We start from the raw sequence: 288,358 nt of genomic DNA on the forward strand, positions 1-288,358 counted from the left end.
AAAACAGGTTCCACTCTTTTCCATAATATAGATGCCAGCTTCAGTCAAGGATACAAGCTTACTCAGTCATACTCAATAGGAATAAGACCCCTTTCTCTCACAGGAGTTCTGAGAGTGGGGGCAGCCAGCTTTAAAGATCATGGACTATGTGAGGGATGTGTGGGTACTAGGAAGAAAATATGTATATAATTAGACAGGGGGAAGAGGTGAATGGTAGGACAAGCAACTCATATTTAGCTACCTATTATACTCTTAGACTTTTCCCTTGTTATTTCTGGAACCCTTGTTCCATAGTAAACAAACTCCTCCACTTTTTCATACTCTCTGGATCATCTCTTCCCCTTTTAACCTTTACTGAAATCCACTCAGCCTGAGGAAAATGTTTCCCCTACATCCGTCTTCTTTCCACATCTCATACCACAAAGTAAGGAAGAAAGATACACATTTCTCTGTTTCCCAGCTCCTACCCCCCTTATTCTTGCAGACCAACACTGCTTCACCATGGTATAAAATCACCTGTGAGGCTCACAGCCTGCTCTTACCGTTCTATACCCTGCCCATGATGTCCTCTCCCAGCCACCTGGTTGGTCCTCACCGTATTTGGTAGACTTCAGTTCCTGGTTCAGTCTTCCTTTCTATTCCCAGGCCCAACCATCGAGCCACTGACTCCAGTGTTCCCATAGACGTTTTATCCAACACTAGGTTGTTGGCTCTTTGCGCTCTTCAGCTTGTTCGTATCAACCATCCACTTCCAGGAAAACATCTTGGATCTTGTTAGACTGCGTCACCTTTGAATTCTTAAATTCAAACATTTCACTTTTTTACTATAACCTAACTACTCCCATTTTACCTGTTATATTGGTATTACCAAACCTGTAGTCTCTCTTCCTATCTCAAACAAATTGCTCCGCCCATGCCTTATAAGCCATTTGTTCCCACTTCCATTAAGATCTTGCTTTATGTGTCATTTAATAATTAATGGAAAAAATTGGTTTCAAGTAGAATCATAAATGATAAATTGCTTAATGTATTCAAACAAAACAATGTATGTTTATTTCCAAATATTTTGATATAAGAGAAGGCGTTTTTGTCAAGTATGAATCATTTGATAGGCATCCCTCACTGTCCTTGCGTAAACTACATCTAAAATGCATCATTTTTTATTTCCAGTTTCAGTTTCTTTTAAGTGGAACAAGAACACACATAAAGACACACATAAGTAATCTGAATTCAAAAATCTTCTGAATCTTCACAGTTCTTTCCTCAGATTTCTATAATAGGAGTTTTTGTGTTGGCTTTTTAACAACCATCTTTTTCAAAATAGTTACATAATAGTTTACCTAAATAACAAATCATTCTTTTTTGCATGCATTTAATCAAATATTTAAATTACATGAAAACAAGTACAGTAGGCATAAACATATTTTGGAACACATGGACTTGACCGTTGGTGAATATGTAACTCAGCTGGTTGAAGGAGAAATGCGGAAATACAATAGAAAATAGTCTGCCAGCCAGTATGTTTCACATAAGAGACATCAGTTAATATGGAGAGACAGTTAAGGGTGTCAGTATTTAGGTCTCTCCCATCTTAGAAATGCATCCTTTCTGTGCCCCAGCCCCTTCCATCTGCACAGAGTTAGTTCTCCTTATTCTCACAGCTAACTCTACAGAGAATTGCTTGGGTGCACTCTTCCAGTTCTTTACCTTCTTAGTAGCCCTCCACCATAGTAATCTGACTTCCACCCCTACCACCCCCCTCCGACACTGCTCTTGCCAAAGTTATCAATGGCATTCTTGTTGCTAAATAAAGATAGAAGAGATTCTTCTATCTTTCTTGAGATTTGTACAATAATTGGTACAGTTATTCACTTCCTCCCGTTTCCAATGCTTACTTTTCACAACTTCTTAGACCCAGCCTGGCTTGGTTTTCTTTCTTCGTCAGAGATTAGACTTCAGTTAGAACTCAGTTGTTCTTCTGTTTTCACTCTACAAATTCCCCTGGGCCGGTTCAACGACCCGTATAATTTCAATTACCATTTAATATAAATGGATTCCACTTACATGTGCCACAGCCACTTGGCACGTCCAAAGTTGAATTTCTCTTTTTTTCGTCCAAAGATCTTCCTCCTCCTTCTAAGTTCCCTATTTTAGTGACAGCACCACCATCTATCCATCCAGTTCTAAGACAGAAACCTGGACATCTTCCTGACTCTCTCGCCTCTCCCACACATCCATTCAGTACCAACTAATATTGATTCTACTTCCTGAATGTCTTCCAAATCACTTCAATTCCCCATTTCCTAGTACAGTGTACCATAGTCTTATGCCTCAATTACAGTAATAGCTTCCCTCTAAAATGATCTCTCTTTTCCAAACCTTTCAACTCACTATAATTTGAACGATTTCTCTAAAATGCATATTTTATCTCGTTTCTCCCCTGATTAAAACCCTTTAATGGCTCTCTCATTGTCTTCAGAATAAGGTTGAACTCTTAACAATTCCCAAGGCTCTGCATTTAGTACTTCTTAGTTACCTTTTTCAGACTTCTCACTCCTTACAGCCTTTGGGCTTCAGATAGTTTCTGCACATTGTGCAGATATCGGCTTTCTCATTGTTCCTTCTGGAAAATCTTCCTAGAAACATTCTTTCTGTGGTCTTTCAGAGTCCCCTCTATTTACCCCTATCATAGCACTCATCTCAATATAGTATAATCACCTGTTTATCAATTCATCTTCACTATATTATAATATCAGGATGTCAGTCAAAATGCTTTTTTATCCTCAGTGCCTATCACAGTGGCCAGACACAGTACACCTCATAAATATTTGTCGAGTGAATGATCTTAAATGAGTCAGCCTCTATGAGCCTCAATTACACCATCTATTAAAAGGGAATAATGTCCTACCTACCTCATAAGGTTGTTTTGGGGCCTTGTAAGATAATAGGAATGAAGTTTAGCATAGTGGTTAAGAGTGTGGAATCTAGATCTATACTACCTGGCTTTTAATAGTTACATGTAATATAATTTTTAATGGTTATACATAATACTATATAACTAGCTATGTGACCTTGGGCAAGTTACTTAACTTCTCTGTTTTAGTTTCCTCTTTTGCAATATAAGAATAATCACAGTATCTGCCTAGAGGATTGTTGTGAGAACTGCATTAATAAATGGAAAGCATTTAGTACAGTGCCTAAACACACAATAAATGTTATCTGTTATAACATTTTTATTTACTAGCTCTAAAATTATCAATACATACAAAATACATGTATATGTAAATAGATACACACATGTCACCAATTTTTAGTTTGAATGTTTAAGGGAGTGAAGGGTTGGTATCATTTTTCTTGATTTGTTTTTTCTTTTTTCTTTTATGATGTTATAGCTATACCAGAGTTTGTTTTCCAAATCTTAAATTCAAATTCCCATTCTTGAATTACACAGTTTTGGTAGGAAAAAAAAAAAAACAACTGTTTTAATTGGTGTTCAATGTTAAAAGAGAATTTTTGAAATGTTTCCTTGCTGAATTCCAAATATTTTTTGAGTCTACATACATAATAGGTGGACATTAGCTCAGGGAAAATATTTAAATAAGAAAGATTACTGGTTTAATTTATAAAGGACAATTATGTCTTTGACACCTACCTTTATTTTTCTAATGACTGAAGAATTTATTGTTTGGAAAGTACAAATTCTATTAATCCATAACTAGTCAAGAAAAAAAGAAAATACAAGAGCAGTTAATTTTGTGTATATGTGTTTACCTGAAAGAAATTTGTCCAATTTATTAAAAAGTTCTTTTTAATTTAAAATTTAATTAGATAATATACATTTGTGTATTGACTTTGGACCAGCAGAAATGCCTAACTTTTATTCTTTTTCTGATTCTTTTTAGAGTTGGTGGTTGTAGGATTTTATTCAAGATGACTTTAGGAAGAGAAGTAATGTCTCCTCTTCAGGCAATGTCTTCCTATTCTGCAGCTGGCAGAAATGTTTTACGATGGGATCTTTCACCAGAGCAAATTAAAACAAGAACTGAGGAACTCATTGTGCAGACCAAACAGGTGTACGATGCTATTGGAACGCTTGACCTTGAGGAAGTAACTTATGAGAACTGTTTACAGGCACTGGCAGATGTAGAAGTGAAGTATATAGGTGAGTAGGATGTAAAAGCACATCAATATTTCATTTTGTGGGCATCATAAACCATTTTACGCTTTCTGTCTTGGCAATCCATTTTCCAATTTTACAGGACATTGATTTTTACATAATGATTAATTAATTGCTTAGAATTAAATTACCTAAGATTAAATTTTTTATTACTTTGGCAAAGGTGCTATAAAATGTACACTCTCATTACAACTGCTTTCTGGAGAGCATTTTGACAATCTATATCAAAACTTTTAAGAAGTTTATATGCGACTTCAGTAATTCTACGTTTAGGCATTTAAGCTAAGGAAATAATCAGATACAGAAAAAAATCATGTATAAATTTATGTATAAACAGGTACTCTATCATAGCAAAAGTTTGGGAACAATCCTTAAATGGAAACTCATAGAATGGCTAAGTAAATTATGATACATTCACCTTCTATAACACTGTGTAGCCATTAAAATCATGTTTAGGAGTAGTATTTAATGACCTTTATGCTTTTCTGTACTTTCATATATTCTACACTTAAAATATATTATTTTTATAATATAAGTATAGATCCTTTGAGTTATAAGAAAAAGATTCACCCTGGTGACCTCTAAGGGCTGAATATATTTTGTAGGATAATTATGGCTAAACAACCTTGACTGTGTGTCCAGCCTTCATAAGAATATAGTACTAAATCTGTAGAGCTAGATATCATAAACATTTGTATGACTACCACAATTTAGAAGGCTGTCCGAGATCCTCCACAGCCCTAGTGACCTGGTCATCTCTTTACTTCCACCAACTCCTCAAGAATTCCCCACCCTGTGTCCCACCACAGAGGGAACTTGGCTGTTCTCTCTGACCTCTGCAGTCAGTTCTGTTTCAGTTTCTGCTTCTACTACCAACTGCTTCTCTCTCATTAGTGGCTACTGAATCTTGCTACTAGTCTTGAGTTTAAAATTTAATAAAAAGGATCCAGTTGGTCTCATTAATCAAAATCAAAGGGATGAGGTTGGTCCCATTCAGCAGTTGTCCCAGCAGGGAATTTTATGTGCATCTCTCACCCTTTATGTGGTTTGTCCTTGGTTCACATACATCTTTAGTCATTTATGGCCAAGCTGGTGTGTTAGCCTGGTAACTTATATGTTTAACAAATCTAAAATTATATCAGTGGGGGGGAAAAAAACAAAGTATATTATTAAGGATTATCTTAAATTCTGTGTTTTTTTCCAATAATACATATTTTAAATATACTTTTAGTTCTGTGGTATCTGTTCTTGCTCATCCATAAATTTATCTTTGTGGGTTAATCATACTAGGAATAAATTTTTAAAGACTAACTTTCTCTTATTTGTGTATGTCCTCAGACTTCATTCTGCCTCTAGCACTAGTTCTTAAAATCCCTTTCGTCTAGTGTCTAGTACTGGGCTTTAGCATTGTTATAGTTTGGCAGTGAGAGCACAAGTCTGGTTCCAGGTCTTTGTGGCAAAGGAGGGAAGGAAATGGTTTTCATTATTATTATTTAAGAAGATGATGCCAGTTTTAGGCTCCTATATTTTATTCTGCTCATTTAGTTCTTGAGCGATTTTGATTTCTTCTTAATAATCTTCTTGAGTTCATTTTAAAAAGCAAACAGAAATTGTAACTATATAATTATATCACTTAAACAAGTGCTGTATGTACTAAATTTTTAATCTGTTCCATTCTTTCTGTAATTTATGGACGTAAAATTAGATACTAAATCAAATCCTAAAAGAATACTAATCTAATTCGATTTTTTAAAACATACATTATGAATTTATTCAGATATTGTGGCAATTTTTTATACCTTTATACCTCTTTATTTGTAACAATAAAGAGGACTAATATTCGTGAGGTAGCTTGTTTAACTGTACAATTTCTTGGTATATAAAGGATAGCTCTACTTTCTGTCATATATTACATGTGTAAATTTTACCTATGGATAATAACTTCAAAATACTAAAGATAACAAAATAAAAATGTATTCAATACATTGCCACAGCATAAGCACAACCATCACTATAAATTATACTCGTGGGTTTTTTTTTGGAGTGTGGGTTATTTCACTGACATCAGATTTTTACCTAATTAAAGTCAAAATACAAATATATGAAAAATCCAAGAACCAACTTTAATATGTGAAAATTAGAGTAGACTATATTACCACAATCATTTGATAGGAATATCTCCAGTATTCAGATGCTTACTGGATGTGTCCACTGAGATTTCTGGAAATCTTCTGAAATTGTATAGAGCTTCTTACGTTTGTATAAATGTTTGCATTGTAGGGAGGTCTATAACTTCCATTAAATTCTATAGAAAGTCTGTAATAAATGTTAAGAACTTCTAAATAAACCTCATCCCACTAAATTGGGCTGCTTGTTTTTGAAACGTCCTCTGTCTCTGCCTGCCCTCAGGCTTGCAGTCTCTCCTCCAATATCCTATGGAGCTCTTCCTTTCACTCCAGCATCTCTAAAGTCCAGCCTTCTCCATAAAACATTACACAGCGCTCCAGCCCTGTGTTGCTGCCTTTGGACTACTATCCCATTCATTTGACAACTAATCCATTCTGTCCTATATGGTTCTTTATCTTTTTATGTACTATTTCCCACCCCCCACTCCCCTGATGATAAAATGCCTCAGTATAAAACTGTGTCTTTATCTTTCTACATTCCCAGTTAGTAAATGACACCCTAAGCATACTTTAATAGGTGCTCAGTGCACACTCTTATTGTTCCCAATAATGACCCAGGGACAGCCAAGTCCTTCATTAGACCCCGTTCTTTGATAGCCTTAGGAACCTTTAAAGAAAGTATTTGAAAAACTTTTATCAAGATACTTATTCATCTAGTTAGGAGGTATTGACCTTAATACTGATTCGTTGAGTCCTTACAGTTTTTCTCTCTGTTAACAGTAGAACGAACCATGCTAGACTTTCCCCAGCATGTCTCCTCTGACAGAGAAGTACGGGCGGCAAGTACAGAAGCAGACAAAAGACTTTCTCGTTTTGATATCGAGATGAGCATGAGAGAAGATATATTTCTGAGAATTGTTCATTTACAGGTAAGTGGTGTTATAAATCCCTTTAAGGGAAAAAAAGTATATAGTAATAAAGAAGAAATCTGGACCAAGAATAAAAGGCATGTGAATGCTTCTAGATTTTGTTTTTAATTATTATAATAAGGGTCATAGCATAGTGTTATATAATGTTATACCACTTAAATTTGGTTGCTAATTACATTCACTTAAAATTAAAGACCAAGTATAATCATCTATAAATCTAAGGTTTGTTTTTTCTTTTATGGTGACATTGGTTAATGAAATCCAGTAAGTTTCAGGTGTACAATTCAACAGTAAGGCATACATATATATATATACATATATATATGTATGCCTTACTGTTGAATATATATATATATACACATATATATATGCATATATATATGTGTGTGTATATATATATATTTATATCGCTATTAAATCATAAAGTTATGAACTTGATGGTTCAATGTAAAAACCCCTTTGAATTTTTAAAATATTGCAAGGTTTATATTAGATCAGATCAACCAGAAGCAAATGGAATCAAGCTGATTATCTATAAATATCATGTGGTTTTGGCTGTCATATTGATGACCTGCTGTTGATGGTACACGCCAAAATCATTCCTGTTTGTCATCCTTACATTTTCTAGGACTCATGGAATTTATGGATAATGAATGGTTTAGATGGGTCTACGTTGAGCGTTTTGATCTTTTTATCACCAATGTTGATATCATCATATCTTTGCTTTGAATTTTTATTTTCATACATCAGCAACAATGCTTTATAATCCTAGGCATTTTTTGTTTAATTTTGATGTGTCTTTATGCAAAAACTCAAAAATTTTGTTCCTTTTAGCAAATTTTGACAAAAGTCAAAATAAAAAGCTGTGTTATTTCAAATGTTTTATTTGTAGCTCACTATAGAATATGTAATCAAGAATTTATTTAGACATATAAGAGTATATGCTATCTATTGTCTTGTGTCAGACAAGCATTTTTCACCCTATAATTTATAATCATCTATGTGGTTCACAATTGTTCCTCTTTGGCACTATAAAAATAACAGATTAAAATAACTTTATGATTATTCTTTATTAGTTAAATTGTTCCCTTTTTTCTTTTTGACCCCAGTTATTCTATGTGATTCAAATCATGCCCTTTATAGTCTCCTATTGTTATTTCACCCCCAAATAATCTAATTTCCATTCTAGCTATGTATCATATTTGTATTTTAAAACTTTCCTCAGAATTTTAATTTTTTTCGACCAATTTTTTTTCTGTCCTGACTTCTAAGTTATAGTTTGGGATATTCTAGCATCGAAAAGCTATTTCAATCTTTATGTTATTAATTGAGTCTAATGTTTTTGTTACTATTCTACCTTCTCTGATTCTTGTGACTGTCATCAAGATATGGGAAATTTGTTACTCTAAGTTTCTTTATTATACTTTTAAATTTTATATATATTGCATACTGATCCCACTAACTTTGGGAATAAATTGCTTCCTGTGTAGTAGACTAGAAAGGAGACTAGCACAGCATGGCACAGCACCAATGATTTGTCAGATTTGTGTATTTGTTTGGGCTGGTTCACTTTAGGGTTTTATTGTAATAATTTATAGTAGTTTCAGGCTCCATAATTTTTCCTCTTTCCAGTGGAGTGATTACTCTTATCCATGTGGGTTATTGTGGGAACATTTTAAGGGCTTTTACAATGTCTGGTAAGGCTATATCACAATTATGAAAAATAACTGCTGTGTTTGTTTATATATTCAAGCTTACTTGGTGAATTTAGTTACCTTTAAATGCCTTCCTTTGACAGTTATGTTTATTTAGGCAGTTTTTTTTTTTTAATTTTTCAATTATAATTGACATTCAATTTATATTAGTTTCAGGCATACAGCATAGCTGTTAGACATTTATTAAACATGAAGTGATCACCCCAATAAGTCTAGTACAGGCAGTATTTTTAAATCTAGAACTATCAGCATCAGTTTTCTTCTAGAGTTGGACACTTTAATAAAAGGCGAATCATCTCATTTCACAGTCCTGACAAAGGTTTCTTAATTATTGGCTAAAAATACAGCAAAGATCAAAAAAGGTTTTATAGACACTCTTCCTAGCCATGTTGGTGAGAAAATATACAATGTCTTCATGTTAAAACAACTCAAGCATACAGTATTTTATGGAATATTATAATATTCCAGTGGCCTGCTAAATAATAAGTACAGAAAAGGGATCCTTTAGTGAAATAGTCTGAATTATTCATGTAAGCTAAATTAATATAAGTTATCTGTTATATTATTTATATTTTTTCAGAGCTGCGGGCTTTGGTCTTGCCACTTTATCTTAGCTAATTAGTGATTTATTTATTTATTTTTATTTTTAAATTTTTTTTACACCTACAGCACCCGGTATTCCTAGGTGGTTTCCCATCCAAGTACTAACCAGGCCCGACTCTGCTTACCTTCCGAGATCAGACAGGATTGGGCTTGTTCAGGGTAGCATGGCCATAGACTTCCAATTAGTGATTTAAACAGAAAAGTTTTAATGTTACTATGTAAATGTATAAGTCATACGATTAAGTGTTGTGATGTATTCTACCAGCCATGGAGACCTGGTGCCAAAATAAAATACAAGAACCAGTGCTTTAAAACCATGGCAGGAAAAAAGGGGATAGGGGAAAGAAGGGAAGAAGAGGGGAGGGAAAGAAGGAGGGAAGGAAAAGAAGGAAGGAAACGAGGGAAAGAAGGAAAGGGAAGGGGAAGAGGAACGGAAGGGAAGGAAACTATGTCCAAAATTCAACATGGTAATGGTCATTCCTTTTACTTACCAAGATTTTTGATTTTAAAATGTATTGAGTCTAGTCATTGGTCATAATCGATACTACTGAAACTTGCACTTTTGTCAGGCTCTTAAAAGCCTAGAGATCCCATATAAAGTATCAACTACCTTGCCTTAATTTTCCCATCAGACAGGCACTCCTCTTTTGTGCTTCCCAAGTACTTACCTCTGGTTCTACTCACTACATGGTATTGACATCTGCTAATGTATCTTTTTTGCCTTCATATGACTTAAAGCGCCTCAAAGATATTCATCTTTGTTTCCCTGGTGCCTGGCACAAATAGCAGCTCAGTAAATGTGTGTTGAATGAAACTGAACTCATCCCAGTTAAAATGTGTCTTCATGCAGTGTGATTCCCCACTCCCAGAGTCCTCAGTCTGCCTGTAGCCCACACAAAAGCAGCAAATCTTATGGCATATTGAGTTAGTAGTCAACAAGCAGACCTTTAGCAGCCCTTCTGCCCTAGCTGCCTAAGAGTGTCCTCTTCATGATAGTAGGATTAAAACCTAAATATAACTGTTGATAAAAACAAACAATGGCAAAAAACAAAACAGGAAAAAACTGCAAATATAACACATTTAATTAAACAAGTTATACTTCTATTTTAGTTTTTGCAATAGGATCTGTCATCTTATATTTCTTTAGCATATTTGAAGTTTACGAATCAGTTTTTCTAAATGATATTCAAAGTAATATACTGGCTTAATCCTCAGAGTTCTTTTAACAACATTGCAATTTCTACTTTGTATACACTATACAGAAAATCTCACTGAAATAATTTAATATTTTAGAAGCTGGAAATATGAAGGTCTTGTAAAGAAAAAAAGGACAAAGTCAAGAGACAGAAGCTGGGGAGGATTTGGGGGAAATTAAGACAACTTTTCACTTTTTTATTATGAAATTATAAAGAATGATCATGAATTAAGGATGGTAATGCAGTAGCATGGCATTTTGGGCAATGTACTAAACTAAGAATTTGAAGAACTTATTTCTATCCTTTTGAAGAACTAAGAATTTGAAGGGGCATGTATTAATATAAAACTAAGAATTTGAAGAACTTATTTCTACACTTTTACCACTAAAAAGCTTTGTGATCATAGGAAAATCATTTACCTCAGTTTTCTTGTCTGTAAAGTTAGTATACAAAATACAAGCATGTGTATAAGGGTGTGTGTGTGTGTGTGCGCGTGCATGCGTGTACGTTCACACATTTACATAAAAGCTCTTTGTTACAGAAGAAGTTAGAGAGGAAACTAAATCTTGTCACCACAGAGTTAAAAAAGAGCCCTGCTGTCAGATTATATAAATTTGCAAAGTACTTCAGAGAACTCTATCCCCCAGCCCCTACTCCTAAAAAGGAGAAACCACACCCAAAAAGGCCTGAGACCTGGTTCAGATTCAAGGGGATTAAATTCTTGTTCAGGAAGGAAGGTGCAAGTATAGCAGAGCAGTCTAGAAGTGTTGGCCAAATCTCTCTTAGGAAATCCTTGGGCAGTAATTCTGACCTTGCCTGGCCAGTTTAAGGTAGAATATTATGATCAGCTCTGGGACAGGAATGTGCATGAGAAGCACATTTTAGAAGTACCTTACTCCTAACAGAGACCTCCGGAGTTTTCCTGAGACCTCAGAGTCTAACCAGCAAGGAGTGTCTGATTATAATTGAGTCAGATTTTTGTGGTAAATCATGTATTTCAGTACAGATAATTAGTCAGGGATGATTTTTCTCAGAACTTCCTTCTACCTGTTTACACCTGTATTAACTATTTGGGGAATAAGTAGTTTTACCTAATCCAGACCATAAATTTGGAGTTTACTGGGCTGAGTATACTTCTAGGCTTTCTGAGGTAGCAGCCCTGCTACTCGCAGATGTGGCAAGTCCAGGCCAACCTAGTATGAGGTCCAATCCTGATCAAGCAGAGTGTAGAGTAAGAATTCTGCTAAGACTTATGATGAGTTTCTGTCCTAAACTTAGAGCTAAATGTGCCCCAGGTGAACCCTGGGAACCCAAGTCCCCACACTGCTGTCCCACTGTGTGCCTGGCTTCTACCTTGGTCACTGCCCTGCTGGGACGGCCCTGTGCTTTGTATCTCAGCCTGCTCAGCTGGGTCCCTCACAACTTACTCAGCTCTCGCCAGGCCCTCTTCACCTGGGATTTTTTTTTTTCCCTCTCCCCCAGCTGCACAGAGCTACTGCTTACGTTCTCCCCAACCTTAAAACTTCCAGTTTTGAACTGTCTAGAGACTCCTGTTGCCATGCCCCACACTTCAGGACAGACTTTCTGGCGCTATTAAGGCCAGCCCTGATCAACCCAGGTTAATCACATCTGAATGAACACTGTGATTTGAACTGCTGGCCATCCCTTAGGGAACCAGCCCACAGCCCAGTTACCTCCCTAGCCTCTTCCCATTGCAGACACCTGCTTCCGAGATCCCAGTGTGTGCCCATACCAGCTAGGAAGGATTCCAACTCCAACCATGCCAGCATGCTCAGATATTCTCCAAGGACATAAGAGGAGGTTATTATGGAAAAAAGAGTCTAACTGTTCTCTGCCTCCACTGAGAATAAACTCAGGGGAAACTGTGAGTAATGTATGTACAACAAGTGTTTTACTACTATGACAAAATTTTTTGTTGGTAGGTGAAGTGAGATACAGATTGTTGTATTAAGGAGTACTCTCAGAATATAACTCAAGATACCTGCTGCAACAAAATGTGCCAACAATCTAAAATGCAAGCTTTAAAGGTAATCCCAGTTCTATAAAGATCTAGTTAGTTGGGAAAATATAAAGCTCAGGGATGGACAGCCCAGGTCTTTCATGGAAAGAAAGTACAACCAATGGTGGGACTCTTAAGTTGGAGAGGTCTCTAAGGCTCTAGAGACAGAAATCCCCCATTGGCTCTCAACCAAACTGAATCTGTTACACCTACCAAATCTGTCTGGAGTCCATTTCCTCCCAGAGACCACAGACTGACCACCCATCCAGATGTACCATGTGTACTCTGCCACCTGTTTTGAAGAAACAGCTGGTGTTTTCATACATTGCCATGGCCAGGGGAATTGTTCATTTGCCTCCAGGGCCCTTCGTTCTTTTGAGTGAGTGCTGTTTGTGTTGCTTGAATGCAGGTTCAAATGTAGTGTCCAGCTTTCCTCCTCTGTGCGTACTGCTGACTCATTTTCCCTAGATACTTATTCATATGCAGCTTGCTCTCTCTTGCCAAATGATAATAAGGCATTTTTAAAGTTTTGGAATCCTTTTGCTGGGGTTTTATCTGGCTGTCCTTTTTTTAGTATGTTGACAAAAGAGCCCCACTCTCCATTTGTAGAATTTGCCCTTTCTTTTTTTCCTGCCTTTTAAGTAGAAGCAGGTTAGCAAATGATAGAAAATTAAATCCAGATGATTTGTGATAAGGAATATTTTTTGTGAAAAAGACCACTTGGTCATAGAGAATGCTCAGAATAAGATTATGTAAATGTTTCTATTATCACACTTTCAAATGGTACAGTCACTCTTGATTCTGATACAAGGCAAGGCCATTCTGGTTAGCTTTCTGTTTATTTAATTTTTCTGTTTTAAATGAGCAGAAGTTCACTAAAGTATAGGAGAAGTTAGGTCTTCAAAAGGGCCTGTTTCATAATCATCTATGTGCTTCATAGCCCCACAGAGATGATGGATAAATTTGCTTTGGCCTCATAGTTTATAATTTACCCAGGCACTGAGGTAACAGAAATGGGTGTCACACTCTTTAATTTCAGGAAACCTGCAATCTGGGGAAGATGAAGCCTGAAGCCAGAAGATACTTGGAAAAGTCGGTTAAAATGGGAAAAAGGAATGGGCTCCATCTTCCAGAACAAGTACAAAATGTGAGTTTACGTTTCCTTTTCTTATTGGAAAGGAAAAAGAATAAATAAAAATACAACCAAAAAAAATAGAAAATAGGAAAACATGTTTGTAGTGTGAGAAATAATGTATAATACAAATCCATTTACAATGTATTTGATAGTCAATGGTTTTAAATTCTGCAACTCTTATTCATCTCATGGTGACTGACAAACAACTGATAATTGATTTTTTTCTTTAATCCTTTAAAAGTTTTATTTGTTTCATATGTTCCGGGCTTATTTTCTCCGCTCTGTCTTATATTCTCTAACAGCTAGTTCCAGGTCTTAACAGTTGATTTGTGTTCTTATTCCCTTGGTCTTACAGAGACAGGGCACTGGAAATAAATCCTTATGATGGAATGTTCTAAAACCAGTACTTTGGAATGGAGCATGCTATGATTAATACATGTCCCTTAAGGGCAGAGAGATTAGCTGCTCAAAAGTGCTTCTCAAACTTTTTCTTTTGTGTAATGCCAGTCAGATCTTCCAATTTCATAAATAAACTAGGCTGCAGAATTAATTCATTCTTTTGGAAGAGGTAAAAAAATAAAACATGATTTATTTCCAGGTAATTCTTCTAGGCAGTAGAACTGAAAATAAGTTTGAAAGTAATACAAACCAAGTGATGTCAGAGTGGTAGATATACCTAAAGGCACTACTGAGATATGGCATCTTTCTCCCATCTAAATGCTCTTCGAACAACTTGTATCCTCTCCATCCTAGTTACGGGAGAAATTTAACTGATCCCTCTTACCTGACTTGCCTTCCTGGTCAATCATCAGTTCTTTTGGGCACATGAACACTGTATTAGTTAAAATGTGTTTGCTTGCAGCTAACAAAACCCTGTTGAAACAATTTAAACAATAAATTGATTTGCTCGTGTAACTGGGAAGGTAGTTGGGCTTCATGGGTTATTTGATACAGATGCTCAGTGGTGACATCAGCCACCTACTCTACCTTCTATTTCCCTACTCTGCCTTCTTCAGTGTTAGTGCTATCCAAAGATGTCTTCTTTTTATTTCTAAAATATCTAGAAATCTAAAAACCCAACCATCCAGAAGGACATAGAGAAGCCCCCATCAAACCTCCCCTCATGTCTTAATGACCCAGATTGTGTCATATTCCTAATTCTGAATCCCTGTTTAGTCAGGGGAATGCCAGGCCTGAGTTACCTGAACCAGTTACTACTGCAGTAAGGATGGGATCCTAACTGGTGCAGAGGTCATACCTCTGGAACTTCAGATAGGATCAGGTTCCACTCAAACCGCATGACTGCTGTAGAGTGTGGTGGAAGTGGAAGAGAACTCGGGGAGACAACCAGAATATTCAAAATGACACTGTATGTGTTAAGTCAGCAGTCTCAAATTTAGTGTTCTTCAGAATTACCTGGAGGGCTTGTTAAAACTCGGAATACGAGGGCCCACCTCTGAGAGTTTGTGTTTCACTTTGTTTGGTGTATATCTCAAGAATTTGTATTTCTAACCAATTTCCAGGTGATGTTGATGTTTCTACTCAGGGCCACATTTTGAGAACCAGTGTGGTTTATATAAATTTCATTATCTTGCAGTTTTACAAGAGTGGGACAGATTCATAAAATTATTTCATGTTTTTTTCTTGTGATTTTCTTCTTACTGTTTCCTTTGATGTCCCACCTAAAACTTTTTATATAAAATTCGTCTTTGTTTGTAAACGTTCTATAAAACTAAGACGTAACCTTTTTTCCAAAGCAACCATAGAATTAATTATTCAGTTTTTATCTCTTGGCTTACTTCACCAAGTACTGATTTACTAAATTCAAATTTTGAATTGGAAAAGATTAAAACTGTGCTAATTATTAATGGGCTACTAGATTCATTCATTCATTCAGCAACTATTTATTGTGTGTGTACTCTGTGCCAGATTCTGCTTTGACTATACCTGGTAAATTCATTTTTCTTGAAAATTTATGACGGTTTTTAACACATCATTAGGATTGCTGTTTTATACATGTTACATATGGATACTTGAAGATACAACATAGAAGACTGCAGAAAGCTGTTTTATCAAGCACATCTCTAAGAAAGTACTTCCTAAAGGTTGGGTACAGAAATCAATCTTCATATAAACGCAAAACTTACTTGACTGATGGTTAGAAAAGTGAAAGTTTTCTTTTCTTGTTAATATCCCATATTTGTGTCTTTGTTTCAGGAAATCAAAACAATGAAGAAAAGAATGAGTGAGCTATGTATTGACTTTAACAAAAACCTCAATGAGGATGATACCTTCCTTGTATTTTCCAAGGCTGAACTTGGTAATTTTTTCTTATTTTTCTAGATTAAATTATATAGTTTAGCCAATAATGTCACCTCACAATTTGCCAAATCGAAGTTAAAAGAATTCTTTTAAAAAATGATCCAGTGCCTTCTACAGAACCCACTATCCCTTGTATAGAAAAGACAACCAAGCAATGCCTAGATTTTTTTATGAATATATTCTTATTTTATTTTATTTTTAAAATTAATTATTTTTTTTTATTATGGTGACATTGGTTAACAATAGCCAGTAAGTTTCAGGTGTGCAATTCAACAGTAAGGCATATATATATTGCATTGTGTGTTCACCACTCATAGTTAGATTTCTTTCTGTTACCACGTATTTGACATCTTTCACCCCATCTACCTCCCCCCTCTCCCTTGCCCTCCACTCTCTGGTAACCGCTAATCTATTGTCCATGTCCATGAGTCTCTGTTAAGAATGCCTAGATTTTAGACTAATAAGAGTGCATACTAATTCTAGAGACAGTTCTGAGGAGATTTCATAATCTTTCTTGGTAACTTATGTTGTTTAACAGCCATTGGTGCATTGAAAATTTTTTGGCCTTACAATGCCCCCTATATCATAAGTTAAACGAGTATCTTCTTGTTCTGTTCTGGATCTTGCTTGGCTTAATTTTGCCTCGTCTCTATCAACACACCATTAACACAAGTACACTGAAGCCTACTCATATTTCAAATTACCATCTCCTAAGCCACCAGTTCTGTAACCACCACCACCACCATTCCAATAACATCAAAATAATAATATAAGAATTGTCATTTTACTTGAATTTTAATTACTCCACAAAATTCCTAGAGTTCTTAAAGGCACCATGCCAATACTAAATTAACCAATAATGGTGGAAAAATTAATGTATGAAAAAATAATTTTTTGCAGGTGGTCTTCCTGATGATTTCATTGACAGTCTAGAAAAGACAGGTGATGACAAGTATAAAATTACCTTAAAATATCCACACTATTTTCCTGTCATGAAGAAATGTTGTATCCCTGAAACCAGAAGGAAGATGGAAATGGCTTTTAATACAAGGTGTAAAGAGGTACTTTAGATGTTTGTCTTTTTTGTTTGTTTTTGTGGAAGATTTTAAGAAAAGGGTTTTCTTTGTTTACCAATGTCGAAGTCAGCTCAGAGACTATATCCCCATTTGTGTGAGCATTATGCTTTCTAATTCCTCAGACTTACAAGATTTAGCTTTTTCCTTGCTCATTGGCATCCTGCTTGGTATGGCCACAGGCTGTTACTCTAATAAAAATAGAATGGATTAAATAAACTAAAAGTTGTATTCTACTCTTAAGTGAACAGTCCAGGGCTGGTGGGGCATCGCTCTTTCCTCCCCAAGTGACTTCCAAGGGCATTTCGGTTGTCACCATTTCCCAGCCCGTTGGGAAGAGAGAAAATAAAGTACAGAACCAGTATTTTAAGAAGACCTAGAAATGACATATATCAACTCTATTCACATCCTGTTGACCCAAATTCCATCATATAGCCAAATATAACTACAGAGGAGGCTGGGAAAGATAGTCTTTAATTGACAGCCATTTGCTCAGCTGAGTGCATTCTCTTACTAAAAGGAAAAAAGGAAAAATGAGAAATTCTTCTAGTTGATTCTAAAAGACAACCAGCCACCTGCACCACAGTCTGTCTCTCTGGCTAAGTAACCACGAGCATCTTTTTTTCCACATGTCACGCCCATTCATGGTGTGTCAGGTCCCAACCAATTACTGCTTTGCGCTTTCAAAGACAAAGCTCTCTGGGTGATACACATCCTCCCCAGTTGTAGCGTCTCATGATCTAGCAACCTGTGAAAACAAGTTGTTTGGCCCGTTCACCTCCAGAACAAACACCCAGTGGTAGAATAGGAACAGAATAACCACACTAAAAACTCCCATTTGAAAAAAGAAAGAATAGGAAACAGCAGGCGCATACCAATTTTCAGAAACAGTTTGGCGGGAGTCGTGAGGATTCCATGCTGTGGTGAAGTTCCTTGGATGGCCCATTGTGCCTCAGGTCTCCTTTCGGGCAGGATTTCCTTTAATCATTGTTTTCCATAGCCCCTGGTTTTGCCTGCAGGGAATTCTTTCTTGTCCTTAACCTTCCTTGACCGAATCCTGGGTGGTTATTAGTATAGATTCCTGCTGATGCCAATTTGAAGCCTGAGGATTGCTTTAGGGATCAAATAATCACAAGCTTTTGTAGGCCAGGCTTCTGATGTCTTTGGTAATAAAATCCCACAAAAAAAACTCGATAGGTTTTTTGTTTGTTTGCTTCCATCAGATTCATGTTAAAATAACTGCACCCAAAGATCACTTTTGGTCATGGTTCTTAAACTTACCAAATCTTTTCTTCTATACTGGCCGGAGTCCACTTCAGGGCCCCTGAAGTAGTAGGTTTGAGAAAGAAGGCAGCATACTCAAACAAATTTCCATGGTTCAGTAACTCTGAGTGACAGAATTTCCTCCAGATGTGAGGAGTGTAGAGGCAATTGGCTTTTCCAGCAACCCAAAGCCCCGGATTGTGGGCCACAGGCAGAACCTCTCTGAGCAGAACTCTTCCTTCCATCTTTGCAAATTGACCAGTTCTCACCTGAGCTCATCTCCCTCAGGTAATCTTTCTAAAAGCAACAAATACCAACAAACATACACCAACATTATTAGTTTTCTCAAAGAATTCCCCAGCAGCCAAGACTCAGTAGGTAATTGGCCTGCTTTCCAAGTTATGGCAGCAACAGTTTTAACAAATGTTATCCCTGACGTAGTGAAGATTACCAGCTTCCCAGCCTGCAGTGTCTTGTATCCACCTTCCATTTCTGTGTATTTTCCATTTTTGTTATAGCAGCACCTGATTGCTTATCATTCTCTGTGGGTATGAAGGTACAGGTTATGCCACTATACAAACGTTACTGTGCTAACCAGAGCACAGTGACTCAAATAAGATAAAAATATCTCTTCAGAAAGAATTAATGGTTGCCTGGGGCTGAGGAAACTGGGGAATTATTACTTAATGGTTACCAGGTTTCTGTTTGGGGTGTTAGAAAAGTTTTGGAAACAAATAGTGGTAATGGTTGCACAACAGTGTGAATGTAATTAGTGCTACAGAATTGCACACTAAAAATGCTTAAAATGGCATATCTTATGTTATTTATGTTTAACCACAATTTTTTTAAAAAAAGTTTCTTTCTCTTGCCACTAACAATATAGAAGTGAGTGATCCAGAGCTGGAGGACAGTTCTGCCATCCTTAGTATGTGGCTTCCAGGGTCATCGTTGTTAACTTCAGTTCACAGCTAGCGGGACAAGCATCTGCAAAAAATGACCCAGACAAATAATCCAAACAAAAAATGGGCAGAGGACCTGAACAGACACTTCTCCCAAGAAGACATATAAATGGCCAGCAAACATATAAAAAAATGCTTATCGTCCCTAGCTATTAGGGAAATGCAAATCAAAACCACAATGAGATACTATCTCATATCTGTTAGAATAGCTGTTACAATAGGACAAGTAATAACAAATGTTGGAGAGGATGCGGAGAAAAAGGAACCCTCATACACTGCTGGTGGGACTGCAAATTGGTACAGCCACTATGGAAAACAGTATGGAAGTTCCTCAAAAAACTAAGAATTGATCTACCATACGATCCAGCAATTCCTCTACTGAGTATTTACCCTAAAGACTTGAAAACTCATATCCGAAAAGGTATTTGCACACCGATGTTCATAGCAGCATTATTCACAGTGGCCAGGACATGGAAGCAACAGAAGTGTCCTACGATAGATGATTGGATAAAGAAGCTGTGGTACATATATATAATGGAATATTACTCAGCCATAAGAAGAGATGAAATACTGCCATTTGTGACAACGTGGATGGACCTCGAGATAATCATGCTAAGCGAAATAAGCCAGAATGAAAAAGTTGAAAATCATATGATATCACTTATATGTGGGATATAAACCTAAAAGCAACAAATGAACAGTACAACAAACAGAGACTCATGGACATGGACAATAGACTGGTAGTTACCAGAGGATTGGGGCGGGGAGGGGAGTGGAGGGTGGTATATGCGGGGAGGGGAATAAATAAATAATTTAAAAAAATAAAATAAAAAAAGAAATGACCTAGAAATTTCACTCATCACCTCATTCACATTCCACTGGCCCATTGTGTATCATGAGCATACAGCTAGCTTAGGGAAGTCTGGGAAAGGGAGTCAGGTGACCATGAGTGCTGCAAAAACTCAGAAAATTCTAGACTAGGAGGAATAATAGGGGAATAGATATTGGGAGAAAATTGGCAGTCTGGGGAGAAGGTCTAGGGAAACTGAAAAAGGTGAAAGAAAAACTCAAACTAGTTAATTTTAGACCTTGGAGAATTATACTATGTTTTTCTTATCCATGTTTCCATTCTAGTTTTAAAGTAATAATAATTAAAACAGATAATTACATAGTGCTTGCTCTCGTACTGAGCACTTTTCTGTGCACTTTACATACATTTTTATTTGAATCTTCATTATCACCCTATGACTTAGCTACTTTTATTATTCATATCTTACAGATAAGAAAACTGAGGCTTAGAAAGCTTAAGGGACTTGCCAACAGTCGGACTAGTAAACGATGGAGCCAAGTTTTGAACCCAGGTAGTCTGACCTTGGTGTGGGAGCTCCCTTAGAAATAGGTCTATAATTTGCTGATTTAATCATCAGGAGTATTTTTCTTTGACCTCAGCATTTATTTACTTTTCATTTTATTGGTTAAAAAGACAGTAAGGCAATATCATTATTCATATTTTTAATACAAATATAATGCAGAAAGTGTTTGTAATAATTTGAGATGAATCCCTGAAACATTTTTAAGTACAGAGATCTGCGGTATTAAGTACATTCACATTGTTATGCAGACATCACCACAGTCCATCTCCAGACTTTTTCATCTTTCCCAGCTGAAACTCTTTACCCATTAAACACTAACTCCCCATTCCCCCTACCCCTAGTCCCTGGAATTCACCATTCTACTTTCTGTCCCTATGAATTTGACTCTAGGAACCTCATGCAAGTGGAGTTATGTAGTATTTATCCTTTTGTGACTGGCTTATTTCACTTAGCATGATGTTTTCAAGATTTATCCATGTTTTAGTATGTGTCAAAATTTCTTTCCTTTTAAGGCTGAATAATATTCCATGGTATGTACAAATCTACATTTTCTTTATCCATTTACTCACTGGTGGACATTTGGGTTGCTTCTACCACTTAGCTGTAATTCACATAATGCTGCAGTGAACACGGATGTGCAAACATTTGTTTGAGTCTCTGCTTCTACCTCTTTGGGATCGATGCCCAGAAGTGGAATTGCTGGATCATATGGTAATTTTTTTGTTTAATTTTTTTTTTTTTTTTTTGAGAAATCTCAGTACTGTTTTCCACAGGAGCTACACCATTTCGCACTTCCATCAGCAATGCACAAAGATTCTAAATTCTCCACACCCTCATCAGCACTTGCTATTTTCTATTTTTTGATAATAGCCATACTAATGAGTGTGAAAGTAAAGTGGCAAATTTTGTGATATGTATATGTTACCACAATGAGAAAAAAAATTTAGGTGCCAATGTTTGGTGGAATCCAGTCAATGAGACTAAATGTAGAATCACTGTAGTCCTTAAGAGTACATTTTTACTGTAAGTTTACAGTACTTAAAATTCTATTAAGACTCCATAACTATCTCCCGAGGTTTAAAAAGTCAGCTTTTCAGAAATACAATTGGATCATGAATTTTTAAAAAAGTCTATAACACTGAAATGAAATAATTTTCTAGAAGCTAAAATGGTCTAAAAATATTTGACAATTTCACTAACCTAAAAATACATAGAAAAACTCCTTTGATGCTTTAGATCTAATTAATTATTAACATTTGTTTTTGTTGTTGTTTATTGCTAGGAAAACACAACAATCCTACAACAGCTGCTCCCACTGCGGACCAAAGTGGCCAAACTACTTGGCTACAGCACACATGCTGACTTTGTCCTTGAAATGAACACTGCAAAGAGTACAAGCCATGTAACAACCTTTCTAGGTTAGTTCTCCTTTGTTTAATCAGTTGGATATTTCCATTCTTTTTCTATGACTGTTTTGCAGCATGATACCAACTTGATGGAGGGTCTTAAAAGCTTATATGATTTTTAGGACATCCTGTTTTTCATTCCTTCGAGAGAAATTTATTGATCACTTACTTTGTGTTAGGTACTATGTTTGGTTCTAAGGTTTGCTCATGGTTTATATTACTGTTACAGTCCCTGCTTCATTCTATCTGGCATCTTTGGAATTTTTATACTAATGCCTATCAAGACATCTAGAGTCCTAACAGAGGCTATTAGCCCATTGGCTTTGTTCATTGCCACTAGGTGATTGGTGGTTATAGCATGGCTACTTCTGAATTCATATGAAAGAAGCTGACAAATACAACATAAATGAAAATAAAATACATAAACAAAAAAATAAACATTTTATATTCCAGAAGCCACTTATTACATATAGAACTATATAAAATAACATGCACGAAAACCATTATAACTGTATCATCATTTAAAAGCACTTTCTCACTAATCTTTTTAAAACCATGGTTCTTATATCCATGACATTTAGTCTCTGGTACTGTATCACTTTCCATCCCCATCTCAATCTGAGTGTCACTATTCCAATAGTCACTCCATTTTTCTTTCTCATCTTAGTGAAAATGGTTGAATAGCAGGGCCATGGTAAAGATAGTGATTTTCATTGTAATCCTCTCTAATCAGAGTTTACCAAAGTATGATTTTCTTGACTTTCCTCAGTGACCCCTTTCAAACTTTATTCACCTTTAACAACTAGTCAAAGTTTGTAGTGTATTACTTTGGTATATTGTTATTAGCTTAATTGAGTTGGAGATGATTAATAATGAGTTAAAATCAGCCTTCAGCCCAAGATTTACGCCACTATGTCCTCAATGGCCATACCTTGTATTACTGTATATGCTGGCATCAGATATGACATGTAGCAGATGCTCCATAAGTAGTAGTTATTTGTTATTTTATAATTCATTTATTCATTCATGAGACATTTATGAAATAACTACTCTGTATTAAGCAGTACACTAAATGGTAAGACCATAGAAAGGAATAAGACGAGGTTCTTTACCCTGTGAATTTCACACTGAATGGAAACAACAGAGATATAAACAGGTAACTGCCATATATTCTGATGTATGTTATACAAGATGGTGGCTCAAAGAGTTAACGGGTTTCGTGAGAATGTTTCCTTTAGTGGCGATGGCATCTACTGAAATTTTTCCTTAATAACTACTTGATTAACTTAATTTCTTTAAGGTACTTTTCCCTCTAATTTAAAATTGGCATATTACCACCTGAGTTGTCCTCTTACTGCTTGTATTCACGTATTTTCTGACCAGCCTAATGAGAATATCTCCTTGTATCTTCTGTGAGTTTTCTCCTTTCCCTTTGCAGCCCTCCTCAGGCTGTTGCCCTCACCTCACACACACACTGGGGCTACCTCCCTCACTGCCATGGCCCTTACAGAGCCAAACACATGTTTATTTTACATATGTAGCAAATTGTGAAGAATAAATACATAATAAGAACATATTCATTTAGCCAAAACCAGTAAAATAGTCAAAAACTGAGCACAGTGTATAAATTGTGGAATCCATCTAAAAAGTGGAATTGCTGTGTCCAAGTCAATTTTCTTTGTAGGAATGGGTAGTGATAACTAAACCCATAACCATCAAAGGCATTGTGTATTTTTTAGTAATACTGATCACAGGTCACATATGATTTATTTTTCCTGCCTTCCTGAGGAGCCTAACTTCATTGAAGAATAATCGTGTTCATGAGTTTAGTTTCATGAACACGATTATTGCTTTGTTGATGCTGTGAGAAAGTCCTGGCCTGGTTTTGATGGTGCTAAAAGAAAAAGGGGCAAGGATCCATAAAATCAGTTACCTGGAAGAGAACAGCAGTGCTGTCATAATGGAGCCTGCTTTCCTTTCTCCCCTTCACCTCTCCCTCCCTCCTCTCCCTCTCTCAGTTTATCTGCATCAAGTACCACAAAGAAAAAGCACCATGCTGAAACACAGGTGGTATATATGAACATGCTTGCTTCCAAGAGCAATAAATCATTGATTTTTCCTACTTCCTTCATAGATGATTTAAGCCAGAAATTAAAACCCTTGGGTGAGGCAGAACGAGAGTTTATTTTGAATTTGAAGAAAAAGGAATGTGAAGAGAGAGGTTTTGAATATGATGGGACAATCAATGCCTGGGATCTACATTACTATATGACTCAGACAGAAGAACTCAAGTACTCCATAGACCAAGAGATCCTCAAGGAATACTTCCCGATTGAAGTGGTCACTGAAGGCTTGCTAAACATCTACCAGGAGTTGTTGGGACTTTCATTCGAGCAAGTGACAGATGCTCATGTGTGGAATAAAAGTGTTACACTTTACACTGTGAAGGATAAAGCCACAGGAGAAGTATTGGGACAGTTCTACTTAGACCTCTATCCAAGGTACCAACAATCATATTGTTTGAAGGAACTTTAGGGATTCAGTTCCCACCCAGATTAACACTCCTGCCTGCCATAGTTCTTAGTAAAGGGATTAAAGATGGGGGCTCTGAAACCAGAATGTCTGGCTTCATCACTACTAGGCAAGTTCTTAAGGTTTCTGTGCCTCAGTTTCTTTACCTATATTACAGACCTATAAAATGGGAACACTAATCCTACCTGGTTTGTAGGGTTGCTGTAAGGGTAAAATGGTTAATTACATGCAAAGCATTAATCAGAGACTACCCAGCATATAGCAAGTGCTTAATTAATGTTAGCAGCTATCATCATCATCATCTAGTTTGTACACTGCATTTACTTAATTTAAAATTGACCCCCAAAATGTTTATTATTCAGGTAGTCTGTCTGCCTATACTCTTAACTCTATAGCCCTCCCCTGAGTCTGGCTGAGAAGCAGCACAATATAGTAGCAATAGCAAAATCTTTGCAGTCGGTCAAACTTGAATTGAAGTGTTTGAGTGACATAACTTCTTTGAAACTCTGTTTTTTCCTCTATAGTATAGACTGATAATCTCTTTACAGAATTGTTTCGTGTGTCACACTGTATGTGCAAATCACCCAGGCTGGTTACCCAATCAGTGGTAAGAATTAAAACTATTACTATTATTGTCTCTCTAGCATATAATAACTATGGACTCCACAGGGTTTTGTCAGACAGAAAAGGATTTGGATCCTTCTCTCTAGGCTGCTTTCTAAAACAAAGCCAGCCTGTTAATTACTAATCCATTTTACTAAATTGGCCAAAGGAAATTACAGTATCCTCCTAGTTCAGTAGCAATAATAAGTTTGTAATCTAGTCTTTGGGTGACTTCAGGTAACTGCTGGGAAGACAGCTAGAAAACTATCATTCAGACCAGGGGCAGAGGTGTTTTATCCCAGTGTTTTATGGACTTACTTGCACTTCTGAGATGAGCTAAAAATAAACCCATGTCAAATGTAGATGGGTCTATTTTTAATTGAAAAGTGTCAGCATACAGTTTTAAGCCAAGAATTCTTCCAGGGGAAATCCTTCAGCATAGGAGCTTCCTGTAACTGTCCCCATATTCTCCTTCCCAAGTCAGAGATTGTTCTTTCCATCCCTTCCTACTGTCTCTCTGCCAATATATAATTGGTTTCTTTGAGATCTGGCCATTGCTACCATCACTCTGGTATGGAGACCAGAGGATGATCTTTTGTGAGAGTAGTGACCAGTGACCTACATAATATGTACTTCCTGTCACCTTACATACTTTCTTTATAAGGACGAGGTAGATTAACTTATTTTCTTTGTCTAACTAATTCAAAAAGGAATATTTAGAGTAGGTTTAGGAAAGACCAATTTTTTTTCTAAATCGCATTTCAATTTTCATTCATCAAATACTGAGATTCTCAAAATAAAAACAAAAACACTCTGATGATTCCAATATAAGATTGCCAGCTAAGGACATTCTTTAAAATCACCATCATTTTATAAACAAATCAAGTTTATTTTTAAAAGAAAGAATAAAACCCCTCAATGTCACTGATTTTTAAAAACTTTGTCAGAAGTCTTAGATTTTAAGCTATTCTTATATTTTTAATTTTCCAAACATTTTTGAAAGAAAATTCAGCTATTTCTCCAACACAGTAGCACCCATATTGCTCTCAAATCAAGAATACTTTTATTGCCTTTCAGAATATACCAAGTGATATAAAATACAACAGGATAAACACTTCCCAGATTACTTTAGTTACTTTTCCCCTGTTAAAAATAAGCTTTGTAGATCCATTTTCTTATTTACATATGTCCATTTACTTCATTCTTCTTTGATGTCATCAGAGTTTTGTAGTTTTCCTCACATAGATCTCGTACATATTATGTTAGATTTATATCTAAGTATTTCATTTTGGGAGTACTAATGCAAATGATAATGTATTTTAATTTTCAATTCTGTTTGTTCATTGCTAGTATATAGGAAAGTGATTGACTTTTGTATATTAACCTTGAATACTGCAACCTTTCTATAATCACTTATTAGTTACGGGAGTTTTTTGATTCTTTTGGATTTTCTATAGACAGTCATGTCATCTGTAAACAATGACAGTTTTATTTCTCCCTTCCCAATTTGTATATTTTTTCTTTTCTTTTCTTATTGACTAGGACTTCCAATATGATTTTGAAAATGAGTGGTGAGCTTCCTCCAGAACCTTTAACATTTAACAATTTTAATTATTTTAGATACTCTGTGTTAGCTCCGGCATCTTTGTCATATCTGAGTCTGTTTTCTTGGGGGTTTTTTTTTTTTGCCTCTTGACAGTGTGCCTCATAATTTTTTTGAAAGCCGGATACCTTATATAGGACAGTAAAGACTTAGGTAAAGAGTTTTAAAATCTGAGAATGGGTACATAATTACTTCTGCTAGGCCCTTAATGTATGTTTGATTCAGTTTATATTTAGTAGTTGAGTTGGATTTGAGATGTGTTGCTATAGTTAACCTCAGTACACCGAAAGCTTCAGATTCCTATAGCTTGTGTTCAGAATGGGAGCCGGTTTGCCTTTTTTCTCAGTGTCTGTTGCACCTTCAGCTTTAGGTCTTTCCTTTGTGCTGTGCTTCAGAGCAGGTCTCTTTTCATGCTCTTGCTCCTCTCCCAGCAGTAGACTGCTAACTGCTATTATTTGGTACTAGATGCTTACTAACCTGGTTCAGAAGAGGGAATTCTCTGCTCTTCTGATTAAGCATCACTCTTAGGTAAGCTCTGTGTCCCTGAATCTTAGGAATGGAGCTTATTCAGTGGTCCTACACCACCCTCAGCTGTAGATCTGGGCCAACAGTGTACTCATGTTCTTCCTTCAGGTATAGAGGGGTTTTTTTCTGTTTCCTTCCCCCACAGGCAATGAGTCTTCACCGGTGCTCCTAAGGACAGTGGGGTTTGTTGCCCTTCAACCAGAAGTTTAAGGCTTTTATTCTGTAGGAAAGAGGGTAAAAAGGATCTAGAGAATGCTTTATGCCTTTAGGACAGCAGCTGTCCCCTTCCCCCAGGCCTGCATCAGAACCGATGCTTCTTCAGGGCTCTCATTCTGCCCCAGTTTTTTGTGCACCCCAAGTGAAGTCCATGGAGATGACCCTGCAAATGGGTATAAAATTTTCCCTGTCTGCAGCTTCTGATAGTTCCCAGTTTTTGCTAGTCCACTATTAGCCATTAAAATCTGTTAAAATTTTTCGTTAATGGTGTCTGCAGTACGTGCCCCAGGTAAATTTTAAAATTTTTAAGAAGTACTTGCATCCTTCTTTACTCTCTGTCCTTGGAGGTACCTGTTTTAAACTATAGGTTAGTTGATTGCCCTTCAAATTCTGCTTTCTGATAGGTTCAGGAAAAGTGATTTGCAGATGGTTCAGCATGTAGTTGTTGTAAGGATAAAAGCAATGCCCTTTCCAGCTTTATACATTACAATACATAGCTGGAAAAAGACTAGTTTGTTTTTTTTTTTAACTTGAACAGCATCAGCAGGAAAAAACTCTGAGAATAATAAGACTGACCTAGAAAAGGTAATACAGAAAGATATATACAAATCAAACTAAAAAATCCACCTCAAACCTGGAAGTACTATTAGTCTCGTAGCAAGGAAATAGAAGAAAACCTGCTCCTAGATAAAGTCTAATGGCCCTTAGCTTCTGGAGAGACCATCACCACATTGTCCACAAATAGACAACTTTATGGTATAATTTATGCTTTTCCCTAGGCTAGCTAAAAGCATTATGTTTCAAAAAGGCTTGTAGTTTATCAAAGGAGTTCATTGAATTGTGAATACTGATTCTTTCCTTTTTAAATGAAAGGAACTACCTTCTTGTATGGAATTTGGTTTTCATTGATTCTGTTTGAAGGAATAACTACCTAGTGAATCTCAGATTAGTGATTCCATCTTTGAAGAAGAAAATCAGGAGGTCATTAAAATAAGCTGTACACTGGATGTGGCATATATTTGTAATTATGACAAATATAAACTTTGTAATTTTGTTTATCAACAAAAGAAACCTTGGAGATATGTCATGTGAAGTGATAGTCGGGTTTTCTATTTTAACAAAATGTTGACCTGCTTTCTAAAAGGCAGATTAAATGTTTCAGAGATTCTTCTATCAAATATGTAGCAAATATGACTTAATGACTGAAGGAGACCAGGGCAGTGTTGCTAGAGAAGGGTGTTCATGTCTCATGAACTACGCTTCTGGTTCTTAGGGAAGGGAAATACAACCATGCAGCCTGCTTTGGTCTCCAGCCTGGCTGCCTCCTCCCCGACGGGAGCCGCATGATGTCTGTGGCCGCCCTTGTGGTAAACTTCTCACAGCCATTAGCAGATCGTCCTTCTCTCCTGAGGCACGATGAGGTGAGGACTTACTTCCATGAATTTGGTCACGTCATGCATCAGATATGTGCACAGGTGAGTGATCTTTTTAGAAAAAAATTGCTTTTCCAGATTTTTTTCCCCACTGTGGTCTGGTTTCTCTTCTTAACATGTTTTTTCCAGAAGCCGAACATGTACAAGAATTTCATAAGCCTTCTGCAAAAACACGAAATTTTTCTCGTGTCCTCTTTCACAGCATATTTTACTTGGAGGTTAATCCACTGATGAAAGAGTGTCATTAAATACCACCCTATGGAAAAAGAAAGAAGACTGTCATTAAGGAAAGGTTACAAACACCCTGCTTTTTCCTTTGAATTCTTGTCGGTTTCATAGGAATTTGGTGTAAGCTTCACAGATAAACTGTACCGTAATCTATCTCTTATTAATGCTTTGTTTAGTTGAATGGATTTTAACTATCTCAGAATCTTTACTTTTTTCATAATGAACATTTTATAACACCTTTGTTTACTAGCCTCAAATTAAAATCATAGATAATACAGTATAACCATGGGGAAAATTTGCCAGGGTTAGGACATGTGTGTGCGTGCAATGAATTGCAATGGATTTTTCTCTACTTCTGAAAATGAAAAGTACATTATTCTCAACTTTGTAACACAGTCCAGTTAACTAGGCTCAAACTATTCTAGGATAAACCAAATGAACTTGCTAATATTTAATTGTTATTGACATATGAAAACATTTACTTCAATAGTTCAACCTAACAGTTTAAAAAATTAATATTAACAGAAATGGAGGGACAGTTTTCCAAATTTAAATCTCTATGCATCTCTTAAGTTAAACTTTTAAAAATAACCTTTTTATTAGAATAATTTTAGGTTTACGGAAAAGTTGCAAAGATAGTACAAAAATTACCCATGTGCCTCTTACCTGATTCCCATACTGTTAAATATCTTACATTACTATAGGTCATTTGTCACAACAAAGAAGCCAAAATTGGTATAGTACTCCTAACTAAACTCCACACTTTATTTGTATTTTTCTGGTTTTTCCCTAACAGCCTTTTTCCACATAGAGAATTTTTTAAATTGATATAATGTCTTCACTGAACATAAAAGAAAGAAATTTTTTATGGTTTTCAAATGGTAATGCCTTAGCATGGCTGTGTAGTAAGACATAATGAAGTATTAATGGATATGTACTATATGTGAATAACCCTGAATCCAACAGCAAAAACTCCAGACTGATATAAGTGGCTTGTATTGTCAGTTCAAGTCCAAGAATGGTATTAATTCATGTTGCTATAATGGAATACCGTAGACCTGGTAGTTTATAAACAACAGAAATTTTTCACAGTTCTGGAAGCTGAAAGTCCAAGATTAAGGTGCTAATAGATTTGGTGTCTGGTGAGGACCTACTTTCTGGTATAGCAATGGCACCTTCTCACTGTGTTCCTCACCTGGTAGAGTGGGTGAGAGATCTCCATGGGGCCTCTTTTATAACAGCTCTAATCCAAGTCACGAAAGCTCTACTTTCACAATCTGATCGCCTCCCCAAACCCCCATCTCCTATGGTCATATTGAGGGTTAGGTTTCAACAAATGAATTTGGGAGGAACATACAAACATTCAGTCCATAGTACCAATGATGACATGATTTTCCAACATGATGAATTCCTCTTGGGAAACTTCCAAATAAAAAACTAATCTTATGTTGATTTACACAATTGATCCCAGTAATTAGTGACTTGGAAAATAAATGTGTGTAGAAAGTACTTTGCAAAAATATGTGCAATGGAGTTAGTTTCTAGGCTCACTTAATTATAGATTTTTCATTTATCTGAATGTCCATCAGGATATGTGAATGACATGTAGAATATGGGACAATTTTTGTTGTCCTCACATGTGCAGTTCAGTCTTAACATCCAGCATTCCTAGCCCCCAGAGTAGCCCATACCATTGTAATAACCAAAAATGTGCCCACTCATTTCTAAAATACTACTGTCACCTTTGTTAAGTTCTTAGTTCTTTCAGTATTTTATCTTTACATCCTGGCGTTTCTATGTTTTATTTGAAGAAACAGAGGAGAATAGGATATGACCCTGTTTAGATAAATAAGTCCTGGTATACTGATGTAACCATTTTTACCCTTTGTTTAATCCAAGGAAAAAGAAATCTTTCAGAATAACCTAAATTTTCTTTCTTAGATAATTTTAAATTCCCTTTTCACAGCAGTAGGGTTCCTGAAATGCTTATTTTTCATCAGTGTCCATTCCATGGCTGACATTTTCTTTAGAATAAATCTAGTTTCCATTTTTCTAAAATATTTTTGAGTGATTTAAAAAAGTCAAATAATTTTATTAATTTTAGACTTTTGGGATATTACTTAAGTTATCCAAGATCTAGTTATGTACTTATACATAGATAAACAATGGCCTACTTTTATAACAGTAGACTAACTTTTGGGGACCTAAGGGCCCTATGAAAATTCTGATTTAAGCTGTGGATTCCTCTTCCAGAAAAATGCACACACACTCATACACTCAAATTTTTACATAGAATTACAAAGGACTCACAGAGCCCTTGAAGCCCAGACCATAATGAATTTCAAGTTAAAAACTCCTAGGTTATAGCATTTCCCCCTTTATTTGGATATTGATTATCAGCTAATGATGTCACGAGGAAATAATTTGATGTCTTAACCACATTTATTAAAATAATAGTGATCTTCAAATAGAGTTTTCAGTGCTCTTGATACGTTTTCTTGTTTTCAGGCACAGTCCTCGTATAACCTTAATAGCATATGCTTACCATATATTCATAGTGCAGTTCTCCACACCTCTATGTTATTCTCATTATTCTGTATATTATTTTTGATCCTTTGAGATAGCCATTTAGTACTGGGAGGTATTACCTTGATACTATGTCATTTTAGAGCTGTTTAACTTGTGACTGCAATGTAAGTAAGTAAATACATACATACATACATACATACATACATACATACATACATACATACATACTTCATTATTCAAGGCTTAGAGTTTGCCTAACCTCACTCATAAATACAAATATATCATACAGATGAACAATATGTTAGTACAATTCCTTGCTTGGTCATCTCATGAGATTATCTTTGAAAAATCTCTTATTTGTTTATTAATTCTTTCCAATGTTCTGTAACATCTTAAGAACAATTAAGGTAATCAATCCTATTTGGAACCAATGATCACTACTTTTGTCTTAAAAGTAATAGTCACAGATCTATATATTTGTAGCTTTATAATAATTTCAAAACCTTTTTTACTGATCTAAACTGGATGGTAGTGAATAAGGAACTTAATAGCATCGATGTTCAGTGATATTTCAGATTTATCTCAGAAATATATAGTGAATGAAACATTCCCCATACATATTTAGTAGATGGTTATAAGATACGGCAGCTCAGCCTTTGAGTTCTCCACTGTGATAGTTTGCAGGTTAATGACCAGAAGAGCTTGTTGAGCTTGTCATTGTGATATTTGTGTGTCGGCAGGAACATCCAGTTTTCAGACGTGGAGATGCACTAGTTCAATGTGTGTACCATCTCATTCAGGAAACGTTTCTCTCATATTCTCTTGTGTTTACACTACAGGGAAGATAATTTTAAAGATAGCAGTCAAGAGGTGGTATCTCTAGTGTCTGTTCCTGTTTCATGGTTTTATTGTAGTTTGAGCACTCAGTAATCACTGGCCTTTTGAACTTTTGTAGAAAGGAAGAGTAATGCTTGTTAATACCCTCTATTGTGATGCCTATGTTGGTTTGTGCCTTAAGAGATAATCAATTTTGGACTGTTAGAGATAATTGTTTTAAAGCAACACATCAAATCACGACAAGACCTTATTAATTAAAAAGGAAAAGGATGGAAGAGCAGAAAAACTTCAAATTATGTGATTTCAAATAATCTGTTATTTTTGTCAAAAGACTAACAGAGCATCTTCTTTACTGTAAATATTTTGAGTTAGATACTGATGTAAATAAATACTGTCGTATCCTATGTAATCAGGAAGGCACCCTATTGTTATGACAAGAGCACTAGATTAAAAATCATCTGTGTATTCGTGGGTCTGGCTATGTGACTTTTGGCAAGTTATTCGACCTCCTTGAGCCATCTCATTTTTCTTATTTATAATATAGGGCAACAACAGTACTCATACCTACTTCCCTGGAGTGCTGTTGAAATTAAATAATCTGTGAAAAGGTATTTGGGAAAGCATAAAGTGCCATGCATATTTGAAGTATTCTTGTAACTATGCTTATATATAATTCAATCCTTTAGGGATTAATAAGTAGCATACATACAAGTCGTAATTTAAGAAGGGTGGGAATGTTGCCATAAGGCAAAGTACTGATGCTTAAGAGAATTCACAAATGCTACCCTCCGTGGATTCTGGCTGAATGTCTGTGGATGGTGATTGGAAACCATCAGATTTGTGTTTGTTTTTGTTTTGTTTTAATAGCTACTGTCTACTTAGAAGTTTGATTCCTGAAACTTGAGCAGAATGAGCAGTTTGGAGTACCATAAGTCCTCACATAAAGTCATCCATTGGTTCTGCAAATTTAAGCAAAACGATGTATAATGAAACTAGTTTTACCAAGGCTAATTGATATAAACAAAAGTTAAGTTCCTATGGCATCTTATCAACGTTATAACAAGATGCTAAACAAAATAATGATGTTATTTGAGGACTTGCTGTATTGGGATTAATGGGAGATTACTTGAAGAGAAATTTGGCTATGTTTACCATCAGCATTAACACCAAGGAGGAAGCAGGACAAGTTTGGTCAGACTACCCAAAACCATACCCGATTAGGAAAACCGGAAAGGCTAAGAATAGCAGCCAAGATGTACTGAGCACTTTCCATGTGCCTGGCACCATATATACTCAGTGCCTTACATTCATTAATTTTTTTCTTACAATATGCTCTGAAGTATATTTACCAGTCTGTTTCTATTATTATACTATTATTTTCTCCATTTCCAAGTAGAAAAAAACTGAGACTTAGAATGGTGAAGTGATTTGCCCAGGATCTGCCAGTCACTGCTCTGTTACCTGTAACCATTCTTTGCTCTCTCGTCTCAGTCTATGCACTGGAGACAGTAATATGTATGTGGTCTGAATTTGGTGGATGGACTTTTTTCTCCTAAGTTTCTGAAAGGCATACCCTCTAAATTAATCTCATGCAAGCTTGTGTGAAATAAGTAAGTTTATCTAGTTCCACGCATCCCTCCGTATAAGTTGATCTCTTAGGTTTCAGCCCTGACAATACAGTGAACACCTGTCAACAACCTTGTAGCCTCTGCTCCCTACTCCCAACCCTCTACACTGTTATCATTTCCACTATCAATGTTAGAAGTGAGTTCTTTCACAATCTCATTTTTGTTATTTTATTTATTTATGTGTTTGTTTGTTTATATATAATACAAGCACATACACACATGTGCACAAAGAATAAATGCTAAAGTCATAAACCAAATGTGATGGTCTATGCATTATTTGTATTTGGGGACAAGCTATTTTTTTCATTTACTTACTGTATTTTTTACATTTTTTTTAGGAATCAGAAAAATATTTTTAAAAAAGAAAGAAATGTTTAGTTCATTTGTTAGAGGCAGAATTATTGATTATCTGTTGTGTCTGACAGGTTACACTAGATATAGTAGGATGGGTTTTAAAAGAAAAAAAAGTATCTTCAATGTTTAGAGTTTAGTTTGAGGACTTGAAATGTAAAAGTTTTTAAATTAAAAACAATATAATGCAAATACTTATTAAATATTGAAAGAAGACAGAGTAGTAAGATGTTATTAGGTTGGAAGCTAAGGAGTCAGGTCAAATATGGTAAAAAGAGAAAATCTCTTAGAGTTGTTTAAAGTTGGGTCTTCACATATGGAAGCATTCTCCTCCCTGCTTCATTTATTTCACAAATATCTATTGACCACCTACGACTTTCTGGGTACGTGCTGGATTTTGGAGATCCAATGGTGAATAAAGTATGCAACTTTCTTAGCATTTGAGTTTGAATAGTACTTTTATTTGTTTTCATATAAAAAGAAGCAATTTCTATATAAGAAGTAGTAGTCAGGAAGGTATAGCCAGTTTGAGGATAAACCTATGAATTTAAGATGCAGCATTCAAGACTCCTGCAGATTACGTGTTGTTTCATATGTCTTTAAAATGATGGTGATGATACTGATCCGTTGAACTATAGGGCTGTCGTGAAGATTAACAAGAATGTTAACAGTGTTATTCAGGTTCTATTACTATTATTACTTCCAGTGATTGCTAGGTATATGTGAAGTTGAAAGTATGACCTTTAATGTTCTATTTATGGCAAAGCCTAGAAGACAGTAGCACTTTTCTTATTTTAATGCCTTGTTATATAAACTTTTCTATCATCCCTGGATTTAGGGGTATATTAGACAGGTCAGGATATGGAATGGCTGCTAAGAAATCAATAGGAGATCACCTCAGACAGCTAAGGTCAGTTCTCCTGAGGCCTGTTCATTTTCCTAAACACAATACACTTATTGATTTCAGCAAATGCCTTTTCTTTGAGTTGAGATTTGCTATGATGAAAATAACACTTTAGTGTAACCACTAAAAGCAACTGGTCTCTTAATTAGAAAAAGCCCACAGGACTTTGGTGTTTAAATACAACAAAAGCTCACATGAGTTTTTGAGCTTTAGTTTATATAATTTTGCTCCAGCTCTCACTGTGTTGTATGAATTGAGAAGTTACTCTCTGTAACACCAAATGATCTGTTAAAAAATCTATAATGGAGTATATTGTCTGTTTAAAAAGATAATAAAGAAAAATCTCATAGTTTTAGACTTTCTTCCTCTCAAGAACTTCTAACCTAACAGGAATCTAAGTTTACACTGTTTTCTAGGCTTTTTGTTTTTGTCAAAACATTTCCTGTAGCAGTAATGCCCTAAAATCTTGTCAAGTGTCTGCAAAATCATTATCAATTTGATTACTTTGTGTTTATTTTACAATACTGTGCTTTATCTGGGAAGTATACTAGCATCAATAGTTACATGGCTCATAAGCTATCATATTCAGCACCTTCAATTGAAAACTATATAAAGTACTTTTTAAGGTTCTTTGGAACTTACATTTTAAAACTGGGGAGTGGTATTTGCTGGCTAATCAACAAAGAGTATAATTCAGCAGCCATGCTGTTTTGCAGGTCAGGTCCCCATTGGCTGCTTGATCCTAAGACTAACTGGCCCATGGTTTCTGTGTGGACACAGATGGGATGGCTGCCTGTGGATTCCTTTCTCTTTAAAATTTATTTGTTTGCTGGAAATTGGAGCTTTTGAATTTTGTAGGTTGTTTGTTCTCCTCATTTGAAAAATATTTAAATGATATTGCCCAAAAGGCACACAGAGAAACAGCGTGACTGACTTTCGGGAAATTAGTAAGCAGTAGAGTTATTTTTAGCTTTTACTCCTTGCAAACATTTCCTTTTGTTCTCTAGAAGACATTGTTGATCTGTTCATTCATTTGCTCTTCTGTCTCCCCCACTACAAGATGGCTTTAGATAGAATAGGTCCTTTCTTCTCTACTCTGCATCACATAACTGTGTTAATTCTTAATTTATTCACTTGTAACTCATGAGTCGTTCATTTGTTCATGTTTTTCTAGGTTCTGAAGCACTAACACCACCACCAAACACACACATGTATTTGCTGTTATGTGGGATCGATTTCCTCCCTCATCTACAAATACTGACTGAAAAATATTCACAGAAGCAGGCAATATTCACAGACAACATGTATATTTTTGTTAAAATACTCTGTAGTGGTAGTTGATGCTATGATTTTACTTTTATTTGCTCCCTTAGTACTCACTTAGAAACTACAATCTTTAGAAAATTATGCAGTTAGTATTCCAGAATCCCAAGTCCGGGATAGATGGTTACAAAGTCTGGCCTTTACACCTCAGCCTCAAGTTTGGTCTTTGAAAAATCTTCTAGTATGTAGAGGAAGTCAGATTTCTACAGAAACACACTGAAACCACACTTTTGCTCTTCACATAAAAGCGAATTTGATAGAAGACTTTTCTACTTTAGATCCCTTCTAAGAGTATTTAGTTATTTTGTAACATTATAATTTAACATTTTATTTTATTCATTTTTCTATAAGATAGGCATTATAGCATTTGTAGTTAAAATTGTGGGTTTGGAGTCTGACCATATGGTTTCGAATCCTAGTTCTACTGTTAATCTTGGTATGCCTCAATTTCCTTATCTGAAAATAGAGATTACAGTATTTACTTAATAAATTGTTTTGGAATTTAAATCAGATAATTCATGTAAAGGACCTAGCACAATGCTTGACATAGTAAAGTCTCAACAGATGTTGACTGTTATAATTATTGTATGAGTTCATTTTATCTAAATGTAAGGTAGAGTTATTTTAGAAGATTATATATCAAAAAGAGGCAAAATATTTAGTTTTCTGGAACCCTTGCCTCTTTCCCTATGAGAATTTTTTATTGGGATGTCCTCAAGCCTCAGTGGTCCAATTCCAGCACCCAGTGATTTTAGTTTACCCTGGCACTTTAGTATTTGCAGCTCTTCATATCTAGAATCAGCACAATTGTAATGGGAAGTCAAGTGAAACATTTTTTTTGCATTAAGAGAGGAAGGCAGAATGTGAGATGGCGTTGACATCTGTGCCTCTGCCCTGGGCCAAAAGCAGAATGGTTATTTGCTGCTGATTCGGCATCCGATCTACTCCCTTCTTCCTTTTCCTTGCCTTTAGAACCCCAGGGATGATGAAGTCAGGGAGAGAAGTTTGAGATGTGAAGCATCTGAAGAGGGAAACAGGACAGAGGTTCAAGGAAAGACAGTGGAATGATAACACTCTTTCTGCAAATGACCCAGCTGGGTAAATGCTAAATCTCCTCTGCCAATAGCAATTTTACAAAAGTTCTTTAATGGTATGAAGGTTAAAAAACACCAGCCAGTTCTAATGAATTCCCATCTTTCTGCTCAAGAACTTTTATGACATCTAATTCAACACTTTACTAAACTTTCCTTAAAAATATTTTTTTTTTTAACTCTTAGCTCAGGCCCTCAGAATAAATCCTTTATTTTTACAAGGTGTTGACGTAGGAAACGTCCAAACCCATAGAGAATTTTTATAAGAGTTTATTTGAGTTTATTTGAGCCAAATTGAGGATATGCCAGGAAGCAAGATTTCAAATGCTCTGGCAAATGACAGTTCTGCAGTTCTTTTTATAGTTTGGAACTAAGGAGGGAAGTAAGGAAGATTACATGAAGGTGAGAGAAAGAAAAAGGGGGTGGTGGGGGGAGGAGATTCTCTATGATTGGATTATAGGGTAGTTAACAAGATTATGTGCTCTCTTGATGGTGGTCTTCTGAGGGGTCTGAAAAAGAAACATTTCAAAGAGATATTAACTTAGATGTACAAAAACAATGGAGAGGGCTTGCTTAAGGCAAAGATAACCTTTTACTAGGGAAGTTATAGGCCTGAGGCGTGACTACCCACTATGACCCGCCCAGTTAGGAATTTCTGATCGGATTACCCTGTGAGGTTACTTTTGATCACTGCTTTATGACAGCACCCCCTTTTTGTTCACAGAGGAGTGCTTTAACTCTGTGTATGTTCTTTCTTTCTTTTTTCCTTTAGCTACATTTATCTCACCCTACTTGCCAAATAATATACAACCCTAACTCCCACTGAAATGGCTTCTTATTTTAAGGAAACATCTACCAATGTGTCAGGCACAACTCAGGCTTTCTACAAAGACGGTTCTCTGAGACCCACTCATTTAAAGTTTAGAATATGAAATAGGCACACTCGCAAAGGGTATCTGTCTGTACTGTTGTAATTTAACTCTTTAATTGATTTTGATGGTAATTAAGTAATCGAGAAAAATCATCTTAGAAATCAGTGGAAAAAGCAGCTTAGGCTGTTTTTTTTAAAGTTATGATTTTTGGATAATTATTCCATCTTTGATTATGATTCAAAAGAATAGAATATTACTTTAATGTAGACTATTTGGTGGTTATTTGCATGCTTCTTGGCTACTATATTTTATTTTTATTTAAATTTCAGGTTTTCTAACCCTTCAAAGGAGCAGTTGACTCTGATTATGAATTAAGTTTTAGAGAATCTTAATTATAATTCATCACATATTTGGTTTTCATTTGGTGTTTTTAAAAAGGACCTCTATGTTTACTTTCTAGACTGATTTTGCACGATTCAGTGGAACAAATGTGGAAACTGACTTTGTAGAGGTGCCATCACAAATGCTTGAAAATTGGGTGTGGGACATTGATTCCCTCCGAAGACTATCAAAACATTATAAAGATGGAAGACCTATTATGGATGATCTGCTTGAAAAACTTGTTGCTTCTAGACTGGTCAACACAGGTATGTCTTGTAATTTTAGAAAAGGAAAATAAATTAGAACTACTTAATAGAGAATTATGGGCATCTTCTTCTATAGAACTGTGTCCTCTTTAACGATGATAGTACCCCAAAAGTGCTAACATAAGAAGACCGCTAAATATTTAGAATACCGAACCCTGGGATTATGTCCAAGAAAAAAATACAACTCCTTTTAAATCTTAAAGGAGATGTCTTGTTCCCATTTTTGTAATGAGTACTACAGGGCTCAATTTTGAAATCTATGATCTTGTGATATCAGAACACACAGTTCTCTTCTACAAGACATGCTCAAACATTCTTATGTTATTAGGTCTTCTGACTTTACGCCAGATTGTTTTGAGCAAAGTTGATCAGTCTCTCCATACCAACACGTCACTGGATGCTGCAAGTGAATATGCCAAATATTGCACAGAAATTTTAGGCGTTGAAGCTACTCCAGGTATGTAAATACTGTGACTTGAGTTCATTTTTCCTTTGAAGCACGGGGTATACTCACACTGCCAGGGAAGGTAAGAGTTTGTCAGGCAGATTACCTAATGAATTTTGTTTCTGATTTGTGTAATCAGGCCATGACTTTCAGATAAGTGTAGTCTGTCCATATGAGTTATCCTGTCCAAATGTGCTTGAAGGAAAGGTGGCTCCAGCTTTGCAGCATTTTAGTGTAATCAGGCGTGAGCAATTGGCCTCCACCCCAGAGGAGAGAAAGCCATTTGCATTTGGCAGCGCCTGCCTGGCTCCTCCCTCCCTATATGCACCACAACTTGCCAATGATTTCAGTAAGAAATTGGCAGAAGGGGCAATTTTAGAGAGAAGCACAAACTTCTGCCTTGTTTCTGATTCTGATTCCGAGATCTATTAAGGCATTTTGACTTAGCAGTTTCTAACCTGATGGTTATGAGATGTGGGTGTGTGGATAGCTTCACACACATGTGTGTTTACATTTATATTTATATATTTGAAGCCAGCATGTCATTGTAAGTACGTGTAGTTGGTAAGGTGACTTTTTTTTTCACCGAAGTTGTTATTTAAATAAATCAGTCACATTTATAGACAGTAAATGTCAGAATTGTCAATGGAGTCCATGTAGGCTCTTCACTTCCTTTTGTGATCTGTTTCTAGTAGACCCTACAGCAACTTTATCCTAGGCCCACTTTGACAAAATCCTTTTTAAAATAGCCCTAGAGGTAGATCGAATCGGTAAACCTTCTCTTTTCAAGTCAAGAGTTCTTTTTAAGTAATTATAAACATAAAATAAGTGCCATTCTGACACATTTAGATAGAGATGTGTGACAAAGAATAGGCTTAATAGTAGAGTATTTGTAAGGCACATATGTCTAAGGGAGAAGAAAGGACTGAGGGATTCTGAAACACTGAGGTATCTGATGGGTGTGGACAAAGCCTCTGAAGCTGTTAGGCATTCCAGAACTCAGGGCCGAAACCAGCTCTGAGGTTGAGCCATCACCAGAGAGAAGTTTGTAAACATTCTGACCAAGGGCACATGGAAGCCCAGCGGGTAGTACAGGTGAAATCCTATTACCCCTCCCACAACAGGACTCCCCATGAGGAAACCTTAGCTAGCTGATAATCTGGTAATTAACTTTTGCCATCCCATTGATTGACATGTATCTTTCTTTAAAGGCACAAATATGCCGGCTACTTTTGGACATTTGGCAGGGGGATATGATGGCCAATATTATGGATATCTTTGGAGTGAAGTATTTTCCATGGACATGTTTTACAGCTGTTTTAAAAAGGAAGGGATAATGAATCCAGAGGTATTGTATTTTTTTTTCACCTTTTGTTAATTTTGTAGTTCTTCCCTACCCTTTAACTCCTATTTATTACACCTAGATTTAGAGTAAGAGATTTGGTAACAGCTTTTAACTTTAAAGTCTTGCATCTTCTTAAATCATTACACATCAAGTTACAGTGTACAAGTGATTAATTCTACAAGTTAAAAAAAAACCTACTGCATTTTCTTGCTTATTAACATTCCAATATATTGCATAATTCAAATTCAAAGCTTTGTTTATGCATTTGAGCATTTAGAGCTGCTAGTTTTGACATGTGCCATACAGTGTTTTAGTTTTATAGAATATTGAGAAAGCAAGCTAAGCTCCTTCCTAATATAAATTGTTTGTGTTTTGATTATCTCTACACGCTTTCCTTATACATTTTCTGTGGGAGGCACCCTTTTTCTGTGGCTGGCATACCCCACCTACTGCATAGTTTGTAACCTAAATGCCTTTAAGTAATTTAAGCTGCTTCATTAACCTGAGCCATTCCTTTCCGTGTACAGCGAACTGACTGCCAGGTGGCTGCCAGCCAAATCTTCCTGAGTTACAGTCCCCCAGTCTCTACTCTTGTTGAAGACTCAGCTGTCAGATTGTTTCTAGGGCTGATACATTTTGCAGTGTGTTTTTCATTCTGTTTGACTCAGAAATTAGAAGAACAAATTATCAAAATCAGACTCTCTGTGCTTATTTCAACCAACTGATTTGTTTCTCCAACTTTATGTTTTTGGATTGCATAGTGCCTTATACATAAATATTTAAATACATTGATGTAATTTAAACTACCATCCCTCCCCCCAACCACGAAAAAATCAAAACAAAACAAAACACCTCCAGGATACCCACATTCTATCATTCCATCTTCCATCTCACTCTACCCAGGCTATTAGGTCCCTTTAAGCCTCCTTCCATTCTCTGGCCAAGTCATTTATAATGGTCAACCACTGTTCTTATGATATCCTGACTTCTGCATGACCTTCAGCCAGTGTCCAGCCCTGGATTCCTCCACCATATAATGTAGAGATGGTGCCCTTGGGATTCAGAGTGTTCTGTGGGCAATGATATGACTCCGTTAACATGCCCAACTACAAAGTCATGCTGTCCAACCTGAACTGGACACCCAGTGCTACTGTGCAGTCATGCTCCACTTCCCTCGTTAGTTCCCCCCAGTCATCACCACTTCTCTCTTCTCTGAACAGATGATCTCTCCTCTCTACTAGGAAAATTAAGATCATCGAGAGCAAGTACTTTTGTCTTTCTTATCCTTTCTATACATCAATGCTTATCTTCCTTCCTCCTGTCTCAGAAGAGATGTCTCTAATACCAGGCCTTCCTGGATTGCCATCATGGGAAAAAATGGGTCATTGCCATTGACTCCAGTAACCTCAGTGCCACTACTCAGGTGTTCTTCCTTTCACAGCCTGATTTCTTAGTGTAACAAACAATCTTCGCAAACCTCTCTTTCCTGGCTTTTGCCTCCATTGTCTGAACTGGAAAGTTTTCCTCGCTCCAAAATTACCATTGATGACCCAATTGCCAACTTCCAAAGGCCCTTGTCTACCTTTTTTTTTTTTTTTACTTTTCACTTCTTGTTATTCCCGTCTTTGCTCACAGCCCTGAGGTTAGCAATAAGATCCCTTCCTTTCCTCCCAGCACTCCCTGCAAGCCAGCCAAATTTCTGTGTTCTGGCAGGTCTTTCCACCTTCACAAATTTATTTATTCTATTTCTTCCACCTAAAATGTATACCTTCATGGTCTATGCCTCTCAAAAATCCTACAGTGCTTAAAAGCTCTACTCAAATGGCCACTTATTTATGAAATCTTCCAAATCATCCAAACCAAAAGTGATCTTTCCATCCTGTGAATAGAAGAGTGGACTCTGACTTGGAGGAAAGGCTTCAATAAGCTTTTCTTATGTCTGAAATGTTTAATATAGCTATTATACAAAGTGAACAAAATGAGATTATAAAATTTTTTATATCATAGGAAGCAAATTTTTATTTTAAAACATATGTTTATGAAAAAAGTATATCAAAATGTTGTCAGTTGTTATCTTCGGGTAGTAAATATATGAGTGATTAAATATTTTCGTGTACTTTTTTGGAGCTTTTTCTTATTTTTACATAGAATACGGATTATTATAGAAATTAGAAAACAACGTTTAAAGAAGCACAAGGTCTAGATATATAAAGGCACAACTCTGACTTCTTCCTGGCTCTTATGAGTTGGGAAAGCTTCCTGGCATAAGCGCTACAATACCTCTTTCGATTAAGCTTCCTTATTCATCTCCTCTTCCAGCTGTCAAGGTAACAGCCAAAGCACAAAACACTGATCCCAGTGGATCTCAAGGAACTTGCAAGTCCAGCAGAAGCAATCTTGCCTTTATGTTTCTATGTACTTCCTCCTATTCTCAAGCTTCACAGCTTGGGAGGTAGCCAGGTTACTCTTAATTTAAACAAAGGGGTTGGGTCGAACTTGGAGAAAGCAAGACTACCAACAACTTGGACTTGTTTACTTGTAATGTTAAAAACACTTCAGTTTTGTCTACAGCCGGGCCACCCTGAACACACCCAATCCCTTCTGATCTCAGAAGCTAAGCAGAGTTGGGCCTGGTTAGTACTTGGATAGGAGACCACCTAGGAAGACCAGGGGCTGTAGGTGTTAAAAAACAAAACAAAAGAACACTTCAGTTTTGCTAAAATTCTAGATCCAATAGTGCTATATATTATTACATGTCTTATGCCATGAAGCTGGCTTTAATCCATTCTTTTTTCTTTTCTATCAAATACTGTGGGATATCATGTCATTTATTGCTCCCCTGCTGGCACAACAATAATGAGTGTGGCTCCAGTGGCCAAGGAAATTTCCTTTGCACCCCACCCTCACACTCTTTTATGGCAGATACCAGAACAACTTTTGAAACAGCCACTTTATTCCCTCCTATGGTGTATGTTTTTTGTTTGTTTGTTTATATATGTTTTCACTATAATAATACCTGATTTATAAAATTCAAAAATCCACTTACTAAAAATCAATACTTTGGAATAACAATCTTACTCTACAAAAAACAAGTCATTATCACAACTATGATGAAGAGAAAGAATTTTTATGGTATAAAGTTTTATGGCATAAAGAAAAAGAATTTTTATGTTGTGATGAAGAGAAAGAATTTTTATGGCTTCAGATCAAATACTGATCTGAAGTTAAGGGAATCATAGCAATTATAATATATCATGCAGACTTTACTGTTTCAAGGCCCTCACCCTCCCTAGTCTATAATTTGGATCATTTTGCAAGGATAGCGGGATGGCCTTTGGTGGTGCCTCCTATTCTTAGTCCCCAAGCTCTGGAGAGGCTAGGGGCTGAAATTGTATTGTTGACATTATTGGTCTTCGTCATTGGCATCAGTGAAAGAACCTCTCCAGACCTTCTCTCTGTGACCTCTTGCCATCTTGCAAAGCCCAGAGTCTGCTCTGAGAACCATTATTGTTCTTAGCAAGCAGAACTGTAGAAAGTGCTCTACTCTCTGGGAAAACAATAATAGGAAGGATCAAATATAAATCTGTAGTCTTCTGAGTAGCGGATGGTAGCAGTGGAATATTTTATGGTACCATTTTTTCCATTCTGTTTTGAGGACTTCTATCAACATGTTAGAACTGGCCACTTTCCTAAAAGTTTGCTACCTCCAGTTTTATCTGTAATTTTTAAAATTCTTCATGGTAAGTAGATATAACACCTTAAATGTTTAATTCGTTTATTAAATATTATCTAAAGTCTTGGTTTTTAGTGGAATATGGAAAAGTCTCATTATCAGACGTATCTTTTACTTCTCCAACTGATCTCTTATAAATAACTGCGGAAAGGAACTGCTTGGGATAAATACTTTCCAGCAAGCTCTAAGACTTCTTTAAGGATATCTTTAACATCACCAAATCCAGTTTCAAAATCCAGCAGCTAATCATAGGGTTGAAAAACTGGGGGCATTTAACTTGGGCCATTTCTTTTTATTAGGCAACTCCATTGTGGGAAAATGTTCCTACGAGGTAATAGACATTGTGGATTAAAAGGCAATTATATTGTTAAGCTAGCGCTATCTTCCTTCTCTTGCAAAAGCTTTGTTTTTTCAATCAATGAAGACGAAATACAACCTAGTAAGTATCACTGCTGAAGGGAATACTGAGAAAGTCAAGATAAAGCATGTAAATATTCTATTTTAATGTATAGTACCATAGGGAATCTTACATGCTAGATCTCACATGCAATAACAGACACAGAAATATGAAGAATCTTGGTTAAACATGAAAAAAATTAGCTGGCAGAGAATGTGTAGTATAAAGCTGAGTATTCCAGTGCTTTCAGACTCCTAGGCCCAATTCTTGCTCTAATGTGTTGCTATAATGTGTTGCTAAGGGAGAATATGAAATTTCCTCTCCTGACCGGCTTTACAAATGGATTAACTTCTGCTCCAGCTCTCTTGATCTCCTACCCCAAAGCTGATTTTTCTTACACTTCAACCTTTTCTAACAGACTTAGATTTTGCCTGATTTAAAGGACAAAGGAAGGAAATAAAAGTGACTTCCAGCCTACTTCTTGAATATTTACAAGGCCAGCCCTTCTGAGCCTTGAATCCCAACCAGCTGAAAGCAGTTTTTCTTCCTTTGTGTTCTTATATCCCTTCTTTGTGTTTCTCTTAGAGTCCTAATAATCTGCCTTGTTAACTGTCTATTTTCTTATCTCACCTCTTAGATCATAAGGCCCTTGTAATAGGAACTATTTTATTCATCTTCGTGTTTGTCCTCTGCTTCAGATCTGAAGCAGAGGACAAACATTTAATCATTACTGTTACAAATGAGCATCTCTTTGGACTTAACCAGTAGTTTCTCCCATCTTTTTCCATTTCTCTGCCCTCCAGAGTGTACTACTACTCAGGGTACCTTTTTTCTCCTTATCTCTTCCGTCCACTTAAGTAAAGATTTATCTCTCTGTCCTAACAAATCGAAGCTTTGTTTAAGGTTTCCAGAGGGCCTCTTCTAATTAAGCAAAGATTCCTACCACTGTTCTTGTTTTCATCTCCCTGACTACCAGCACCCCTCTTTCACTCTCTTTCTCCTTTGTTGTTGTCAAAGGTATTCTGTATCCACCTACGATTTCCCCACCCTCATAGAAAACAAAGGGTGTGTTGTTGGAAAGGAGTTTACAGATGGGCTGTGGAAGGAAAGGTTTCAAAGTCCACTTTGAATGCAGGCTGATGAACCTGCTAGGTGCCTGATCATCATCCCCTGTCCCTGAGTGGATGCTCTCTCCCCTGATGTCTGTTACTCAGTATAAGAAAGAGATAGCTCTGGCTCCATTCTCCAGAGTCAATCACAATGAGAAGGAGGGAGAGGGGATTGGAAGGCAATGGGAGTTTGTCTGTGCTGCTTCAGAGATGCCAGAGATAGTGGGAGACCCAGTCCGTTTCCCATTTATATGTTCTTGTTACTGATAGGTGATGGACATCCTTCATTCAGATAGTTATGATCGGCCTTAAAATATCACCTCAAATAAAGGGTACTCATCTTAGATAAAATGAACATCTTCTCATGTTATCTAAGTCTCTTCTGCTTAATATTCCTACTGAATTATACGTTCTATTTCATACTTATAGTGGAGAGGAAGTCTCTTGTGCTTCTTTTTAGCTTTATTAGGAGACAGGACTAATTTTAAAGAAATACCAGACCAGGAACCCATTTGTTTACCTGAACTGTGTAGGAGAAACTGAACTTAGGTGCAGTGGGAGAGGAAAGAAAATGAAAGGAGGGATAGATGACTACTAAGGTTTATTGAATACCACTATATGTATGCCAGGTGTTATAGTAGGGAGTGAGCAATGTGCTGAAATCATCCATAAACTGAGTGAGTTAGGCCTATTCCCATTCTACAGGTAAGGAGCCAAGGCCCAAGGTCAAATAATGAGGATGAAGCCAAGCTGCAAACCTGGGCTTGACTCTAATAATAAACTCCTGATTTTGCTTTAGAGAAGACTTACACCGTTGCTAAAAGATACACTCCAATTTTCCATGCTGGAAAACCAGAGAAGTGCCTATTGGTGATTTTCCTTCATAGAATAGGTAACAGGAGCTTCCTACCCTCAGATCGTCCTGATGAATTTTTTTAGCATGAAAATTTTAGTAATTGTCTTAGAGCTTCTATTCCTGCTTTCCTCACAGTTAAAGTTTCTTTACTACATAAACAAAGTAGAACAACGTATGGCAAAGACTCTTTTCACCTGTGGTGTGTGTCTCCCAGGCCATGTTCTCTCACCCACAGAGCCTAGTACCTTCCTAGAACACAGAAATTCACTTAACTTTTTTTTTTTAAAGAAACACAAGATCCTGTTACCAAAATGACTCTTAAACTCTTCTCAAAACTTCACTGCAAAGGAAATGAAACTATTAAAAGACCATTGCTCTATAATTCAGGAAATTGAATCAACTTGTTTGGAGCTCTGAGCAGGGCAGGACTAGAGCTGTACTGAGCCACATATTGTCAGACTAAACAGTGCCCTGCCCTGCAATGACTTTACCGTTCAGAATAGGCCTGAACTGGCTCTTCATAACACCGTGCAGCCAGCTCCTCATAGGCTTGCTTTTCTTTACTACCTCAAAGTACAGTTCTCTGGACCAGATGAGATTAGTTTGTCAAATGTCAGCATTTGGGGTGATTTATTTTTTATTTTATTTAGATTTTCATGAATGTTCCTATATTTGTGAAATGAAATTCTTTTTAATAAATAAAAAATTCTCAGATTGTGAGCATTAAGAATTTCTGCAGATACATATAATTATTGAGTTTGGATGAATGGTTCATGAGGGTTCATTATACTATTTTCACTGCTATTAGTATATATTTAAATGTTCTTCATAATAAAAGGATTAAAATATTTTTATGACTCTGTAAATAAATTTAACTCACATTTTCTAAGTTCTTTCTATGCTGCTATACCCAGAGAGTACAGTCTTTCCTTGAGCACTCGAAATGTGGCTAGTGTAACTGAAGAGTTGAGATGTGCTGTAAATGTAAAAAACACGCTAGATTTTGAGGCTTGCAACAAAAAATAAATCCCAAAAGTTGTTTATATTGATACATGTGGAAATAATATTATAGATATACTGGCTTAAATAAAATATTTAAATGAATTTCACCTTTTTTTCTAGTTTTTAAAATGCGATTATAAGAAAATTTCAAGTGATATATGTGGCTCACATTATATTACTATTGGTCAGTGTTGTCCTGGAGTTTATGGGAAGGTAGCTTGATTTATTCCTGATTAGGGCCCAGACTGTAAAGCTGGATGTTAGACTGTAGATGATTAATAAGTTGTGGATAATTTCTGTTTATAATCAAAAGACAACCCCAAAAGTTTTGATTTTATGACCCTGTAAGACATTAAATAGTTTTTATGTAACTTGGTAGGTAGATTTCATTCATCCACATTTTATTTTCCTTAACAGTTTGACTAGACTTACCTCTGATAGTTGTACCAAGCAGAATCATTATTATGAGTCAAAAGTTAGATTACTTTTCTCTCTGGAAATTCTCTAGCTTTCTTGTACACAAAAAGACTCTTTAGTCATATTAATTAAATGATATAATGGATATAAACTTAAGAATATTTCTCTGTGACCTACTCATTTTATGTGAATATTTAGAATTATGCTTCATTGAATTGTCTTGCCTTGCTACCCTAAAAGAATGGTGAAAAAGAAGTAAAAATATTTAACGACGTTGATACCAAATTACAGTTCTTTTTTTCCCCCACTTTATCTGCTCATGTGTTTATGTAAATAAAGGCAGAAGAACTATGATATGTTTTAAAATTACAGATCTGGTCCACAAAGAACACTTTACAAAGGTCCTCATTCCCAGCACTGGACCCACAGAAATATCTTATCCTACACCATGAGACATGAGCTATTGTCCTATCCCTGAACCCCCATAAATAATAGGGGGTTTTTTTGAGCCCCTCATAAAAACAGATCAGAAGCCACTTTGGAAGTAGCTGCATCACTGTTTCCAGGTACACGGAATCCCTGCTTGTAGCCTGCTTGAACACTTGCTTTGCTAACCCTTTTGAAATCGCATTTCAGAAGGGGTAATAAATAGGAAACTGTCATGCATACCATTTGGCTATTTTTTGTCTATTTGTTCACCTTCTCTATTCACTGCTCAGAATCAAAGGAGACAACACAGAAATAAAGGGAAGTGTAGAAGGTGAGGTATAAGTTCCAGATCTTTTAGCTACCAACGTAAATAAATACTGCAGAGCTGCAGTCCCAGCGTAAGCGAACATCCAGACAGAGTAGAGCTAGGTTCCCCTTTTCTTCACCCCTATCCTTTTCTCTTTTGCATCTAGAGATCTGGAAAATTGCTATAACTGTGAATTATTAGGCATGATGTTTTATTTTATTAGGTTGGAATGAAATACAGAAACTTAATCCTGAAACCTGGGGGATCTCTGGACGGCATGGACATGCTCCAGAATTTCTTGAAACGTGAGCCAAACCAAAAAGCGTTCCTAATGAGCAGAGGCCTGCATGCTTCGTAAACTGGGCTCTTTGGTAGCTGTCCATGTCTGGAGGACAAATCGACATCGCCGTGTGTCACTGGCCTGGAAACTGAAGGGAGTTTTGCAAATGAAAATTTCGATTTCTATTGACTGCCTTTTGTTTTTTGATTTGAAAAATTATACAGATGTAAATGGAATTATAAATACTGTGACCTAAGAAAAGATCCATTCAAAAATAATTGTACTATAAAATTTCATAAAAATAGATTGGATTTCTTTTTATAAAAGTTTCATATGAACGTAATTTGATTTTTTACTCTTGTAATCTAGATAATATAATATAAGCGGGCTCAGAATTTTTTAATTGATTCACATACATTATATAATTTGGTCCTTCTTATATCTTATATACTTGGGATTTCTGGACATAAATGAATCACCACATCTCTGGTAAATATTTTCTGGGAACCCTGCACCCACTTTGACATCTTGTCTCACAGTAAAGTGTGACCTCTTTGCCTGCATACCTCAGGGCCAGGGGAATATGCTTCAGTAATGCATTTATCTTTGTGTTCCAGGCCCATGATTCTCAACTTCGTGCCACACTTAAATTATGCTTGTCTATTTGGGTTTGTTTTTTCTGTCTAAAGTCCAGTCAGAGAATCTCAAACGGTTATAAGTTTTGACTGAACTAGCCTGATGACTTTTGCAAGTTTTTGTATCTTGTATTAGAGAATTTTGGATCTTGTATTAAGGTTCCTTTCCACTCCAACATACAAGATTGTCAGTCTTTTGGCACATTTGTCAATTGGAACATTGAAGCAAATCCTAAGGAAATGTTTTTCTTCTCATGTTTCTAATAAGTGCTGGAGGCTTTGCCTCCTTTACTGCCCACCTTATCCAAAGCAGTGGGTTCACGTCACAAATGGCTATTTAGAGAGCTGAGGCTGATGCAGAGCATAGGAGTTCAGAAACTCCAGAAGAAGAGTGGGTGCTGTACAGAAGCATTTTAGGACAGCTGCTCCCAAGTGCTATGTGTGTGCTTCAACTTGGCCATGAGGAGGTGGCTTTTCAGTAGTCTGTTTTGTCTGGTAATTTTTATTTTAAGTGACCCTTTGGGTCTCTCTTAACTAAATATGGGCCTAAATTCCAATTCTGCAGCAGACCAGTATACTCGCAGTACTTATTTTTCCTCTAAGAATCTATTCAATAAGAAAACCACCACAGGGTAATAAAACTTTTTTTTTAATGAAAAAAACAAACTTTGAATGTACTCTGCATAATCCTTTCAGTTGTTTCCCACTGAGTACCTGAGGTATGACTTTGCTGGCCAGGAACAAAATTCTAGTTCTCTAGTCCAAATGGACTTTGTGCTAAATAAAAAAATACTATGTTGCATAATAAAATTATAGATAGGAAAAATCAAGAGCTCTAGTGATACAGAAGAAAATTCTAAGATTATTATTGTCAAACAGATACCCTGAACATCCACGAGAAATCCTACTCTCCCTTCTGAGACAATTGCCTGGCCCTTCTCTCCCCTACACTCACTCAACTTCACCGCCTCTGGTCCCCAAAGCTGTTTCGGTCTTAGCAACCTGTGGTACTTTTCTCATATCTTTTTTTTTTCCAGACTATTCTGTTTTTCAGACAAAAACTCTCTTCAGCTTTTTCTGTTGCCCAGTGTGTCTCCTGAACAATAACTTGATCTTTTTAAATCTTAACTTATTTCACCTGGAAAAACTAATACTTGCTGTGAAAAAAGGCTGCACACAATAAAATTGCATTATTATCCATGAAAATGTACTCATATTTCTTTTGTACATTAATGTTAAAACTGAAATACATAAGAGGGCAAAAGCTCTGTGATATTCTTTTTATTTAGGGTCCACGTCAAATATTTAAAATATACTAAAGAAGAGCAACAAAATCAAATACCCAAAAATATTCTCTAGCTTAATTAAAAACTGTGGACTTATTTTTAAAGCCTTTCTAAATGTGGCCATCCATCTGCTTGTTCTTTTTTTTCCAGATCAGAGCATAGAGTGTCAGTGAGGCACTCTGAATGGTGGATAACTCTAAAAATTGTAATTGGACAACCTACACTTTAGACTTAGACTTATGGACTGAGCTGCACATAATAAAATTTCTCTTGGTTTTTGATCCAGGAGATTTAGGCCTGTTTCTGGTTTGGGGGAGTTATTATGTTACTAGGGCAAGTTCTTAAACATTTTATGTTAATGTATAGTAGGCCTGATTCCTACAAGTTTAGTTTTAAGATGCTACAGTGGATAGAAAGAAAAGTTCAGATGTTATGCCACCTAATATAGATTTTTTTTCTCTAATACAAACATTGCCTGTTACCTCAATAACTAAAAACTATCTTGAAGAGTTGTCACCTAGGCTGTTCACACCAGAATCTTTCCTTCCTAATATGATGAAAGGTGGATATCTTTAGCTCTTAAGACTTGACAAACTGCATTGTGTAAGAGGCCAAAATAGAGAAAATCGTTCCTTAAAAAATTGATATGATCTTATACTTTGTACTTGCCTTAACTAGTATGGAATGACAACTTTCCACTGTTTTGCCTTTAACCTTTGTGTCTGAATTAAGGTATATAGCAATCCTTCCTCTTCAGTGGATCAACTGCATCGTTTATGATGATTTTTCATTTTTTTTTAATTTTTGTCATGGATAAGATTTTTCATGCTCTAAGGAAATGGCATTAAAATATTAACACACATATTGGATTTGGCATAGTTAACTTTGCCCCAAATAGTGTTAAAAAGAGAAATCCTATTTTGTCTGGCTAGATGCAGTGACCAAGGCTTCTTTCCCCGCAACACAATGTTAAAACAGTTGTGCGTCTCCCATCTGAAACTGGATAGCCCCTCAAAATTAACATGCCTTCTTTTATGAATATTTGGTGAAAATAAAAGCAAAAAAGACATACATGCTTCCATTTTCCTTGAAACAGTCAACATCCAAAGTTTATTTTCTCAGTCATCTTTAATGGAGAAATTTCCACAGGAAGTAGTGATTATCTAGTACCAACTGTATCAAAGCAAAGGATAAAGGTTATAAAATCTAAATACTAGATCGATGTAGTCTTCTCCAACATACTCACAATAACAATATAAATGCTTTGTAAATTTTTTTTTGAAAAATTGGGATAATGAACATAACTTCTCACAAACCCTTCTCCAGTGAGTTTCTCATTCTTGAGTTTCTATTTCATCGAATTTATGTCATAGTTTCCTTTCCTGATAAAATACAGGTCCGATGCAGCTGGTCCTATATGTATGAACAAGAAAAAGGAAAACGTGAATATGATACAGTCTCTCTTGTTTCTGCTCACATTAGCTGACATCCATTTAGGTGCTTATTTCATAGCACCTGGAGGATCACCTAAAAATTTACTACCTTGATAAAATATCTCTAGCATCTGTCATCAGAGAAACCTTAGATTGGTTTAAAGGAACGATGTTTGCTGAATCCAAAAAAATATTCAACACCTCTATTGTCATCTTTGTGGCCAAGATGAGGATATGACTGGATAATTGTTGGCCAGATGGACTCCTACTTATTGAAACAACCTAAGACAGTTGAATAATGGTTCATATAAAACTGAGAGAAATTTCCAGTCCTTTGAAGACACAAGAAATTCCGTTCAAGGAATTGTCAAATATACAGATAACAGAGCAGGAATGGTTAATTATGATGACATTATTAAGATTTAAAATTATTTCAGTCCCAAGACCAATTTAAGATGGAATTGGACACATTCCATCATGACGGTAAAAGGAGAGGAAACCTGATTTGATAGAGGTACTCAGGAAACAAGGCCTGGCAGTTTCATTTGACCAAATTTCAACATAAGCCCACAGTACAGCACACCTCTGGTGAGCAACAGGAGGTAAGAACAAAAGCCTTATAACAGGAAGGATGTATCTATATTCAAAGAATAATGCCTCTGGAATCTGGTGTGGTAACATCAATCACAGCTAGAATATCATGTTCTATTCTAGGTGTCACATTTTAAGCAGACTGGCCAAGTATTACAGTGTTTGGAAGAGTCAGAACAGGATGATGATGACCTTGAAAATACTTCTCAAGAGAAGTGCATAAAAGAATTAGGAAACTTAACTCTGAAGATGAATTTAGAAATGTAAATGATAGCTCTTTTCAAATTCTTAAATAATGTGGGAGAAAGAACAGGTTGCAGAAGCCAAAGCTTAGAAAAATGATTGGAAAATATAAGGAAGTTTTAGTTCGGTATGAGGAAGCCATTTATAATAACTGTTGTTGATTACAAATACATTCTGCTGCTGTTAATGAGTACTCAAACAAAGCCTGTGGCTGCCAGGAGTGTTCCAAAGGGGATTCCTCCTTTGAATAGACATTTATACCAGATCAAATTTGAGGTCTCCTCCAAAGTTTAAGATGCAACATATAATGATCATCAGAAAAACATCACTCAGGTGAAAGAAACAGTTACATGCTGGATCTTAGAAATGGCATTTAGATAGTTGCAGCTCCCTCATACTGCAAGGATGTAGTTCAAGCATGATCATTTAAGCATTGCTTTACTCCTCATCTATGATTAGCCAGAGCTTATCTAGAGGTTATTATCAGTCTTCTTATGGGTAATCTGGTAACTGAGGACGGAAGGTTAAGTCTTATATGACCAAAATAAAGCCAAAAATTCTAATAGAATGAATAAAGGTTCATTTTCTTCCTTTATAGAATTTGCAGTTGCGCTCTGCCCATTCTACCCACCATCTTCATCGTATATACACAGAGGCAAAAATGTAACTCAAATACTCAGTTTAATTTGCATGCACTCCATCATATTGTGATCTCTTCAAATCACCGTTTCTATCCCCTGTCCTCCACAGTCCTTGACTCATAGTGACTAGTCCATAAATATTTGGTAAATAAACATACCCTCTATAAAATTACCTTTTGCTATAAAGAAGCACTTTTCGACAATAACTGCAAAATATCTCATAAATGAATCTAAAACTACATAGATAAATTCTTTTTACATCTTCCACAAGAAGGACCCTTTTCCCTAGTTTACTGAAAGAGTTCATATAAGGTAGATGAAAGAAATGTGCTTTTTGTAAAAGAAAAAGTGGCGGATGGGGTATGTTTCTAAAGATTCCTCTACTTCTCTCTGTGATTATGTTTTATAAACCTAGGAATTTCTTAATCTAGAATGTGTGGTTCCCTAGAAGATCTATGAAAGGGGAAGAGAGAGCAGATGTCCATGATTGCCCTGAAATTATATTGAAATTTTTATGTACACAGATATATGCATTTCTTTCAAGGAGAGGACCCTAGTATTGGTACATCCAATCAGAAAAATTTGAGAACTACGGTCTTACACAATTTGTTTTCAAATTTTTGGTTTTGGATTCAATTCGAAGATTATAAAGTGTTCATTATCTATCTAGGCACTGTGTTTGGCCTGAGGATACAAAAATGACTAACAACATTGAACGCAAGTTACTCACAATGTAGTGAGGAAGGCAAATAAGTTCATAATACGTTGAGATAAAGTATAAGATAAAGGAATGTATAAAAAGCTTTTACAACAAATGAGCAAAACAAACAGACTCATGGACAGGGACAATAGTTTAGTGGTTTCCAGAGAGAAAGGGTGGGAAGGTAGATAAGGATAAAGTGAGTCAAATATATGGTGATGGAAGGAAATTTAACTTTGGTAGTGAACACACAATATAATATACATATGACATATTATTGAATTGTACACTTGAAACCTAATTGTACTAACCAATGTCATCCCAATAAATCCTTTTTTAAAAAAGCTTTCACGTTTTTCCCCACACTGGCTGACCATTGTACAATTAAACCTTTGTGCCACAAAATTTTATGGTTACCATGCCACCTGCCACCGTAGTCTTATTTCTAACAAAATGGGTAATTTTTTTCTTTTCAGCACGTCAACAGTGGGAATAAATGGTGTTCTTACATCTTCATTATATCCAGGAGTTTCTTAGACCCTATGGTTAAAGGACTCACAAGCGAGAGATGAAAATATTCACTCTGACCATTTTTATGCATTATGATCAAGTGGTTATAAACTTCTAGCCATTATAGAATGATGTGGGACTCCTCTTGACCTGGTAAGTAAGGTATTGGTACATCCTATAAATCTAGAAAACAGGCTGTTATGATGACCATTGAGCTATTTTGAGAATTAGTCAGGATTCCTTTTTCTCCCATCGGTGTTAATAATTTTCAATTACTATTAATAAAAACTGAAAGAAAAGTACCCAACTCTTCAATCCCTTACTATTATTTGTAACTTCTTTATATAGCAACTACTTAAGCAGATCACTGAAAGACGAAAAAACTTTATAGAGTTCCAGGGCTCATGACAAGGTCTGAAACTGTACTTTAAACAAGTGAACAGTAATTTATTTCATCAATCTTCTGTTGATGAAGTTTTTTGAACATTATCAACAATGCTGCCAAGATTATTTTTGTAAATATGTTGTTTTCCACATCTTCGGTTTATCTGTTAAATAATTTTTTTTTTGCCTGTTAATTCTTAAAAGTGTTAATTCCTGGTTTAAAGGATAGAAGCATTTTAAATGTTCACAGATATTGTCAAATTAAAGCCATGTTTCTTAATACTGTTTACTACATTGTTTGAACATCGAGGCCGTCACTAAAGATAAATGAGAAAAGTGATGATTAGCAAACAAAGCAAAAAATCTGGCGTTATATCATTTATATTGCTTTCTTTCTCCATTGGGTGATGAGGACTAAAGGTTATTTCTTTCAAAAAGTAGTAGGAGTGATTCCAGACAGGCATTTTCTTTCTCTATTAATGATTGAGCAGATCCTAAAAGGAACATAAGACTTTATCCCAGAACAAAGCAGTCATCAGTCCTTTTGTATTCAGGGCAAAGTGGGGAAAACCAAAAGATCCATTTTGTCATCCCTGTCCTGAATCAAATGCCTTTCTATGGTCTTAAACATTTGTGTGACTGACAAGTGGGACTTCTGTTGTGATTCACAATGCAATCACTGTTCTAAACATGCACATGGCCCACTCTGTCTCAACTTCAATTATAAAATCTTTAGCCAGAGGCTATTATCCTCTGTTTTGTTCAGTCAGCAACACAGCCAGTGAATTTCCAACTAGGATCAGGTGGCAAGAGAGAAATTCTCACACTTCATCTATCAAGCCCAGTATGTTCTCCTCTTGAGGGTCCCTAGTTAGGAAAACTTTTCTGAAGCCGTTTGGGAAGGTGACCCAACTTTATATTTCCTTTCCTAATTCTACTTTGGTGAAGGATAGGAAACTAAAAGAAGCTTAATGGTGACCTTATCTAAATGAAGACAGAACCCCCCAATTCGTAAAGCTCAATCCTTCTGTTTTATTATTTTCATGTCACTGATACTTTAGTAGACAAACTGCATCCTGGGGCCTAACCAGCCATTTAAAGCATCATTTTCCTCTCCTGTCATAACTTCTTTTCATCTTTCTTTCTTCCAGAAGACTAATTAGATAAATGGAAGATTCTGAGCAAATCTCTCCAAATCCCAGTAGAAGCGCAACGGAAGTCTAAGGCAGAAAATGTAGCCAGTGATGCCATGGACAGCGTTCTAGGTGCTTTTTAATTTGGGAATGGGGGTTTGGAGGGTTTTTGTCACAACATTCCCATTTGAAATTACAGCCAATGTTCTAATGCCTTTTTAAAATGTCTATGCAGGATACATAAGAGCTCTCAAAGATTTGGCTTCTTTCATAACTTATCGACCAATTTTAAGTAAGATTAAAAACTTGTTCCAAGATAGCCAGCCTGCTGCCTAGGTGACCTGTATCTACTGAAGTTCAGATTAAGGTGGGAAAAAAAACTAGGTAAGCCCTGCTTAAATTTTTTAAATTCACTTTTCCCTAGTTAAATCTAACTTGTTTTATAAGGGTGGTGCATATTTGTGTTAAAGTCTGCAGAGGCCTGATTAGTTCCTCTGTCTACCTAATAAATTTCTCAGGACCCTATCAGAATTCAGTTAGGGCGTGTTAGTACAGCAACATACTGTTGTCCGTGGTGCCAGTAGACAAAATGTCAATACGCCTGCTGCATTCCTCTGGGATAATAGAAATGAAGTCATTACATTAGAAAATGAATCATGTGCCCAGGATATACTTCTCTCACCCTGAACACACTGACTCTTCCAAGTTAAGGTCACTGATCTAGCAGCTGGAAGGGCTCTAGTAGCCAAGAGAAGGTGAGGCAGAAGTGCCACTCAAGGAATATTGAGGTTTGTGATATTTGAGATGGTAATGGCTCAGGTTGGTTTGGAGGCTTAAGTTTAAATGTGCCTATTAGAAGGTAAATGCTGGGAGGTCAATGTTAGAATGAACGGCCAAGAACTTGACGCAGGAAGTGCTGGATGGCTGTGAACTTGGGCAATTTCAGGATCAAGTTGGGTGGTGTGGGGGGTGGGGGGGGCAGGTAACTAATATGTAAGAGAAGAAAATATTTGACTTTAAGGATATGCTTGATTAATAAATTATTATTTTAATTCAAATAAGTAGAGAAAGTTTTATTTTTCAAAAATAGTAGAAGAGAATAACCACTTCCAAGACATTTTCAGGTCTTATTAACCTTTAATGATAAAAGATATGTTAGAAGAAAACTCCTAACTTTCTTATTACCTCTTATGTATAAAAATGTTTGTAGTAATGTTTTAATGGAACATTACCAAAAGTCGACCTCTACTGTGCATGCCAGAAAAGTCTAGCTGTCATCTAGAGACTCTAGAAGAAGCAATAAAAGGAACTGTTTTAAAAATCTGATAACTGTTTGTTACATTTCTAAACAGCTTAATCAATAAACAAAGAGGACAAATCATGAACAACATAAATAACTCCCTCATCAGAGGCACTGTCTTAATTCTTGGAAATTATCACTTTTATCATGGTTTTTATCTTGAATATTTCTTTGTGCCCACAAAGCTCACCCTGCACCTCCACCCACTCATACACATTCTCACACGACAATCTTTGAGTAAAGAAAATATGGTTTCAGGCTGGATATTTCTTTTGCTACTAAGACACATAAAACATAAGTATGGAAAGCGAGAGAAATAAATGTTTATTCCTTTTCCATCGGGATTTTGCAAAGCAAACTACAAGAGAAAACAGTACAGTCTCAGCGTGCATTTTATTTTCTCCTGTCTCACTCTGCTCAGGATTAAATGTTCCCCTTGTCTTCAACCAAAATGGAAATATGATCTCATGTTTGTTTATCATGTTGACTTTGTATTTCCTAGGTCAATAGGGTGTAAATTTTGATTTACTGACATGGCTTCTTCCTACAAATACACAGAAACTCTTTGGGGAGCTTGCTGTAAACGTATCCAAGTGCAGCTGAATCTCTTAGGTAGACATAGTATAAAAATAGAGTGCTGCTTTAAGATAATCATGCTGAGTGAAATAAGCCAGACAGAAAAAGTTGAAAATCACATATCACATATATGTGGGATATAAACCTAAAAGCAACAAACAAACATGACAGAGACTCATGGACATGGGCAATAGATTAGGGAGAGAGAGAGGTAGATGAGGTAAAAGGGGTCAAATACGTGGTGACAGAAAGAAATCTAACTATGGGCGGTAAACACACAATGCAAAATATATATGACTTAATGTTGAATTGTACACTCGAAATACTGGATTTTATTAACCAATGTTGCCTTAATAAAAATTAATTAATTTAAAAAATGAAATAAAATACAAGATGCTAATGTGGCATCATTGAGTACTGTCATCTCTAAACTCCAGGTGCAAGTCCAAGGATTCTGCTAGACAGGGTTGTCAAATACTAATTAAACTAACTGGTTATCAATGCTATTTTTAAATCTTCTGAAATTGGGATTTTTCCAGTGAGAAGAAAAGGGGATATATTCCATTTTCCATACAAAATACAAAAATTCATGTTACATTATATACTTAGTCAAGTGAGCAAGAAATTATCAAAAAAAATTACCATATCTCAATTAACAAGTTGGAGAGAAATGTATGTTTATTATTTTATCTCATCATTTATCTGTGTCTAATAAATAAAATATATTTCAAAGGACAAAAAAGGCTAACTTAAATAAGCTATATCAAGATGAAGAGATTCATAATAGCCACTACTATTTTTCATGATAAAGGAAAAAAATTCTTTCAATGTGGTAAATAGGATAAATTAAAGCAACTGGAGAGTTTCAAATACATAGGAGATATAAGAGGAAAAAATAAATTATTATACTTCTGAAACCAACAATGCAATTTCATTTTATAGCCATCAGATTGACAGCAATCTGACAATATCTATTAAGGTTAAAGATGAACACATCCAGTAATTCTACTCCAAGGTAGGTACCCCCAAACTCTCCTGCATGTGTACCATGAGATATCTACTAAAATGTTCATAAAAACTTTGTTTGGAATTGTAAAAGAGTGGGAAAAAAAATCCATGGACAGGAAAGTAGATAGTGCTTTGGTGTGTATTTGCATAATGGGCTGTACTATAATTAGGATGAGTGTACTAAAGCTACATATATCAATATAGATATCACTCAAGAACAATGTCGAGCAAAACATTACTATATATCCTGGATATATTCACACTATTAAAGGTATAAAGACATCCACATGAAAACAGACACGTTATTCAGGACTGGTGAGGGAGAATGGGATTGGGGAGAGATATTTGAGGGTTTAACTATAACTGCAATCTTTTTTTCTTTAAAAATTCAATGCAAATAGGGAACAGTGTTAAGTTTTTTTAAAGCTTTGTGGGGGGTTTTTTGTTGCTTGAAATATTTTATAATTAAGAAAAAGAATAATACTGTACTTCTGAGGAATTTGTCAGAATATGACTTTCAAAGCAAATTTTTACCAGCTCATCCAACTTCAGTCTTGCAAAACCCAGGTCACATGGAATTTCCACATTCAAACTTTTGGTTTAAGAATGCCCCTTGAGGGAAAAAAAAAAAAAAGAATGCCCCTTGGGGGAACACCCTTCTAGTTGCTAGATGGGATGCTGCCCGATTCATGAATTGCCTAATAGAGCCAATTCGATTTTTTAAAAAAAGAAGGAAAGAAAGAATGCCCCTTGGATGTACCCATAAAAGGTGAAAATGAGCATTCTGATCTAATGAAAATATGAAACATTTGAGATTGTTTTATGAAAAGTATGAGAGTTTGGGAGCCTGAATCCTGCTGTCTTGGCCTCAGTGATAATCTTGCCCCAGGGCTTAATTTAGAATAGTTGGGTGAGACTCCCGACTGCTCCTTCTCAGGTTCTAGTGCTCAACCCGTATTTATCATTCCCCTTTTTTCTCCTTCCTAACAGAGCCCAGATTTTCAACAGGTATCTTGATTTATCTAAGGACAATTCCATGCCCCTTGCCAATCACTGATTCAGGAATGGACATATGAATTAATCTGGGCCAATGATAAGCGAGAAGTTTGCTAAAAGCTTCTGAGGACCATTGCCTAGTTTTCAAGATAAAGCTACAGAAAGAAATGGTCTTTTCCTCTGGCATTCTCGTTTATAACTTTGAGACCCAAAACTGCATCAGGCTGGAGATGAAGCCAACACTTGGTGAAGGACAGAACCAAGATACTTACAGAGAAATAGTCAGTGCAGTTAGACTATGTCAACCCTAAAGACCACTTCACCCTCTAGGCATCCAAGTAAGTGAGCCAATATGTTTTCATATTGTTTAAACCAGTTAGAGTTGGGTTATTGTTACTTGTGGCCAAAGACATTCTCACTGAAGCATACATATGTGATTCAGCTTCCTTAGCTGTAAGCAGGGAGGGATATTAATGTCTGCCCTGCCTTACTACTTCACTCACTGGTTTTGGAGATGAGACCATGTATGTGAATGTGCTTCATAAACTATAAATTGTTATTCAAGGGCAAGCTAGTACTATTATTAATAATTTTGCTATAGAGTTTGAGGTACAAATTTTAGTACACTATATGAATTATGTATGTCTTAGAATGCAGTTATTTAACTCATTTACCTCCAGAAACCTAATGAGAATTTATAGATAATTGTTTAACTCATATGAAGCAGTTACACATTTATAGTACCAGTTGAGAATATCCTCAGAAATAAGTTTTTATACAAGTACAGGGCCAAGGCATTTTGAATAGCCATTTATGTTAAAGGGGTTAAAAAAGATTTGTCTGTAAAATATGGTCTCTTACCTGTGCAATCTTTGGCATAATCTGTCTGTGTCTCAGTATCTCCAGTATCTGTAAGGATTAAGGGAAAAAAAACTGTAAAGTGCTTAGAGCAGGGCTTGTCACGCAGTCACAAGCAGAATAATAACAACCAACACTTATTTAGCACTTACTGTGTTCCAGATATGTTCCAGGCACTTCTTATTTATCAACTTATATGGCAGAACTGTATTTGTTAAGTAGTAATTTAACTTTCAAAATAACTTTATTTTTTTAGGGAAAATGTTGCATTCTTATTATTTCAATAATCCAAATAATACAGAAAAGTACAAACATTAAAGTCACCCCAAATTACATCTTATTACCTGGACACTGGATAACCAACTAGACATTTCTGTTTACTGTGGTATGTACACATACTGACACATACATATACAAACACAAGCATATATGTGTACATAGGATATATATGTGTGTATATTATTTACATACATATATGAACATATCTAATTTTAGTAAGACAAAAATGGCATTATTTACTAAACTATATAATTGAGTGTACATCTTATGGAATAAAAGAAGTAAGACTTTTTCATATTACTTGGGATTTTGCTTGTGAGTAGGGTCTAATCAGGAAACGGACATCTAAATATATCTTTACATAAATAGGATCCTACCTACTTTTCTCACTAGTCTTAATTTTTTTAAGTTAAAATAGCCTTTCAGTTACAGCACATCACCATTATTTTTCATTATAAGTACTTGTTTCTACCTAATATCTCTCTTGTTAATTTATTATCTCCCCTAACAGTCTTATTTTTTTTGCTATTAAATATTTTTTAATTGTCATTAAAAAAACACTGACACAAAATTTACCGTTTTAACCATTTTTTAAGTGTACGGTTCAGTAACATATAAGTCATATTGTTGTGCAACAGATTTCCAGACTTTTTCATTTTGCAAAACTGAAACTCCGTACCCATTAAACAACAACATTTTATTTTCCCCTTCCCCATTCCTGGTACCATTCTACTTTCTGTTTCTATGAATTTGCCGCAGTCTTATCTTTTTCAGCTCAACTTTTGTTCCCTAGCACCTAGTATAGTCATACCCCACAAACACTTGAATGAATGAATCCGAATTTGCACTATACAGAAATAAATAAACAAAAAGAGATCATAACCTCATCTGTACTAAGAAATCAATAACCTTCAAATAGTTAAAATGTATTGAACATTTACTATGTACCAGGCACTTTATATTAATTCTGAACTTGGCCCCTGCAGTCATTTCCCAACAGAGCAGCCAGACTGATCCTTTTAAAAATGTCAAATGATGTCACACCTCTTCTCAACCCCCTGTAATGGCTCCCTGTTATACTAAGATTAAAAGCCAAATTTTCACAGTGGCTGTAAGGCTTTCTCCTACCCGGACCTTTTTACTTTTCTTATCTTTTTCTGCTTTTCTTCTCTGTCCCTTCACTTCAGCCACACTGGATTCTTTGCAGTTTTTCAAACATTCCAGCAACACTCAGCACGGGCCAATTGCATTTGCTGTTCTTTCTACTGGGAACATTCTTGCCCTAATATCCATATTGCTTGTGCCCTCACTTCCATCAGATATTTGCTTAAGCATCACTTTACCAGTGATGTGATTCCTAACTGCCCTATTGAAAAGACCAACACACGCCCCACCCCCACTCTGGTTCTTCCCGATCACTTCCCCTATTTTTGTCCAGTTGTTATCATGTGACCTGCCACATATTTCCTCATATATATTTTTTGCTTTTAGTTCCCTCTACATAGTGGAAGCTATTTTTGTCTGTCTTATTTACTACTATATCTCAGCACCCAGAACTATGCATGACACATAATAGGTGCTCAATAAGTATTAGTTTAAAAAAAAAACGAGTAAATGAATAAATAATGACAGACAGCAGGTCAGTGGTTGCCTTGGTGAGTTGGGGGAATTGACTGGGAAGGGATACAAAGAACTTGTTCTATATCTCAATTAGGTATATGATTACACAGGTGTATACATTTGTTAAAACTCATTGACATATATACTTAAATGGGTGCATTATACTATATATAAATTGTACGTAATTAAAGAGATTTTTTTTTTAAACTAGCAATTTGCTTAAGGTCTCAGGAGTAGTACAGGTATAATTCAAACCCAGGTGTGTCTGATTCCAAAGTCTATCATCTTTTTATGAGGTTATGTCACCTCCATTAACCTCCACCCTACCCGATTTCCACAACTGGCACCACTGAGCTCTTCACCAGAACTCTTACTTATTTTCAGATTTATACATCTCTGAGACATGCAATACATTTTTGGTTCTGTGTCTCCAACATTTGTTAAGATCTTGGGAACATGAATCATATAGATGGTTAGAATGTATTTGTCTCCCACTGGGTATAAAGCAAAAAAAAAAAAAAAGCCACAGCCTATTTCCTAGGACAAGAGTTAGTACCTCTTAGATGCTCAGATTCCAAATCCAAAATCAGATACTCATTGATACTTAACAGAGACGATGGTCATTTTTATTTGTCAACTTTACAATGGCTATTCAGTACTTACTTATTCAATCAAACACTAACCTGGGTGTTACTGTGAAGGTATTTTGTAGATGTAATAAACACCTCCAATCTGTTGACTTTAAGGAAAGAACATTTTCCTTCATAATCTGGGTGAACCTGATCCAATCAGGTTGAAAAGTCTAAAAACAGAACTGAGGTTTTTCCAAGGAAGAAATTCTATTTGTGGACTGAAGTGTCCACTCCTCCCTGAAAGTTTCCAGCCTGCCTCCCAGGCCCTTTCATGGCCTGCCCTGTGGGTTCCAGACTTGCCTCCGTAGCCCCAAATCATATAAGCCAATTCCTTGCAATAAATCTCTCTGCGTGTGCATATGTATGTGCATGTGTGTGTGCGGCACACATATATATGAAAAGCATGCAGGAGTGCTGAAAGGATTAAAGAATGTGAATTCTTCCATCTATTAGTGTCCTGATGATAACCCCTGGGGCTAATTAGTCCCCAAGTATTTACGCTGTTAACTTGACGTAAGGTGTCTGCAGGGATGAACCCTGAATGATTATGGTTATGTTGCCATCTCTTCCCTCTCCCTGCCCATGACGGAGTATGATGGAGTGGACTTTGTATTGATCTCTAAACCCAAATTATCCCAAACTTAAGCCCCTTTCTATCACTCTAAATGTTGCATTTAGTGACATACATTTCACCTTTGAGTCTTGAGTCCTGAGTGGTGAATCTAAATTTCCTACTACTGTGCCTAGCCTGCTCTATTGGTCACCATGTCTGGAATGGAAACGATCGTGTCCTCTGGATGCTGCATGAGAAGCTCTGCCTGTCCCAGCTGGCTAGGTTTCTGGAGTCAACTTTGGCAGCCAGGTTCAACTTGCCATCCAACCTTGACAGACAGATCTTAAACTTTCCCCACCTTACCAACTCTATGCAGTCCTCCACAGAGTATCCAACTTCCAAGTCCCATAGTATAAACTGTAAATGATGGTCAAAAAGACCGATTCTAGTTAACCATGAATGAATTAGCCATAGAGAATAAGGGATTTTCCAAAAGCAAGTAGGACCCAGTTTTCCCAAACTGAGACTGAAAATATTCTGTGTGCGTGTGTATGCACGCACGCATATGCCTAACTTTGTGACTTTGATTACTTTCAGAAAATTAATTATTTTTTGACTAGCCGTTTTGCTGTATTATCTCATTTGTAACCATTCTGTCCGTATATGCTATTTCTGTAAACTTATATATCTATGAGAATAAAAGAGTGCTTAGCAAATACCAAGTTTTAAAAAATCATTTTAGTAATGAATTTCAACTTCCTTCACTACATAAACCTTACATCCAAGTTGTGAACAACTAACAAGAGTGACTAATTTAAGATTCTTTTTCTCACCTCACTTCTCCCCTGATGATACTTAGAGCAATGATTGGGGTGGTGGGTGGAGCGGGGGGAGTGACAACAAAAAGGGAGAGGTCTGTTGTTCCCAGACTTAATGGTGGAGACTTCTATACTCAATGGCCATTTTCTTGGCCAGATCACATGACATCCTTGAACTTTATCAAAAACTAGCCTGGTTGTTTTTCAAAGACCCTTTTAGCTCTGAAATCCCGTGAGCCTATGTGCTTTGGCCTTGAGAATCAAAGTAGTGTTTAATACGCCCATTCACCTAAGGAAGAAGGAGAGACAGAGCAGGCAATCAGAAGTCCTGTTTGCCTGAGGTTCTCTGAAGCTCCATAGGCAGTGGGTAGTAATGTGGTCAGTGTAAAGCGTGAGTCTCATGTGTAGAACAATAAGAAGAACGTCCTTCCTTCCTCTTTCTAGAGGAGAAGATGATTTTAATTAAGCAAGAATGGGCCTTTGGGTAGTGAAAAGGAGGAGGTGAGACAATGTTTTTGTTTCTCTCGGTGGTGGAAGGAAAACTGGCAAAAAATGGAAGTTGCTAAAAGGTAGATTTCTTATCTGGGTGCTGTTGAAAGGTCTTATTACAAAGAATCAGACAATTCCTGAGTTGTCTAGATCTGATTGAGCAGAGACTGCAGCTCATCCTGCCCTCCCAGCACCTGCCCAGATCTGTAGCACTGTGGCCCTCCTTGCTGTCAGTGCCATTCCACCCTCACCCCAGTCCTAACCCAGGCACTGTCTGTCCACCTTAGTTCCACCATGGGCATTCAGAATGACAGCAGAGGGGATGTTGGGACGCAGAGCTCCTCACCAGAACAAAGTTCTCCCATCAAAGGAGTTGAAAACTGCTCCCACCCTGGGGACAGGGTCCCTGAAAAGGACAAAAACTTACCATCACATGGTTTTATTTGGAGGCCATTAGCCTATGTTGTTGAAAATGCTTAAGAGAGTGGCACAGACTGGGCTCACAGCAATAGTAGCCCCCACTAGTTGAGTCCCTGATAAAAATAAGAATTGAGTAAGAGCCAGACTATTTCTGAAAGCCTGAAGAGCTCTAATCACTTACCAAGCCAGACTATTTTGGGTGGACTAAAAGAGCTGACCTGTCTAGAGCAGACATCTGTCTGTTATTTCCCCATAATCTCTCCATGTCTTTCAGGTATCTGTATAATCTGGAAAGTATGGGTCACATGTAAATAACCTAATTGGATTGAAGGAAATGAAGAGGATTAACTCAATTCCTATTTATTTGGATTAATGTCACTTATACCTTCCAATGTAGGCCAGGCCATGGGAAAGAGAAATGAATTGAGATAAATATGAATTTTCTGTGTTCTAAAGTCCATAGGTATTTTTTCTGACAAATTAGGTTTATCTTAGTCCAGATAGCAATAGATACCTCTATATAAAAAACAATTGTGGGATTTTTTTTTAGCTGTGGTAAAATAATACACAAGATAAACTTAACCATTTTAATCATTTTTAAGCAGACATTTTAGTGGCATTAAGTACATTCACACTGGTATGCAACCATCACTACTATAACCATTAAACAGCATCTCCCCATTCCGCCCTCCCCCAGCCCCTGGTAACCAGCATTTTACTGTATGAAGTTAACCTCTCTGTATAGGTCATATGAGTAGAATCGTACAACATTTGTCTTCCTGTGTCTAGCTTGTTTTACGTAGCATATGTCCTAAAGTTTTACCCATGTTATAGCATGTATCAGAATTTCCTTCCTTTTTAAGACTGAATAACATTTATATATATCACAATGTGTTTATCCATTAACTTTGTCAATGAACATTGGGTAGTTTCCACCTTTTGGCTATTACAATTAATACTACTCTGAACATTAGTGTGCAAATATCTATTCAAAGCCCTGCTTTCAGTTCTTTGGGGTATGTATCGGAATGGAATTATTATATCATATAGTAATTCTATGTTTACTTTTTTGAGGAACCAACATGCTGTTCTCCAGAGTGGCGTTCCCACCAGCAGTGCATCAGGATTCCAGTTCCTCCACATCCTCTCCAACATTTATTTTCTGGTTTTGTTTTTGTTTTTTTCATAATAGCCATGGTAAAGGGTGTGAAGTGGAATTTTGTTGTAGGTTCGATTTGTGTTTCTCTAATGAGTAGTGATGTTGAGCATCTTTTTATGTGCTTATTGTCCATTCACATATCTTCTTTGGAAAAGTATATATTCGAGTTCCTTGCCCATTTTTTAATTGGGTTGTTCGTGTTTTTGTTATTGAGTTGTAAGAGTTCTTTAAATACTCTGGTTATTAATCCCTTATCAGATATATGAATTGCAAATATTTTCTCCTGAAACAATTGTTTTTTAAGTTGGCATGTTTTAATTTTTTTTCAAGCCAGAATACATATATTTTATGACTTAATAAGTGACACATGCTTATGGTATAGTTTCAAAAAAAACATAAAATAAATAACATAAAACATAAAAGCTAAGAACCACTTGAAACATACAACTCAGGGATAACAACATTATTTTGCCGTACATCCTTCCGGGCTTTTTCCTATACATTTAGAAAACTTTTCACAAACCAGACTATATGTGCTATTTTATAACCTTTCCTTAGGAATAAACACAAGTACAGTTGACCCTCTGTATCTGAAGTTTCCATACCTGTGGATTCAACCAAGTGTGGATCATATATAATTTTTAAAAACATGTTACATGTTGCTGACATATACTGCATAGTTAGACCTACGATGGTTGTGTCTGTACTGAACATGTACAGACTTTTTTTTTTTTATGGTGACCTTGGTTAACGAAATCCAATAAGTTTCAGCTGTATATTTTAACAGTAAGGTATATATATATTTACTCTGTGCGTTCACCTCCCATAGTTAGATTTCTTTCTGTCACCACGTATTTGACTCATTTTACTCCATCTACCTCTCCTCCCCTCCCACTCCCCTACCTTCTGGTAACTACTAGTCTATTGTCCATGTCCATGATTCTCTGTTTGTTTGTCCTGTTCATTTGTTGCTTTTAGGTTTATATCCCACATATAAGCGATATCATGTGATTTTCAACTTTTTCTGTCTGGCTTATTTCGCTTAGCGAGATTATCTCAAGCAGACTTTTTTTCTTGTCATTATTCTCAACAATACAGTATAACAACTATTTATATAACATTTACATTGTATTAGGTGTTATAAGTAATCTGGAGATGATTTAAAGTATACCGGAGGATATGCATAGGTTATATGCAAATACTATGCTATTTTATGTAAAGGGACTTGAACTCCTGAGGATTTGGGGTTCTCAGGGGATCCTGAAACTAATCCCTGGTGGATACCAAGGGATGACTGTATATATAATTGTTCCAATTCATCACAAAATATTCCACTGAAAAGGTATACCACAATGCATTTAGTCAGTTCATTAGTGATAAAGATTTAGGTGGTTTCCAACTTATACTTATTGTAAACAATGCTTCACGAAGGCCCTTTATGTATATCTTTATGTGTTTGTCCAATTCATTCACTGGGATAAATTCCCAGAAGTTGAATTTCTGGGCCAAAGGATATGCATGTTTAAAATTTCAATATCTTGTATATTGCCAAATTACCTTCCAGAGAAGCTGAACCAATTTATACTCTTACCGTGTATGAGAGAGTCCATTGTCCCATCTCATTGCCAAATTGGCATGCTTTCAACAATGGTAAAAATAGGTTCTTGTCTGCCTTACTCCCATGAATCCAAAGTGCATGACGCGAAACTAAAAGAGAGGAATATAAAGTTGACAGATGGGAGGTATTTTGGTCACTGTAATGTTTTATCTAAAGCACACCATTTTCCCCTCAAAGCAAATGAGATAGATAAGGCCACTTCATTTTTTAGTTCTAGGAAGTAATTTCCTAAATGGAATGATTCCTTAGAGAGAGCACGTCTCTAAGGATATAGAAATTATTCAAACCAAATGTGTGTTGGGTTGATAGAGGGTATATATTTTTTGACATAACAGGATCTATCGTTTTTTTAAAAATGCAAAGTGTTTTACTCAACACTATCCAATGTCACACCACAGCCTATTCTGAATGTATTCATTTATTTGTCTGAAATTCTCTCAGAGGAATTTTTCCTCTACTCTTGTTTTATGTTCTTTAAATTTTTTAATTGAGGTATAATTTACATTCAGTGTGATTAAGTTTCTATCTTTAAAAATCAGACCGCAAATAAGTGCAACTTTTTGCGATAATCTTTTTACCAGAAATTAGGGAGAAAGTGAATTTTAAACATACTCTCTTTGGAAAGTACAAAGAGAAAAGAATGGAGTTTTAAATTCAGCTGTTTCATTCTCTGACTATATGATCCCAAGCACATAATTTAACATAATATGTTTCCATTTTTTTCATCTGATAACCTAGAAAAATGAAATCTGCTTTCCCTTCTCCATAGAGATGTTAGAAAAACAGGGATGTTCCAGTACTATAGTAAATTGAATTATACATTTTTAAAAAATGTGTATCCAAATATATCTACTCTACTTGTATCTGACCTTGAATTTTTTTTGCTCCCAAGGGGATGTCTTATTTTTCAAATGAAAATGTGTAAGTCAGAGGTCTACTTTACAGTGCAAAATTGTCCTCTAGTTTTTGTATTTATATCAATTAAAAGTATTTGGAAACTGTTTAGCTTCACTGATAGTATTAATGAAACTTACATGACAAAAAGCCAGAAAATAGTTAAGATAATTATGAAATGTGAACTCTACATTAATAATTCCTTTTAGTTTTCCCAATTTAGCCACTTAATAAATTGAGTGTATCAAATTATTATAAATGTGGTACTTCCAATATTAGCAAAATTATATTTTTAAAAAAGCATACCAATAAAATGGTTTTAATCAAGAAAAGAGAAAGATGACTCCAAATCTTGTTGTCCTAACAAAAAAACTATGAAAAACTTCCCATTTTCATATTCCTTCCTAGTCTATATTCTAATATGTTTTTCTTTTAACAGAATAATTAGTAGTAAATGTTCATCTCCTCAAACCTGTTCACTTCCCAGAAGAGACAACTGTGGGGCTCAGCCTTCCCCGACTTGCTCATTCTCTTCTTGAGGAAAAGCACCTTTTTTGGTAAGATCGAGGCAAGGAACTGCTAATGTGTCACTCAGCTCTTCCTTCTTTCCGAGTGGCCTATCCTTAAGGACTTGCCTTGTGATAAGCTTACTAGAGTAGCACCCAGTCCTGAGAAAAAGCCTGAAGTTTGAAGAAATTTATTTTAATTCAGTGAAGTGATTATTAGTAAACCCTTTTGACCACTAATCTATGTCACATTCTCCAACCAGCTTTATTAGTAATAAGGCTGACTTTCTTTAAAAAAAAAAAAAATTATTTTTCTTTGAGGTAAAAAGCACATCAAATTTACTGACTTAGTTATTTCTAAGCATATGATTCAGTAATAATTATATTCACATTGTTGTGCAAACAATCTCCAGAAGTTTTCACTCTTGCACACCTGAAACTCTCTACCCATTAATCAACGAATCCCTATTTCCCCCTTCCTTCAGCCCCTGTAACCATTATTCTGCTTTCTGTTTCTGTGAATTTGATAACTCTAGCTAGCTCAGATAAGTGCAATCATACAATATTTGACTTTTTGTGATGGACACATTTCAATTAGCAAATATCCTCAAGTTTCATCCATGTTTTAGCATGTATCAAAGTTCCCTTTTTTAAGGCTGAATAATATTCCAGTGTGTGCATATACCATATTCTTTATCCATTCATCCATCAATGAAGCTGACATTGTGAGCTCTTGTCTGCCTGATTCCAGCTTTTGTTTCTACTGAGTGTGGGAAGTAGGGGTGTAATTGATTTTCATACTCTTAGGATCCATTAGACTGGATAATAAAGTGTCGTGTTAGATATCTATTGTTTTGTCTGGCCAGTGTCAAATAAAAAACAAATCTAGACCGAAGTAGGAAGAGGTTTTATTATGAAAGATTATTGCAGTGAGGGGTGGGGACTATTGAAATAGGGAGAGTGCTCTGATCATAGATCTGCAAGCATCTCAAAGGTCAAGCAGATAAGGATGGAAAGGACCAGGTGTGGTAGATTAGGATGAATAGGTGGCGTTATGAGGAAGTTACGCAGGAAAGGATTTTTTCCTGAGGTCAGCTGATTCTCAGAAGGATCAGTTAAGGATGCTTCGGTCCTTGTAAAACAGGCATACTTCATTTTATTATACCTCGACTTATTGCACTTCGCAGCTGTTGCTTTTTATTTTATACAAATCGAAGGCGAGTCCCTCGACCAGAAAAGATTATGAGTCACTTTATTGTAATACTGGCTTTCTTTATTGCAGTGGTCTAGAACTGGACTGTTACATCTTCGAGGTCTGCCTCTACACAAAGGTAGGCCAAGTTTCACGTTTAGGGGGAAGGAGAGAAGCCTGACTAAAGTTTAATCAGGTTAAGTTAGAGGGCATTTTGTTCACCTTGGTCAGTGGAACAAACAGTTCAGCTAATTATTTATGAGACAAAGAATGGAAATTCAGAGGGTTTGTGTCTTGTCATAGGTAAACAAGGGGTTACCATGAGTTTTATCTAAGTCACATCGGTAACATTCTTTGCAGTGAGCCATTTCCTGGAGCACAAAGGGTCAGGGGATGTGTGTGTGTTGAGGGGCCAGTATTGTGTTCTATAATCAAAGGGCTTGGGTAAATTTCAACATTGTCACCAATACTCTTTGTCACCCCGCATAGTGACAGAATGCCCCTTGTGGAGAATCTACTTCACTTAGTTTGGGTGAAGTTTATCCCACTTCCCTCCAATATATGGATGCATATGTGGCCCAGGCCTTGTCCATGCCTTGTCAATTCATATATCTTATTCTCTGGTCACTACTAATGGTCCAGCAAAGGGTACATGATCCAAGCAAAACCATTTGGTCTCCTGAGATATGATCACATGGATACTGGGAGAGAGAACCCTGACATTGTTTAAGCCCCTGGACCCAGCCATGCCCAGCTTAGTTCAGCCTCTAGACTTGCCAGTTATGTGAGCCAATAAAACCTCCTTTTGCTAAACACTACTTTTGTTTGTTTGTTTTTGTATTTTCAAAATAACTGTGTTGTTGCCCCTAGGGTCTTTGTTGGCTTGGAATGGTTAAAGGGTCCTGGCTACCTCTGATTATGAAAGACTCCAAGGGTCCTGTTTTAATTCCTATAATAGGAATGTTGACTACAGAATCCTGGCTATATTTCAAGCTTGAGTAATTCCATCTGCTCTCCCTCAAAATTTTTACTACAAGAATATTCAATGTTCTCAATTTCCTTTACTAGATTTCTAAGCATCATGAAATCTCCTTGATCATTTTTCACTATTCAAAGGCAAGTTCTGAATTTGGAAAAAAAAATTTAGTACCTCAATTCAAATTTAAAAAGAAATTCTGTTTTGTTTTGTTTTGTTTTGTTTTAATGAGCTGCAATGCTGTAGATACTAAATTAATTTTCAAGTTCTATTTGGTAAGTTATATTGGCAATAAATTAACATAAGGAATGGAAGAAATTGTTTCTGTGACAGTTCAGGGTGAGTGCACAACAAGGCATCACAGAAGAAATACAATGTCATATTAATATGATTCATGAAGCTTTTGTTTACATTTGTAATTTTTCTAATTTTAATAGACATTTTTATTTAATAACTAGATTGTTCTCATTAGTAAGAAAAGTCATGAACTAGAACATGAAAAGGAGTTTAAATCTTTTAAGTACGAAGGGAAAAATAAGAAATGGCAGCTAATCTTTGTAAGTAAATATGAAAAAAATAGTTAATGCAACAAATAATTCTGGAGTGTCTATCAAGTGCCAGGCACTAGGATATAGCAGACCCTCTGCCCTCATGGGGCTTGTAGAGAGAAAATGCACCAATAAATAAAAGTGGCAAATCTCCAGTAATAAACTTGCCTGGGCTTCCAGGACAGGAGAGCCTCTAACCTGTTTTTGCTTGGGTGCTTTCTGCCTGTTAGAAATTGCCCTACACCGAAATGCTACAGTGGTCAATAGTGGTTATCTCTTGACTGATTTTTTATTTCTCCTTTAAATTTGTCTGTATCTCCCAAATTTTCTACATGAGGCTCTATTGCTTTTTAAATAAAAAAAAAAAGAGAGAGAGAGAATTTTTTAAGGGGGGGAAACTGACAAATTAGATTTTCAAAGCATTAAATGTTGGCAGTGAGGAGAGCTGAGCTAAACACCTCCTGTTGGCACCTTACTGCCTCTCCTAAACTGAAAAAGAATCCTTTTGAAAAGCAGCACATGTTGCTTTCACTGTGGGTGGCTCTCCCCCCCACCCCCCTTCTCTTGTTCTTGAGCTTATCTGATACATTCTAAAGCAGCTAATTTTACAAATTCACATACCTTTTTAAATTCACTCATAAATATTCTGGAAGCCTCCAACCTTGTCTCCTCCTCTTCCTCTTTCTCTTAACTGTCTGGTTCTTATGTCCTTTTACCTGCAAAGATCACCATTGTTTTGCCTCTCTATGGACCCGATAAACCTTACTCAGTATTGACCTTGTCACTTCCATTTCTAGCTTCCGCTTTTCCACAGACTAAATTCTCCCGTAACTATGGTGTCCCCTGATAAAATGTCAGTCTAAGTTCCATCTTGTTCACTTAACATTTCTAAAAGTTATTTAAATAATTTGTAAAAGAACCTTTTTGCCTCTGGTGGGCAGAAGCATTATATTACAGTCTTTGAGGCTTTAGGGTCATGATAGAAAATATTGTTTTTGTTTTTGTTTACAACTGGTTTAATCAGAATTTCATTCTTACAACCAATAGTTGCTTCAGACTTTTTCTGTAGCTTAAAGAAATTCTTAGTATTTTCCCTTTTGCTCTTTTTCCTTATTGACTCTTAGTTTGGAAGTTACATTGGCTTTTATCCATGTAAAGGGAGAAATCATTTGACATTTGAGTGAGATCTTAAAACAATTTTTTTATCTACTGTTTTTCAATTTGGAATATATACTTGTCATGCTTTTTAAATACTTAAAGGTTTATCAACATAGAGACAGTAAAATATACTAATCTTCGGTGTAAAGTTCAATTATTTTTATATATGCACTACACCCATTGCATATGTATATTTTACAGTGGTATATACTCATTTAATCACCATCCACCTCGAGATACAGAACATTCCTAACCAAGAATTATCCCTTCCTAGTGGTTATCGTCCCATGCCAATCTCCTAACGTGCCTCGCCTCATCCTTGCCTGAAATAATCACTATTCGGACTTCTATCGCCATTGATTCATTTTGCCTGTTTTTGAACTTGAAATAAATGGAGTCATTCAGTATTTACTCTTTTGTGTTGGATCCTTTAGTGCAACACTAAAATAAAGGAAATTATTTCTCTGGTGAATTATGTCATAGTTTTTTTTTTTTTTAAATGGTACGTGGTATTACATTAAATAAATATACTTCAATTTAGATATACATTCTCTTCTTGAGGGACATTTGGGTTGTTTTCAGTTTTTGTCTGTCATGACAAAAGCTACTACAAATATTCTTGTACGTGTTTTTCAGTGGACATATGCATTCATTTCTCTTGGGTATATACCAAGGAATGGAATTGCTGGATCATAAAGTTGACATACTTTTAGCTTTAGTTAAATTATTGATATGATTACAAGGAACAAAATTCCAAAGGCACAAAAGAGTATAGAGTGAAAAGTCTCTTTCCCATTTTTACATCTCAGCTCCACAGTTCTCTTTTTCAAAGGCAACCAATATTATAAGTTTCTTTTGTGTTCCTCCAGAAATACCGCATATAAAAAGCACATACGTGACTAGTCTCATGTTATACACCAAAGGTATAACACAATACCAGCTTTTTTGTCAACAACTGTGAATTAATTAACACCAGGTAGAAGAGTCAAGGTATTCCATATAGAGTTAAAATTTATTTGTGCCAAGTGGACTATGACACTGTGGTTAGGCAATTCGGCGGTAGTTTGATGTGAATGAGGTACAGGAGCTGGTAAGAGATAATGCAAAACAATACCCAGAGACTAGATCCTGAAAGGCTTTTAATGGCACACTGAGAAGTTTAGCTATTATCCTGAAGGAAATAAGGAACCATCAAATGGTTTAGGGTTGGGGTAGAGTTGAGGTGGAGAGTGGCAGGATTGGATTTGTGATTTTAAAGATCACTGGGGAGGATTAAAGGAAGGAGGTAAAGACTGGTGGCTGAGAAACTATTAGTCCAAACAGCACTTAATGATGTAACAATATAAGAATGGTGAAGAAAACTCATTAGGAGTTTTCTTGATGACTTTCAAATATAGGGAGTGAGGAAGCATGAGAAAGAATTAAGAGATATGGGAATTTAGAGTGTATAACTATTTTGGAAAGGAGAAAATAAGGAATTCAGTTCAGACATTCCGTGTTTGAGGCCTGGTGTGACACCCAAATATAATTTTAAGCAATGCTAACTCCAAGATTCCTGAGGTAATGAAAGTCCATATTGATATAGTTAATTAAAATTGATCTGGGTAATTCCTAAACCTCCAGAAGGTACCTAAACCTTCCTAATTTCCAAACCTTATTGTTCACCGATTTCAGTTAGCTGCCTGCTTCGGAGGCCTTATGCACTGGCCCTCATCCAGCCACACAGGCGCTCTTAAGAAAATCATGCCCCGGGGTTCCGCAGAATATTGTCTAGTTTGAGTCTCACATCTTTTTTTCCTAGCAGAATAAAGGAGGAAATTAATGGCCAAAATAGAAACAGCAAGGTAGAGTTGTAAGAGAGTATAAAGAGGTTGAATAATTTAGAGATAGTTGATCTTTGGATAATTAGATTTTTTAGAAAAGTATAAACTTGCTTATTTTTTTAAATTACTTAATTAATTAATTTATTTATTTTAGGCGAGTCAACCCTTGGTTGACCTCACAGATTGCAAGAACCTTGTCAGCTTACAATCCCTTATTTATTTATTTATTTTTTTACACCTACAGCACCTGGTCTTCCTAGGTGGTTTCCCATCCAAGTACTAACCAGGCCCAACCCTGCTTGGCTTCTGAGATCAGACGAGATCGGGCTTGCTCAGGATGGCATGGCTGTAGATACTTGGTTATTTTTAAAAATATAATATTATCCCAAAAAGTGGGAAAATAAAGGAATGAGGGGAAATTATTTATAATCTAGTCACTCCAATGCAACCACTATAAGCATTACAAATATGACACTCCCTCTCATTTCTTTCCTACCCCCTTTTTCCACCTGGCTATAAATCATACTGCAATCATTAATATGATAAAATATATAGTGGTATCCTAATGGCATAAGATAATTTTTTAAATGGGCTTAGAGGAGCATTAAATATATGGTAAATTATCATTGTCCTCTATGTGCGTGTGTTATGTTCCATCAAGACAGCTCTAACTCCTGGTGACTGTATGAATGAATGATGTCCACAATGTCCTGTCCTCAACAATTCTGCTCAGCTCCTGTAGACTTGTGTCTGGAACTTATTTTGTGGAGTCAATCTATCTCATATTTGGTTTTTCTCTTCCTGCTGCCTTCCATTTTCCCCAGCATTATAGTCATTTCCAAAGAACCCTGCCTTCTCACGATGTGCTGGAAATAGGACAGCTTTGGCTTTGTCATTTTTGCTTGCAGCAATGTTCTAGGCTTAATTTGCTCCAGGACCCACACATTCATCTGTCTGGCAGTCCGGGGTATCTGTAGAGTTCTCCTCCGAAACCATTTTCAAACGCATCGGGTTTTTTTCTTAGCCTTCTTCACTGTTCAGCTTTCACATTCATGTGTAGTAATTGAGAATACGAGGGTGTTGATAATCTTAGCTTTGGAGTCCAGTGACACATCTTTGTGTTTGATGATCTTTCCTAATTCTTCCATTGCTTCCAAATCTCAGCCTTCTCTTGATTTCTTGGCTGCAGTCTCCATTTGAATCAATGACTGAACCAAGTTAAACAAAATCTTTAACAATTTTATTGTCTACATTGTCTGTGTTAAAGGTGTGTGTTTCTCCTGCATTAATGATTTTTGTCTTCTAGATGTTTAAATGCAGTTCTGCTTTGGCACTTTCTTCCACTTTTATCAGAAGTCGTTTCAAATCATTGCTACTTTCTGCCAGTAAGATGGTGTCATCTGCATATCTTAAATTACTGATATTTCTTCAACCAATTTTCACCCTTTCTTTGAGTATAGCCCATTTTTTTGTATAATATGATCTGTGTGCAGGTTAAACAATAAGGAGATAAAACACACCCCTTTTCTGACATCTTTGCCTATAGGAAACTATTCTGTCTCTCCATATTCTATACCGACAGTGGCTTCCTGTCCACAAAACAGGTTACACACCAGGGCAATCAAGTGCTGAGGCATACCCATTTCTTTCAGAGCAACTCATAGCTTTTCATTATCCACACAGTCAAAGGCTGCTGTAGTCTATAAAACACAGACTAGCCTTCTGAAATTCTTTGGAGCACTCCAGTATACAATGAATGTTCACAATTAGATCTTCAATGTCTCTTTCTTCTGAATCTAGCTTGAACATTTCTTGCTCCATGTAAGGTAGAAGCCTTTGCCGCATCATCTTGAGTATCACTTTACTTGTGTGGGAAATTAGGGCAATGGTCTATCGTTACTGCACTTCTCGGCATCTCCTTTTTGGAAGATTGGGATGTATATTGAATATTTCTAGTCTGTAGGCTATTGTTTTTTTTCCCCTATTTGTTAACATGTTCTTGTTAGAATTTCAACAGATTCAGTCTCTGTGGCTTGAAATAATTCTATTGGTGTCCCATCTACCCCTGGTTATTTTTTCCTTCCCAGTACACTCAGGGCAGCTTTTACTTTGCTTTCTAGAAATACAAGTCTTCCTTGTAGGAAACTTTGATCTGTCATCCTTTTGTCTCTTTTTTACAGATCTTCATTTTACTGTTTCCACTTACCCTTTATTTTCTCCTGATCAGATAATGTGCTTCTTTTATGTTGGTCATCCAGCATACCTAGTCTAGGGTTTTTTTCTTGAATCTTCAGGTAGAAGATTCTATCTCCTTACACTAACTATTGTAATAGTTTTATCTCTGATAATAGTTTTTGAAAACTTCACTCAGGATTCTAACCCTGCTTTTGTCACCTTTAGCTTTTACTTTTTGTCTTTAACAGGTTTTAGTGTTTCTTTTGTCATCTATCTCAAGTTTTCTTTCTTTTTTACCTCCAGCATTATCTTTTTGCATTATTCCCTAATAATATTTCTAGTTTCAGTCCACAGTTCTTATGGTTCTTGGTCAATTAAGTTTAACATTGAAAATCTGCTTTTTAAGTGGACTTTAAATCCATCAGGGATATTATACATGTTATATTTTGGCACTGCAATATTTTTAGTACTCTTCTTCAGCTTTACTCTAATGTTTGATATTAGCAGTTCATGTTCAGTACCACAATCCACTCCTAGTCCTGTTTTGGCAGAAAGAATACAGCTTCTCCAGCTCCTGCTTCCGATTACATAGTCTATTTGATTTATATATTGGCCATCTGGTAATGTCCTCTCCTTACCCTGGTATAAATTGTTACTGTCTTTAATGAAATAGAAGGAAATGTGGGCATATGTTCCAGGTACCTAATGTATAAACAAGAAATAGCATAGACCTTGAGATAGTCTTGCTTATTAAAAATGAAATGGAACCTGCAACTATTTTTTAAATTAGTAAACATTTTTTCTTACTACTTATAATGTTACATGGCATGTTAGTATGAAGAGAGCGTTGGACTTGGAATATAGTCCTAGCTTTGGCATTAACGGTGTGATATTGGATTTATTTTAACCTCTGTATTAAATTAATTCAGATTCTGTCTCATACCTGTTAGTGAACACTTTACTCTAACCTCATTTGTTCATGCCTGGTCTATGCCCACCTCTGGAACTGGAAGTAAGATCAGCCCTCTCCAAACCAAAAGATCATGAGTCAAGGAGGAATACCAAAGAAAATTCCATGGGAAGGAGCTGTTACCAGAAGGGGAAATGAATTTGGGGCAGGCAAAACATTAGATGTCCATCATATCCAACTGTGATCTTAGTTCTTTTGTCTGTGAAATGACAGTGTTGGTGTAAAAAATTGTTCCTTAGTCTGTTTAGATCAGTCTTCATAAGATTGAAAATACAGTATTGCCTGAGTTAAAGCATGAACAAATATTCTTCTCTGTGACTTCTAATTTGTGATATTCATTCCTAGTGATTTTGGGACAATCTCATGAGTTCAGACCAGGAGTTTTAAAGCAGGTTCCTGAGTGACTTTCCTGTTTTTGTGAGCTGTCTGTGTATACTTCCTGCAGAGAGACTGTGGTATTAATAGTAACATAGCACTCTGAAACAATGTACTTCTTTGACCTCATCACCGTTTTTATCTTTGGTAAGGCAATGATGTGTTATTGGGTGTTAAAAATAGTTACTCTTCAGTGTATAGTTGCCAAACTGAATTTATTTTTATGCAAACTAGATAGGATCTGACTAAAATAATGACTCCCCAAAATTCAAGTTTTTCACAGTATGTCATCTTATTCTACAACTCCGAGGGCAGGCTAGTATCAAAGGAATGTGCAAACATACTTCGAACATAATTTTGTCTCAAAGACTGTTTTCTCTCCAGTCTCTACTTCAATGATTACTTTTAATGGACCTGGCTCTAGCAAGACAATCCTGGTAAGACCTGTAAATTATATAATTACACAGAGATAATGTCTAACAAAAAGTTTTCTGCTCTATAATTCTAACAGCAAATTTGTCTATATATTATTTTCTTTAGCGACTAGAATAATAAAAAATAATAATAATAGTGGCTTCAGATCTCAGAAGATTGTTGGGCTGATGAAAATGAGATCATGCCTACAAAATACTTAGCATAATGTCTGACACTTAGTGGTCATAAATATTAGCTATTATGATTATTTGTAAAAAGAATATGGTACCCACCATTGAAAATTGTTCTGAGGATCAAAAGAGATGAGCATATAAAATGTTTAACATAGTATTTAGCATGCTGGAAATATTTAGAAATAGTTTCTGCTGCTGCTACTGCTAGAAGAAACTTGTAGCTGTTTTCAAGAAATAATAGTATTTCCATAATCCGTAGCTAGCAATATTTACCTTACTCATGAATGAAAACATTATTGTAGTTAAAATATGTTTTACTGCTATTTATTAATTTAGCCCTATTTTGATTCAGCAGAATAGTATCATGGTTAATTATCTATAACATTTTATATGAAAAGCACATCCCAGCTCTGCCATTTACCAGCTATTCCATCTTGGGCAAATTTCTAATTTTTCTAAGCCTTCATTTACTTATCTTTAAAAGGACTATAATACTACTTATCTTACATATTTCACATGACAACAATAAAAGATCATATGAGACTGGGGTAATTAAAAAACTTTACAAAAGATCAAAAGAATAACAATATAAAATAATTTCTTGATTTATTGTGAATCTAAAAGCCAAGCCTATGCTAAATGCTTTATTTATACTGTTTTATTTAATCCTCACAATAATTCCATGAAGCAACTAGTACTTTTTGTTTCTACAAATGAGAATACTAATTTACAAATCGAGGATACAAGGGAGGATACAAACTAATAACTGTTCAGACTCCAGATTACTCTTAACCTGTCTACGAATGCAAGGTATTAATATTATTTTTGTATGGTACTATAATAAGCAGTTTTTATGATTTGGTGGTATAGAGAACATATACAGGAGATTATTTCAAATAGTAATTTACTGACATGTTTTACTCACACATTTCTGATATGTTTAAGGGACCAGTGCTAAATAAAAATAATGACTATTGCCTACGAACACATATTTGAAAAATGATCATTTCCTAGGAAGACATAGACTGATTCCTCTTCCAAATAGGAGCCAGGACAACTAGTGCCTCTTTCTACTCCACAAGCCATCCACTTGGTAAACATAGGACTTCACAAGGAAAACAGAGAAGTCCTTTCTTCCAAAGAGATTATGACTCATATTTGGGTCAGATAAAATGGGATCTGGAACAGCTGCTCACTCCTAAAAGAGCATTTGAGCTTCATAAGGAAAAAAGGAGTATGGTCAAGCATGCGACCATTACTGCTGATAAGTTGATTTAGTTCTTAGACTAAATATCTTTTAAATTTCAGTACATTCCATGGTCTTAGCCCAAAATAATTATTTTGTTTTAGAGTATAATTCTTATAAATATTTTGATAAATAGCCCTCTTAAAATGCTAATAGCTAAGCTTTCCCATTGTTAGACTCTTAGAGTCTTTAAAAATAGATGCTGAAAAACTTGTGGTTTAGGTGTGAGTTGGGCTTTGCTGCTCACTTAGACTGAACCTTGGACAACAAAACGACCTTGAGTCTTATAATTACACTATATTTTAGCTGTTAATCTGCAGTTACCCACCAAAAAACCAACCAAGACTTGATGTTTTGTGAGATAGAGCCAGTAGCATGCTGGAGCCAGCTAAAGAGAGCTGATGGTTAAATATTCAGGATTTTGAGTGCTGATTATTAAACTGTAGTAGCCTAAAATCAGCCATGATAGGAGTATCTACACCACAGAAATTGACAAAGGCTGCAAATCAGCCCCCTCACACACGACTCCCACCCCAGAGAGATGGTTTAGCACCTCAGCACTGGGTAAAGCCATTCTGTTTGCTGTGAGATGTCAGGACATGAATCCCAGACTTGATGCTCTGTTGTTAGTGATCAGCAACCTATTTCTCATAATACCTAGATAGTTATCAACCCAAGCAAATGCAAAGCTCAGAATACCAATATTTAGAGCTCGATTTCCATCTCTGAAAGGCAGAAGTCAGCTGCTATTTGACAATGATAGGTGGACATGGAGCACCAAAATATTCTGAAGTCAGTGGAAAGTGGGTGACTCATTCCCCTGGTCAGCAAAGTGAGGGGACATTCATCTTTCAAAACATGGTGAAGTTTTCCTTCTAATATCAATAATCACAATAACTGTGTTTGAAGATGATGCAGCAACAAGATGAGAGAAATTAGATCTCACACAGTTAAAATACAAGAAGGACAATTCTCCACTGGACTAGATTATTCATTATTCTACTAACATTGCCTTGTGTAAATCCTGCCTTCTCTGTGTGTCAGCAAGGCCAGAGCTGTTTTAACTTCCACATTTCATTTTCCAGGGCATTTTCTAACAAATATGTTTGTTTATTTTATTTGTTTTCTGCAGATTTACTAGGCCTCTATTTAATTCACCTGAGGCCTAACATAGTGTCTGACTAAAATCCGTAAATACTTGTATTTCTTGTTTTTGTGGTTCAAGGTATAGAAATGAAGTTAAGCCCTCGATATAACCCAGTGTCTTTTCCAAGAAAAGAAATGTGAATTCCTTCAGACTATTACTATCCAGTCTGAGTTGAATCTAGTGATATCTCCCTCAAATATGGAACCCATATCATACTTTCAAGAGAGCCTCAGAAAAAGGAAGCTACATCAGGCATCTTTATGAAATAAGTGGCCATGGAGTTCAGGAGCTTTCAAACTTCACATTTAAAGCAGAAATTCTTGATTATGGCTTACATTAAAGGCTTTAAAGAAAGTTGATACTCAGGCTCAGATTAATTAAATGAGAATTTGGGATGTGGGATCCAGACACTGATAGTTTTCAAAGTTCCCTAGATGATTTCACTTTACACCAAGGTTTAGAAACCACTGACTTAAAATGGTTGGATTAATTTTCTGCCAAGTGATATTTATTCTGTTTCATCACTTTCCTAATACATTAGAAATCTTCATTTCCGTAGCACCTAATTATCCAGTTGTTGGCTTTACAGCTTTAAACAGACAGTGAATCATGCATTAAAAACAACGATCTAGAATAGGCAAGCTACCTGACATACCACAGCTATGATCATGTCCTATCCTTGCTCAAAAAGCTTCTTTGTTGATAAGATCTGGTATTAGTGAAGGTACAGAAAGCATTCAAACACTTGCTTTGACAGCATAACTTGATATAATTTTTCCAGAGGACAATTTGAAAATATGTATCAAATTTTAATATGCCTATATCCAGCAATTCCACTTTTAGAAATTTAACTTAAAGAAATGATTGGGCAAGTGTAGAAAGATAATCATATAAAGATATTTATTGCAACATTTATTATGTTAATATATATTTTCCAAATTATTTTCATTTTAGTGCATCCAGGCTTTGAAATGCTTGAGTGCTTGAGGCTGTTCAAAAGTCTTCACAGCATGTATTGACATGCAAAGGTGTTCATGATACATTACTGAGTGGAAAAAAGAAAAACAGATTGCCAAAAAGCATGTATAATTCCACTTACATTAAGAAGTAGATCTATATTTTTATGAATTTTGAAAGGTGGGAAAGTGGTGACCAAACTATTAACACTGATTATTTCTGGAAGTCAAATTATGGTGTGGTGGGAGAGAGAGCTTTTGCCTTCTTTCTATACTTCTCTATTGTTTGAATTTTTTAAAATGCACATGTTACTATTATGATTTAAATATGTGTTCAATCATTTTTGACTTACCACTTTCTGTGGACTAAAGTTTAAACTCCTTAGCTCTACTTAAAGCACTCAACAATTTGTCCTCAGACGACATTTGCCAGTCTTTTCGAAATGTGTTTTGATAATATTGAGTTTCACCTCTTTCTCCTGCTTATACTCACTTGAACCCAGCTGTTTTCATCAAATTTGCTTTCATGTTTTCAATCTTTGGTAGTGCCCTTTTCTTTGCTTTGAATGCTCTCCTTCTTTCTCCCTATTTGCTAAAATGCAACCAAGCTATGAAGCTCAGATTAAGTAGAGCTCTCCCTCCTTGGAATTCCTATGTATTATATAATATCTAATACTCAAGAAGCAATCATTATCGAATGAGGAATGAATCTTCACAGTCAAGTTGAAGTTCCTGTTAAGTTTAGTTTTCTCATTTGTAAAATGGAGACATACTACCTATCATATTGGATTATCGTAAGGAATATGATAATTATGAAAATCACTTAGCATAATACCAGAACATAGTATTTCATAATTTTAAAAAAACTGATATCGTGATTATCTTTTTCATCCATTGACATCCTAGCTCCTCATCTAGACAGTCAGCTTCCAGATAGCAGAAACTGCATGCCATATATTCCAGTATCCGTCTCCAAACTCTGTGCAATAGGGCTTTCTATATGGTACACACTTAATATTTCTTGTTAATGATGACAATGAAGATTATAAAATATATATACTACTAACTTTCAGAGAAATAACAAATCACTAAGTTTGGAAAATAGTATAACTTCATGGTACCAAATAAAATATTAACATTGAATTATAATAGTAAAACATCGCCAACATGAAATATACAAATAAAACAATATTTTCTTTTTTTCAGCGAAATCACAAAAAATAGGGTAAGTCATTCCTAGGATTCTATTTTTACAGTCAAGACTTATAAGATGCTAGACAATAATAATGAATTATTTACAGAAAACACCAGATGAATTTGGTTTGTTTAATATCTTTTTGGCAGATAACACATGTGCTTCTGCAGAAGGCTCTGTGTGTTCTAGCATTTTGACATGCTGAGATTTCATATGCTGTCATAGAAATAGAATGCTCTACAGCAGAGACATAGCAAGAATGACCAAGTTTTGTCATGTTTAGTTCCCTCTTATTGTTCTAGTATAAAGTCACTACTAGATTACAGCTTTAAAATCTCAGGAAAGTTATTGGCAGCTTGATTGGAATGGTTTCTGTTCTCACTTAATCTCACTGGACAGACATGATCTGTGTGGCACGGCAAAGTGCAATTGAAACAACTGGCGTCACCTGATAGAGTGTTTTACCCTAGGACAAATAAAGTCAGATTGTGATTTTTATCTTTATACATCTAACGAGTATTTTGCTGAGCATGACTTCTTATTTGTTCGTATGTCTGCTCGCTTCTTTACAGTTTAACAGACTATGTCCCTCAGCAGTGTGTGTCCAATTCTAATTGTGCCTAATAGCTCGTTAGTTAATTTTTTAAAAAGTCTGTGAATCATTAAAAAAAGATACATCGATATCTTAAATATTTTATTTAATTTTACAACTTATATGTGTAACTAATTCAGCAATCTTTTGATGAAAAGTCAAGATCTTCACATTTGGTCTGGTGATTAACCATAATCAGTTTTAGTGAGGCGCTCAAACCAACCAAACAAAAAGACCAGTCAGCATGTATGATCTGAGCTCATTTATGTAAAATGTATAAAGATATTATACAAACAGATGGAATTAGGGAACTTCATGATAATAGGCAAGTGAAAAAAGCAGGTTGCAGAATAATATGTTTGTTATAGTCCTATTTCAGGAAAAGCAAACTAACAAAACCCCCTGCATGTTGGCATGTGTGATGACTGAACAAGGAGAAAAGTGTAGAAAGCTAACACTGGCAGACTCAGGAAGATGGAGACGTAGACTGTGAAATGTTGCAGAGAGAAGGGGAATAATTAACTTTGTTTCAGACATCTTTGTATTGTAATGAATTATCACAGAAACATATTGTCGATTTGATAATATAAAATAGATATGATTATTGGAAAACTAAAAAGAATCTACAGAAAAATTATTAGCATTAGTATAAGGATTTAAGACTGCTAGATAAAAATCAAAATTCATTGTATTTCTAAGTACCAGTAACAAGCTGTTGAAAATACGATTTACGTAATAGCAACAAAAAGTATAAAGTACCTGAGAATAAAGCTAACGAAACATACGCAAGACCTATTCTATGTGGAAATGATTATAAATATTATTGAATGACATTAAAGAAGACTTCAATATCTGGAGAGATAAACTATCTCTTTAGATAGGAAGACTCAATATTTTAAGAATATTCTCACAAAATTGATCTATAGCTATAATTCAGGAAAAGTGATTATGACAAGTGTCGTATTGGTAGAATAAACAAACCAGTGGAACAGAATAGAGAGCTCAGAAACAAAACTACACATTTTGGAAACTTGATTTATGACAAAGTGTCATAAATTGGATAAAGAGAATTGTCTTCCCGAAGTTATACACTCTCCTGGGGGCAGTTTGCATCCAATGACTGGTCGCATAGGGTTATAAAGGCCTCCTGGCCTAGCCTCAGCCAGGACAATCCTGAAATAATTTGACTTCAGGGCTCCCTGTTGAGGGAGCTGAGGTTTTCCTTGAGATTACATCTAAGTTCAGTTTATCCCTCTGTCCAGTCCTGCTTCATTTCCTTTTCCTCCACAGGTGCTGATCTCGAGAGTATGCCATAATAAACTTTCTGCTCATAATCTCTGTCTCAGAGACTACTTCCCTTGTGTCAATGTAAGTCAATATGAGCACTTTATAAAACAGTTTGGAATTACTTGGTAGAGTTGAAGATGCGTGTACCTTCCAACTTACAATTGCATTCCTTAGTATATGCTCTAAAACCTTGCACAAAAATATACAATAGGGTTCTTCTTGGTGGGGAGAGATGAAGATATTATCAGAAAGGTGTCATATGGGAGCTTCAAAGGTACTGGAAATGAATAAATAGTCTCCAAGAAGAACAAAAAACAAAAGACTATTTCTATAACATGAAGGGCTAAGTGCTGCGGGACTTGAGAATGAGCTCACTGACGGTTGACTGAATCAAGATCAGTGGCATATCTGTAGAAGGAAAATCCAGAAGTGGATTCTGAAGCCTGCTCAGAGTTGGAGTAGGTGGGAGGGAAGCCAAGAGGGTGGTCCAGGTAAGGGGAACTTCACCAGCAAAGGCTTTCTAACCTGGCCAAAGCAGGAGTCAGGCAAGAAGTTACAAAGAAGTTTTGCTACATGGAATAAGTAAGGCCAGATAATAGAGTATTTTGAAAGCCAAGCAAAATGATGCATATTTGATACATGGGAAAGAAAAGCCAGGAAAAAATTGTGAGCAGAGGAGCAGCATCCTGGAGGAAATGTTTCAGGAAGGGGAATCCAACAGCAGTTTTTGCCTGTGGTCATAGTATTTTCACCTTTATAAATGTGTACTCTTGTCTTGACCAAAAAAAAAAAAAAAAAATGCTTCTAGTAAATGGCATTGGTGGCTAAGATCAGTAGCGTGCTTGCAATAATCTCTAAACTTAATTACTGTATTTCTATTTGACTACCGGGTTCGGTGCTGCTCTCTGACGAGTAGTGTGCTCTCCAGTGCAGCTGTTCTGAAAGCGTTGTTGTCTTTGCAAGCTCAGATAGTAGTGTCGTCCTTAAATGACTGCATGGAGCACTGCTCTGCCCTTCTGATCACAATAGCATCTATGTCTGCTCTTGGACAAGCCATGCTTATATTCGTGAATCTGCTAATTACAATAAGAGTCTATCCTGACATTCTGTTGTGTACACTATCCCAGTGACACATTATATTTTTCTCAAATTCATGCAAGTCATAAAATATATCCTGATATTCTTACAGCCTGAAAAGGTTCAACATTGATTTTGTTTTGAATACTTGTAACCTCTTTGGAAGACACTTGATTAAAACACAATGCTAATGGGCCTAAGGTTTCGGGTGAATCCTTTGATGAGAGCTAGTTTTCTCTGGGTTCTATGGCCTCAGATGATATTTCTAATGATTGCTCTGGCTCCTTTCACAAAAATGGGGCCATGCAACAATCCTTACCTGTAGTTTAATACCACTGCAGATTCTGGAACTAATCCTGTTCTTAGACCAGGGGAATCATAGAACCTGTGCTATTAGCTCAATGGTATTCGGCAAAATCGTTGCTGGTTCTGGTCCTCTTCTGTTCTCGTACCTTTCAAGCAGGAAAGGACTCTAGTCTTACTTTTCATGTCCCTGTAAGTACCTAGTCTTATCTCTGTCGATGCCCCTTTCCTTTAGGGTTCCAGACTTGCCCACCTCACTCCCAAATATCAGAAAATGAAGTTCTACCGATACCCAGCCCCTTTTCTGGGACTGTGTTATGTGCTGCTGCATACCTGACACCCTATAACCATTAGGGGAAATGTAAGGTTGCCCCTCCCTGTACTCTACTTCCTGAGGAAGAGGAGCTCAGATGTAAATTGGCCAAAGCACTTGGGCTATATTACTTGTGAGGGGTGTGTGTGTGGGGGCGGATGGGGGGGCGGTAGAAGGAAGAGATATGGGATTAAAAATAAGTGGATTTTTTTCTACTTGTCGAGTGTGGTATATGTAAAGTATACAAATTTTAAATGTACAGTTTAATGAATTTTTGCATATTGGATATATCCAGGTAACCCCTACCCAGAACAAGGTATGGAACATTTCCCACACCCCAGAAAGAGGTCTTGAACCTCTTCCCAGGCAATGTCTAACATCGCCACCAGCCAGGACCTGGAGATAACTACTATTCTAACTTTTATCACCGTGTTAGTTTTACTGTTCTTGAACTTGATCACTTGAATCATACAGTATGTTCTTTTTGTGTCTGGCTTCTTCTGTTCATTGTTATATCTGTGAGATTAATTCATGTTATTAGTCTATGTTCTTTTAACTGGTTGATTTTAAAGGAGTATCTCTCCCCTTGGCTCATTTCTCTATTGCATTGGTAAAATCAAGATTCAGCACTGGGCCTAGAGGAGAGGGTACGCTTTTAAAGTAGACCTTAGGTCAGAGGAGAAGCAGTTTCATACAGTCTGCCCAGCTGTAAGGCTTAAGGTTCCATGTAGGCTTTAGGACCAAAGCAAAATAGTAGCTTTCCCAGAGTGTTGTAGTAGGCACCTGGATGATGGCCAGACATTCCATCTTGCCCCGATCAGTACTATGTTCCACTTATCTTCTGGCATCTTTCCTTATTTATTCCTCTGAATATCACACTTGCCTAGACAGGGTTCTCCCCTGATCATGTGATCTTCTCTGAATGTCTAACTATAGATCCTGTTAATTCTTAACCTGTTCACTGCTCTCACTCCTGACCAACGAGTAAAAGTAGAGCTGGTTTAGGACAAATCTACTATTATTTTTCTAAGAGCAAGTCCTACTGATGGGGCTGCTGTGGCATCCTTATTGTGGACAAAAGGCAATACATTAATAAAGTGTAAAATTTATTATCTCCTTGATGTTGCCTCTTGTGCTAGTCTTCCAGGAGTTAGCTTTCTGACAATTTGTTCCTTTTTCCAGGTGCAAGTAATTAATTGATATCTTGGTACAAAGCTTTTCATTCTTCTTATCCTATGCATTTAAACACTGATGGATAATACCATTTTGATAATAGCTCATTTTATAAGAAATGACTATGAATTTCTTTTTCTTTGTCTGTCCACTGAATCCTCATCCCCCTCAAAGTATAGATAAAAAAGAAAGAACACAAATCTTCTGGTGTCACCTATCGATCCCCAAGTATACCTCTGATACAATCTTCCTAGAGCTTTTGCTGGACAAACCCTTCATTGTCACCTAATCACCTAATTTCTTTTCCCATTAAATGACCTGCCCTTTCTATAACTGTCTTCTGCTATAAAGGTTTGTGATTCCTTAGCTATTTACCTATGGAGAGAAGTGTGTGTGTGTGTGTGTGTGTGTGTGTGTGTGTGTGTGTGTGTGTCCCATGAAACTCTAGTTATTATTGGCTATTATTGTTTTATTCCAAAGAATCCTTCACATTTTACTCTCATCATGGTACTAATGCTTTATGGGTATTTTAGGAGGAACATGGCTTATCTATGTCTAAGTTTTTTATTTCCTTATCTGTCTTTTTCATTAGATTAGCATTTCTAGGGTAGGACTGTCTTTCTTCTCTCCAACCCATGGGTCTAGCTCTGTACCTGGTACATAGCAGCTTCTCAATGAATGACAGCTGCTTCTGTCAGCAGACAAGGACTGACTTCCGGGATATTGGCCAGAAGAGTTGAGAGGATTCATTCACCCTTTACCCGTGGTTGGAAAATCTCTTGCTATCTGCTACTGGTAGTCATTTACCACTTGACTCATATTTAACACAAAGGGAAAATAAATTCTGATGTGATCAGTATGACTTTCCTTGACACAGAGTCAAATGTAGAACATAGTCTAATAAAGACTTTTTCTGTTTGTTTCATAAAGGGCTTACAACTTCAAGAAGGAGTGAAACAAAAGCCTCGTTGAAAGTTAAGGCTTCTTATTTCATTCATCGCTATTCACCTCCACAATTTGAGTGCTGATTATGCACTAGGCACTAGGAACACAAAGGTTGGTGAGGTAAGATCACTAGTTTCAAGAATGACACAGTGACATAAATAATGCAACATGATATGGTGAGTGCTATAATGAAAGGAATAAACTCAGTGCTATAGTGACACAGAGGTGAGGGGCCAACTCTGCCCGGGCAACCTATAGACCCCATGGACATAACTACCAAAAGAAATTGGCAGACTGAGGAAAATTTACAAGAACAGGATTCTCCGTAACTAATACTTACAGTTTGTGTACTGTGGGAAGTGGACTCTGAGACAGAGCTAGTATTTGGGAAATTTATTAGGGAAGGGAAGAAAGAAGGATGGGCAGAGAAGTCAAGCTGTGATGAGAGCCTGACAACTTCAACCACCTCCCTGGGGAACTCCAGAGCTGAAATTGTCTCAGAGTCATCCCACATTTGACCAAATTAGCCAGGCCTTTATATCCTCACTTCAGTCATTCATTGGATATGGGGTACCCCTAGGAGGACATGACCTTGGGTAAGGTGGATTTCTTCCGTTGGGACAAGCCCTACAGGACCTGAAGGCTGTCTATCAGTTGCACTCCCAGACTGCCCTTTATGCTACTCAGATTCTCTGCTTCCTGTACCCCTTGCTGCTGAGACTGATCTTGGGCCTGAAACTGATACTTAATTTGTCTCTCCTCCACTAACCATTCTAAAATTCCCTCACTTGTAGCTAGCATTGCTACTAGTTTTGGTAACTTAGCTGGTGGCAAGACCCAGATTCTCATTCCTGTGGAGAATGAGTCCCTTGTCCTCATGCCCTTCTCAGGCTCAAGATACTACTCTTATCTATTTCCATCACGATTTGGCAAGAGGTGTCCAAGTGGATCACCTGAGTTCCACAACATGTTCCTCCCTGCCCTCATTGTGTAATAGTGGCCCTACCTCCCTTTGATGATCAGGGTCAATTATCCCTGCCTAAATAGTGACTCCTTTTCTTGTTTGCTGGTCCTTCAACATAAGGAGCTTAAAATGCTCAGAGACGGTTTGCTTATGGTTCAATGAGATTCTTGTTTTGTTCCCTGGAGGAAATGTTTCCCTTTTGGGGATCAGAATCTTGAACCCTCAGAGCCTAATGTGATGGGAGTGGACAGCACAAATTTCCCAGATGGATTCAAAAAGAGTGATGATAAACAGGATCATTCCTGTTTTGAGTCCTTGGTTCCCAGTCCCATGAATTTTTCTTATTGGAGACACTGCAGCCTAGAGAATGGTGCCCTTACAAAGTATTAGCTCTGAGCCGGCACTTAAGCATGTCTTCAGCAAGCCATTCTAAATCTCTAAATGGCAGCAGCTTCTGTTTGGTGTGGTACATAATAAAGCCAGGGGAATTCCATGGTCATGGGCCCACTCTTACATTTCCATTGCTTTAAAGTCGGTCCCCTGGTATGATGGCTGTTATGTGGGATCCCATGTTGGTGCAGTAAATACTCCATAAGCTCTAGGATAGTGGTGCTGGCAGATGCTCTGTAGGCAGGAAAAGCTAACATAATAAGAATAGTTGTCTATCACTGTCAGAAAAAAATGAGCAGAAGGGGCCTAATGTATTCAACTTCTTACCAAGTGGTTGTTTGGCCACTTTGGGGGATAGTGTTGCAGTGGTTACTCAACACTGGACTGGTGTCTGTTGCTGACATGTTGCCAATCGGGCAGTGACACTAGTGAGATCAGATTTAGGGAGTGATAGCTCATGTAATTGGGCTCATGAACAGCTTTCATCTTTCCCCATGGTTCTGTTCATGTGTCCATCATGCCAGCACTGGGGTTGCTGATGACATAGGCTAACTGATGTCAACTAGCCAAGTTATGTTGTCTGTTTGCTTATTTAGTGCCTCTTTCATGGTAGATTATTCCTGGTGGGCATAAATGTGTGATATAAGATCTTCGCACTTCATGTCCACTGTCACATGTCTATCCATAAATACATATGCTACTTAATGAGAAATACTGTCAAGACACCCAAAATCAATTATTTCCACTTTAGCCTCTGGGAACCCATTTTCAAACTTTCGCAATCTAACCTTTGATAACTTTCCCCAGAAGGACTGCCACTAAATTGATAGCAAAATTGAGTGTCAAGATTCTTTTAAACTGTTTTTAGAAAAAGACACCATTTAAGCTTATTGTCTATAAAAAGTCAGTAATTTATTACTTCCTCCTTGTCTTCCAATATTCTAAGACCTATATCCTTAAAGTTGTTTATCTTTAAGGAATGTCAGGCTGCTTTATAAGATTTGATTTTTAGAATGTGTAATTTGTCAATTTTTATACTTAAAGAGATTAATAGCCATTACAGGAAGGTGGATGAAAAACAAAGCATTCTTATTATGAGGGATAACTTTCAACATGAATTTTTTGGATGATTAATAAATATTGTGACTTAACCCTTCCTTTTAAATTTGTATAAATATTTTTAATATTATGTAAATATCTCTAACATTAAAAGATAGTAAAATGTTGGTATAAATTTCATTGCTGAAAGCTAGTCGCCCAACGTCATCTTATACATGAGCAAAAGGCAAAATTTTTTCTGACACCTATAATAAAAAATATATTATTGTTAAATAAAGGCTTGTCATTAGAAAGGAGTTATCTAACCAGTTAGGCCTGTGGTAGTTGCGCAAACAGGGGAGTGTTCCCTGTTCATGATAGTATCCCAAAAACTCTGTGGGCTCATAGGTAAACCAAAAGTACAATCCACCTTGGATCATGGGTTTTTAAGGGTACTTACCCCTAGTGATCTTGTTCTTATGGACGACATGGACGGTTTTAGCGTTGCAAGAATTTCTGGTCATCAGCATCTCTCCATTTAAGCTGTTCTCACCAATAAGTCATATAATTATTAAGGCCAAAGACTGATAAAACTAAGTTCACATGCTTTGAACAGAGATATAAAGAACAATTCTCTCTCTTTTGTTTAAAATTGGCCTTTTTCCCTCTTTTTCCCCCTCTTTGGTTTCTACATCTCATCCATACCCACAAGGGAGTGGAGAAAAGCCAAAGGAGACCAAAAAAAGGTTTGGTTGAGACGAGGAAGTACCTCGTACTAGAGAAAGGGGTCTATGTGCTCTTGCATTGCTTTTCCCAAAAACCAGTAGGTAGTGAGTACTCTACATGTATTATATTCTCCCATTATTTACTTTTGTTAGAAGTAAAAATTCAGTGCATGAATTTGAGTATTAAGAAGAATCATGAATGCAATTAACTGAAACCCACCTTTTTAGACACTAATGAATGTAACTAGAATACTAATCCCTTGTCAAATAAAGGGAAAGAATAAAGCATCAATTCTCTCTTTAATCTAGTAGGCTTAGTTGAGGAGAAAAAGTTCTTCTTTATAGAGTTTTAACTAATACATGTGGAAGGAATGATAAAAATGAAAAATAATTTGAGATTTCTGGTCAAGATGGTGGAGTAGCTAAATCTACTAAAAAATAATAATAATAATTTTTTATTTGAAAACCTTGCAACAACTAATTCAGGCAAAGCTTATCAATGGTTGATACCATTAGTTGAAATGCTGACTTAAAAACAGAGGGATGAGGCTGTCACCATGTGAACTCTCTGATACCCTTAGTATACCAAGAATAGAGCGACCAGACATTGTGAGCCTCCTCATATGATATAATAGGAAGCTCACAGTACGTACTAAAGTGTTCTTGCAGCAACAATTTTAAAACCATTGAACTTGAATCAAGCCTCTAGAGTTAACTTCCATTCATAGCAAATATAGGAGGTAGAGAAATCAGTTAAATGATACCACAAAGAAGCAAACAGATAATTTCAGAATGTAGGACATTTTTCAGAGCAACTTACCTGATTTCTGCAACTAGGCAACAGCAGTGGGTGGAGGAAAAGGGAAAAGGCTGCTCTAGAGTACAAGAGGCTGACACAACAACCATATGATATGGGTTTGGATTTTGATTTGGACAAATCAACTATGAAAAGATCACTTATTTGTTAACAATCTGAGAGATTTTATAAGGAATGGATTTTATTTTATTTTTTTTCCCCCAAAATATGTCATTTTATTTTTAATTATCTAATGTCATCACATATTTGACCCCTTTTACCCTATCTACTTTTCTCCTCCCTCTTCCCTCTTCTCCCTCTGGAGGAATGGATTTTAGATAATATAAAAACACTACTGTTAAATTTTTGGTGTGATAATGGCATTATGACTATGATTTCAAAGTTCTTATTTTTAGAAGTTTATGGGTCAAGTATACTGGGATGAGATGATTTGATGTCTAAGATTTACATTCTGAAAGTTCAGCAAAGGCAAAAACAGGGGCCGAATAAAATAAATGTTACAAAATCTTTATAATTATGTGATTATAATTACTTGTAATTACAATCAGTGTGAGGGATACCTGGAGGTTTATTGTATTCTTGCTATGTTTATTGTATTTGGAATTTTTTACAACAAAGACTAGGGCATAGGAGAAAGAGAAAAGGCAAAAAAGCAAGAACTTACACTAATATAAAAGGACATGTAAACGTTTTAAAACCTAGAAACCAAAGCTTAAACAGCTTTTTTTCTAAGAGTTCAGAGGTTTCAAATTTCCTATTTTAGAGGAAAAACATTCCATGGTAAAATGGTACAATGAAGTGTGTAGGGGTTTGTGTGTGTGTGTGTGTGTGTGTGTGTGTGAGTGTGTGTGTGTGTATTTTTATATTTCTAATTCCTTAAATAGCAGGCAACACATCTAGTCTTTAGTAAAAATGATAAAGTTCCTATAGCCAGTATAGGTTCCTAAGCAGACAGCCTACATGTGATATATGAGATAAATATTTTAATCTTACTGAAATTTTAACACCCCCCACCCTCCGCTTCCCAATGTCTTCGTTTAAAAATAACAGTTAAGAATCCTAGCCAGTGTAAACACCAAACATAGAGACGTACCACAGAACAGATGTCTTGTTAGTCCACTGTAATTGTATACAAGGGCACTCGTATGTACCAAACCAAGCCAGAACTTGTTTGGTACCTTGCCCTACATTACAAAATGCCAGATCCCTGAGAATTAGAAGACCTCAAATTCATCCTTCCCCCGCCACTGACATACCATGGTAAAATGGTACAATGAAGTGTGTAGATGTGTGTGTGTGTATGTGTGTGTACTTTTATATTTCTAATTCCTTAAGTAGGAATTAGACATATTATATGACCTCGGGCATGTTCATTCACTTCTCTTGGCTTTGTTTCCCCATCTATTGAATGTACATAACATTTTCCATCTATTTACCTTGGGGAAATTGTGATGACAAATGAGAAAACATTAGTGAAGTGCTTTGAGTTCCCCAGGAAAAAAAATATTTTTTCAGTACCATAGTATATTACATTTTTATTTTGACAGAGAACCACATAGCGTTTCTGAATTATAGATAACAAACCAAGCTTTATAATCATCAACAAACACGACATAGATAACATTTCCTAGCAAGGAATGCTGTCCAAATAACTTTTTAATTGCCCTCAGATTCAATTCACCTTTAAACCTTACAGTTTCACTAGAAAGGCTGTGTAAATTGCAATTAAACAGAGAAGATTTGCAAGATTTGAGCTACATACTTAAAGGTCTAGAATGAAAGGTTTTAAAACCCTGACATTCTAGTTGGCTGTGACTGTTATAAATACTGATTTTTAATTGCAATAACCACATGGGAGCAGAAGAGGTTAAAATTAGTAATTACTTTAATTTTAGTTCTTAAACAAAATTACTTTCTAATCTCCCATTGGGTAGGAATAGTAAAAAAAAATTAAATGTGCAGGGAATATTGATTCTTCACCTAGAATCACCAATGGCAGGAATATTTCCAAGTTCTCCTTCAATTAAGGAAATTAACTGTGTAATAAATGCATTTTATTATGTCGACAATTTATTCTGAGTTCTGAAATGCTGAAAAAGCACAAACACATGGTTTTAATTTAAGCAAGAGAGGTTAAAAGAAATACTTCTTTTTCTACTTTTAACTCCTTCCTTCTCAGTCTATAAATTCAAGGATATTTAGGTAAAGTCAATCACTTGCTTAGAACTATCCAGTGGCCTCCCAGTGCACTGATTATTAAACCCAAACTCCCCAGCACAAGCTAAAGGCCTTGCGCAACCAGCCCTTGCCCACCTCCTTGCTTTCATCTGCAAGCGTGCTCCACTCGCTTCGCATTGCTCTTTCTTCTGTTTCTTGAACTTGCAAATTTATTCTTTGCACTTGCTATTTCTTCCAACAGGATTATTCTTCCTTCATTTCTCTACATGCCTGCCTGCCTCCTTTTCACCATTCAGGTCTCAGCTCAAATGTCACCTTTTCAAAGGTGATCCCTTATTATAAGCAGCCACTTATTATAAGCAGCCACTACCCCACCCCCACCCTCTATCACATCACTCTGTTTTGACATCATAGCATTGAATACTTTCTGATTTTATCTTGTTGATTTATCTGTTTGCTTGTTTTCTGACTCTTCCTTTCTATTCAGCAGGGGCATTGTCTCTTGTTCACCTTGGTTTCTGGCATAGTCCCATAAAACTATTCCAAATATTCAATACATTCATTCAAAAACTCTGTCTCTACATTGTTCTCCAGCACTAATCTTCATCTTCTCTTACCTATCTGTTTTTCTGGAGTCTAAGGTTGAAACCATCTGATCTCTAGAACAATTCTCCAGCAAAGAAAAGAATAGGAAACTCAGTTTGCCTAGTTTATAGCCCATTTTGAGGATGACCTTGCTCCTATTAGAATCCAGGATTAGTGTCTTTTACAAGTTATATGCTTCAGACTGGTAAGGAAAAAGCTGGCTCTGGACTCAGTTTAATTTAGGCCAGGCCCTTCATCGAAAGTGAGAGTTCTGATTTTCCCCAATCTGGCCTAGGTCTGAAGGCCTAGGTCTGCTAATTTAAGCAGTCAGAGTAACTCAAACTTTATTTGCAAATGTTCTAATAGCCAGGGAACCTATTGCTTCCATAACTGCATTCATTAGTTCAACAAATGTTAATTGAGAGTAAGACTTGTTCCAGAACTTTACTAAGTTCCTTACAAGACCTTTACAAGATCACTTTACAAGAGATAAAGAGTAAATAAGATATTATATTTGTCCTTAAGGAACTAACATCTACTAGGGAAACACAAACAAACAAAAAGTTAAAATACAGGAGTTAGTATGGGGTATTATGTGAGTATGGAGGGGCACCTTACTCAGTCTAGGTGGAAGTAATGCTAGGAAGCCTTCTCAGAAAACATGGCACTTACACTGATATCTGAGACTGAGTGTAGTTGATAAGCAGTCTCAGGTGATGCAGAGAAGCCAGAGTGTTCCAAGTGGTTAGTGTACTATACACAAAGACCAGAAAATAATAGAACACAAAAAGAAGCTCATTGTAATTACAGCAAGGTTTGGGGGAAGGGGTGGTAGGAAGGAGTGAAGCTCTAGAAATAAGTAGGAACAAAATCATGAAAATCTTATAAAGCCTGGTTAAGAAATTTGGACTTAATTCTGAGGGCAGTTGGCATCGAATATATTATTTGTAGTAGGAGAGTGACATGATTAAGTTTGTGTTGTAGAATGATCACTCTAACCACAATGTGTAGATTGGATCTTTAAGGACAGAGACCAAAGACAAGGAAGTGATAGAAGCCTTTTGCTGTAGTGGTGATAAGAAATGTCAGTGCCCTGAACTGTTAGTGGCAGTGGTAATGGAGAGAAGTGTTTTGAGATATGTTTAGCAAGTAGAATCCACAAGACTTGGCATTTGAAAGTGAGGGATTACGGGTAGGAATGGGTCAAAGTTGACAATTTTCAGTCAAAGTTGGCTTGGGAAACTAGATTGATGGTAAGGCCATTCACCTAGGTAGAAAATTAAAGGTGAGAGAAGAGTATAGAGAAGACGATAAGTTTTGAATACGCAGCACTCGAGGTGCATTTGGTACATCCAAACTGACATATCTAGCTGCCAGTTTGGTCATCTGGGGCTCAGGAAAGGGATCTGGGCAAGAAATGTAGAACTGGGAGCCACTGGCGTAGTGATGGTAACTGGAATCATGGGATAGATAAGATCTATTGTTCGTCATGGGGCATGTTAAAAAAAAAAAATCAGTTAACTTTTTAAGAAGCTATTGATTTCTTCAATGAATGGAAATATGCTATCAAAAAGACAAAAGACACACTGAAGCGATGTATCATTATTGCTGTCAGATTTTGGAGGCTTTTAAGTTTAAGGCTAAGTGCCCAACATGGCACAAAAGTTTTAATGTCCAAGCAGTGAGCAGGTTAGAAAATTTTCTTTTTGGAAAGTTCTACACTACTAGTTGAGGAAGCCCATGCTTTTTCATGTTTCTTCTACCTATTGAGTTTGTTGAAAAGTATGTTGAGATGTACAAATGTTGATCATACTGGCTATTTCTCCTGAAGTAATACCTTTGTCCTACTCCTTCCAGAAATTCAGTGCCCCTGTGAACCAGTGTAGCAGTTCTCCAGAAAACTGTCAAGAACCAAAGTTTAACTTTGCTTTACTGGAAGTGCCATTTTCCAAGCTGTTTGTTTAAATTTTCATGAAGAAAGAAAATGTATAAAATCTGGAGACTTTTGGGGTAAGAAATACCAGAGATAAAAGAAATGAAAGGAAAAAACAGTTCTGGATCTGCTTTGTTTTTTTTCTCAGGCATCATGAGCATGAGAAGGAAAGAAGGGTATTTACAGAACACCTACTAAGCACTTTCTCCATCATTAACTAATTCAATTGTATAGTCACAAAATTTAGTACCATCTGTAAGCTCTTAGAAACTGATTTCTGTAATATCTCGTTTGTATTAGAATGTGTTCTTATGTCAGAGGCCCTAATTCATTCTCTGAATGTCTTAAAACATACAAGTTCAGATGAAGAGAAAAATTGGCAGCCACACAAGAAATAATGAACTGAAGACTATGTAAAAGATTTCTATAAAATTACATCCAGAAGGAAGAATGGCATTCCTGTGCAAAGAATAGAAACAGAGCTGTAATACTAGACTCAAATGGATAGAGTATGCATGCAGCCCAAAGTTAAGACGAGAGTGTGTTGATTCATTTCATAAATTGAGAACTCAGAGACCTAAGCATCTGGAAGAGAAACAAAAGACATGTTAAATATATCATACCTATTTTTAAAGTTTATTTTTTGTTCATTATGAAAAAAAAATACAACCATACTCCTTGTAGAAATATTGAGAAAATGTAAAAGAAAAAAATTAATCACAATCTCACATCTCAGCAACCTTAATATTTTGCTGTATTTTCTTCCATTCTATTTTCTAAATGTATATATGCTTTTATGTAGATGTGTTTAAGACACAGATTCTTTCATATTATAATGTATCTGAAATTGTAGTGAAGTCTTGTTAGCTACATTTAATCTCATATTTTTTCCCTGAAAAAGAAAAAAATCTTTGACATCTTAAAACTGAGCGACTACAATGTATGATTTTTTAAAAATTGAACTTCATACAACTTTATTCAGAGGTAAAAGCAACGTGCTCATGTTTGGACAAAATATTATAAACTGGGAAAGAGGTTATTTAGGAGTTTTGTTTTGTTTGTTTGTTTGTTTGTTTGTTTCAGAAGAAGGAACTATAAGAGAAAGAGCAGTGACAAGCAAGAGGTGATCTCTCAGAATATTTAATAAAGTCCTAATCAAATAAAATAAGATGCCTAGATATTTTGATACTGCTGAATTCCTAAACAGAAGAGCCAGCCTTATTAATGTGTGTCCTGATTATAAATATTCCCTCAACCCAAAGGAAGCATTCTAATGCCTTCCTTCCAGGAATTCAGTAAAGACAATATTCATGGACAAAACTATGCTAACACACTTTAATAAATAAAACCGATAAGATCCCTCTTTTCTGTGGTTCCTGTCAGGCGAGTCTCCATTACCAAATGTGACAATCTTATTTTTCAACACATAAGAAAGAGTACTTTCTTTCTTCTGCATACTTGACTTAAGAGCTTGTTCATTCTAGGACTTGTCCTAAGGCCTGGGCATATAACTGTGAGCACATGCATGTGGTCCCTGTCTTCATGGAGCTAAGAGTCTTGTGTGAGAAGCAGAGGAAATAAAGTAAGTACAGTGCAGTGAAATATTAGACAATGAAAGGAAGTACAATGTGCTCTGGAAGCACATGGGAGGGTTTCTTAACTCAGATTTAGTCTCCTTAACTCAGTCCCCTAAATCTGAGTTAAGAAACCCTCCCATGTGCTTCCAGAGAGGCTTTCCTGGGGATATGACATCTAAGTGAACTCAAGAATAGGACTTAGCCAGACAAAGATGGTGTTGTAGACTGTTCCAGGAGTAAGAGGGGGCATGGTGAGCTCCAGGAATGGAAAGAATAGAGCACAGAAGGGAAGGTGGCAAGAGATGATGGTGAAGAGGCAGAGACCATATCCCAAAGGCCTTGTGAGTCATACAAAGGAGTCTTGGACTTCTTGCTGAGGACAATGGTGAACTATCCAAGGGTTTTGAGCAGGAGCAACATGATTAGATCACTGACCACAATGTGAAGAAAAAAATGGAAAGAGACAGGACTAAAGACAGAATGTTGAGGAGACTGTGGAGGTAACCAGGAGAGAACATCTGATGGCCTAGGTTTGGGTAGTAGCGACAGAAATGGGTAAAATTGGACACCTTTGAGAGGTGGTCATTCAAATTATTTCAAGTCATTTCTGTCTCAGGAATTTTCCTATCAAGATACCACAGTGACCAATGGCAAGGAAAAGAAGATAAGTCTGGTTGAAGGGCTTGCCCTCAAATAACATGTTAGATCAAATAGGTATTTTAATCAGCCATGTTCCTTGTCAAAAGGAACATGTTAAAACAATACCCAAATTCTGTAGAAAGGAGGAGAGATTAAAACCAGCAGCCAGATCAATGGAAAATGTATATAAAGTATTTCAAACCTCTGATGTTAAAATAGGAGTAAAAGATTACCATTTATTAATAATTTAGTTAAGGTTGAGTAAGTAATACATATATATGATACAAAATTTTTGAATAGTACCAAAAGGCCACTTCCAACCCCTGCCCTTTAGATCTCCTTCTTAGAGTTAATTATTATCTATTTCTTGAGTCTTTTTCCAAAGATGTGCTGTGAATATAGAAACATGAATTAAAATATAGCATCTTGATACTTTATATATTACTTTGATATATGTTTTAGAAATGTCAGGTCTATAAATACTGTCATAGACCTGTTGGCAAATTATCTAATAACATATTTTAATAACATATCATGATATTTTTATAAATAAATATAATAATTCTTTTCTAGATAAGCGGATCTCATTTTACATTTAAGGAAACATTTAAGAACTTTTAGGAGTCCATGACCTAAAGTGTTTTATAAATACCATAAGAGCTAGAATAAGACTAGCTCATCAATTATTCTGCCACTGTCTCAAATTTCCTATTCTTTCATTCTTCTGTACACTTCTTCTTCCAATGTAGTAAAACAGAAAATCCCTTTCTATACCCATTATTCTCTTTTCTCAGCCCCAGCTGTGTTGTGTTTAACAATATTTCATTGTTTCCCTGCATCATCATTCTATTATTTGAAATATTTTTAAAAACAATCTCTTCCAAGAAATTGACACTAAAACACTCCAATCTTTGGAGATCATTTAAAGTGACTTAACAATGTTGTGGATTTCATACCTCTGTAGTATTTTGCTCCATTTCCCCCTCAAGTCTAAAGCCAACCCTCCCTCTGAATCTTTCAGTTTCAAAAGACAGTACATTCTCTTCAGTGTGTAAAAATGACTAATATCGGTGCCTCTTTATGATCGTTATTCTTCCCATCAGACCCCTTAAAGCTTCCGTCCATTTGCATTTCCTACTTATAAAATGCGATTAAGGCTATTCCCTTTTTTACATAACAGCTGTTCACACACAGAACACAGTCATGGCTACCATACATCATTGCCTTTTCTTGTCAAGGTTAAACTTGTTGGCTCAGCTGAGATTGTGGTCAACCAAAGCCAACAGGTCTCTTAAATGAACTATAAACTGTGGCCATTAGTAGTACATAATTCTGCCCTTGTGCAATTTATTTTTTTCTCTTAAGTTCTGGAATTCAAATTCATCCCTATGAACATTTTTTTTTCAGAGCATTTAAGGTTAAATGCTTTGAAGTTAGACAGCCTGGATTTGGAACCCAGCTCATCTGTTTTCTGGCTGTCCAACCTTGGGCAAACTGCTTTACCTTGTTACTATTAATATTTGCCTAAATAGCATTCTTTTTTTTCAATAGCCATATTGATTTTGTCCCTAACTTAGTCATGTGACATCCATTTTGCCATCCATCCATTCATTTATTCATTCATTCAACAAATGTATGCCTTCCTTTGTGCCAGACACTGTTTTAGATATACAGCAAATGCCTTTCATGGGGGCCTTCATTAAATTCTCTAATAAAATTATTGTGCACACTAGATTCAAGAATCAACTCCTGGATACATCTCTTAATGCTATCTTTTTCTTTAAGTGGATCAGTTGATAGAAACCTATTAAAGAACACATAAGGAGTATGATTGCTGAATCTGACATAAGTACAACTGAGTAAACTTTTTCTTAGTCCACAGGCACATCTGTACAACTTTTTTGTAAAATGGTTCGCACTGGGCAGACAACAGAGTTCAGGACCCAGTTGGTATGGCTAATGAAAGAACTAAAAGAAATGCAGTCAATATATGTATTCTCCTAAAGAAATGTACCTATTTTAGACTCTATTTTGTTCAGAGAGGCACTATTATTAATAATCCCGAACTGAAAGCAAACAGTAATAAAATTAATTGTGATATATTAACTCATTTGAATAATACAGAGCAATTAAAAGGAACAAATTACAGTTACACACAACGACCTGGATGAATCTTAGAAAATAACGTCTAGTGAGAAAAACCAGACACAAATTAACGCACCTTATATTATTCCACTTAAATAAAGTACAAAAACAGCAAAAGTTATCTATGCTGTTAGAAGTCAGGCTAGTAGTTTCCCTTGGGAGAGAGAGTGACTAGAGGAGAGCATAAACAGGCTTAGTCTGTATTTTGTAGTACTTGTCTTTAGAGTACTAATTGTATGCCATCCTATTTAAGACTTTCTGATAGAAATGAGTTTTGTCTATATACAAAACACGTAAAGGAGCCTAAAATACACTTTGCATAAATTTGTCAGAAACACCATCAAATTTATGTTTAAGTTAGAAGTGATTACTTCTTCTTTCTTATATCTTCTTAGGCCCAATATTCTTTTTGAGATTTGGTTGCATGACCCAAGCGCCTGGTAGCCTTTCTGCTGGACCAGCTGTCAGTGAATGAAAAACAAGCAAATTCTCAACTGCACAACATATATCAAGTCATGCAGTTCAATGAAAGGAATACCTGATTTGATCTTCGGTGCTGGGATCTGGCCGCTAAAGGTAATTATAACTATGTCCAGTTCAGTCATTCACTGTCTACTAGTTGAGAACCTTGATTTGAATATTTAATTTTTATAAATTCCTTGTGACTATCTATACTGCTGATTATCTGCATTAAATTTTCTTTGTAGTAGGCCAGCTTATTCCTATACTCTCTTAGGCCACTTTCCCTACCATCCAGTTGGTGTGTGCCAGCAGAAATGACAAATTAATTTTGACACTGGTGTAAATCAATGTTTTTCAATTGGGACTGATTTTGCCTCCCCAGGAGCTATTTTGGGTTGTCATGACTTGCATTTAATGATCAGAGCCAGGGATGCTGGTAACATCCTACAATACTCAGGATACCCACAACAAAGAATTACCAGGCCCAAAAGGTCAATAGTCCGGAAGTTGAGAAATCCTGGCCTACCTAAAGATAAATAGGGAAGTAATTCACAATTAACAAACATATTTCAAATTGAAGTATGAGTAATTAGGGGGTTATCCTCTGTTTCAGGTTTTCTATTCCACAGTTTCCCTTCATGGTCATGGACATTGGATATTCATTTGTTATTCCTTGTGTACACCTTTCAGTGGTAGACACGCCCTTCTTTTCAAATGGGAATATCTAATGATGGTTATTTGCACATTGGCTGAGGCATATTTATGGGTAGTAGAAATTCATGTGAAGAATTTTTATGGAGTTTTAACTAAGAGTATGAAAAATACTCTCAATAGAGTCAAATCTTTGGACTCCAAGAAGGTCAAGACTCTGGATTTTTTGGTTTCTGCATGTTCATCTAATTTTTGTACATTCTTTTTATACATCAAAGGCCTAGTTCATTATCCTCCTTTGACCCTGATTAACTGAGTTACTCGCATGCTCAGACTTCAGTTCTGCATGACTGGACAAATTCTTGGCATGAACCTTACTTTCTTATCCTCATACTAAAAGTATTGTTAACATTGATCATTTTTAATTGCTTTTCACTTTTCTTTCAGGAGTGAGCTTGTAATGCTCTTAAATTTACATTTGTTTCGACAGAAACAACATTCCTTCTTTTAAATAAATAAATTAAATTTTATTTTGGAAAATTATGTCAATCAAATGCAAAGTTACAAGTAGGCTCCCTGTAGAGACACTTTCATTTTGTGGCTGCTCTTCTGCACTTCGAACCCTAGGTAGCTTACTGACTGCATCCCAAATGTGAGTCTTCAGCGTCTGAAGGGTCAGTTGAAAGGATCCAAAGAAATGTGCTTGTATTAATAGCCCATCTAGAGTGTGGCCACACATCTGGTTCAGAATTGAAATTCATAATGGCATCTGAGGGAATGGATTGGTTCCAGGATCCTTGCAGAAGCTCTAAGCCATGCCAGAAGATCTTAGTGGGTCCAAATTCTACCAACCCTTAATCAGAACTTGCTCCCAAGAACTTTGGAGTATAAGGAATAAGTAAAGAATGGGCAAGAGGACCCATATGCTACCGTAGGAGTCTACTATCAAAGTGTACTTTAAGTTTCCAAATTGAAAGAAGAATGTATGAGGTGACTTTCTTAAAGTCAAGCTTGCCCCAAACGCTGTTCCTCTCCCCTGGAGACTCTGAGGTTGCCAGATTTAAAAAGATAATTGCGTGATTTCTTTTTCCCTCCAGCATTTCTAGAACACTGCTGATCTCACCTTAGAAAAATGCATCCTAAATTGCGTTTTCTTTTTTTTTTAAATTAAATTGTATTTTCTTATCGACTCTGTCTCTAGCTGAAATAAAGTAAATATATCATGATTATCACTATTCAACATGACTATAAAAATCATAAGAATAATAACCATGGGAATGATTTTCATGGAAGCTCAATTAAGCAATTTTTAAACATAGCAGAAACACAAAAATGTAAAACTTTCGTAAGTTGGATGTCTGATTGCTGTGCTGTACACCTGAAACTAATATAAAATAATGTTGGATGTCAACTGTAATTGAAACAAAATAAAACTTTTGTAAGTTTTAAAGTGAACATGGAAGACTTTTAAAGTAAACTCATAGCTGCAAAGTTATGAAAGAATTTTTTATAACCACAAGGATGCTGTGTAACAAGTCCCTATATAGTAACATACAGCTGGCAAAGTTTAACTTCTGTAACATGGTAGTTAAGAGCAGTGATTAGTGTCAAGCAGACCTTGGGTCAAACCCTGGTTTTGCCACTTAATAGCTGAGTGGACTTTGACAAGTAACTTACTCAGTTTCTTCCTATTTAAAATGGAGATAATAATGGTACTTGCACCATAGACTTTTGAGACTATTAAATGACTTATTGAGTATAAAATGTTTATTTAGTCTCTCAATAAATATTAGTTTATATTTATTATTCTTACATACCGAGCATGTACAATGTTTCAGATACCTGTCTAAAGAACATAACTGAAGTATGGCAAGATCATCATATTTGCATTTAATACTAGAGCCAATCAGTGATAAATTTTTTTACCACCTTGTTGAAATTTTTTATTGTAGTAAAATATGCAGAACATAAAACTTACTATTTTAAGAGTACAATTCACTGCATTAAGTATATTCACAGTGTTGTGCAACCATCACCATTATCCCTTTCTAGAACTTTTTCATCATCCCATACAAAAATTCTATACCCTTAACAATAATTCTCCATTCATGTAGTTATTTTTAAATAATTATAAAGTAACATTTTATAATAATAAAACATTTTAAAATTATTATAATAAAATGACGATCTTTTTACATACTGGAAAGCATTTTTCCCTTTAATATTATACAAGTATGTCATCACTGTGGAAAATTAGAAAATATAGATAAAAATGAAAGTTAAATCTTCTGAAATTACACTCTTTATAAATAAGTAACATTAATATTTTGGTATTATTACATCATTAATTTGCCTCTTGCTAACATATTTATGTAAAGTGGAATCCTATTATAAATTCTATTTTCTAACCATTAAAAAAAATCTTTTAACTAGATAAGGACATTTCAGTAGAGGTGGTAAATAATCCTGATGAAGAGAGGCAGAGAACTACTTCTCCACTTTAAAAAGGATTTGATGGGGAAGCAAGAGGGCGGAAAGTCCCAAATGACTTGGTTTTATGAAAAGTCTTCATCTGAAGACTAATTATTCTTAAATGTACAGTTGTCATGATCCTTAGAATTAATGTAGCAACTAAACTGAAAGCCTAATTGTCATCCCTCGCAATCTCTCAAAATAACATAAAAATAAATGAAAATCTCTTAAAAATTTAACACTCAAACCAGAACTAATAAAAGTGACTATCTCAAAAAGGAGAGAACAGGATGGTGGGAGAAGAAATGAAATCACTTATCTGAATGTATCTTGTTATGTAGTTTGGCCATGTAAAATATATAAACATTTCACATATTCAAAACATAAAATAAATCTATAAAAATTAAAAAACAGACTTAAACAAAGGAACCTAATGAACTGAAATGAATGAATTGAAACTAATGAACTTAATGTCAAGTCAGTAACACAAAGAGACACAACTAAAAAGATAAAAAGAAAATTATTTCAAGGGTACACCTTAACAGAATACATTCCAAGAACAAATAGAAGCACAAAGAAATTAGAAACTATTCTGTATCTAATTGTTAGAGGCAATGTTGCTATTTTAAAATATGGATTGATGCAAATAGTAATCATATTGATGATGTTACGAACAAAGATTTTCAGTGTAAGAAAAATAAATAGAAAATCAAAAACATAAGTAAAAAATCCTACAGGATTACATTGTTACAATGTTAAATTTCAATTAGAAATATCATTTCTATCAGCATTATTTTTCTTTTTCGAATATACGTATTTCTTAGTACTCTCACTGAAAAGGCCTGAAAGCAATGACAACCCAGTAGCAATGATGAAATACTTGATTGAGACAACAATCATCATTGAATGCAACCATTTATTGAAAGGCATATGGGAACTTTACCATGAGGAATAATAAGGCTGTCAGCACATGATTGATCAATCTTAACATCTCTAAAAGTAGAACAACAAGATATCCTGTGCCTCCTGATGTGATGTGTTGTGAAACACACAGCACTTACCAAGTATCCCCATGGTGGGGGGAGTTGACCTTGAATCTAATTAATTCTCTTGATCCAGCTTTCATTTACAGGAAGTACAGGGGATAAAGGAACAAGTTAAAAGACACCACAAGAAAGCAAAATTTTTCAAACAACTTACATGGTTTCTGCAACCAGTTAATGGCAGGGAGGAAAGCGAAGGACAGGGAGTGACTGTTTTAGATGAAAAGAAGCTAAGAAGCACAACAACCAAATGTTGTGTGCAGACGTGTTTGGATTCTTCTTATTCTAAGAACAAGAGAAACACATTTTTTGAGACAATCAGGAAATGTATTTTTTGAGACAATCAAGAAATATCCTCTGATATTAGAGGATGCCAAATAATTATTGTTAAATTTGTTAAGTGTGATAATGATCTTTTGGTTATGTGAGAAAATGTCCATTCTTTATACATATTCATATGAAAGTATCATATGACACTTGACATGACACAATGTCTGTTATTCAGTTCAAAATATTTCACCAAAGCAAAAACGGGGAATAGATGAAGCAAATGAGGCAAAAGTTTTAATATGTTGAATCGGGGTAACATACATGAGAGTTCATTGTATAGTCTCTCTTGAATATATTTAAAATTTTTCAATATCAAAATGATTTTAAATTACAAAATTCACGTATGTTCTGGTTATTATTGCTGTGTAACACTTCATCCCAAAATTAATGACTTAAATGCAATAATCCTTTTATTGTATCTCCTATTTTCACTGGGTCAGAAATTTGGGAAGGGCTGGCTGGGGGAGTTCTGGCTCTTGAAATTTCTCATTTGATGGTGGCTATAGCTATAACAGATCAGCAGGGAAGTTTTACAGGGCAGAGTGGGGAAGGAAGGCTGGAACAGCTAGTGACTGGCCAGGCAGCTCTCTTTCTCAATTCCTATGTGTAGTCACAGGGCCTCCCCTTGTAGTCTCTCCAGGAGGGCTAATTTTTTTTTTTTTTAAGTATAATTTCCGCTTTATTTTTTTCCAGAGAATAGTTCTTCAGAGCTAATTCCTTACATGGGCTTTGGTGGAGGTTGTGGAGTGGGGGTGTTCGGTCCTTCCGGGCCTCACGAGAGTGATTCCTGACTACCTTGCTGTGAATGGCACAACTCACACAGTAATGTAGTTTCACATACAACTTGGGAAGTACATACGCATTGAAGACACTCACTTTGGAAATGTCCCTCTCAGCTGCGGCCTCTACAATGTTTCAGATGACAAACTTCTTCACGGCCTTGTCCTTGGGCACACATCGGGCGCAATTGGTGCAGTGAATAGGCTGCACAAGACCCCGACTCTTTTTGGCACGTCCATTGTTTCTTTTTTGGTCATTTTGGAAGTGAGAAGCCAAAAGTCCAAGAGGGCTAATTTGACCTTTCTCACACATGATGGCCTCAGGACAGACAGAAGTCTTACTTTGAAGCAGATGTCTTCAAAAGTTAGTATTCCAGTGAACAAAGTGGTAGCACAATGCCTTTTATGGCCTCACCTGGGAAGTCACATAGTGCCATTCCTTCTGTACTATATTGGTTGAAGCAGAAGCAAAAGCCAGCCCATTTTCAAGGAGAGTGTTAATAGATTGCACTTTTGGTGAGCATAATGTCAGAGAATTTGCGGATATATTTTAAGACTGCCACATCATCCTACACATCTGTGAATAGTCTCCAACTCAAAAGACCACAAAAGAATTGACTATTTATCATGATTAGTCGTAAATGGGGACTTTTCTGATTCCTTGGACCATGGAACTACTGATTCCTCCTAAAATTCCCATATACTTTATGGTTTTATCTAAAACTTCATAACTTGGTATTTCTTTCTTTCTTTTTTTTAATGCCTACAGCACCTGGTATTCCTAGGTGGACTCCCATCCAAGTACTAACCAGGCCCGACCTTGCTTAGATTCCGAGATCAGACGAGATAGGGCACGTTCAGAGTGGCATGGCCATAACTTGCTATTTCTTAAATCACCTTAGGAGATATCACACGTGAGATGCCCAGCCCACTACTGGATCCATAATAGATACTCTACAAATGTTGGTGATATCTGATACTTGTTTGAATTCCTCAGAATTTTTTACTGTTTGAGTATACCATTAAGAAATCATAGTTGGTATGACCTCATGATTTTCTGAAAGGCCTGGCACTGTTACAGTTTGAAGGAGGAATGGAACCTCTGTAGAAACTAAAGTTCGTTCTGAAACATTGCAGTTGGACCACGGCTGGAGGTAGCAGGAAGCGAGTTGTTACATAAGCCAAAAATCACTATTTTGTTTTCCATTTTGTTTTTACTTTCTATCTCCTTCTTCTTCCCCAAATAACCTTTTAAAAAACTTTTCTGAGCAACAGTGAAATAGGGGCATCTCCCTTATAGAAAATAAGAATACATTGTGCCAAAGCTATTTAATAGAATAATAATGATGTTTAGAATCCAACCTGTTTTAAATATTTCTGAAGATTAAGCAAAATTTACACCAGATTTTTGAGTCTATAAGAAACCTCAGATTTTTTTAAATCTTGAAAGTCAAAGGTGATGTTAGACACTGAAATTAATTTGTAATGTAAATTAATGTGTAATTTCTCAAACTGATAAAATGTTAATCAGATAATTACTATTGCTATTCAAAGAAAGAAAATCTAACATTTTCTTTCTCTTAAAAGAATTTTAATATTTTAATATTCTAATATTTTCTTTTCCCTTAAAAGTTCCCTTTAAACTGTCATTAAACAATAGGCTAATTATAAATTATAAATATTCATTTAAAAAAATATTTTATTAATTTTCATTAATGTTATTGTATTACTTAACAACAGTAAAATTTACTTTGTAGTGTTCAAACTCTTCACTAATATTGATTGCCTATCCTTCCAACGATTACATAAAATTCAGTGCCTTCATCTTTTCTCTTTGGCAGACTTTATTTACCTAGAGATATTTGCTAAATAATATCAATATTTAGCTCCACGTACATTGGCCTAATAACTTTAAGAACTCCATGTTCCCAATCAGTCAATTATGATATATCATAGTGCATAAAATTTCAGAGTTTCAAAGGTTATTGACTGAACTCAATTGTGATTTTTATATCACAGGCCAAAAACAAATCTAAAAAATTGCAAACAGATGAGGTTAGAATGAGTCTTTACATTCTCAGTCAAATTGCTTATTTACCTTTTAAATCGCATTTTATAAGAAAAATGCTTTTTGTAGATGACATTTTATTAAAATCAAGAGTAGGCCTGAAAAAAAATGAAGTACTACATATACTTTCTTTAGTATATTATTTGTGTGATATGTTCTGGCAAAATAGAAGGCATTACAGAAATCATTTAACTGAGGAAGAAATTCTACTCTGCACAAAACTCTCATTGATGTCAGTGGGAGTTCTGTGAATGGAACAAATGCTGAACTTGACCCTGTAATGTTTAAACTGCTATCCTCCCTGCTCTTGGCAGAGCCTGGCTTCCCACTGAAAGCCATTGTAGTCTGTGCAGGGATTACACAGCGGGTTAATAGTCTAGTTTTTCGCTTCTTTTGGAGCAACAGATGAAACACGTAATACCTTCTTTTAGAGCTATTACATACTTTTCAACACAAAAGACTTTAAATGAGGTGGTGTGAGAAAGTAAGGTAGAATCTGAGGATGGAAATTTAAGTTAGTAATGATTCTAAAACTACTTTCTCTACTAGTCACTCAGAAGCATCAATGAGTCATATGTACATTAAAGTAAAAGAACACCAAAATATTAGATACCATTGTAACATATCAGTATGGAAGTCATGATCGCTCTGTTTTTGTTACGCTCCATTAGACATGTGTAAAGAATGATTATCAGTAAGATTCCAATGCAAGTGGTTTTTTTGTAAAATGAGATGAAATAATTAAAAATGTGGTTAAGAGAAAACACAGCATCATTACTTCAAGATAAACTACTGTAGTATCAAATTGGAATGGCTCATTTTTTAAATATTCAGTCTCAAGAATAAAGAAGATGTTACTCTAATTATGGATCTAGCACTGTCATTGATTGCTGCTACACAAAAATGAGCATTATGTTCTAGAGAAAAGGCTTTGAATTACCTAGTCTCTATAGTTATGCTCAGGCACTTGAATAACACCATTATCAGGGTCCTATTTTTAGTTGTTTGTACGTGGTAGAATATTTTCCTCTTATTTTGTATACTTTGTTAGTCCTTTATTTTCATCAATTTATATACCTTGCCTTTATAATAGAGAGGAAAAAAGAGAAGAAAAGAAAGGGACCAGCTTTTGTTTCAAAGGAGCAGAGGAAGAGGAAGACAAAGAAACAGGAAGTATTTCAAGATGAAATCAAAACTGCGTTTGTTTTTATTCGACAGAAGGTTGTGAATTACAAAACCAAAAAAATCCCCAATGATCAAAAGTGAAAATGTTGGCAAATATATATTATGTGGAAAATCCACTGGTACAGGTATTAAAAGTGGTTACAGGACAACATAGAATTTAATGATTGGCACTTACATTCTGAGCTCAGGCTGCTGGGTTCATATTCCAGTTCTACAACTTCCTGGCAAGGTGATCTTGAGCAGGCATGTTATCTATTAATTGTCATACTGATATATTATTCTGATAAGGATGTATTGAAGAGGAGGAGCGAGTCAAGGGCTTGCGAGTTTACAAAGGCCAGGATGTGCTGCTTGGATCAGCTGTAGAAGTCAGATACATTCTTCCACAGGTCACTGAGGACATTTGGGAGCCAGAATCCCCTGGGTGTCCCAGGGTATTAAGAGTAGCCCTCTGTTCCACTAATTTTCTGCCTACAAGGCTCCTGGTACAGCAGAACCCTGTTTCCTGGGATATCATACTCACTCAAGATATCATACTCACTCAAAAACTTAATGGCCTTTAGCAGTTCTCTTTCTTTTTAACTAATTCACAACTGTTATCTTATTTTTTTTTTTATATTATAGATTTGTTTGGTTTATCCATACTCAATGCTATTTATCTTTAAAAAATTTTTTTTCCTTATATATAGTATGTTGAAATCAATCTCATTTTTTTTTTTTTTGGCTTTTAGGAGAGTTTACCCTTAAATCTTTTTCTTCTCTACTTGCTCTTTTTAGTAATTTTTAACTCTCAGTTTCTCTCTTCCTTCATCTTTGTGTTTTCTACAAACTTATTTTAATCTTTTAAAATTATTTTGCTTCATTTCCTAATTTTACTTCTTAGTCTTTTTTACGAAATTATTTTAAGACTACTCTTTTCTTCTACCTTATCCCATATATTTTTTTCTCTATTATTTATCTTTATAACAGTTGGCAGAAGCAAGTTCAAGGAAGTGTGACCCTTACAAACAGTGGCAGAAGGAGAGAGGCATTCTTCCATCCCCTCCCTCACTCCTATGGCTACTTACTCCTGCACTTGCCTCCTTGGATCTTTCACAAGATTTTCCATCCCCAACAGAATCTTAGTCCATGAACCTGGGGATATTTGAGAGTTAATTCTTTCCATGGCCTTAAATTCATTACATATACAGCACTTTTAAAGTTTGCTAGTACAACTTGCTAACATCTTACCCTGTTCAGTCCTTATTTGAGGAATCTAAAGTCTTAAAATCTATGGTTTCCAAAGAATATAATCATTGGAATTTGAGCAAACAATGCCACATACATATCCAGAAGCCTGGTGGTCTGGCCTAGGAGAATATGCCCAGAGAGGGGCTCATTAGTATGTACCCAGGTCTGACTATTTTGAGATGGTGCTGTTGAGCTTCCCTACAGACATTCATAGACAACTGCACCAGAAAGACTCTCTGTCTAGTTTCTGGGACCATGTTTAAGCCGGTTTAATTCCGATTTATTTGTCATCAGATTGGTTCACTTCTCCTTCTGTCAAGGTCATAGCCCTTTGGATATAGCTCACTAGAGTTCCTTTTGCTCATTGAGAGAGCTGAAAAGGAACTACCATCCCAACTACAATAACAACAAAAGCTGGCTGAAGTTTCAGTTATCCTGGTTTTTAAATGAGGTTGCACCCCACCTAATTTTTAAGGCCCTTGCATGTTTCAAATGTTTATTGCCTCTGTATTTTGTGTGGGTGTGTGTGTGTGTGTGTGTGTGTGAACTGCTGGTTTATGCCTTTTGTAAATAATTCTATTAGGTTGTTAATTTGTTCCTGGATTTATAAAAGCTCTTTATATATTAAGATTATTAATTATTGTTTCTTATATATGTTATATTTTTCTCTGAAACTGTCATTTGTCTTTTAACTTTATTTATAGTATCTTTTGTCAACAATTTAAAAAATTTAAGTAGTTCTGTCAGACTTTTCTTTGGTGGTTTTTGGTTGTTCCATGTTTTGATTACTATGTGCGGTAATGTGGTATAGTTGAACACAGATCAAACTGGGGGATAACTGGGTTCTAATTATGTTTCTCCAGTAAGCAATAGTGTGACTTTGGGCAAGTCTTCAAACCTGAGTTCCCTCACCTGTAAAATGCAGCTGGATTAGAAACCAGATGACCTCAAAGGTCTCTTCTTGATTATTCAACTACAACTAAAACTTCTCAGAATTTAGATTTTTTAAAGCTTATTTTCTTTAAGAAGACCACACATTCTTCTTGAAATTAACAGTTCTAATTTGCCTAGTGTAAAATCTAGCCAGTGTCTCACTTATCAAAACTAATGAATATTTGGCATCTGAATTAATGACTTGAATTTTTATATAAAATGTGATGTTTATACCTACATCCTCTCATAGGTTATAGACTTTATAGAGAATGGACCCTGCATTTAAAATGTAATCTAAAGTATGCATACTATAGAGCTGCTATGTCAAAGGACATTGAATATGGCTTATGTTATGTTATTGATTATAATGAAAAGCATTATCGATGTAAGAACAAAAAGGTATCTTTTATTTATTTGGTGTTTATAGTGTATTTTCTATACATCATTTCATGTTGTGCCTACAATAAGCCTATGATGTAGATACAGGGCTTATTATTGTGTTTTATATAGATCATGAACAATTGCATAGAAAGATTAAATGATTTGTCCAAGGTCACCAGCTAGTACATGGTAATGCCAGTGCCAGAACTTTTCTGAAAGATGATAATATTGAGAAAAAACTTACTGGTTAGGTTTCATTACTTCAGAAGACAAAATAGAAATATCAGTCATCTATAGGATATGGTGGCCAGAAATCAGGTAAACGAAATGAAATATCAAGAATAAAAAAGAAAAATTACGTCAAAAATTATAAAATAAAATTTTTAAAAACTACTTCTCTATATATTTATTTCTACATGAAGAAGTACAAACCCTTTGGAAGGAAAGTGACATTTCTATTAATGGTTTAGTATGTTGTACAGCAGAAAATAGGAAAAATATACTATATAAAGTTTGCGTAAGAAAACAAAAACCCTCAAGGGGAGTTTTCAGAGGTCAAAGGAAGAGAAATTCAGTGTCTGTTTTAGAGGAAGAACAAGAAAATTAAAAGAATTTAAAATAAAGAAAACTAAAATGCTATGTGATTGATCCAATGCTTGAAATTAATTTAATGGTATAAAAACAAAGGGACTAGGGAAAACAGAAAAGAGAGGAAACATTTAAAAAATATCTGCTGGTATACATCAGCATTTTTGAACGATTTTTACAGTAAATTCCCAGCAAATAAATTTTTTTCAGAGGAAGAAAGTGTGAATGTGAAAGTATATCCAGGATTATTTTAAAAAGTCTAATTGAGAAATATTATTTTCCAAATACTGATTAAATTAGATTCAAGTGAGATTTACCCAACATTCTGATTATGATATGGTCGTCATCTACAATGATTTACTCCTACTTTGAAACAGGAATGACATGCTGCCTAAAAAAAAGTTTTTATGTAACATAGTTGGCATGCTAGAGCAGGGCATTTAGCTCCTTACTACATCTCAAATTATGCTTAATACCTATGTATTGCCTATTTTCATTGCGTAGTTGATGCTAAACATTTTTTTAAAAAACGAAAAGCTATAGAAAAAAAGGTAAAGCTATTAAGTGTTAGCTTAAGGGAGTAGGAAAAAGCAGTTACTCAAAGAAAGATAATATTCTTAAGTGAAAGCCTACATTGAAGGGCGTTAAGCAGCAGCATTTAACCTTTTCATTTGTTGATTTAATAGTTACAATTTAGAAAAAAGTATACATATTGAAATGTGATTGAAATAGATTATGATTCATACCAGGGAAGAGTTGAGAGGGGAGGTGGATCAGAAGAAGGTAATAAAGTTGGAAATTATTAGGGTAACTATATGCCGCAGTTGGCCCAGGACGTCCTGGTTTTACATTTGTTATCTCTGTGTAATTATTATTAATGTTTATTAATTAACTCTCAAATTGTTCTAGTTTGGATGATACACCATATGATAGAAGCCTTCTGATGGTATATGTTTGTCAGTGCATTTTAAAGTACACTACTACTAATAGCTAACACTTTTGAGTCTGTCAAGCACTGTGCTAAGCATTTTACGAGCATTGTCTCATGTAGTTCTCCCAATAATCTATGAGACTATAAGTATTACAGTTCCCATTCTGGAGATGAGGAAACTCAAGTTTATATGTTTATAGATGTTCAGGAACTTGCCCAAGGTCACTCAGTAGCCAAGTTTCTAAATCAAGCAGTCTTGTTTCAGAAGTCACACAATCACCATGCATTATTTATTTTCTCCACACTTAAAAAAATTGTAAGACATCTGAAAGAAATTTAACTTTGATAGGCCACAAAAGGTATATGATAGAAAAAAAGATTATCGAGCACATACTGAGGGGGAAACTTCAAAACTTGTCATGAAGTTTTTCACAAATAGAGGACGACTTCTCAAAAATGTCTGAAGGCTGAAACATGCTATGGAAGGGATGATTCTATCCCCAAATTATTATAAATTTTTAATTTTGGTTCTTGCATGTACTGCCTCTTTTGAGCCCAATCATCCCTTTCCCACACACTTGCCACCTTAATCTCCTGCCCTTTCTATCAAGGGGCTAAGATGGAAGTGAAAATAGGAAGTCAGTCCCTATTAAAAATACATGTTACAATGTGTTTTGATCTGAGCTAATGCTTCTAGACTTTTTAAAAAAAAATCTAACTCTAATCTAGCCTGAAGATTAATTTTTCTTCTAATTCTACTGTGATAAAAACTTTGGTTTTAGGTAACCAACTCTTTATTAGGTGTTGAGAAAGGGACAAAAGAAGAATTGAACATCCTAAACTTTTCCTTGCCTTCTGCTAATTTTGTCTCCATAATGCTTCTGCACAGCTGCTTGGCTGGCATGGGGAAATGACAAGGCAGACCTTTTTAAAAGCAGTGGATAGGCTCTCTGTTGAGACATTTTTTTTCCTTTTTCTGATGGATACTGCGTGCATTCCCTGGAATGTGTAAGGCAAGCCCTTAAGGCTTTCCTTCAGATATGTGGTTTATCTCTAGTAGACAGTAATTTCTTTCTTGAACCCAGCCTTTGGGAAGGGAAATCCCAAAGAAAGAATTCTCTGCCTTTCACAATCATGGAAAGAATTACAATGGGGAAGATTAAGCTATACTATCAACAAATATTTATTAGCTTACTCTCTAAGTTGGTCCTGGAGTTCAGTTAATTATTATAAAATCACAGTTAGGCAGCCTTGGTTAAGCTGTTTTAGTTCTTTTAATCATAATTGAAACTGTTAAGTCCATCTTAGTTCAGCTTTGGGAGGAGTTTCAAAGGAAGCTAATCTATAAAGAATGGAACAGGAATGCATTGGAAAAAAAGAACAAGTGGAAGATTTGGCTATCTGTATGTGCTGTTCATATGAGTTGGAACTAAGTAGTCATTAATGAGTAACAAAGATGAACCATTGCTTCTGATTACTGAATATCTTGATCATATAGCTGTTATGTCACCTTTCTATTATGAGCACAGATGCAGAATTCCTGCTGAAGATACTTTACAAAGGGATTTTTAAAGAAATATTTGTCAAAATAGGTTACATTGGTAAGTGCATCCTGTTTTCTATCCTTTTAAAACCAGTGTTTGGGGCTCTTTCTTACAATATGAGTAAGTAGGACATATTTAACAATCAAATGGGGGAGCATTTTATTGTCTATACTTCTGTACATTCCGTGTATTGCCCCTCCCCCCACACTAAACCACATTTCCCTCTCCTTACCTATTCTACATCAACATATGCTATCTCTGTATTTCCTTCCACCAAAAGCTGCTTTGAGGAAACGATCTGAGTTAAGTATAAATCATAAGGCTTAAAATATTCGCTTTCCCAGGATTATGGCTTTGTGCTAGAGAAATATACTAAACGGGATTAAACTCTAGTGGTAAAATATCAGGTGAGTTGAAGGAAGGGTTTTTGGTTATACAGACTTTTCTAGCCTAAATAGTAATCAGCCAGATTGGTCCCCCAGATCAGTTTAAAAACAGGCTAGGGCCAGGACAGGTCCTATTTATTTAGGTTTTGGGAGGGCGGAGTTAGGTTTACTTGAATCTATGATGCTACATAGGGATCTTGAATCAACCTGAGACTAAATGCGACATCAGAATCCCAGCTGTAGGTGGGATTATGAGACATTCCGCATCCTGGACAGTGACTTTCAGTTCAGAGCTAGACCACTGAGTCTAGTCATTGAAACCAGTTGTTGAAAGTGAAATAAGAAATCTTTATGATGATTAAAAATGCAATGTTAACTTTAGAATTTGTACAATGGCTAAGACTCACATTCACATAAAATAGATAACTAGCTTGGTATTACTAGTATACCTGGCGCCCTTTCGTTTCCTAGCTTCTAGTTTAATGCTCTCTGGACTCCAGCACCGAATAAGCCTAAACACTTTGGTACTATCTACCTCTGCTCTACACGAAGGAACTACCTGTGTTAATTTTAGCAGTTCTGGAAGTAGTTTGATCGCTCCCACCCCTAATAGCATGTGTTGACTATCTTTGGAGTTATTTCGAGTGTTCGTCGGTAGTGTACAACTCATTTTGATAAATAACTCTGATGGACTTTATAAATTCCTTCTTTTGGATGAAAGCCAAAAATCATCTGTAGGGCATACAGCTCTTTATTCAAACTTGATAATAAATAATTATCTCTGCAATACAGACGTTAGAACTGAAACAGTGACTTCAGGGACTCAGAGACTAATTACCACCACCGTACACGGTTAAGTACAGCAGACTGGGGGCGGGGAATGGTTTGTTTCATATCTATTACGTTCCTCCTCCGGGTAAAACAAGGCCGTCTTGTCTGTTAACATATTTAAAACAGTAACTGCAAAAACTGTGCAATGTTATGGTTGAGGCGTTTTCTGCCATATGTGTTGACAGAAAGCTTAAGAGTCTCTTTCTGCAATAAACGCGAACCTTGCCAAGCGGAATTATTAGGGCCAGCGCAATTCAACGACTGCATCACCGAAACCGCTGGCAGTGGAAGCCTGCGTCGCATTCGGAGTGTATCCAACGTTTCTTCTAACAAAGGCACTATCTTGAAGCACTTTCGCGGGCCGTTTTCCCCCTCCCATCGCCAGCTTTGTCTTCCCGGCGGGGTGAGGCTGAGACTTGGAGGAGCCCCAGCTGCGTTGCTGTGCGAACAAGCTCGGAGGAAGGGCCGGCGTGGGAAGCTCCACGAAGCTACGGCTGTGGTTTCCTGCAGACTGAGCGTGCCATTAGAGGAAGTTGGAGTGCTGCAGTTCAAAGAGATACCTGCAGCCTTAAAATCCGGGCGAGACTCGACCCCTGCGCATCGATTACTGTCGTACAAAGAAACTCAGGCGGCCAAGCCGGCGGTGGCCAGCGGGCTCTCGGTCTCCGCGGCTGGGCGCGGGGCAGGCAGGGTCCGCGTCCTAAGCGACCGCCACTTTGGGCTGCCGGGAGCCGCAGGCAGGCCTTCCCCGGCCCGGGCAACCGCGCGGGCCTCACGCTGCGCCTCTCACGCGAAGCCTCGGGCGCCGACCACCCCTCCTCCCTGGCCCCGGGCCCACCAGCCCACCGCCCCCTGCTGCCACCGCCGCAGCCGCCGACGTCGGCCCGCACCGCCCCCGCGCTCAGTGACTGGCTCGCGCCGGCCTCTAGCACGGCTGTTGGCGGTTGGGGTGAGCCGGCGGGAGGCCGCCCCGCCCCCGCCGCGGAGTCGCTGCGCGCAGCCTCTACCCCCCGCCCCCCGGCCGCCGGGGCGGTGGCGCTCTTGCCGCGGCGGCCTGTGAGGCAGTCACTCCCCTCCGCCCCAGCCCCCTTCCTCCTCCTTTCTCTCCTCTCCCTCCCACTCCTCTCCTCCCCTCTCAGTCTCTCGCTCGAGTGAATGTGGCGCGGCGGCGCGGGACGCAGCCCCGGCCCCTGCCGCGGCCCCGCGAGCCCGTGAAGCGACGCAGCCGCCGCCCGCCCCCACCCCCTGCGCCTCCCGGGGGAGCCACCGCCGCCGGCGAAGAACGAGGAAGGGAGCGAAGGGACGGCGGCGGGGAACCGGGAGAGGGAGAAGAGGGTGCGAGGGCAGGTAGGGGAGGCGGAGAGGGACGGACAGAAGGACGGACGGCCCGACGGACAGCCCGGAGAAGGGGCCGCCTTCCAGCCAGCTCGCCCCTCGGCTCCGGCTCCGGGCGGCGACGCGGGCGAAGGGCGCGGCAGGCGCGATCGAGACAATAACCCCGCCGCCCGGCTCTGGGGGCGGCGGAGAGAAGGCAGGAGGTGGCGGCCTAGCGCGGCCGAGGTTCGCCCAGCGCCCCAGAGGCGCCTGCGTCCCCGCCGGCTGGGTCCCGCCGCCGTCGGGAGTGCGGGGCGCTCGGGTCGCTCGAGTCGCTCGAGGCTGGAGTCTCTCCGCGGGCGCCCCCTCCCTGCCCCCTCCCCGGAGCGCGCGGAGCTGGTTTTCCGGGTTCCCCTGGACCGAGCTGGATCCTGCTTCTCGCCAAGGCAGGAAGTGAGTTTCGCACGGTAATTCCGGGCGGTGTCACGAGTGAAAAGTTCTTTTTTTTCCCTTCGGCGAAGATCCTAGTTGGGGCTGGGAAACTCCTGCAAAACTCGAGACCAGAAAACCAGCCCGCTTCCCAGCCCCCACCAAAGCAGCCTACTCGTCCTGCTGCGGGAGGCCACTCCACATCCGCTCTCACCGGAGAGAGATTCGGCTGGAGCCAAAGTGACTAATGAAGGGAAGGAAATCATGTCTGGCGAAGCCTTGAGAAAGCTGCCCTGAGACACTGCCCGACCGAAAGGTAAGTGTCACGAAAGGTGTCTAGAAGTCACAAAGCTCCTGGGCCGGAAAAGAGACTGTTTTAATGTTTTTCACTTTTCCGCAAGTTGTCCGAAATTCTCCTTTTCTAATGTCGAACTGGGTAGCGTTTCAGGTGCTAAATAGAACTGATTTTTTTCCTCTTCTTCTACCCTTTGGACTGTGGTTATTTTAAAAGAGGTCGTAAGAATGCGGTGGGACGAAAAGTTTTAAGCGATCCGAAGAGAGTGAAGAAAGCGTGCCTTTGTTCAGCACAAAGTCCAGAACTTTTAGTTTCCCGGAGCGTATGCAATGTATATTTTTTTATTAAGTTGCTGAACCTGGCAACTTTTGTTTTGGAAGAAAGGTCGTTACAGTGAGTGATTTGCTTTTTTTTTGAGATGGCTGCCACATTTGTTTACATTGTTACCGATTATTTGACTTTCGCGTTTAATCGTACAGTTTTTTGTTGTTTTTTAGTTCTAAACCATATCAAAATATTTCGTTGGATTTTATAAACAACGTTGCTATTTTTAGTCGTTTTTCTAGGTTGGTAATGTTTTCAGTAACTTGTTCCTTTCATACACTTAGAATCTTATAATACTTGTTCGATTAAATTTTTTTTATGGTGACATTGGTTAACAAAGTCTGAAAAGTTTCAGCTATACATTTTAACAGTAAGGGATATATATTTACACTGTCTGTTCACCTCCCATAGTTAGATTTCTTTCTGTCACCACATAATTGACCCCCTTTGCCCCATCTACCTTCCCCTCCTCCCTCATTGTTTGATTAATTAAAGCAAGTGTCTGCTAGATTTTTCTTGTTACTGACCTGGTAGGAAGGAAAAGGAGGGAGTGTTATGGATAAAGAGGGAGTTAAAATTAGAAGACGGACACCTGTAAGTGGTTTAATTTGTTAGGACTTGTCTACAATTCAGAACAGAACGTAGGAAGGGAAGTAAAACGATTTTCGTGGGAATCACATTGATTGTGGTTAAGCAGCTGTGCTTTTTGAATAATACAGTATTTACATTTTAGTGTTGGGCCTGATATTTTAGCCCATTCAGCCTAATAAGTGATAGGTAACCCACTCTGGGGGTAGGAATTAGTGAAGCATGGCAGACATTCCACCAGAGTTATAAACAATTCTCAACCAATGGGCAGTTTTTATAGATTAAACTAGTTCTGGGCGCAGCAAACACGAAATGTCTCTTTAGTGGTGTCTTTTAAATTTTGATTTTTTTTCCAGTGCTTTGTGGTAAAGGGAGGTGAATGATAATGTTGTGCTTCTGAATAATTATTAGGTAAATATGGTATTCTGTTGGTAAGTATGTCTTAAATATAAATTGTTTGGTTTGTCCATGTTACCCAAAGAAAAACTGTTGGCTTCTTTAGTTCAAGGAAGAGAAAAGGCAGGTTTTAAAGAGCAGGATCAATTTTTTTTCACAATTTGTTCATTGTTACTTTATTAAGTACATTTCAAAATGGGATTCTTTTAACTATTACTGTGTATTATTTTGATCCTCCCCTCCCCCCCCACCGAGTTTAGTCTCTGGAGATTTTCTTTTAGGCTGTTGGTAAGATTTGTGAACCATCAAGAAATTCTTGTTAAGTCAAAGTAACTTTATCAAGGAATTTAAGTGCATAACTGATCTACTTTATGATTTTGGAACGTATCATTAGGCAGTAAAAGAGGTTATTCTTGGGCATCTGAAAGAGCGGAACAAAATAAATGGCACTGAACTTCATTTTCCTTATATGGCTTATACTTGGCCTCAGAGCAACAAAGCCTTAATAGAACAAGTCTTTAGTAGAGAATTATCACTTTATAAAGATGTTTCTCTGAATTAGTAAATTTTACATATGAAAAGTATCATAGCACTCAAAAATAACTACTTAAATCTGTTTTAAAAGACCTAGTTCTTTTTTTTCTTGAGGGAGCAATAATATGTTTAGATGTGGACAACAGTTTTTAAAAGCAAGGTTGTTCACCTTTGTAGTTGCCTTTAATTCCCTTTTTCCTCTCAATAAGCAAAATTTACTTTGATTTCCTTAGGATTTTGTTAGTTTAACACTTAACGAATGTTAGGCTTCATACAATTATCAAACTATAAACATTTTCAACGCCTTGTTTAAAATGTGACAGTGGTTTGGAAAGAGGTTAAAGAAATGATAGTCAGTTGAAATATTTTTAAGTGACTTCAAATTTTGGATATTTTTCTTAGTATTGTGTGAGTTTTCTTAGATTAAGTTGGCAAATCTAGAGTATTTCCAAAGTGTTTGCTTATGTTGCGCGAAATGCACATTTAATGGCACTGTTTATTGAAGGTACTTAGGAGTTTTCAATAGTGATAAACTTAAATCCTTCAGCTGATTCAAGTATTACGTTATGAAGTCTACCTGCTGTTTGAGAACAAGCTGTTGCAAACTTTTCATGTGTTTCTAGCTTACAGAGGTTCAAATATGGAAACCAAATTTTTATTGCATGTTACTTAATGAAGTGATAACTATAGAGACATTTACATATGTCATTGGCAAATTTCTGAAGTTTAGTTACTTTAGAGATATTGGAACTAAACTCTTGGTAGTAAACGATACCTTACTTTAATAAACATACTTTAAATTTTCAGAAAATTGGGTGCATATTTTGGCATTTATTTTAAATAATTGATTATAGATATCATGATTTAAGGGTTTAAGCTGTTTTGAGTTTAGAAATGGACTATGGCAGTGTTTACAAAGTATTTGGGATAACGCAGACTTTTAGTGGTGTTAGATAGCAAAGTGATTTTCTTTTTGTAATTGCTACTTCTAACACACTTTGTTGCTTGCATTTTTATTTTGACTCTTTTCCTTGCCTGTCCATTTCTCTCTGTTACATGCTTTGTTTTTTTCTGGGAACACCAGAAAAAGTCCTAAAGATGTCTTTTTCCCTTTCCTGACAACATGTATTGTACCTGTGTTTAGTTGTTCCCAATAGGTGATTCCAGTTTTGAAAGCACACAGTTTGCTCTTGCATAGAAAATGTGTACATTAATTATACTCTGTAATATCTGCGTTTGAATTTTCTAAGGAAATAAGCTTAGCACTTCTGTCTTCCACTTTTCTTTGATTTATTCCACATTGTTTTTTTCCCCTTGGTGCCTATCACTAACACTTGAACCATGCTACACCCATGTTTCAGATTTACCTTTTAGCTTTCTCCTCTGTCTTAGGTTCTCTAATTGTAAAAAAGCAATCTAAATCAGTGTTCTCTTCTAATTTTTTTAGCTTCCTATTTTTATAGTTAGCTTCATTTACTCCCCACTTTCTTCATGTTCAGCTGTTGTTTCTTAATTTTATTTTGCCTCTCTCTCCTTTCTAAACTTTATTAGTCTATGTTTATCACCTAAAAAAAGATTGAAACATGAGTAGAAAATTATTTGATCAGCCCCATGTGATTCCGAATATTGCTTTTGCATTCCAACTCAGTTTACGTTGCAGTATTTTAATTTTATTTATTATTATATTTTGTTTTTTATTTGTACTTTGTTTCCTCAATTATTTTCCATCCCCAGAATTACCTCTGTTAAGATCAGATTGTTAACGTATTATTAGATTAAGACTCTGTACAACCCCTGTACCTTCTTGTGTTATTATTTTTTGGCCTTTTAAAACACAAGCTTTTATCTTTGTTCCTTCTCCATGTTGTTCTTTTTCCTTTCTGTCCTACCTCTCAAAGTTAGATGTCTTCCCTGTAAATGTTCCTAAAATTTTTAAATTGCCTTCCTTTGAAATATGAAATAAGCATAGTAGAATTCTGTCGCTCACTTTATTCTTGCCACTTCAAGTTTTGTTCCAGGCACCATTGGATAAAGGCCTTGCCAGGCTTTATAAATGGCAGTGTGTAAGACAATAGAAAACAATATGTAAAAATTAAGCCAATAAAAGAAGATTCTACTTTATGGAGGTGGTTTTTCTGTGACTTTAGGTACATGGAATGTAGTAGAAAAACTAGATAACCAAAAAGACATCTAAGTAATCAAAGTGGATATAGTAAAGTCTGGGGACTTCATTCATAGGGGCATCCTTCTTCAGAGCCCATTTCATTTTGTAGATAGTAAGCTGTTGCAACTGCCTTTGATGCAGTTGTCTTTTTGGTGTACTTGAAGGGGTGAGAGAAGCACTTTGACAGCGTCATAAAATTATGGCCTGCTGTGTTACAGTGAAGGAATAGGAAAAAGGAAGCAAGCATACTGAAAACTTTGAAAATAGAGTGGTCTTACAGCTTGCTTTGGGGCAGAGTGCCTTATACATTTCATTTGTCCTAAGGGGGAGTCAATTCTATTATAGCATAGTATAATTACAAGTAAATAGCTCAAAGGCAGCGTTTCTCAAACTTCTTGGTCTTAGGATCTCTTTATATTCTTACAAATTACTGAGAATCCCAAAAGCTTTGGTTTATGTGGGTTATATTTATTATAGTTCCCATAATAGGAAATTTTTAAAATTATATTTCCCATATTAGAAAAAATTTTTAATTAATTTAAAATAACAAACCATTGCATGTTAACATAACACTGTTTTAATAATTAAAAAAAAAAGTTTTTCAAAGCAAATCTTTAGTAAAAAGAGTGGCATTGTTACATATTTTTGCAAGTCTCATGTCTAGTTGAAGAGAAAACAGCTTGATTGTCATATCTGCTTCTTGCAATATGTTGTTTTAGTTGAAATATATGAAGAAAACTTAGCATTATATAGATATGTGGTTGGAAAAGGGAGTATTTTCATAGCCTTTAATTAAAGAGGATTATGAATATTCTTTGCTAGCACACCAAAATTTGACAAGTAGTAGTTTTTTAAAGGTTAGCTCAATGTCAGATCCGAAACCATTTTGATTAATTTTTCATTTCTTGTTACCTTAAGATCTATTATCTTGCACTTTGAATCTTTCCACCTGTTCATGGTTTTGTAACACCACATATTGGTTAGTTGGGGAAATACTGGTTCATTGAGTAACATATTTTTCCAAATGTTAACACATTCATTATGCAATAGCAAATAAAAACACAAAAAAATTGTTAATATCACCTTGAATCTCTGCAGAAAAGTCTCTAATATTGTGAAATTGTTAAGCTCTAGGAGGCAGATACAAGTTTTCCACAATTCTAAATTTCCATTTGGAAATTTGAATATTAATAATTGGTCTAAATATGTTAGTGTCTTTCCTTTGAAGTTACAGGCTAACTTGGATTATTTTTGAGAAAATGTCTGCCAAATTCCTAAGTCTGTATAACCATAGTTTGTCATTTGTTCTTTTAAGTTAGAATGGTGTTCCATTAAAAAAAGGCTATTTTAGCACATAACTAAAAGTAATTACACAACTGTTTTTCCTTAAGATTGCCATTCCTTCACACGGAATGTGAAAAAAACACGTATTGAAGTGTTGAGATTTAATAAAATTATTTTTCACTGCTCATTAGAGATTTTCTTAAGTGAAAGTGGCATTTAAAACCTGTAGTGGGAATATACAGTGGTGTTAGCACAGCTCGATGTCACTGCTTTTGTATTTGCTAAGGTGCTAGCATTTTTCCCTCCATTGCTTTTGCACCATTGCTGTCAGTATAGTAATGGAAAAGGGCAAACAGTTATGAAAATAATTTTGACTTCAGAGACTCTTTGAAAATGTCTCAGGATTTCCTGGGCCCATAGACCGTGATGCTTTTAGAACTCAGGAATGTTGGGATTTATGGAGCTTTCATTACTTTGATTTTTTTTTTGTGGGAGTAGGGTTGGGGAGGGGGAGGCTGGTGCTTCTGGTATTATATTTAGGGAGAATCCTGAGGCTTGGTCTTTTTAGCTTACTAATTTGGTCTTCAATTATTTTGTTACTTTTGTTTGGGGTGGGGCATAGAGTTTCTAAGAACTCTGGCTTTTTATAAGAGTTGATTTTATTATTTTTACATTGTCTTCTGTTTATGAAGAGTAAAGGAAATTCGATCTTATTGTACTTGGTATACATTCATCATGCTTTTGGTTTTTCCTCAGATGTTAGATTTTTTTTTGTTGTGGTTAAAGTTTTATATAATGGTCCAGACTATACCATATTGGTCATTTAAGAGTATTTGCCCAACTCAAGTGAATCCCTGTTCTTCTGGCTTTGGTATTTTTACGTAATGGATTTCTCCTTTAGGGTATGTGGGTTGTTTGTCCTCTTACACCTGTTAACCTGTCCCTCAGGAGATAATAGTCTCCTATTTTCACAGTTATATTGCCCAAATGTCATATCTCCATAGCGGTCCCCAACCTTTTTGGCACCAGCGACTGGTGTTCTTATGAAAATCTAATGTCTGATGATCTGAGGTGGAGCTGAGACCATGGTAGTTGCTAGGGAGTGGATGCAAATACAGATGAAGCTTCACTGGCTCATCTGCTGCTCACCTCCTGCTGTGCTGCCTGGTTCCTAACAGGCCATGGACCAGTATCGGTCTGTGGCCCAGGGGTTGGGGACCCCTGTCCTATAATACAGAGGGCTGTGCTGGAGGCCTTAACCATGGCAGCTATTCTGCTATGGTTTTTTTTACCTGACCGAATGCCCAGGACACACTTCTCCCAATCCTTCTTGCTAAGAAAACGTATCATTTTTTGTGGAGATCCTACTTTATGCTTGTTTTGTGTGTCTGGTTCCTCATATGTGTTGTGTTTTGTTGTCATTTCCCCCCAATATACTTTGTAGTCTCTACAAATCTCTGTCTCATCTGTAGATATATCCCTCCCAGGTTTTTCAGTACTGCTGTAAATTATTTTTGTAATATTTCCATCATATTTTAAAGTGTGGAACAATGACAGATAATACAGAAAAGTTGGAAACATGGTACAAGGAACTTTTTGTTCCTGAACCATTTGACAGTAAGTTGCCCACTTGGTGCCCCATTACTCCCAAATACTTTAAAGCTTTGTTTCCTACAAACAAGGACATTCTGCTGTATAATGATATTATAACCATCAAAATTAGGAAGTTAAGAAAAATACATTACTAACATCTAAATCTCACCAGTGGTCCGTGTCTTTTAGAGCAGAAGGATCAGAATTATGCTTTATATTTAGTTGTCATGTATCTTAAGTCTTTAATCTGAAACAATTTTTGTCTTTTCTTTCAGAGTCTTGATACTTTTGAAGATTATAAATCTAGTTATTTTGTAGAATACCCCTTAACTTGCATTTCTCTGTTTCTATGATTAGATCTTTGATTAGATTTTATGAGATCTTTGGCAGGGTTACCATGGATAACCCTGATACTGCATTCTTTCTTCTTGCATCTTATTAGGTTGCAGGCAGTTTCTTTCAGTAGTCCCATTACTGATAGTCATTGATTACGTGATTATGGTTTGTAACTACCAAATATCTCCTGTACGAAGGTACTCTTTTCTCATTTGTAATTAATAAATATTTTGGGGGTAGGTACTTTAAAACTATAAATATTTTGTTCCTCATCAAATTTTTAATTTAATTTAATTCATTTATTTACATGTATATATTCATGTTACTTATTCACTGGGTTATATTCCATTATCATTTATTTTGACGAAATTGTTATTTTATTTTTTAAATTATTTTAGGCGAGGCAACCTTTGTTTGACCTCACAGATTGCAAGGACCTTGTCAGCTTACAATCCCTTTTTTTATTATTATTTTTTATTTTTTATGCCTACCGCACCTGGTTTTCCTAGGTGGTCTCCCATCCAAGTTCTAACAGATCTGACCCTTAAGATACAAAGACTTAAGATACATGACAACTAAATATAAAGCATTAATTCCAAGATCAGACGGGATTGGGCTTGTTCAGGGTGACATGGCTCTAGACGAAATTGTTCTTTATTTGGCAAGTGGGAACCTCTTCTACCTGGCCTCTTTTCCTTTTTTCTTTTTTGACATAGTTCTTGCTTTGTTAAGCACTTCCTTGTATCTAGCACAATGTGTTGTTTCAGATTTACCTTCAAACTTGTTGCAGCTATTTTAAATGGAAAATGGAACTTAAAGGCCAAGATCTGGGCACTTCTTTGGGATATTTTTATGTGCACACATGTATACATTTACATCTATATTTTTATTAACAAAAAAAAAGAATGATTTCACAATGATACCTCCAGTTCTAATTCAGTGCCACAGGGTTTATTCTAGTGTTTTTCTCTCCCATTTTGTAAATTATCTCTGGCAGTGAGAACTAATTTTGTTTCTCTACTTTTTTTGGTTAGGGAGATGAGGTAAACATTTGTTCAGACATATTTTTGGCCAGCAGTCCCTATAGTCCAGTTAATTTCCAAAGTATTTCTAAAGGGATAAAATTCTAAAATATGATATATTTCACTTACATGAAATAGTTTATTCCTCAGTAATCCCAGGTTACTATGTGAAAGAATCAGTACTTCTATTGTACACTTTTGATAAGTTCCTTATGGAGATAACGTTGGAGCTCGATTTTAGTATGAATGCAATGACTGGTGCAACTGTGTTTTTCCATATTGGGGTTATATTGTTCATATGATTCTAAAGTTTGGAGGATGTATCTCTCTTCCTGACAATGGTGCCCTTGGAATTTCAAACCTTAGAGTTATTCTGGAACCATGGATGATGGGGTGAGGAGGAGGTTGTTCTGTTTGTATTAGAGCCACCTCAAAAAACTGTAACCTAAAAATGAATCTCCTTACCAAAGCTGTCACCCAGCCTAGAAAAAGTTGATTTGACTTTCCCATCCGCGGAGGTTGTGGAAGTGATTTAGAGGCATACTGGGATATCTTTTTCTGACTAAAATGGATTTATTTTGTCTTCTGGAGAATAGATTTACTCTCAGCCTTCTAGGAAAAGATAAGGATTCTGGCAGCAGCAAATAGACTCGTTGGATGCCCTGTTAACCTCTGGGGACTTCAGAAGATTTAATTAATTGTCCTGGTGCTAACTGTAGTTTGCTTGATTATAGATACCTGATATCCACATGGTGTCCTGTCTGCTCTCTTCTTTTGAAAACCATTCCCAAGCCAGAAACTCTGGGAGTCATCTTCTTTATCTTCCTGACCTTAGTTATTGAAATCAATACTATTTCTATTAATTCTATCTTTTAGTATCTATAGAGTGAGATACTTTAGAGTAGCCTAGGAAGGCTGGATATTTGTACAAGCAGGGAGAGGCTTTTGACAGGCAAAGGGCTAATAAAACTAATTCTTTTTCTGGTCATAAAAATTGAAATGCGTAAATGCGTAATACAGAAGCTGAAAATTCTCCATTATTCCATTTCCCAGAGATACTCTTATTAGTGTATTGTGCATTTTTCTGAACACTTCTATATATTACAACACAGTGTGCATGTATGTACATGTATAATGTCTTTAAATAAAAATGGGAGATGTAGTTCATTAACATATAAGGGGATGATATAGTAGGTATGTATATGTGTTAATTAGTATTAGCATTGTTTCTAGGTTATACATGACAGTGCTGTATTGTTTTGCACATAAATTTTTTTTTCACTTTTATATGACCTTTTTTTTAGTGGATGAATACTCAGAGTACATTTGCTGTGTGTTTAGTTAAAATTGACAGGTGGAATCAAATTTCCTCCGAAGAGTTTTTATCAATTTGTACTTAAACCAGTAGTATATGAGTTACCTCTCCATGTACATTCTTGAACAAATTGGATATTAGCTATCTTAAAATACTTGTGCAACCCTGAGACAGGCAATATAGTATAATATGTAAGAACATATTCTTTGGAGTCCGATTGCCTGGGTTTAAACCTATTAGTACTTACTAATTATGACATTGGCAAGTTAAATGTAAAAATTTTTTTAGGACTATTACATATTTGTATGCCTTTTGTGTTCCACATGGATTCAGTTATTTTCTTGCTTATACACTTTGGTTATGTTGTTTTCCATATAAAAGGTTTAAATTTTAATATAGTCAAATTTGTCAGTCTTCATGCATTTTGGGATTTAATGACATTCTTAGAAAGGATTTGTGCCAAGATTATAAAAATAATAACCTAAGTTTTCTTAAGGGATGAAATATCTTGATTTATTCTATTCAGACTTCTAACCAGATGTAACACCATTTGTTGACTAAACTATCTTTTTACCTTTAAAATTATTTCTTTATCAGTAATTTCTAAATACACGTAATCGATTTATGTCGATTTTTATTGTTTTTCTTTTTTGTTATGACGATACTATGCTATCTTGATTCCCCCTCTCGTTTTAGTATGCTTAATATTTAGTGGTTTATTACTCTGCTTTTCATAGAATTTTCCAGGTGGACTTGTGACTCATTAAGATCTAAATATAATTCTTGTTGGTATGTTGATGAGAGTGCTTTGAATTTATAGGTCAACTTAGTAATTGATACCTTTATAATAGCATATCTTTTTCTAGGAAGGTAAGTTTTCCATTTATTTAATAGTTCGTGCCCTTCAGGGGAGTTTATGATTTTCTTACTGTCATATCCAGGTTTCTTATTACTATGCATATTTCTTGTTATTAAGTAATGTATATTTTTTATTTTATTTCCAAAAACTCGAGGGAAGGTGAGAGCTGCTACTGTTACGTATGAATGGGGCTGTTTTGTTAATTATATTCTTATCTGGATATATAAATAGAGGGAGGGGATTGATTTTTCATATTTATTACCTACTACATTCTACTGAAGACTTAAAAAAATTGCTAATAGATTTTTCGATGATATGCTTGTATCTTCCAGGTATATAAGTATAGCTATACTAGTAATAATAGTATCTTTTATTTAATTAAATCATAAATATATTAAATATATGCCCTGATATTTTTTAATTTAATGTATATACTAACAGGTACTTAATAACCCATTTTTTTAACTATAAAATTCTTCAGTTTTATTTCATTGCTTGAAGATCATCCTCCAACATTAGGATAGCAGTCTGATTAATGTAATTAATAGGGAGTTTTTATTGCGACCAGGGGCTTCCATTTAATCATACTGGACTTGCTTTCTTTGGCATTGTTTGGCTGTGGGAATGGAAAGGAGAAAAAGAAAATTTGTTTAACTGAGTATCTTTGTTAGAGAAGTAAAAATCCTTGGGTGGATATAAGTAGAAGTTGGTCCCCTCTAGTATTGTTCTGCCCCTTGGAAAGGTGTATTTAGTGATATGAGAATGCCTTCTTGAACCTTGTTGTTCCTTAACTGCTTTTTGATTTCTCTCTGGAAAAAAAAAATACTAAATAAACATTTTCCTTGAACTGTTTAGTATTTATTGCAATACACTGTAATAATTATGTGTATCGTTAAATCACAGTTATTTTCATCCTTTATTCGATTATAATAGTAAACTCTTTACTTAGGTAGTTTATACAAATAAATGTTTCCTAAGAGATCTTTGCCACAACTTACATCCTAGGGTTTATTTTTGTCAATTTACATGTTTTACTGACCTTGATTTTATCCTTCCTTGTAATATATTTAATCGATAATTTGATGTAATTGAAAGATATATTCTCCAGAATGCTGATATTTTTCCCAGATTCTATAGATTTTAGCACTGAAAGTGACTTATTTAAAAATAATCTATCTAGTGTATGTAATCACTCTTCCTTTTCTTTTTTTTTTATCAGAAGAGGAAATTATTGGCCCAGACAGGGAAGTGAAATACTAGAGGTCATTTAGTTTGTTAGTGACGTGAGAGTAGAAAAAGAAATCCAGGTTTCCTGACTATTGGTTTCTCTTATAAACGTCATTTTCCGAGGTATTTTCTGAAATATACGGTTTCTTTAGAACAGCACGATTTTTTATGTGCCAAATGTTTATTTTATTTTGTGCCTCCTTTCAATTCTCATCTCCCTCCCTCCCCCTGCCCCACGCCTCCAGCTTTATTGAGACATAATTGACATATAACATTGTGTAAGGTTAAGGCGTACAGTGTATTGGTTTGATACACATATTTTGCAGTGTGATTACCACTGTTGGGTTACCTAACACCTCCAACATATCACATAGTTACCTTTTTGTGTGTGTGTGTGATGAGAACATTTAATTTCAAGCATATAACATAGTGTTGGTAACTAATCAATTACAATGCTGTGCATCAGATCCTCTGAACTACAATTTTTTTCTTCGGAACTATACTTATAACTGGAAGCTAGAATAGCACTATTTTCCAAATATCTTTAATAGGAGTGATAGAAAAAAAGTTCTGGATTAACATAAACGAGGAAACCTTGGGTTAATATCCCTTTTTTTCCCCCTGTTTTGGCAGATGCCAGTTTGTCATAGATGATTATTCTTAATTTTAGAAGTAACTGGAATACAGCCCAGTTTATTAAAAATGTTAACATCAGTGTTTGAACCAATAAGTTCCATGGTAAGATTTCTCTTAAAGCAGTATGTAATTTGTAATTTCAGATGTTTAAGAATAGACTTTACTTTTTGAATAGGTTCAGGTTTCCGGGAAAACAGGAGAAAGTGTAGAGTTCCCATTTTCTCCACTCCCCCATACCTTCTCCCTACTGTTAACTGTGGTACATTTGTTAATAATTGGTAAATCAATATTGACACATTATTAACTCACATTGCATTACATTAGGGTTTACTCTTTGTGAGGTTCATTTTTTGGGTTTTGACAAATGTATCCACCATTGTTGCTAATAATAACAACAACGTACTCAGTGGTGGTAGTTTATGCATAATTTAATTAATGACAACAGTGTTACAGGGGACGAGAGGGAGGAATTGGGAATACTATGTAATAAGGTACTTGTATTGAGAAGATCGAAATTTTACTGGCACGTATACAGGAATAATGTAATATAGATGTTGAAATTACCTATATTGAATGTTTAGAAATTGACTTTTAAAGAAATGATAAACTTTTTGTAATTCATGTCCAGTTTCTGGAATATTAAAATTTAAATCAGAAATAGGCAAACGAAAGTGGAACCATTCTCATCACTAAATTTTTTAGTTACTGTTCTACAGCTCCTACTGGGCCTCTTTCTACTGAGTATATCTTTGGAAGATATACTCAGCCATCAAGCCCAATTCAAGTACTGTTGTTTCTGTTGAAGCTTCCCCAGATATTTAAGAAGTTTTTCCTTTTTTGGATTTATAACTTAAAAATTTTTTTGACTTGTGGTAAAATACACATAACATAAAATTTACTTTCTTAACCATTTGTAAGTATACATTTCAGTGGTATTAAGTACACATTGTTGTGCATCAGTCAGCACAATCCATCTTTAGAATTCATCTAGCACACTTGGAATTTTTTATACATTAAACAATAGCTCCCCATTTCTTCCCTCTTCCTCCCACCTTCTTGCAACCACTATTCTGCTTTCTAGCTCTATGATTTTGACTATGTTAAGTGCCTCATATAAATGAAATCATATGATATTTGTCTTTGTGTCTGGTTTATTTCACTTAGCATAATGTCCTCAAAATTCATGCATGTAGTGTCTGTCAAAATTTCCTTTTTAAGGCTAAAAATTCCATTGTATATACCATGTTTTGCTTAACTGTCATATTTTAGCTATTGTGAATAATAGTGCCATAAACATGGATGTGCAGATATTTCTTTGAGACCTTGCTTCCAATTGTTTAGGGTATGTACCCAGAAATGGAATTGCTGGATCACGTGATAATTTTTTAATTTTTTGAGGATCTGCAATATTGTTTTCCACCATAGCTATACTATTTTACATTCCCACCAATAGTGCACAGGGGGTCTAAATTCAACACATCCTTGTCAACACTTTTCTTTTTTTCATTTTGTTTTGTATAGTAGCCATCCTAATGATTGTGAGGTGGTATCTCAATTTTGATTTGCATTACCCTAATGACCAGTGATAGTGAACATCTTTTTCATGTGCTTATTGGTATATCTTCTTTGGAAAAATGTCTATTCAAACCCTTTGCCTGTATTTGAATCAGGTCATTTTGTTGTTGAGCTTTAGGAATTCTCTATATTTTGGATATTTATGCCTTATCAGATACATGATTTGCAAATATTTTTCCCATTCCGTGGTTTCTTATTTACTCTGTTGATAGTGGCTTGATGTAAAAATATTTTTAAAATTTTCTTGAAATCCAGTTTGTGTAATTTTCCTTTTTATTGCCTTACTTTTGGTGTCATAGCCAAGAACTCATTGTCAAATCCAATACCATAAAGCTTTTTGCCCTATGTTTTATTCTAAGAGTGTTAGTTTGGATTCATAACTTTTAAAAAGTTGTTAGCTATTTAATTTAAAACCTCACTATATAAAATTTTGTATTGTTTCTGGTTGTTCTTGGTTAGCCTAACTTTAAAAGATTTTCCTTTTTAGATAAAGTAAAAATGCTGCCAGTCTTCTCTTCTCCCCCAATTTATGTTTCCTTTCAGGCTTCTCTTTGGAATTAAGCTGTTTATTTTCTGATTATTGTTGATTTACATGCAGTTGTAAGAAATACTACAGTGAGCTCTTGTGTACTTTTTATCCATTTTCCCCTTGAGACAACATCTTGCAGAATTATAGTACACTATCACAACCAGGATAATAGAATTGATAGTCAAGATACAGAATAATAGTTCCATCATCACAAGAATTCCTATTCCCCTTTTATTACTGTTATACCCATCTCCCTCCCATACTTCTCCACTCCCTCATTTTTGTCTTTTTAAAATGGTATAAATGGAACATATAGTATGTAACTTTTAGGATTGGCTTTTGCACTTAGCTTAATTTCCTGGAGATTCATTAAAGTTGTTGCTTATAGTAATGGTTGATTCATTATTATTACTGAGTGGTATTCTACAGTATGGTTGTAACCATTTCATCTTGAAGGATATCTAAGTTGTTTCCAGTTTTTGGCTATTATGAGTGAAGCTACCATGAACATTCATGTATAGATTTTTGCGTGAAGACAAGTCCTTATTTTTCTGGGATAAATGTCTAAGAGTATAATTGCTGTGTTGTAGAATTTAGTTTTATAAGCAACTATCAGAGTATTTTCCAGAGTGGCCCTCCATTTGTGTTCTCATAAACAGTGATGAGAGGTCTAGTTTTTCCACATCCTTGCCAGCATTTAGTATTGTTGTTATTTCTTTTTTTTAATTTTTTTTATTTTTAGCATTCTTATGGGTATGTAGAGGTATCTTATATTTTTACTTTGCATTTCCCTAATGGCTGATGCTAAACATCTTTTATCTGCTTATTTACCATCTGTATAGTCTCATCACTGCAATGTCTGGTCATGTCTTTTGTCTATTTTCCAATTGAACTTTTTTTTTTTTTTTAACACTGTTGAGTTTTGAGAGTTCTTTACATATTTTTGATACTGATCCTTCCTTGGATATGTGATTTGCAAATATTTTCTCCCATTCTATAGCTTGTCTTTTCATTTCTTTTAACAGGATCTTTTACAGAGCAAGGGTTTTTAATTTTGTGGATACCAGTGTCAGTCTTACGGATTGTACTTTTGTTAAATCTAAGACTCTGCCTATCTGTATCCTGAAATTTTTCTCCTATGTATTTTTCTGAAAGTTTTATCATTTTACATTTAAATCTGTGATCTGTTTTGAGTTAATTTTTTGTATAAGGTGCGAGATTTAAGTCAGTTCTTTCTTGGCCTATAGATGTCCAGTTGCTTTAGCACTATTTCTTGAAAAGGTTCCATTCTTCCTCTGTTGAATTGCTTTGCATCTTTGTTGAAAATCAGTTGGAAATATTTGTATGTATAGGCATTTTTTAAAACGAGGAAAGGTACAAAATAGAAAATAAAAATACGTAGTTCTACCTCTCTGAAATAATCTCTTAATATTTTGTTGTATTTCTTTCTAGTCGTCCTAACCTTGAGTGTATATGCATAAAGTTATATATTTTTTTGTTAAAAAATTATTTCTAGTTCTTTTATTATGAGCAATTTTCATTTATGCATAAAAAGACATCATTTTAATAATTATATAATTTTCTTTGATGTAGCTCTGCTGTAATTATTGATGGGATTTTATAGCGTTTCCATTTGGCTTTTTCATAGCATAGTAGTCAACACATAATTAATAGATTCTCAGTTTTTACTTGTTGAATTAGTTTAGATGTACTCATCATACTGAAGTAACATTTACCTTAAAAGGACAAAATTCTTCTTTACTCTTTATCTACTTTTTTACCTATTACTGCCTGCCAAAGATTGCAGTATATGATTTTGTTGGGCACCTTTTTCAGAGTTGAGTATTTCTTTGAATTGTATACAAGGTGAAGAGATTTTAGTGTATTAGTTTACAAGAGCACAGTTTCTTTCTACACAATAGTGTTTCACCTATCTATTCAGCTTCCCTTGTAGGAGCAAGGATTTGAGGCAATTTCTGGATGATAAATTGAATCTAGATTCTTAGACATTATATATAACAACAGCATTTAAGCACCTGCCTTGTGCTAAGTACTGTTCTAGGCTCAGGGAAGAAGACAGAGAATAAATATATAAGTCCTTCTACTTAATTCTGTTTCTAGTCTGTAAGTAGCACTACCTTTATTCCAGTAAATAAAGAAACTCAAGTACAAAGGCATTCTTTGTCAGAATCCATTGTGCCGTTCAGCCTCTTATGCAGTTTGCTTGCTGCAAAACTTTCTAGCATTTGGGGCAAGGGGCGGAGCGGGGCGAGGGGGGCGGGACTCTGGAGATCTTTTAAAATGATACTTCAAGAGCAGCATTAAAAAAATAGATTCCCTGTATGTTCAATTGGACTTATTTTGACTATTATTTTTGATATTCTTAAAAATAAGTTTCAAGGTGACTTTTAATAGGATGTGAAGCCATTCTGTGGCTTGCCTTATTCTCTTGTCATTGCCTTTTGCAGAGCAGAAGTTTGTAATTTTAGTGCAGTCCAGCATATTTTTTCTTTCATGGATTGTGCTTTTGGTGTGGTATATCTAAAAAATCTTCACCATACTTAAGGTCATCTTGCTTTTCTCCAACATTATCTTCTAGGAGTTTTACACTTCTGTGTTGTACATTTAAGCCTATGATTCATTTTGAGTTAATTTTTGAGACAGGTATAAGGTTTGTGTCTAGATTCTTCTTCTTCTTCTTCTTCTTCTTTTTTTTTTTTTTTGCATGTGGATGTCCAGTTGTTCTGGTACCATTTGTTGATAAGACTGTTTCTGCTTCATTGTGTTGCCTTTAGGGTTATATTTTTTAAATTGCATGTAAGTATTTTATGAGTTAGAAGTCACCCTTTCTCAGAAAAAGGAGGGGTCATTGTGAATTGGGAAGTAATTCTAAAGGTGTCTGCTATGTCACTTTCCCCCTATCCATTTTGGTATAGATAGAACATCTGTACTGAAATTTTAGAATGGTTCCCACACATAGGCCATTGGGGTTTTGTTGCAAAGTCTCCCAAATTCATATACATATAAGTGTTTTATCAACAGGAATGTTGAAAGTGTTATCATGTTGGTCCTTGACATTTTTGAACCAAAAGTGTCCTTACACTCACTGAGAATCATTGATGTTATGGAACGCTATTATACTTTGAGTCTTCAGACTTATCTCTTATTTGTCCTGTGACCTTCGTTCACATTTCACATTTAAATGTACATAAAATATACGTAATAGAGGAATATCAGTTCAGTGTATGTGAATGAATGTGACACAAAGCACCAGCAGTTCTTAGCTACTCTAACATTTCCCCACTTCCTTTTCCTAAATAGAATTTTAAAGAAATTTGTTACTAAACGAAAGTACTTTCAGAAGTAATATTTGAAAAATCAAGGCTAATTCCACACATGTGAATTACATAAGCCCCAGAGGTTTTAATAGATAGGGTGTGTCTACAGAGATTCACAGTGGTTAAGATATGGGACTGTGGAGCCAATAGGGCTGAGCTCAGGAGCTCGGCCACCCTCCTAATACAGGTTTTCCCCATTGAAAGTAGAGTCTGAAAGTGGAGTGTTCTATGAAAACTTTTATAAACTGAAATGGCATAAATGGAGAAGCAGTTACCACTGACTTATATGGAAAATTTTTTTGATCATTCCCAGACTGCAAAAAACCCTAACAATTCATGCCAAATAACACATACAACCTTTATTTCATTCACCATGATTGAAGTGCTTAGTTATGTCCAGTTTTACTCTAATAGTAAAACCCTTTTGAGCTCTCTTAGCCTTTTCTGATACCTTAGGACACATCTTGCTAACAGATGCACAAACTAAATTTAAATAAAGCAGAGATGCATACAGACACAGTTCAAAGCTATAACAGCTTGATGCTTGAGATGCTGAGTGTAGTTCCTGGGGAAGGAGCTTGGTGGTGTGCCATTCATTGCTTGGGGTGTGCACTACTGCCTCTGTTATGGCTCAGTGCAAAACAAATGCTGAACACTGTATTCGCTTTTCACCTTTTTTTGTAAAAGCAAAAATCCTCTTTGGATTTCTTTTGGTTAGAGAAAACAAGTACTAACTTAAGTCTTTCATAGAAGTATAAAAGTAAAGTGGTGTAAAGTAAACTGGATAGCTGGGGGAAAAAACTGTGTAAACTTAATGAGCAGCCTCCCCCATCTGTGAAATGGGGATAAAACTAGAGCCTACTTTACAGGGTTATTCTGAGTGGTAAATGAGATGATGCATGTAAGCATTTAGCAGAGTACTCAGCACAGAGTAGCAATGAATAAATGTTCATTTTTGTTTATACTTTGTCATCAAGTAGTGAGCCTTAATCACTAAACCTTAATTTAAATTCTGACTTTAAGACACAGACACTTATAACTTTACGAATGTCAACAGTTAGGAGTTCCTAATTCCACTTGGTTAAGTGAAATAGTTTATAAAAGTGAGCACAACATAGAATAATGTTTTAAGATGGACATTCTCTTCTATAGTGATTTCTTTCTAACACTTTGGATTTCTTCAAAGCCCAAACTTTGTTCTCGTACATAATAATAACAAAGATGTTCAGACATCTTACCAGAATGTTTATTCCATGCTTTCTAGCAAATTTTTAACCAGGTGCCATTTTAACTGTTGCCCTTCAGTCTGACTTTTAAAAATGAATTTCCCTACTACATTTCTAAGTCCTTTAAGATCAGAGAACCACATATTATACTTTATGTTCTCACAATACTCTAGTAGTAAAACAGTCAATAAATAGATGACTAAGTGATGTTTAAAAAAAAAAAAAGAAAAGGTATGTTTGATTAGTAGAAGAAAATTAAATTTTTGTATTTCTTCTAGCCTTCTCTACATATATGATACTATTTTACTTAAAAACTAAATGAGTCTTCAGCCCTAAGAGATGTTTAGGATGGCTTAATAGAATTACAGATATTATACTTAAGTTATTAATCTGAATCCTACTAAAAGTGAACCTTTTAATAGATAAGACTTTGATCATGTGGCATTTTTAAGCTTTCCTTATAGTGTTAATAATTAAGCTTTTCATCCTTCTATAACAAAGTGTCAAGAGTGTTCTGGTTTTCTTTGGAAGGTTTACAATGTTTATGATCATACCCAGGCTAAGTTAACGCCAAAGCAAACATATTAGCTTTAGTGAAAAATGAGTATTTCAAACAGGCCTCTCATGTGGTGTTTTGTTTTGTTTTTGGTTTTTGCTGATTTTTACCTTTTTTCCTGTTATTTGCTCGTGGTTCCTTCTCAAACTTAGGAAAAAATATAAAGAAATTCACCTTAAGAAGTTAGAGCCTTGTCTTCAGCAAGTGAGTTCGTGTTTTAATAGAGGTTGTTTGGAGAGGGTCTAAAATAAATAACTAATGTTGGAATTTCAAGCACTATGGCACTCAGGCCTGTCCAGGATTCTTAAATCGGGTCATGCTTTTCAACAGGTTTGGGTCAGTTTCTAGGGAAGTATACACACAACATAAAAAAACATAATAGTGGCGTTAACTGGTATCCTGGTATGTTCCTTTTTTAAAAAAGCTGTTTTTCAGTTGAGCTCTAATTCATACACAATAGAATTCACCTGTTTTAAAGTGTGTGTCAGTAATTTTTACTTCATTTAGAAGGCTCTGCAACCATCATCACTATCTTATTCCCCAAAATCCCATATCCATTAGCAGCCACTCCTGTTTACCTCTGTCCCTAGACCCTGGCAACCACTAATCTGCTTTCTATTTCAATGAATTTGTCTGTTAGGGACATTTCCTAAAAATGGAATCATAAGTACGTTATGTGGCCTTTTGTGTCTGGCTTCTTTACCGTAGCATAATGTTTCCTCAGTTCATCCATGTCATGTGTCAATAGTTTATCTCTTTTTACAGCTGAATAATATTCCTTTGGATATATAACATTTTATTTAGCCAATCATTAATTGATACTAGATTGTTTCTAATTTTTGGCCACCATGGATAATGCTGCTGTGAACAGTAGTTGCAAGTTTTTCTAAAAGCATGTGTTTTTAATTCTCTTGGTTATATACCCAGGAGTAGAATTGATGAGTCCTATGGTAATTATGTTTAACTTTTTTGGATGAACTGCCAAAATGTTTTACAAAAGTGACTGCACCAATTTACATTTTCATCTGCATTGTATGAGGATTCCAGTTTCTCCACACCCTCTCTGATGCTGGTTATTGCATTTTTTTCCCCCTTTTATTATTATTATAGCCATCCCTAGCTGGTGTAAAATTTTATCTCATTGTGGTTTTGATTCATATTTCCCTAATAACTAATGATGTGTTGAGCATCTTTTCATGTGCTTATTAGCCATTAGTGTATCTTTGGAAAAAATGCCTATTCAAATCTTTTGTCCATTTTAAAGTTTCTTTATTTGTCTTTATTATCGAGTTGTAAGAGTTCTATCTTTTTTTTTCTTTTTTTTCTTTTTTAGGTGAGGCAACCCTTGGTTGACCTCACAAACTAAAAGGACTTTGTCATCTTACAATCCCTTATTTTTATTTTTTTAATTTTTACACCTACAGTACCCGGTCTTCCTAGGTGGTCTCCCAGCTGAGTACTAACCAGGCCCGACCGTGCTTAGCTTCTGAGATCTGACAGGATCGGGCCTGTTCAAGGTAGCATGGCTGTAGACAAGAGTTCTTTATGTATTGTATATACAAGTCTTTTATGATGTATGATTTACAAATATTTTCTCCTTTGAGTTGTTTTTTTTTACTTGTTTGGTAGGGCTGATATTCTTTTTAATTTCATCTATTTGTGTGATGTACAGTTAATAGGTTTTTTCATGTTTATTCATTTTGGCATTCTTAGAATTTATTCTCCTTAGTCATGTGTAGTATTACTACTGCATTTGAGTTTCTTTTATGTAATTTAGGATTTTTTAAAGTATCCTTGAATATGAATAGTAAATGAATACTTATGTTAACTTTGATAGGGGTTGGTATCAATTATGTTGCATTTGTAACATGAATTGTGAATTTTTTCATATTTCTTATGAGCTCTGAACCTTGGGATTAAATTCCATTCCTTGAAAGTTCACAAGTGCTTGGATACTTAGTGTCTTTTAGAGAAATAATTTATTGACAAACCTTTAAATTTCATCCATGATTTTCTATTTCTTAAGATAGTTTTGTAACTTATATTTTTTATAGAAAGTCATGTGAAATTTAAAACATATCACTATATATTTGAACTTCGTAGTATTTTAAAAATGCTTCTTTGTTTTGCAGTATATGATAAAGGTCTACATTTACTCAAATACAAAAGTGCTTTTTAGCTGCTCTGTTAAATTCCCATTATGATTCCCACTGGTATGTTTTGTATCTTTAGACTTGCTGGGAAATTGTCTATTCTTAATGTTTATATTCTGCTACTCCCATCAAAAACAGAACCAGCTCATGGATTCATTCATCATCTTCACTCTTTCCAAATCATTACTTCCTGCTTTTTCCTTTAAATCTCTCCACTAAATGGAGTCATAGAATAGGGGGTTGGATATGCAAGTCTGGCATTAGCATTGAGTGGTCCAGTCTTCAGTGCAGCAGGCCATTCTGGTGCCTACATCACATACTCCTGACTCACCTCTGATTTTTAACTCTAGATTCAAGAAACAGTACCATGTGAGCTCACAATCACCTCAGACTGATCTTCCTAGTGATAGTGGATCCCAGTGATTTCTCTGCTGTGGGAGCAGACCAGAAAGCAAGCATGGGCTGGAAGTGAAGGAAAGTTAATGCCCACAGAGGCAATTCTTAATCAGTGGGAGACAGGTGCAGATGGATAACAGCAACTCACCTCTTATCCTGTAGGCAGACAATTTTAAGACATCTCCAGTGTGTTTCTCAGAAGGTTTAAGCAGAATGAGCAAGCTCCTGTTGTCCTTAGGGATGACTTTGATGATATACCTTTCCTTATATTGGTTTTCTCTTCATCTCTGTTTTACTCTTCCTGCTCCCTCAGGTCATTTTCTAGACAGACGATTTGCACTCAAGTCCTTACTTCAGCCTTTGCTTTTGGGAGAACCTAAACTAAGACAAATGTCATTGGAGTACTTAGCATTTAAAGAGTTGATAATATTTTTAGGACTTGAAACTGGATGACCACCAAGGGAGTCTATATAGATACAGAACCAAGATCTGTGCTGTCACTATAATGTGTTAAGAGGTTGGCATAAATTGAGAGAACTAGGATCTCTTTGGTGTAGTTGACCATATTCTATTTCCCATCAGGGTTCCCCAGATCATCCTAAATGAGTTCAAGGAGGAAAAGAAATTGTTACAAGTCATTAGCAGAAACTAAAGAGATTGTCAGTTACTTTGGCATAGAGAACACTAGGAATACAGAGAAATAAGGAAATTACACAGAGGAAGTTAAACCTGCCACAGGATTGTGTGTTATGGGATTTAGAATCTAGCCAAGACTGTATGAGGAAGCTATTTCTAGGTTTGAAATAATGCCAAGATTTAATTTCCCTACCACTTTAAGCAACATCATTGTGGATATACATTTGTGATACATGTTGCCACACATCTCCTTGCACAACTTTTATTGACCTATTGATGAACAGAACCAAATATATAAAAACAATTGAAATTTACATGCAGATCACCAGTATTCCTTTTCTGCATTGTTTCACCTTCCCCATGTTTGGTTATGAGCCATATTGAGCTTTCTTTTCTCATTCTCCCTCTAATTCCTCCCTCTGATTATAGAATGATCTAATAATGTTAGGCTTTCAGAGTTAAGTAAACCAAGTCTATGTGGGATGTTTGCATTTGTAGTCATTTCTAATTGTGGAATGAAAGATTTTTTTTCTGTAAAAGTAACTAGGCCTTTTTGTTGTTCCATAAATTATATTATTCTTCCTAAACTGAGATGGAAGAGAATTCTGATGATTTTTCTTTGTGAAGTTTCCTTCACAAAAGGGTGAGTCACACTGTGTATCTTCCATATGAAGAGCTTTTCTGTATCTAGAACAGTTCCGTCTACACTAGATATCTCTTGATATTCCTGTTTCTATTTAGAATATAGGAAGATACACACACACACACACACACACACACAACCTTTGGTCCTCTGGTGAAGATAAGAAAAAAAACTGGAAAGACTAAAAATGCTTAAAAAAATACAGCTAGCAAAAATGAGTGAAATCAAGCAAATCTTAGTGAACTGACTTCCATCAACTGTAACCGCTCATAAGTGAGCGAAGAATGTGGTAGTTTCCCTTCCTGGGGCACATGCCTGGTAATTGTTTTGGGTGGAGAAGTAGTACTTGCCATAAATGGAAAGACTGAAGAGATCAAGATAAATCATCCAATCCTCAAATGACAGTGTGGGCTTTTGAGAAGGGATGGGAATCTGACAGAGCGACAAAAGCAAAATAAAATCCTTAATTAAGCCTGTTAAATCCATCTACCTTGAATTTTGCCTTGTAGTAGCAGTAGAGGAGGGATTAAAAGGCTTAGAAAAATGTGTAGTCCTGAAAATTATAATGGTTCTTGAATTGTGAGACCTTGCTGGAGTTGACTGTAAAGGTACACTGAACCAAAAAATCTGGAACTCTGCAGCCCAAATTTTTCCTACTTCAAATTTTGATAAGGTCAAAAGGTGGCTGTGATTGGGGATAGGGAAATGAGGGGTTGATCACAGGTGAATTCAATGTGATTAAAGCTGCAGCCAGTCCCTGTTCAAATTGACTCTACTAGGAATCTGAATTATTATTCCTAACTGAGAGAAGAGCATAGACTCTGGGAAATAAGGAAAACTTAATACTATACATAATTCTCAACTTACAAAAAGCATCTAGAATATTATGAAAAATTATGAAATATACAAAGAAATGGGAAAATATTGTGTAATTAAGAGAAAACAGTTAACAAAAGCAGATTTATAGATGACCCAATTATCAGAATTAGGAGACAATGATTTTAAAGCAATTTACAGGATAGTATGTGAGGGATTGGGTATTTTAGGAGAATAATGGAAACTGAAAAAGAGCCAAATGCAGATTCTCGAACTGAAAAATACACTATCTTTAAAAAAACTGTTCAAATGTGCTTAACAGCAAATATATAGTAAGAAATAGAGTGCAGGAAATGGTAAATGAAATGAAAAATATGAAAGTCTCCTTTCTAGTTTTTCAGTTTATATAAATGACAGTCGATAGTGTAAAGCAAAAAAATACGGGTTTTATAACATGTAGAAGTAACATATATGACAGTAGCATGACATATGGGAGAGAGTAAATGTAAGTATAAATTATACTCTTTTACATTTCTTAGATCATGCATAAAGTGGTATAATAGTTGAGGCAGACCGTGATGAATTAAGAATGTATACTGAATATTTCTAGAGCAGATCCCAAAAAAGTATAACTAAAAGGCCATAAAATGAGATAATATGAAAAAGAAAGCAACTTTATTTGAAGGCAGGAAAAAAGAAGGAACAAAAAAATAGAAAATAAATAGTAATGTAATGGATTTAAATTAAGCCACACCAATAATTATTTTAAATATAAATGGACTAAGTGCAACATCAAAACATAGAAATTGTCAGATTGGATGAAATAGCAACACCCAACTATATGTTTGATACAAATAGGCACTTTAAATATAAAAACAAATTTTGTTAAAAGTAATAGATGGACAAAGAAATACCATATTAACATTTAAAAGAAAGCTCCTACGCTGTGGTGATATCAGGCAAGACAAAGACTATTAGAAGAGAAAAAGAACATCTTATGATAAAAGGATCCATTCTTCAAGGAGATACAAGAACCCTAAGTGTGTATTCACTTTATAACAGAACTTCAGAATACATGAAATAAAAATTGACAGAAATAAAAGGAAAAATAGACATATTTACACCTATGGTTAGATATCTCAATACTTTTCAGTAATTAGTAGGAAAAGTGCCTTAAATTGGTAAGGATATAGATTTGAACGTCACTATCAACGAGTTTAACCTAATTGATATTTATAGAACACTATACCCAAGAGATGCAGAATGCAACATTCATGTGTACATCGAAGACTCACCAAGATAGATGTTATGTGAGGCTGTTGAAAAACTTCAGCATATTGCAAAGGTTTGAAATCATAGTATGTTCTCAGGCTATAGTGGAATTAAATTAGAAATTAGTAACAAAATGAGGTTTAGGAGATCCCCAGATGTTTTGAAATTAAGATAGTTCTGAATGACTCATGGGTAAAAGAATAAATCAAATGGGAAATTAGAAAATCTTTTCAAGGAATTCAACAAAAAGCAACATCAAAATTTACGAAGTGCACCTTAAATCTTAAGAAAGTATTAGAATCAATTAAGCTTTACCCTGTGAGTCAGAAAAAGAGACAGTTAAATTCAAATAAATAAAAGGCAGAAAACAGAGAAAACTGAAGTCAATGAAATGGAAAACATAAGGAAATGAACAAGTATAAGGCTTCCTCTTTGAAAAAAATCAGTACAGTTGATTAACTTAGGAAGATTGATGACTTAAAACAATAGCAATTTATATTTCTTTTGAAGTTGTGAATCAGCATGTGGTCTTTCATCCCAGGCTTCTTTGCTATCATGTTCTCAGGGTAGCATTCAAAGAAGGTAGAGTTGGAAATTGTAAATCTTCTTGAACCATAGGCACTGTTAACTTGCTCAGCAAACTTTTGACACTTGAGTTATATAAGCAAGTCACAAGTCCAGCCCAAATTCAAGGAATAGGGAATTAGACTTGATATGTTGATCTTAGGTGGTATAAAACATTATGGCCATGTTTCTTAATTTATGGTGGTTAAATCAAAAATAGTAAAGTGTCTGAAATTTTAGCCTACTTATAAGCTAGCTAGCTTGTTAACTTGCCAGAAAACAAGGCTGCCAAATCAGAAACAGAATTTATTACTACAAAAGCAGCAACCAAGGCAATATCTCGTGTCAATTACCTGAGCCTAAATCTTCACAGGGTGATACAACGAAGGTCAGATGATACCTGCTCAAGCAGTGGTGTGCATTACAGGAGAAGAAACCTAAATTAGGAAACTCCGATTTTACAGAGGACTAATCGTGACCTGTCTCTCTTGTCCTCTGGAGACAAACACCTTATTTTCACCCTGGAATTTAAGCAAATCTTCTCTGGAGAGAGGATGTTGGACTGTCTCAGTGTGGCTAAGCATTATCTTGGAATGTCTCCTTATACAAACATCTTAAATTGGCTATAAATGACATTGCTCAGAGAACCAAGACCAAGCAGAAATGTGAGATGTTCATGGAGAATCATTTTCCAATACAGTGTATCCTCTTGCACAATAATTTGCTTTCCTCCCATATACAAAATTTGATCACTCTCTTCTCCAAAAAGAGCCTACATTCTCATAACACTTGTACACAAACATTTTAGCGCTTTTGTATCTTATTCAAGTCATGTTTCCTTGGTCAGAGTGTTGACTGGAAAGTAGCACATGGGGACTCTGGGGGGATGGAAAGAGTTTGTATCTTGATTAATGTTGGTTATATAGATGTATGTATTTGCCTAAGGATCTGTCCATTTTGTTATGTCATTTATATGTAAAAATATAAAAATGGAAATTTCTGCAAATGTAGGAACTCCTCAGTAACTTCCGTATGTATGTCTACTACTTTATTCCATAGTAAGATTTTTTTAAACATGTTTAGGCTAACCATGGTTTAATATGAAATTTTGATTAACAGTGCCGATATTAAAGAAACTAGGCTTTCTATTGGATTAGAATTAAGCTAGGAGTTAGACATTGATATTGATTTTTATAGCTATATAAATGTGAAACAGCTATTTCATCAGTCTCCTTTCCTCATTTCTTGCCATATATGTTGTAGCACCTTTTATACAATAGTTATTGATTTGTCCTTCAGTATCAAATGCTCTTACTACAGCATTTATTTTTTCATTACATAAGTTTCTTATCTTCATGTTCTTATTCTTTTTCATATCACTGTTTTCATTGTTTACTCTTCATGTACTTACTAGTAATAGGTTAATAATGTCCATAAAATGCCTCAGAACTAAACACAGGTACACCAGATATAGATTAGCAAACACCGTGATAGCCATGATCAAACAAAAATGATCTTACATAACCATTAAATACCATCTAATAGCTGTGGGCATGCCCGAGGACCTTTGTCCATTTCCACTTCTGAACTCATTTAGAAAGATTGCTCCAACATAAGATTTCTCTTAAACCTAGCCAGATATAACTTGTGATCTCTTTAGATCAGTAGGGAAATATACTGTATTAAAAAAAAAAAAAAGCCTTTATAGCGATTTCACTTTTCAGTTGTTATAGTAATTCTCAAACTGAGAGTTTGTCACAATAATAGTAGAGGATGGGGAGGGAGAAAAAATAATGATTTAAGAATAGACGAAATAAGATTGACCATATATTGACTATTGTTGACTGTTGGAAAAAAGAATCACATCAGCATTTTGTTTTAGATGAAGAATCTTGAGTTTTATATCTAATCTCCAAAAGCAGAATCTCTAGAAGGTGTGGTAATCTATACTTTTGAAAAATACCCCAAGTGAATTTTATTTAGCTAGTTATACCATTGCACCCAGAGTTTCTTTTGTTTTCATCCTCATAAGCAGCTTCCTTATTGGTGAGAGATTTTGCTAGGAAAGCTTATGAATTGTTGCCTAAATCTCTTTATAAAAATTTATCAATGCACTCTTCTCTTTCTCTAACTAGATTATTTCCATCTGCCTACAAATCCACTGTTGTGACTCTTGATTTACGTTCTACCCTCACTACTGCTCTATTTTTCTAATATCTTTTGTAGTCAAACTACCTGAGTTGTCTGTATTTGTTATGCCAAGTTATACTCTTGAATCCCCTCCACAATAAGAGATCTTGTCAAAATAATGATTGACCTTTGCATTACTTACACAGTGGCAATTCTAAGTTTTTATTAACATAGATGATAATTTCTTCCTCCTTGAAACATTTTTTTCTTTTTACTTTTAGGATATCACAGTTTTTTTGTGTGCTTTCTCTGGACTCTGCTTCTCTTCAGTGTCTTTTGCTGGTTTTGTGTCTTCTTTCTGACTTATTTTTATAATACCTCAGGGTGTTCATCATTGGACCTGTTCTCTTTTCTGTCTGTAGTCATGCCCTTGGTCCTTTCATCTAAATTCATTGCTTTAAATATCATCTCTAAGCAGATGACTTCCAATTTTATATCCTCAGCTTGGATTTCTTTCTCACATCTCTGAATACGCATATCCGACTATCTATTCAGAATCCCACTAGGACATTCTCAGGTATTTCAAACTAAAGTTTCTAAACACAACCCTCTCATCTCTCTCCTCTCCAACCTGCTCTTTCCATAGTCTTATTTTATCTCAGTTTATTGGCAGTTTCATTCTACCAGACTATCAGCATATGTGGGAGTATATTGAAGGACAGATTTAGTGGCCATCTTTGCTTGCTACACACAAAAGATATTGTTTGTGGAGTATATTATATGTAGAATTTGTGAAGATTAAACAATTTAGTAATCCTAAACCATTTAGCACAGAGAAAAATAGCCTGATGTGTGACTCTATAAAACTCTGAAACACATTTATTAATATCACTGAACTTTTAAGAAAAAGATTATTTATGATGTATATATTTTTAATTAATGCTATTGTTTTGGGTTTTAGGTTATCTTACTTTGGAATTTATTGGCTACAGGTATAGAAACCTAGCAATGGTTTAAGCAAATAGAAGAAGCAGGCATTAGTTAGCCTTGGTTCCACTAATTCTAACAGCAAGGGGCTATTAGACATCCACAGCTTGTTTTGTGGTTCTACTCTGTCAGCCTTATTGATTGGTTTTTAATCCTCATGCTTGATGACTTATGGTCATAGGATGGTTGTTGCAGTAGACATAGGTTCACATCTGGCTTTGGATAAGGAAAGTGGATTTTTTTCCCCAGAAGCAACCTTCATTCCATCCCTAAAGCAGACTTCTGAGTGTATGTCATTGATATTAACGGCGTCATCTGCCTGTCCCCTGTCCACCCTTCTTGGAAAGCTCAAAAGTAGGTATTTAGCTGGGTCTGTTACCACTATGAGAGAATAATTCTGGAAAGAGGGAATAGAATCTGATAAGCATTCAAAGTTTCTGCCACATAGAACCGTCAAAAACTACTAAATTTAAATATAATTTATGATTAGAGTTTATTTGCTTGGAAAAACCTTGATTATTTCTCAGTAAGATCAAATAATGGTTTTTTAATGGTAGATAGAGGAGTCTTTGTTATTTGATATAGAGGAGGGCTCTCAGTAGTTTACAAATGTGTTAAGAATAATCCAGTGACTGGTTAACAGAAGCTGCCCATTTGTTTAGAAGTTAGCAAATTTATGTATGTTAGTTTACACTGGTGAATTTTTGAGAATTTTAACTTACGTTTTGAGGTAAATAAGAAATTGGATATTCCTTAAAATCATAAGGATCATTTTTTATTGTTAATTTTGTTTCTTTTTTTCTTTTGGTTTCCATAGAATGTTGGCTCAATTAAGAAACAGCAGGGAGATAAATTCAGCCCAGTGGTAAGTGCTTTTAATTTCTTTTGTTAGAAGGTATTTTGGCTTATTATTATACCTCCATTCTTGGCCAGCTCCTCTTCCTTTATTTGATTAGAACATTTCTGCATCTACCCATGTTGTCTGACCTGATAAAGTGGCTCTTACTTATCACAGCCTTAATTAGCAGTTTCCATGTTTATCACTTCTTGTTTAGACCAGGCTAGGCTTAATCCCTTTAGTTTACTTCCTTGTAGCATTGTGTAAGGGAGAATCTGTTTGGGTGTTACTCATTTATTTCTCTTTCATATTGGTACTTTCCTCCTCTGCCCTCAGTAATTAAGGTCCCCCTCCTTTCTTATCAATCAGCCGTTTTTACTGTGCTAAATTGGGGTCCATCTTTGTTTTGGCTTGAGTCCCACTAAATTTAATCTGAGGCCTATAAAGTGCTCTCTTCACAGCCTCTGTCCATAGGAAGTTTTCATTTGAGATATAAAGTCTGCAGCTTCCTAGAGCTAAGCATTTAATTCCTTTCCTGAATTCTTTGTCTCTTCTGAGAAGTTTTATGGTTTCTGACTGTCTGCAACATGATCTATTTACGATTTGCACTACAGAAAAGTCTTAGAGGTTGTTTTACCTTCATTTACAATTATTCTGCCCTGTAAAGTTGCCCTATACCTCAAATGCCCTTCACAGATGATAACATCTAAAATTAATATACTCTTTTAAATCACATATATTTGATAGTAACATTTCATATCCTTTATTTTAATAATTTATACTCCATAATCCATTATGATTTTTGGAAAATGGATATTTAGGCCATACCTTCTAAGTTTTTAGATTATATAACATAAATATTATATATTAAATAATGTATGCTTATATTATAAATTATATTATATATTATATTATAAATATAAGCATATATTACTTATAATGAAGTAGAATAGTAGTTTGAGATATCTCACCAGTACTGTCCCATAGAACTTTCTGCAGTGATAGCAGTTTCTGTATCTTCTCTTATCCAGCACAGTAGCCATAGCCCCATTTGGCTATTGAGAATTTAAAATGTGGTTAGTCCATCCTAGAAACTAGATATTATATTTTATTGAGTTTAACTTGAATTTTAAAGTTAAAATGCCACACGTGTCTAGTGGTTACCATACTGGAGCTTCTTTTTATTGTTCCCAGTGTACCCCTAACTCATTATCAGTGGAAGTCTTAGAACTTCTTACAAATAAATTTTGTCTTTATTTTTAGAATTTTTTTTTATTATAATCACAAGTATAAGCTAAATTCCCCTTTAGCAATTAAATTCTTATTAGATCAATAAAACTGCATATTTTTATCTGTAAAACACATCTTTATATAAAAATAAATTATTACTAAGCATTCTGGATATATGTTGACAAAGATTTCTGTTATTGTTTTTATTAAAGGATAATTGATATATTAGTTTCAACTGCACAACATAGTGATTTGATATTTGTATATGTTACAAAATGATCACCACAATAAGTCTAGTTAACATCCACATATATTTCAAAATTCTTGTGATGAGAACTTTTAAGATCTATTCTCTTAGCAACTTTCAAATGTGCAATACAGTTTTATTAACTGTAGTCACCATCTTGTACGTTATATCCCTGCGAGACAAAGATTTTGGATAGAAACATTTAATGTTTGACATCGTGGTGTAGGGGAAGAAAAAATTGTACTCAACCTTACTTGGGTCCCTGACTGTGTCTGAAAATTAAACTAACAAAGACAGATTAACAGGAGAAAAGCCTAGAAATTTATTTAATATAAGTTTCAAGTGACATGTAAGCCTTCATAAGGACATGAAGACTCAAAGAAACTTAAACCTGAGTATTTTCATGCTAGGTTTGGTGAAGAGTGGACAGTCGTGTATAAATATGGTAAGTCAAAGAGTATAAGGTAAATGTAGTAAACTGGGGGAATTTAGCAAGGCCCGTGAGGATTCTTCTCTCTTTGTCTTCAAAGATAAGTCTATTCCTTCTGCGTACAGGGAGTGCACCTCATCTGAGGGTTTGTGATCTGTTTCAGGGGAGAAGGGTAGGGCAAGGTCAGCATGACCTTCTTGCTTTTGCTGTTTTCTCAAACTCCTTCAGTTTAAAAGTCAATATATCAAAGAGCCATATTTTGAGGTGGTACGTCCTGAACCCCATAGTAGTTCGTTTTTGTAAACTCTAAAGAAATATGTAGTAAAGACCTATTGATATTTGAATCGTTTTGAGCACCTGAGTTCAAACATATCATTATATATTGAGAAGCAGAATAGTGCAGTAAGAGTGCAGAATCAGTTTCTTTATAGAAAAATAGGAATAATAGCTCATTCCTTAGAAAAATACAAGGATGAAATGTGAATATGCATATAATTTATCTAAAGAACTTTAGCACAGTGCCTGGCACATGATGATTGAGTGAGAATAGTCAGAACTTTTAAAAGATTGCAAGGGAAATGAATATTTATTGTTGATAAACACTTTAAGAATACCATATAATTTGAATTGGAAGAGTTAGAAGCAGTGCCTTGCAGAGCCATATTAGAGCCAGAGGCAAAAAAAAAAAAAAATCAGTAATACTGATCCTATTTTTATTTAAAAAGTAGCCATTTTGTTCATAAATGGGTTATTTTTAGTGATTTTGATTTTTTTAATTGCCTTAAAATATTTAATTACTAAGATTTTTTTGGTGCCTCCTACATTTTGCGCCTGAGGCACTTGCCTCTTTGGCTTCAACCTAGTCTTGGCCCTGCCTAGAAATCTAATACTTTAACAGTCTCTGCTTAGAGCAAGAATTTATCATTTTACAAAGAATTGATAACACTAGGCATTCATATTTATTGAAATAGGCTTTTCTTGGCTAATGTAATTTTAGCCTAGTTGGAATTCATCTATGTATGTACATTGTGTTCTAATACAATGAGCCTTAAGAATTTTCACTAGTTCAGAATCGAATCTTTCCCCCAGTTAGTTTGAAATAATGAAGTCTGTACATTCCTGATGCATGTTTATTCTCTAGTGTATAACCTATAACAATTATAAAGGTCTTTAGGAAATAAAAAGGTCTTTAGGAAATAAAAAGAACAATACTTCGTTGAAACAAAATATACTTGGCATAGATTGGAATTTTGACGCAGAAAAGTCATAGGAAAGTTAAGAGTGATTTATTTTGATGGCTGGTTAGGAAGACCTGAAAATATCTCTGCATTCCCCCTTCCTACTCAAAACTGATAAATAGCTTTTAGTCAGAAATTAACAAAATATCTTTGTTGTATTAGGGGTTTTCTTGTTGAGGATGAGCAGACTCATAAAGTATTGTTCTTGTAGAAGCATACAATGGTTACGTAATGGATCATTTTATAAATTACAGAAGTGCTTGAGTTTAATTTGAAATTCAGTATATATAAATTTTTATAATACAGCAATGTTAAATGCATTTCACTGGGAGTAGAGGAGGAGGTGTTTATCTGTCATAAATGCGTTGGAATAATTTGTTTTGAAAAATTGTTACGTATGTTTTACTAAAGTTATTTTTATTTGAATATTGCAGTGTCTAAAAATGACTACAAAAAGAAGTTTGTTTGTGCGGTTGGTACCATGTCGTTGTCTGCGAGGGGAAGAGGAGACTGTCACTACTCTTGATTATTCTCATTGCAGTTTGGAACAGGTTCCCAAAGAGATTTTTACTTTTGAAAAAACTTTGGAGGAGCTCTATTTAGATGCTAATCAGATTGAAGAGCTTCCAAAGGTATGTTAATACTGTCTTTCAAGAATTGACTTTGGTTATATTTATTCCTAGAAATATATTCACAATGTCTCCATAATGCTGCCGATACATATGTGTGCATTGTTTCCATTTTTTGGTTTAATTTTATCTTAGGGTATTCAGTGTAATTCAAATATTTTTAAAATATTTAAATATTTGTGTAAATAACAAACTTTTGTATTTAATTCCAGTTTTGTTATAGCCACGAAGGTAGATAATAAGACTGCACAGTTTCTGCAATCAATGGATTTAACTAGACAAAGAACTAAAATTACATTTTCTTTTTTCTAGTTTTTATAAGACATTGATCTACAGTATTGTAATTGAGAATAATTTTTTTTAGTTATCACATCATACCTTGATTGTTAAATAGCTTTTTAGACGTAGTATTCTGTTTGCCCCATTTCAGTTTGTTTGGAAAGGTATTGGAGAAACAACTACAAGGAGAAAGTTGGTTTGCTGCTGTGAAACCATCTCACATTATCAACTTCTTAGCTAAAATTTTTCAGTGGCTACTTTTTTCCCTTAAACCTTAATCTCACTTCATCCTCTACTCAATTTTTTTTTTAATGGAAAAGCTGCAATAGCTTTAATTGTTAAAACTGTTTACCATCCAAACAGCAGTGTTTTTCAAACATGGGTAGATACTCATTGGTGGTTTAAAGATTAATTTACTGTGTGTGAGATTTCCACATAACAAGCCGTGATTTGGAATGGCACATTTAGAAAGTAAAAATGTAGGACACCCAATTAAATTATAATTTTCAGGTGAAAATAATTTTTCAATATAAATATGTGTTACATAATTTATAGAACATACTTTTACTAAAAACATTGTTATCTGAAATCCAAATTTAATCAGGCATCCTGTGTTTTATCTGGTAACCCTAACTATAATGGAATAGAATATAAAGTGTTGCATGTATCCACAACATGGATGGACCTTGAAATAATCATACTGAGTGAAATAAGCCAGACAGAAAAGGTTGAAAATCACATGATATCACTTATATGTGGGATATAAACCTAAAAGCAACAAATGAACAGGACAAACAAACAGACTCAAGGACATGGACAATGGACTAGTGGTTACCAGAGGGGAGAGTGGGCAAGGGGGAGGGGGAAGAAAAGAAAAAAAAATAATAAAATGTTTAAAAAATAAAATAAAATATGAAAAAAATAAAGTTGTATGTATTCATTGTTACATGAAATCTTTGTTTTAAATTTGTGTGTGTAAACATATTGGATGGCAGTGTTTTTAAAAAGGCTTTTCTTCGGTTGCCAATAGTAAAAAATTTTGAAAGCCGATTCCATCCAAGTTTGTCTTACAAAGCAGTAGTCCCTGACCTTTTTGGCGCCAGGGACCTTTTTGGCGCCAGGGACCGATGCTCCTATGAGAATCTAATGCCTGATGATCTGAGGTGTAGCTGAGGCTGTGATGCTAGTGCTGGGGAGTGGCTGCAAATACAGATGAAGCTTTGCTGCTTCCAGTCGTCTTTTCCTGTGCTGCCTGTTTCCTAACTACAGACCACAGACTAGTATCAGTCTGTGGCCCCAGGGTTTGGAGACCTCTGTTATAAAATCTGTACATGGCTGTGGATAAAATATTAAAGGTTGTGGATTATATGTTTATGAATTACTTCTCGAGTTGTGATAGGGTGCTTTGTAAATTACTGTTTCCTTATATGTGTTGCTCTAAAGCAAATAAAATTTATCTTCCTTAGCCGGTTCTCCTATAGATCATGGAAGACAAAGCTTAGTCTTTTTCTCTAATCACAACCAGTAGGGTCTCAGTCGGGGATTGTGTTGAAAAGAGAGGCTTGGTATGATAGTGGAAATAACCGAAACACTTACCATACCTAAAAAGTTTCCATTTTTGGAAGATTGTTCTTCTCAAATAGGGCTTATTCAATACTGTCCTGACAGTACTACTTTTTTTTCCTAAAGATTTTACTTTTTTAGAACATTTTTAGATTCACAGCAAAATCTAGAGGAATTTCCATATACCTACTTTGTCCCCACATATGCATGGCCTTCCCCATTATCAGCATCTCCCACCAAAGTGGTACATCTGTTACAATTGGTGAATCGACATTAAAAAAATCGTAATCACCCAAAGTCCATAGTTTACATTAGGCTTCGCTCTTAATATTGTACATTCTGTGGGTTTGAACAAATGTATGACATGTTTTCATTATTATGGTATCATACAGAAGTATTTTCACGGCCCTAAAAATTCTGTGTGCTGCTTTTTTTTTGGTGGGGGGTGAGTTTGGAACTCAAGTGGCCATATATTTTGGTTAAATATAATTTTAAGTCACCTTTCATTATTGTGATTTTTAGCATGACAGTATATTTGCTCCTTTATTTATTTTGTCCTCCCAAATCAGAATTCCATGTTTTTAGTCATTTTAAATTATTTGTACTTATTTGAATTTAATCGATATAAACTTTCATTTTGGAATAAGAGTGTTTGAAATATAAGCTCTAAAGTTTACCATATTTAACAGCCACATATTATTTTTACTACGTCAACAGAATATACAACCATATGCTTATTTTCACTAAGTACATTTTGCTCGGGGCAGAAGTGTGAGGATGTAAATCATTCTGAGTAGTTCAGTTGTTTTCAATTCATAATAGCGTAAAACAATAAGAGGTCTTTCTTGGTGTTTGTGTAGGTATAACTCATTCAGTTTTAATAACATTAGAATTTTTATTTGTATAAAGGTTAATAAAAGAAATATTTAAGGAAACGTAAGAAATAATCAAAATTCTTTCCTCCCTTGTTTTGATAGCAACTTTTTAATTGTCAGTCTCTACACAAACTGAGTTTGCCAGACAATGATTTAACAACATTACCAGCATCTATTGCAAATCTCATTAATCTCAGGGAACTGGATGTCAGCAAGAATGGTAAGATTTTTTTTCTAACTTTTTTTGCTTTGGAACATGTTATATTGAGATTTCTGTTGTATTTTTAACAAATAAAAATATAAAATTAAAAAATCAGGTCATAATGTATTGTAGTATTAGCTTTCATATATAAAATTTTATATGTAAGTCATCTGTTAGAGCTTAAAGCAAGGTAGAGGGTAAGTGTAAAAAATTGTAAATGATCTTTTAATTAAAATGCTGTGATACATGCATGTTCATATCCAAAAATCCTTAAATTTACATATTTATATATATTCACTGCCCTCTTGTTTGTAATGATAAAAAAGTAGTAACAACTATGTCTATTGTTGATTACACAGTTTGATGTATCCTTAAAGAATGTAATATAATGTAGCCACATCAATATTGATATGAAATATTTACAATGAGTGCTAAAGGTAAAAAAACAATGTAACATTGTAAATGAATTGAACACCAAGTATTTATTGAGACTGCCCTGTACCAAATACTTTATTGGAAGTGAAGATTACAGTTAATGATGAGAAGTAAAATGACATGGTCACTATTTTCCTGGGATGTATAGTGTTAGTTTAGTTTGGTATACATTGAAGAAAGTACATGTATTCCAAAATGTTGAGTGCTTACCTTAGAGTGAGAGAGAAGTAGACACTTCAGAATTTTAGAATGAGCATATATTTCTTTTATAGTTATAAAAAAGGGGAAAAAAGTCACAAGGATTAATTTTAAATACTCTACCTAAAGATAGGACTTCAACAAACAGTAAATACTGTCATATTTAAGTAATTTTGTATAATGTTTGGAGAAAATCTATATAAACAAGTCTCGAAAAGTTAGGGCAGTAGCACCAACAAATACGTAGTAATCATATTCCATAGCCTTTGGTTCCAAAGTTACTTTTTGTCTTGATGATGAGTATGCAGCAGTAATCTTTCTACCACACCAATTTTCCTAAATTTCAGGACATATTATGAAAACCAATTTAAGACCAGTTTAAAACCAATTTAAGCACCTTGTTGTGGCCAATCCATATCAAACAATTAAATTGTATATTTTGTAGGAAAATGATCAAATTAACATTTCCATTTTAAGGAATAAATCTTCTTTAAAGATTTGTAATATATTCATATTCACTCTAGGTTCACGTTAAGGTTATGGTGGTTAGTGCCCTACTGAGTTTCAGTTGTCAATAGCTGATAAATTTTAGGTTTAAAGCTAGTATAGTTGACTCATGAACAACTTGGGGGTTGAGTGGGTTAAGGGCAATGACCGCCCTTACACTAATCTGTATAATTTAAGTTGGCCCTCTGCATACGCAGATTCCCAACTGCAGATCAAAAATACATATTTTTAAAAACATTTTGTTAATGAATCATCTAACTTTGGGGTTAAAAACTTTGTTAATATATTTTAAATTTTTTAAAAATTATTTGATTGGATTCATTTATAATAATATTGTTCTTTTCTCCAATTTATTTCAAACATTTTATATTCAAAATAAAAGCCTACCTAAGAATTAACAGAACACCCATGAATTCACCCATTGTTAGCATTTTGCCATATTTGTTTTCTCTTTTTTAAAATATATTAATTTAAATATGTTCAGGAAAGAGATATTTACATGTTTTATAAAATGTTTCTTCACTAAACCTATTAAATTTTAAGTTGCAGAGTGACTCCATAGTGTAGTGGTCAGCACATCTGCTTTACACGCAGAAGGTCCTGGTTTCATGACCCAGGTGGAGCCACGGACCATACCTCAGGTGTGCTCCATGAGTGGAGGCCCCCCCACCCGCCCCTGCCCACCCCGTGCACCTGGGGTGCCCTAGGTATGCACCATGAGCTCGTGGGAGGATACGCCCTGCCTTCAGAGATCCAGTTCTTAAGGGGAGATTGCAGCATCCCGTAGGTCAAGGGTGGAAGTGGGGGTAGAGAATTAAAGGGGGGGGAAATTTTTAAGTTGCAGGCGTGGACTTCACTTTAAATATTGGAAGTCCTTGTACATAACCACAGCCATCATTATAACTCTCAAGAAATTTGACATCACATTTTCCCTGTTGCCTAAAAATGCCATTTTTAGCTATTTGGTCCCCCTCACTGCCCTCCTTAAATTAAAGATCACATATAGCATTCATTTGTGTTTCTTTAGTCTTTTAAAATCAGCAACAATTTGCCCATCTTTTGTGTTTTTTTTTTCATGACATTGCCATTTTCGAAGCGTTCAGGTCAGTTGCTTTTTAATGTGTGTGACTTTTCTTCTTCGTGATTTTTCTCTTTAAGGGCAGTTTGAAATTCGTTTCTATTCCTGGTGCTTCATATAGTGGTGAATATTGCTTGATAAATTCCAAAGTAAATTAATTTAGTCCATTACCAGTGTAGCTCTACATATCCTGATAGTTAAGTCAACTTAACACCATTACAGAACTTTTAGAAGTGTCGTGACATTAGGAACCATCAGGTGTAACCTTCCATCCCAGAGGGGTATCTTTTTGACCTCTTGGTTTTTTTAAATGGGAGGCCTTAAGCTGTAAGGAAAGAAAACTGAAATAATCTGGATCTTATTGATGAACTTGCATGCACCTGGGAAAGGTAGTAAACTATGCTACCAGTCTTTATGGCATGAAAATATTACTTGGCTTAATAATGAACATGCTTGCATATATCTTCCTGAAAATGTATTAACCCCAGATTTATTACTCTAAATTGAGAATGGTACAATTATGGTCTTGCAGCATCATTAATTAGTATCTTAGATGTTTATGCAACTTCTTAAAGTGTTTGAGTTTGGACAACCTATTGGACCATAATTTATTTTTTTAATCATTATTCATTTTAGTTTCAGCAATTCCTTGTTATATTGAAAACCTTCTTTATAAGATTCTATCAGCTTGTGAATGGTTTTGAGGAGTTGGAGTGATAACTTCTACATGATCTAAAGATTTAGGATAAACACTTAAGAATTATGCTCAGAAAGAATGGCATTAGTTATTGCTACCAATAAAACCATACAACTTATTTTAACTAAAAATTAAATTGATTTATTCTTTATGTGAAATTTTAAAAATTTATTTCCTTGTTTTTCTTTTTACTTGTTTACTTTTTTTGTTAGTCTTAAACTTATGTCTAAATGAAACTGTGTTTCATTAATGGTAAACAAAGCTAGCTGAGTAGGCAAAAACTATGGTAGTGTTAGAACCGTTATCTTGACTAATAAAAATTTGAGTAACCCTAATTCCTAATCTAATACTATTCATCACTATATAACTGATGTAATTAACTCATTTTACTTTTAGAAAGCTGAGATTGTTTTAATTAACCTGTAATATTTAACCCTAAAGTGTATGCTTTTACATCTGGGTTACTGAAGAAAAAGAATGTAAAATGCATAGTATAGGTTGATGTCATTGTTATGAGAAATTTGAATTTTGTTAGTTGCATGTTTGATTAATAACGTGCTTAAAAGAAAGGTTAGTATTGGAGGTCTAAGATGGCAGGGTAGGAGAATGCTGAACCTGCCCCCTCCCATGAGCAATAATTAAAAATACATGTGTATTGGTAACAGTTACTCCTGCAAGACAACTGAGCATTGAATAAACAGCTTCTGACAATAAACAAGAGGAAGAAACTGAATAGAGAAGATTGGGAAGCCAAGAGAGCCCTTGGGGAACTGCATGAACTCTCCAGGAGTACATCAAACTAAATAGTTTTTGCACAACAAAACGAAATGACAGCCTGCTAAATGGGAGAAAATATTTGCAATTGATACATTCGATAAGGGATTAATATCCAAAATAAAGAACTCATACAACTTAACACCAAAAAAACCCAAACAATCCAATTAAATGGACAGAGGACCTGAATAGATATTTCTCAGCAAAGGACATACAGATGGCCAACAGTGATATGAAAATATGCTCAACATTACTAATCATCAGGGAAATACAAATTAAAACCACAATGAGATATCACATTTATCAGAATGGTTATCATCAATAAATCAACAGATAACAAGTAGCCAAGATACAGAAGCAACCTAAATGTCCATCAATAGATGAATGGATAAAGGTGTTATAAATATAGACAATGGAATATTCACATTTAAAAAAAAAAAATGAAATCTTGCCATTTGCAACAACATAGATGGACCTGGAGGGTATTGTGTTAAGTGAAATAAGTCAGAGGAAGATAAATATATGATTTCACTTATATGCGGAGTCTTAAAAAAAATGAATAAACAAAACAGAAACAGACATATACAGAGAACAAACTGATGATTGCCACATGGGAAAGGGTAGGAGGATTGGAATTTAAAAGAAGAAGAGGGCCCAGAGGAGCCTGACTAAAGTTTGGTCAAGGAGAGATCCTTTGTCACCATTTACCTTGGGCAGAGTGGCACTAGATGATTCTGGAGAAATAACATAAACAGGAAAAAAATAAAATGCAGACTATGTGCTTATAGTTGCCTCAAAAGGCCACACCACAAACTGAGGCCTGCTGGCTCCAGTGAGAGTCTAGGCGCTGCTTAGCAAGTAGCACCTGACTCACTGAGGATATGCCTAGATATGGCTTAGTTGGGGCTGGGAGCTGGGGGTGGCAGGGTTTCAGGGAATCCTCTGAGCAGAGTGACCTCTGTTATCCAATCTGATGACGTCACAGTGGCGCTGTATCCAGTGCGCTAGAAAGGGGGAGGGCACAACAGGGAACGATGGATACCACCAGCACTTTCTGTACAGGCGACTCTCGCCTAGGCCCTCCAACAATGTCTCCCTGTAAGTCCCTGGTGCCCCCTGTGCGCAGCCAAATCGGCACTGGTGCTTAAAGCAAGCAGATGCAGCCCCTTTAAGAGGCTTCTGTCGCTGCCGCAGCCTCCGTCTCACTCAACCGCTCGAGACCTGACAGCCCCGCGTCCTCGCCCCATCTCACCTTCTGCTGTTGAGTGTGATTTCTTGGATTTCTCCCTAGTTGTATGGCTTGTTCCTCTAGATCCCAGGCGATTTTTCCTTGTTGTTGCTCCTTTGATTTGGTCAACCGAGGGATGAACAGAGCCTCTATCATCTACATCTTTTTTTCCCCCTCCTAGGTGTTTTTAATATGCCAGATATATTTTCATGTGTATTAGCTTTTTGCCTAGGCAGGAAACATTGTGGCATACTTTGTGTTTTCAGCAAGCTGTATTTATTTAAAAGCATTTGTTTTAAAATTCTTGCTTTTAGATTTTCTTAGTTTCTCATCTTTTACATAGTTCTTCCAGTGTTTTTCACCTGGCCTGGTAATATGGTTTAGTGATTAAAACACTTTTTTAAGACTAAGAATTGGACTCTAATCATTGCTTCTCTGTTTATTGTTTGTTATATTGAGAAATTAATCCCCAGTTAGTCTTTATATAATAATACCAATATTACTACTTCCCTGCCGTGTCTCACGAGACTGCTAACCACATTTTGGATCAGTCTGTATACAGGAAGTATATAAATTTAAGGTATTACAATTTGTCTTTATTTCATAAAGAATTCACTTTTTTATCATTTACAATCTGTGATAAAACTGGAGTGTTAATTTACGAGTCTTAATATGTGTCTAAAGTTTTGGTTTATTGTTAGCTTTTTAAAGAAATAAAAAGTTCATCATGCTGCTATTTCAAGCCATTGCTAATAGCAACTGGTGTTAAAGGAATATCGTGTTATGTTCACATGGCCTTTTCTTCTTGAGAAGACTATAGGGATGGAGATTAAAACATTCTGCCAAAGTAGTTGATAGGGAAAGCTGGTGGGGAGGGATGATAAAAGAAATGAAGACTGTATAGTTATTAATTTTCCTGTGTGAGCACACTGAATAGAAAGCCAGGAATTATAAGGCAGAGAAACCAAAAAAAGTAGCTCAGATCTTTCTGTCTGATACAAGAATGATAGAGAGGTTAAATAAAGCCTTTCTTTTTGAATCAAAAAGCCCAGGAAGAATGAATTGAAAGTTTGTAGTCAAAGCAGAAAGCAGTTCATTGAACCAGAGAAAATCTGATGATTGGGGACAACTGCTCAAAAAAGTTAAATTGGTTACAAGGGAAATTACACATTTCTCGTTAAGTCATGTGTTTCTTTGTGTTTTAAAATTTCTGAAATTGTTCTCATGAAAAAGATGGAAGGGAGAGTGGAGAAGGCCACCCTCAGGGCCTGATGGAATATAGTAGGAAAAGACACAAAGTCCCACTAGATGAAAGTCTTCAGGGAAGCAAAGTCTGTAACCTACAGAGGATCCGGTGAAAACCCATTTTGGTTGGAGGAAGTTAAATATTTTCTCTACTCTTGGGCTTCAAAAAGAAACCATCCTAGACTTAGGCTATTAAAGGTAGACAGAATCACTGAAAAAGTCCCATCCTCGACACCTAGGGATATAAGCTGGCCTAAAATAGGCTAAATTGTGCAAAAGAGAATATACCCCACTCTTTAACAGTCTAATAGACATTTTACATAATAGTGATACATATTAAGTAATCAGTAATAGAGGTCTACCACTGGAGAATGGATAAGAGCTTGAAGAGAAGATCTCTGAGGCACAAGCTTAGAGGAAACACCTCAAGCTGAAGGTGAAACAAAAACTTTGAGAAAATCTAACAATTTAGTCTTACACTCAACATAAGGTTATGCTGTCATTAAAAAAATACAGCCAATTTAGCAAAGAGCTGTTATTTTATTGTACTAAGAGTTATAGCTTCAATAGAATTCTCACTTGAGACAAATTATCAGTTGAAGGGATTGAGAAGAATTTAATTCCTGAAGGACAAGATTTAGTAACTTTAAATATTTTGTATGTAAATGAATGAGAGAAAAGAGAAAGAAAATTAGTGTAGAGATATAGATGTTCTTAGCAGTAGGTAAGTCAAATTTAGCAAATGTTTGTTGAGCAAAGGTACAATTTACTAGTTGTATGTGCTTGACTAGAGAATTGAGTCAATCTATTAGCAGTAATCTAAGAAGCGCACAGCTACTATGAAGTAATTAATTCATTGTATAAATGCCCTAAAATGTGTAATTGAAGTGTTAAATGTCCAGGTAAAGGAGTGCTTTGTAAATCAATGATTCTAATTTTGGGACTTGTAATAGGGGTGCCAAGTTTTTATTTTTACCATTAAAAAATTCCTCTGTTCCACATACCTCTAAAAGCAATCTCTCTCACATCCCTATTACCATCATTTTATTTGAAACTGATTTTTCATTCAAAGGAAAAAGAATGAATGCTATAAATACACTAAATTTTAAAATTTAGATGAAGTAAAAAATAAATTTCCAAAATCAGTAAGAAGTAGAAAACTGAAAAGACCAATGAATACAATATTAAATCTAATTAGTAGTCAAAAAACCTAACAGGCATACTTTTTAGGGACAAGTTTTACTAAACCTTCATGGACTCGAGTAATCCCTAATTTATAAAAACTGTTCTAGAGATTATAGAAAGGGGGAAAGTATGCAACTCAGTTTATAAGGAAGATAAACTTCAATAATAAAACTAGATAAAAACTTTAAATCGAAGTTCTGGGAACCCTCTGCTGGGATGACAGGAATGACTCTGCTGGAGATCTCATCCTCCATCAGGCTAGCCCAGGCATAGTAGGCATGTTCGCACAAGACAGTAAGAGGAACCTGAGAGCTAGTGGAAATTAGCCAGGGCATTTTTGAACACTTGATTTCATCAACTCTGCTAATGTTTCATTGGGCAAAGCAGAACAGATGGCTGAGTCCAGAATCAGGATTAGGGAGATTGTACTTCACATTTTGATGGGAATAGCTGGAACATCACACTGCAGAAAGCTGTATAGGAAGTGAGGCCATTAATAGAATCAGTCTGTCCCACATACTTAGAAAAGAATTTAACAAACTGTTCAGTATGAACCAAATGGAAGAAAAGCATGAAACTATGGAATAGATCAGTAGAAGAGTAACAGAAGAGAGTGTCCAGAAATATAACATGTGAGAATTTGGAATTTGTAGAGATACCTCTGCAAATCAATGGGTTAAAGAAAATGAAGAGTTAATTAGTGTTAGCACAATGTTTTTATATGAGATATAGTAAAAATACAGGGTTACTTTATGGTATATACTAAAATTGCAAATGGATCAAGGACAGTAATTTGAAAAAATTACAATTATTAGAAAATATAGTAGAATATTTTTATGACTGGGGTAGAAAAGATGTAACATAAAAAGCACAACAATAAACAATTTCTACATGACAAAATATTTAATAATAAATGACAGGCTGTGAGAAAACATTTGATAAACTGATATTTCTAAAGAAAGCTTATAAGTAATTGTAGTAAATTGGAAAGTGCAGTAAACAGTGAATACAAAGGAAAAATAAAAATTATTAGTAAATATATGAAAATATATTCCGTATCACTAGAAAATATCAGAAAAATATCTGATTTTATATTTCTATTCCTGGTGAAGTTCAGCCCCTTTAATTAGCGAAAAGTAAAGACATCAGATGTCAACAACAATATGTATACTCAGGTTTTGTAGTACGAAAATTGGTATTGTTACCCTGGAAAGGAATTTGGAGATATCTGGTGACATTGATAACTGTGGGCCATGTCCTAGTCCATTAGCGAACAAAAGAGGCAAAGGTTCTCCCCTCAAAGAGCTTGTATTCTTACTGGTGACTGGTAAACAACCTTCTAAAGATAGGTAAAAATACTAATGTATATTAGTAATTGATATTGTCTCATGTATCACTGGGTTTTGTTCACATTTTAAAATTCTATTTTCCCCCTATGCTTCAGATTGGCTAGTTTCTGTTGCCATGTCTTCTGGCTAGCTGAACTTTTTTCCTTCAGTATCTAATCTTATTTTAATCCTGTCCCACGCATTTTTCATTTGGATATTGTATTTTTCATTTGTAAAGTTTCCCTTTATTTTTTACATTTAACCTTTTCCTCCCGATCATGTTCATTTTGTTCCATTTAAGAGCAATAGCTGTTTTAAAGTCCTTTTCTTTTAATAATGTTATCGCTATTATCTCTGTGTTCGTAGTGACTGAAAAGTGGTAATCTTTTATAGTGGAATATTTCAAGCATTTGTATAAGTAGAGAGAATAATATAATAAACCTGATATACCTATTAACCAGCTTCAACATTTACCCAATATGTTGTAGTTTCTTCTATGCCTCCTACTTTGCCACCTCTGATTATTTTAAAGCAAATCACAGATAACTGTTCATACATGAGTATTTCAAGATGAAACTACTTTACTATTTTCACACTTAAGAAAAAATAACAGCTAACAACAATGTCTTAATATCATTTGTAACCGTCAGTGTTTATAGTTCCTGATTTGAAGATTTACATGAATGCCACAAAATTTCAGCAAATGTAAAAGTTCCTAAAACTGAAATTTTTAAAAATGAATTATCTTGAAACTGTTAGAGAAATTGAATTTTTAATAACAATAAACCCTTAAGGAATCATTGAGACATACTTTTTAAATTTTTATTGAGATAATTATAGATTCATATGCAGTTATAAGAAAAGTTATAGCGTGGTCCTATGTACGGTCCTATGTACCTGTTACCTAGTTTCTTAATGGTAGCATTTTGCAATGTTACAGAACAATATAGATACTGACATTGATACAGTCCCCCAGTCTTATTCAGATTTTCCCAGTTCACGTGTATGTGTAGTGGGAGGAGGAAGAAGAGGAAGAAGAGCAAGCGGAGGTTTAGATATTCACAGTCAGGTCTCCTGGGTCTCTTCTTATGTAGGTAGTTCTTCATTCTTCCTTCATTTTTGTTTGTTTGTTTTGTTTTTTGTTTGTTTTTTACCTCGACGGTTTTGAAGATTACTGGACAGTTAGAATTTCTCGTGTTTGGGTTCATTTAATGATCACTTGTGATTAAATTAAGGTTCTGTGTTTTTGGCAAGAATAAAATATTGGATCCCTTCTCAGTGCATCTCAGGTTAGGTGTTACATGATAATGATGTTGACTGGTGATGCTAACTTTAAAGCAATTTAAGGTTATAGTTCCTGTGAGAATTCTCTGTAAAGTTACCTTTTCCCTCTTAATAGTATCGTTTGGATGTGAAACTTTGAAACCATACTAATCTGTTTCTCAACATTTTTTTACCCACTAATTTTAGCATTCATTGACGAGTTTTGACTGAACAGTTATTGCTGCATTTGCCAGTTAGTGATTTTGCATTACTTACTTTTAATCACCTGAAATTCTATACTTGGCATTGTGGTGAACTTGCTTACTTAGAAATCTAAGTGAAATTGGAAGAGACTTAAATGATCTTCTAGTGTCAACTCTTGAATAATCATAGGATGTTAGTGGAGGAATGCGTCTTAAAAACACAGAAGTTTTGGAATGTATATAAAAAGTTATTAATTGGCATTTCCTTAGATTACAACAATGCTACTTAAAGTTCGTGTATAGATTGTTGCTTGTTGACAAATTACTGTTACTATATTTTCATTGAGACAAGTTGTAGAAATAAAAATTAAGTGCTTAGAAATTTTGCTGTTATTTGACTTATCGCAACTTTTTTCTGATATTTAAAAAAATATTGGTCAGCAACTGCCTTCAGACATAGCCACTGGCATATGTGATGTAGATTTTTCACCTATCTTCAGCTTTGTCATTATATATATATTAGTATCTTCAGCTTTGTCATTATATATATATTAGGGGCCAGCTCAATCTGGAGCCCAGAATTACAAAAGTATGCCTCTTTTTATGTGAGAGACAGACAGAATCCTATGTTTTGTGTCCTCAACATCATCACAGAAAGCACTAATTTTTAGAAAAGCTAAGAGAAGGAAAGGAGAGTAAAACTAATCAAGATAATTAGCACTTAGAAAGAGGCCAGTGAACAAAAGATGCAAGGAAAAAATTGTGGAGGTAGTTCTGTTTGGTGTACATTAGTGGTGTCAGTTTATGTAGATCCTGCCTAGTTCGTAAATTTCCATTCTGCAAGGTATACAAGTATTAATATTGCTATTATTTTGTCCTCTGTAATAAATTCTTTACATTTGATCATTAATTATTTGTTCATATTTTAGGAATACAAGAGTTTCCAGAAAATATAAAAAATTGTAAAGTTTTAACAATTGTGGAAGCCAGTGTAAACCCTATTTCCAAGTAAGTTCTTCTTTGTTGAATTATATTTCTTTTGTGAATAACTATGAAACTATGAATGGTAGTAGAATATTACAGCTATGAAATAGTAAAAGAATATTACTTTCTATATAAAATTGCAGTTTTAGATTTAAAAGCAATCTTTTAAATAATCTTTCTAACCCCATATTTTGCAGAAGTAAATTTGACATCCAGACAGATAATGCAAGTGTTTTGCTCCAGGTCTCACAGGTAGTTAATGTCAAAAAATGATACTAAATCCAGGTCTCCTCATTCATTGTTACTTGCACAAGAAAGTCTTCACTTGCAAATCAAATGTGTGACATGCTTAAACTTTTGAAAATATTGGAATAAAAGAAATAATATTTGAAATAAGAAACCGAAAGGTCAAGAAGGGAAAAACAATAAAGAAGGAAGAACTATGTAGTTGGATACACCATATACCAGAGGCGTATGGCTATAAACAGAACATTTTCCTGGTACCAAAGGTGTTAAACTTTGAAAAAGTGAAGCAGTGAAGCAAAAGATGAATAGAGTTAAACAACTTAGTATAGCTAAGTCGAAACCAGCTTTCACATATTATAATACTGTATTTAATGAGTTTTTCTAAACATAGCATTGCTTCACTTGCCATGGAAGACAGAGGAATGTGTCATAGGGGAGAAAGAAAGTCATTGATGTGCCTTACTACAGGAAATGTTTGCACTTGATAAAATATGGGACAAACGTACTGATGTTGTTACATCTTCATCTGAAAATATTGCTGTAGCATCAAGTTCTAGATCTGTAATTTGTTGCATAAGTCAGAGGGGAAAAAAGTAAAGCTAATACTTATAGGTTTTTAGATGGCCTTAAAATATCTTTCAATTTTTTATCTTATCCTCATTATAAAATTATACAGTCTTTATTTGATTATTTAGGGTCCAGATGTTGACATTGAAAATTATCTAAACCGATGTTTCTCAAATGGAGACTATTTTACCCTCAAAGTTTATTTGGTAAATAAATGCTGGAGACATTTTTGGTTTTTCACAGCCTGTGATGTAGGTGGTGCTACTCTACTCGCTTTTAGCACGTAGAGGCCAGGGTTGCTAAATGTCCAACAATGCAGAAGATACCCTCCTCATAACAAAGAATTATTCAGACCCCAAAGTCAATATTGTCAAGGTTTAGAATTTCTTTTCTAGTCCTTTGGATCAATGTTAGATAAGGCAAATTTCAGTAGTTCCTGAGGATGTCATAGTTATGTCTTCTAAATGCATTTCTGTGTATTATGGCTCATTGATACAAAAGGCAAATTTCAATTTGAGAATTACTTAGTAAAGAGGTGACTGTTATGTGTTAAGAATGTGTGTGTTGGTTAGACAAATTCTTAGATATTTTAATGAGACAAATTGTGTGTGTGAATTTAATTTAAATTTTGGTATATTTTATATAGGCTTCCCGATGGATTTTCTCAGCTGTTAAACCTAACCCAGTTATATCTGAATGACGCTTTTCTTGAGTTCTTGCCAGCTAATTTTGGCAGGTAAATTATAGCTTCTTCTAAAACCTTTTCTTGTTACCTACCTCTTTTAAAGTTTAAAAAACTGTAAGTTGCTTCAGTAATACTATTAATTACAGTTTCATAGGCTCTTCTTTTGTAATTATTTTTATAGTTCTTCAGAGCTTGTTATTTTGACTTTGAATTTATTTTTTCAAGTAAATAAGCAGTGAAAATTTAAAAGGAAAAAGTAATTTAAGTCTCGAATTGGTTTTTAAAGTATGCAAAAACTAGAGAGTTTAAATAGGGAGGGAGGGTAATTTCCGTATATTTGAAAAAAGTAATGCTGTAGTCAGCACATTTGAAAATTATCTAATTATTGGTATATCTGTCTTCACTAAAATCAGAATTCTGAAGAAATGAAAATGCGTTTCTGGGGTCCACCTTATTGCTCTTCCCTCCTACCCCAACGCCTGCAAATCTGAACGAGAACAGTTCTTGTCATAGTCCCTGAGTAATTCTTTTAAATGAAAAGATGAATCAATAAATGAATCAGTACTAGGTATCAAATTATTATTGTATTTAAATTAATTGCTAGAGGAAGTGCTATCTAACTACATGCTATTTTTATAGTCATCTTTTTGTCTAAAAATAAAGACAAATGCCATATGGTCTCACTTATATGTGGAATCTTAAAACAAAACAAAACAAAAATCCCAAGCTCATAGATACAGAGAACAGATTGATTGGTGGTTGCCAGGGATATGTGTGAGGTGTGTGTGGAAGGTGAGGGTGGATTAAATGGATGAAGGTGGTAAAAAGGTACAAACTTCAGTTACAAAATAAGTAAGTCATGGTGACATAATGTACAGCATGGTGACTATAGTTAATAATGCTGTATTGTATATTCGAAATTATATCTTAAAAGTTATCAAAAAAATTTTTATTATGTATGGTGATGGATGTTAACTAGACTTATTCTGGTGGTCATTTCGCAGTATATACAAATATCAAATCATTATGTTGTACACCTGAATATTAATGTCAATTATGTTTCAATAAGAAAAAAGAATTCTGGGCATTTTTGCAGCCTAATGACTTGTGGAAGCTACATTATCATACTTTATATATTTATATGCATGTAGTATATATATATATACATATACACACATATATAGAACTCATGTACTTGTCAGATTTCTCTTCTGTATCTGGCATTTGGACCACTTTTTATTTTTTATTGAAATATATTTGACACTTAACATCGTGTAAGTTAAAGGTAAACAACATTGATTTGATACATTTATATATTGTAATATGATTGCTGTTGTAACATTAGTTACCTTCGTACCATCTGCTCATTTTTCCTCTGAACTTACTGGAATGTGCATCACTGAAGTGCCAGAGGATTTTTCCTTTTCCGTGTGTCTCTTTGTGTTCCTTTATGTTTTCCTGTACAGTTGGATTATTATTCTTCAATCTATTAATGACTAATAATTTTGGGAGGTATTTTCGCAAAGAGGCATGAAGTGCTGTGGGTTTGAAATTTAGGGACAATCATTTTGTTCTTTGAATATGTCTGGAAGTGTTTACTCTGCCCCCACCCCAACTGATTCTGAGCAAAAATATTTTCTTCCTTTGTATTACTTTGTATTCCTGTGTAATTTGTATTCCTGTGTAATTTTAAATTCCTGTGTATTACTTTGTATTCCTGTGTAATTTTAAAAATATTTTCTTCCTTTGTATTACTTTGTATTCCTGTGTATTACTTTGTATTCCTGTGTACAGTATTCCCACATTGTAATTACACAGTAAATATTGGTTGCTTTAAAATTTTAGAGTATGACGTTAACTTATTATTAAAATTCCTTGTCTTTGTCATAGATGCTTGATTTGTTTTTTTGTTTTGCAGATTGATTAAACTCCAGATATTAGAACTTAGAGAAAACCAGTTGAAAATGTTGCCAAAGTAAGTAAAGGTGTTATCCTTTCTAAAATTTAGTTTATAATTTTTAATTAAGTCATTAAAGAAATGTTAATTTTTATTTGTTTGTTTGTTTGTTTGTTTATTTAACACCTGCAGCACCTGGTCTTCCTAGGTGGTCTCCCATCCAAGTACTAACCAGGCCTGACCCTGCTAAGCTTCCACGATCAGCAATGTTAACTTTTTAATATCAAAAATATGAATGCAAATTATTTTAAAAGACATTCGTGGTGTTCGATATAAAAATCCATGTATCTGTGTTTGATGTTTAATAATAATTTCACAGCTCTTTGGAACTCAGACTTATGAGTTCCAAAGTCAAAATAATAAGTATATAAAGCCCATGAGTCCCAAATAAAGGTCTCAGTTCATTACTAGAGCTCTTACAGAGTACACATTAGAAAGATCCAAAGGGTCTTCATGTGAATTCTGTTAACTATAGTTCTAAGGGCTTGTCTGGTTTTGTCGTCTATGGTATATTAGAAATGAAGTGGAGGGCCCCCTGTTGGTAAGCTAGCAACCAGAGGAGATGGAAGTCCAAGATAAAACTAAAACAGATCTACAAACTCAAATTGCACTTTGTAGTTTGTGTCCATTTATTGAAAAAATGTCTTAAAACACCTTGAGTTCATTGCTACATTTTTTACAGTTGAGCATTGTCAGACTATAGTCTGTGGTTAAATTTGGCTCACCCACTGCCTATTTTTGTAAGTAAAGTTTCAGTAGCACCACATTTATTCATTTACATATTTTCTATGGCTGCTTTTACTCCACAGTGTTAGAGTAGAGAAGTTGTAACAGATTATATGCAAAGGCTAATATATTTACTCTCTGGCCCTATACTGAAAAGTGTGCTGACTCCGGTTGTAATTATCAAGTTATTTGTTACCTCTTCAGGGAAGCATCTCAGTTCCCTAGGAGTTAGTTGTTCTGTTTACTCAACTTCTATGGCATCTTATTTATAAGGATTATGATATTTACCACATTAGTCTAATTTTTTTTATACATTTCACTCTCTTACCTGACCAACATATATACCATGTGCACATGCACTTGTATTCTCCCCTCCTCAGCGCTTGACTGTAAATCTTTAAGGGCAAAGAGGTATCTAGTTTTGATTTATGAAAGACATTCTGTATTAGCTGAGTAATTGTTCCGTTAGGAATGATCAAAGTTTATAGTGATGGTTGTGAGTATTAGTTAAAATGGAATTATCCATATAAAATTCAAAAGGTTTAAATATTTTACAGATTTGATACTGGCAGTGATGACTCTTTAGCTCAAAACTTGACTTTTTTAAGTGATTTGAATAACCAAAATGTAAATTGTTTACTGAAATAGCCTACAATTAATATAGTCTATCTGATTTTATAAGTAATTTACTTATTGTAACTAATTATTTTAACTCTTTAATTTCAAATTTGCAAATATTCTTTCCTGCTTTTTAAAACTTAAGATTAAAAACTTCGAGACTTCACAAAGTATAAAGTCATGTGCATTCAGCCTATGTGAGTGAACCTTTTTATGATCAAAGGTTAGAGCAGTGGGAAAGCTGTTTTTAGATATGTAAAGTGAAATTTAATGCCATCTTAATACTGGAGGGCACAGTATGAAGCACACAAAGGATGTGTATTTTTCCTCTGAGATAGGAGATGATAAAAATGAGTGAAATACAAAAGAATTTTAGAGGTAAACAAGAAGAAATTTGAAGGATATTGTTTCTACTATCTCCTTGAAGTAGAAAACTGGGTCTTAAATGAAAAGACTTGAAGATGAAAGGAAAATGAAAAAATGAAATTTTGTGTCTTAAATTTTTGAGGCATATGAGTAGGATCAAAGTTGCCAGTATTAAGCTACAGTGAGTTGAGATGGAGATGCTTTTTTCAAACTCTACAAGATATTTCCTTTTTTTATTGCATATATGTGTCATTCACATTTTCCTAAATCAGTTTTAAAATTTAACTTTCTAAGAGTGTTATTTGTAATTGAATTTTTCTGATACATTGTTTTTCTTTTTCATACCCTCTTCTATAACTTACCCTTGTTGATACAGTGTTTAATCGCTAGATATGAATTTTCTCTTTATCTTGTCATAAGAATATTACATTAAGAAAAATAAGATTATGTTTTCTTCTTTCAGTCTTCTCCCCTCCTCACAGCCCTCTTTACTTTTCTGAAATGTCCACCTGATATAGCATAAACCTGGGAATTAAATATCATAGCATCTGATATTTCTTGAGAAAGATCTTGGAAACACCTTTTTTTTTGTTATAAAGCATACTAGAACTGACATGAGTTTTCTGGACAAAGAGATTTGAGTAAGGAAAGTGCAATTATAGTACCTCATAGTACCTGAGAACAGACACTCAATAAATCTAAGTTAAATCAGCTTTGAGAAAAATTGAAATTGGTGTGAGATGATAGAATGGTATATTTAAAATGAAAGGGTTCGGGAAAATTAGCTTCCTCTAATGTTAGGTCAGTAATATAGTGACATTACAATTATGATATGTGTTATATTTTTTTCACTGAAAAGCCAGAAAAACATTTTAAGTGAGTTTTTATTTTACTCACTACTTGTAATATGTTAAATTTCCAGAGATAGTGGAATATGCACATATATGTGCACACACTTGATTTTTTGTACTGTATTTTCTCACTTTTCTGTGTTTAGATATGTTTAGATATACAAATACTTACCATTGTAGTACAGTTGCCTACAGTATTCAATACAGTAACACGCTGTAGCCTTAGCTGTGCCATATAGCCGAGGTGTGTAGTAGGCTGAACCATCTAGGTGTTGGAAGTGCACTCTGTGATGTTCAAACAAGGAAATCACCTAACGATGCATTTCTTGGAACATGTCCCCATTGTTAAGCAAGGCATAACCGTATGATGGCTTCTTTTCGTAGAAATTTATTTTTATTTTGTCAACGTGAAAGCCATTACATTAGACATTACAGGAGAATGTTTTACATTGTTAATTTTGAAGCTTCCATGTAATTGATATTTTTGTCTACTTAATTCTTTATTAATCCATTGTGCACAGAACCATGAATAGACTGACCCAACTGGAAAGACTGGATTTGGGAAGTAATGAATTCACAGAAGTGGTAAGTTCTCACCAATCTCACTATCCACGTCTTATATATCATCATGAACGAAATGTGAAAACTAATGTATTCTCTGCATTTTAAAGTATAGGTTGGGTAAAGAGATATACACATTTTTGAGAGACAAGATATAAAAGTTCTTAACAGAGCAATTTAACCAGATAGAAAGATCTGACAGGAGTGAGGGTAAAATGTTAAATTAATGAGAAACCCATGGAAAAAAATAACTAAGTTCAAGAGGTCATAAGGGAAAATCAGACTAAAATCCATCAGAGAAGTACTACTTGTGAGTCAAAAATAACTCCTGGGGTTATTGCTTAGGAATTTATTCAATGATAAAATTCTTCTCTATAATTTTACTTAATAGCTAAAGGAAAAACACTGATTGAAACAACTCTTAAATTTTTTTTTGAGTTGGTAGTGAGACCTTTAGACTGTGTTTTTGCCTTGTGTGTAACATATACTTTGATGCCGAATGAAAAAGAAAAAGGAGTATGTAAGCAGTTTTTTGGCGTTAGTCATCATTCCAAGAGAACTCAGGAAATGAGCTAGATATATTTTTGAAGAAGAATTTATTAATCAGATATCATCATTAAAATTTTTACATTATGTTTACAAGTTTGTTTTTTTTAATTGTGGTAGATTCTAAATGATAGTCTTAAGAACAATTTTTTAGCACTATCGGCTGGCTGCATGATTGCCCTACGGATAATACATTTATATACTGTATTTATAATACAGTATTGTACATTTGCTCACTAAATAAATAGATAATCAGAGAGATAGACGGGGAGAAAATAATTTAAATCATTTCTTCAATTAAATAAATAAATATTTTTTTTTATGGCTTTTATTGTATGTTGTGGAAGGTTTTACTGCTTGTGAAAAAATACATATTTTGTGCTTTAATTATCTAGCTATTCTACTTTATCAATATTTTATATGTATTAATCTATTTCCATATTAACTTTGAAAATTCTTAATCATTGTTAATTTTTATGACTCGGAGCAGCATTCAGAATCATTAGTTTTTGGACCATTTTGGTCTTTTAACATTATACATTTATAGAAAACTTACCACGAGAATTAAATCAGATAAAGCACAAAAGAAAATTTCTTTTAATCTAAGCTGCACCTAGAAGTCTTACCTATATTTGTATGTTAACAGTAAATCCGAATGGTATTCCTTTTATGTATCACTCATGTTGTTATGGTGATTAGATATGTTGGTACTCTATGCCATTACAGTGTCATTGATCGGACACAGGTTTATGGAGTAACAAAAATATTTTTGAAGGATACATTCAGAAGAGCCTTCAAGAGCAAATACCCAAGATCAAATTTTCCCTGAATATCAAGGTCCACTGCAACTCTTTAATATTGTGGTCTTCAGTACCACATTATAAATTAATATTTTACCATGTAATTGCTGGGAGTTTAAAATAACAGAATTTGCTTACCATGTAATTATTGCTTGGTTTACTTTCCTTATTGTTTGTTACACATATAAGATGTATGTTGTCCAGTTTTTTCCTCCATCTTTTTTCTGAAAGTCTTCATCTTTTACAGATAATGGTTGACATTATCTTTTTACTGTAATCTTGAAAGCAATAGTCCTTATTTTCATTTTTTTATTAATATAAATACTTGAGCTTATTATGGAACCAAAAGCTTAAATGCATTTTGTGCAATCTACTATTAGAGAATGTCTGTCTTTGAGTTCTCCTTTAATAATAGTGTTATAATAACTAAAAAGGTAGGAAGGCTTGAGTATTGACTCTGTTCCCCCCCGCTTTTTAAAAATTTTCAAACTAAAAGTTATCATTAGAAATTTCCAGGGAATTATTTGCCAAATAAAGACATTTAAGGAAATAGTTGGATTCTCACCTCTTCCTTTTTATCCAAACAGCCTGAAGTACTTGAGCAACTAAGTGGATTGAAAGAATTTTGGATGGATGGTAATAGACTGACTTTTATTCCAGGGGTATGTAAATCAAGTTTTTAATAGCTTTACTTATTGCTTTGTATTTTTTGCAGTTTTATGAATTGTACATTTTTGAATTACTTTTAATTAGTAAAAAGTTGGATATTTATTATTATTACCATTAGAAACAAGTTATATATATATTTACTGTCAACACATGCTTGATTAAAAATTTCCATTATTAACTTTTATAAAATGGTCTCTCTTTAATACATGGAGTATGTCTTTCTCAGTGGTTGCAGTTGACTTTATATCCTAATTTACTTTGTGTTAGAATCCCTGTATGTATTATCTCCCTAGCCGATGATGGATAGCTGAGTTCACCCAAAAAAGTATGTGTCCATTGCCACTGTGCTGAGCTAAAATTAGTAGGAGCTTTTAGCTTTATTACTGAATACATTACTAATGGCTTTTTAAAAGAATCTGAGTCTTTTTTCTCATATAAACATTTAATTATAAGTTAAAACTTGATATTAGATTATTGCCTAAACTTTTTACAAATTACTGCTGATAGTCATTAGATTTCCTTTTTTTATTTATAGTTTATTGGTAGTTTAAAACAGCTCACATATTTGGATGTTTCTAAAAATAATATTGAAATGGTTGAGGAAGGAATTTCGGCATGTGAAAACCTGCAGGACCTCCTATTATCAAGCAATTCACTTCAACAACTGCCTGAGACTATTGGTTTGTATTGCTTCCTAATTCATATAATTAATTTTTACTAATGTAATATCTGAGAATTTTTTTGCTATTGCTTGATTTGTTATGAGAGTTTTACTGTACTGCTACAATCACAGATCTCATTTGATTTTTTTCTACTGTGATCAGTAATATAACTTATTCTTTTGTTGACATTACTGTATTTTTCTTTAAGGAAATGTCATTTTTATCACTGTAAAAAACTTTTTAATAAAAGAGAGGTAAATTAATCTAAACTTGGTTTAATTATTGAACCATAGCCCTTATCTGATAACTTTTTTCAGTCTTACTTCATTTTATACTCAAAGACAAGAAAATAGACCAGTTTTTGCAAATCCTGTGAGAGTCTGTATTTGTCTAGATGCTTGTCTGATGATCCATTAAGGAAATTGAATTTTTTTGATTAAAGAACCAAAAAACTTAAATTTTGGCATCTTCATGATATTTAAATATAAAGACCAAACATTATTTTTGCTTTTTTTTCAGTTGAATTACGTATTTGATTTAGTTCAGGTTACATTTTACAAATTCTACAATAATTTATTCAGCACTTTTAATTTTAAATTAAACTTCATTGTATTTAGTATTTAGTATACATGGAATACATAGAACAGTTTGTTATATACCTATGAAAACTACCTTCATATTACCATTTCTTTAATCCATTGATACCACAAGTTTGTATTTGTGTTTTTACTGTGCCATACATTGTTTTAAGGAGCAGGACTACGGCAGTGAACAAAGCAGACAAAAAGTTCCTTCTCTTATGAAACTTGCATTTTAGTGGAGGTTAAGTATATTAATATACACTAATGTTAAGAAGGGATAATGTAGGTAAAAATTGAAAATACAGGGTAAGGGAATAAAGAGTGATAGGGTTGGTGTAGTGTCCCTTTTATATAGATTCCTTAAGGAAGTTCTGTATGATTCATTTCAAATGTAATAATATGTGCTCCATTGACTGTTGGTCGATTTGCTTCTAGTTCAGACTTGGAAAACTGTGTGTTATTTCTTTCCTCAATAGGTTCATTGAAGAATGTAACGACTCTTAAAATAGATGAAAATCAATTAATGTTTCTACCAGACTCTATAGGAGGGTAAGATTTTTGTGAATTAATAGAACAAGAAAATTTACTTTCAGTTTAGCATGTCATATATTTTCAGATAATTGCATAAATAGCATCTAAAGGAGATTTTATAAACATTCAGATAAGCAATTGTTTATAGGTTGGGTACATTTGTAATAAAAACAGGCAGATTTTTCATGGTGAAGTTTATCTTAGTGGAGATGGAATTTTTGCTAGTTTTGTTAAAGTCAAGTTTAAATGTTCATGTGTTCCTAAGTTTTGAATCATAATAGGAAATATTTTTTTAAATGTATGTTTTCTTTCTTAATTAAAGGTTAATATCAATAGAAGAACTGGATTGTAGCTTCAATGAAGTCGAGGCTTTGCCTTCATCTGTTGGGCAGCTTACTAATATAAGAACTTTTGCAGCAGATCATAATTACTTACAACAGTTACCCCCAGAGGTATTGTATTTTAAATTTGTTTTGAATTTTTATTTTTATCTATTTATTATAGCTATCTACTGTGGTTTTATTTTCTTTCAGAAATAATTGTGTAACTAAACCTTTTATTTTCTGAGTAACTATTAGCTATATTGATTTACAAGAGGTACCTACTTTTCTTCATGAAAATTAATAATTGAAAAGGGAAAATATAATTTCTTTTATAAATGAGAAGAGTGTTTTTCATAACTTTTAAAAATGATATTTTACTTATGTCTGTTAAGCTGTAGGATAAATTTTTAATACCCACTTTTATGTTTCTCTTTCAGATTGGCAGCTGGAAAAATATAACTGTATTGTTTCTTCATTCCAATAAACTTGAGACACTGCCTGAGGAAATGGGTGATATGGAAAAATTAAAAGTCATCAACTTAAGTGACAATAGGTTTGTAATAATGTCTTCATCAGTTGGTTCATAGAACACATTGATTGGATGAAATTAAAGTTTCCTTTTATGTAATAGCAAATCTAATGCATGTTCTTTTCATATATATTTTTATTTCTTGAATTTTCATATGAAAGAATGATCTAATTTTACCTGATGCTAATTATACTGTGGTTATTTATGTCATGGTTCATTTTGTGTTGACTTCATATATACAACCTTTATTCTCTCCTTTATAGCAACCTTTTTTTAGTCCTAAAAGTCAGAGCTTCACCTTAATTAATAGCGTTTTTGAAAAACAGCTTTTAATCCAATCTGCTCCTTTTATTTTTCTGAGCAAAAGTGTCATTAGGCACCCACTCACATTGTTTGGACAACATAGCCAAGGTGCAGAGCAAATAGATCAATAGGGTTGCAAAATTTTAACAGTGTTTAAGAACAGATTGTTTATAATTTTTTCCTGAGGTAAAGATACTAATGCAGTAGTACCCCACCTTATCGATGGTTTCACTTTCCGAAGTTTCAGTTACCTGCAGTCATTTGTGCTCTGAAAATATTAAATGAGAAATTCCAGAAATAAACATTTCATAAATATTCAGTTGTATACTGTTCTGAGTAGCTGTTCCACTTATGGATGTGAATCATCCCTTGGTCCAGCATATCCACACTGTATATGCTACCTGCCTGTTAATCACTTAGTAGCCCCCTCGGTTATCAGATCAACTCTTGAAGTATTGCAGTGCTTGTGTTCAAGTAACCATTATTTTGGTTAATAATGACCCGAAATCACAAGAGTAGTGATGCTGACAATTCAGATGTGCCAAAGAGAAGCCATGAAGTGCTTCCTTTAAAAGGAAAATGTATGTAAGTATAGGAAAAAAATAGGATTTGGTACCATTCTAGTTTCAGTCATCCACTGGGGGTTTCTCGGAATATATACCCCCGCCGATAAGGGAGAACTACCTGTAATGTTAAAAGAGTGTTTGTAGAGCATTCTAAAATTTTGCTTCCATAGTGTCTTAGAAAGTATTCAAAACAATCCTATGAAATAGTACAACAGGTATTCCCATTTATAGAGGAGAAAATTAAGGTTCAGATTTAAGGTGACTCACATAGCTTTTAACATAGAGCTTTGATGTAAACCCAGCTTACTGACTAGTTAGGATGTTTCTACTGTTCCATTTTATTTAAGTACCACTGCCTTTTTAAAAAAATTAAATCCTTGTTTTGGCCCTTACGTTGTACCCCAAAACTAGAGCTCTAGGTTTCAGCAAATTGCCATGGAAGATAAGTATAGAAGAGCAGATAAGCATAAGACAGAAGGTTTAAGTAGACATTCTATTTTAAATAAGATTTTATTCTAATTTAGCATTCTAATGAGTATTTGTATTACTTGGTTTTTACTCATTATTATGTTAAAAGTCTTGAGTAGGAAAGTATTGGCTCACAATGAAATATATAGAGCAGTGCAATTTTTATAACAATTACCAAATATTTCCTATAAGTTTGTTCTCTCTAAATACAAGAAAACAATCCAAAACAGTTTTATGAGACATTGCTTAATCTGTCCTTGTCTTTCGATTTTTTCATTTAACATCTTTCCATATTTAATATTTTTTCTTAATATAATTTTTTGAGATTATTATATTATTTTTCCCCAGCCAAATTTGTTCAATCAAAGAATTATATTTTAAAAGCAAATTCTTATAAAACTGGATAATATTTTACCTTATATCCTATTCAGAGACCTGTATTGGGTTTTTTCCCCTAATTATTTTTCTCCTATTTTCATACGCGATAATATAACACTGTTTAGAAGACCATTAGATTTACTCTCATGTTTTAACATTTCTCATTTTAAAGTTTAATTTTTGTTTGTATTTTTTCCCACAGATTAAAGAATTTGCCCTTTAGCTTTACAAAGCTACAGCAATTGACAGCTATGTGGCTCTCAGATAATCAGGTAGGCATTCTGATTTTCTAAATTACTGGAATTCCAATTGTGCTATATGATTATGTATTCTAATTTACATAGGATCATTTAAGAGCAGTCATATTCCTGAATATAAGTAAACTATATTATTTAAAGAAAATCTTAGAAAATATTTGGATACAGATAATTTTTGTGAAATATGTGTAAATTCATAAATAATAAATCCTGTTGGACTTACCTAATTTCTCCCAAATCTGGAAATATATATATGAGATTAAAAAATCAGACACAGTACTCTTTTTAGTTTTTAGAGTGATCCTCTTTGGCATATACCTATAGAAATTTGATAATTAATTTAAATTATACTTCTAATGAAGCATTTTCACATACCTTACAGAAGTGTTTCTAAGGAATTAAGAGTTATTATTCTTTGGACTTTTCTTCATTTTACAAACATTTATGAAAACTTGCAGTAGGTCATGAACTGCTCTGGGAGCTGGAGATGTATTGGTAAAGCAAATAGAATGTTCTTACATTCTCATTGACTTCATATTCAAATGAGAGACAGAGATGAACAAGTAACTATGTAATCTTTCAGAGATAAAGAAAAATAAAGCTTGATAGGCATAGGCATTAGAAGATTAGCAGAGTTGAATGTACAGTTTGCTGATCTTTTTCATAAGTTAATGATTGAGCAATTATTTATAATTTATTTGAAGATATATTCTCACAAGGTTTGACTACACTAGTCATGTGATATATTTATAAATTCCATAGTCAAATTCACTTGGGGGACTGTATTATGTCCCTCTTTTGGATCATATTAACAACCGTGATGTGTACTACAGTAAGAAAACTCACTTGTCCATATTTTAGGATTCTTCAAACTTCTTAACTGACGACCCCTTTCCATCTAACTCTTATTTATACTCTAAAAGCCTTAAGCTGATGTCAGTCCACACTTATGAAAGCAGACTGTAGTTTTTACTTGTTCTGTAAATTAGGGAAGAAAATATTAAAATGATAACACCTTTGCTTTTATTAGAACTTGAGCACAAGTGATAATCGCATCTATTAAATGTGTCAGTTCATACATCTATGGCACTCTTAATTATCTAATCTCTCTTAAATGAATATTAACATTTGGAACTTGATTTTAAATTTTATAGCTGGATTTATAAAACATTTGCTGGGCCTTGGCTTATGCCATTTAGTTACTACAGTGTAAATGAGACATAGCTCCCAATCCTGAGGACTCTGAGACTGTTAGTATAATAGCACCGTGGTGGGTACATTAATGCCAGCATATTTTGCCAGATGACTCATTTTAGTGAAATTATGTGGTAATAAATACAGCTTCTTCATATTTACAGTGTTATGTCATTCTCTTGCTCCTCATTTGTTAATTACTTTAAAACAAAAATTGTGGTCATGGGAGCTTTGTGTTTTCCTTAGTTTGACAAAATAATAAAATAGTAAATAGTATAACACATCCAACATAGCTACAAAAACATCCCTTACAATATGAAGCAGTCATTTTGCTGTAAAAGAACAAAGCATAGGAAAGAAGGTATGTTAAATTGGTTTGATTATGATTATAAGTTGCTCTTGAATATTTCACTGACTGTGTAGGGGATATACATATAGGCAGTACATACAATAACATTTTTCATGAGTCTCTCTGAAGGCTTGAACAGAACAATCGATTATTCACTCCGCCATTCTCATTCAAGAACCATTTATTGAACAAATGCTTTGTGCCAGTCAAACTAAGGTTGGCTAATAAAGGCTGTCAAGAAGGTCATTTTAATACAGTGTGATAAAAGACTTGGTAGGACTAGGCTTCAGGATCAAAGAAGAGGAGCATAACTTAGGGATGTAAAAGCATATTTCCCAGAGGAGGAGATGCCTACAATGCCCGATTACTTCTCAAAGAGTAATAGAATTTAAACAAAGAAAGGGGAAGAATATTAAAAGGAATATCATGAGCCTAAGCACTTACTGGTGAAGCAATCTAGTATATTTGATAACTTTACAAATGGTTCATGTGACTAGGGCATAACCTTTTAGACTGAGGAGTATGAAATGTGGCCAAAGGGGGGGTGGACAAGGACTACCAAGTCATAGAGGATTTTGTATGACATGCAAAGGAACTTTCATTATATTTCAAGGATGGTAAATAGATTTTTTATCTTGCATGTCAGCTCTGATAAATTATGAATGGCTTCTGAAAGATTGTTTTAAGGATTCTGAAGCCATGTTCAGGCTCAGAGGAAAATTGCTGTGATTAAGGTGATTATGTAATTTATTGTCTGTACTAGGGTAGGACACTTCTGATAGTGAAAGGTGGCTCTATGGTAATTATGTCAGAACAGCATGTTTAAAATGGGACTGTCCCAGGCAAATTGGGTATTTGGTCATTATAGACATAAACAGTTATTAATATATGTCATCAGTTGTAGAGAGAGAAGTGATCCTGTAATACATTTAAACCTTCATATAGAAGATGGGGAACCAGTGTAACACATGAGCAGATAAATGCTATGGTCACACTGATATTTTAGAAAGTCTTTTTGGGCTGCATTATGAAAGATGGATTTAGCAGGGAGTGGTGCCAAGCATGAAGGCAGAGGAGACCGATTAGAGGGCATTGCCATACTTAAGGCAACAGAAAATGTTGGCTTGAAGTAAAGTAATGATAACAACACTGAGGAAGAGTGGCGTATTTAAGGCATAACTTAAGTCACATCAGTACAATATTTGAAGAGCGCATATATGCGAGAAAAAAAGAAGTCAAAGTAAAGATGAGCCTCGGAGATTTTGCTTGAGTGACTAGATGGATATTGATACCATAACCAAGATAGGGAACCACAGAGAAAGGAGTATGTTTATGGGAAGATGTTAAGTTCCAGTTGGGCACGGTGAGTTTACAGTACCTTTGGTATATCCACGTAGGCATGTATAGTACAGTTCTAAGTGTCCATGAGCCTCTCCCCACCCCCACAACTTTGTTTTATACCGTGGTTTCTATGTTCTTGGTTTCTTAATTCTTTTCATTTCTGACCTCCAAGAGTTTCTCAGAATTTCTCCTGAAGGCATAAATACCATTATAGATTTATTCCTTTTTTTTATTTGTAAAATTTCTTTATTCAGAAGTTTTGTGGCACAGGAAGAACTATATGGTTCAGCCTATCACCTTAATTACTTTTTCTAGGAGGTGATTTCATGGGTTTATTATTTTCTTAAAATGGATAATATAAAATTATTATTTTTTAAATGTTAGCGATGGATGAATTGTAGAGGCAAAGTTTATATTCCTAAAAAGAGTGGGTGTTTATACTTGAGAGATAAGTAATGATCTCATAGCATTTATAAGCACTAACGCACCTCCTGACCTAGCGTGTATGAGGTGTGGGAAAATAAGCAACTTGTATTTGAGAAGGCTTCAGGGAAGCCCTATCTTTGGGGAAGGAGTAGATCTATCATTTCCATTATCAGAGGAGGTCAAGGAAACTTTTCAGTGAAGATGATGTCTGAGATGCAGGGCAGTTTGTTTACTATGGAACAAGGAGAGGGCCACAGAGGGAATGTTTGAATGGGTGTAAGATTATAGCTAGCTGCAAGGTTTTCACAAGAGTAAGTCCAAAAAAGTAGTTGATACTGTGGCAGAGCAGAGGAGGATTGGGTAGTTCCCTGCTTGTCTGGAGTCGGCCAAGACTTGGATTAGTAGGATATTAGGTGGGAAGGCTGGTACAGGTATTAGTTACATTAAGTAAATTGAAACTACTCGATAACCAATTAGGAAAAAATATTAAGAAAAAATGAGATCCAAAATAATGAGCTTCTTAGTTCTACCACTGAGTAATTTGTGATGCCATTAATGGAGACAAGAGAAAAGCAGGTTACAGCTTAACTATTTAAGTACTCTCTTTTCAGCTAGATTAAACCTGCAGATAACTAGAATAAACCTTCTAAGCCATTTCTACAAAAGCATCTTTTCAAAGGGGAATGCTGCAAGAGGAAAAATAATATCAAATGGGAAGGCTTGTTTTATAGCTTTATTAAATCACTATGCTAAGTAATTATTGGACTATGGATATGAGATCTTTAAAACTATTGATAACCAGTGATAATTGCAAGACAGTGTGATTTCGCTTTATTAAAAACTAAATTTTAGAGATTTTTATGAGGTTTTAAATTAATGCTTAAATTTTATTATGTATGTTTAAATTTGTTTTTGTAACAAACATTAATACCTTACAGAAAAAATGGTACTTATTCAGAGGAATTGCTGGATATATATTTGCTTTAGACTTAATGAAAATGAAACATTTGTTTTCTTTCCTTAGTCCAAACCCCTGATACCTCTTCAAAAAGAGACTGATTCAGAGACCCAGAAAATGGTGCTTACAAACTACATGTTCCCTCAGCAGCCAAGGACTGAGGATGGTAGGCATTTAAGAATATCTTTTCTTTTAAAACAAATACTGATAAATTACAACAAAGACGTGAAGTAAATTTTAAGTCTCAAAGACTTTTACTAATTTGAAGTGAATTTGTAGAATTAGTCGATAAAATTCTCTGAAAATGGGCAACATCTCAGAGTTATGACAGTGGAATTTAGAGGTATATATATATATATATATATATAAAATATACTTCCTTAAATGATTCCTTGAAGTTAAACAGTGAAGATCTATTATAGATCTCTCTGTTATAAATCATATTTAGCTAAATGTTAGGAATACATCTTAAGTGTTATGTTATTAGGACTATTAAGCCAGGAAATATTTTCTTTCACTTCTGTTGTTGGTTGTAGACTTACTACAACCCTTGGATCTACACACTGTATAAAGATAATCTGCAGACTTTTGACTAAATGTTATTATTCTAAGTTCTTAATTACATTTTGCCAAGAAAGGGAAATACACCTTTTACCACTGGCCACAAGTGTTTTTCAACAATTGTGGTATGGAATGCCTTTTATACTAAGGAGCAAATTGTTTCTAACATACGTTGTGTTCTATATGTGTATGATATATGTGTACTTAAAAATATAATTTTTACGTGTTTATTTTTCCGAGGCCAGTGAAAATCTTCATGGCCCCAAGTTATTTAGAAATAAACTCTTAGTACATGTAAACACTAAAGATAAAATCTAAACTAATCATTAGTTTTGATTTATAAAATATACCATAAGCAAATTAAACTCTTGAGCTTTGGTTTCTTTATCTTGAAATAATAATAGTATCAGTTTTGTAGGGTTTTTGGAAACTGCTTGGCTCTGCTTGCCTTTTCAAGTATACCATAAAAGTATGTCAGTAGGGACTCCTAGCAATTTGAACCACATTCAGCAAACAAAAAAAATACTCCACTTCATTAACTATTAAGCAGCTACACAAAGTATTTAAAATATTCTTGGACTAGGCAATGAACACAAAGGAAAAACTGAATTCAAAAACTCCATTCCCATTGTTTGTATTTGGTTTCATGGCATTCTTAGTTTGAGTATGAGATTAAGAAGGTTAAGAGGCCCAAAATAAGGACTAAAAATATCATTATCCTACTTTTGCATAAATGTTCATATTGTCCATATTTGGGTATTCCAGGAATTTGTTTTTCTATTAGCTAATTTTAAATGCGTTTAATCCCTGATTTTTTGAGTAGATATACTCATTTTCTTTTAATGGGCAGAAAACAAGTTGTGATTTTATTTGTATTGTACAAACTTACAGGATGATATACAGTGGTCAAATGGATTAATTTTTTAAGCTTTAGATTTTTTTTTAGTTGCCTAATAAGCAAAAAACTGTAACAGTTGTTAAATCTTTACCTGTAATATTATCATATAGTAGGATATGGAAGTATTGAGTTTATATTAAACTCTTTATTTTCCTTACATTTTGATATAGGAAATATAAGCACTTTATTCACTTAATAAAGTTATACTATATATAATGTGTAATGCAGAGATGTGATTGCATGCTGTCATGTAACATATATCATTCTTTTTTTTACCAAATATCTCACTCTTTTTGCTTTAACCACCTCCCCATTCCCAATACATAATGAACAATATTTTAATTAGGAAGATAATTCCTGAATGCAAAAACATGGATAAAATAATTTATATATTACCATGTTACTTTTTGGAGGGAACTGCACAAAATCACATATCTATAGTGTTTTAATTGTTAGATTCTCTTCAGGAGCCCTCTAATAACAAAACAATACAAATAAGCTTTAGGGAAGAAAAGATACATAATCGATATTGTAAAGCAGTGTTAGAAATAAAAGAAAGAAATGTTAGAATCACAGCCTAGTTGTTAGTGTAGATTTATAGCTGCTGGCATTGACCAGTCTTGACTTACCTTAACAGACATATCTCATAAAGAAAATCATGAGCAAGTAATAGTTTTTCATAATTACAGTAAAATATTGTGGACTTTTTTTTTATAGTTATGTTCATATCAGATAATGAAAGTTTTAATCCTTCATTGTGGGAGGAACAGAGGAAGCAACGGGCTCAAGTGGCATTTGAATGTGATGAAGACAAAGATGAAAGAGAGGCACCTCCCAGGGTGAGTATGTTCTTTCTTTCTTCAGTTTGAAACAGGTCTGCTGGTATTTACTGGGTACTGTATATCCATCCTGTGCTGTTTTGGCAGATACAAAGAAATGTATTGGTTTTATTCTTTGCCTTCAAGGCATTTGAGGTTTTATTAATTATATATCACATAATATCATGTGAAGGAATTTGACAGTAATATAAAACTATGTGATTGAAAACCGGATTTCATACTATATATAAATATAACAGAACAAAAGGTCATTGTTTTTCTCCTTCCCTTTCTTTAATGACATTCATATATATTCCAGGGATAAAGAACTCTGTTAGGAACCTTTTGTTTCTTTATGATGATGTGTGCCACAGTGGTAGAAGTAACAAATACACACTTCCAAGTTACTTATGAATGTAATTCTTTTCCGCTTATACAAACTAACTGAATCCCAGGAAATGACGGGTTGATCTTGGAAGTGCTTGGTTCATGGCACATAAGACATAGTATGTAAAAGTAGGAATTTTATATGTGTTGGATAAATGTCTAGCTGGAAAACATATATCTGTTTCAAAGCCAAGTTGGCAATATGCATACCATATATCTCCAAATGGGATAAGTTTATGTCTGCTAAAAAAGGTTTTAGAACAGTAAAATCTATAACTGTGACATCTTCGACTGTTGATGAAACCATACTTTTATTGAGTCTAAAATGCTTTCAAAGGCCTGTCATCTGTTTTTAAAGTTACCCCTATGAGCCATATATCCAATGTTATAAAGATAGATTATAGATTAAATTTCAAGGTTGATGTTAGAAATATTTATATTTAAATTTTGCTTGTTTTTCTAGGAGGGAAATTTAAAGAGATATCCAACACCATATCCAGATGAGCTTAAGAATATGGTCAAAACTGTTCAAACTATTGTACATAGATTAAAAGATGAAGAGACTAATGAAGACTCTGGAAAAGATTTGAAACCACATGAAGATCAGCAAGTTGTAAATAATGATGTGGGTGTGAAGGTTAGAAAACTCAATTCAAAAGAATTGACCGAAACCTATTTCAAGTTCTTTAAAATTTTTAAATAATAATCAATGTAATGATCCTTTTTGTGTAGACTAAATGTATTCTCAAATTTAGGATGATGTTCTCAACTGCCTGAACTAACAGCTATAATAAGTGAACTCTCTGATTGTTATAATGATTGCAGACTGTCCAGACTGTCCAGATGGGTAGGAGTGTCAGCGTAGCCTTTAAAAATTCATGATTATAGGAATACTTTTTCCCCACTGGTAATATCAATTTACTCTACCCAATTCTAATTGTAAATGTAATTGCTATGACAGACCATTGGCATTTATTTGGGATCTTTCAGAAACCTACATAAACTCTTAAATTATGTGTTCCTTTAATGGACTTTTCTTCTCACTTAGTAGCACAGAAACAGAAGTTTTATCATGTCACTAGAGTTATTATACATCCCACAATAAGCAGAAAACAGTCTAACCATCTTATGTTCATTGAGCATGATGAGCTAAGTGACTCGCTCATGAACATGAGTTTTGCACCTTCTAAGATGAAATGTAGACTCAGCTGAACTGTAAAGTTGGATGTGGCTCATGGACCTTTGGGGACCACCTGTCCCCAAAATGAGCATTTCATCTGAATGCTACAGATTTCCACGTTTAAAGTTTCATTGATTTATCCAGAATAGGAAGGTGTTAAATTACTTTTAAATTTTCATGAACTTTAATACAAGAATAGATATAAAGCCTAAGGAATACGATTTCTTTATCTTCTCTTTTACTTAGACTTCAGAAAGTACTACTCCAGTAAGAAGCAAAGCTGATGAAAAAGAAAATTATATGATAGGAAATTCTATACAGAAGACCAGTGAACCTGAAGCTGAGATCAGTCCTGGGAGTCTGCCAGTGTCTGCAAATATGAAAGCTTCTGAGAACTTGAAGCATGTTGTTAATCATGACGATGTTTTTGAGGTATGGCTTTATGATTATTCTGGAACGGTCATAACAATGGATAAGAATTTAGTACTTCATCATTGCCAACTGAAGATAGGAGAGATCTGATATTGACAGTAGAAAACATGCTAATACATTTACCATTGAGAAATTTCATTTTTACTGTAATATCACTCATTTATCACTTTAAACTTATTTTACTCATTGTACTCCAGTGTTTACTATGTAAGTTAGATTATGGCGATTCTACTCTACTTCTGTAGAATACATAATAGCAATTGCTTTATTTAAAAATGAAAAGATTGTCATAGGTATACTTTGTCACTTTATTTAAGCATTTCTCATTGATAGAGACGTATTTTTCCTTTGAATGTCTGGGACTTTTTTTAGTTTCTTCTCATGGATCAATGAAAGCTATATATTTTTTTTTAAACTTTATTGAGGTGTATAACTCACATAAATTCATTTAAGTAAAGGGTACAACACAGTGGCCTTTAGTATTCTAAAAGATGTGCAGCTTTCACCACAGTCATGTTTAGAACATTTTCATTACCCCCAAAAGAAAGTCTGTATTTCTTAGCCATCACCTGACAACCATTCTATCCCCCTGAGCCCTAGGCAGCTCGGAATCTACTTTATGTGCCTGTATAGATTTGGCTATTCTTGGCATTTTGTATAATCATATAGTATGTGTGGTCTTTGTGACTATTTTATTTTGCTTAACATAATATCTTCAAGATTATCTATATTGTAGTGTTTATCAATATTTCATCCATTTTTTATGTCTGAGCAGTATTCCATTGTAATGGCAAATAATGGACATTTCAGGTACTTTCACATTTTGGCTATAATGAATAAGGCTGACATAAATATTTGTGTGGATATATATTTTTTCTTTTGGGTATATACCTAGGATCATATGGTAGTTATATGTTTAACTGTTCGACAAGCTGCAAAACAATTTTCCAAAAGTGGTTGCACCATTTTACATTTCCCTCATACACTACTGGAAGTAATGGAAAATGGTAAAGCTGTAACTCTTAAAAATGAAATTTCGAAATATTTTCGATTTATAGCTGTATTGTCCACTCTTATACACTAGCTACAAGTGACTATTTAAGTAAATAAAATTAAAAATTGAACTTCTCAGTTACACTTACCATGTTTCCATTGCTCAGTAGCCGCATCTGGCTAGTTAGTGTCTACCATGTTGAACCACATAGATCATGTCCATCATTACAGAAACTTCTATTGGAGATCGCTGGTGTATGTAAAAATTGATATTCTAGATTTATAATAGCATTTTTATTCTTGAAAATTTAAATATGTTCAAAGCACATCATCTGTCTTTACGGTTATCCTATGAGCTAGTATTTACTACAGGAAAAAGCTCATATGGCTTTTGAATGTCCTAATTGGATCACATCATTCAGTACACTATTATGTACGTCGAACCTAATATAACAGTCTGTAAAAGGGTTATTAGGTTTGTCCCAGTGACATTATTACTCATTTAGTATAATTTCTGTGTATAAGGGCTGTGTTTGGAGCTATAGTGGCAGAATGAGTAAATGAATGTATAGAATATAATTAAAGTTAGACTGTGCCGAATGTGTAAGAAAAGTACTAATGAAAATATTAAGGGCTACAGAAATTTAGTAAAGAGATATTTTCTGGCTATGATGATCCACGGGTGCTTTAAGATGAAGGAGGCATTTAACCATTTTGAAATATTTCAGTCACCAGAGCTAGAACCGAATGAAGTATGGAAGGACTAACAAGAACGACTAACAAGAGCAGGAAAGTGGTGTTTAGAAATGTAGAAAAGAGCATGTGCTATCTGACTGAATATGCCAGGGGTGATAGTATGAAATAAAATTAGTAGAGTAGATTGGATCCTGATTATTGAAGCCCTGAAAGCCATTCTAAGAAGTTTGCACTTAATGTTCTGTAGTCTTTGGGGAACCACTGAAGGCTTTTTAGCAGAGCATTACTTGTGATAGAGCTATGTATTAGGAGTTATCTGGCAGCAGATACTGAATTCTCCAAGTTTGAGGGCTTTTGAATAATGGTAGTAGAAAATGCAGACTAGGAGTTAGTCACAAGATTACAGATATAATGTGCGAATACCCTTGCCTATAAGAAATGGAGAAGAGGGAACAGTCTTGTAACTGCCCAAATAGAATGACGATGCCATTAATAGAAATAGGGATATTAAGAAAACAGCCTTGTAAAGACAAGTTTGTTTTTAGATATGTCAAATTTGAAGGAATGGCAAGACCATCAGGTAGACATATTCAGTAGGTAGTTGGTAATGTGGGTCTTTAGCTCATGAGAAATCAAAGCTAGATTATAAATTGGAGAACTGTCTATATTAAACATAATCATTGAAGAAAATGCATATCCAGGGAAAGAGTAAGAAAAAAAAAATATGAACTTAACTGCAGGAAGATTAAGTGATGTGGGCAAAGGAGAAAGAAAGGTGGGAGGAGCCAGGTATAATATAATTTCATGAAGAAGAAAGTCTCTCTGGTCAGCAGTTTTAAGTGCTGCAGATATCAAAGATTAGGACACACCATTTGCCCTTCCTCGTTACATTCATTGTCATTAAGTCCTGTTAACTCCAAAATTTCTGTGGAATTCTTTTTGTCTTTAGGCTATCAGTGCCATTGCCTAAGGACAAATGTAGTCTTTTTTTCTCCAGGACTGACGTGATAGCTAGATTCCTTCCTACCAGTCTCTTTCTCTTCCTATACATTCTTCATTTTAAAATATGGTCTGACCTTGTGAGTTTCTGGCTTGGCAACTTTCAGTCATACCCAACACACACTTCATTGAGTCTATACTCGGCATAATCTTTCAGCATCCAATCCAGCCTACCTTTTCTGCCTCCTGCCACTTATCCTGAGCTCCAACTGCTTGGAGCTGACTTGCCATACCTTTTATTTGCATGCTTTCCTCTACTCAGAATGTCATTCCCCTCTTAACTCACAGTTCAAGACTAAACAGAATTTACATTCCTTTTCTATTCTACAATTACCAGTCCAACTCTTTCCATTGTAGTACAGTCTTGAATAGGGTTGGCAAACTATGGCCTATGGCTCAGATCTGCCCACTACCTGTTTTTTGTGTGGCTTGCAAGCTAAGAACTTGTAAGAGCTTTTACATTTTAAATGGTTGAATAAAAATCAAAAGAATATTTCATGATGTGAAAAATTAGATGAAATTCAGTTTTACTGGCATACAGCCCTGGTCATTTTTCTGCATCTTGTCTCTAACTACTTTTGTGCACAACAGCAGAGTTGGGTAATTGAAATAGAGATCATTGCACGGCCCTCTAAGTGTAAAATATTTACTGTCTGGCCTTTTCACTGAAAGCTTGCTGACTCCAGTCTATATATTTAATATGGCACTTGTGAGTACCAAAAGGTCTTAGTACTTTTAACAGAACACCTTTTTAAAACCTTTTTTTTTTTCATCATATTAACTGGGAATAATTTAACCTGCAGATCTGATTTTTTTATACAATATTATAATTTTTCCATTAATAGGTCTTTTTTTCCCTATGGAATAGCTTTCAATGATAGATAACTTGGGATAACTGCCAAATATTAGAGAAAAATTTATGGAGAATAATATAAAATTCTGTCTTCCTATTGGACAAAAATTGCCATTAATTCATTTTAGCAGAAGAAGAATTACCTCAGTTCTGATTCCTTAGAATCTATTGATCCTTGAGGTAATAAATTTGAGGATTAGGAAGACTTTTTATTGGAGCAAACTGAGTTTTTCAATGACAGGAATTATTTTATTTCATTCCTCTGGTACATGACATAGTACCAGGCACAAGTAATCATTAGTACACTCGAATTAAGGCCTGCCACAGAAAATTAATCCCATAAGTGCTTTGGCATATTGTTAATAACTACCATAGTTTTATTGCTGTTATCTTGAAATTTTTAAAATAAATCATATACTACTTTTAGTCATTACATGTTACCTACCATAAAAAGGTTTCAGACATGTTCTAAACATTCTTTTCTATCTGATGTTCTTATGACTTAATATTTATTCATTTAAAGAAACCACAATCTATTTTCATAAATATTTTCACTTTTTTCTTTAAATTAGGAATCTGAAGAACTTTCTTCTGATGAAGAAATGAAAATGGCAGAGATGCGACCGCCATTAATTGAAACATCTATTAACCAGCCAAAAGTGGTAGCACTTAGTAATAACAAGAAAGGTTAGCCGTTAAAGGAAAGTGCTAAGAATAGAAATGCATTGAATAAAATTTATAATTTTTTGGAATAAATTTCATTAAGTGTCATTATATTATTTAAAACACTGTTTAGCAACAATTTTTAAAACATGCCTTTTTAAAAGGCCTGTTTCTTCTCTTGATAGACCTGTTCTCCCTTGTGCAAGTCTGCTTACAAGGGCATGGACTTTATAACAAAGGCAGACAAGCCTAGATTATGATTTCATTTCCACCACTTATTTGTTTTATGATTCTTGAGCTCTAATTTTATCCGTGTGTACATACCTAATTTGACATAAAATGAGGCTAATGAAGGATTTTGTGAATATCAGATATACTAAATTATTCAGTGTACTCAGATCTAACATATTACCTGACTTATAGTAGATTCTTGTTATTTTATCTATCCCTGAACTTATTTTTGAACCACCCCCCTTTCCAGACATTCTTTCATGTAACATAGAATCTTAGACTCCTAGAAATGAAAGGAAGCTTGGAGATTATCTATCACTTCCTTTATCCGTCCCTCACTCCGTCCTACCAGTGCCTGAACACCTCTACACCATCTCCACCAAATATTTATCCAACCTTTGCCTTTATGGCATTAATGAAACTTACTATCAAGGTTGCCCTCGAATAGCTTGTGTTCATAATAATAATGGTAATGTTTGTTGAGTACTTATTAGTTGCTGCTTGTTATATGTTAAATATTTTACATGTTATTATCTAATTGTCACAATTGTTCCATAATACCAAGATGGAAGAAGAGGAATGTATCTAGGAAGGAATTTAAGTGCCATATAGTTTAACATTATTTTTAAAATTTATGATCCAAGACCCTGATATCTTGAAGTTACAGAGCCCCATATACTACTGTTTTTAATTGTTGACGCAGTTCAGACTACTTGAACTGAGATGTTGGAACTACAAAAATATCCTTAATTCATGTATTCTCCTATGTCTGTATATACTATTTCTATGATTAGGCTAGAATTAGTTAAAAACATCCTTTAGCATTGTAAAGATGTTACGTTACTATCTTTTTGATCACTACTTTTAAAAACTACTTTTTTATACTAGCCTATAATGGAATATGAATATTGTCTTATGCTTATGTAATTGTTACACACAAAACCATCTTGTATATTGAGTTCACTATTTATATACAGTTCTTTGAAATTTATATACAGTTCCTACATGAAAACAGTTCCATACATGTAGAAAATAATTTCTTCCCCAGATAAGTTTACCAAGGCTGTGAACTATACTCTATATTTGTTATTGTTATGACTTTTTAAGGTTATAAATGAATGGAAAAGCATATACACTTAAACTAATTGATAGCTTAGAGAACACTGTGTAATCATCCTGTCAGTAGTTATAACTAAATCAAATTCTGAGCGACCCTAACATTGGTTATATTTTTTTAAATACTAAAGGTATCACTATTTTTAAATTCTTCAATTTATGTGTGTATTAGGACTGAATTTTCAGAGGTGCCTCCGGTTATCTTATCCATGTGATTCTTTACCTTATACATTGAACCAGGACAATATAAATGTCATTTGTCATTACTGAAATATATTTCATACAGTTCTTCGTGACTTTATCAACAGCTTAAGTATTTTTGTTTCAGATGATACAAAGGATACAGATTCTTTATCAGATGAAGTTACACACAATAGCAATCAGAATAACAGCAACTGTTCTTCTCCATCTCGGATGTCTGATTCAGTTTCTCTTAATACCGATAGCAGTCAAGATACCTCACTCTGCTCTCCAGTGAAACAAACTCATATTGGTATTAATTCAAAAATCAGGTTTGTGAACGTCTCAACAAAATGATTTATTTGTACAATAGAGATATTAAGGTAAATAAATATATATGACTAATGCATGAAGCATAAAGATTTCACAAATATTATAGAAATGGTTCAGGAAGCATATAATTTCTCCATTATTTTATGACTAATTAACTTTTATACATTTTCGTTTTAGATTAATATTTTAAGTGGGGAAGAAAAGATTTAAAATATATTCTGTTTCTCTTTGTTAAAGGTTGAACAGTTCTATAATATTTCTAGGTATTACAGACTGGAGTAAGTTGAAAGGGGGTATTTTTAGGGTTAAAAATGCAAAATTATTTGGGGGAGATGTAATTAAAGGATTCATTCAAATACTTTTGATTAGTGCTATATCTTTGCGTTAGGCTTAAATTTGTAGGTCAAACTCTCTAAAACAAGACTGAATTCCTACAGGCTGGAATTTAGCTAAAGTTTAAAACAAATTTATTATTTAGGCTTTCAAGAAGTTTGGTTATCAAAGTAAAAGTATACCATTTTACCTTCATGTTAAGCTATCAGCTAGCGTTCTTGATAGAAAGATTTGGGTTGCTACTGAACCCAAAGCTTATTATATTATATTGGTAACTATTTTTTCAGAGTTAAATGTTTTTAGCTCTGTATTTTGACTAAGTGGTTCATGATGAAAATTAATATTGATTATCTATGAGTTTTACTTAGTATGTTTTGTCTTTAATCTAAATCTATATTATTTGACTATTATAATATTTTTAAATTACAAGGTTGATAATAAATGCCTTTCATCTGTAATTCCCGTCAACTATTTTAACTTTGTATACCTATACATTAACTAATTAGTTATTAATGTTCCTCTTACTAAGAAAACTGGACTTTGTGATGTTTGTGATAAAATTATCTTTGTTTTAGGCAAGAAGATGAAAATTTTAACAGCCTTTTACAAAATGGAGATATTTTAAACCATTCAACAGAGGAAAAATTCAAGATTCATGATAAAAATGATTTTAACTTACCTGAATATGATTTGAATATTGAAGAGCGGTTAGCTCTTATTGAGAAAGATGACTCAACAGCCACATCTGATGAATCTCACAAATTAGACCATATCAATATGAATCTTAATAAACTTGTAACTAATGATACATTTCAACCAGAGAGAGCAGAAAGATCAAAGACACAGGATATAGTGCTTGGAACAGGATTTTTAAGCATTAATGCTAAAGGAGAAGCTGAGCACTTGGAAAATGGAAACAAGTATCCTAATCTGGAATGTATAAATAAGGTAAATGGACATTCTGAGGCAACTCCACAGTCTCCTAGGAGGACTGAACCACTTGACACTGATTCTTCTGTCGATATGGGTATTTCCAAAAGCACTGAAGATCTCTCCCCTCAGAGAAGTGGGCCAATTGGATCTGTTGTGAAATCTCATAGCATAACTAATATGGAGACTGGAGGGTTAAAAATCTATGACATTATTAGTGATAATGGACCCCAGCAGCCAAGTGCAACAGTTAAAGTCACATCTACTGTTGATGGGAAAAATATAGTCAGAAGTAAGTCTGCTACGCTTTTATATGATCAACCACTGCAGGTATTTACTGCTTCTTCTTCATCTTCTGATTTAATATCAGGTACAAAGGCGATTTTCAAATTTGATTCAAATCATAATCCTGAAGAGCCAAATATAAGAGGACCCACAACAAGTGGCCCACAATCTATGCCTCAAATATATGGTCCTCCACAATATAATATTCAATATAGCAGCAGTGCTTCAGTCAAGGACACTTTGTGGCACTCCAAACAAAACCCTCAAATAGATCATGTCAGTTTTCCTCCTCAGCGCCTTCCTAGATCAGAAAGCACAGAAAATCACAGTTATGCTAAACATTCTGCCAATATGAATTTCTCTAACCATAACAACATTCGAGCTAGTACCGGATACCATTTACATCCGAGACTTGGCCCAGGAAGACATGGGGACATGTGGGCCATCTCACCAAATGACCGCCTCATTCCTGGAGCAACTCGAAATACAGTTCAGCGACAAAGCAGCGTGTCATCCACAGCCTCTGTAAATCTTGGTGAGCCAGGGCCCACCAGGCGGGCACATGTCCCCGAAGGAGATTATTTATCGTACAGGGAGTTACACTCAGTTGGAAGAACTCCTCCAGTAATGTCAGGATCACAGAGACCTCTTTCAGCACGAACATACAGCATCGATGGTCCAAATGCATCTAGGCCTCAGAGTGCTCGACCTTCGGTTAGTGAAATACCAGAGAGAACTATGTCAGTTAGTGATTTCAATTATTCACGGACTAGTCCTTCAAAAAGACCAAATGCAAGGGTTGGTTCTGAGCATTCTTTATTAGATCCTCCGGGAAAAAGTAAAGTTCCTCTTGATTGGCGAGAACAAGTACTACGACACATTGAGGCCAAAAAGTTAGAAAAGGTAATTAAACATGAATTTTTCATTCTCTCCTTTGTGAATTTACTACTTTTCCTTTAAAATAGCTAGCATTCTTTGCTTTTTAAAAAAGGTAAAACAAAGTGCTCCGAATTATTGAAAATATACTTATATTCTAATAGGGGTTTTTTGGTACCGAGAATAGAGTTCCCAGTTCATACTTAGCCAGACCAAAAACAATTGATAGTAGTGTAAGCTACTTTCCCTTCTCTTATTCCTCACTGTTTTCTAATGGGCTTACATTCATATTCTATATTTATGTATGTACCTCTTCTGGATTGTGCCACACATACTATAAATAATACATACATATATACATGTTTGCCTCCATTTAGTATTTTCTGAACTGTTGTCATCTATTAATTGTTGATTATGTAAATATGTGTACAAAAATAAACAATCTTTATATAGTTAACAGAAAAAAAAAAAACAAGAAATGTACTATAAATGTAAATATTTTATCTAAGATTGCCCACCCCTCCCCAGTTATATAACTAACACTGTCACTGACACTGATGGCTTCTGGCATGGCATTTACTCTTTTCTGAACTGCATTACTGACCTATTTGAACTCAGGCGTGTGGCTCTACTGTAGTTTGGAAATTGTTGGCAAAATAGCTTCTGTTTGTTTTTTAAAAGGAGTTAAAAATTTTTAAATATCTTGTAAAGCCAATATATCAGTGCCACAGTTCTGTGGCTGTGTGTGTGTGTGTGTGTGTGTGTGTATCATATTCTTTAGTGAATTTTACCTAAGAATTACCTTACCTCTGCTTAAGATACATTTTTAAAAGTAGCCAAACATATGCAACCTCAAAACAATTTCTTAAGTCAAATTTTTCAGAAAAAAATACCTAAAATATAATTAATACCTTATGTCAATTCATGTTAGTTCTATGCAGTGCTATCCTCTCAACTTTAAAGAGCTGAGCTGTCTATAGGTATTGGGAAACTTCATTTTCATCTATTTGTTTGAGCTATAACTTTGTACATACTGTTGAGGCTTTTTTGAACTTGTGTGCTTTTTTTTTTTAAAGGAATCTAGAAATTTTTAATCACAGGAGTAGTATAGCTATTTTATAAATAAACTTCTGATGATAATGTGGAATTGGATTTGAGGAGGAAGAGTCCATAGTTAAGTTGATTGACTTATGAGACTGTCTAGTGGTCCATTAAATAAATGAGAAATGTATTAGTAGAATTGAGACAAAGGAATGAATGCAAGAGGCAAATCTGAAATAGACTTTATGAGTTTACTTCTGATTGGATTATTCCTTTAATCAGTCATTGAAGGAAAGGGATTAAGTTTGAGATTGGCGCCTGGAATAACTGATCGTTGAGAATGCCATTAACTATTCTTGGACCTAGAGGAGGAATAGGAGCTTTGGAGTAAGAGATGAGTTTATTTACTATATTATACTATATATACTATATTATATTACATTATATTATTAGTTGACATCTCAGATGGCTGTTCTCTCATTACTTATCCTGTCCGACAGAGATGTGCCTGGACTTCAGCAAATAGGAAGCAAGTAGCATCCACCTCATTGTTCATTTGTGCCTCTCTGCTTTTTATATTTAGAAATTTGTCATACAGTTGCTTGAAGTGTAAATGACATTAGTTTCTCAGTTGAGCCCACTGGTAATTTAGAGGTGAGAATAAGTTCAATAACACTAAGAAAAGCCTTATGAGGACACAGGGCAACATGATTTAGACTCCAAACTTGAAAGCATTGATTACCAATGGTAGAGTGTGATGGAAGCTCTGTATTTGCTCCTCTGCAACTCCTCTTCCTCTGCAAACAAAATTCTGGTGGCATAGTGGACATTTGAAAACTTTATCCAGGCAATTTCACTATGCCTGTCCTACCTCTGGAGGTAAGTTACTACTTTGCCCAGATGAGAGTTTAATAACAATACAGAAATAGGTAAGTTATTGGCTTTTAATTGGTTTTAAAACCTTGTAGTAGTAACATCCCTTCTCACCCCCACAACCAACTACCTGAACCCAAACTTATAAAATAGATCTCACCTCAAAAATCTCAAGACATTTACAAATAAAATATCAACAGCACTGTAAATAAATAAAGATTTTTATTTCAAAATTGAATTATTACTAATATCAGCATTTGCTAATATTACTTATTAAAAAACTTAGACAAAAAGCACTCAACCAGAATATGATTAACAACATAATTTCCATGCTCACTTGCTATTGTACAATTATTAGCATATAATGAACAACAGTGTGGAGGACATATGTCCAGCACATAATTGAACTCTGCACAATGTGTTGATGTGTTGTGATGGGGCACAGTTTTATATGGATGCCTAAGCACAACCCTGAATTAAAAACCAGACCTATTCTGAGCTTCAGCTTCTTAGTCAGTGAAATATTTACAAAAATCCGATATATGTTTAAAGATGACAGAAAAGGCTTTGTTCCCGATCTGTATATCCTTAAACAGGGACAGTCTGTCCCTTTAGGTTAATAATACATTAAAACAAAATGTGTATGTATGTAACTGTGTGTATAATTTTGTTATTTTTACATTCTAATGTTTATGGAATCTCTGAATTGCTTCTGCCAAATCTTTACCTTTCATGAAATGATTTGGAAAAGTACTGGCCTAGCCTATTAAGTTTGACTTTTTCTTTAATCATTACTTTAGAATCTATGAAATAAAAGTGTACATTGTACTATTTTAGATCCATTTCATTCTGGAATGTCATATTAATGTTCTTGGTATTCAACATCAACTTCATAATCTAGAGAAGGTATATATTCCATAAGAGTAACATAGAAATGTTTGCTATGACATTTCTGTATTTCTTATTAACAAGCCATGCTCAGTGTGGTTTCTCTCAGTTTGACCATCAGACCGTTAGTATTCAGGGACATGACTAAAAAGCAACCACATGAAAGAACAGCAGTTAACAACTCTGGGGATAAACAAGCAAGAATAATGAGAATCAGGCATTGCATTTATTGAGGTACATTTTTCAAGCAGCTCTGGGATTAGTGATTAAGCATTCATATAAACTCAATCTTTGGAAGGGTCCCATCAGTAGTTCTTCAAGCTTAAGCGGCAAAGGCTACTACTGATTCCTAAAGTAAAATAATCTTTAATATCTTTAATATCTATTTATTTATTTGAATGGAAAAGTTTTTATACATGTATTTTCTAGTTGTTTTTTTTAATCTTGGTAATTCTAGAGCAGTGGGAGCCTTTTAAATGTTATATCCTAAAACCCTCTGTTTTTCTATTATACTTTTACCTAATGTAAGAGATTTTTCTAAATGTGGAAGATAATTATTTTTAGACATTGCTATGGCCAAGAGCCTGGTGGTATGTTTTGCAGATATATTTTGTGCTATATTATGTATATTTAAATTCTGCATTTACTTAATAATAATGCAATTTCTACAAAATGAAAGACTCTAGAAATTCATTTTGACTTAGAAATAACTGGTTGTTGGTAAAATTTATCTTATAGGGGAGTTTGTGTTCCATGTGTAACTATGTATATGTAGATACATCTGGATACGACATTAATTCCTATTTTCTTATGAACTAATAAGTTATATGTCTGGAGTAAAGGAAATAATAGCATGAAAGCATCTATATTTTTATACTTTCTCCTTTGGTGTTTAAATGTGATGGTTGGATTACATGTAATTTGTGTGTCTATGTTTATGTTATCATGTAAATATATGTTAAATAGTGCCAATTTCGGTGGCACTAAAATTCCATGTTGCATGATATTTCTGTGTGGTGTTGGGGTTATTGTAAATACATCTATGTACATAACATGTCTTGTGAATTTTGCATGCTGCACTAATCTCTGTTAAATCTATCCCCTCTTTATTCAGAGCATGCTGTCAAGGTCCTTTAATTCCAATTTTACTGCTGTAAGCAACTTTCACTATGGCAGCTCTAGGGATCTGCATGGCAGCCAAGGCAGTCTTGCCTTGAGTGTTACAGACGGAAGAGGTTCTGGTGGGCACATTTTTCGAGTGAGTACCTGTTGTAGACCAGTACTTTAGTATGTAGAAGAAAAGTAAACCCCACATTTCAATGTTTAAACATTTTTAAAAAATAAATTTTTATTTTGGGTTAGGTATCTTGATTACCTCCCAGTTCCTCCGTGGCTTAGTGCTAAAACTTTTCTGCAAAGCTGATTTAAGTTTCTTTGATCATAATTAAGGATGTAGTTAACTTTTTATGTAAAAAGCATGAGCAATAAGAATAACTGAGAGGTTTTTAAAAAAATTATTCTCAGTGCTTTCTCTTAAAATTAGCTTGCTCTCCCTAAACTCAAGATTTTAAGGCTGTGCCATATGTAATCCACAGAGGAGTTGTGGGGAAAAGTAATTTGCAGTTTAATGATTGTTAGCAAATAAAAAGCACTAAGAACTAAGTGGAACTAAGTTTAATCATAATTCTCTGAACATGATTAAATGTGATACTAGAGAAACTGTATTAAGTACCAGTGAAAAGATAAAATCCAAATTCTTTATTACCCACATTTTCATTGGTGGTAAAGAAGAAGAGTTTATTCTTTTAATGAAAGTTAAGGGTAGGGGATAAGAATAAGCAGAGAAGGAAAAAGAACAACTCTGGCATGGCTGTATTAAGATTTTTCATAACAACCTCAGGTGGTAGCATGCCCTCTAAATATTTCCTTGACCCTCTCCATCCTTTATGGCCTTATTATATGGCCTTATTTTATCCCTTTATGGCCTTACTTTATCTTCCTTTATGGCCTTATTTTATCCCTTCCTCAGTTTTATTTCCATATTGACCCTGCTTACTTCTGGGTCCTTTGCTTTTACTTCAGCATCCATGCCCTTCTCTCCGCCTCCCTCCTGCCCCCCGCCCAAGACACACACACTTTGTAATATACTCTTGGCTTTGCCCTCTTGTGTTCTAGAGTAGGATTTGCTTTTTTTCTGGCTGTGCATCACCCATCTTGCTCTGCCTTCTGTCTTCTGTCGCTGGCCACCACTTGGTTTCCATGTTATGTTAAAGTGGCAGCAATTGTTTTGTGACTTGTCAGTTTGAAATGGGGAGAGAGAAGGGTGATGGCTATGAAACCCTGCATTTCTAAGACTTATTCCAACTGAAGCCACAGAGTAAAGGCCCCAGGGGCTTTTATTAACTTAGGAGTAATCTTTATTGTCATCTGGAATAATTGTTCGTTCCAAGATCTTATACAGCAATGTTTTTTGCTCGTCATTCTTAAATTCAGACCCTTTAATTCTGTTCCATTTTACTTTTCCATATATAATATACTTGTTCTTTTAAAGACTAGATAAACATAGTTGTACGTGAGGCTTGAATTTAAACTTCAAGTTATGAGCGAAGTTGATTTTTATGTATTCTGAAAACATAGCTCAAAAATGGAGAAGGAAAATAAAGTATTCATTGTATAAATACACGAAATTTGATCAAACCAGATCTAAAAATGCTATGCCATGGTTTGAATTAGCAACTACCTGTGCACGATAGATCACTTACAGGTATAGCTTCTAAGATTAAATTATAAACCCTTAAGTTTGTGTATGTTATGTGGCATATCATAATAAAGTAGATTTCAGATTATTTTTCAACATGATAATATAATTTGCATATGTATGTTGCTAGCCATATACTGTTTGAAAGTGACGATAATGCTATTTATCACAATTCCTTTAGTTTTCTAAAATATAGCTAAGTGAAAAATATAGGCATTTTGCTTCCCAGAATAAGCATACTTATAAGAAATATTCAGAGATAAAGAGATATTGAATTTGTTCTTTCTCTAAAGTTATCTTTGTGATAAACTATAAGGATATTATTTCATATATAAAAATTTGAATTTGAATTTTAAAAAGAATTCATCAAACCAGTGCTTTTGAAAATTCGAAGCTGACTAATATAAGTATGATAGTATTAAGCTAAAGCCAGTTTTATATGACTGTATGTTTATTGGTACTGCTCATCATTAAAAAGAAAATCCTGGGTGATACTGTGCTGTTAAAAAAACTTTGTGGTGTTCAACAGCAGTGTATTATAGTTGCTCTTAAAAGTTGGGACTCTCATTGCTTCTCAGCCTTTTGGCTAAGATCAAATGTAAAAGTTAGGACTCAGATTAATAACTAAATTTATTGCTCAAAGTGTTAAAAGATAGGTATTAATGTAAATAAACCTAAAAGCATTATAAAGAAATACCTTAATAGTGTATAGCTGTGTTTACTTTTCACACATTACAAGAACAAACATTTTGCCATTAATGTTGGAAAATGGTTAAAAGTACTAATTTTTTCTATTTTTATTGAGATATAATTGACATATAATATTATATTAGTCCATCATGATGATTCGGTATATGTATGTATTGTGAAATGATCACTACAATAAGTTAACACCCATTAAAAAGGTAGTAAGATCGGTGGCAGTTATTGATGGTCATGTTTTATTTGGCTCCTCATGTTTCTGTTATCTAGCACTACTATTTTCTGATCTCCTCTCAAGAATCATCATCATTTTGGTTACATATCTTAAAGATCATTATCTGTTTACTTTCTATTTTCCCCTAATTTGAAGCATCCCCAGACATCCTTTCCAGGAGATCCTTGTCCAGATGGTATATTCATTTCAGAACAGCACAGCTACTCATCAGCTACACTTAGTCACAGAGATGTTCCTCCAGACAGCTTGATGAAAGTAGGTGCTCAGGAAATAAATGAGGTGGCATCTGTGAGCTTACAATCCTCTGGCTTTGAACTACAAATACCATAAATGCTTTAACACCAAAGTACTTTTTTGATGACTTTTCTCTCCTTGCTTAGTAAGGATTTTATTGTTTATTTTTGTTAAGATTTTTATTAAAATACAACTAACTTACAATATTAGTTTCAGGTGTACACCATAGTTGTTTAACATTCGTGTGCCTAAAGAAGTGATTACCATGAAAAGTTCAGCAACCATCTGACAGTGTATAGCGCTCTCTCAATGTTATTGACTATATTCCCTATTCTGTACGCCATGTCCTCATGACTCATTTGCTTTATACCTGGAAGTTCTTATTCCCCTTCACCTTTTTCTCTTTCTTTCTGATTTTTCAATTACAGTTAACAGTATTATTTTATATTAGTTTCAAGTTACAGCATATGGTTAGACTTTTATATAATTTACGAAGTGATCCCCTACCTTAGTTAGTCTAGTACCCATCTGGCACTATACGTAGTTATTACCATATTATTAACTCTATTCTCGATGCTTATTTAATATCCTCATAACTATTTCATAACTACCAATTTGTACTTCTTAATCCCTTCATCTTTTTTACCCAAAAAGATTTTTTTTTTTTACTAATTGAGAAATAGATTGCACTCTGTTATTTCTCAGTTTATTCTATGATTTTTTTCCTGATACTGGAGAACTATTTTGTTGTTATTTTTGGATTTCTATTGTTTCACTTATTTTATCACTTGAATCAGGGGCTTTTTTGACATTCCTGACAGTAAACCTATTTGGAGAGTCAAAGATGAACCTGTCTTAAATTCTTCACTTAAGGATGTTTTACTATTAGCGAAGGCATTTTCAGATACTTTAAATGTAATTAGAAGTCATCTTGAAAGAGTTCTGTATGTGGTAGATTAGATGATGGTTATATTCTTAATTACTTTTGTGATTAAAGCGTCACCCATTTAGAGAGTTTACTTTTCGGTCACCAATGCCAGATAATTCTTTTCCTTAGTGTTCTCTTCAGTTCTTTCTCAACTAATCCCATTTCCTAGTATAACCAGATAAAATTATGAAACATAGTTATGTATCACATAAACTTCTACATTGTTCTGGAGAGTAGAAATCCAGCCATATAACATTTAAGTGTGTAGGTATCTATTTTACCTCCTTTTTTTCTTTCAATTGAGCTCTGTCACCTTTTTTTTTTTTTCTTTTTATTATCAATTTTGTGGTTTAGGTTACTGATTTTTTTTTAATGCTTTTTACTCTCCTGAGCAATCTGCTAATCAATCATAGCTTAATATATTCCAAAGGTATGTATAACATTAATAGAGAATGGCAGGCATGACCAAGTGTCTAGGTGTCAGGGACTCTTAAGAATGAGTCAGAAGTAATTATACTCTGGAGAATTCTCTCCAGGAGAAAAGTATTCAATCTGCACATAGGAAAGAATGATATAAACATGGAGAAAAGTAAGTGCTATCTACAGAGTTGTGTGTAAGTAGTAAAATAACAGCACAACCTTTTAAGTACTCTTGGACAGATTAATTGCTTCAGATCCACAGTGATCAAGAGTAAATAATAAAAGATTTGTCATAGAATAATAACATCTTTGTGCTAATATCTCTGTCATAAAAGTCATGTGTGTTTCCAGACTTCAGAATTAACTAATCTCTCAAGTATAACAGTGAAGAAAAGAACTTTTTTTAGAAGTAAAAACCTTTTTTTTACCAAAAACAAAACTTCTTTGTATCCTTCAGTAAGATTCACAAAGAACAGTATGTAGTTCTGAAACTATTGCCATAGTCTTTTCCTAAACTTTTCTGCCTTTGGATAATTTTAGGAAAATGGGGCTCATTTATTTCCCTCATAGTTTTTTTATAATGTCCTTGTGGATGAGATAACCTTTTTATTTATAATCAACAGTATTATTTCAAATATTTAAATAGCTCAAACCTATTTCCTCTTCTACATAAAAATCTCTTCATGTGCAAATATTTATAATACAAACAACCTTATTTTTTAGATAGATTTCTCACACTAACAGAATAAGCTATTAGCCACATTTCTACAAAGGTGATTTTTAAGTCTAAAGTTCAGATTAGTCTCTAAAAAATGAGAGGCACTGGAATGAGGGTAATTCTTCAACAACAACAAAATAAACTCAAGATTTTTATTTAGCTCATGAAAAGTAAAATAAAATGCCAAGGTTTAATTTTTGTAGTTACTATCCTATAGAATTAAATAGAGTTTAAAAATTGCTAACTGATACATACACATGAGGAATGAATCATATTTCCTATTAGATAGCTGAATTGGCTTGTTACCTTTAGAAAGGAAGGAATAAAGGTAGAAAAGTATAGTTAGATTAGGAAAAAAATTCTACCACAAAATTAGTTACATTTGTTCTGAAGAAAAACATCAGCAAATGCGTCTTTTGTGTATATATGAGAGATTAAATGTAGTATAGGAAAAAATATCCTTTTAATGGGCTTAAATTTAAAAATTTTGGCATATTTACCATTTTAACATTTGGTTAGTATGAGATAGGTACATTTATATTGAACAGAAAAAGCAAATAATTTTAAATGTAGATATGACTTTTGAAAGCTTTAAAGAACGAGTCCATCAGCTAGCACTCAGATTTAGAATTAAAACATTTATAGCTTTTTTCTTTTAAAAGTGTAAAATTATAAGAAATAAGTGGCATGAAATGGTGTGATTTAGAATGTTAAATTCTAGTATTTTCGAAATATTCCAAGAAGAAAATCCAGGTATTTGCAATAAGACATTATTATTGGTCATTTTAAGACACTTCATGTTTTTCTTAGATACCTTTGAGTAATGGACAGATGGGCCAGCCTCTCAGGCCTCAGGCAAATTATAGTCAAATACATCACCCCCTTCCTCAGGCATCTGTGGCAAGGCATCCCTCTAGAGAACAACTAATTGATTACTTGATGCTGAAAGTGGCCCACCAGCCTCCATATACACAGCCCCATTGTTCTCCTAGACAAGGCCATGAACTGGCAAGGCAAGAGGTAAGAATAATCAAGAATATTTGAAATATGAGACTAAACTTTTAACGTTTTTTATAGGTTATTTAATCGTTGGCAATAAATCCATATAGAATTTTAACATAGTTTTTACCGTTTTGTTTAAAGGTTTGGTTTCCCATTAAGTTTATGAGGTGTTAAACTTTGTAGTTTAACTTTGTGATCTTCCCTGTCTATTAATTGACATAGGATATAGTGTTATAGGCATGCTCTTTTTCCTAAGGTGGTTGTTTTTCCAAAACCAGTTGATGATACTTCGGTAATCAGACCTTCTTCAGAAGTATAATTAGTAGATCATTAAACTCGAATTGGCATAATATGGTTTGCTATTGTTATTTGACACTCAGCTTTTGAACTTGACTATAGTCTCCAAACTGCTTTGAGAACTAAATCTTACAAAGTACTTTTAGAAAATTATGAATTATATAGTCATATATTTTGATAGTTTATTGATAAAATTATGTTATTAGAAACAGGTAGAGAACAAATGTTTTGTTCGTTTTGGTTTGGTCTCTGGGAAAAGGAGCGTTTTTTAACAAATAGTTTTTGCATCTTTTTGCGTAGCTTGGTTAAAAAAGTATTATTAATTGATCATCAATCCCAACTCCTTTGAAGCATATGCTAAGCAGATTCAGGAAATGGGTTAATATCCAACAACCACCCAGGGATCTTTTATATATCTATGAAACGCCCAATAGACAAAGATACTATGTAATTTAGATGTTTCACAAATGGAAACTAATAATAAAATACATGTTTTGTGTCAGTGTTCTGTCATTAAAATCCACGACGTCTAAAAAATATATAGGGTCAACATTAAGTAGTTGCCTGTCCTCATAAGGCAGCAATAGGTTAAGTTAGGAGCTTTGCTTTGTAATCCTAGCTGTGCCTTTAACTTACTAACTCATTAACATAATATTCCATGTCATAATTTCACTTCATCTGCCCAAATACTTATTTTAGATGAATCCTTACATAGTTATATTTGCTTGAACTTAATTTACCAATATTTAAATATGGAAGTTACTGTATTGCAGCCTTTTCTGAGAAAGTAATAGTGATATATTTTCATATTAACTCAGATTCGAGTGAGAATTGAAAAGGATCCAGAACTTGGATTTAGCATATCAGGAGGTGTTGGGGGAAGAGGAAACCCATTCAGACCCGATGATGATGTGAGTATTGTTTATATATCCTTGAAATGCCCTTAAAGTTTTACTAATTTAATAACTTTTATATGAATAAAAATCTAACATTTATATAAATTAGACAAATCATCTTTTGATTTCCCTCTGTATTGTTCAGTTTTTTGTTTTGAAATATGATCAGTTCAAATTAATCATTCAAAGAATACAAATTTAACCAAAAATTTTCCATGTGCCTCATATTGTGAAGTGATTTTTAATTTTGTCATTATTTTTCTGTATATCCGTAGAGGTAACTTCATCACTTATAACAGAAGTCACTGTTCTTACTAATGCCAGAATTATCAGGGACAAAAATAACAAAGCGTCAGTTTTCATAGTGTTATTTCAAAAGAGACAGAAAACTTGTCACAATTCATATATTCATGTACTGAGAGAAGAATTGCTCCTTGGTACTCCATTATTTATGTATACTGCTTCCCATTAAATAATCATTTTTGTTGTTATTAAAGGGTATATTTGTAACAAGGGTACAGCCTGAAGGACCAGCATCAAAACTATTGCAACCAGGTGATAAAATTATTCAGGTAACTAAGATACATCTTTTTTTATTATTTTATTTTTTTATTTGATAACATCTACCTCTAGAAATTATTAAATGCCAAATTTGAAAATAAGCATTTTATGAAGTATATAATTATTTGTGGATGAAAATAGTGATATTTCATATAGGCTACACTCTAGTGCTTTCATAGTTTAAAATATTTCCACCTTGTACTTTGGAAAGTCATACTGATATTTTTTAATACATATTTGCTGTATCTTAGCATTTTAAGTTCAGGAATGTTAACTTCTCTAAACAGGTGATAGAAGAATCTTTTTTGTGTTATGAGAATTAAAGGAATTAAGTCATGGAAGCACTTAGAACTGTGCATCTGGTTTACAGTAAGACCTCAATAAATGTTTAGCTTAAATTATAAGAAGTGTAGTGTTCTTGACCTGCTACACTTGCCACTTGGTGACCTCAGTTGCACAGTACTGCATATACAACACCATGTCTGAAAACACTGTCTTAGACAAGTGCTTCCTGGCACCAACAGCTACATAGGAATCATCTGAAAATGTGGGAAGATTATAGGTTCCTGGGTTCCACCTTCAGAGATTTTAAGTGACATGAGGTAGGGCTTGTGAGTCTAAGTGTTGTTTTAAATTGCCAAAATGCTTCTTATTTTCTGCCAGATTTATGGACTACCTGGCAGAAATTTAAATGCACCAGTACAAAAAATTACTATGAAATGTTTTTCTCAATAGTATTTTTCTTCTTTCTTCTAGGCTAATGGCTACAGTTTTATCAATATTGAACATGGACAAGCAGTGTCCTTGCTAAAAACTTTCCAGAACACAGTAGAACTCATCATTGTACGAGAGATTTCTTCATAAGAACTGTGGACAAAAAAAGGGGGAACACAGCAAGATTTATTGGAAGTTGTGTACTTGCAAGAGAAATTAATATTTTGACTATTTTTATATATAAAGAGGAACTCAAAAAATTATGTTCAATTTGTACATTAATGAAATAATGGAACTTGTGGCTAGAGGGAAAGAACCACTGTACAGTATATAGGGAAGACTGTTGAATTTCGATTGTATGAAACTTCTTGTTAGGTTTTTAAAAGCATAGCAATCAAGGCTACAAAAACAAATGTATGTTGTTTTTGTATAGATTGTAGGTTTATTTTTGGATCTCATACACATGACTGAACTCTGTGCAAGGCTCTAGTTAGCCTTGATTATATCCCAGAGATAGATGGCAGAGCTATCTATCTCAGAGCTTTTAAGCCCTTATTTTTATTCAAATGATATTAATGTTTTTCTGCTGAACCTTTTTTTCCATGGGCAAGAGATTTGAAGTGTTGGCTTTTGCTACGTGCATATTGAATTGAAGAGTGAGTAGGTGAAGTTGGTGCTGGTGGGTTCACTTTCCAAGGCCAGATTGAAACAGTTAATTTCTATAAAAATCTGGAAGCAAAGAATGAAAACACAGGTATTCGTTAATGTGTTTTTATTAATAGAATAATGCAACAAAAATGTAATGTCTTTTTAAAGAAATAAAAAAGACGAGAATTGCATTTTATGAGCTCTACAGGATCTGGTTTGTCATAGCCATTGACTATAGATTTGCCACTGGTGATTCAATTTTTAATTTTTTAGTCACAGGAAATTTTTAACTATTGTGGATGCATGTCCATGCTTTTTCTTGATATGGAAATCCCTTGATTTTTTGCAAATGGTGGTACTTGGAATCGGTTTTACAATTAGTACACCATTTTAATCTTAATTTATAATTTTTATTTTAAGCAGCAAATGAAACTAAAATGGCCAGTTTTAAGATTGTGTTGCTGTAACACAAAATGTAAGAAGATTTAGGAAAGCCTCTTGATTTTGTTTGGCCTCACATTGCCTTGGTAAAGTAAAAGGAAACAGTACGCATGGAGCTAGGAAACCAAAGCAAGTTTGTGAAACTGGCACAGTGATAGAGAATTGCTGTGGGGAGTTGTAGAGCAAAGGGATGGGTCCTTGGGTCCTACCAGTGTGTAAAGGTGTTCAAATAAAGGGCTTTTCCTACAGGTAACATTAAATGTGAACTCGACACTTCAGAGTCTTTAAAGGGTTTCTAAGTGTATCAGTTTAATAGTGTTTTACCACCAACTGCCTTTGTTCTCATTAATGTAAGAAATATTTGGTAGAGGTTTATTAATTTTGTTTATCCAAACCATTAATTTTATTTGTTTTTGTTCTGTCTACGTAATCAAAATTTGAGTAACATGCAATGATAAGAATTAATGCATGGTTATTTGGACCAGAAAAAAGTGCCATAGAAGACCAATAACTGTTTTTAGTCGAGGCTAGTCTAGAGCCTGTCAATAGAGCAATATTCAGTTATTGCAATTCATTTTTAATTACTAAAAAATATAATTTTGGAACTTTTAATCTGTTATCCTTTGTTCTTCAACCTTGTTTTAATTAAGACTGTAGGACTAGCAAAAACAGCAATCTATATTATTTTTGCAAAAGTGAGTTAGACTCATTCCTTTCTTGCTAGTCAGATTAAATAGGCAGTACTTTTAAAAAGATGTGAACTGAAATATTGCACTTATTTCAAGATGTTATCAATTGGTTATTGTACTGTATAGTTTTAATAATATTGATTGAAACCCTTTAACAACTCTTTGTAAATTTTAAACCCATTTTAGTTGATTTTCAGTACTATTTACATAGGAATTGATTTTTATGGATGTAGTAGAAGAAATGTGCTGTATTTTGATAAAATTTCATTTATTGTATGTGTGTTGTAATCTCTTAAAAAAAGAATGACAAACAGCTTAAGACGAGCCTCGTTGTTCCCTTTATTCATAGTTTATTTTAAAACATTAATTTTGGCATTGTAAAATTCAGTTTTTTACTGGTTTCCGTTTTTCGCAGACATATTCTGCTTTTAATAGGAATACGTAAAATAGGTATCATTATTACATTTCCAAGTATTTTATCTTGAATCAGATATACAGACTATAATTTTGGAAAAGGAAATAAGCCAGAAAGAACAATTGATTTATCAGTGACCTAAACGTAAGTTATTTTGTCTGCACATTATATTTAAATATTACAAGTACAACAAGTACCATATGCACTAGTATTTTTTTTTTTAACGCTTACAGCACCTGGTATTCCTAGGTGGTCTCCCATCCAAGTACTAACCAGGCCCGACCCTGCTTAGCTTCCGAGATCAGACGAGATTGGGCACATTCAGGGTGGCATGGCCATAGTTGCACTAGTATTTTATCCTACTCTAGTTAATTAAAATTTTTTTAATGTTCTTGTAACACGTAAAATTGAGTAAGAAAGTTTGTAACCAAGAGGAATAACATGATACATGATATAACTTAAAAAATAGCAAAAATATTTGCACTTAAGTTACTAGCCAAAGTTTTCTTCTAAAATACTGGAAAATTAGATTTATTAATTTTTTGCTCCACCACCCCCAGAAAATTAAATTTGAATAATGACTCATTAGAATTTTTGTTTTGTTAATGATTAAGTTTCACAATTTGAGTAAAAGTAATTAAATCCTTTAAGGATATAGAGAGGACATTTTTAGTTTTTATAAAGTTTAGAATTTGTAGTCTAGGTCCACACCCATTACAGACTATTGTAATAAGTGTTACGTAGACAAACTATCAAAACCAATCTGCCTTATTTTTAGTAACTTTAAAATTGACCACCCTAAAATTTTAAAACATTGAAAATGATATGTTCGGAGTGATTTATTTAATACAGAATTGTTTCCATAAACCAAAGTTTTATTCCAGTTCATTAAGGAATCATCAGTTCATCTGCACCCATGAAATTCTGAGATTCCCTACATATTTTGTAAATTTTTTTCTGATCTCTTTGGGCTCGAAGATGTCTATATACTTGAAAAAATTTTAAAGCACAAGGATTGCCATAAACAGAACTAAACTTGTAAGCATTAATTGGCTGTGTTTAAGAGAAAATCCCATTAGCACCTATGTAATATTTTTATTAATCAGCATTTAAGAAACAATACAAATTTTATATATATCTAGATTGTTTAAAGTAACAGTGAATAGGTAATAAACTAAGGCTGTTTAAAGTTGTGGGATTTATTTTATAAAATTTAGGGTGAGAATTATAAAAAGAATGATAACTTTTCTTTGACCATTGAAAACCTTTTATTTCTGGATACGGAGGAAGTGTAGTTCAAGTTATTGGGTTTTCACTTCTGAAGGAAGCCATTGGGTAGGAAATTGTTTTCATTCAGTTCGAGACTGGTGATCAGTCGAATCTATTTGAAAGGGTATTTTTTTCTTTTTGTTGAAATTCTTATTTTTATCTTTTTGGTTTAATGTAAATTTCTTATGAAATTAATTTTGTTTCATCAAAAGCATTAATGAATATATATAATTGATGATGTACAAGGGAAAAAATACTACTTTTAAAAGGTAATCTAGATTATATAGGCAGCCAGTTCAAACCTTTTAAGTACTCCTCTTGTTTCTCCTAAGAGTTCAGAAAAGGTTAACCGATTTCTTTACTTCTGCAGAATTTTTAAACTCTGTGGATGGTAAGCATAGTTATTCATAGTTTTGGAAAACTTTTTAAGAGACTGATGTCTTCTTTTTAGGACTATGCATTATCTTTGTAAATTTACAAAATTAAAATTTATAGTCTCCGGAAACATAGTCCTAATATCCAAGTATCTGAGAAGCTCATTCTAAACTGAGAAAGCTCACTTAAGGTAAATGCCTCAGAATCTCCTCAAGTTTTATTTTAGAGAACAATTAATTAAGCTACTCCTGAACCTTTCTACAGAATTGTTAGGAAAGAAGCTGGAAAAATGACCCTGCTATTATAATTACCTTTTTAAATAACTAAGGACTGTTATGATCTCCCATTGGATTCCATGTGGCCCATCTAAGCTTCTCAATTGGCCCTCAGTTTAATTTCAGGATGAAATATGAGAAGCTATGTATCACTGGTAAAGGAAGAAATCTGAACTGTAAAATTGTGCTCCCCTCTCCACCCCACCCCATCTCCCCGAGATTTAATAAAGCCATTTTTTATTTTGCATGAAAAATACTATATATTATTTTTCCTGAACTGACCTTTAATCAAACCAATTTTGTTCCTCCAAGGCACAGTTTTAGAAGTATCTTTTTTATGTGCTTTACTTTCCAATGTCCTTGTCAATAAACAAAAGTAAACTAAATTCAATGTCTTTTTTTACCACAATAACAAAGTCAAGTCCAAAGTCAGAACCTTGTATTTATTACTATTGAATTTCACTTAAGCTAAGGTTTATTATTTGTACCTATTGTGATCTTTCTGAATCATTCTGCAAGCTAATGAAGTTAGAAGTTGCTATTTTAAATCTTGCACTCCACAAATATATGCATGCCTTTTTTTTTCACCTAGGTCTTTGGAAAAATGCATATGAGTTATGTCCATAATCTCTCTTTCATTCCAAAGTATGACATTCATAGATTCTCCATTTTAACAAAAGCTCTCACACTAGATACGATCTCATTGTCTCTGTCATGCAGATCGTGTTTGAATGGCAGGCACCAGTGAGATTTAGTCACATTTCAGTAGAAACCTCAGGTTGACATCATTACTGTCAATGCTCATTCTCCTGACACTCACATATCCACTTCTACAGAGAAAGTCAACTGCTGTCTCCAGCTACTACTCGCTTTTTCATTCAGGATCACTGTGAGCAGGACATAGGTTTCCCAGTCATCCTCTCAGCTGTTTCAGAATTAGAGATGTTTAGAGATACAGAAGACAGACAGACACTAGGCCTTCTCTTAAGAAAAAGATTTGAAGCAAGAAAGATGCTCTTCCTTTGACCTTGAAAAAGCAGCCATATTGTGAAATGCTTGTGAAGAAGGGCAAATTTTAAGAGCTGAGGGCCATAGTTTTACAGCTGCAAGGAACTGAATTTTAACAACCTGAATGCATTTGGAGGAGGATCCCAGGCTCCGATGAACAGAACCCAGCTGCACTGACTGCAGCCTGTGAGACCCTGAGCAGAGTTCCCAGCAGTCCATCCTGTGGATGGACTCCTGACCAGCGAAAACTGAGATATGTGTGTTGTTTTAAACTGCTAAGTTTGTAATCACGGCAATAGAAAACTAAAACAATTAGCCATAGTTCAGTTTCTACTTCCACTCCCCAAGGCCCCTCTAACTCTCTTCAACAGTGGTGGAGTGGACCCTGTCTGAGAGCCTAAACTGGCCTTGGCTTTATGCCTAGAACCACATTTCTAAAGTCCCATCCCCAGGTCCCACTCCACTCCGTCAGATCAGATGCCCTTGATTAATATTGGCCCTAGTGGGACTTGTTAGATTTGGTGATAAGGAGAGCACCCACTCTCTTCTTTCAGGCCTGAGAGCATCCAGAATATCATCTGGAAAAGATGTGTAACAACAGGACTATTGGTATCATGCAAAGGATTTTATTCTGAGGACAATAGCGAGTGATATAAATGATTTGAACTTTAGAAAGATCACTGTTTGTAAAATGGATGGATAGCAGTGGCTGGTGTAAAAGGGTTAGAAGGTTATTGTAAAACCCAGAATTAGAACATTGGCACCAGCCAAGGTACTAGAAATGGAAGTTTAGAGAAAGGAGATCTGTATGTAGGATGTACTTGGTGCCACATGAATAAGATGCAGATGGGTAAGGAGGCAGTTAGGAAGGAGGAATTAAGAGTGACTTCCAAGTAGCTGGAGTTGGAGGATAGGTGATGCTGCTGCTAACTGAAATCAGGGATAATAAATTCTGATTGCATTTGCTTAATTTGGAGCATTTAGAAATGCCGACCTGGTACTTGGGAGAAACGAGAGAGATTTGGAGGCCTTCAATTTATTATTGTCATGATAATAACTAGATGCAAGGAGCTAGTCCTCCTCCTACCTTTCTTGAACTCTGAACTTTCCTATTCTTTGGTATTTAAAGTTTATACCACATAATTTAGTAACGGCTTACTTCTCATAATGTTATATGTATAATTTAGTTTCATTTCCAAAACTGTTGGAAACTCCTTGATGAAACTCCTTACTTCTCATAATGTTATATGTATAATTTAGTTTCATTTCCAAAACTGTTGGAAACTCCTTTATATCCACTAGTGTACTAGGTATACAATAGGTACTCAACACAGGAGGAAGGAATTTTACATTTCAGCCACACATGAATAGCATCAGAAAGAGAGAAAGGCGGTGGGGGGGCGCGGGGGGCAGGGACAGGGAGGAGGAGTAGAGGGATATGGGGAGAGAGAGGCTGAGAGGTCAGACATATAAGGGAAGTTGTGTAGGGTCTATTAGGCCATTGGATGGTTTTGGTTTTTACTCTGAGGGAGAGAGTGTAAAATGAAAGTGATAAATGCCATGAAGAGATGTGCAGGAGGAGGAGCTTCTGGGTATTCACAGGAAGCCCCGTACTGACTTGCAGGATAACCAGCTTTGAAAACAAAAGACTCGTTATGTACATACTAAAGCACTCAACATTTGAGTTCAATAAATATTTGTGGATGATGAATAAATTATGCATGTGCTGTTCAGATGGTGGCATAGTATCATATAAATAGCAACATTTTACATTAGCAGTATTGCCAGGCATGAACATCTATTCATTGAAAAACCAACATCAGCTGACTGTCAAAAATGAATCCTAAATTGGCTGCTTGGCCCCATATGAGGTTATAATGCAGCTGCTCTTGCTTTAAGAAAAAGTAGTTAAGATGTCTTCTGACTGGCAAATTCTGGATGGCACTTCTTTAATTGATTGAGGTATTATCAGCACAGTATGCTAGAGCATTAGCCAGCCCCTGCTGCTGACAGACTTGCCTTCTTTTTGCCAAAAATCCCATCTGCTCTCTATCCTTAGTTTCTTCACGACCCAACAGCATGTTCGTTTTCTTTAGGAAATCTCTCTAATCGCTGTATTTGTAGTTTAAAAATTAATTGGACTTAACTGGTTAAGTTTTTTAAGTATTATTTATTGATACATCAAGCAACTTTACAGATGTCAGGGAGTAGAAAATCAGTTTTTCTAACTCAATATGAAAATGGTATATAGCTGTACATAATATTTTCTGGGCATTTTTTATTTTGGTCAATAACAACCACAAAAAAATGTAAATTTTTTCATCACTCTGAAAATTCAGAAAAAGACTTCTATAACAATAAGTGGATATTATTTAATTATAGACAATTTCTAAAAGCCTGCACTGTCTAGTTTGCTTTAAATACTGCTAACAATAAAAGAGGGTACAAATTAGAATATTGACTTTAGAACTGGTTGTCATCAGACAGAAATGAGATTTCTGATGTCACTGAGCCTTATAAAGTTATTTTGGTGTTCACGGCAGTATTATATGCAAAAGCAAAAAACCAGTAGCAACCCAAATATGCAATAATAGAATAATTTTTTTAAAGTAATTGGTCTACTGTATAAAATGATATTTAGGAAGATAAAGGAAAATAGGAAAATAGGAAGGCAGATAAACAGAAATGTTGGAGCTGAAGAACTCAATGACTAAAGAATTTAATAGCTTCAAAACAGTCTTGACCAATCAGAAGAATGAGTGAGCTAGAAGACAGATGAAATTATCCATCAGAGGAGCAAACAAATAAGAAAGAATGAAACGGAATGAAGAAAGTCCATGGACTTATGGGATATCATCAAGAGAAACAATGTACATGTCATTAGAGTCCCAAAAGGAGAAAGGGGGCGGGGAGGATGGAAAGCTTATTTTTAAAAGTAATATCTGAGAACTGCTCAAACCTAGGGAGAGATTTGGACATCCAAGCTTATGAAGCTAATAGGTTACCTCACATTTTCAATATAATAATTTTCTCCAAGACACATTATGATAAAACTGTCTAAAATCAAAAAGAAAATTTTAAAAGCAGCAAAAGAAAATTCTTTCATATAAATGAATCCCCATAAGGCTATTAGCAAATTTCTCAGACTAAAGGTTAGGAGAGTGTAGGATGATATATTCAAAGTGCTGAAAGAGAGAAATTGCCAACCACGAATATGCAGCAAGGCTTGCCTTCAGAAATGAAGAAAAGATAAAAAATTCCCAACACAAACCAAAGCTGAGGGAATTCGTCACTACTAAACCTGTCCTATAAGAAATGTTGAAGGAGTTCTTCAAACTGAAATGACATGATGCTAATTAGTAACATGAAAATATACAACACAATAGTAAAGATAAGCATATAGTTCATTGATAATACTCTAATGCTATATAACATGGTGATATGTTAACTATTTTACTCTAGTATAAAAAGTATTTAAAAAGTATTAAAAATAGATGTAGCTACAACAATTTGTTAATGGCTATACCACATATTTTAAAAGGCAAATTGTTATTCAAAATCATTAAAGGGGACAGCTTTTATATGCAGTCGAAGTTAAATTGTCAACATAAAATAAACTTATATTTATAAGATATTTTATGTAAGCCTCATGGCAATAACAAAGCAGAAACTATAATAGATTTAGAAATATAAAAAGAAGGGAGTCATGGTATACCACCATGGAAAATAAGTAATTCACAAAGGAAGGCAGCAAGTGAAGAAAGAAATAAGGGAACCACAAAACAGGCATGAAACAGTAAGATGGCATTTGTAAGTCCTAACCTATCAATAATTACCATAACTTTAAATGGATTGAATTATTCAATCAAAAGACATAATAAGAGTGACTGGATAGTTTAAAAACAAACAAAAAAAGCTTTATGCTGCCTACAAGAGGCTCACTTTACATACTTAGGCTCAAAGTGAAGGAATGAAAAAAGATATTCTATGCAAGTGGAAACCAAAAGAGATCAGGAGTAGCTATGCTTATATCTGACAAATTAGACTTTAAGCTAATAATGGTAACAAGAGACAAAGGTCATTACATAATGATAAGGGGGTAAATCCATCAAGAAGATAAAAAATCATAAATATATATGCACTCAACATCAGAAGCACCTAAATATATAAAGCAAATACTGACAGATCTGAAGGGAGATACACTAATGGTTGAGGACTTCAATACCCCACTTTTATTTTTTAATTAATTTTTTATGGTGACATTGGTTAACGAAATCCAGTAAGTTTCAGCTGTATATTTTAATAATAAGGCATATATATATATTTACACTATGTGTTCAATATCCTACTTTTAACAATGGATAAATCATCCAGACAGAAAATAAACAAGGAAACACTGGACTTGAACCATAGTTTACGGAAAGTGGACCTAAAAGACATATATGCAACATTAAATCTTACAGCAGAATACACAATCTTCCCAAGTTTACATGGAATATTCTTCATGATAGATCATATGATAGGTCACAAAACAACTCTTAGCCAATTCAAGATGGAAATTATACCAATTACAGGGATAGATGATAGATGATAGATAGATGATAGATAGATCGATCGATCGATCGAAAGAATTGAAGATTATGCAGCCATGAGAAGGAAGAAAATCCTGCCACTTGTGACAGTATGGTTGGAACTTGAAGGCATTATGCTAAGTGAAATAAGTCAGAGAAAGATAAACACTGTATGATATCACTTATATGTGGACTCTAAAAAACCCAAACACAGAGAAATAAAGTAGAATGGTGGTTACCAGGGGTTGAGGGGGTGAGGGAAGTGGAGAAATGTTGGTGAAAGGGTACAGCCTTCCAGTATGAGGTGAATAAGTTATGGGGATCTAATATACACTATGGTTAATAATATTGTATTATATACTTGACGGTTGCCAAGGTTTTTTAAATTCTAAGTTCAAATGTATTTTTGATAATACAAAAAATCATTGAAAATCAGAATACTTATCAGAAAAGAGCACAACTTTAGTATTAAATATCTCTATGAAATAACTTGCAAAGTTTGACAAAAATGTACCCTTAGAAAGTTGTTATTTTTAAAAAGAAACAAAGAAAAAAATACAGTGTAAGGAGAGTAAATTTTAAATGTTCTCACCACAGAAAGAAATGGTAATTATGCACAATGTGATGGAGCTGTTAGGTAATGCTATAGTGGTAATGATTTTGCAATAGATAAGTGTATCTAATCAACACCCTGTATTCCTTAAATTTACACAATGAACATGAATAAATATCTCAATAAAGCTGGAAAAAAATGAAAGTAGGCATTGTATATGATTGAAGACCAAATATGGTATTTAAGATAGTTCTTTTGAAAAGAATTGAAATATTTCTATAAATATGCTTTTGAATTTACTATGTGAGAAAGGCAATTATTTTCCTTACTAAATTGTTTCTCTTAACTTCTCCAATATTCTTTATATTTTTAGTTTATCTGTAAGTTAATATATCCCTTTTGGAATACAACTTGATCATCTTGAATGTTTGCACAAACACCCTCTGTGACACAAAAGGTGACCTTTGGTTTATGATGGTCTAATTGTAAGCCTGAGGGGCACTGCCATGTGTTATTGAAAAGTTCCCTAGAGTTCCACTAGATCTCAGGTCTTATCTGACCTGATTGTAGTAAAGATGTTTCTGAGGCAGTTTCTAAACTAAAAGAAAATGTAATTTAGTTTGTTTTAATTGTGCTTCATCAGATACTAGAATATATTTAAACACTAAACATTTTAAGAAGTCTCAGGTTGGACACCTATGTGTTAAATCAAATGTGGCCCTATTCCATCTCTGACCCAGTGGTCAGCATGTGTGCAGGATAGCCATAATCTCCACAGGTATCTAGAGTATACAAAGTCTATTTTCATTTTTAAGTTAATTTAATAATCCAATAATGAGATGACAGTAACTACTACTTCCTAGTGTGTCATTTGGTACTTTGGAGCTTTCCTTATTTTTGTTCACTTTGATAGATGACTTTTCAAATATAATAAATTTCTCCTTAGCAAAATATTTTAAAATAAATTTACTGAATAGTGAGTCCTTTAAGATCAGAGAGTTATCTTATTCATTTTTGGTTTTTGCCAGCACCGAACATGGTATCTGTCTTATATGCAAGAAAGGATGAATTAATACTATTAAACTGAACTGTGTCTTTAAGAAAAGATTGTCTCTTTAAAAGTATTTTATGGTCTAGGCCAGCACTGTCCAATAGGACTTACTGAAATGATGGGCATGTTTTTATATTTGTGCTGTGCGATGTGGTTGCCAATAGCTGTATGTGGCTATTGAATATTGAAACATGGCTAGTATAACTGAACAACTGATTTTTTAAATTGTATTTAATTTAAATTTATTTAAATTTAAATAGCCACATGTGGTTAACTTGAACTATACCGGATAATACAGAACTAGATCCAGAAAATTTTATATGTGCTCAGGAACAACAGGGTTCTCTCAAATGCTGACCTTGATCAGGCAACTTCCTATGTTCTCTCCATTTTTTTTCAGTACGTGTGCTGCCGAAGCGAGCACTGTTCTCTCCATTTTTGAAACAGATGCTAGAGATTTACCTTGTTTTCCTCTATTTAAATTGGCTTATACCCAATTCATCCATTCATCCATTCAATATTTATCATTAAGTGCTAGGGACTCTGCGGGATGCTAAGGAGAAAAAATTGAGCAAGACAGGTCATGCTCACAAGCAACTTACAGTCTAGTATGGGAAGAAAGGTTAGTAAACAAATGTGGTAGCACAGGGCCCAGTGTTAATAATCCCTGGAGAAGATAAGAAAGGCCTCACAGAGGGTACCGTGAGCCATGAAAAATGAGCAGGCATTTCCAGGTGAACAAAGGAGGGAAGGCATTTGTTATGGGTTGACTTGTGTGCCTTGTCAATTCAGAGCACCCCCCTAAACCCTAGTACCTCTGAATGTGACCTTATTTAGGAATAGGGTCACGGTATGTAATTAAGATGAGGTTATACTGGAGGGTGGGCTTTTAATTCAATATGACTGGTGTCCTCACAAAAAGGAGAAATTTGGATACACAGACACACACAAGGAAAACACCATGTAAGGATTGGAGTTCTGCTGCCACGAGCCAAGGAACCACCAGAATCTCAGGGTGAGGCCTTGAACATGTTCTTCCCCAGTGCCTTCAGGATCATGGCCTTTCTGATACCTTAATCTCAGAATTCTAGCTTCCAGAATGGTGAGATGATACATTTCTGTTGTTTAAGCCCTTTAGTTTGTGGTGCTTTATTATAGCTAATACAAACGAATCAAACTAATACAGCATTCCTGATCAAGGAAACAGTGTTATGAAAGCAAGGCAAATAGGCCGTGGAAGATGTTTATGAAAGTTCTGTTTTGTGATTACCTAACCAGGAATTTTGGAAGGGAAAAAAGTAAAGCAAGCATCAGCCTAAATATGACAATTTCTTTTATAAATATTTTTCTACTTTTAGGGAAAACTAAGGATAATAATGTTTGGGGTGAAATTAGGAGTATATTTTGTTAAAATGTATCATGAATTTAAAAAATGTTTACTGATCACGTCAGAAGAGTTTGTTTATTAAACTTGTCTCCCTATATAGTTATACGACTATAACCCCCCAGTAATAAGACTATAACCCCCCCTCCCAAATCCTTGCATAGACTATATGAGGAAATATATGAGAGCTACATTTTCTATTTCTGATATATCTACTTTGGAGGAGAGTGTTCATGAGCAGGAACTGGGGTAGGAGTCACACACTGGGTGGCTGCAGCTAGAAATATATTTATCTTGGTAGGATGGTGCCCTAAGGCCCAACCTCACTTCTCCAATTATCACTGGGATGGATGAGATTGGAATCTGAGAGGCCAAGTCAGAGTCCAGAAGACACCAATAACATTGTTAACTTCTAAAAGCCACATCCTTTGCAAAGGAAGAATAGTCAGACCTCAAATAGCCTTCTAGTCAGGATTCGGGAGTGAGAGATGGGAGCTGAGTGTTTGGTGCCATCCATCTTGTCCTTTATGTCCATGCATCAAACAGTAAGTGCCAAACATTAATTGAATCATAGGAATGGGTTAGGGACAATGAACTGTGGATGGCATTAAGTCAGTTAAGTGGTGCAAAAGTCATTTTGCAACAAATATGAATTAGTATTGATACGGGACATTTCTTACAGAGTTCGTAATCTTTTTAGTAAACCTAGTTAGTTTTCTTCTCTCTTTTCTTTAGGAAAAAGGCCCTCTCCCTCAGATCTTGATAATTGCCCCCAAACTGGTGACTCGGATCCTCTGGCTATTGCTAAAGGTCATCCGCCCATTGTTAGCAGAAATGGTGTTAAGCCAGACAAGGCCCTTAGAGTCCAAGAAGGGAGACTTTAGGCCAAAGACCTTTTTTACTCTTTAAGAAATATATTAACCAAGTCTGTTTAGCCTTTACTCATTTAATTGGCACTTCAGCAGGAAACTCAAGACCCCGTCCTGATTAAGGCAGAAAGGGAAAGAGCTCCATGAAACCCCAATAGGTAGGGACTACGGCCATTCTCAGCAGGAAGAAGATACAGAGAAAGAGACCTCCCATCCCTCAACATCCATACTCATAATAAAGGGGTTCATGGCTCTTAGAAAAGAGTTAGGCAGGAAAGTTAGGTAGAGGGTTTCAGTTCTGTCTGCAGACACTGAGGCCATCCTATTCTAGAAGGGGTCCACCCTAGTCTGCCCACAATTAAGCAAGCCATAAAGCATTTTTAGGATAAAAGTAACTTCCACAAAGAAACAAGCAGAGAATTAGGTACCAGTTCAAGCGAGTCAGTCACTCGCACCTGCACAATGATGACCCCAATGACCTTCTACTCACCTAAACTTCATTATACCATCATAATATAATGCATATGCCTAGAAGTTCATTAATATCATTATAACAGATTGAATTCTGGGAACAAACATGCACAGAAAGAAAATGATGAATCACTGAGTCCTGTCAATCTTAGTTGTCAATCAAGGAAGCTCACTCCTCTATGAAAAGTAACCACCCACAGCAAATAGAAATAAAAACCCCAAAGGCTTTGTTACCAGGCCTTTTGAGCCACGCTTCTCTTGCTCAGGCCTGCTTCCATGTCTGGAAGTGTACTTTCCCATCTAATAAAGCTTTTCTTTTCTGCTGTTATTTTGGTGCATTGCTCAATTCTTTGTTTGAGACATCAAGAACCTTAACAACGCTCCAGGAGAGGATTCCCATTCTCCAGTAACAATATGTTTAAGCTAGCTGGAATAATTTTTAGTAATTAAAAAAAGTTATGCCAATGATGAGGTTCCAGAGCTAGCCTACTACAGACATCATGAACTAATTGAGAGTTCTGCATACTGAAAGAAGGTAATGTGGTTTAGCACAGCAAGGAACTAAAATTTTTTGCTTCATTACTGTAAGAGTTTTCTTTTGAAACGCACTACACACATCACACATGCACGCATATACATACACAGGTGTACTCATGCATGCACAGTTCTCTGATTCTTTTTAGTACAACCTTTCTTCCAGTGCTTCCCTATCTTTTGGACTACAAACAACACTCCTTCTTCAAAGGTAGGGCCACTTAAAGATCTTTCCTTACCTGAAATTACTTCTAAATTATTCTCTACTGTCAAAATTCCCTTTAAAATTCCAGATTCTTTGTAAAATTTGCTTGTTCAAAAAGCAAAATAAGACTAAGCAAAGGCACCAAAGCCTTTTCTTGTAAGTACAGGCCACACTCATCTGCATACCTTCACGTTCCCTTCCTGTCTCTCTCCAAAGTACTCTCTCCCAAGTCACCTCTTGGTTCCACATCCAATGCGCAAATTTTTAATGTATATCTTTCTCTTTTGTTGTCATTTACTGGAGTTTATCTTTCTTAATTTTAGTTTCTGGTTTATTTTTATGGGCCTGAACCTACTTGTGAGGAGCCCTCTCTGCACTGAAAGTGTTGTCATTGCTTGTCTTATTGTTTTAGGTGTAGGGTTAGTTGAGTAGGCAAGTGAAACCAAGAGGAGTGGTAATAAAGAACTATTTGCAAATTGGGGCCATGAGAATGATTACAGAGGTTGGAGACAGAACATGGGATGGAGGTTAGAATTCTAAAATTATTTCAGAGGATGACGGTGGAGCAGTCTGACATTGGCTAAAGTGGCAAGGCTAGGACAGGCCCAGGGTTGGGAAATTTTGCTGGGAGATTCATAGAAGAATCAATACAAGAAACACTGTGGCCTTTGTATCTCTAAACTGATCCATGAAGCTTTTTGTCTCAATAGTTACATTATATCTATCAATGGACACATTTTATTCCCGATTGTCACCTTTGCAGAATTTGATACTTTTCATCATTTTTTCCACCCCATTCTTCACTTTTTCCTTAAAACTTTTCCTCCCTTAACTTTTGTGACTATACTTCCTCTTGCTTTTCCTTCTGACTTGGTTTTGTTTTTGGCTCTTTGTTATATATGTCCCTTTAATGTCACCCGCTGTGTTTTTCCTATTGCACATGTGCCTGGAATAACTGTCTACTTTCAAGCTTGAATTAAGCTTGTGATTTACATACTACATCTTAGTTTTAGACGGCTCCCCTACATTCTTTCAGGAACTTGTCCATAATAGGTCTCAATATTTTGTTCCTTCCTCACAAAGTTACTCTTCCTTCTCGTTTTTTGATCCTAAATTATGGCACTATTAAAGAATGCCCCAGGCCAGGAACATAAATTCCTTCTTCTGCTTTACCACCAACAGTAGAACCTTCTAAACCAGTTGTTCTCAAAGTGGGATTCTCACATCACCGGCAGAAGCATTACCTGGGAATTTGTTAGAAATTAGAATTTTCAGGTCCCACTCCCAGACCTAGTACATCAGAAACTGTGGGTTTCTGGATCCAGCAATCTGTTGTAACATGTCTTCTAGGTGATTCTGATGCACATTAACTAGTGGTGGTTAATCTTAAGGGCCCATGGTTGGGCTTCAGGAGGACCAAAAAGCCCCTGTAACTGTCTAAAACCGATTGTATATCCACATAGATTTTTCTGAGTGGATAGCTTTTATTCCTTTTATTTTCAAATGGGTTCAAGGAATCCCATGTTTGGGACTGTTCCTTTCTTTCCGTTACTACCACCACTTACCCTTTGATCTAGTCCCTTTGCCTCTGGTTTGCATCCTTTTCAATGCATCTCCATGCAGCAGAGATAATGATCATTCTAAAATATGAATCTGACCTAGATCACTCTCCTGCTCAAAAGTCTTCAATGCCTCCCAACAGCTTATGATAAAGTAATCTCTTAGCATGATAAATACCTTTCATCAAGGTTTATCTTTCATATGCATCTCTAGTCATTCTCAGCCTTTGGTCTAGCAATAATGAACTTTGAATATTCTGGATCTCACTTGGGCTCTCCGACCTTCTTGCCTTTGTATACTCTGCATGCTCACTTTGGAAGGCCCTTCACTACTTCTCTCTCCCTTCTTGCCAGGCTAATTCCTATTCATTTACGATTCCATGCAAGCAACATCTCTTCTGGGAAGTCTTCAATTAGGACTAAGTTTAAGTGGCCTTCCTATAAGCCCCCAATTCTCCCTGTGCTTATCCATCTGGTAGTTCTCAAATATTTTGGTCTTAGGATCCCTTTACCCTCTTAAAAATTACCGAAGACCCGATGAGATTTATAGGCTATCTATATTTACCATATTCAAAATTAAATCTGTGAAATTTAATATTTTAAAGCTCATTTAAAAATAATTATAAACCCAATGTGTTACTGTAAATGTATTTTTATGATAAAATGATATTTTCCAAAAGGGTTTTGAGAAGAGTGGCATTGTTTTACATTCTTCAAACCTCTTTAATGTCGGGCTTAATAGAAGACAGCTGGATTCTCATATCTGTTTGTGCATTCAATCTGTTGTGATGCTTTGGTTGAAACATATGAAGAAAACCTGGTCTTACACAGATAGGGAGTTTGAAAAGGGAAAACCGTTTTCACAGCCTTTTTAGATAATTCTAGATATCCTTTGATTCTACACCAAACTTGATCTATGGTAGTTTCTTAGAGTGCAGTTGCAATGTTGACCGAATCTGAAACCATACCAATAAACTTTTTGTATTCTGCTACACTAAAATCCATGGGTCTTACACTTTCATGACTTTTTAATTTTGTAATAGCATGCATTTGGTTATTTTGAAAATAGTTGTTCATTGAGTTGTAGAGATCTTCTCAATGTTACATACTTCCTTATAATGTCAAAAATACATTTGTTAACATCACTGCTATTTTTAGCGGAAAAGGCTTTAACTACTAGAAAGCTGTCAAGCTTGTGATGGATATAAGTTTTACAAAATTTGGATTTTGGTGTGAAAACTCAATCATATAAATGCTTTTTCTGGAGACTACCATCTTACTTCGGCATGCAGCAGAAGTACTTACCATGTCTTTACGCATATTAAATGTTTATGCTAGGGTGAAGATTTAATAAAATTAATAATTTTTACTCCTTTGTCAAGTCATTCTTAAGTTAAACTAGTTTATTTTAGAAATCTTAAAATTTTGTATGCTATGAGTGCAAGGAAGTGAAGAATACTAAATCCTGCTATTAGTGAGAGCATTTTGGTGCCATTGCCTTGATTCCTGCTAGGATGCCATCAGTTTAATGTATTATTGCTTTTATACTGTTAACAAAACTAAAAAAGTAAACCAAGTCTTAGTATTATAAAAATTAACCTTGCATACCCATTGAAAGTTGCCTTTAAGCCCATTAAGCTTCTGCAGATGGCATTTTGGGAACAGCTGCCCGTTTCACATACTATTGTTACTTGCCTCTCAGTAGGTTACAAGTTCTATGTGTATTGACTGTAACTGTCTTTTATTTGCCCTTGTATAACAACGTCTGGTGTATAAAACACTCAATGATTATTAATACCTGCGCAGTGAGCGAATAAATGACAAGTTATAAACAACGACCACATAGCCCTCATCTTATTGCCTCTGTCCTTAATAATTTGTTTTGTAAAATTTTCCACGTTTTTCCATAATTATGATGCTGGCCAATTTTTACAATAGTTGGGGCGGGGGAGCTGCCTGTATACAATAATGACGCGTTATAGTTTGATCAACTATCTGTGATGACTTAAGAGTCATTCCGCCTTCGCAGTTCCGGACAAGCAGACCAGGCCTTGTCGTTCCCCAGTCTTACCCAGAGACCGGAAAGAGGTGGGTCTCCCACGTTTATAGGAGCACAAGAATTCGACCCAATGGTAGCCGGGTTAAAAAAGAATCCCTAAAAACCTTAAAGAGGAGAAAGTTGATAGAGCAACAGCCTCACGAACACGGAGTCCCAGGCCGCAGCCTCGCGAGAGCCGCCCGGTTGCCGGAGCGACGCTTCCGGCCGGCGCGCGCAGCCCTGGGAGCAGGGGAGTTGGGAAATGGGCGGCTAGACCTGCCCGCCGCCTTGCATTCGCCAGCAGGAGCGCGCTCGCGGCCGCGCGCTCTCCGCTTTCCCGGCTCCGTCGCTGACGCGTCGTAGACGTTGGGAAGTGGGAGGGAGCGGCAGCCGGACCGGGATGAACAGCGGCGGCGGCTTCGGTTTGGGTTTAGGCTTCGGCCTCACCCCTACGGCGGTGATTCAGGTGACGAATCTGTCGTCGGCGGTGACCAGTGAGCAGATGCGGACTCTTTTTTCCTTCCTAGGAGAAATCGAGGAGCTGCGGCTCTACCCCCCGGAGTAAGTGCTCGAGCTCGACTGGGGGAGGGGCGAGGGCGCCATAGAGACCTGGGGAACCGAGGCGCGGGGCAGAGGGTGGAAAGGGGCGCGCGGTGTCCGCCACGTGACCGCCCGGGCTTACCTTGGTGCCCACGTTTGATTAGGGGACCGGGGCCCGGAGCCCCTCGGTCCCGCTCTGCTTGTTAGTGGGACATTAAGGTTTATATCTCTGCACCGATCCCTTACAAAGGTTGCCTTTTTCGTGCCTCCCCGACCTTGTGGTCGCCGCCGAGTCCACCAATTCGGTGCCTCCCCCTCCCCTTTTTTTCCCCCCGAACTTAAGATGGCCGCAGGTGGGCCCCGAATAGTCCTCTCGGCAAACGCCTGCCCTGCAATGTGAAATTCGCAAAGACCGCCTGAGAAATTGTCCAGTTCTAAGGGCCTCGTGTCAAGCCGTTATTGCTGCGGGGAAAGCCTGGAATTAGGGCTGTATTTGTTCCCAGGGTGGTGTTCACAAATTTAGCATCATCTTGGTTACTTTAACAAGATCATATCGATTCACCCTTTTGGCAGCAGATTAAAATTTCTTCTGGAAGGTCACACTGCCCTAAACCTTCCAGAAAAAAGTATTGGTCAGTGCAGGATTATCTCTGCTGTGTACTCTTAAAAAAGTCCGGATTTTGACTGGCATTCACAGGTCGTGGACACATTTTTTAAGTAGTGTATTTTGATTTCCGTTGTGCAGTACTATTTACCCACAAAATTTGTAAGGGATTTGTGGGTTGTTCAAATTCTTACACGCATAAACTTTTTTAAGAAAGAACTTAGAATCTTAAAATTCCCAGTATTTTGTTTATCCTGTCAAAATCTTTTGAAAGAAGGGAGAGTAATTGTCCAAGATTTCTTTTTTAAAAATTTGTATTTGATTTTTGGTTTATTTCATAGTGATGCATGCAGATCTATTTTTAGTTTTCTGAGTATATCTCATTGCTGCTGCGTAGGTATTGACAAAAGTTGGTATTTGGATTTTAAATATTTACTTTTTAAGGTTTTTTCCTCCTTTAGTTTTTGCTCTGAAGTAATTTGCTCTGCATACAGCAAAGTTGAAAGAACACTCATGTTCCCTTCACCTGCATTCATCATTTGCCACAGTTGATTTTTCTTTCCCTGTGCTCCTCCATCTCCACTTCTGAGCACATTCACACTCCCTCCTTCCTTTCCTTTTGAAAGTATGTAGTTGTAAACATCAAGACTATTGTTCTAAATTCAACTACTCAACACTTAAGTATCTACCTCTTAAGAAGAAGTACATCCTCCTACAGTACCACCATATTATTAACATGTCCAAGAAATTTAACATTGATAAAATAATATATTACATAGTTTATATTTAAATTTGCCAAATATTATAATGATTTTTTCTTTTTCTTGCTCTAGAATGTAATCAGAGACTACCCATTGCATTTAGTTATCTCCATTAGTCTAGAACAGACCCCTGTCACCTTTGAAAGTCTTTCATGATGGTATTTTGTCTTGTAGTTTGTTTTGTAGAATGACTCAATATGGGTTTATATAGATTGTTTCTACATGATTAGATTCAGGTGATATATTTTTGTCAAGAGTACTTCGTAAGTGTATACGCATACATCATTGTTGACTGCGGCATATAAGCTTTGAATATCTTATTTAACTTTTGAAAATACTTTCAGCTATCTTTTCATTTAAACACTCAGAACATTTCTTAATAATTGAGAAGTGCTTGGAGGAGTGCTATATCCTGCAAGAATTGGAATCAAGCAGTAAAATATTTTGTATACAAACCTTTGTAAACTAACCTTGGTTGTGGTAATAAGGTATCTTACAGGTAGAAGAAATATATCGTAGAATATTCTTCATTGCCAACATAATACCACTTACATAGTTGAAACCTGGCCTTAGGTGGCAGTATGCTGCTAGTTATTATCTAACACTTAATGGGCTATTTTTTGAAATCAAGTTTTAATTACAATTTAAAAGTCAAAGAAAATAAAAAGTTCTTAAACATGGTGCATTAATATGGAGTGCGTGTGTCACAAACTGTAATATATTTTGCAAAATTGTAATATTAATATAACATGTGGGCCAGGCAAAAATCCTCAACCAGTTTTTCTTACCATAAGTGTAATCTCTTATTTCTGTTTTTCAAAAATATTGACATGCTTTACTAATGGGTGTTTTTTGTTCTGTAATGAAGTCATAACACAGTCCTTATATTAAAGATGTGTTTGAAAATTTGAGCTGAAATGAGTAAAAGTTCAATAGTAGTAGAGTTGAAGACAGATTATTGTATTGCAGTGTCACAGAAAGTTTTTATGATTAATCTTTGGAAATTGGGTAGAAATTTGTTTTAAATTGGGAAATACATTTCCTTAGTAGAATGTGAAAATAGTTTCTTATTAACATTTAAATAATTTAGTATGAAAATTCAGATTTAAAATTTTTTCGGCATGAGGCAGTGATTCAGTTTTTAAACACTAAGAACTAGTGTTGTAAACATTCATTGTAAACATTAAAAATTCTTATTTGTCATTTTTTTTGTGCTGCCGGATGATGTGTCTGGAATTTCTCTTTTAACTTTTTGTATAATAATAAATAAATCTCATATATTTACAACCTTTTTACAGCAGTAGGAAATCTTTTTATCAAGGTAAAACATGCATACAGAAAAGTGCCTGCATAAGTATACAGCTTATGAATTTTCGCAAAGACATAACTATGCAGCCAACACTCGGATCAGGGTTATGTACACCCTAAAAGTTACCCTGTGCCTCCTTTCAAAGGGTAATCCTATTTTGATTTCTACCACCATTTCTAACAACACCACCTGTGTTGATTTTTTATTTTGCTTGTTGGTTTTCTTCACTTCAAAAGTACTAATAAGAAAGATAAAATCTGTCAACTACTTTTTCAAGTTCATTTAGTTAGAAAAATTAATATAACCAGGGTAGTCACTTTATGAGAAATAGAGAAAAAGAAACACCACCTGTGATCCTATCACCCTCTCAAAACCTCTCACCATTTCCATGTGTTTCCTCCAGTCCTTTTTAAATACTTTTTTTTTTAATATGGTGTAATCAAAGGATTTATACACTGTGTAATAAGCATTTTTCATATTGCTGTTTTATTTATAGTAATATTTAAAAACATCTTTCCTAAGCGATTGTGTATTTTTGAAATACTCTTATTGGAGATTATATTGGTTGCCTTTTTTGTGTGTGTGTGTCACGTCAGTGAATTTTAGCTAGAAGAATTTGAAAATGCTTACTTTTGATTGTCACCCATGATTGTAGGGCTTTCTGGCATTCATAAGAAAGCCTTATACAAGGAAGAATTGTGCCATCCAGAGTAACACCAGAACCCTACCAAGAAACCTTGTTAAAATGTGTTAGTATTTTCATAAATACACTAAACTATATAACTACATAAAAAGTATATAAAACTATGTACTTTGTCTATGTTTTGGACTATATCCTTTTTGATAGATCCTCAAAGAGTATATATTAATATAATAAAATATTGGACATATTATTACCACATTGACTTTTTAACAGATTGTACAGTGTCATCACCATGTTTAATGAAAAACAATCAGTTAGGACCCAGGAAATTATGATGCTCAAAAAGTTAGTTTTCTGATTTCTGCATGAAACTCACCGTAAGAAATTACTGATTTTTTTTTGAGAAACGATTGTAGAAAGTTTTATATTAAAAAAAAAAACAAACTTGGTTCAACAAATGAAGTCAAAATAAAATATGCTTCCTTTAGAGGCATATATTTAGACAAATGAAATAAGTAACCCCCTTTTAAAAATTAAAACTGTAGTTCAGAATTACATTTTAAAGTTATAATCCTATTTAGTTAAAAAACAAATCTAATAGCTTGGATATACTAGAGAGAAAACTATAAGATTTGGAAACATACTGATTAATAGATAAAATACATACTGAGACATTTTTACTGATAAATGTTTACTGAGACATTCATCATAAGTATTTAGATTTATCACTGTATCATATTTTATCCTATAATGTTCAAAAAGTGTTACTACCTTTCTTGAAAAGCTCAAATGTTTACATTTGCATAAAGTAAATATAAAAATATAAGTTGATCTTTACTCTGTATTTTAAGGAAGGCAATTGGAGATGAAGGTGAAGAAAATTGCTTAGAACAGTGGTGTTGCCATGTCTTCTAGTATCCACACTCCTATGATGATGCTGTTCAAAACAGACCAGAATTTTTTAATTGGTTCCTGGGCTTCTCAAATCTTAGCGACATGTCTTAACATGTAGTTGCTTTACTAACCAGGCTCACATTTCCCATACTTGTTTTCAATTTGAAAAGATAGGAGTTTCAAGTAGGGCTATTTGGAAATGTGTTTTTAGTTTTTAACAGTGATTATTTAGGTTTTCATTATTTCACAAAAGGATCGTCAGTTTAGGAAATGTAGTTACAGTGGGTGGCTTGTCAGATTCTGGAAGATTTCAGTGCCTAGGGAGTATACTTGTTGCAATTGCTAGGGCTTCAGTAGTTCATTGTAATCATAGATATTTTTGGTTGCAAAAGACAGAGTACTCAAGAAAAGACATTATTGAAAAGATGGAGTTTTCCTTAAATTGGAGAACAAAGACTAGCATAGCCAGGCCTCATGGAACCTGCAACTGATAACCAGAGAGGTATCAGCATCCAAGCTATAAAGCCTCTTCTCGGAGGTTTTGTCAGCTCTGTTTCTGTGTATCTGCTCAATATTGTTACACATGTATTCTGTACTTGCTCATCTGGCATCTGGCATCTGGCCCAAGCCCTGACTCTTAAGTGACTTTCCAGCCCAAGAGAGAGAATCTGATTGTTTCCAGTTAATTTGGTCAAGCCAAGCAAATTATATGTTGCTGGTTAGCCAGTGAAATGACTCTGGTGTCATGGCTAATCAGTTGTGGCTAGAAGCTCACAAGATCTGTTGAGGGTTTCACATAAGAAAGCTGATAAGGCTTGTGCTGAAACTATATGAATGTCTTGGTAGCACATAAAGGAGGGGTACCTAATCATTTAGCTATCTTAAAATGGCTTTCTAGAAGACTGGAAACTTGATCCCTGAAGAAAAGTGGAATTACCATTCAAAGGAGTTGGAGAGAACATAATTAAAAAATGGAACAACATTACAAAGATGGCCCAGATGTTGTGGGAGCTCCAAGTATTTTTATGCCTGGATTTTGGGGTACATTTAGATGATAAAGTAACAACAGAGGGGTGTCTTTGAGGAAATGGTGGAGTGACATGAAATTTAGGGTTTAGAAAGATCACTCTGGCAGTTTTGTGGAAGACCATTAATATGGAGTTGAGATTGGAGGTAGTGTTTTAGGAGCCATTTTAGTAATCCAGATGAGAAATGATGGCCTGAATTAAGGTATTAATAATGAGAATGATGAAAGGATTAATGTGACAAATATTTGGGGGGCAGCCTTCACAGGATTTAATGAATAATTGGATGAAGAAGAGGGAAGGGTCAGGAATGAAAACAACCCTCAAAACTCAGGAGTTTGATAAAAACATTATTTCTTATACTAAACTGGTAGAGAGGAAACTACTCATTGCGGTCACTCACTCTGCGTATCAGCCATCCATCTCGCGAATGTTGCTGGTGCCTGTGGCAGAGTAAAAGAGCTAACTAAACAATGGTCCTTAAAAGCTACTAAATAATGACACATCAGTTCTGATATTTAATTGGCCAGAGCAAGTGGCATGGCTACACTTCAGAGAACAAAGAAATGGAACATTACCATGTAACCAGAAGATTTGGAAATATTTGGTAAACAGTACTAATGGTGGTCACATTAGTGACTCCCAGTTTTCTGACTGGTAATGTGATGTTTGTCTTTTAACTGAGATATGAAGTATAGGACAATGGGCGGGACTGGTGAGGAAGGAGAATGATCAATTTTAAGACTCAAAAGTTAAAGGTGGGTCCTGTGACTATCAAGGTGTATAATATTCCAGCAGGCACTTAAATCTGGAACTCTAGATAGAGCTCAGGAGAGGCCTAAATTGGAGACTTGGTATGTAAAGGTGAGTTAAGTCTGGATGTGAAATGTATTTACCTCAATAACAAATACAGGTAGTGCTTGACTTAGATGTTGAGTAGGAGGATTGTTTGAGTGGGCTGGCCTGAAGCCTGAATTGATGATCGCCTTAGGCAGGAGTGAATTGAGTTGAGTTGCTTTGGGTGAGAAAAGAGGTAGAGTTTTATTTTTATTTTTGCAACTTTTAATTAGCCCGACTAATTAATATATAAATAGTTTCAAGTTCTAAATGCAAAAACATTTTATTATCAGTTTGATTAATAGCATAAATATGTATATTTAACTGTTATCAAGGTGGATTTATATGTGAAAGATTTTTTATCTTAAAAATGATGAATATTTGTGGAATTAGTAATTAAATAGTACATCAAAATTATTTTAAAATTCTTCATTAGTTGAATGATAGTTTCCATGTATTTGGAATTAGATTATTAGACTTTAAGTCCTATTTTGCCATTTACTAGATCTAGGACAATGGTCAACTTCCTTGACCCGTTAATTATTTATTTTTGTAGATCTTTATTTTTCACCTAGAGTTTGACACTTGGTATTATTTTATTCTTTGATCTGTTTTGTAAACTAAATTATTGTTATTGCACAAGGCATATGTGATATTTTTCAAATGATCTCTTAGTATGAAAAATCTTAATGTTTTAGAGTATTGTACATTTGTTGCATATTAGGTGTTTGTCTAGTTTGGGTATTTTTTTCTAGCTAAAAGTAGTTAAAAATTTCAATTGAAAATGATTATGGACAGGTTGACAAAATGATCATCCATGAAGATAGTATATTTTGGAATCTAATGAGATGGATTCATATTATGGAAAATTGCTTTAATCTGTGCTTTGTCTCGCTTTTTTGCTATAGGCTTGCCTTTGAGTGAACTGAATCTAGTAATAAAGGTTATAGCACTTAGTGTTTTCCTCTTTTGCATATAAAATCTGTAAAATTTTGTTTGTGAAATCTTTCGTTTGGAAAATCACAAAGCATTGAAGTTGCTTGAAGTAGTCTAATATATGCAAAAGACCTTAATTTTAATTCCATGTTATTTCATTTTTTCTAATACTGTTAGGAAGTTTTTAGTGATTTAAATGTGCTGGGGAAATCACAGAAGGAAGGGTTGGAAGTGGTTACGAAGTTTGAAGTCTTGAGGATTGAGGTTTTTGCCTATTGATGACAGTACACTGGTTGGACATCTTTGGGTTAAATCAACTGTTTTCACGTTTTGCTCAAATTAAAAATTTACTAATTTAAGTTTCAGGTTTTTACAAATAAGGCTATAGGCCTGCCTAGATTTGCCTTGCAGACAGATTACCATTAAAAGAGTTAAGTTTTGCCATCTCGTGTCTTAATATCCTTAGCAACAAAAATTCTTGTTTTGATTATGTAAGATTATGGGGAGCGCTAAGAAAAATTAATGAAAATGACAAAACCAACCAAATGTTTATTAGTCTGATTATTATTTTTTTTATCTTGCAGCAACGCACCTCTTGCTTTTTCTTCCAAAGTATGTTATGTTAAGTTTCGTGACCCATCAAGTGTTGGCGTGGCCCAGCATCTAACTAACACGGTTTTTATTGACAGAGCTCTGATAGTTGTCCCTTGTGCAGAAGGTTGGTATCTCACATATTTTTTTCTTTTATTTTAATCTCTGCTCTGTCTGTTACTGCCTTTGTTAGTAGAAATTGGCAAGTAGCTAGTATTGTGTGTGTGTGTGTGTGTGTGTGTATGAAATCTGGAGAAGGAAGGAATTTTTAATAAAATATATTAAAATGGCTCTTATTTAAGTTTGAGAAATAGCTTAAACATTTAAAAATTTGTAAGTTACTCGACTTCTCTGGTTTGCTTTGGCTTTCTCCAGTCAATTTGTAAGTTGTAAAGAAAGCTTTCTGAAATTAAAAAATTAAGTTGGTAGAGAATATTATTTTAAATGTGTGAATGAGTAAGCGTTTGCCTTTGTTTATACAATATTAATGATATTACATAAATAAAAAGTACACATTTTGCCAAATTTGGTTTGATATTTATGTTCATAAGAAAATATTCATGATTTAAGCTTTAAAGTATTCTCTTAAGATAATTTACCTTAATTGTTATTGAGACCATTATTTCATATTCAGTGTATATATTTGCTGTGCAACTGGAATTTTCCTTTTTCTTTTACTGGCTTTTTTTTGAGACGGGGGCGTACTTGCAGAAAAATCATGAAAAACAAATTTTCTCCATCAGGAAATAGTTGATGTAAACATGGCCAAAGCCTTATAGTTATTTGTTAAATTTTATTACAACTTGCTCTAAGAGCTAATTATTACTGATATTTATTTTTTAGTAACTTCTGTTTACAGAGCCACTCATTTAATAAGGGTCTGCCAAATTTGACAGTTCCGGTGTATAATTAACTTTTATTCAGAACACTGACTGTGGCTTGTGTACATGGATTTTAGAATTGAGTTATAATTTAAATGTGTTTAAAATATATTTTCGCTAGTGGATGATGGTAACTGTTTACAACATAAAAAAATTACCTGAAGCAATTTAATGTGCTTTCATATGTAATGTTTTAAAATCTCTTTTAGAAACCAGGCTAACATTGAAATAACTTAGTGTATAGTATAATAAACAGTGTGCTGCACTTTTCAAGGTTTTATGCTTATTTCAGAATGCCTATTCTGGGATGTCAAAAATATTACAATCAGATACAGTGAGTATCATTCTGTTTTTTTTAAAGTCCCAGAATAGGACATTCTGTATTTTTTCAGATAAATTTGAAAGTTTTATTTCCATGCCTAGGAGTTAATTTAGAGTGGGGTAGGGAGAATAAAAATGGATTAAAGTTAATTACCTGCTAAATCTATTCTTACCTATTCATCTGTAAGGGGACAGTGAACCCACAATTGGAGAGCAAGGTGAGACAAGAGCTAGTAATGGTTTAGTTCTGCAAACCAAGGTCATGCCAATTCCACACTAAGTAAAATGCACGGGAAAAAAGAAATCAGGTCACAGGTTAATTAAACGGGAATATTGTGCCACCAGCAGCACAGGATCTTGTATTATGTTAGCACATTACTGAATTGGAAGCAAGAATTTTATCAATGTTGCTTTGTTGGAACCTTACTTTATTCCCATAGAATTTTCTATATAGTATTTGAGGAGCCCTGACCGTGATTTGTCATAAATGTTCAAGGTTGCGGGCATGTAGAAGTTCCTTTATTCGTTTGTTTAACTTGATGGAGATGAATAAATACACATGTAATAAATTTTGAATATATTTAATATTACCATTTTGAGATGAAGTTTACTGTTTTCCCAACTTGAAAATTTAAGCATATTTTTATCGCAGTTTAGGTTCTAAGTATTTTTAGAATATTTACAAAATAATTGGTATTAGAAAAACATTCAGATATATTTTTCATTAGTTAATCCAAATACAACCAAAAGAATGTCACAGTGAATTGTTAAAAGATCTGATTATGCACTGCAAGCAAAGTGATAATGTATTATATATTGTACCAAAAAAGATAGCAAAGTGACTTTGAAATAAACCAAAGGAAGGAGTTGCAGTGGAGTAAGTTTTATAAGAGAGATGTACTGTGGTGCTGTAAGCAGCCTTCTGTTTACTTCACTGATTACATTCTTTCCTTGATGTTACAGAAACAGCATTATGAAAGGAGTGAGAAAATCATAGAAAAAATTTTAAGAAAAGTTTTTTCTTTTTCTTTCAATTTGCTGTTTTTTCCCTAATGTAGGCAGTTTTGTGAGAAGATCCTAAGCTACATAAGTAATATCTGATGTATAGTAATTTCATGCATATTAAGCATTAGCTATTGTCAATGGAACAGACCATTTCAAAATAAAATATACTTTCATTATACTTGTCCAAATATGACCTTTTTGTTGTTACATGCATCTCAGATTTATTTATATAAATGTTTTAACACTTAGAAAAAGATAAGTTCAAACAACAAAGGTGTCAGCCTAATCATCAGTCATAACTTTATGTCCACATTTTCTGGTAGATGGATTTTGACTATTAATTTGGTTTTGTATGTTTTCTCTATGTGATATTTGTGCATTATTAGATGACTAGACTGGCCAAGGCAGACCTGTTACACTTGCCTGAGTTAGGCATTGTTTGCCATGCCACTAAACCTGCCGTCAAGTGAAACCTTCATTGGGGAAATGAGATCGGAGTCTGAACCGCAGAAGATGGACGCCCTGTCTCTGTTTTTTATTGTTTTACTTTAATTTCATTTTTTTTCTTTATTTTGTCCCTTTTTTTTGTTTTTGTTTTTGTTTTTGTTTTTGTTTTGTTAAATCTCTTTCACTTTAACTTGTGAGCTGGTTTTCCAGTTCTTTGTAAATGGTATTCCATTAAGAGTTCATAACATTGCATTGCAAGTTATATTGGGAGATGATCAGCAGAGCTCAAGCTTAAGATAAAATAAACTTTCACAGTAAATTAGGATACAGTGTTGTGAGGCTCAGTGTGAATCTTAATTGGTGTTTATAGGTTGATCAGGTACATTTTGTTCTTGAAACACTAAAACACTGATGAGATTCTTTAGGTACACTTTCTGACCTCAGTGCAACATTTTTGCAGTTTTTCTCTCAGGTCTACATCTCATAAAAACCAACCAGTAGCATCCTTCTCCCTACAATTTTAGGCATACAAAATCATCAAGGAAAATAAGTAAATATTTGGTAACAATCTGGGGGTAGAGGACCAAAAGAGACTTTCACTTTTAGGATAGTTATTCATTATTGAAAATAACTTATATCTTTAAATTTTAAAGACTTAGTTGCCTATGTGGGAAATGAATATTTGAGAAACTGTTGAATACTTATGTGTTTGTTGAACTTTTTGTTGAAAAACTCTCAGGTTACTAGCTTCTAAATGGATTCTGAGATTAGGACTAGTACTTTAATACCGTAAGAGACATTGTTTTTCCTCAGTTGTTGAGTATAGATTGTGAAAAATGTTAAATGCTTATTCATTTTATACTTTTACATATTGATAGTATTTAGAGGGTAAATTTGGTAGAATTCTATCTTGGAAACTAAGCAGTGGAGCTTCTTTAAGTAACTTTAATAGTAATTGGAATAAGAAAAAAACTGTACTTACAGTTAGACTCAATATTTGTAATATTTTTTATTTTTTATACTGTGAGGGGCAGTGAGAGTCAGATAACTTATTGGTATTTATTTTTATTTTTATATTTTTTTAAGCCAGAAATGAAAGGCTTTATAATATTAAGTGGTCACCTTTTGACCTGTGTTAAATAACATTTTTTTTTGTGCGTAGTCTTTTTAGACTGTCTTGTATGGATAGTTTTGCTTATTTAATTGATAAATAATATTAAGTTAGGACATTATTAGATTAGAGCCCTTAATTTGTATTTTAGGTGAATATATTAGGGTAGCAAAGCACAGGGTTTGCACCTTAGGATTTATCAGGATGTGTTCAGTTTTTATAAACATTTAAAAAATAATGCCTATTTATAACAAAACAGGTCTTATAGCAGTATAAAGAGTATAGTATATATGTGGGTATACAGATGTGTTAATAGTAGTAACTGAGAAATATATTGTTATTCGATGTTTTCAGTAAGGCCTACCTACCTTTTATTTATCTTTATGCATGTTAAAAAAAAATCTGTGCTTACACAGAATATACACTGAAATAATAAAATGACTTTGTTCTTGAAATTAGTAATACAGACTTAGATGTTGCAAAGATTAGAAAAAAAAGATATTTGCTAAAGCTAATAAAATGTCATTTTTCTGTTCCTATAAATAAGGCGTAACCATTATTTAAAGCAAGTTTTCAAATCCATCTTGAATTCCATTCATGTTTAGAGATATGTTCAGATAATATCGTTTAGAGGTTTTCTTCTCTGCACATCAGGTTGTCTTAGAGTTTTTACCCCTAAAACCCAGCATGGTGCTTTTGAAAATTTACTCCATATGCTATTTTCAATTTAGTGTGACTTTGTACACTGTTTAAATTACTTTCGAAGACTCCATAATGGAAATGCATAGCCAACTACTACATAATTATGAATAAATAGTTCTTCTAAATTAGCTATATGTAGATAACTGTTTTGGAAAAATTTTTTGGGGGGTGGGCGAGAGAGAAGACCAAGAAAAATCCATGAAAGTTTCAATCCTTATCAGAATTAATTGATTAAAATTTAGTAATATGACAAATTGATATTCTAATTTCAGAGTAAATTTTTCAACTTTTAGTTGTAGGGATTTTTTTTTCTTCGTGTTTAGGATTATTATAGTAGTATTGTCATTATTAGTCAATTATGATGTTTATAAGCAAGTCATTTAGACATTAATCCCTCTTCAGATAAGTATGCATAAATTGGTTCTAAAAGTCAATGGTTTTAGAAGTTTCCTGAGACTAGGGAACTTTTTATGTTCTAAAAAATTTTAGCAGTTTTCTAAGGCATATTCTTTGGAACTGGATTCTTTTGGGCATCTCTGACATTGTTGGTAAGGTGCCTTATTAACTGAATGGGTGTAGGCTTCCTTTTAAATTCAAGTTGATTACATGCAGTAGGTGTTTGTTTTTTTTCCTGTCTGCTTGAAATTAAATAGAATTTATTGGAAGAGTTATCAAAATTGTTTGCATCACAACTAGGTAGTTTCAATAACAGGATAAGGTCACTCAGTAAGGAACAAATTTCAATTCGCACATATTTGTTTTTTCTTTTTCTTTTTTTTGACTAATTTGGTTATTTGCCATTTCTGGGGATTAAACTTTAAAAAATGTTCTTCTTTTCTGTATCTGATGTTCTGTGTGCTATTAGTGATGCAGCCAACACGAACGGTTGTCATGTGTAACACAACTTTCGATCACCGCGAAAACACCGTCCTGGGAAAGCGTCCATGCTTGATATCGTTTGGTTCATGAACATTAAGTTTCCAGTACAGGTGACCCATAGCTCAAAGTGTTAAATAATTGTCTACATTATTCAATTTTTAAAATAATATTCCATTAATGAGATTGTTAGTCTTTGAAGTTTTGCTCACTTTTATTTTTCCTAGTAGAGCAGGATAAAAGGAAAGACTTAAGTTCTAATTTATTTCTTTATACGGATCTGATAGATTCATTTATTATTATTATTTTTTAAGTGCAAGGGTAATTGTAAAATCATAGTGTAAAGTTCGTGTGGTGTTTCTGCTTTCTGTAATGTTTGGATCTTGCTTCTGCAGGTAAAATCCCAGAGGAATCCAAAGCCCTCTCTTTATTGGCTCCTGCTCCAACCATGACAAGTCTGATGCCTGGTGCAGGCTTGCTTCCCATACCGACCCCAAATCCCTTGACTACAGTAAGTACTATACACCCTCTTTTAAAAGGGGTGAATGTTCAGCTGTGTAATCAGTTGAGTAAATAGATTAGAAATTTTTTATTTTGAAATTTTTTTTAAATGGAGAGGATTCTAAATGTGCACTTAATTTTTCCCCCTCACATCGTCACTAACTTAAACTACCCTTTGGAATTCTGAAGTAATCGGAGATTCATTTAAATTTGAGAACTAAAATTAATTATTCACTAGACAATCAGTTCTTGAAATTCAGCATTTTTAGACAGCACAGTGAATAGGAGAATCCAGCTAACTATATTTCCTAGTTCATGAGAACTAAATTTATTTTAAAAATATGAAGTGATCCACAACCTTGATAGCGGAAAAAAATATCTCATGGAAGCATTTGTCTAATTGAGAAAATTAAACAATATAAAAACATGGCAAAATATTTTTTCATCACCTTGAATTAAATAGTAATTTAATGCCTCCTTTGTGATTTCCAAGTGGCGTTAAAAAAAGATTTTGCCCTTATCTAACTCTTGGTTTTTATATAAAGGATTCTAGTCATATTTATTTTAAAAGAAGGATCATTTTTCTTTAAAAATAAACCCCAGACAAAAAACTCACCTTCATTGAAAGCTTTATCTAGCTTCATGGTGCTAGTTTATCAGGGAGTGAACTAATGAGCTTTATGATTATAGTTAATTTATCCAAGTCAAAAGAGTGGTTTCTGAAACTTCGAAGTGCTAAATTTTAGGTGTTTTAACTTCTACATAATGTTCTGCTGGAGACTTGCTCTGTGATCCATAGGGAGAAATGCTTTTTAATCGAACATTTGATCATTTGACTTGAACTTTCTAGAAATTTTATTTTGGGTATATTATTATGGTGTATTTTAATATGTTAATTCCTAGATCACCATCTCCTTCCCCCAAAATATTTTCTTGCTATCTTCAACATTTTTAGGACTTATAAAGTTTTTACTATTTAATTTGTTGCCCTGAGGGGAAATTGTTTCCTCTTAATTCAGCTGTAGATATCTAATTTATGAGGAATTATTTAGTTAGAAGATGGAGGGAAAGTGGCCCACTGTGTTTTGGCTTCTGGCTTCCCTCTCTGACCTTTCTTTCTACCTGTTTTCCTGGCTCACTCTTACTTCAGCCACATTATGTTGGCTTTGTTGGTTCTTGGACATGCCAAGCATATTTCTTCCTTAGGGCTTTTGTACTTATTCACCTTCTGCCTAGAACTTTATTTTCCAGACATTAAAAAAGTTTACTTTTAAACTTTTTTATAAGAGTGAAACTGTTCATCAGGTTTGTATTTAAAAGTCACATCTTCAGGGAGGCCAGAGTTTCTGTGTTGGAAGGCAGGTGTTAATCTGGAGTCCAGATCATCTTTAACCCATCAAAGACTGAAAGGGCAACTAAATACATGGGTTACTTAGAGCGGGGCTAGAAAGTAGATTAATCTAAAGGAGGGCAGTTGTATTACAGAGCAGCCACATCCAATAGAACTTTCTGCTATGATAGAAATGTCTGTATCTGTACTATTGAGTGTGGTAGCCACTAGCAGTCGAGCTATTGAGCACTTGAAATGTGGCTCATGTGACTGAGGCAACTGAACTTTTTTTTTTTTTAACGCCTACAGCATCTAGTTGGTATTCCTAGGTGGTCCTCCATTCAAGTGCTAGCCAGGCCCGACCCTGCTTAGCTTCTGAGATCAAATGGGATCGGACTCGTTTCAGAGTGGCATGGCCGGAGATTGAATTTTAATTAATTAAAATTCAAATAACCATGTGCGATTAGTGACTACCAAATAGCACAGGTTTAAAAGAATGGTTTAGAAGAATAGTATAATGAAAGACAGGAAAGTTTCTAAAAAGAACTGAATGATCCGTAAATTTGAAAAACAAATGGGTTGGATTAGATAGATGATTTGAAAAAGCTCATTCCAGATCTATAATTAATATGGGCCAGTGGAGAAATTTGATGGTCACAGGGACTGACAGTTGAGAATGCCTGGAACGGCATATTTAATGCTTTAAATCTATGTAAAACTAACAATAAGACTCATATTTGTGATTTAGGTTAACTATAATTCTTTTGCATAGTAAAATAAATTAAGGTATGACTGTCAATTATCTGTGCCCATAGAAGACAAGATGGGGGGAAAAGGAGTGTGATTATAGAAGCAACACATGGAGAGAGGCTGGGCTCAGAGGGTGTTGGCCTTGACTCAGAGATCATCTACCCATTTTGATCTATATAAAGATACTTTCTACAACTTTAAGATACCTTGAAATGGTGATAGTGAGCAACAAATCTAAGATCTGTTAGTAGTAAGAGTGTAAATGAGGCTTCCTATAAGGTCAGGGAAAACCTCTTAGAGGGGATGATTGATCTGATGCTTGAAGGATTCAGCTGGCAGAAGCAGGGAGAAGAGCTTTCTAGGCAGAAGGAACACCAAGTGAAAAGCCTAAGGTGGGAAAAATTTGTGTGTTCAAAGTACAGAATGGTAGTCAGTGTGGTTGAATAGTGAGTGGGATGAGAGGGTAGTATGTGTTTAGAAATTAGAGGGATAGATAGAGCACTGATCAAATAGGGCTTATTAGGTCTGAATTTTATTCTAAAGATAACTAGAAGCCATTGATGAGTTTTAGACAAGGGTAAGACATGATTTGATGTGTTTTTAAAAATCACATAAGTAATACCTGTTTCATAAACTTGTATTTTCACCTGTAGGAAGTGTTATTCACAGTTGTTAAATCTTAGTAGTTTTGCAACAATATAACAACATTCAAAATTTTCTTAAATTGCGTTAAATGGAAATGAAAGTCGTAGTTTGAGAGGTGTTTTCATTAATTTCGTGTAACTTTCCATTTTCATATTTTGAGAGTTCTATTTTTTCTAGTTTAAATTCACATTAAAAACATGTTCCTTAATGCTTGAACTAAAAACTGAATTTAGTAGTGCTACGGTAGATTATTCAAAAGTTTTTGTCCTTTTCCTACAATAGTGTAAGTAAGGTTTTAGTATTTTAGGGTTTTTGTTGTTGTTGTTGTTAGGTAAACTTTGCCCATGTTTTAATTTTAGTCTGTGCATGGTGGTACCCTGCTTTGACCACTTGGTAGCTGAGTAGCTTTGGGAAAATTAATTTTTCTTAAGTTTCTTTATCTGTGAAATTGGCATAATAATAACACTTATCTCTTAAGATTGAGATGAGGATTAATAACCCAGCAAAAATTAGATTCTATGATTATTGTTCATTATTAAGAGCTCTGTTACACAGTGTCGAATGCCCAAAGTACAGTTGGTTCTCATTATTTGTGAATTCACCCATTAACTAAAATTTATTTGAAACTTGAAAATCAATATTTGTGGCACTTTTGTAGTAGTTCATTGACACACACAGAATGATGAAAAATTTGAATAGTTCAGTACGTACATTCCCAGAAGAAGTCAAATAGAGCAACACTTCTTGTTTCAGCTATAATGCTCTACAGGCATACCTCATTTTATTGCACTTTGCTTTATTATGTATCACAGATGTGGGTTTTGTTTGTTTGTTTTTTTACAATTTGAAGGTAAGACCCTCCACCAGCAAAAAGATTACAGCTTGCCTTATTGTGGTGTTCTGGAACTGAACCCGTAATATCTCTGGGGCATGGTGGTAAATATGTGTCCTTTTTGCGGGTGGTTTAATGCCATGTTTTTCACATATTTGTACTTTTTGTTAGTGATTTCACTATTTAAATTAGCCCTTACATTCAGTGCTAAAGTGCTGCCTAGTCTTTCTAAGGACTGGAAGGCTGTGATTTGCCTCATAGAGGAATAATGTGTGTGAGATAGGATTCATTCAGGAATGAGTTGATAGTGCTTCTGTGAGTTCATGTTGATGAATCAACAATGTATATTAAATAAGGTGACTTTAAACAGAAACACATTAAAAGAAGGTTATGTTTTTATCAGCTGATGAAAATATTGTGACTAGAGGCTTGTAGGAACCTGGCCTCGTATTTTTCCTAGAAGCAATGATTCAGTATTCAATAATTCAGTGTTTGTGGTAACTTTATAGTGCATAAGTACAGCAAGTAATGAGAATTAACTCTGTTTTTAGTATTAAGTTTAAAAGCAGTTAAAATATTCAGATAGTTAAGAACTATGTCGTATTTCTAATTACATTCAAAACTACTGTGACCTCAGTCTTAATTCAGACATAAACCTGGTTTAAGGTTAGGAGTTCCAAGTTTCTTCCCATTCATGTTGAGTTGATCATTTCTTTTCAAGATTAGAGAATGATAATATTGATACTAACAGAAAATATGTACTTTTTTATTTTATAGCTGGGTGTTTCCCTTAGCAGTTTGGGAGCCATACCAGCAGCAGCACTAGACCCCAACATTGCAACACTTGGAGAGATACCACAGCCACCACTTATGGGAAATGTGGATCCTTCCAAAATTGATGAAATTAGGAGAACAGTCTATGTTGGCAATTTGAATTCCCAGGTAACTAATTTAAGAAGAAACTTGAGTGGTGGGACCTCTTACACTTTTCCCCTTCTTAAAAATCATATTGACAAAGTAATATTTACTTGATTTTAAAAAATGGTATAATTTATTAAAGCGTTATGTTTTTTTCAGACAACGACAGCTGATCAACTCCTTGAATTTTTTAAACAAGTTGGAGAAGTGAAGTTTGTGCGGATGGCAGGTGATGAGACTCAGCCAACTCGGTTTGCTTTTGTGGAATTTGCAGACCAAAATTCTGTACCAAGGGCCCTTGCTTTTAATGGAGTTATGTTTGGAGACAGGCCACTGAAGTAAGAAACCCTAAACAAAGAAATTTTAATGATTTTGAAAAACTTTAAAGTATTTTTGATGTAATTAAGGCTTCTTTTTTTCTTTTTAATAGTAATTGGCAATTATGGAAAGGAAGACTTTGTGTTAAGTATAAATGAATACCTGAGATACTTATCATTTTAGCCTTTAAGGTTGTATTTGAAGACGTCTTATTTTCTATTTTATAAGGTTTAATTTAATGTTAACATTGATTATATACCCTATACAATGATTATAGGTCTTTTCCCAGAAACTTTAACAAGTTAGGTTGATTTCGCATTATGACTAGATTAACACTTTAACATGTAGGTTGAACTTAAGTTATACAGTTAATAAGAATTTTGGTAAATCCAAAATCCTAGGAAGAAAGTAATATTAAGTACCCAGAAATATTTTAAATCATACATTTCGAGTTTAAGGTTTGCTCACATCCCTGTTTGCAAAATGAAAAATTCATGTAGCCTGTCAGATACTCAAGACCAGAAATTCTATTTCATGCAGTTTATTGAGGTAACAGTTTTATATGAATTTCATAGATAATTGCCTTAGTTATACCGTTTGATCAGGATTCTTCTGTTAAAGGATAAATAACTGTTCTTGGTGAATATTTGTCTTTGTGTGGAAGGAGTAAAGCGAGACACACCGAATTCATTTATGTACGTCAGAGAAACCACTCTTACCTAGTAGGGGAAGAGTTTTATCAGATGCCTCCCACGTTCACAGCTGTGTCTGACTCAGCCATGGTCTAGAGTTGATTAAAATGGTGTACATAATATGCAGCTTCCCCTTTCTCCTCTCCCAGGGTGCAGAGATTATCAACAAAATCTTATAATCTAAGAATAGAAATGATTCATTTTAATAACTGGTGTCAACATTTTAATGTTGGAAAAGCACTTGTTCTGGTCTATTCAAGTTGTTAAAGAAATCAACTAGGATTCAGTTTTTCCTTTTTCCTTGCTTTTGGCTTTGTTAGCAAGAGGCGATGGCATGTGGGAATGAGATTAATCATGGTGTTGAGTCTGGTTTTGGTTATTCTGTATTAAGCTATGTTAATGTGTCTTCAAGATGTCGATTTTTAAATATGTATAGCATGTAAATATTTGTTTAATGTTTTGTAAAATATGGTGTATATTTGTGATATGCTAATGTTTTTAATTTAGAATAAATCACTCCAACAATGCAATAGTAAAACCCCCTGAGATGACACCTCAGGCTGCAGCTAAGGAGTTAGAAGAAGTAATGAAGCGAGTACGAGAGGCTCAGTCATTTATCTCAGCAGCTATTGAACCAGGTAAGGCCATAGTGTTGTTACATAGGTCATAGTGTAAGATCATAGAGTTTTAGAACTGGAAGGAATTTTAGAAATTATCTTGTTCAGTCCCTTCATTTTACAAACAAGAAGAGTGAAACTCAAGAATGAGTAAGTGACTTACTAGTGTTAAAGGTTAATAAACTACTTGACAAAAATGTCTTTTCCTATGATACTGAATTGAGGCGCATTAGCCTGAGCTAATCAGTTTTTTATATTTTAAGAGCAAAATAGTGCTCAAAACTGATTTGCTTAAAGCAAAGTATAAATGTTATTGTGAGGCTAAAAAGAAGAATAAATATATTTAAAATGTTATGGTTAAGCAGATTCACTTCCAAGTTTTACTTTTAAAAATAAAAAGCCCATGATTTAGGAAAAATAACATTTTATTTTAGGAAGATAATGGAACACCTACCTTTTCAAACTTCTGTGTTATTAACTAAAATTTTAAAATCCAATCTAAAAATGTCTAGATGGTTTACATTTGAGCAAATTTTCTAAATTAGCACTCAGAATTTAAGCTTCAATTCTAGCAAAATAAATGGAGAAAGGATTTAAAATCACTGTCATAGGAATTACAGACATGTTATAATCGTACATTATGGCAGCAACAAAATATTACGAACAGCTGTTTATAATCATCTGGTTTATATGTACTGCTGCAGGGTGGCTGCACTCAACGAGTTTATGCAATGACTTTCTTGGATGTTTCTGAAGGATAATTGCACAGGAGGAGGATGTACAGAGAGTAGGCCCCTTGCACTATATGTGGTACATTCCACTTGTGCCTAATTATTAACTGGGATCTTTAATTGTTCTGAGCTTACACTGCAAAGTGGTTTTTTCCTCCCAGAGTCTGGAAAGAGCAGTGAAAGAAAAGGCGGTCGATCTCGTTCCCATACTCGTTCAAAATCCAGGTCTAGCTCAAAATCCCATTCTAGAAGGAAAAGATCACAATCAAAACACAGGTGAGAATTTCTATCATTTAATTTTTTTTGGCTTTGTACTTTAAAAGTTAAGATTTCTGAGTTTTTGTCTAAATATTTGAATTTAGAATTTTCAGTAGAGTTCACCAGGAAGTATAGTTACCATTAAATATTGCTTTAATTGTATATACTTAAGAATAAATTTTATCTAATATATAATTTTATTTCAATTAATTTTCAGTTTTAGAAGTTGATTTTCTATCTTAAGATGCTCTGTATCTAATTTTTCTAATGGTAAAGTAGTCTTTGTTAAGAACTGGCAAAAACTTTTCATGTTGGGAGTAGGGAACCATGTATATGGTGATGCTGAAAATATTGTGAAGTTGCAGCTTTCATCTGCCCCTCAGTCCACTCAAGGGCTGATTTCAAGTATTACTTATATCGCTAGTACCATGAGTCAAATGGGGCAGTTTAGGTCCTCGGTACTCTCTATGATAAGAGCCTCCTACACCCACTTTGGGACCTGAAACACAGGAGTAACTTAGAGCTTTAGCTCCAGCTATCTATCGTATTGTGTAAACTCTGTGTCTGTTCTGTTTGTCTTATTTTTGAGCATAGCTCTGTTGCTTTAATTTTCTTTTTAAATCTGTTGTGTTTGGTACAAAGAGAACCTCTTGCAACATTGTCTTGATTGGAAGCGCCTTAAGAATCATGTCTAAATTGATAAGTTTTATTCTTGTCTTTAACATGGAGGGGGCTGTTAACTGAAATGTGAAAATGTGTATAGTGGATATATACACACATACTATGGTTAAACAGAAGAGATAGAGAAAAGTGTGTGTGCATTTGTATGTGTGTGTGGTGTGGGAGAATTTAGAGAACGGAGGGTTTAAGGGGAGGAAACCAGTATGCTGTATGTTGAACTTCATTAGTAAGCTCAGTTTAGCCTGTTTTTCTGTGATGCTTAGTGAGATTGAAATGGTGAGATGGGAAAATATGATATTACTTTTTTGACTCTAGGAATACTAAATACTTCTTGCTATTTACTGGTGTATTACACTTCTCTATTATGCTTAGTGTGCAAAATCTGTTTTGGGGTATAGCTTTACCGTCTCTTCTTCCATTCAAGGCTTTATAGTAAGCAAGCAAGTTCATTCAGATCCAAGTGAACGAAGTTGTTTCATATAAAAGGAATGAGATAGTGCATCAGAAGCCAGAATTGGAGAAGAAAAGTGATATAGAAGCATCGGTGCTAGATTGGGGATATTTTCTTAGGTTGACAGGATGTGGCAAATGTAAAGGAGATCAATGAAATACAGAATTGAGCTGAAGAGTAGCCACTTTTCTGAGGGGGGAAAAAAAAGACCAATGACCTGAACCTCATTTTGTGTTGGTCAGGAACCATGCTCCAAATCTAATACCTTAGTGGTTTTCTAAGGCTAGGTAGGATAAAGCAAAACTTGATTGACATCATTGTTTCCTTGATTATCTCTGAGAAGCTTTATCTGTTGTAGCAGTAGTTTATCTTTATCCTCTTTAAGGTTTTTGCTGTTATCATTTTAAGTATATCTGGATATTTTCACCTTCCAAAGGTTAGCGGCAGCGAGGATTATTTAGTCTAAAATGAAGTTGTTATTCATGAGAGTGCTTTCATGTAGGTCTAACTATGTAACAATATAAATTACTTATTCTTGGCATGCATACAATTGACCCTTGAACAGCATAGGTCTGAACTGTGAGAGTCCACTTTTAAGTGGATTTTTTTCAATAACTATATATAGTCAGCTCTCCATATTAATGGGCTTAAAATCTGTGGATTCAACCAACCTCGGATCGAAGACAGTACTTCAGTCCACAGTTGGTAATCCGTGGATGTGAAAGGCCAACTATATGCATTGTTCTATGCCTTTTTATGTAGGGGACGAGCATTTGCAGATTTTGGTATTCATGGAGCAGGAGGCAGGCCGGTGGTTCTGGAATCAATCACCTGGGGATACTGAGGGATGAAGTTTTTAGGGAGTCAAGATAAGATGTTTGACTCTGCAGAGATCAGCACCCCAACCCCTGTATTGTTCAAGGATCAGATTTTTTTTGTGTGTGTATGTACACACACATATCTGCATATATACACACATGTACATATATATTCACACATATACATACTTTTACACACATATTTTGGTAAACATATACTATTTTTATCCATGGTTTATAGAAACACATGTAGCTTTTTCTAAGTTCTTAAATGTGTAAGAGGATGAGTTCTATTTAAAGGGAAAAAACTCTTACCCAAAAAACATTTGACTCAATGATCTTGACATGGAAGGAACTTCCTACATCCCAGTAGGGGAGGGAGATGGCAAACATTTCTTGGCTTCTTTTTCTCTGCTGGTGGGATTTGATATCCTCAGCTCTGGTTCTGACCTGCTAGACTTAGCAGGAGTGTGGGTTCCTGGAGCCCTTGCGCGTAAAGGTCCACTCTCTTATACCTTCTCACTGTTCTCAGATGCTTCTAAAGCCCACTCTTCCCTTCCCTGTTCCTTCCCCTTCTATTTTAGGAAGGAGGAAGGGGTTTCTTGTCACTGTGATCTTGACTAGGATTGGGAAGATGTATTTTCATTTTTTTGTTTTCAAATATTTATGTGTTTTTTTCATAGGGAAGTGTTAGAAAAGGCAGGTAGTACTATAATTACTGTATTTAAAAGTTAAGTAACCTTTCCAGACCAGTGTAGGATCTGTAAGACATTTTATAATATTTTAATGGGAAACACCTGACTTACAAATGAACTTTGATGCAACATGGTGGTAAGTTGCCCTTTATTCACAATTTTATAAATGCAGTTTTGCACATTATGCTAAAATGAGAACTGCTAACAATAATAACTCAATCTTCATCTTTGGTTGGATTAGATTTGCTCTTGATTTGAAGCTTTTAGCATTCCTGGTCAGAAAACTTGCAGGCAACTAGTGAGTGACAGATGTGCAAATATTTAATGTGAAAATTAAAATACAATAATTATTTTTAGGCAATAACTTTCAAACTCTGAGGACCACACGGCAAGGTGGGAAGCCAAGTGATCAAGGCTTTATTACTTTTATTTGTTAAGACTATGCTTAAATTTTTAAAAGGAGTTTCTTTGTTTAATTAAGATTGCAAAGCACTGTTTGAGTAAAAATTATTATTTATATGTTTAGCAAGGTTAACTAGAACAGAAATCCTAAGACTTTTTATTTAAGTACATAGAAGCAAAGGCCCTTTAAAATATTATACTTATATGGATGTCTGCAAATGTACTAAAAATGCTTTGGGTTTTGCATTTTTGCCTTAATACCTACTGCTTGATCCTTGTAGCTCTTAGGTTATTAGTGATAAAGATTCCAACAAAGTGAATTATCCTATATTAAAAATGTGGTATGATGATAAATGTATAATTTTTAAAGGCATGTAATAGAGTGGTTCAGTTGAAAATTAGCTTTTGTAAAACAAATTTTGACTAACTGAAAAATGTGTTTAAAAACAAGATTTCATTATTGAGTATTATCTGAAGGTTTCTTTGGTTTCATAGCATACCATAAGCATTTAACTATGTGTATTTCTTTTATAGATATTTGTTTTAATTTATGAAAACATGACTATCAAGATGAGTTTTAATAAAGCATACTTGTGGAAGTTCATTTGACCTCCTTGGAATAAAGATAGAATTTAAAGTTTTATTTTCTGTTAATTGTTGATGATAGTGATGATATTGAGAATTAATAGTTTTAAGCATTTACTCTGTGCCAGAGACTGCTAGGCCATCAGTTTTCATATGTCATCTGATTTAATCCTCATGACAGCTTTCAGAGATGTAGATATGATTCTCACTCCACTTTATAGATGAAGAAACTCAGGCTTAGAGAGATTAAGTGACTAGCTAGATTTCTCAACAGCTAATGTGTGGCAGAGCTGAGTGTCAGGGCCAGATTGTCTGACTCTGAAGCTGGTGAGTCCCATCACTTTGTTATTAAAGTTGTGTGCATTCAGTTTTGTTACATTTTAATACATTGTTCCTTGGATACTTCATTATGGAAAAAAAAAATTATATTGTATAAGTAATTATTTCAGTGGGGAAAGGGAGCCTGGAGACATTCACATTTGGAATAAGTTATTTTTCCTGCAGAAATTCCAGGTTTCTTTTAGTAGCTATGTTTATACAGTTATAAAGTCAACACCTTGCAAATCCAACATTTGATTATATATCTAGCTTTAACTCATGAATAATATTTATTTTTCTGTCACACTAGTACCATCATTAATACCATGCTGACTATATATTATTCTTAATATATAGCACATTGCCATTTATAGCAACTGTTGAACCGTATAACCACTACTCCCTGTCAAGATAAGGTAACTGCAGGTAATCATATTACATGAAAGCCAAGAGTTAAAGACAATTTATGGTATGAATACTTGGACCATAGGGGGAGAAACCATCTATACTAATTGAGGCATATTATAATTAGCAAAAGAGATTCACTTGAGAAGAAGAAGCAATTCACAGAGCTAGCATTATTTTGCCTTCTGTGTTCACAGAGATACATTGTTTTGTGAGACATTCTGGGATAAAAAAGGAAAAAAAATTAGCAAAAGAAAGCCGCACCTGAAAATATCAGCTTAAATCTGGCATAGAAAATAACTTAATTTTTTCTGTTTTTATTTTTGAGTTCTGGACAATGACTTATCTGGTGAAGTTTCCAGTAAATAAGTTTATTTCAGATGATATAACTGGGGCATTACATAATAGAGTTTTAAAATGTTGATATACACTTTCAGAATAGGTTTTTAAATTATCTTGTTTGAAAGACATCCTAAAGTTTTAAAAATTGAAGTTCTAAGAAAGGTTCGACATTCTAACAATTTGTTTTTCTTTAGGAGTAGATCCCATAATAGATCACGCTCAAGACAAAAAGATAGACGTAGATCTAAGAGCCCACATAAAAAACGCTCTAAATCAAGGGACAGACGGAAATCAAGGAGTCGTTCACATTCACGGTGAGTTTTTGGAAAATTAAAGATAATTTTTTTCATGGCTTCATTTATTAAAAATCGGTTGTGGTTTATGTATTAAATGAAAAATTAAACTTTTAATTTTGATTGTCTTAGTAATGATTAATATTGGTTGCCATTGATTTGAATCTGATGACCATTATGGCTCATGAGATTTGCAGACTATTGTACTTAACTTGGCTTGGTAATTGTTTCTTTTAGCAGCTTCATGTACAACTGAATTATATAGAAATTTATAGGTAATGTCTCATAGCTGCTATAAATTGTTTTGTGTTGATAATTATTGAGAGAGATCCTTTTTGGGAGTGGAATTATTTCATTTGTGAATTTATTTTTGCTTTTAAAGGGACAAGCGAAAAGACACTCGAGAAAAGATCAAGGAAAAGGAAAGAGCGAAAGAAAAAGATAGAGAAAAGGAAAGGGAAAAAGAGAGAGACAGAGAAAAGGAACGTGAAAAAGAAAAGGAACGGGGTAAAAACAAAGATAAAGACCGGGATAAAGAACGGGAAAAGGACCGTGATAAAGACAAGGACAAGGACAGAGAAAGAGAGCGGGAAAAAGAACATGAAAAAGAAAGAGACAAAGAGAAGGAAAAGGAACAGGATAAAGAAAAGGAACGAGAAAAGGAGAGATCCAAAGAGATAGATGAGAAAAGAAAGAAGGATAAAAAATCCAGAACACCACCCAGAAGTTACAATGCATCAAGAAGATCTCGTAGTTCCAGCAGGTTTGATATGCTTAAAATTTATACCAAAGGGTTTATTCATGACAAATGATGAAAGCATGAATTTTAACTGAGAGGAAAAGATTATTCTATGCAAGTGGAATCAGTACAATAATATCAGAACGTTACCCTCTAATTGCAGAGTACACATTTCTCTCAACAGAGTACTTGCCACAGTATTGAACCTGTGGAGAACATGAGATGGTATTGGGCAAGATAATTTGAAAAGTTTTAACTATTTAACTAAATAACTACTGCTGTTAATTTTCTTAGAAGGTAGGATGGCAGGGGGCAAGTTTTTTTTTTTAATATATAAGAATTGACCTGTTAGGCCTCTGTATTTCTTCGGAATGGTGTGGTAAGTTCTCATATGCAAAATTTCTAAGGTTGCAGTTTATACCTTTTGTCATCTGTATTATTTTGTTGAGTGCATGACATTTAAATTTTTATTTAAATTTGCCAATTTTAAGATTTTGCTTTTTTTTTTGGACTGTTCCCTAACTTTATTAATAGGTACACGGCCACGAGGTGGCAGCAGGTTGCTATAGTAACAGTGCAAAATGGAGACTTTCATTGATTCGAGATTATATAAACCATTACTCCAGATGATACTGTGACTATAAATAAATGGAAGTTCCTACTTGTGTTAAAACCATATGTTAAAAATACTAAAAATATATTTTAGCATGTTTTAAAGATATTTAAAACATAATTTTTCATAGAAAATAATTTCCGAGACAGGATTATATATAGATTTTTAATCTTTGTTTTAACAGCTTATTCTTAATGCAATACAAATAATTGCAAGCACTTATTGAGTGCTTTTACTATACGCCAGATTTCTGTCTCAGCAGCTTTTCATGACTAAACTTATTTAATCCTTACAATGAGCTTGTGGCCTATTATCATGGTTTTAAAATATGAGGAAACTGAAGCTTTCTGCTCTGTACTTTAATATCGGAAGTATAAGTAGCTCTTTCTCTTTTTAGAGATTAAGTTTGAGAATTCCTTAATCAGTACTTGCTACCTGCTTTAAAAAATTGCCTCAGAAGTTTAAAGTTGAAAGCAACAATATATGTTAAGTGGGGCTTAAAATAAACAGATCACTGCCATATTTTAGCACATTGAATCAAAAACTGAAGAATTAATTTAATCTCATTTACTGTGGGTTTCAGTTCAGTCTTGTGATTGCACATATACTGCACTGTGATTTGTTGTCACACATTCTTTTGTGTTTATATGATTGTTTAGACATTGTTCTTCATAACACCAAATAATGTTTTGATTCCTTTTAAATTCAGTTGAATTTACTTTTTTCGATGTCTCTAAAATGTTTAATTTTTTTCATGGTTTATTTTAAAGTCTCTTGATATTTAAGAAAGTTTACATATTCACATTCATTCCTAAATGTATTCTTAAATAATTTCCAAGGTGTGAAGAATAAATGCTAACATTAGTTTCTGAAAGATTCAGCGGTTTGGAATGTTTCATGGTTTCAGAAAAGTTTGGTGAAGAGTTATAATTTCTCAACTTTTAGCATTTTTCTTTTTCCAAGTACTCTGATTTGTTTAGTAAATGGAAAACATTTTAACTGCTCAAAAATAGTCTACTTAATTTTATTTCCAACATTGTCTCCTAATCTACATTCTTAAAGAAAATTTTGATATTTAAAAAAATTTCAATGCTTAAAAGTTACTGTCAATAAAGATGAGTCCAAGAAAGGTAAGGAGAGAATATTTTTTGAGTACTTAACTATGTGCTAGACACTATGTTTGGTACTTCATTGGTATTATTCTAAATCCTTAAAACAACACTGTAAAACTTGAGTTATCTCCATTTTCCAGTCGGCAAAACTGAGATTCAAATTAGAAATAACAGGACCCCAGTAGTGCAGCTGGTAAGGTGTAGAATTTAACTCTAATTCTAACCACTCTAGTTCTTCATACTATAACTGGCCACTACTTTCTCAAATAATTAATATTTTAGATTGCTATCTGTTCAGCCTTAGCTCTCATTATAATCAACTGGTAGTTATTAGATGTCTGCCTCTACATAGTGCTTCCTGAATCAAGAGTTACACTGATCGAAATGGAGCCATTTTGTGTAACTTAAGGTGTAAGATACACTGACTTTCTCCTGCTATGAAAAAGTATATCAGGTTCTTATGCTGAGCTGTTATAAAATAGCATTTATTGAATGGAATATTATCTAATTTCCCCAGAAAGTATAATATTGGGGTATCCTGGAAAAAAAATTAGATAATGGAGGAGAGAACCTTGGGTAGAGTTGGAATCAACTTATTTGTGTTCTCAAAATTCTTGAGCCTTTTTGGTCTTAATACCTAGCATATATATACCACATTTGAGCATTATTTAGCTTTTTACTTTATAAAAAACATGGACAAAATATTTCATCAACCTAGTATCAACTGAGGTAGTAAGAACTTGAATTCTGAAAGACTGAATTCTTTCAGCTATGTGGTCACTAATTATCAAAGCTCCTCATGAGACAGATTATTGTATATATTAATCATTTAATACATATATTCTCATACCTCATTGCCTGAATTATGGTCATCTTGAAATTCATTGATCCTAAATTGACCACCCTTATAAATGAAGTAATTTAGAGTATGCATATTTGCTAATATGTTAAGAAAAATAGTTTTTAATAATAAACACTTAATCTAGTAATTATTTTTTACTTCATATTTAAATCTCAGGTTTTAAATATTTTACTTATATCTAAGCAGTTTGTGCACTCAATTTTAATTGAGTTGAACAACAGTAATGAAATGGTCAGAGATCGAAGGGCAAAACAGTTTCTTTATAAGATGACAATGTGTAAATACTTTTTTAGAGATCTTCTAAATACTTTAGAAAGTTCACATTTTGCAAGCCAACTAACTTATCTTTCAGTTCTTGAAAAGAGTGTTACGTTATTACAAAGTAATCCACATTGGGGCAACAAGGAGCTAGACACATGACAAAGGATCTGATGAGCAAAAAAGTGTGTTTTAGATGCTAAAGAAGAGAACATTTAATTTGAGAATCTGAAACATCCATTAATATTTTTTTCTACTCAAGAAATTAATGTTCGGTTCAGGTTAAATGGAGATTTTTTTGTTGTTTCTAATATGAAATTTTAGGAGATCTTTTCATCAGTCTGTAAGTATCTATGGTTCATAATTTGACCTGCACTAAAACTATGAAGTAGAGTGTGCTCTAAAGGACATGAGTTTAAACTGGCCTCTAAACCATACTATTTACTTTGAGAGCATTAAGAATCCTCCTGCTTTTATGTATTTGAATTGCTGTTTAATTAGATCACTTTTTTAAAATGACTTATCTTGACTTTCAGGGAAAGGCGTAGGAGGAGGAGCAGGAGTTCTTCCAGATCTCCAAGAACATCAAAAACCATAAAAAGGAAATCTTCTAGGTCTCCATCCCCTAGGAGGTAGGTTGAAAGCATGTGCTAAAACTAAGGAGAAAGCAGGGAAAAACATTCATTCTTCAGTCTACTTTTTAAACTATATTTTGAATGAGTACTATGTAATACATTTGCATGGTTCAGAAATCAAAACAGTATTAAAAAATTATACAGTGAGAGGTCTTAATTTCCACCCATATTCCCATCTGCTCTGTCCCCATAAGTAATGACTTTATTAGTTTTTTTGAATATCCTTCCACTTTTGTATAGACGTACAAGATAAAGATATTTAGTTTTTTTTTTTAACTTTCTTATATAAAAGGTAGCACAAAATATACACTGGTGTTCACTTGCTTTTGTCACTTAACAGATATTTCCATATTTGTCAGAGAGTGCTGCTTCGCTCCTTTTAACAACTGCATGGACTTCATTATGTGACAGCACCTTAGTTTATTTAACTAGCCTGCAGTAGAATGGGTTTTCTTAATTTTTCTATTATAAATTATATAGTGTTGAAATGAATAGCTTTGGAGTTAGATCATTTTGTAGTATGCGAGTATGTGGGAAAATTTTCCAGAAATGGTAATGTTGGTTCAGAGGATAAGTGTGTTTGTAATTTTGAGATATATTTCCATATTGCCCCCATAAAAATTGGCAGCACCTCGTACTTCAACCAGGAGTGTATGAGAGTGCCTGTTTCCCTACAGCTGCATCAGGTTATATAATTAAAGTTGTGGAATTTTGATAGCATTCTTTAATTCACAAACATTTTAAATTTTTGTGAAGTCAAATTTATTCATATGTGCCATAGGTCATATATATAGGTCCAATTTTATTTTATTTTTCTAAATGCTTCTCTTGTTTAATAACCTTTATTAAAAACTCAATTTTTCCCGCATTAGTTCGATGTTGCCTTTGTCTTATACTAAATTTTCTAACTGTGTTAGGGTCTATTTCTGGGTCTATTTCTGGGCTGGATTAGTTTCACTGAGGATTCATGTACCAGTGCCCCATGCTTTTAGTTAATCAGTTTGTATAGTATTTCTTAATATCTAGTAAGACCTGTTCTCCCCTACACTCCCCATTGCTCTTTTTTGAGCTTTCCTGACCATTGCATGTTTATTTTTCCATTGGAATGTAAGAATAAGTTGTCTAGGTTATAGAAATAAAACCTAGTCATTTTTATTATAGTTGCATTGCATTTATTAGAGAAAATTAGTGAGTAGTTTTATTAATATAAAAGATTTATGATAGTGACTTCATCTAGGAACATGGTATATCTTTCTGCTTACTCAGGCAATCTTTAGTGTTTTTCAGTGTTTGTTTCATACAGATTTTATGTACTTTCTAAATTTATCCCTAGGTATTTACATTTTGTTGCTCTTATAAATGAAGTCTTTTCTTTCATTCACTGGAGGTTGGTTTGTACATAGGAAAGTATTGATTTCTGTGTATTTATTTTTTCATACTATTGCTTTACTGATAAGTCATAGTTTTTCTGTTGGTTTTTGTGGTTTTCTAGGTAGAGAAGAGAGAAATTTATAAAAAGCTCTGGCAGAATGTAAGGAGCATGTTTCCCAGAAGGGGTCTTTTGTTTATTTGCTTGTGGGTTATTTTTCGGTGAGAATAAGGCATAGGGATACTATAGAGGTGGCCATAACTTTGTTTAAGAATAAAAAAAAAAAACCTTTGCTTAGGAAAGTCTAAACTTTTCTCAATCGTGCACTCAACTGAGACAAAAAGATACATATTCACCAAGTAGCTCCCTCCTCTGTTCCTTTTACTTTGCTCCCTTTCCACCCTCTGTAACTTATCAGTCGTTTATTAATCCTTTAATTCTTTTTGCAAAAATTAAGCAGATACATATATTTGAATTTCTCTTTCTCACATAAGACAAAATATAATATATACACTGTGTGTGTGTGTGTGTGCGTGCGTGCGTGTGTGTATGTGTGCGTGCGTGCGCATGCGTGGTCAGTGACTGTATCCAGTCCCACCTTTACCCAAGTTATTTAAAATGAGAATTCACATATCATAAAATTCACCCTTTTAAATGCGCAGTTCACTGGTGTTTTGTATGTTCACAGTGCTGTTTAACAGTCACTGCTACTTAATTCCAGAACATTTTTTGTCATTTCAAAGTGCATACCCGTTAGCAGTTACTCCCCGTAGCTCCCTATAGCCGCTAATCTACTTACTGTCTCTGTGGATTTGCCTAATATAATATGTGTGGTCTTTTGTATCTGGCTTCTTTGACTAAATGTAATGTTTTCATGGTTCATACATGTCATAGCATGAATCGGTGCTTCATTCCTTCTTATAGGTGAATGATATTCCATGTGTGGAATAAAACTTTGTTTAATTCATTCATTAGTTGATGGACATATAGTATTTTTTCCATTTTTTGGATATTATGAATAATGCTGCTATGAACATTCATGTACAAGTTTTTGTGTGGACACGTTTCATTTCTCTTGGGTGTATACCTAAGAGTGGTAATTGCCGAGTCATATAGTAATTTTCTTTTTATCTTTTTGAGAATCTGCCAACCATTTTCTAAAGTAACTGTGACATTTTATATTCCTTTCAGCATTGTACAAGAGTTCCAGTGTCTCCACATGCTTACTGACACTTGTTAACAAATCTTTCCCTTCACTCATGCTATAAAAGAAATTCGCCAATGTTTTCTTCTAGTACTGTATTATTTCATTTAAAAAATTTAGGTTTCCAGTCTATTTTTATTTATTTATTTGGGTGGAATGAGATATGGATCCAATTTTATCAGCAAATAATAACCAAGTTATCTCCAAACCTTTTATTTATGAAAGACCATGTTTTCCCCAGTGATTTGAGATGCCACCTTTGTTATACTAAATTTTCATATAAACTTGCATTTATTTCCTCGGTGTCTTTATATGTTCCACTAGTCTTTGTGTTTATTTTTAAACTTTCATAAGAGAAGAAAGTTTAAAATTCCATATTAGGGTTAACTATTTTGAGTAGAAGCTATTTGTTATGCTTCTGAAACACCTTGTTTTCTTACCCCCTCTCATTTTAAGGCTATTTTATTTTCGTAAATGGAATTTGTTCATTCCATCTTCTAGTTAACTTTTGCTTTTGAATTGGTGGGACTTGTTTGTTGCTGTTTTTTTAATTATTGTTTTATGGTGACATTGGTTAACGAAATCTAGTAAGTTGCAGCTGTACACTCAAACAGTAAGGCATATATATATATATTTATACTGTGGATTCACCTCCCATAGTTAGATTTCTTTCTGTCACCACATATTTGACCCCCTTTACCTTGTCTACCTCCCCTCTCCCACTTACCCTCTGGTAACCACTAGTCTATAGTCCATGTCCATGAGTCTCTGTTTGTTTGTCCTGTTCATTTGTTGCTTTTAGGTTTATATCCCACATGTAATTTTCAACCTTTTATCTCTGGGTTATTTCGCTTAGCATGATTATCTCGAAGTCCACTCATGTTGTTGCAAATGGCAGTATTTCATCTTTTCTTATGGCTGAGTAATATTCCATTGTATATATGTACCACAGCTTCTTAAGCCAATCATCTATCGTATGACACTTTGGTTACTTCCATGTCCTGGCCACTGTGAATAAAGCTGCTATGAACATCGGTGTGCAAATATCTTTTTGAATATGAGTTTTCAAGTCTTTGGGGTAAATACTCAGGAGTGGGATTGCTGGCTCATATGGTAGATCAATTCTTAGTTTTTTGAGGAACCTCCATACTGTTTTCCATAGTGGCTGCTCCAATTTGCAGTCCCACCAGCAATGTATGAGGGTTCCTTTTTCTCCATATCCTCTTTGTCCATTTTTTGATTGGATCGTTTGTTTTCTTGTTGTTATTGAGTTGTATGAGTTCTTTGTATATTTTGGATGTTAGGCCCTTATCAGAGGCATTGCTTGCAAATAGATTTTCCCATTGAGATGGTTGTCTCTTTTCCTCATTGGTGGTTTCTTTTGCTGAGCAGAAACTTTTTAGTTTGATGTAGTGGTGGGACTTCTTTGTAATGGTGAATGAAGAGAACACATGGCACAAGAGTTTCTTGAAGTTCCAATTTTGCTAGTAATCTTTCAGCCGTACTTGGGAACCACATCTGATTCTTTTTCCTTTTATTCCTTTCTGCTTATTCACTTTTTGCTTCAAAGAGATGGGTTAAAAAAATTACATTTGGTTTTATTTTATCCTAATTACAGTAGATAAATAAATCTCAAATGTTTCAAAACTAATTTACAGTACCAAATTGTGTTTTATGTGAACATACATGGCCTCTGCAAAAATGACTTGTGTATCTTTAAAAAATTAGTTGGGTTGTGGGTAGAGTAGGTAGAGTTATAGGTCCCATTTATGTTACTTCATCAAATCGGGTTACTGATATGCTCATTTACAATGCATTAGTGTTAGAATATTTTGTCAACAATATAGCAGGTCATTAGTTTCTTAGAAGTTAACTGACATATTATCAATATTCTTATAGCAGAAACAAGAAGGATAAAAAGAGAGAAAAAGAAAAGGACCATATCAGTGAAAGAAGAGATAGAGAACGGTCAACCTCTACAAGAAAGAATTCTAATGACAGAGATGGGAAGGAAAAATTGGAGAAGAATAATACTTCACTTAAAGTAAGTAACAGTCATTCAGTGTTTAGGGTTTGAATAATTAATCATTGAGATTGTTCTTTATTGCATAAAAGCAGTTTTAGGCTAAAAGCTCCTTGAGGGCAACAGTGTCTTGTACATTTTGGTATTCTTTCATATGTGTTAAATTGACAATTTTTAAATTTTGAAGGGATGAGATATGAGCAAGCTAAAATTGAAATAGTTACATTCTTTAGTTTAGAGAATCATAGAAAGGCAAGGCATACAGGAAGAAAATGTTTAGCCTGTACATGTAACATGTATTTGATTTTATGCTAAGATTTCTACTTGATGCCATTTTCCTCACTGTTTCAGCAAATTTGAAACAGTGGTTTTTTCGTTACTGGTTTTGTAATATATACTGAAATTTGGCTTATTGAATTAGAATAATTAATGAAATATTTTAAGTGTTTGTGAATTAAGTTAATTCCCTTAATAGTGGTATAAGTTGTATTTGGAAATTACTTATATGAGTCCTAGAGCCTTTATCTTACAGTTTTATTTACTCTCATACTAATAGAGGTTTATCATCATTGTCAGTAACATTGATAACATATTATCTCTAGAGCACTCAACTGTGTGCCAGGCACTGTCCCACATTTTCTCATTTAATTTTCTCTTAAGCTGAAGACAGAATTTGGACTGCCTAACCAGTCTTTGTTAGGAGGAATAGTGATTTCCTTTTCTACATTCTCTTATTTTTGCTTCTTTGGTATGTGGATTACAAAATCCCTTCTGGCATTTTGGGAGCTCTTTTTCTCTTTCAGCAGATATGTCCCACTTTTGAAGTCAGTAAGCAACATTTGTTGAACAGTGTCCATCTTTTATGAGAAGTACAAGAGACATATTGATACATGTTTGCGTATCCTATTTATATGACAAGGTAGTGGGAGAAAGTATCCAGTTTTATTAATTCACAAAATATAAAGTTACATATTTTAGCCATAAGCAGATGTGGTACATGTAACTTGAGAAAATAACTAAATGTATATCTTAATATTCATTGTAGGAGAAGGAGCACAGTAAAGAACCAGAATCAAGTGTGGGCAAAGAAGTAGATGACAAGGATGCACCAAGGACTGAGGAAAACAAAGTACAGCAAAATGGGAATTGTCAGCCAAATGAAGAAAACCTCTCTACCAAAACGGAAGCAGTATAGGACCGACAAATGCACCTTTAAACACACGCTGGAATAATATCCAAAGCTTTTAATTCTTTTAACAAGATGTTAAACAGTGAAGAAATCCAGTTGAACATAAAGATATGAGCTAACAGCTTTTCTAGTTGTTAGGTGACTTTGTGGCCATCTTGTTACTGAGTAAGAAAATAAAGCATGGACATCATGAAAATAACAGATGTTATCCAAACTCATCCTCTAAAATCTGTGCATTTCCATGGTGGCTGACACACTTGTCATGTGGTTTGTTAGTGTTTGCCAAGAAACATTACAAATAAATGGGACATTAAAGATCCAAATTTGTTCTGTCCATAAAGACTGGAGATGATAAGCATTGGAGGCTCTTTTGAAAAGTGCTAGTTACTGAATTTTGTATTGTTTTACTTTTTTAAAAAATCTCAATATATACAGATTGATGATGTGCTTGAAATCGGTGCAAATATATACCCATCCTTGTAAGTACAAATATGTAAGAAGTTTTAACATTTACTTCACAAGATTTATAGTGATTGTGTTAAATTCTCACTATTGTGTTTTCTTTTTCTCACTGTTTAGGACAGCAGTTTTCTTTAAAATAGTTTTACAGATTAAAATTGCTTAAATAAGTGGATTAAAAAACAACTGACGATGCATGCTACTACTGTTCTTTCAAAAGGAAGAGCAACTGTGTTGAATACTAATAATAATGTATTAGTATTCAGTGTTTAGAATTATTGGGTTTCCCCACAAATAAGCACTTCTTTTTTAACTTTCTTGACATTTCCGAGCTTATTATGAATAATATTGCAGTGTGTGTTGTCAGCTGTAGGTGGCAAAGGTGTCATTATAAAAAGAAAACTGGGTTTTCAGAGTGGGGTATGGGAGCACAAGCTGAAGCTTTAGTGCCTTCTACAATGTGGTATACTGTTTTCTAGAATTTTATATGTGCTAATCATTCTCAGTTCATATGGAATTTAGATGGATATTCTATTCACTCCCATAAAGAAGTATGCAAGTAATATGTCAGAAGAGCTTCTTACTTAGTTCACCTAATGCGAGAAGGAAGTCCTGTTTTCAAGAATGATTTTAGAGCTTAAAACAACAGTACAGTTTTGGGACCATCAGCTTTATACTGTGATAACTGAAAATGAAGCATGTTCTTAATTTACTTAAATTGAAGCAAACCCTTTAGTTGTCTTCATTAGATCCCCTTAATTATTACCTCTCAATCATATTCTCATAAATGATGATGTGCAGAAATTAAAAGAGAATACATGAGGTGGTTTTACGTTTAAGAATATGTTTAAAATACAAGTCATCCATCATTCTTTGGTTCACTTTTTGCAGAAAGTATGCAGGTAGTAAAATGATAACAATATTTCCCCCCAAAACCATAAGTCATGGTTTCGGAACTCTTCATTATTGTTATATTTCAAAAAAAGTTATACTTTTTAATTAGCATGTTATTGAAAAATCAAGTATAATTATTTTAATGCAGTCTAATACAATCAAATTACTCAGTTGCCTTACCTCATGGGAAGAGTTATGTATAGATTTAAAAAGCCGAGTAGCACAGCAGTTACTTGGTTTCGACTTGAGTTTTCTTTTAATATTAATACTATTGAAACTTAAGTATTTGGTGGAGAATGGAAAGAATTGCCCTTATTGCAAGTAATGAAGCCTGGTTTGATTATGAAGCTGCTTAATTCATGTGTCCAGAATTACTGTGGTATTTTTTTCCTTTTTAGTCACTGTACATTAAAATTTTTGAAAATGCTTTACTATGTAAAGTATAGATGGTCATTTTAATCATTCAACCACATACGGTTGGCTGGTAAAGAGCTTATTCTGATTACAAGAATGCTTGGTGCATATGGAAAGATCGTGAAGGAGTGTGTGTCTTGCATCAATAGCTGTCTTATTTATGATATGTAAGTAGAATAGAGCAAATGTTTGAATCTTTGTTATTTTTAGTACCATTTCTCTAATAAAGCTAAGTATTTTAGAGGAAAGTATTTGTTTATGCATTTCAAAACAGCATCTTAGTTTTATCCTGTTCTTGTTTTATTTGCCATAGAAATTGTTTTGACCGAGTGCATGTTTGTGTGGTGTCTACAAAACAGTCACTTAACAGTTTGTTTTCTTGAACTCTGGACTCTTAATGTTTCTTCTGTTGTAATTAACATATATAATTTGAGTCCTGCTGCTAATTATTTTTCTTGCTGATTATGTTTATTCAGCTTTAAAATAATGAGACACTCATTATTTTGTAAAAGTTGGGTATGGGTAGAGAAGTACAAGAGATCTGGAGAAAGTTGAAATCATTTTCTTAAACAGGCTATGGAAGCAAAGCTTTCTAGGGTCTAGAAATATTGAGGGGTGGTGTGTGTGTGTGAGTGAGACACATTTTCTTTTAGTTCACTTATAAACTGACATGTTTCCATTTGTTTATTATTTTCTTTGAAGGAATTTTTTTTCTGTAAGACCTTTTTTTCCATCCCAGGTAGTTGTCAGAAAAACTTGAGGTAAGGCCAAAAAGATGCCCATTTTATTCTTGATACTTTCTGTAATTATCTTTTTTAGCTTCATCATACAGAGAGTACACTCTGTTTCTTAAATTGTAATTGCTCTTCATTCCAGACAAATTATTTTGGTCCTGTTGTTCTTGTTTTTAGCAATGCACACTGAACTGGTAATAGAAGATGGACCTTCATAAAATAGCCAGTTTCATTTGAGAAAACAAGTATACATCCTTATTTTTGCAGCCGTCTCCTTAGTTGTTATTTGCTATCTAATCTGACTTACAATTGCAAACACCAGTCAGCTTGTGATTTTCTATTTAGAATTTTTTTCAAGAGGTTCAACGTATGCTATGTTTATCTTTATAAGTGTCCGAGGCTTAAATTTTGACATGCTCAGTTAAAAATAAAAATTGGCATTTAGATTCAATGGTTTTGTCAAGAAAGTAGTTTCTTGTGATAGTCATTTTCAGGACCCCCGTTCTTATATACATATGTATAGATAGACATACACATAGACATATATATGTATGTATGTATGTATGTTGGTATCTTAAAACCTAAAAAAAAAATGACAATTCAGATCTTTCAACTGAAGTTAGTATTCAGATTTAAAGATTATAATGTAGAGTAATAGACTTTTTAAAGTTAAAAAAAATTAGAAATAATATGATTTGATTTAAATCTTAAGCAGTTGAATTAGCAATCAAAATGAATCCTTTTGAAGGAATGCATTGAATAACAGTGTTTCAATGAGTCATTTATGTTTTCACTAAAAGGTAGTATCTGAATTTAACTGGGCAGGTTATGAAGTAGAGCCATTTCAATAAATAATTATGTTCCTTATGTGTTGAAATATATACGTATTTTAAATTTTCGCTAATTAGCATTTTCTCATGTTTAGTTACCAATTCATTTAAAATTGAATTGTTTTCAAATTTCAAAAGTTAGTGCTCTTAAAAGGGCTAAATTTTTGGAAGTAGGAGTCCAGTATAAATGTAACAAGTAATCTTTTCAAATAAAATTGACTTCCCTACTTAATCTTGGGTTTGTGGGTGAATGTTTTTCTTAAGTACATTTTTATTGGTCATTATGCCTAAAGACTGATAACATTATTTCAAAAATAAAAGCTAAAGCTATTAATGACTTTGGGGCCATATTCCATTAGGTTAGATTTAGTAACTAATTAGATTTTTTTCCATTCCATTTTAAGGTACTTTTATAGTTTCTAGCAATTTATTATAATAATTTCTCCTTAATGTAACATTCCTTAATATATTTTTAAAAGATTTGTAGTCTGTTTCCTGGTTTTTAAATTTACTTGATTCTAGCTAACATTTTAATTTTGAAAACTGCCAATTTCTGGGAAACTATATTTTACAGCTAATGTTTATATTTCCAGGATTGCAATGAATAATAGTTCCCTCCATTCTTAATTAACCTTTCTTTATTTGCTAGATTGATAATTTCTTAACTATCATAAGTTCAAATTCATGAAAATTATACTCAAAGAATTAGAATTGAGGTTGAGTTCTACCAGTTTAAATTACTGGTAGGCAGAAAATTGTTGGGGAACAATCTACAAAGTTCCCTAATTTCCACAGAAGATTACATTTTGGTGTACTGTGTAGGTTTATAGGTAGTGTAGTTGAATGGTTGTTAGATATTACTCTCAGAGTAATACAACAGTGCTCTTTACATAATGCTATGAATTAAGGGAAGCGTTTAAAATGTAAACATGAAGATGCGTGGGTGGTGTATACTTACATGAGTAGGACTATACTGATGATACTAGTAAAGATGATGCTATTGTGTTGCTATATATTTTTAATAAAATGAAAATTTTAAAATCTTGCCACCCTCGAGTAGTTAATTTTACTTATTTCTGAGACATTTGCATATTTACAGCTTGTTTTTATAACTGAAAGGTAGTAATAGGCTGTTCCAGGTTTTCAAAATTACTAGCCAGTTACAGTTATTTGAACATTGGTCAATCTCCATATTCTGTGGCAATAACTTTAGTCAAAGGCTTTGCATCCTAAACATTTTGTAGTGTTCTAGTAAGTAATAGCTGCTTTTGGCAGCTCCCTTTTGTTTTCAGAAATCAGCTTCATACTAGGGTTTTTGTACAATGAAAATGGTCACTACTTTTAACAATTTGAATGCCTTCTTCCATTTAACATAATTGTAGCTCCCCATTTGGCAAATTAGCTTTGCACTCAAGGTGGTCGTTTAAATGAGGCAACCTATTAGAAGTGCTGCTTTTAAGCAATGAATCTATCAGATATGTAAACTTGAATTCTGTTTGAATTGATGGCTTGGTCCAGAGATGATGAGGCTATACAGCTGTATGCATTGATTTCTATATGTAGGTAGACCAGCTGTTTCAGCTACCTTCTGTGGTTAAAGGTCATGAGCCATTTTTGAATGTGTTAAACTATATGTGTTAAACTATAGGTTTTTGAATGTGTTAAACTATATGTTGGGGATTGGGTGGAGGTGGGAGAGGAGAGACCTTTAAAGTGTAACCCTCACCAGTAGTGAGTTTGGGTTTCTCCAGGTGTGACCTCCACAGGAGTGCCAATTTGAAGTAGTAGCTGTATTTGACAACAGACTTCTAAATGAAATAGCTGTTAATGTATTATTTTTATTATGAATAGTTGTTAATAGTAATTACTTGAGTATAGTTACAGTATATTTAGGGTTTTTTTTTTTTGCATTTTTTATCATTTTCTTAACATCCTAACATTTAATGAATAATTAAGTCTTTTAAAAAGTATGCTTCTAGGGAGCATTTGAAATCTAGCTTTCCTTCAATTGTCAGTTTGGCTCAAATTCTTAAAAGACAACAAAGAACCCCTTCACCCCCACCACAAAAGAAAAAAGGTATGCTAGTAGTCTATTTAATGTAGTAATAGCCACAGTGTGATATATCAGAGGTGGTAATGTATTTCCTTCTCTTCTGACCTCCAGTCTTAAATTTCTAACTGCCTTCTAATCAGTGTAGCACTTGACACAAAGCACTCGTTGAATAGTAGCTTTTATAATACTGGATATCTTGCTAGAACTGCCAACTTTCTAGTTCTTCATTGCCACTATTAATTGAGGGTGACTCCCACCCTCAATCCTATTTGCTAAGTCCTCCTAGTTCTGCATTTTCTCTGCAATATTTTAGATACAAACTTGTATCAGTCATGATTCATAGTTACATGAAACAATCTGCTCTATGAGAAAGGTAATTATTATACTAGAATTAAGTCCCTTTTTCTGTTTAGTCTATTTCTGTAGTCTACAAATCTTTCAACCTCGGACCTTTTTCCAAATTTGTTTCAATGTATGTTGCTACTTAAATTCCTTTGAATTGGTCTGTAGTTTTGTAGTACTTCTCTGGTTTTACTATAAGGGTTGTGCTGGCTGGCTTCCATAAATGTTAGAATTCTCCAATAAAGCCAACCTGAACCTGAATTTTCTTTTTATACTATAAATTCAATAATAAAAGTAGGTTTAATGTTATTTATGTTATTTATTCTTGACTGAGCTTTGGTGATGTGTGTCTTCAAAGGAATTTGTCCATTTTTTTCTAAGTTGTCAAATTTATCGGCATAAAGTTCACATTCTCTTATCTTTTAATATATGGTACGACCTATAGTGATATTCTCTCATTCCTAATTTTAACATGCCTTTCCTTTTTTTCCTTTTTATCAGTCTAGCTAGATTTTATCAGTTTTACTTACTTTCTTCTCAGATTTTACTTTCAAGTGTTTTTTATTTTTCCACTTTTGATTTTACTGATTTCTGCTCTCATTATTTCTTCTGCTCTGGGATTAGTTTGTGCTTTTTTTCTAGTTTAAAGTGTGAGCTGGAGTCATTGACTTGAGACTTTTTTTCTAATAAAAACATGTTAGTGTTGTAAAATTTTCTCTGAGCACTGCTTTAGCTGTATTCCAACAAATTTTAGATATGTTTTCATTTTTATTCAGTTCGAAACACTTTGTAATTTCCTATTTAGCATTGTCTTTGATCCATTGGCTATTTTTTTTATTTTAAAATATTGGTGGCATACAATATTAGTTTCAGGTACACAACATAGTAATTTGATATTTGTATACCTTACGATGTGAGATCTGCATGTTATTTTAAATGAGTGCCAGTGTCCAAATATTTGGGGATTTCCAAAGATCTTTGTTACCAATTTCTAATTTAATTCCTTTGTGGTTAGGAAATGGTTTGTATTTGATTCCTTTTAAATTTCTAAGACTTGCTTTATAGCCCACAAATAATACATCTTTGTAAGTATTCTGTGTGCACTTGTAAAGAATGTATCTTCTGTTGGATGAAATAATCTACAATGCCCATTAGGTCCTATTGGTGGTGGTGTTCAAGTCTTCTATGTCCTTACTGATTTCCTGTCTGCTTTTTCTATCACTTATTGAGAGAAAGGTCTTGAAATCCCTGAGTAGATTGTGGTTTTGTCTATTTTTTATTTTAGTTCTACCTGGTTTTGCTTTACGTATTTTGAAGCTCTGCTATAAGGTTTATAAATATTTAGGACTATTATGTCCTCATATTGAATTGACCTTTTTATCATTATTAAATTATTCTTTTTATTTCTGGAAATAATCTTTGCTTTGAACTCATATTAATACTAGCAGTTCAATTAAATGAAAAAATTAACATGGTATTATCTTTTCTCATTTTTTTATTTCAGACCCGCTTGTGTTTTTAAAGTTTGCTTCTGGTGAGCAGCATATAGTTTGGTCTTGTTTTTTTTTAAATCCAGTCTGACAACCTCTGTCTTGGAGTGTTTGGACCAGTCAATTACATGAAATGTGATTATTGATGTCATCGGGTTTAAGTCTACCATCTTGCTATCTGTCCTCTATCACCGTTGTTTTCATTCCATTTTTCATCTTTATCTTCCTTCTTTTGGACTAATTGAATACTTTTTATTATTCCATTTAATTGTATTTGTTGGCTTATTAGCTGTGATTTTTTGTTTTAATTTTTAAATGGTTTCAGGGTTTATTTTGTGTATTTTAATTTATCGCAGTCTAGTATTAAGTAATATACCACTTCACGTATAGTTTAAGAATCTTATAGTGATATTTTTTTATTTTCCCATTTCCAGGTATGTGCTAGTTTTGTCATGCATTTTACTTAAAATAGGTGTTAAAATCCCCACAATGTGGTGTTATTTTCCTCTTTAAATACTCAATTTTAAGGAGATTTTAAAGAAGAAGAAAAAAAATCTCATATTTATTCACAGATTTACAGTTGATGGTACTTTTCATTTCTTTGTGTTGATCCAGATTTCCACTTGGTACTATTTTCTTTCCTTTAACGCTTCTTATATCAGATCTGCTGGTGTTGGGTTCTTTTGCTTTTGTATGCTGAAGTTTTAATTTCAACTTAATATTTTAAAGACATTTTTGCTGCATACAGACTTTACATTGGGTGTTTTTTGTGTTTTTTCCTCCTATCTTTGATCCGCACCCCCCCAATTCCACTCCTGACCTACGGATGTTGCTGTCTCCCCTTAAGAACTGGATCTCTGAAGGTGGGGCATCTCTTCCCAAGTGCTTGCGGCGTGCACCCAGGCCCTGGCACACTCGGGGTATAGTCTGTGGCTCCACCTGGGGTGTGAACCCAGAACTTTCTGTGTGTAAAGCAGATGTGCTAACCACTACACTGTGGAGCCACTCCTGTTTTGTGTTATTTTATTTTATTTTATTTTTTTCTTCTTCTTTCAGTGCTTTCGAGATGTGGCTCTACTGTCCTTTGGTTTACTTTGTTCCCAACAAGATGTCTGCTATCATTTTTATCATTGTTCCTCTACACAGAATGTGACATTTTCCTTGTGGTCACTTTTAAGATTTTCTCACTGGTTTTAATCAATTTGACTATAATGTGCTTTGGTGTCAGTTTATTCATGTTTTGTGTGCTGGTGGTTTCTTGAGCTTCTTGAGTCTGTATGTTTAGAATTTTTATTAAATTTGGAAAAATTTCAGCCATTATTTCTTCAAATATGGTTTTTTTCTTCTCCCTTCCCACTTTGTAGTTTCCAATTATACATATATTGTCACTTGAAGTTGTCCCACAGCTTACTGATGTTCTGTTCATTTTTTTCCAGCTTTTTTTTTTTTTGCTTTGGATTAGTTCTATTACTATATCTCTGAGTTATTAATATTTTCTTCTCTAGAGTCTAATCTGTTCATCTTAGCCAGTATATCTTTTTAAAAAAACTCATTGCATTTTGCAACTCTGGAAGTTCAATTTAAGTCATTTTTATATCTTTCGTGTTTCTACATGTTTGAATGTAAATAATTTGAGCATATAAAATGTAATTTGTGACTTTATCATTTTTTAGCTACTGAATATTTTTGTATTCTATACAAAATTCTAGAGCTATTCTTGAGCTTTGTTCTAAGATGCCTTAAATTACTTGGGAGCTGTTAGGGAGTACCAGACTAGTCATTTATCTAGGGCTGATTTTGCCCCACTACCGGTGATAGACTTCTGAGTACTTGCTTCCCTATGAATTATGTGCCCGTCTCTAATGAGGACACAATTTCCAGTTCTATTTAAGCTTTGGGAATTTTTCCCTTTTGATTCTGATGTTTTTTCCTGGGCCTCAGATAGCTTCATATGCACATGCTATGCTGATCATTAACTCAGGTGAAGAAACAAACGTCCCCAAGTACAAAGCTCTGTCTCTGTGCAGTTCTTTTCTCCATTCTCTGTGTTCTGTGGCCATATTGACCTCGGTGAACTCCCAACTTGATTTCCACTTGGACCACTAGATTCTGTCTTGGTTCCTCCTTCCTCTGCTTTAGCCTGTAAACTTTTCCCAGACAGTAAACTGGGGCAATTATAGGGCTCACCTCATTTTTTTGATCAGGGATTACTGACCTGCATTGCTTGATGTCCAAAATCTGAAAACATTGTTTTTTATATTTATTTTTTTTGCAGTGTTTTCTTGTTTTACGTGAGATAATAAACATAGTTCTTGTAATTTTATTTTGGCCAAAAGTCTGCTGTTATAACTTTTTAACCTACATTTTTTGGCTACATACTTTCTTATAGAAAATATATATTACTCTTAAAAAAAAAAAAAAATTGACCAGAATCTTGGAAAGGGATGGTGTAAGTGATGAGTCTTAAAGCTTAAACTTTATTATCTTTATACTAAGTCCATCTTTAGATCTTATTTAAGAAAAGAGGAAGAACAAGATCTGCCAGGTCAGAGGCTTCAATCCCGTCTGATCAGATCTTCGTGAGTACAATATGGCCAATGACAACCAAAGAAGGAGGTAGTGTTTACGAGGACTGGTTTCTTAGCAGATCATAGAAACTAATTTGCTTAAAGATTCAAGGAAGCCACTCAGCCAGAAACTTGAGTAATATGGATCTACTTGGCATTCCAGGTTCAGACAGCCTGGAGACCTTCCATCCAAGAGGTTGTCCATGAGAGAGGTCTTACTTCCACATGAGCTGAATCCGTGTAGCATACCTTTTATCTTTGTTGTCCTAACTTCAAGCTCCTACTCAATGCAAGCTAGTGAGAGCAAGCTAATATCAGAAACTTGCATAGAGGTTAAACAGTATAATCTGATTGTAGAACAAATCACAAAACTGACAATTTAAGCTAACCTATAACTAGTAACTTAGATTGTTATGTGTAGAATATGGTGATATAAGAACTAGGATTTTGAAATTATATAGCCAATTTGGTTTGAGAGCTTCCTAGGTTCATGTGCATGGTGGCTCTAAATCAGTTCTTAACACTGATAATAAACTAATAAACTAATAGCAATAATAAAGAATAAGTATATTTAACTGCTTTCTCTGAAACAAGAAAGGAACCTAGTAGCCTCTCAAAGGAATTATGAAATCCAGGAAGGTGGAACCAGGGCTACTGCAAGCTGCTTTGGTACCTTCGTGTGAGTTAGGAAAAGGTGCTGCCTCTGGGTGCTGCCTCAAGGGTACATGGCTTGGCAAAAGGAGCTCAGTTTAGACTTCAGGCTCCCTTTTCCCTTGTCTGGGAATCTTTGTGCAATAAACAGACTACAAAATTATATGTTAGGCACCAGTGGCAGGAGGCTGCTTCAATAAGCCTCCTTCCTCCAACCCCAGACTCTGACTGGCCTGTGTGGCAGGTAGAGGGACTGAGGCCAGTGAGAAATTTATTGGCTTAAAAAAGGATGAGAGCCTAACTATGAAATTCTGAGCCAGTATAAATATGCTGCAGAGGAATAAGAACAAAATGTCGACATTTTATTGACAACAGTATTTTAGAGCTCGAAAGGAGCTTGGAAATGATCGAGTTTTTCCCTTCCTGCTCTTTAACATGAGAAATCCCAAATGCTCAGAGAGGAAGGGAGTAGCCTCCCACATCTCTCCCTGGTAAGAAGCAGTGTCTGGACAAGGTCTGAATGCTCTGATTCTAAGCTGTGTTCTTTCCATGACCCAGTACTTGACCATCAGCAATTTCCTGTCCAGTGTTTAACTACAGTTTTTATAAATTAAAATTTGAGTGGATTTCCCCCCCTAAGTACCACTTAGATTGCAACTCATCTCAAAAATACAGATGAAAAGATAAGTTCTCTGATTCAATGATTACAGGACTTCCAAGCATCATTATTTATAGTATTTGGAAAAAATACAATTTTCATTTCCATGGAATCATGGCTTGTGGCAGTAATAATTCCATTACTCTTGATGAACTGAGACATCTGAGTTAATGCAATTTGTGTTTAAAGATGTCTTAAAAAGCTGATATAACTTCATTATCAGTACATGACTTTTAAAAGTATTATAGCTATTAAAACAAACAATGAGAACATCTTCTAACATCACTCTAATATGATTTTCTGTTCTCCCAGGTCAGGCAGCAGAAGTTTAATGAGAAATTTAATTGCTTGATGAATCAAATATGTCTTATTTTTTGCTCCAAGGGTTCGGGTAACATTGGTTCCGATGAAATATTAGAGTTTTAGAGTATTTTACCTTTAAGGAATAAAATCTGCCTTAGAAGTCATCTCCAGTTCTCCAAATTCTGTATTGTGCCTAACTTCACTCCCTCACTAATTACTATTCAAAAAATTCCCAAACCTTAGAGCTAGATTTTACTTTAGAAATCCTTTAATATCATTCATTTTACTCAAGTGGCCAACAACAGGGCTGCTGTAACAAAGGACCACAATGGGTGGGTTAAAACAACAGGAATCTATTCTCACAGTTGTAGAAGATGTAAGTCTGAAACCTAGGTGTCGGCAGAGGTAGGCTTTCTCTGAAGCCTCTAGGAGAGAATCTGTTTCGTGCCTTTCTTTTAGCTCTTGGTACTGCTAGCAATCTTTGGTATTCCTTGGCTTATAGAGGCATCACTCCAGTCTCCATTCCATTGTCACATGACATTCTCCCTGTATGTATCCCTCTTATAAGGACATTAGTCATATGTCCTTATATGTCCATTGGATTAAGGGCCCTTAGTTCAGTATGACCTCATCTTACCTAATTATATCTGCAACAACCCTCTTTCTAAGTAAGGTTACATTCACAGGTACCAGGATTTAGGACTTGAACATATTTTTGGGGGGACATAATTCTACCCACTACTGCTACTATGAATACAAAAAAACTACTGGCAGTTATTAATCACCCTACCTTCTGTGGGCTATTTGATTTGGGTAAAAGTGGGGTGCAGGGAATCATTATTTGCACAAACCTTCTTTATTATTACAAAGCTTATAGTCTCATGGAAAAACTGATAATAAACAAGTCATCTGATAGGTATTCATTAGAAAAAAATGAATATGTATTAGACATGGTTTACAAAGTGTGGTTAGGGGAGGCCTCTCTGAGGATATGACATTTAAACTGAGCCTCGAAGCGTCACAATGAGCCACTCATGGGAAAGGTAAGAATGTTCCAGATAGAAGGAACAGCAAAACAGGCTCCAAGGTAGGAAAGAGCTTAACCTAATTCAGCCCTCCAGAGGCTGAAGGGACAAAGAGGGGGAAATGATAGAAGATGAGATCAAAGATGTAGGCAGGAACCATAACCTGATGGGCAATGAGTGGCTGCCAGACTTTCTTGACTGCAACCCTACTGCTAAGATATATAGGTACATAGATGCATCTATACACAACTGGATGGTAAAAAAGAAGATAGCGAGCGGTAGTTACATTTTCAGTTACATTTTGGAGGTAGCATCTCAGGATGCTACTGTTGTGTGCATGGGAGTGTGAAGGGATTCAGGATGACGCCTGGTTCTGGTTTGAACAGTTCGGTCAAAGGCGGTGCCAGTAAGTGAAATGGTGACGCCTGGGGAAGGAATATTTTATTGGAGAGGGAGGGGATGCAAATAAACAGTTCAGTGTTTGACATATTTAATTTCAGACACCTATAAGCGGATATGCCACCTAGTGGATATTGTCTCTGAAGCTCAGAGATGAGATCTGGCTGACAATATGAATTTGGAAGTTGGTAACTATATATAGATAGAGTTTAAAGCCATGGAAATAGATGAGATTTGAAAAAAAAGGTTGTAGAGGGAAGACAGTATCATTGGGGGAAGCCTTAAGAAACTGAAAACAATGCATGCAATCACTAATCATATTAGTCACCATTATTTTGTGTATTGCATAGTACATGGGCACAGATGTGCAAGGTGTAATAAGTCAAGACTTGGAATCCCAGCAGACCAGCATGTTAATCCTAGCACTGATTTGTCCTAGCCATATGAGTAGAACAAGTCACTTTATCTCTCTGAGCTTGGGAACAATACCACCCACTTCACGGAGCCTCAGTAAGTGTCGGTTTTCTATGTCTTTCCTCATGGGCATGTGTTTCAGGGCTGGGCAGTGGTGGGGAGGAGAGAGGGCAAAAGAAAAAATGTTTTGGAACAACTTGAACTTATTTAGTGCTTTGCTTAAAACCATCCAAACAAAAACCACATAACATAGTTATTTAATTTAATTTAATGCCTACCTAATTCCTCTGTTGAGGCAGTGCGTGTGCCTTTATTCCTCTCCTGCTATGAATTGGGAGAGCCCAGTCTGTTGCCTTCTGAGTCAGTCCCATTTTCTATGCACTGTATGCTTACTGAGATTCTGTATAATGATATTTATTCCTCATTTAAGAAAGCTCCTAAATGCATGTCAATTTCTTCATCTGAGACCCAATTGAGGAAACAGCCATCAAAAGCAATTTTGACTACCCTGGACTTCAGCTTTCTTCACTTCAAGTACCTGATGGAGCCATGTAATTTTTGCCTATTTATTTAAAAGCCACAGGCAATAAAATAGATCACAGTATTGCTCTTGTTTGTCAGGTCTTCGCTGAGTTCACACTAGAGAGTGAGGTTCATACAGTAACTGGGTCCTAGCTCAGTTTTAACAAAACTATGGACCCACTGAGTCAGAATGGGGGCTGTTGATGGGATGGAAAGAGGAGAGGGGATCTGATTTTAACACACTTCCGTGGTGATTCTTATGCGGATTAGTTTCTGAGAACTATTTCTGTAAGTCACAAAGTTGTTATCCATATTAGATTATTAAAACAATAATTTATATAATCACTTATCACTAAATGAAGCTGACTTACAGAGAGTTCTACATGAATTGTGTCTTACTTAGGAAAGGAAGGTATTTCACCTCTAAGATTCTTTCAACCATGAATTTCTAGAATTTTTTGAACCATCAGAAATTGGGCACAAACTAAATCTCAGGGAATAATAAACTATAGAAATAACATATAGTAATAACAAATCACATTTTCAACCCAAAAACTTATTCTTTAGTGTTTTTCATAAAATAGTTTTTTGAAATGTGAATTACCCATTAAAGTTTTTGTTTGGTAAAAACAGATTTGAGAATGTGTGTGTAAGTGTGTTTTACTAAGGCTTCTAGAAGACAAGCAATTCTGCCCCCATCACAAATGTGTCCTTGCAGGCTCCCTGCCACCTACTGAGGTGTCCTCTCTAGCCACAAGTGTTGTGGACTACACAGCCCTCGGGTGTGCCATTCACAGGGCAGACATCATAGATTTGTTAAGTTTCTGGCAGTTTCAGGAAAATGTTTTGAGGAAGGAGTGCCATTTTCTCCACCACACGAAGGCTCTGTGTGGGCCAGCCATGGTGCTGCCCCACAGGCCTCAAGCACCCAAGTCTCAGAAGCAGTTTTCCTTCAAGGATAACCTTGGTCTCAGTGTAAGGAGGAACTCATAAACTTTTGTATTGAGGTTTGGCGTGCTCTTGGGAGACTTGTCTCAAATCCCTGGTCTGTGTGTACCCCATGCCTTCCTTGTGACTTCTGTGAATTTCAGACCTTCCTGTAGGTCCCTTGGAATCAGCATCTCTATCCAAGCGTGCCACTCAGTTTGGTCCCATACTAGCCCGTCCATTAACCTTGTCCTAGCCCCCATTTTGTTTGAGAAAGCCCAGTTCCACTCGTGATTTTGTGAGATCAGAAATGCCACCGAAGGCCTAAGGGGTTACCGTTCCACACTGGCACTGTAATTGTTTAATACCAGGGTGGTTTCCTCACCTCTCCGGCTCTACTTGTCTCTCAGAGGTTCATGGTCTGGACCTTCGACCCTTCCTCTGCTGCAATCTGTAGACCAATACGTTCCCTCACAAGTTTACTTTTATTAGGCCCATTTTGCCTAGTTTACCTTGGAATTCTGGTGAATAGAAATGTTTTAAAAATAAAAGGGTCTTTTAAATTGTTTTAATTACTTCCTTTTGAATAGGTTATACATTCATATAGTTTCCCTCAATGACAAACAATGTAATTCATTTCTTGAGTATTCTTCCAGAGGTATTTCACTTATCAATAAGCAAATTAATTTATGTTCATTTTCTTCTCTTTTTATACAATTAGTAGCTTACCATATAGAGGGCTCTGAACTTAGCTTTTTTTTTACTTAATATTATAGTGAAAAATTTTGCTCACCTCATTTGTATCATGGACTGAAGATGAAGATCTGGGCTTTCCTCATCTAGGGAAAATATCTATTCTGCCGGGCAGACACCAGGAGTCACGAGGGGAGCAAGGCTGTGCCTCGGGTCATGATGGGGGGGTTGGCTAACAGGTGCAGGAACTAAAATCCGAGGGGTTGGGGTTGGGTTTTCAGAAGGTTCCGAGGATAAGGTGGAACTTGGCTGGGGTCTTAATGGAACTGAGGAAAGAATGTGTCTTTCACCGTCTTCCTCCCATCACCAGGTAATAGAGACCAGCTGGGATGTAAGACCTAAACTTTTTGAAGAGCAAGCAAGCCACTTTTCAGGAGATTCAGACTCCGGCATTCTGGGTTAAGCTCCGAGTTGGGGCACTTCCAATATTTTAGGACTTCAAATTCTTCATTTCCAGGTTTGGAAAAAATAAAGGGTTGAGAGATGAGGTATTTTGGGGGAATAAGTGGTTAGTATAAACGATGGCACCAGGAGCTGCTTCTGGAATTTTCCACTTTTCTCCTGAGGTTCAGTAACCCAAGTATCTTTTAAAAATCTATTTTGCAGGCCCAGGATGACTGGGCAGCTAGTTCCATCTAAGACCTCTTCGAAATATGTTAAACTACTGAGATCAAAACCACAGAGATTATCACTTAAATAGAAGGAAGCAAGGTTCCTTTGCTTCTTTCATGCTTAATAGCTCTGAAACCCAGTCTGCCTTCTCTGAAAGTGTGTGCGCATATGTGTGCTGTGCTGAAGGGCTTTTCTGAGGTAAAGTGAAGTTCATGAGCTGAGACTGAGCTGAGCTGTCCAAATTGGTTTCAGCTGACGGCTTTTGTTAGTGGAGGCCACATTCCTGCTATATGTCTTGTTATTTTTTTCATTTTCTTTCTGAATTCATTTCTTGAGCTTAGGGCCTCAAAAATAACAAGCTTTTAAAATGACCGAGTATGCTCTCAGGCTCCACAGAGCCCAACTTCTCCCACTTCCTGTTCTAAGCAGGACTCTGGGTTTTCATTTTCCAGACCAAGTTTGATAGAACTGTGGCAGGGAGCCAAGTCTGTGAAACTCTCAGCTGGGGGAGGAGGGAAATGAAGGTCAGGAGGGCAAGAAATGGGAGATGGAAGTGTGGGTCAGAGGCATGGGGAGAGTGCTCACAAATAACAGTAACCTTCTGAAGCATTCTTGAGCCATCGTAAGATTGTACCTAAGTTTGACATTGGTGAGCAAATGCCGTTTTTTAATTTAATATATATTTTTTATTTTTCAGCTATAGTTGGCCTACGGTATTATATTAGTTTCAGGTGTACAACATAATGATTAGGCATTTATATAACTTGAGCAAATATCTTTTGATACTAGACTCCTCTTACTCTGGCTCATAATCTCCCGGACCATGGCAGGTAGCACCTGCAGGAAACTGCCAGGCACTTTTGCAGGCACGGACTCGCTTGAGAGTGTGTGTTCTCCTCGAGCTCTTCCCCACGAGATTTGTCTCTAGACAAGAAGCAGAGTGAGAGTGAAGCGCAGCCCAAGTGCACAGAGAGAATACACATACGCTGAAAGAATTGCAAGATCTAGATGATGGTGACCATGGGACCGGCGGGGAGGGGTCGTGTACGGATGGATTGTGAGGGTTTGAAATGGGGCTGGGGAGAACATAAGGACCGGAGCAGGAAATTTATTGACACGAGAGCCCCCCTGGTAAAGATATCATGCTGTTCTAACGGGCTCCTTGCTTGCCCCCTGAGATGGAACAAGAGTGGCGGCTGATAGCTAACCAAGCGGAAAGCAGAGCTGCCTGAGCAGAGTGCAGAAAGGGCTCAGGGGCCAGGAATGTTCGAAGAGATTTATGCCGTGAGGCCAGAGAGCCTACCACCTGACTCTGTTCCTCCAGAGAACCAGAGGACACTTCCTTAAGGGTAAGGAGTGCGCTGGCAAGGAGGGGACGGTTTTTGAGGAGCTCGAGGGCGGCTGTAGTTGACAGTACTACATGCTGCCACCGAACTGGCCTCTCTAGTATCAGTGGGATGATTGGATCCCCCAATGGCAGACACCAAGTGGGTAGAACTAACCTAACAGGTGGGGAAAATGTCAACTCTGGTTTATAATGATAAAGATTATGGAGCTTTAGACTTGACCTTAAGAAAGTTCTCCTCCTCCCGTAGCCTATCATCCAGTGGAGAAAACTGTAGCCAGCAGCCCCGACTCGTACTCCCATTACAGCCAAGTCTTGCTCAGTGTGTAAACCCTCTCCATCCTCGTGGCTACTGCCTGGGCTCAGACCCTTGTCTATCCTTGTTCACATTATTCCGGGAACCCTCTCTCTCTCTCCCTCCCTCTAAACTTGGCACATAGTGGTCTTTCTAAACTCAAGGCTGCTCATGCCACATCTCTGCACAAAATCTTTCGGTGGCTCTTCATTACCCTCAGAGCAAAGCCCCACCCCGGGGTGTGCATATAAACAGGGTGACTAAGCTCACCTTTGCCTGCTGCTCTGCATTGTCTCTACCCTGCACTACAGCTACCACATCTACCCGCTGTTGCTGCCCCATAACTCCATCTGCTCTTTTCCCTCATCTTGAATGTCTTTTCCCCTTGGTCTTGTTGGTCTGGTCAACACTTGCTGCTCTTTCAAGTCTCAGGACAAGCAACATCTTTTTAATGAAACTTTCATGAGGCCCCCAGAGAGAACTATTTCTAGTGCCCACACTGTCCTCAGTTCATCCCTCTGTCATAGCAAATCTATTGTGTCCCAAGTCACCAGCTCAAGGTATAAAAAGTCACAATTCCTTTCCTTTATGATATATGCTTTTGCAATATGGGACAAATAGGCAATGTATATGTATTTTTATTAAAAATGCAAAACTACTTATTTTATACAGTGTCAAAGTGTTCAATTATAAAATGAAAGTTCTCTCAAAAAATCCCCCTCTCTCTCCTCTGTAAATAAATCACTGTTGACAGTTTGTATGCATCCTTCGAGATCTTATTTCACACATATGCAAAGTTCATGTAATTCCCATTGTGAACTCCCATCTCACGGATAAGGAAAAGTTCATTCTGCATCCCCCCTCTCCTCCAATGCTAAGTCTGAGACAAGCTTTGTGAGTCTGATGTAGTCACGGGCTGGCAGAAATAAAACACCGAACCCTCTTTTCACTAGCGCCCTTGTTCTCTGTTGCTGTCATAGTTGGTTCTCAGGATAAAGGGCCAAGAACGGCTCCCTCGCCTGTTCTTCTGCCATGGCAAGGCCCTGACCTCTGTCCTCCAGCTCCCTAGGGGATAAAGCTCAGACAGAGCCCACAGGGCTGGAGGGACCCTCTCCATCACCACTGCGGTCCATCTGCACATTGCCACTAGACTCCTTTCTGTCTCACATTTCTGGTTATGCCTCTCACTTCAAAGCATTCACTCTGTCCCTGCCATTGTCTATAACACAGCGCCAACCTGGTGCTCTGACTTTCAAGGCCCTCCGTGATCTGGTGCTGTGGTGGAGTATGTGGACTCTTGTTTTTGTCTCCCCTTTTGTTCTGGTTACAGACCCTGTTCTATGACAACACAGTGGGCATATAACCCAGGCCCAGCCAACCATTGCACCCATTTCACCAGGCCCAGTGACTGGCCCCATGAGAGTCAAGTGTCTCAGTAGATTGATCTACTGATGGCTGCTTTCCTTGACTACCTGGAAGAAATTGGCCTGCAACACCCACTGGTGAGACAGCTGAGGGAAAGGGAGAGAGAGAGAAAAGGAGAATATTTCTAGCTCTTGGACTGAGCTATGCCTAAGGCTGGCAGCATCCCTGGATGTTCCAGTCATAAGAGCCAATGAATTCTCTTTTTTTGACTCGGCTAATTTTAATTGGGGTTCAACTACTTCCAATGGAAGAATCCTGCCTAATGCAGGCCCCATCCATCTTTCCAAACTATGTTCATTTTTCCCCCCTCTGAATATCTACTCTTTGCTCTAGTCAAACTGCTCCTTACCACTTGGCCCCCATTTCTGCCCTTTTCTGCCTTTTTCAGCTGGGGATACCATCTGCATCCCATCCCCATTAATCCCATTTCTGAAATTCCAAATTCTACATCTTCAGTGCCCAACACAATGGTCTTTCTTCATGAAAAGGTCCCTCAGATAGCGTCTTAGTTCATGTGGGCTGCTATAACAAAATGCCACAGACTGCATGGCTTATAAACAACAGAAATTTATTGCTTACAGTTCTGGAAGCTGGAAAGTCCAGGATCAAGGTGACAGCATGGCCAGGTGAAGGCCTTTTTCCTGGTTCTTAGCCAGTGCCTTTTCACTGTGCCCTTACATGGCAGAAGGGGCAAGGGAGCTCATCCTATCCATGAGGGTTCCGCCCTCATGACTTAAGCATCTCCCAAAGGCCCCGTCTCTTAATGTCATCATCTTTGATGGGTAGGATTTTAACTTATGAACTTTGGGGGGACACATTCAGGCCATAGCAGATATTATAGTTAAATTGTTAGATATTGTTTCTTCCTATGTACTATAGCTGAGCCCCAAACATTCCAATGTAACAAGCACTTTTTGGTGCTCAGAGAGAGAGCCGCAGCCTTTCGGGAGTGGGCGTGCTGTGTTCTGACAGGGCTGCCTACACTGCCCCAAGGCAAGGCAAGCAGCGCACCATTTATCATAGAAATTGATTTTTCTCCAACATGTATTACTAAGATATATCCATCTTACTTTGAACTTAGAATGTGCCACAGCACAAAAATCACAATAAGCATTCAGCAGCAAGGTCAGTCAAAGGTATTGATGCTTAGAAACATAAATTGTTTCATGCTGATCTCAGAATTAAGAATGGCTCTGCTGTTTGAGTGAAACCCCCTCCAACTGTTTCAGCCTTTTCCTGCACATTATTTGGGAGGAGGCTTAAGAGCCATAGTCGCGACCTACCAGTTCACAAACCTTTTATTGGCTTGGCCTTCTTTTTGGGTTTATGGGGTGAACTCAATTTTGAAATAAGCAAACCAGCCCCATTTTGTCAGCTGTAGAAGTAGAGGGTTAAAACAGAAACACATTACTAAACTCATTCCAGCTTGAATTCTATGAACCCAGAAGATGCTCGGGGATATATACAACGTAGCAGAACCTAGTAAGTCTAGTTATTGTAAATAAAACAAATGTAAAAATCACATTGAGCCTATGTCCTCTCTGTCAAGTGGGGGATAATATTATCGACCTCACAAGGTTTTTGGTAAGAATTAGAAATAATACTTGTAAAGTACTTAGTGCTGTATCTGGTGGACAGAAGAAACTTAATAGATGGTTGCTGCTATTATTTTTTTTTCATTTTTATTTTTCAATTAGAGTTGGCATTCAATATTATTTTATATTAGTTTCAGATGTACAGCGTACTGCAGACATTTATATAATTTATGAAGTTATTTCCCCTGATTAGTCTAGTAACCACCCGGCACCATACGTAGTTATTACAATATTATTGACTATGTTCCCTGCACTGTACTCCACATCCTCATCACCTGCTATTATTAATATTGCCAGTTATTATTTATTATAAGAATCATCAGAGAATTATAAATCAAATGTGAAGGGGGTGCTGTGGAAGGAAGTGAGAAAGAATTCATGAAGTCTTCATGAGTTTAGAAGGAAGTTAAGGATGAGTAAAGTCAGGTTTCAGTGGTTGAAAGTGGAGACAGGCCTTTTGGTTACAGGACTTGCTTTGGCCTGGGGAATACTCTCTCTGTTTCCAATTCATACCCACAGTATAAATGTCTTTCCCATTGATTAAGGTCTTCTTCTAACATCACCAGCAAATAGGTCCCTTTACTCTCCTCTATTTATGCTGTAGTGATCTTATAATGTCTACATACAACAAAATCCCATCAGACAATGTTATAACTTTTGTTATCAGCTGCCATCCACATATATTTTAAAGAACTTAAGAGGAGAGTAATACTCTATGATATTTACCGGATATTTACCATTTTTGTTTCTCTTCCTTTGTTCCTAAAGATCCAAGTGTCCTGATATCATTTCCCCACTGTTTCAACTCTTTTAAAGCAGGTTGACTAGCAATGAATTCTCATAGTTTTTCTTCATTTGAG

At 34.9% G+C, this 288,358-nt stretch overlaps 3 protein-coding genes and 6 pseudogenes across 21 annotated transcripts in view; 4 read left to right on the plus strand and 5 right to left on the minus strand.

Moving 5' to 3' along the window:
- The window catches only part of NLN (neurolysin), an 80,829-nt gene extending 29,049 nt beyond the window's left edge, over positions 1-51,780 (plus strand). For 3 of the 5 annotated variants that reach the window (XM_039870060.1, XM_039870059.1, XM_039870057.1), the window contains 12 exons: positions 3,903-4,162; positions 7,084-7,232; positions 13,806-13,913; positions 16,119-16,221; positions 17,124-17,284; positions 22,174-22,309; positions 24,432-24,798; positions 29,050-29,251; positions 39,433-39,619; positions 39,948-40,076; positions 41,276-41,412; positions 49,883-51,780. In XM_039870060.1, the coding sequence (XP_039725994.1) occupies positions 3,931-4,162; positions 7,084-7,232; positions 13,806-13,913; positions 16,119-16,221; positions 17,124-17,284; positions 22,174-22,309; positions 24,432-24,798; positions 29,050-29,251; positions 39,433-39,619; positions 39,948-40,076; positions 41,276-41,412; positions 49,883-50,017 (2,046 nt within the window). In that variant the 5' untranslated portion in view covers positions 3,903-3,930 and the 3' untranslated portion in view covers positions 50,018-51,780. Of the gene's footprint in view, positions 1-3,902; positions 4,163-7,083; positions 7,233-13,805; positions 13,914-16,118; positions 16,222-17,123; positions 17,285-22,173; positions 22,310-24,431; positions 24,799-29,049; positions 29,252-39,432; positions 39,620-39,947; positions 40,077-41,275; positions 41,413-47,792; positions 48,355-49,882 lie in introns of those variants that run through there. The other 2 variants (XM_039870058.1, XM_039870061.1) reach the window with 2 other exon arrangements.
- On the minus strand, positions 9,608-9,726 carry LOC120608361 (uncharacterized; annotated as a pseudogene).
- Positions 43,973-44,091, plus strand: LOC120608354 (uncharacterized; annotated as a pseudogene).
- Positions 51,781-77,153: 25,373 nt separating the features above from the next.
- LOC120608456 (uncharacterized) lies at positions 77,154-77,272 on the minus strand (annotated as a pseudogene).
- Positions 77,273-110,768: 33,496 nt separating this feature from the next.
- Positions 110,769-110,887, minus strand: LOC120608350 (uncharacterized; annotated as a pseudogene).
- A 10,393-nt stretch (positions 110,888-121,280) lies between these two features.
- Positions 121,281-214,464, plus strand: ERBIN (erbb2 interacting protein). 12 transcript variants are annotated; one of them, XM_039870078.1, is made up of 27 exons: positions 121,281-121,420; positions 121,921-122,144; positions 152,040-152,087; positions 155,640-155,837; positions 158,654-158,771; positions 169,824-169,902; positions 171,338-171,427; positions 173,295-173,351; positions 176,416-176,479; positions 178,389-178,463; positions 179,006-179,150; positions 180,190-180,262; positions 180,567-180,696; positions 181,005-181,120; positions 183,014-183,083; positions 187,403-187,502; positions 189,513-189,634; positions 190,464-190,637; positions 191,427-191,612; positions 195,726-195,840; positions 197,492-197,675; positions 198,585-200,127; positions 204,017-204,160; positions 209,708-209,917; positions 211,015-211,107; positions 211,590-211,664; positions 212,410-214,464. In XM_039870078.1, exons 4-27 carry the CDS (start codon positions 155,649-155,651, stop codon positions 212,515-212,517), a joined length of 4,260 nt encoding a protein of 1,419 aa, XP_039726012.1. In that variant the 5' UTR covers positions 121,281-121,420; positions 121,921-122,144; positions 152,040-152,087; positions 155,640-155,648; the 3' UTR covers positions 212,518-214,464. The 12 variants fall into 12 exon arrangements, with proteins under 12 accessions (XP_039726012.1, XP_039726024.1, XP_039726013.1 ...); XM_039870090.1 differs by lacking the exon at positions 121,281-121,420 and adding an exon at positions 206,733-206,852 and having other exon boundaries at positions 121,674-122,144; XM_039870079.1 differs by lacking the exon at positions 121,281-121,420 and having other exon boundaries at positions 121,675-122,144; positions 190,464-190,625.
- Positions 143,041-143,159, minus strand: LOC120608369 (uncharacterized; annotated as a pseudogene).
- Positions 214,465-214,784: 320 nt separating the features above from the next.
- LOC120608448 (uncharacterized) lies at positions 214,785-214,903 on the minus strand (annotated as a pseudogene).
- A 16,113-nt stretch (positions 214,904-231,016) lies between these two features.
- Positions 231,017-270,354, plus strand: SREK1 (splicing regulatory glutamic acid and lysine rich protein 1). 4 transcript variants are annotated; one of them, XM_039870092.1, is made up of 13 exons: positions 231,050-231,283; positions 238,856-238,989; positions 244,195-244,318; positions 244,601-244,716; positions 249,041-249,205; positions 249,341-249,519; positions 250,699-250,829; positions 251,701-251,815; positions 256,689-256,808; positions 257,170-257,550; positions 260,908-261,003; positions 265,479-265,623; positions 266,648-270,354. In XM_039870092.1, the coding sequence occupies exons 4-13, from the start codon at positions 244,654-244,656 to the stop codon at positions 266,795-266,797; spliced, it is 1,545 nt and encodes a 514-aa protein (XP_039726026.1). In that variant the 5' UTR covers positions 231,050-231,283; positions 238,856-238,989; positions 244,195-244,318; positions 244,601-244,653; the 3' UTR covers positions 266,798-270,354. The 4 variants fall into 4 exon arrangements, with proteins under 4 accessions (XP_039726025.1, XP_039726026.1, XP_039726029.1 ...); XM_039870095.1 differs by having other exon boundaries at positions 249,341-249,410; XM_039870091.1 differs by lacking the exon at positions 244,195-244,318 and having other exon boundaries at positions 231,017-231,283.
- Positions 270,355-288,358: the final 18,004 nt, after the last annotated feature.

Source organism: Pteropus medius, unplaced genomic scaffold, assembly GCF_902729225.1.
Source record: "Pteropus medius unplaced genomic scaffold, Ma_sr-lr_union100, whole genome shotgun sequence".
Lineage (NCBI taxonomy): Eukaryota > Metazoa > Chordata > Mammalia > Chiroptera > Pteropodidae > Pteropus > Pteropus medius.

Excerpts from the sequence above, each read along its gene's own strand:
- ERBIN (XM_039870090.1), top strand. The coding sequence starts at position 155,649 with ATGACTACAAAAAGAAGTTTGTTTGTGCGGTTGGTACCATGTCGTTGT. Across the intron at positions 169,903-171,337 it reads AGTGTAAACCCTATTTCCAA|GCTTCCCGATGGATTTTCTC; the intron begins GTAAGTTCTTCT and ends TATTTTATATAG. Across the intron at positions 189,635-190,463 it reads AAAGAGAGGCACCTCCCAGG|GAGGGAAATTTAAAGAGATA; the intron begins GTGAGTATGTTC and ends TTGTTTTTCTAG.
- SREK1 (XM_039870091.1), top strand. The coding sequence starts at position 231,123 with ATGAACAGCGGCGGCGGCTTCGGTTTGGGTTTAGGCTTCGGCCTCACC. Across the intron at positions 244,717-249,040 it reads CCCCAAATCCCTTGACTACA|CTGGGTGTTTCCCTTAGCAG; the intron begins GTAAGTACTATA and ends TTTATTTTATAG. Across the intron at positions 256,809-257,169 it reads AGGAGTCGTTCACATTCACG|GGACAAGCGAAAAGACACTC; the intron begins GTGAGTTTTTGG and ends TTGCTTTTAAAG.